This window comes from Saccostrea cucullata, unplaced genomic scaffold (assembly GCF_032062105.1).
Source record: "Saccostrea cucullata isolate Sc308-1 unplaced genomic scaffold, CSIRO_AGI_Scuc_v1 ctg249, whole genome shotgun sequence".
NCBI classification, from domain to species: Eukaryota; Metazoa; Mollusca; class Bivalvia; order Ostreida; family Ostreidae; genus Saccostrea; species Saccostrea cuccullata.
Genome location: NW_026936117.1, coordinates 256,848 through 495,098, shown reverse-complemented (window position 1 = coordinate 495,098; position 238,251 = coordinate 256,848). Strand labels below are relative to the sequence as shown.

General features: G+C 34.7%; 12 protein-coding genes, 1 long non-coding RNA gene and 1 other non-coding gene across 24 annotated transcripts; 8 read left to right on the top strand and 6 right to left on the bottom strand.

Annotated features, from left to right (window-relative positions):
- Window positions 1–29,535: 29,535 nt before the first annotated feature.
- Window positions 29,536–44,982, bottom strand: LOC134244809 (trichohyalin-like). 2 transcript variants are annotated; one of them, XM_062727059.1, is made up of 18 exons: window positions 44,717–44,982; window positions 44,080–44,382; window positions 41,646–43,863; window positions 40,877–41,506; window positions 40,396–40,568; window positions 39,666–39,893; window positions 38,780–38,828; window positions 37,320–37,481; window positions 36,955–37,008; window positions 36,560–36,607; window positions 36,336–36,400; window positions 36,025–36,108; window positions 35,432–35,752; window positions 34,451–35,058; window positions 34,236–34,369; window positions 32,279–32,362; window positions 31,880–31,933; window positions 29,536–31,392 (listed from the first exon to the last, which is right to left on the bottom strand). In XM_062727059.1, the coding sequence occupies exons 2-18, from the start codon at window positions 44,346–44,348 to the stop codon at window positions 31,297–31,299; spliced, it is 5,277 nt and encodes a 1,758-aa protein (XP_062583043.1). In that variant the 5' UTR covers window positions 44,349–44,382; window positions 44,717–44,982; the 3' UTR covers window positions 29,536–31,296. The 2 variants fall into 2 exon arrangements, with proteins under 2 accessions (XP_062583043.1, XP_062583044.1); XM_062727060.1 differs by having other exon boundaries at window positions 39,666–39,887.
- A 495-nt stretch (window positions 44,983–45,477) lies between these two features.
- LOC134244784 (mitochondrial translation release factor in rescue-like) lies at window positions 45,478–47,312 on the top strand. Its single transcript, XM_062727024.1, has 4 exons — window positions 45,478–45,500; window positions 46,149–46,171; window positions 46,311–46,642; window positions 46,923–47,312. Exons 1-4 carry the CDS (start codon window positions 45,478–45,480, stop codon window positions 47,223–47,225), a joined length of 681 nt encoding a protein of 226 aa, XP_062583008.1. The 3' UTR covers window positions 47,226–47,312.
- Window positions 47,313–47,500: 188 nt separating this feature from the next.
- Window positions 47,501–67,241, top strand: LOC134244808 (nucleoside diphosphate-linked moiety X motif 6-like). The gene is made up of 8 exons (XM_062727058.1): window positions 47,501–47,623; window positions 48,159–48,232; window positions 48,681–48,772; window positions 54,362–54,467; window positions 54,966–55,076; window positions 55,809–56,011; window positions 56,366–56,533; window positions 66,798–67,241. The coding sequence occupies exons 1-8, from the start codon at window positions 47,583–47,585 to the stop codon at window positions 66,822–66,824; spliced, it is 822 nt and encodes a 273-aa protein (XP_062583042.1). The 5' UTR covers window positions 47,501–47,582; the 3' UTR covers window positions 66,825–67,241.
- A 6,675-nt stretch (window positions 67,242–73,916) lies between these two features.
- On the bottom strand, window positions 73,917–92,447 carry LOC134244807 (uncharacterized). Its single transcript, XM_062727057.1, has 9 exons — window positions 92,313–92,447; window positions 86,873–86,975; window positions 85,669–85,810; window positions 80,472–81,802; window positions 79,494–79,593; window positions 78,676–78,764; window positions 78,032–78,233; window positions 77,689–77,913; window positions 73,917–74,494 (listed from the first exon to the last, which is right to left on the bottom strand). Exons 2-9 carry the CDS (start codon window positions 86,972–86,974, stop codon window positions 74,445–74,447), a joined length of 2,241 nt encoding a protein of 746 aa, XP_062583041.1. The 5' UTR covers window position 86,975; window positions 92,313–92,447; the 3' UTR covers window positions 73,917–74,444.
- Window positions 92,448–103,020: 10,573 nt separating this feature from the next.
- On the top strand, window positions 103,021–145,783 carry LOC134244782 (hydrocephalus-inducing protein homolog). The gene is made up of 86 exons (XM_062727023.1): window positions 103,021–103,200; window positions 103,387–103,512; window positions 103,871–103,903; window positions 104,348–104,467; window positions 105,047–105,181; window positions 105,331–105,530; window positions 105,714–105,838; window positions 106,034–106,235; window positions 106,395–106,521; window positions 106,914–107,413; window positions 107,508–107,575; window positions 107,664–108,000; window positions 108,137–108,320; window positions 108,462–108,578; window positions 108,830–108,982; window positions 109,118–109,356; window positions 109,463–109,607; window positions 109,716–109,828; window positions 109,936–109,987; window positions 110,450–110,587; window positions 110,683–110,811; window positions 110,951–111,295; window positions 111,625–111,654; window positions 113,418–113,579; window positions 113,779–113,949; window positions 114,138–114,347; window positions 114,472–114,609; window positions 115,078–115,389; window positions 115,518–115,708; window positions 115,848–115,883; window positions 116,801–117,074; window positions 117,250–117,444; window positions 117,562–117,711; window positions 119,095–119,334; window positions 119,480–119,582; window positions 119,692–119,934; window positions 120,060–120,218; window positions 120,310–120,552; window positions 122,079–122,239; window positions 122,833–122,913; window positions 124,194–124,334; window positions 124,493–124,676; window positions 124,800–124,941; window positions 125,023–125,103; window positions 126,573–126,794; window positions 126,890–127,018; window positions 127,129–127,289; window positions 127,400–127,482; window positions 127,627–127,967; window positions 128,077–128,355; window positions 128,992–129,036; window positions 130,214–130,396; window positions 130,518–130,637; window positions 130,770–131,102; window positions 131,329–131,530; window positions 131,670–131,769; window positions 131,855–131,954; window positions 132,085–132,336; window positions 132,428–132,598; window positions 132,789–132,878; window positions 133,306–133,407; window positions 133,780–133,918; window positions 134,139–134,312; window positions 134,441–135,038; window positions 135,238–135,501; window positions 135,660–136,008; window positions 136,152–136,355; window positions 136,464–136,730; window positions 136,846–137,070; window positions 137,305–137,443; window positions 137,549–137,714; window positions 137,842–137,989; window positions 138,222–138,335; window positions 138,543–138,750; window positions 140,401–140,622; window positions 140,775–140,944; window positions 141,038–141,239; window positions 141,512–141,957; window positions 142,142–142,277; window positions 142,391–142,542; window positions 143,391–143,562; window positions 143,664–143,833; window positions 143,953–144,106; window positions 144,229–144,459; window positions 144,646–144,873; window positions 145,084–145,783. The coding sequence occupies exons 1-86, from the start codon at window positions 103,060–103,062 to the stop codon at window positions 145,564–145,566; spliced, it is 16,050 nt and encodes a 5,349-aa protein (XP_062583007.1). The 5' UTR covers window positions 103,021–103,059; the 3' UTR covers window positions 145,567–145,783.
- Window positions 145,784–147,223: 1,440 nt separating this feature from the next.
- LOC134244803 (PRELI domain containing protein 3B-like) lies at window positions 147,224–154,290 on the bottom strand. 3 transcript variants are annotated; one of them, XM_062727050.1, is made up of 7 exons: window positions 154,183–154,290; window positions 151,999–152,167; window positions 150,473–150,559; window positions 150,179–150,268; window positions 149,239–149,309; window positions 148,279–148,381; window positions 147,224–148,102 (listed from the first exon to the last, which is right to left on the bottom strand). In XM_062727050.1, exons 1-7 carry the CDS (start codon window positions 154,212–154,214, stop codon window positions 147,917–147,919), a joined length of 738 nt encoding a protein of 245 aa, XP_062583034.1. In that variant the 5' UTR covers window positions 154,215–154,290; the 3' UTR covers window positions 147,224–147,916. The 3 variants fall into 3 exon arrangements, with proteins under 3 accessions (XP_062583034.1, XP_062583036.1, XP_062583035.1); XM_062727052.1 differs by lacking the exon at window positions 150,179–150,268; XM_062727051.1 differs by lacking the exon at window positions 150,473–150,559.
- Window positions 154,291–154,645: 355 nt separating this feature from the next.
- On the bottom strand, window positions 154,646–154,732 carry Trnastop-uca (transfer RNA opal suppressor (anticodon UCA)). Its single transcript has one exon. It is a non-coding gene; the product is annotated as a tRNA-Sec (tRNA).
- Window positions 154,733–158,538: 3,806 nt separating this feature from the next.
- Window positions 158,539–164,081, top strand: LOC134244781 (uncharacterized). Its single transcript, XM_062727022.1, has 5 exons — window positions 158,539–158,667; window positions 160,731–160,930; window positions 161,675–161,764; window positions 163,703–163,948; window positions 164,035–164,081. Exons 2-5 carry the CDS (start codon window positions 160,732–160,734, stop codon window positions 164,079–164,081), a joined length of 582 nt encoding a protein of 193 aa, XP_062583006.1. The 5' UTR covers window positions 158,539–158,667; window position 160,731.
- LOC134244802 (MOG interacting and ectopic P-granules protein 1-like) lies at window positions 163,928–168,291 on the top strand. Its single transcript, XM_062727049.1, has one exon. The coding sequence runs from the start codon at window positions 164,152–164,154 to the stop codon at window positions 167,215–167,217; it is 3,066 nt and encodes a 1,021-aa protein (XP_062583033.1). The 5' UTR covers window positions 163,928–164,151; the 3' UTR covers window positions 167,218–168,291.
- A 6,865-nt stretch (window positions 168,292–175,156) lies between these two features.
- LOC134244800 (cilia- and flagella-associated protein 90-like) lies at window positions 175,157–179,066 on the bottom strand. 3 transcript variants are annotated; one of them, XM_062727044.1, is made up of 5 exons: window positions 179,002–179,066; window positions 178,648–178,896; window positions 178,114–178,137; window positions 175,844–175,963; window positions 175,157–175,643 (listed from the first exon to the last, which is right to left on the bottom strand). In XM_062727044.1, the coding sequence occupies exons 2-5, from the start codon at window positions 178,792–178,794 to the stop codon at window positions 175,500–175,502; spliced, it is 435 nt and encodes a 144-aa protein (XP_062583028.1). In that variant the 5' UTR covers window positions 178,795–178,896; window positions 179,002–179,066; the 3' UTR covers window positions 175,157–175,499. The 3 variants fall into 3 exon arrangements, with proteins under 3 accessions (XP_062583028.1, XP_062583029.1, XP_062583030.1); XM_062727045.1 differs by having other exon boundaries at window positions 178,648–178,899; window positions 179,002–179,020; XM_062727046.1 differs by lacking the exons at window positions 178,114–178,137; window positions 179,002–179,066 and having other exon boundaries at window positions 178,648–178,952.
- On the top strand, window positions 179,003–211,872 carry LOC134244801 (RING finger and SPRY domain-containing protein 1-like). Its single transcript, XM_062727048.1, has 15 exons — window positions 179,003–179,095; window positions 180,548–180,986; window positions 182,230–182,395; window positions 182,652–182,778; window positions 183,063–183,121; window positions 183,903–183,969; window positions 184,453–184,593; window positions 184,705–184,715; window positions 184,856–184,960; window positions 185,267–185,410; window positions 186,928–187,039; window positions 206,220–206,322; window positions 207,754–207,909; window positions 208,218–208,322; window positions 211,216–211,872. The coding sequence occupies exons 2-15, from the start codon at window positions 180,685–180,687 to the stop codon at window positions 211,469–211,471; spliced, it is 1,854 nt and encodes a 617-aa protein (XP_062583032.1). The 5' UTR covers window positions 179,003–179,095; window positions 180,548–180,684; the 3' UTR covers window positions 211,472–211,872.
- On the bottom strand, window positions 193,521–202,982 carry LOC134244798 (uncharacterized). 3 transcript variants are annotated; one of them, XM_062727042.1, is made up of 3 exons: window positions 202,839–202,982; window positions 202,368–202,546; window positions 193,521–195,542 (listed from the first exon to the last, which is right to left on the bottom strand). In XM_062727042.1, exons 2-3 carry the CDS (start codon window positions 202,417–202,419, stop codon window positions 193,906–193,908), a joined length of 1,689 nt encoding a protein of 562 aa, XP_062583026.1. In that variant the 5' UTR covers window positions 202,420–202,546; window positions 202,839–202,982; the 3' UTR covers window positions 193,521–193,905. The 3 variants fall into 3 exon arrangements, with proteins under 3 accessions (XP_062583026.1, XP_062583025.1, XP_062583027.1); XM_062727041.1 differs by lacking the exons at window positions 202,368–202,546; window positions 202,839–202,982 and adding an exon at window positions 200,018–200,265; XM_062727043.1 differs by lacking the exons at window positions 202,368–202,546; window positions 202,839–202,982 and adding an exon at window positions 198,330–198,387.
- Window positions 211,873–213,490: 1,618 nt separating the features above from the next.
- Window positions 213,491–214,891, top strand: LOC134244776 (uncharacterized). The gene is made up of 2 exons (XR_009987288.1): window positions 213,491–213,911; window positions 213,945–214,891. It is a non-coding gene; the product is annotated as an uncharacterized LOC134244776 (long non-coding RNA).
- A 3,464-nt stretch (window positions 214,892–218,355) lies between these two features.
- LOC134244796 (serine/threonine-protein phosphatase 4 regulatory subunit 1-like) lies at window positions 218,356–231,337 on the top strand. Of its 4 annotated transcripts, none has more exons than XM_062727037.1 (21): window positions 218,356–218,505; window positions 218,589–218,633; window positions 219,626–219,737; window positions 219,835–219,941; window positions 220,056–220,198; window positions 220,312–220,372; window positions 220,538–220,623; window positions 225,059–225,163; window positions 225,254–225,319; window positions 225,687–225,845; window positions 226,044–226,168; window positions 226,278–227,137; window positions 227,291–227,433; window positions 228,727–228,912; window positions 229,205–229,366; window positions 229,530–229,630; window positions 229,763–229,883; window positions 229,973–230,085; window positions 230,357–230,517; window positions 230,646–230,797; window positions 231,092–231,337. In XM_062727037.1, the coding sequence occupies exons 1-21, from the start codon at window positions 218,499–218,501 to the stop codon at window positions 231,101–231,103; spliced, it is 3,027 nt and encodes a 1,008-aa protein (XP_062583021.1). In that variant the 5' UTR covers window positions 218,356–218,498; the 3' UTR covers window positions 231,104–231,337. The 4 variants fall into 4 exon arrangements, with proteins under 4 accessions (XP_062583021.1, XP_062583022.1, XP_062583020.1 ...); XM_062727038.1 differs by having other exon boundaries at window positions 218,359–218,505; window positions 227,342–227,433; window positions 230,628–230,797; XM_062727036.1 differs by having other exon boundaries at window positions 218,359–218,505; window positions 230,628–230,797.
- The last annotated feature ends 6,914 nt before the right edge of the window (window positions 231,338–238,251 follow it).

Here is a 238,251-nt window from a genome sequence, read left to right as displayed (position 1 = left end):
AGGTATACAATATTTATACATAAGATTTGTACAGGCTATACAGTATACATGTGTTAATAACATAACAATATCATTTAATCATTTTTTAGAACATCATTTCTTAATTGGTAAGAAAAATACAAAAATTTACCTAGGTTACACAGTTAAATTTCAAACAATACCTTTTATATATTTAATTTTGGTTTGTTTTTTATTTACTTATTTTTTTTTTTTTTTTTTTTTTGGTTTCTTTTTTTGTTTCTTTCTTTTCTGTTTTTTTTGGTTGTTGTTGATTTATTTTTCTTGGCGTAAGATAAACTTACATTCATAGAAAGTCTTCATAATCTGTGAAAGGCTTCAGATGTCACTTATCCGAAAGACCTGAGATGTTATCTACGCCAGAGCGGTGTACCTTCTTATAAGTATCATCTGTTAAATACGTTCAATCATACTTCTTTTTGTTTATAATGTTCCCCGTTTTTATAATGGCTAAATTACAAAAATTAACAATCCTATATTATGTGTGTAGCTTATTTGATAATTAAATTATGTCAGCAAAATTAAAATGTTTCTATCAATACAAAAGGATGTTTATCTACATTTTACCAAGTAACTTCAAGATCCTGAATTACTAGCTGTTCATAATGGTCATATAAGCGACAATTTTCAATTGCACAACGTCTGTTGTCATTTCATACTATTTTACTCATAGTCTTGGCCACGTAATTGTAGATTTCATAGAGAAACAACTTTTTCCGACTTAATATTATCAGTCTAGTACTCTTAACCCTAAGTCATAATTATATGCTTCCCCTTACAAATCTACACTAAGTACCTTTTGTGAGACTAGTTAGTTTTTTTTTTATATAATTCTTTTATTTAATTCATTTAACCTTTTATTTGTCTCTAAATCCGCATCAATATTATATATTTAAGGCCGAATCAATTCTGTTTGGGAGAAAAAAAGAATTATCCAAATCTAATGTATATAAAAAGTACTGTAAAACTTTCAATAAGAACAAATATTTCAAATCATCTATGACATCTTCAAACTTCTGCTTCTTCGCCGTTGTCGGTTGCGACACACCTCTGTAATGTGCTCTATGGTCGCATCACTGCTCACGACCTGCGCCTTGATTAGCTTTCTTCACGGTAATAATCAAGATATCGGCAATGAAGTTAGCCTAATGTTGTCTTCTAGCGCGTTTGGGGAGACTTGGATCAATGAAGAGACTACGCCATGGTACATTTGATGAAGAGATTCTCTCAGAAGTATATGCAGGCCAGTAGAAAGCAACAAATTGGAAAATAAGAAAAGGACAATATTGTCAACCGCTTATTACAACTCAATTGTCATCAAATGGGTGTAAAATACCAATTAATTTGTCTTTTAGACCATACATCAGATCAACGGGTCTGATAAGAGCTTTGTATGATTTCCCAGGTAGTGTTACCTTTACAGATGACGATATGATTTCAATTTGACGTCTGATTTTTATGATGTCCAGGGAATGTTTTGACGCTATAAAGAACAAGATTTCAATCTGTCGAACACTGTCTTTGACAAGATGGAAGTATGTTCTTTGTGTTTTTATAATCTCTGCATGTTCTAATTAATTTTTAAGAGTCTGCACCTTTTTCCTGTCCCCAGTACTGTTTCAACGACGACATAAGAGAAAGTTGGTGGAAGGGCTAAAAAAAAATTAATAAAATACATGGTATTCAAGATAATCTAAGGTAGTTCAATCGAGTAGAGGACGCACAATATACCAAAGATAAAAAAAAGAAGAAAAGACTCATTTTGCTAATTCAAAACATATTCTCCGCATGAAGAATAGAGATACACGTATCGAACAGATTTCAAGCTCAGATACAAATACAGATCAGGAGTAAAGCAAAAATAATCCTCTGAAATAACAGAGGTGGGATCAGGTGTCATGGAGAACTTAAGTCTAAATAATAAATACTTATCATGCGATATCTAATACAAATTATTATTTATTCTTCAACAAAAAATATATAAATAAATAAATAAAAATAATAAGGCAATTTCAAGAAATACTAGTATTCTTTGATTATGATTTATTTTGCAGGTATAATATACAAAAAAAAAATCTTCAATATGTTCAAAAAATTGTTTATCTTACCATTTTAAATTGAAATAAATATAAAAGCAAAATACAGGAATTAAAACTGGGGGGATACTTTTTAAAATTCCTACTGTTTTATTTCTTTCTTTATTCTTTATTTATTAATTCCCAATTTTTTTCCCTCAACAGTCATCTTTTAGACAAAATGATTAATTCTAAATCTTGACATGAAATATATGGAGATAAGGAACAGTGTTCAAGCTCAAAAGTCCTTAAAACAATACAAAAAAAATAGGAGCAGAGCAAACACGGACCTCCAAAATATAATAGATAAAGTTTATCATAAACTTTAAAGTTGATGCTGTATAGATAGACTAGAGATTCGTATTGTGATGTCAACTTAGAAATATCATATATTATTCTTTCTGTTATGAATATACATGCATTTTATAATATTGATTAACCTTTCTGTATGACATATTTCTCCGGAAAGTTCTCTATATACTATATATTAATATAACAAAGATCCCAGAGATTATTTTTTTTTATAAAAATGTAGGAAAATTTATTGTTTTTAGATACAATTTTAAGTTTAAGTTTGAAAGAAGGTTGATAAATTTATGGAGAGGGCTTACATAGGCTTTGCTTGCTGCCCAATCTGTTTATGTGTAATAACATAATAAAATATGTTCAAATCAAATCAATGAATTTAAGAATGCCAAACAGATTGTCATATCATCAAACTTTATATCCTCAGTTGAGACTGAAAATTAAAATATGATACATTAACATAAAATCATTTCGTATTCTATATAGAATTCTTTTCCGCTAATTTAACCAAACTCATTTTGCTGTCCAGTATTAAAGCCAAAAATTTCAAATTAGAAGTTTTCAACTTATTCTTTGAAGAATATTTAATTTAGAATTCATAAACTTCCAAAACAAAATATAATAAAAATTAAATATAAAAAAAAATGTCAGGAGATATCAAATATTAATCAAGCTCAAAAGTCCTTTTTCATGTACAATACAAATCAGTAACAGAGAGAACACAGACTCGAAAACATAAGATGTTTGTCTTAGAGGAGTAAGCACCCCTACCGACTGGTCATACCCGCCGTGTGCTGCTTGTCATGATCGGAAGATATGGAAAAAAAAATTGTATACAATAATGGCCTAACAACTAGCATAAAAACGTCAGTCAGCATTTTACTTAAGGATAAATTGTATTTTCTAACAAGGTCATTGTATCGATCACAGAACTTATGAAATGATGACTTGAAACGAGACTGCTGATATTCTTGCTTCATCAACTTGTTTTTTTTTTTTCAATAACTTACCTCGTTTTAAAAATTGTTCATACAAAGGACATGCGCTTACGTATCACACCAAACCCGCTAATTATGCAAATGATAAGGGTATATTGCTGCATACGTAAGGGAAGTTGACAACTGTAACGTTAAATTCATCACATTTATCATATTAAGTAGCCATTTAATGCCTTGCATCAAACTTGCCTCTTCTTTTTAAAATGCAAATACAACTACACTTCTTATAAGTAAATTACGGTTATTTAAACAGAATGAACCGATTTCCTTAAATATTCAAAAAAAAAAAAAAAATACCAAACTTAAAACAATAACAAAACATAATAGGAACATATACATTAAAATGATGGTAACATAACGAGCATCTTAAATAGATATTTTTAAGAAGCTAAAATCTTTTTTTTAAAGTAACTGCCCAACATCTAAATCATTATTATGGATAAGTAGGAATGTTTTCAATGCGAAAAAATACTTCTTAGGTTAAAAGGTGGATTTTTCCTAACAAAATAGTACTGTGGAAAACTAAAGTTAAGTTTGCTATAATTAAACGGTTTAAAAGGTTTAGTACTAAATGCGCCTCTTTATAAGCAGACTTTTGTGTTTTTAATATAAAGCAGAGTTTATTTCAAATCGTATACATGAGGAGACATTTAAAGATATATTGACGACGTATTACAAATTAGTAATTGTTATTTCCATTCGTATGTCGACACAATGGGCCTATATCTTACTGAGCTTGAAATAAAAGACACTGTCTTCCCACAAATAGGAAATTTGGTGTTATGAACCAAATTTTCTATTTTAATAAAAAGAGCAAGGTTCACCCTGGCCATTTTTAGCCCTGTGAATTTCTGAAAAATCAGAACTACTCAGTTTTAGTTGAAAATATGCTAAACTTTACTTGGACCCTTGGTGACTTCATATCAAATAAAAATGACGTAATTTTTTCTCTTTTCAATGTATTATGACCTCATGAATTTCGTCATTTTCCTCAAATCTTGAATATTTCTTTAAAGACGAACAAAAATTTAAGCTGTTTTTTTTTTTATATTTTGCATAGCCCCCAACCTCTGATCTAAAATGTTTTTAAATTTCATAATGAAAGAACTGTTCTAGAAGATTCTAATCCATGAAAAAAAATTTTGATATTTTTATCAATTGTTGAAGATGCTCAATTTTACACATTTTATTAAAAAAAATCAAGAACATCGCAGTTTTACAACGCCCGAATTTCCAAACTTTGACTCTCAGAGGAATTTTTTTTTATAGGAAATGAAAGCACTAAGTCTCTGCTTTATGTTGATTTCGAAATGGGACGTTAGGATCTGGTCAGTTAATTGGTATATATTGACAGGGCCATTTTATGGAGTTAGTGAACCTACCTCTTTGTGGGAAGATAATATCAAAGAGTCTGACACATCCCTTACATTTTTGGATATTTTACAAAAAAAGACGCTAATGATAACCAAACAACCAAGCTCTGTGATAAACGTGATGACTCTAACTTTTCTCAATCGTCAACTTCCCTCACTTATGCAGCACCTGCATACGCGGTTTATATTTCTCGTTGATTCGATATGCAAGATCATATTTTATGTGTGAACAATTTCTAAAACGAAACGAGTTAAACGAGTTAATGACAAACAGGTTGATGAAACAAGAATATCAGCAGTCTTGTTTAAAGTCATCATTTCGTAAGTTCTTTAGTCGATAAAATGACTTTGCCAGCAAATTACTTATTCAAATGCTGACTGACGATTTACATACTTATTGTTGGACTATTATTTACACACTGAATTGTTTACGGAATTTATTTACCGATCACGACAAGGAGCACACGACTGGTGTGACCGGTCGGCAGGGGATGCTCACTCCTCTATAGCAGCTGATCCCATTTCTACAGCTTTTAAGGTTCGTATTTCTTTTGCTCCCACTTTATTTTGTTTCAGTAGCTTTTTGAGCTTGATTACTGTTCATTTTCTTCTTATTTCATGTCGTTTACCAACTTGTACTCGACCGTCTAGTTTAAAGCTATTTCAAAATTAACTGTTTATATTGCATTTGTGTATCCATTTCCCTGTGTGCATGTAGATCTAGCGGCGTATTATATGAGGGAGGAAACGTCTTCAGGCACTTTCTGCATCCAAGCATCTGTTCTTATTTTGACGCAAATTGACTTTGAAATTTTGAAACTTTTTTTCTTTTCCCTTGTAGGTAGTTAAAATGAGATAAATCTTAAATAAAATATGCATGCTCTACATGTATAATGGATTGAATGATTAAAATGTCTTTTATTTAATTGTATATAGGTTTATATGAGAACAATATAATTTTGCATATTTCCCATTTTCAAATTTTTTGAAATTTATTGACCATGAATAACTTTTATTGATAGCCTCGGGACATTAAAATTATGGAAACGAACTTAATAGAGCTATTTTATTTTTATTTTATTATTTATTATTATTTTAACAATTGTCAAAAATAGAAAAAAAACTGCATAAAACATAATAACAGTTTTCCGAGTTCAAGATTTATCTAGCATTCATTTAGATCATTTGTTTTGATAAAAACGTGTCATACCGTTAATATCAGAATTCAGTAATAATATTAATTATATAAATTAGAAGTTCAGATTTAAGGACAATTAATTGTTATTCTTTGTTACTGTTACCTGTTATATCATTTTTAAAGCATATACATGTATATTGGTTTACATGTTCTACAATTTTAAGTGTTTAGAGAATTTCTAAATTACTTTTATTCCGACGGCGAGATATAGTTTAATTCAAGTAAATCCACTGAATATAATATCATAGTTTGAAATTTTATTCAGTTTTGTGAATACAGAAAAAAACCTTATTTCAATGTGTATTTAAATCAAAAGCAACATTTTCAAATAAGGACATTTTGAAGTCAGATTACATATATAAATAATAAAGGCTTGACCAGTAAAACCATATATGTACCCTAATAGCTGTCTGTGTAGTATTAGCCCGCAACAAATTTACAACATGATTCTATAAATAATTAATCACAGGTAGACGGATTCATTAGATCCGTAAGAATTATAAATGACCAAACATAAAATTAACGGCAAAGTGGCATTGGATACTCGTAAATCTCCCTCATAGAAGCGAGTGAAACGGAAAAAGAGAACTTTTTGTCCTTGCGCCATCGGCAAATCAAAGCTACCCAAACCTCTCAGAGCCTTTAATTGTAGAATAAAATCGCTGGAACCGTGTACGATTGCCTATTACCTTAATTGAAAGAAAGCCATACCGTAGATGCGCAATTAGGTGATTATGGGGCTGTTTTATATCGCAGTAGTGATTGAAGTCAAGTTTCATTTTCGTGCGGATTAATATTGTTATTATGAGATGCGATGATAAGTGTGCCTCAGAAACTGTAGCGCGAGATGGACGAAAAAAGGAGACGGGATCGCTCTCTGTAAAAAGCAATTGACATGATGAATTCCGAAAGACTAATGGGAATGCCTTAAACCTGGGACCGTCTCAAAACCAAAGTACCGATTTAATTAGAATTAGCACGAGAGATAAAGAACATATAACAGATGTTAAATCCAGCGGTGAATGGTGCTTACATTTATTCATCAGATTACATGTAAATAGGCTAATAATAATTAATTAAACTAGATTATTGAAATGGGTGTCAAATTGTTGAATTTATTTTCTGCAATTGACACAATTCCTTACAATAAATACCCGGAACACACGATTTTATTATTTGAAATTTGCGGATAGCTTTTTGCTTATGAATAATTATCATCATTTTTAGTTTCCTTTTCTATTTCAACCCCTATTCCTTTGATACGATGAATGTTATATATATATATTTTTTGGTAATTCGTGAAAGGAATTGGAAAGAAAATGAACAAAACATTTTTAAGAAAAATTATTGTGTTATTAAATGATAATGTGGTATTCGTCGGGGTTCAAACCCCAGCAAAAAAAAAATCCTGATTCTGATAGTTGTATTTACAGACAATGTCATTATATCAACCATAGAACGTGCGAAATGATGTTTTTAAAGGAAAGTGTTGATATTCTTGTTTCATCAACTTATTTTTTTTTTGTTTTTTTTTATTGTTTTTTTTTTTTGATAACTCAGCTCGTTTAAGATAATTGTTCATATGTAGAGCATGTTCTTATGTATCGAATCAACTGAGACATAAGCCCGTTATGCAGGTGAAAAGCGTATATTGCTGAAGTAAAGAAAGTTGACGATTGAAAAGTTGAAGTCGTCAGATTTATCATATTTAGCTTTGTTGTTAGGTTACCATTAACGTCTTTTTCAAATAAAATTTCAAAAAGATACAGATGTAAGGAAAATTGACGATAGAAAAGTTAAAGTCATCATGTTTATCACAAAGTTTCGTTCTTAGGTTATTTTATTTATTTAATTTTCTTTGGTAAAATATCCAGATATCCAGCTATGAAACAGATGTATCAGACTCTGTGATATCTATATTTCAAGCATGAATATGAATAGAAATAACTTTGTTTAATTGACATTACGTTGTCAAAATATCTGAATGTCGAGTTGATGCTACAGCAAGTGTTTTCCTCTTCTCAAATATAAGATTTAGAATACATTATGCTTCATATAAATACAAAAAATAGATTTGGTGATAAGGGGCACAATTGGTACCCATGGGAATTCCTAGAGATTGTTGGAAGACTTGATCTCCATAAACCATAAAGATATTGTCAATCAGAAACTCAAGTATCTTTTTCCATCAACTACAGAGTACTTGTGTGTACAGTCAGAATAATTTTTTAGCAAATTAATTTTGCAAATGACCGATGACAATGTAAGTGAATTAAGGAGTTTCATTTTTATTGAAAAGGCAGGTGTCTATGATGTAAAAACCCCTGGACTTAAACATATCACGGGAATTAATCATATAGAGTTGAAAAGTAGTTATTGATTTTGGTAAAAAAAAAAATTATTTCTAATTTTCCAAGAAATTCCTCGGAATTTTTAAGTACATGTATCCACATCTGATATACCCTCATTACTGAAAAAACATACAGTGCAGCATCCATTATTTTTTCTAAATTATACAGCCTTTAAGAATACAAATCAACAGAACAAACACTTTTTAAAGTCAACAACAGATCTGTGTTTATCAAATCGCAAATCATGTGGATATAAACGTTTAATGTCATTTAGATTCTAATGCATATATTATTGATTTTAAAAATCATGAAATCTTACGGTTAAAAACGAAATGTGGGGATAACGAACAATGTTCAAGCTGATAAGACCATTCAAATAATACAAATTAGGAACAGAACAAACACATTTTTTTAAAAATTGCTACTACTGGTATTAATTGCTAAAATGCCGTCGATTTATCAACATGTTGAGTTGAAGGCCACATCAATTGTTTTCTTCTTCTCATGTAAAAGGTTTTGAAAATATTCTGCTTCATATGAATATTAAAAAAGGTCTGCTTAGAAAGGAGAACAATACATGCCTGTCGGATAAAAATAACCAATGGAAAGTTGTTTAGATTTTAGAGTTCCATTTTCATTGGAATAGTAGTTGTTTGTGATGTAAAAAGGCTGTAGTTTGATCTGTGGATGGTTTGATAATGTGTTGAAAAGTCGTACGTTTTAATGCCATTGATTTTGAATTTTTCAGTTACTTCGAATTTTAGAATATCTATATCTGATTAACGCCAATTCTCAAATATGTCTGTATTTTGTAAATTGTTCGTTGTAATAATGACGTTGTAACCTATGATAAGGTCTAACATTTTTCATTCCAATGCCTTTCACTTTTATACTGCATTTAACTATGGAATGTTCTGATTTTCTGATTACCTGATCAGTACACAGGGCTCACGGCGGATGTGACCGGTCAACAGGGGAAGCTTATTCCTCCTAGGTTCCTGATCCCACCTCTAGAATTTCCGGGGGTCTTTTATTTATGCCCTCTTCACAAATTTGTGTTGTCTGTAGTTTTTTTTTTAGATCGATCACTGTTCAGTATTTTCTACTTTATTTCAGCAAATTATTTTGTTATTCTGAGAGTATACATATGTTTTGAACTTTCTATTAAAAAATGATTGAGTTTCTTATTGACTAAGCTTATACATAGTTTTTTGAAGACCAGGTTTTCAACAATCTGTTGAAATTCCAACTGGTATAGATTGCGCTACATACAAGCAGAACTATCTTGTACTCATCTGAAGCATAATTTATTCAATACCTTCTATATGAAAAGGGGGTCTTCTGCTACTATTATCTTCAATTCGACATTCATTTATATCGACGACTTTCATTAAACATGATATTCATCTTCATTCCTACGTTAAGTCAATATATCCCTTTGAAAGTGAAATAAAAGATACCCAACACTCTTACACAACTATTTCATAACTAGATTTTTTTACCATAAGAAAAGATATCAATGGCAAAGTGACAACAAACCATATAAAAAACATGATGACGTAAACTTTTCCACGATCAACTTCTCTCATTTATATGAGGAATGAATTTACTAGTAACCCAAGTTATAATGTACATTTTTTAAACCCAAATGGTTTTTCGCACAAATTAAGGTCACATTATTATAATGCAAAATTGTGTAACGTGACAAAAATATTTTAAAAGTGCTTTAACTTAATTTTGATCTTATTCCATTACTTTAAACATAATTCACACATAATAATTGTTAGGATTTTAATATGCTCTTGGGTGATAGATTATGAGATTTTTCAAATTGTTTTTTCATGGTTTCTCGACAAATGCACTAGTCTTTGCATCTGTTCATTTTAAAGCATAAATTTGCCTTGCCTAAATACAGAAACATTGCAGTCCATGTTAATTCTGTATTCTCTGTACATTAATATGATACTAAGGCGCAAGATGATAGAAGTATTTCCCATCTGTTCGACTGCTTTCCATGTTAAAAAGATGGCATTTTTTCAGGTTAACTTTCTGAAATCTAGCATTATGAATTATACCTTCCAACGCAAAATTTCTAAGTTTCAGACCATAAATGTATTTAGAATTTTCTTTTTGATATTTACAATTTACTATGTTGAGAGATAACAATACTTTATCATCCTATACTTTGACATGATTTCTTTATGCAGTTTTTTTCATTTTTCGGCGCTGTATTTCGACAAAACCAAGACAAGTATGGAAAATGCGCAAAGTACTTAGAAAAATACTCATTTGTAAGAAGTCAATTTCAACCAAATAGTATTAAAGAAAGTTCGATTAATTAATTTATAAATACCTATGGTAGAATCATACACTTTTAACATCATACAATTTATAAACAAATTCCCTATTAGAACATCGAGTTTAAAACTTAAAATAATGATTTTAGAGAATATCCACCTGTGACAAATAGAGTGACAGTGATATTATAATCACGAAGTTTTAACCGTATTACTTGATTACATTTTTCTTTAGTGCATTGTGTTTTGATACGACCCCCGAATTCTGTCAGACGATGTGTATTGCCGCATACGTTATTTTGTTTGCTTTTCGAGATTTTAATGTTGTTATGATGTTAGATTAATTGTTATCTATCGCTTCCTATATTGTATACATGATCACATAATTAAAACGGTGTTTGTTTAGCGATTATTCGGTAAATTGTTACCTGGTATGTTTTCTCTTTCGCCGCATGGTTTGTTATTCCGGAAGTGCGATTTCCCAGAATGCATTTTTCTTAAAATGTTAAAAGTTGTAAGTGGCGATTTATTGAATTAATTGTATGTCGATATTCTTTGATTATTACGAAAGTTATTTTGTTTATAAAGTAGTTATAATAATTTACCTGTTTCTATTTTATGATGAAACGTGTGTACAACTTTTTGTTATCGTGGGAATAAGGTTATCGCGTATCGCCTGTGATTGGTTGATGATCAGGTGCGCGACGTTTCTTATTGGTTATCGTATTCTACGTCATTTCGTAGTATTTTATGACGTATATATAGTAAGAACGAGAGTTGCAGACAGCAGAGTAGACAGAGATTAGATTACAGACAGTAGATTACACCAGTGTAAAGGTGTGTGTTTAATTTAGTTTTTTTTTTTTTGGGTTAAATAATTTGATTAAGTGGTGTGGGGGAAAACTTTATTCAGAGATTGAATAATATTTATTTACCAGTATATTACTGGTGTGGATTTTCATGATTACTGGTTTATTACCAGTTTAGGATTAAACTTGGGATTTTAATAGGTCTAAGAGAGTTAGACTTGCACATGAATTATTTAATTACTGGATAAGACTCCAGTTATAGAGGTTTTTTTATGAGTTTGTGAAACACCAGAGATTTTGTGAAATGTTGAACAGTATTGTTTTGTTTCCTGTTAAATAAATTTATAAACTTTCAATGGAGTTCTTGACTTGTTGAAGACAGTCCAGTTAGCGTATCCGCACGTTACAATTTTGGCATCCACGGCGGGATCTGTAAAATTTACAGATCCAGTGATTGAATTCTGTACCTCTAAAAAAAAGAAGTTTTTCATGTACCTGTAAGTTACAGGTTATTTAAAAGAAAAAAAAAACAAAAACATTTGGTATACAATACTGTTTATTTGCATAATCTTGGTGTTTTATGTACAAGTTATTTTACTTGTTTACAAAGTAACTCTATGTCATGGGTTCTAAGAGAAAAGCTCGTAGTCGTGCGGCAAGAAGAAGTCGAGATTTGGAATCTCCTGTAAGCAGACACGTAGAAGAGGATGTGCTGGTGGGTAGAGACTACAGTTCTGACACATCTCAATCTGTCCAGTCTGAAAAACAAGAAAGAAAACTGATAGAAACACCTGCTAATAACACAAACATTAGCACAAGACTGACAAGTTCTACTCCACAAACAAATGTAGAGTCTGACATATTTGCAACTAATGCAGGTAAATTACCTGCTGCAGACCATACATGTTTAGTACATGTTACAAACAATACCCTTTTGCAACACAATTCAGGTGATGTACCTGTAACATCCAAAAGCTCATTTACGCCAGTAAGTTTTACTGATGTTATCCAGGTACCCAGCACACATACTAGAGCTCCTAGCTCTTTGACAAATGTATATAAGGGTAACAACTCAGTGCACTCGCTATTTTCACATGAAGTAAGTGCTAGGCCACCATTATTTTTGTCTGGTACTCAAGGTCAAGTAGCTTCACCTTTAGTAGGCTTTAGCAACACGTTGCCTGATCATTTACAAAATTGCAACACTGGTTACTTGACCACACTCTCAACTGCACATTCTGTACCTCACAGTCATAGTCCTTCAATGACCAGCAGTACTTTCATGCATTGTCAAGTACCAAATAGTTCAAAACCTTATTTTAATGTTGGCGCATTAGGACCAGTACATACAATGTCCAGTACACACAATACAGGTTATGTACCTGTCATACCTCATACTGGTCATTTTTTACCAGTTTCCTCATCAGCCAGTTCTTTACCTGCTGCTTGTACAGGTCATGTTCCTACATCTATAGGTAATATACCTATTGTTTCAAGTATGGGTTTCCCATCATCTTACATGGTTCAGAACGCCTCTACCACCAGCTGCGCCTTTGGAAGAAGTCAAAATGGTGCTCCAAACAACAACACCAGTCAACATTTTCAGAACTATCTGGTGCCACCTAATGACGCTCCGTTGCAGATCCATAATGATAATGTGTCGCTAACCTCAAACATTGCCCAATTAATTCAGTCGGAGGTGGAAAAAGCAGTACAGAAACTGTCAACCAAAATGCAGCATGCTAGGCCAGCATCCAACAAATTTCAGTATGAAGACAATTCTGACTCAGACCTGGAAGATGCAGAGTCCAGTGACACTAGATCTTCAGTCGTCTTTCATGAAACCAAATCCAGAGATTCCAGAGTAAAGTTACCTCCCTTTAATGGCAAAGAAGATTGGAAAATTTGGTACGCAAGATTTGAGGAGATCGCAGAAAGGAAGAGATGGGGTGAAAAACGAAAACTTGACGAGTTATTGCCACGTTTTCATGGGGTAGCAGCAGAATTTGTTTATGGCCAACTAACCAAATCTACTCGAAGAAACTATAGGAAACTGACGGAGGAATTAAACAACAGGTTTCGGGTTGTTGAAACTAGAAAGACCTTTATATCCAAGTTTAGTAACCGGCAACAAAAACCTGGAGAGAGAGTGGAGGATTACGCCGCTGAATTAAAACGATTGTATGACAAAGCACACCCAAAGAGAGACTCTGAGACGCGAGAAGAAGATCTGTTACGAAGATTCTTAGATGGGCTAGCAGACAGCGATGCCCAGTTTCATGTCGAATATGTCAAAGAACCAGAGAATATAGACGAGGCCGTCCTACAAGTTGTAAATTTCGAAGAGACTGGTCGAGCACAGAAAAACAAGCAGACAGCAGAGTAGACAGAGATTAGATTACAGACAGTAGATTACACCAGTGTAAAGGTGTGTGTTTAATTTAGTTTTTTTTTTGGGTTAAATAATTTGATTAAGTGGTGTGGGGGAAAACTTTATTCAGAGATTGAATAATATTTATTTACCAGTATATTACTGGTGTGGATTTTCATGATTACTGGTTTATTACCAGTTTAGGATTAAACTTGGGATTTTAATAGGTCTAAGAGAGTTAGACTTGCACATGAATTATTTAATTACTGGATAAGACTCCAGTTATAGAGGTTTTTTTATGAGTTTGTGAAACACCAGAGATTTTGTGAAATGTTGAACAGTATTGTTTTGTTTCCTGTTAAATAAATTTATAAACTTTCAATGGAGTTCTTGACTTGTTGAAGACAGTCCAGTTAGCGTATCCGCTAAAATTGTAACGTGCGGATACGCTAACTCCACCTTTAACATGAAATATTTTATAATATAAAGGTTATGTATCGTACTGAAGCTCGATAAGTTTACGTTTTATTGCAAGAAAAATGTGATTTAATTTGTGCGAAAAACCATGTGAGTTTATAAAGTGCATTGAGCTGTATGTTCTAAATTGAGACAGTTTACGTTTTATAAACCGCGAAGCCAACCCAGGTTATACAACATTGGTTGCTATTTAATTCACTCCTTGTAATTTAGATTTTATTCGTTAAGCATAATTTGATTATATCATACATGAAATATGTGGAGATAAGGAACAACGCTCAAGCCCAAAAGTCCGTTAAACAACACAAAATTGGAGCAGAGCAAACACAGACCTCCAAAAAATCAGAGGTAGGATCAGGTACCATGGAGGAATGAACATCTCTTGCCGACCGGTCACAACCACCGTGTTCTCCTGTTCGGGAAAAACGGAAAAATCTGTCCACAACGTTTAACTCAGTGTGTAAATAATGACCTTACAATCAGTATGAAAAAATTCAGTCAGCATTTGACTTAATGATAGATTGTATTTGCTGACAAGGTCATTGTATCAACCATAGAACTTTCGAAATGATGACTTAAACGAGACTACTGATATTGTTGCTTCATCAACTTGTTTGTCAATAACTTACCTCATTTTAGATTTTTATCTATTTATTCTACGTATGAACACTTTCTTGAACTAGGTGAGATAATGACCAATAACTTGGTGATATAAAGGTATCAACCGTTTCGTTTTAGTCAACATTTTGCAAATTCTATTATCGATACCACGAACTTGTTAGCAAATACATGTACAATCTTTATATCAAAGAAGTATGGCGTGTTCATACAAATAGAAGGATATAGAGATAACAAACAGTATTCAGTATCAAAGTCCATAAAACAATACAAAATAGGTCATTATTCTCAAACTCAATTGTTCACAGATTCTCCCGTTTGCACAATTATGAAGGAACACAAAACGAGTCTATGCAAACTTGTACAAAATCAAATTATCGCACAGGCCAACTATGATACATTAATTAGTATTACGACTAAATAATGATTTTACATGACAAGAATAATGAGAATACTTTTAAAATTTTCGCACCGGCCAACTATGATACATTTTATAGTATTACAACTAAATAATGATTTTACATGACAAGAATAATGAGAATACTTTTAAAATTTTCGCACAGGCCAACTATGATACATTTTATAGTATTACGACTAAATAATGATTTTACATGACAAGAATAATGAGAATACTTTTAAAATAGACTAAAACTAGCAAAATACAAATATGTTGTATTACATTTGCAGATAAACTTTAATTAAGACTATGCTTATTATAGACAAACGGTTGTAATAGTTTATAAATATTACATTCATAAATCTAGTAACACATAAGCTAATTTACTAATATTTTAGATACATGTACGAGGGGTTATCAAAAAGTTCGTGGACTAGCGCCATAAAATTAAAACCGCTTAAGGTACATTAATGAATTTTGAAATATCTAGTAAGCATTATCTTTTCTATCCAAAGAATAAACCACAAATCATGAATATTATTTTTTAATAAATAATTAATGTTTTTGTAAGCAATGGTATGTCCAGGCGACGTTTTTTCGACCTATGTGTAACTGAGAAAAACTCCTTTGATATGATCATTTGACATCCAAAAATCCCGTTAATTCAGGTATATGTCAGAACAAAATTGTTCCATAAAATATGAAATTTTCACTTGATTCTGGAAAATCTATGATATTTTATCGTAAATTTTACACGGAATGTCCAACCAAATGAGGCCTTAAAAATGACGTCAAAAGAGGGGGGGGGGGTCCGTTTCCAACATTCTATAAAGTTTTGCCCCTAAAAAAATAGTATAGACCTAAGATATGTTGAAACTGGCTACAGAGAAATAATATGCATCCAGAGTACTTGTCTTTTATTGTCAAAATAGATTCAGAGAGTAAAGGGATACACATTTAATGTCGATTTGCAGTCAAGGTGTGAAAAAATCAATCCCCTCAAAAATGACGTTGATCATGTGTTGTAGATGTTGAACTCCCAAAAGCAAAGTATACTGGCACAATCAAGCGCAGATCTCTCCCAGTGTATTAATTCATCTGGAATATTATATTCATTGAAGGCCACTGTTCATGACATTGTAAAGTCATATAAACAAGGCGGGTTTAAGTCCTTACTCAGCTTCAGGGAATCTCATTAAAAAGTGTATGAGGTAGAAGAAGCAGACATTAAAAAAACAATGACGTTATTGGACGTCATGAAAATAAACGACGACAGCGCCGGGTGATCATATAATGTCGTTTTCATTTTATAATAATTTGGAAAATAATGAACGAATCAAGCTAAAATTTTCAACATTTCTTTATTTTGTGTTGTTTCATGTTCCATATAAATTTTGAAAGCACAGACTACATAGTACTAATTTTATAGCCTCAGTCCACGGACTTTTTGATAACCCCTCGTAGTGTGTTTTATAGCTATTTTTTCAGTATTATTAGCCCTTTATTTAAAAAAAAAAAAAAATTTGAATTTGACACAAAGAGAAGAGCTGCATACAGATTTCCTTGAGTCATTGGTTCAAGTCCCAGTAGTCTGCAGTCATTTATGTTAAATTACACAAATCTGATACAGTCGACTTTTAATGTCATTTTTTGCACAATTTCTTATAAAATTTACACTAAGGAACATATTGACGAGTGTTTTAGAATTCTAAGTAATTACCATCCGCTAGACGAACAGCGAGTTATGTAATCGGCAGGCAATGAGCGAGAGCCTTATGACAGGCAAATTTTAAATAAAGTATTTTTTGGAAACTGAATTCAATTGTCGTTCAGCTTGGAGAATTCCATCTTTACAATAAAGGGACGTGTTTATATGAATATAACGACGGCCGTGAACAAATGATCTTCTCCTAACGAGAAGGTTATCAAAAGAAGATTTTAGAAATAATCGCTATCATGTATTCATGACAGTTTTCATTACAAAAGTGTGCTCAAAGCCAGTGACTCCAATTTCTGCCACACTATTAACCCTTTGTCACCTAATTGAATTCCGCCGATTATGAATTGTTCAGTTGTGCAACTTATCTGGTTCATTAGATTAGACTTGCGCAATCTCGCGAGCCCCAGGGACCTTCCAGTGCGTGGAGATGTCCTTCTAATAAGCATACTCTTCTAGTAGGTGTTAGTCCTGCGCTAATGTCAGTTTAAAGTCGCGGAAGGCGTCAAAAGATCGTCACTGATTTGTGCCCTTTCCCGGACTTTTTGAGCTCGAAAACCGCTTCTTGTCAAAACTCATGAACATAACCACTGAGCATTACACGTTCTTAACGCGATATTTACATGGAATGATTGAAAAATACTGTGAGCTTATTACGTCCTAACTATAGGTTCATTTATATTATCTATCATGATATCAGAATTTCCTATAACTAATTCAAAAAATATTTTAGAATATTTTTTTAACTCAAGAATATCTAAATTATGTATTTTCTTTTTCTTGCTTTCCATTAACAAGTAATGCTTTTTTTTTTCTTCCAAACAAAAGAAAACAAAATACAAAATAGTTGCATAACTTTTAAAAATTATCATTATTATGTTCTTATTTCAAATATTGATATAGGCTCTCATTTTCACCATCCATCCAGAACGACTGAATCATAGAGTCAACAACTATAAACAATTCAAAGCTACCCGATAGGCATAATAAGCGATCAGGTACTTGGGAAAAGTAAGCATCCCCTAAATAGGGAATAAACCTGTCGTGAACCCTAAGTACTGATCGGCTGGACAGAATATCCTATAATCAAGATTTGAAATTCTTAAAATTGATCATCATATAGAATGACGCTGAGGACAAATCCGGAGACATAGCTTCGACGTAGCGGGTATATAATCCAAGCGGTTATAAAGTTATTATCTTATTTTGTAATTTTAAAAAAAGAAGACCCATATGTCACAATCTATAGAAAGTCTTTGATCACTGACAAATGATCATGCAATATGATTTGTCCTTGCCGATGTTTTGTAACAATTACACATATAATGTTTCTGGCAATCGCTCCGCGGATGAGTGACATAATAGGAAACCTGCCTAATATTAGTAGAACAAATTATTTTTCTTAAATAATTATTCTTCCAGAGGTTGCTTAGGCAATCCAGTAGACAGTCTGTCTTTAATTTGATGTGGTAGATAAATCTTCTTAAAAAGAAAGAAAGAGTGAGGGATCTCGTGAATTAGTTTTGTTTCAAAGACTCGCCAAGTAACCTGTTTTGAATTTTTTTTGGCAATTTGGTTCTATAGTTTTATCAACAACAAAAATCTTTTTTGTTTTCTGTTCTCCCTGACTTAATCTATCATAATTATAGCAAATTGTGTACCTGTCTTTTTGTAAATGTCTTCGGTTACAGTACTTTTTTCAAAGTATAAAGAAAATCCTTGTACAGTAAGAAAACATGGGAAAGCATGCTTGATTTGATTTTTTTCTTAATCGTCAATAAAATAAATTAACAAAATTACGATTACCAGAATTAATATTGATGTGATTACGATAAATGATAAAGATGGCTTAAACATGTAAGAAACACAGATCCTCAGAAATTCGAGAGATGGGATAAGATGCCGAGGAATTGCTCGTACCCAGAGAATGTTTTTGAGTAAGGAGTATGCTGGAAGACATAAAAACCATTAGAAGTTGATAGTGAAATATTGCCACTTAAATAAGGAAAGTTGACATTGAAATATGTGGAGATAACGAACAATATTCAAGCTCAAAAGTAAGTTCATTAAATATTACAAAATAGGAGGAGAGCAAACACAGACCTCTAAACATTAGATGTTGGATCAGGTACCATAGAGGAGTGATGGAAAAGCCGGAGTAATCTCCTACGAATACAGATTAGTCGTTAGTTGACTCTTATTGTCTATAGTCAGTAAAACGTCCAAATATGGTACAGTTGTGGCAGACTTTGTGGTGTTTTTAATTTCAAGTTCACACGGATATATCGAGTTAACAAGACTTTCTCCACCCATCGCTCAAAAGTCCAATGAAGCATGAGAAATTGGAAGGACATGGGTCCCTAAAAACATTATAAGTGGGATGTATTTTATCCTCTAAATACGTACTTTATATAGCCTTACTACCGTCACGGTAATTCAGTCCGCGGAGCTCTCGATCCGCGTTCAGAAGGACGTGGGATGGAATCCCGGCCATGAATGACCTACGTCGATAATATTTTATTTTTGTAAAAAAAAAAAAAGTATCAACCGCGCTTCGCCAAACGCTAGGCACTTTGCAGGGAAAGTTGCGGATCGTTCGGATGAGACGTTATAAAACCGTTATAAACAAAGCTATGCATTGGAAGGATAATAAGGTCTCTCACTGCTCAATGCTGAGTACAGCGTAAAGGTCTAAATTTGAAGCCCTTCACCGGTATATGGTGACGTCCCTATATGAGTGAAAATTCTTGAAAGGAACGTAAAACAACATAATTAAGATTTCACCAAAGTCAATAGCTGAAAAACTTACCACTTTTCAACTTTATACACAACCATTTCTCACGATAAATTAAAGTCCAGGCTTTTTGATATCATTGACAGCTGCTTTTTCAATAATAACTCGTTTTACTTACCTTGTCATTGGTCATTTGCAAAATTGTTTTGTTAAAAAAAAACACATTGATTGTACACACAAGTACTTTGAAGTTGACACCAAAAAGATGCTTGACATTCTGATTGACAATATCTATGTCGTTTTTTTGGAGACCAGTTTCCGACAATCTATTGGAATTCCCATGGGTACCAATTGCGTCACGTTATTAGCAGACCTATTTTTGTATTCATATGAAGCGGAATTTGTGCAAAATCTTATGCGTGAAAAGAAGAAAACACTCGCTGTGGCCTTCAACTCGACAATAAGATATATCGACTACTTATTGACAATTAACAAATACTAATTTCCATTCCTATGTCGATACGATATATCCTGGTGAGCTTGAGATAAAAGATATCACAGAGTCTGACACATCTGTTTCATACTTGGATATTTTACTTGAAAAAAACGTTAATGGTAATCTTACAACCAAGCTCTATTATACTAGTAAACCTGATGGCTTTAACTTTTCTATCGTCAACTTCCCTTACTTATGCAGCAATATATACCTTCATCACCTGCATACGGAGTTTATATATCTCAGTTGATTCGATACTCAAGAGCATGCTCTACGTATGAACAATTTCTAAAACGAGGTAAATAATTGACAAACAAGTTGATGAAACAAGATTTTCAGCTGTCTCGTTTAAAGTCATCATTTCGTAAGTTCTGTGGTCGATACAATGACCTTGTCAGCAAATACAATTTATCATTGAGTCAAATGCTGACTGACGTTTTTCATATCAATTGTTAGTCAATGATTTATACATTAAATTGTCGACGGATTTTTTCGTTATTTCCCGATCATGACAACACGGCGGGTGTGACCACTTGGCAGAGTATGCCAACTCCTCCATGACACCTGATCACACCTCTGATGTTTAGGAGGTCCGTGTTTGCTCTGTTCCTATTTCGTATTGTTTTATGGACTTTTGATCTTGAATTCTATTCGTTATCACCATATTTTTCATCTATAAGAGGAGCCAGAGGTCTACGATTTGATTGTATAATTGTACATTGTTTTACGTCCTGTTCGAGAATTTTCAGTTGATAAAGAATTTTCAGTTGATAAAGAGACGTCATATTTATATACTTTTAAAATAAAGACCTTTACTGAAGCACTCAGAGATTTGAACAGAGAGGAATCTTTGAGCAAACGCCTACCGTGATACGGGGGCTCCGTTTGCAAGACCTCATCCGAACTTTAATTTACTTCAGAGTGCCGAGACGGAGTGCTTGGCAAAGAAACAGTTGAAACCTATTTTTTATCGACTTATGTAAGGTGCGGCTAGGGTTTGGTTTTAATCACGGAAAGAGCTCTCTTCCAACTAAGATCCCTGGTTTGAAAAATTAAACACGAATCGGCACCACATGAAGATGCCTGCTTATTATTTTTACAAAGTACAGAACTCCTGATACCAAAATCATATCTCTTTTAAATTTTATATTTTTATAAAAACCCAAGTCGATAAAAAAATAAGAAGCAACTGTTCCTTTACCAAGTGCTCAGCACTTTGAATGAAAGTTGCAGAACTTTCGGATGAGACCCCGTATCACGGTAGGCGTTGTAACGATAAAGGTCTCTCACTGATCAATAGCCCCGAGTACCGTTGAAGGGTCTAAATTTGAGGCCCTTCACCGGTATATGGTCAACTATATGAATGAAAATTCTCGAATGGGACGTAAGACATACAATAAATCTTTTACCAGCATATGAAGATTAACATCACATCTTGTTCGCACTGGCTTGTTAGACACTACTAAATCGAAAAGAAAATTTTGTCTGCTGATGTTCTTATTTAAGAAACTTATGATTTCACTTTGGGATAAAGTATTATAGAATGTAAAGCCTTTTTTTTTTTTTTTTTTTTACAAATTTTAGTTCGTCTATCACTTCGAATTGCATTTTTACTGCACTTTATTAGAATAGGTTTTACTAACTGTTTTTCTTCGCTTTACTCCTTTTTTAATTTATGTTTTTTTTTATGAAACCACTTTTTTGGGTGCTCCTTATACATAGGAAGGAATTCCAGAACTGAACTATGGTAAAATATATTGACAATTATTTCCTTTAGGAGATTTTGGTTATATACTTCGCTAACTTTAATTATGTAACAAAGTAATTTGCCACATAATCTATCTACACGAGAACTCTGGAATCCCCTTGGTATTAACTCACACTTAGCAAGAAAGTATAATGCAGTTTTAAGACTACGCCATCATTTACCGTCGCTCAGTTTGGAATCTGAAATTTTGTCACGTGACTTCTTTTAAGCTCCCTCTGCCGGAATTCGTTATAAAGCACGCGATCGTCTGCTATTACGTGTCGACACAGGGTCTCCAAAGACACATTTCCCTCCAAACAAGTTGTGAAGTTGACGCCTTGTAAGAGCGACCTCGTAATGGCGGTCCTCAATTTGAAAATAGTATGACAGAATGCCTACTGTCATGTAGAGAGAAATAGATCACTAAAAAGGCGAGGCCCCAGGGGATCGGGAAGCTATCTCCGAGAGCTCAAACCTCTCCCGGACATAAGTCACGGCGTCTCCTCAACAAAGTTGTTAAATGGTCTCGCTGCTGGGTTAAATGATTATTCGTTTACTCAGTATTTCAGGTTGAAGTATTTTGGAAAAACGCGAATAATTGTTTTTACTTTTAAGAGATTCTTGATTCAACATTTCCTTGTCTATACATCAAATTGTATAAAATACCAATTTGGAACCAATTAAAAATCATTGAATAAGATTTATCATAAACAGCAAATACAAACTATTAGTAAACCCCTTTTCTCTATCTGTCTGGAGAAATCTCTGTCTCTCAAAGAGCAATTGTTTTGAATTTGAGTGTACATTTAAGTGCTTCCTTCCTCAATCTTTCGCCCGCGTGGCGCAGTGGTTAGAGCGTCTGCTCTAGAGTCGCGAAGTAAAGAGTTAATCCTTACGTCGTGGGTTCGAATCCCACTGTGAGACGTGGAGACCGGTCCTTCGGATGAGACTGTATAAACCGAGGTCCTGTGTCGCAGTAGGTGCTGGCACGAAAAAGATCCCTCCCTGCTCAATGGCCCTAAGTGCCTAGTATTGGACAAAATTTGTAGCTCTCCACCGGCAAGTGGTGGAGCTCCATATAAGTGAAAATTTCTCGAGAGGGACGTTGAACAGTAAAACAATCAATCAGTCAATCCTAATTCTTTCCATTTCTTGTACAACTTTCTCATTCACAATTAATGTATAATCATCAGGTTTGATGGAACGCTGTAATATGTAGATGTAAAGGGTGTTAAGAAAGTTCGTTCCACATTTTTCTTTTATTTTAAAAATGAAATATGGTGAGAAGATATTTACAATTTGTGATATTTCATGTTTACAGAGTCCATTCTTGCTACTGATAAGGTTTTAATTGTCTTTTGCTGAATCAACAAGGGGAGGGCAGGTATTAAAACAGATGATGTCATTTCAGAAAAATTTGGGATGACGCATATTTTTGACATATATTAGGCACACAGGTCAAGACATCCTTTCAAATATTATGCAAAAATTATCAAATCTGAAAAAAAAAATTCCAAAATGACAAACTTATTCTTTTGAAAAGTGATCTATCGTTCTTATAACTAGGCTCATCAGCTTGTCTGATGCAAGATAAGCTATGAAGAAACAACAGTAAACTATCCTTTATTTTCAGTCAAAATGACCAGCATTTCTATCATTCGGGTGCTTTAAAGATGTTATATATATTTTCATATGGAAGAAAAATCCTATAATTTCCCACTAGAAATGAAGTGCTATAAATTTAAAGCACACTGTTGTGATTTTGTCAGACTTCAAAATTCATCTCTTTAGTTAAGCACTACTTTGAAATTTTTGAAAATATTTCATCCTGGAACGAACTTTCTTAACACCCCTTAGATGTAGAATGTTTGATAAAGAAGTTTAAAACTTCTTTGTATTTTTTCCATAGCATTATTAAAAAGTATATCCCATTCAGACCAACTGAAATCATAGCCAAAGCCCTGAAATTTATCAAATTAAGCAAATGTTGTAATGCTTAATGTGTTATTTCAACAACAGTCAACCTCTTTTAAAGTCAGCAATTCGTAAATTCTATGGTCATTATAACAATCTTGTTAACAAAATAATATCACCTATCACTGAGTCTTATTTTGGTAGCTTTGTTTTATACTGAATTTGACTACGGAATGTCCCGTCTACCTGATCAATACAGGGGGGCCCACGGCGGGGGTGACTGTCAACAGGGGATGGTTACATCTCCTGTGCACCTGATCCCACTTCACTTCTGTGGAATATCCAAGAGTACGTGCTTATGACCTCTTTACAGTTTTGTTTATAGATTTTTAAAATTGATTATAGTTCTTTTTTTACCCTTTCGTTAGGTAAAATGTCACAAATAACTGCCAACGAAATTATTGTTTTGTAGTGTACCTTCTAGTGAAGTTTTAAAAGAAAGAAGGCGTAAAAGCCGTGGACAATCCCCCGCTCTGAGATAATATGTTTCTCAATTTTTAAAATTCACGGAAAAGTTATATTTTACTAAAACCATGTTCTCACTAATGTCTTCTTTAAAACATTTTATTATTTCATTTTATTTTACTGAACGGCTTTTTATTTGACAATCTTTTTTTCAAAGTTGACAGCATATTTAGTGGAAAATGGGTTTTTTAGTGACATAAAAACTAAATTTTGAACATGAATGGGTCAAGTCTCCATTCTTCGTTAATGCTTAAAACACAAATGTGAAATCTATTTCATTTGTCCAAAAAAATAGAATCTTAACCCATTCTTTATGAAAATCGAACATTTCTGGAAAAAATGTACGCTTCAACAAACCCGTTTATTTAAATCACACAGACAGTTATCGATAACACATGTACTTCGTAGCGTAGTGGTTAACGTGGTCCCCTCCGCTATGGAGACTGTTCGAATCATACGTGAAGCTTTTTTAGCTCTTCTGAGCCAAAGGCTCAAAGAGCTAATGCTATGGCCATTTGTGCGGTGTTCGTAAACTTTTTAGAATATGGGTCATAACTCAAGAACCCCTTGGCCAATCAGTACCAAATTTGTCACAGGGTATCCTTGGCCCAAGGGCTACCATTTGTACTAAAATAAGGGTTGGGACCCTTAAACAAGGGGAGATAATCAGGAAAACAAAACCAAAAGTACTGGTTGCTAAAAAATCTTCTTCTCCATAACCACCTGGCACATTTTCACCAAACTTACATACAAGGATCAGGATATGTCGAAGATTAAAATTTGCACGGGGAATTACCCTGGGGCAAAGGGTGTGGTCTCAAGGTCACTTCAAAGTTGACCTAAATTTACAATTAATAAAAACGTGTATATTTTGCTTACTATAAGGACTAGGATCATCAAATCTTGTAAGTTGATGCATCTTATGACTTCACATCATGTTAACTCAAAAGTAGGTCACGGCGACCTACCTTTTAAATTTTGCCGGGATTTGTTTTCAAATTGATTTGAAGGCATATTTTGGACACTTTAAGGCCTATGATTATCAAACTTTGTCAGTTGATGCATCTTGGGTCCTCGAACAATGTCAACTTAAAAGTAGGTCACCGTGACCTACTTTTTGAACTTTATGACTTATCCTTTTAAAAACATTAAATCCCATTATTTCAGACACTGAAATCTTTTACTTTGATGCATCTTGGGACCTTAAAACATATTTATGAAAAAGTAGGTCACTGTGACCTACTTTTTGAATTTTGTTGACATTTGTTTTCAAATTGTTTAAAACGCATATTTTGATTACCTTCAGACCTACGATCATCAAACTTGGTCAGTAGATGCATCTTGGGTCTTTGAAAAATGTCGACCTAAATGTAGGTCACAATGACCTACTTTCGACATTTTATGGCTATATTTAAGTATCTTAGGTATTTATTGGCTTAGAATCCTAAAACTTTGTGAGTCAATGCATATTTGGTTTTCGGAGAGTGACGACCAAAAAGTAGGTCATGGTGACCTACTTTTGACATTTTATGGCTTTATTTAAGTATCTGTGATACTAACTGGTTTAATTTTGTTTGCTGATGCATCTTGGGTTTTCAAAGTGACCCAAAAAGTAGGTCATGGTGACCTACTATTGACATTTTGTTGCTATAATTAAGTATCTCTGGTACTTATTGACCTAAAATCATCAAACTTTGTCAGTTTAGGCATCTTGGGTTTTCGGAGATTGTCGACCTAAAAGTAGGTCACAGTGACCTACTTTTGACATTTTATGGCTATATTTAAGTATCTCAGGCACTTATTGGCTAAGAATCATCAAACTTTGTCAGTTGAGGCATCTTGGGTTTTCGGAGAATGTTGACCAAAAAGTAGGTCACGTTGACCTACTTTTGAATATCTCAGGTACGTATTAGCTTAGAATCATCAAACTTTGTCAGTTTAGGCACCTTGGGTTTTCGGAGAACGTCAACCAAAAAGTACCGGGTAGGTCACTGTGACCTACTTTTGAAATTTTATGGCTATATTTAATTATATCTGGTACTTATTGGCTTGGAATCATCAAACTTTGTCAGTTGAGGCATCTTAGGGTTTCATTGAATGTCCAACAAGAAGTAGGTCACGGTGACCTACTTTTGAATATCAGGTACTTATTGGCTTAGAATCATCAAATTTTGTCAGTTTAGGCATCTTGGGTTTTTGGATAACGTCAAAAAGTAGGTCACCGTGACCTACTTTTGACATTTGATGGCTATATTTAATTATCTCTGGTACTAATTGGCTTAGAATCATCAAACTTTGTCAGATTATGCATCTTGGGTTTTCAGAGAATGTTGACCAAAAAGTAGGTCATGGTGACCTACTTTTGAATATCTCAGGTACTTCTTTAATTAGAATCATCAGTCTTTGTCAATTACTGTATCTTGAGTTCTCAGAAAATTTCAAACAAATGGTAGGTCACTGTGACCTACTTATGGTATTTTATAATTATATTATAATATCTTCAGTCTTAACTGGCTAAATATTATCAAACTTTGTAAGTTAATGCATTTTGGGTCTTATGATACTAATAGAGTTGGAGGCTTCTAATAGAAGTGATAGATTGTACAATTTATCAGAAGAGCGATTCAAGGCCCTTGGGCCTCTTGTCTTTGTTTGTTTTCACATATCTTAAAAACGTGAGTGAAAAATAAATTATTCATAAAATATCAAAACAATAAAATACAGAATTAAATGTGTAAAAGATGATATTCACCATATAAATACAGCTTTCATGAACTTTTAGAATTGAGAAATGGCTTTTCTCAGAACGGGGGCCGATTGTCCTCGCCTTGTACACCTCCATTCTTTAACACTATTTGGATTTTTTAATATTCATATAGATGAAACATGTAAAACGAACAGTATTCAAGCTCAAAAGTCTAATGGAACAACACAAATTCGGAGCTTAGCAAACAGGGACCTCTAAAAACATCAGAGGTGGGATCAGGTGCCATGGATAAGTAAGCATCCTCTGTCAATTGGTCACACCCGCCATGTGATCTTTTTCAGAATCGGTTAAACAGATAATGAAAGATTGGGCTACCGCAGACGATACCAAATTTGAAGTCATCATGTTTATCCCAAATTTTTGTTCATATATTACCATTTATGTCTTTTAAAAGTAAAATATCAAGATATGTTACAGATGTGTCAGAATCACAAGTCCACTGTGATATATCGACATGTAACTATTGTTAATTGATAATATGTTGTTGATATATCTTAATGTCGAGTTGAAGACTCCAGTAAATTTATAACGGGCCATATTGGTACCAACTAGAATTCTGACAGTTTGTTGGAAGATTTGATCTCCAAAAACCGAATACATATTGTCAATCAGAAACTCTACCATCTTTTTAATATCAACTTTCTGAGTCAATGTACTTGTGTGTAACATCAGAGTTTATTTTACAAATTAATTTTACAAATGACCAATTACAAGGTAAGTAAATTTACGGGTTCCATTTTAATTGTTTAAAGTCGTCTTTTCAGAAGTTCTATGGTCGATACAATGACTGTCAGTCTGTGTCAGCAAATTCATGTACAATCTATCATAAAGTCAAATGCTGACTGACGTTTTTCATACTATAATTGTTAAGCCATTATTTATACACTGAATTGACGACGGATTTTTCTGTTATTTCCTGATCATGACAAGGGGCACACGGCAGGTGTGATCGGTCAGCAGGGGATGCTCACTTCTCCATTGCACCTGATCCCACCCTCTGATGTTTTAGAGGTCCATGTTTGCTCTGCTCCTGATTTGTATTGTTTACATGTAATGGACTTTTGAGCTTAAGGACGTTCGATCCTGAGCTTTTGAGTGGATTTTGGTCATGTCCTGTATTTATAAAATTTTGCATCATTTTAAAGTTCTAACATTAAATCTGAATTCTACAATGCAAATTGAACTATATTCAATGAAAAAACCGCGATTAAATTCTATTCAAGTAGAATTAAACTAGGGACTATATTTTGTGGCGGAAGGTTTTTTAGACGAAAATGATCAGTTTTCCCCTTTTAAACTATACAAGTACTGTTCATTTTGGATTCCTATTTTTCCATGCTGGTTGCACACAAAGCTGTTTTTTATGATGAAATGTGTTATGCTGGTTCTGAAATTTCTATTAAATTATTTCTTATGAATTCTATCAACAAAGTGTGACAAATATAGTATATAGGCCTATATTCTGAAAATCCGGGAAAAAATTTAGCTAATTTTAACGTAAAATTGACACTTTTTTAGTAATATCTGAAAATTTACATCATATACCCCCACTTTTGATGTACTTTTCTAAATATTCAAGATATATTTGAACTATTTGCTTAAAATCGGAAAAAGTTTAAGACTTTAAAATAATTTTCTTGCTTATCAAATTTTCAATGCCAGAAAAATCACATTTTATTAGAGCAGAAAGGTCAAATAATTGATTATATGAAGCAATTTGAAACTTTTTCTCAGTCACAATTTTATTAAGTGCCTTTTTTTAAACAGACTTAGAGTTCATTTTGTTTTGTGCTTTAATTTGATAAAAATATTGCAGGTAAAACGTCGAAGATGTAAATTTTTAATTAAGACACAATTTTCAGTGCAAAAAGGTCATATTAAATATACTGTAGCGCCAAAAGAAGCATATTGACCCCCATTTTTTGATTTGAATTTTAATTAAGCTATGTATGTAGAAACTAAAAATATACTTGGCAAAAAAAGTTTAAGACTTTAAATATCAGGATCGAACGTCGTTAAATACCGTTCGTTATTTACCCGGGGGTATAAAAATTTCAGCAGCTGTCAGTTATGTCAATTAGCCCGAACTTTTGTTGAACAAAAGGCTGAAAATTCGTGTTTTGATATTATTGATTTGATAAAAATTTGCGATTTCAAATTTTCAAACAGATCCTTAGAGTTTTAATAAGTATCCAAATCTGATTTACTCCACTTCTCAAATACAGAACTAAATTTTCTAAACTAAGGTTTTTAATTTGTTTGTGTGTGTCTGATATTTTTCCTTTTTATATGTCATTAGCTTTTATGAAAACTAATTTGAGTTGTCTAAAATGATGCAATATTTAAAACCAAGACCATGTGACTTTTTATTTCTAGAAAATGATACATAAATTACAGAGATGTGATTAAATATTTGGTGCCATTTAGAATATATAATCTGTTTGTTCACAATGAATTAACAAAGATCTGATTTCCTGTGTATACTAGCTTCTTCTCTATTATGTGCAGATAAGGAATATATCTGATTGATATCATCATACAGTATGGATGGACGGACAGTTTGGAATGATTTTAAAGAAGCAAGTGGTGTATAAATATCAAAAAATAGCATATGTTCTAGGACAATGGTGACATACATAGAAGAGATAAAATACATGCTAAACTACATACGGAGGCAACGTTCATACTAAATTCAATATAATAATTCATTTTATGTCTTTAAATAATAACAATAAATTTTAATCCCAAATAAAGCAATTTCACCATTTCTTCTAAGTTGTTTGAAAAGTTCATTTGAGCTTTCATTAAAAAAAAAAAAAATAAGGAACTTTCAAAAATTTTATTGCTTGAAAAACATTTAAGATGGATTCTTTTGCATATTGAATTTGAGATGTTTAAATCAAAAGAAATTGTATTTATACCTTTGTGTATTTTTCTCTAAATAAAAAAGGGACTGACAATACTTGTACTTTTTTCTAAACAGCTTCTACCATTGAAAAGTTTCTTTATGATGAAATTATAACTTAACCATTCACTGGCAGCACTGCATTTTCATGTTTCATCTTGGAAATTTTCTGATCTCAGCATGTCTGCTGACTATGTGGACAAAGCAAGTTTATAGTTTATCAGGAAAAAGTGTCTTGCAGAACAATAAACTTGCTTTTGTCCTTCTATATAGGTGTAAATAGGTGTGTAATATTTTTCTTATATTAAAAAAATGAAGTTTTAAATATCAATCAAATAGCAACCATTTCAACATTAAATGTGCATCAAAATAAATCTTATCTACTACAAGGGCTATTGATAATACAGCACATGTGTATCCATCATTCTTTAAACTGTGACAATAAAATAAAATAAATAACAAATCTGGACTAGACTAAATAACCTATAAAAAGAAACTGAATACTTGTACACCTCACAATAATAGGCAAAATAACATAATACTGCATATCATACAATTGTCTCTCCTTTTTTGGTGTCATGTTGATACATGTACAATCAAATACAAGAGCTCCATACTATAAAAAAAAATAGTAATGATATTATATAGCTTCAACTGGCAATATTACATCCACTCTTTAGGGATCAGAGTCCACTAATGACAGGAACTGGAATCTGAGATACACACTCATTTTTAGAGTTTTTTTCTTTGATGGTTTCATTTTGTAAAATCTCATTTGGGTTCCCAATTTTACCCATTAATGAAACACTTATCATTAGTAAATTTTACTTATAAAATCATAAATTTTAACAACCAAGTTTTACCTACAAGACAATAACAAATTTCTTCAACAAATGATTTCCCCTACACCAGCAAACATAAATAACCATAGCATATCTAAAACAGGTGAATACATAAAAGTCCCTTGTGTATACTGAATTCTAGATCACCAGACGTTTTATACTGGGCTCAGGTTTTACAGACAGGAACACTTTTGGTGCAGATGTACTAGTGGACAGAGGTTGAGTTCTGTCCCTTTAACTCCTGTCAGAGACTGACAGTTCCATTCCTCCTCACAATTTACTGACCTGCTACCTCTCCAGGTATCGTCAAGCTTAACAATATTTCTACAGTAAGACCCGTATGGACCGTGAACTATTCTGACTATATAGACGTCTTCAACACGTGGTATCTCTTTAGGGACATCCGCACCGACCCTAGCTCCTTCTCTACCTCATCCAGCTTCTCTTCAATGGTTTCCTGAGAAGAAGGAAAACAAAATTAAAAAATAAACTGGGAAAATATCAGTTAAAAATTCTTATATGAACGCTTTTTCTGAGAATCAGAATTTGCAGTACATCAAACTTGAATTAGACTTAAGCCCTATATTGTCACACAAAAGTAGCTAACAGAAAAAACACTCTTTTCAATCATTAGAATGTTAAATCCATTACAGTAAGGTGTGGTTATTGCCTACAGACTAAAAACCCACGGTAAGTTATACAAGCAGCCTTATGACTGATAATACACTGATTAAATATAAACTGTTTCCCTTGCCACAAATATCAACTTAAGTTTTACCTTGTCAGTTTAAATAACAAATTTCTGCAATTAGTGTAACTGTTTATTATAATTTGAAAGAAAAAATTAACAATCATTTAAGGTGGAAAAAAATTCTTGTAAGCTGCAAAGCCATTTTTACATGTAGAACTTTGAATACTACTGTACAATATTCTACAGAACTCACCTTTTGTTGTCTCCCCTTTCCATGAGATGGCACTCGGCTGAGCTGTGATTCAAGCTGAAAATGACAAAACATTCAACACATGCTGTCTATACAGAACTAAGTATAAACTTAACAGTCTTCCTGAAGATCATTAGTACACTTAGGAGGAAGTTTGTAAAGAAGTTAGCATTGAACCTGAAAGTTTCCTCGAAAAAACATTTAAGATTCTTAAATATAGTAAACTGACAAGATTCATACCATTTCTTAAAATTGTTATTATATACATAATGTTTTGTACATGTTGACAAGCTCTTAACATTCTAACACATTCTTAATAATGGCTCAATTTATATAAGACTCAAACATCTTTATGGACATTAAACCCCAGGTTGGTTTAATGAATGAGATACATGTACATACTGTTTTTTTCTCGGTTTGTAATTCATCATATCGAGTCTCCAGATCTGATATCGTATTCAGGTGGTTCTTCACTGTTTGTTTTACCTGAAAAAGAGGAAATACAAAAAAATATAACATAAATGATATTGTTAACTGTTCATGTATATACAATCATAATAATGTATAGGGTTAGTGTTACTACACATTTTGAATGAATAATACTTGCTTAGCAGAGATTTTAACCAAGATTAATAATTTCATAATCCTTCATCATTTTTTTCAGTTATTAAGAGCCATTCTCTGTAATGATTTGAAATTTTATATAGGAGCTGTGGCACGCATAGTCTCAGAATTTCTCCAAACTCTCTATGATAAATTCATTGATACCCTAGGTTGAAATCAAAAAATTGGTTGCTATGTTTTATAATGTGTTGTCTTAAAGTTCATAAATAATTTTTTTAACAAAGATTAAAGCCCCATTTTAACATTTGCGGCATTAGAAACAATTGGCAATGACTGTTTCCAAAAGTTTAAGGTCAAATTTCTAAATGCAGATACAACATTTTGGTATAATCAACTATTACATACGTTACTATGGTAACAAAATACAAAAAAAAAAAATAAATTAATTTTATACAGTCATACACATAAAAATAAAAAGCAATTAAAGGATGAAATGTGACCAAATAATTAAAAAAAGAGCCTTGAAACATATACCAAGAATAAAATAGATATTTCATTTTAGTGGCAATGGTTGCCAAGGTTTTTATACCACAGAGAGCCTTGCCACAAATATAAACTCTGTATGTTTAAATCTGATCCTAGTTTAAAAAAAGCACATTTCTCAATTATGATCAATTTTATAAGATGTTTGTGTGCTCCAAGTTTTCCCATTTGAAAAAATTCAATTAATTCTTTAAATAAGGTTGCTATGGAAATAAGCAGAAAATATATGCTTAAAAACCTGAAAAATATTTTCTTTCCATACTTTTATTAAATGTAGATTCCAAAACTTTTATGAATATTTATTAAAAGCTAACTTGACTTTTAATGTTGACTATCATCCAATCTTTGAATGCAAGAAGTTGGCACACAGGGTTTAATATTGATATAAAGTTGAAAATGAACATTTTCCCTTCATTTACCAACACAGTGTTGTTTTATTCATCAAATTTTATCAATAAATGATATTCAACTTAACAGTTCTAAAGATAAGTACTGTTCAAGCTGAGTCCTTTAATTTGTTTCTTGATTAAATGGGAATTTAATTGAACTTAAAGCAACGAAAAAAATTCATTTTAAGATTCTTTGTTTCCAGGTAACACTGCAAAGTAGAATTATATCCAATTTTTCTTAAAATTTTGGTGTTGCAAGGTCCTAAGGATGCATATTTGCCAGTCTTGAATTTTTATGTTTTTCCTCAAGACAGTAGCATTAACCTAATCTTAGTTAGTGGTTTTGCATGGTTACACTGTGTTACCATGGCAACCATAAAAGTTATTTATAGAATAATATTGCTTATACTTATTTACTTAAGGTCAAACATTTTCATTGTTTTTCTTAATGTAACACCTAATTAGTGAATACGGAGTGTTTTTCAGCATATTTCAGCATTTTAAATGTATTCCAAATGTACCCTTGGTTACCACTTACTTAGAATATTCTAAACAGTTTCTTTACAGTATACGTAACATCAAGGTGTCATGTTTTAATGTGAGAATGGTTTGTTTGCTTTTTCTAGTTTTTATTAAGCCACAGTCAAGATTTAAAGTGGCTGATTCAGGTGGTTTTCACTTTTGTTTTGCCATAGCAACCGAGACACAAAAAATAGCAACGAAATTTTGTTAATATTTGTATATACAGTCATAATAATGTATAGGATTAGTGTCAAGTTTTGATCAATAATCTTGTGCAGAGATTTTAACTATCCATTATCATTTTTTTCAGTTATTAACAGCTACAATTAAAAAATCCTCACGGGTGTGACTTTGGCGTCTGGCTTTGGTTTGGCCATGGATGTGTAGATATCCTCCCACTCTGGCCTTGACACATAGTCCCCCTCCCTCACTCTACTCAGTGTGCTCTCTATAGTTCCATTGGTAACAGGCGAGTCTAAGATCAAAGCAGATTATCAGGCTGTGACAAAAGATATTACAGAAATAAAGTGATCTGTTGTCATTTACTTGACCCTACCTTTCTCTGCTTTTTGTGAGTTTCTGTCCCTGCTTCCTTTGCTGCCTCTGACCTCCCCGTTTCGTTTATCCTTGTGAGCAGGACTCTGTCGTGGTTTGGACCCTGTATCTCTAGTGGGCATAGAATCACTGTGCTGTCGACTGCTAGATGACCTCTCCTTAACCCTTATATCAAATCGTGTCGGACTGTCAAATTCACCAGGGCTTGTCTCGAATTTCGCTTTAGATGGTGTTGTGTTGGAAATAGATTCTGGATATCTTGAGGATTTGGATGATCTCACTTTCTGAGACCTCACAGAAGAGGTGCCGACTGATTTATTTTTCCTGATTTTGGGACTGGTTGATGAGTCAGACTTATTGATTGATGACCCAGAGTCAGATCTATTAACAGACAGGCTCGACTCGCTGCCGTAGAATTTTTTCTGTAGTTTTGGCTGCGGAGGAGAAGCAGACTCCACGGCTTTGTCGGCCTGTCTCATGATCTCCCTAAGTTTATACAGCTCTCTCTCCGCCCTCAGTACAGGGGAGGTCTGCTCTACCCCGGGGCTCCCCCTCCTGTCTGGGGTGCTTCTGGAATCAGGGGCAGATTTGGGTCTCTGTCGAGATTTTCTGCAATTTGTTTTTTGAACATTAAAATATTATATAGAAATTTAGCCTTTGGTTTGGGGATTTTGCTAGAGTTGTAATAGAATACAAATTAAACATTTACAGTATCCCTAGAAAATATCTTTCTAAAGTTGCAAAATACTTGCTTTTTTTAATACTTGTTTACCTACTGTTATCAATGTTTATTATATATTAACATGTTACAATTCTGAAATAAAGTTTTTGTATCTATTTTTACTTTACCAATACAATACACTTAGCACTTGTTTTCTACTGTAGTCAATATTTATTATACAACATGTTATCAATTCTAAAACAAAGTTTGTGTATCTATTTTGATTTTACCAATAAGATACATTCAGTCTTCTATACTTACTCCATTTCCTCGACTTCAGCGTAAGTGTTACAGGTATTTTTTGGTCGTCGTTCCCTGCTATCTTCCCTCACCCTGCTCTCTATTTTTCTCTCTGAGCTGATGCTGCGATCACGACCCTGTGACCTGACCTCTCTGTCATCTGCTATACTCCGTAAAGGAATCTCCTGACTCCTGCTGCGGGAGTGAGTGACTGGGTTCTCTGTTTCATCCGCTGACGTGCCGTACGGTATCCGATGGCTAACGTCTCTGTCAGGAGATGGGTGACAAAGTCGGCCAGGGCTGCCATAAGATTCATCAAAATGTCCCTGTATTGACATGGCACTACAACAGAGACTTTTAGTTTTAAATCAACTGCTGAATATCAAAAATTTGTCTGTACATGAATGCTTTGTGCATCTATACCAAAAGCATAAATTCAAAATACATTAAAAAATTTTACACAAATATTCTCTCTTTACTCTACAGATGAAAGTTTTCTGCAAATTCTCTTTTTTTTTATTAATGAAAGTCTGGACCCAGTTTAACTGAAAACTGATTTTTAACAAACAGAGAAATAATGTTTTAAACTCAGAGGGACTGTGTGAGGACTTTACTTGGCACTCTGTGTCAGCTTGTGTCTCAGGTTATCGTTCTCTCGTCCCAGTCTCTTGTTCTCCAGCTCTAGTTTTGATACAGTTCTACAAAACAACAAACCCACACAAATCAATAGTATATCTTACAATCCCTTTCTTCACCTAAAACACTTTATTTAAAAAAGCAGGTTTTGTATCCAAACTTTACACTGTACATCAGAATTTTCCTAACTTTTGTATACAGTTTAAACTGATATACAAAGTAAATCGCTTTCAGAGTTTTGTGCTCACTATAATCAAGTACATGGACTGTGTTTACTGTAGTTTTGTACCTGTTCAATTCCACGACCTCTGATCGAGCATCATACAGTTTGTTTTCTGTCACATTGAAGGATTCCTACAATTAAAAAAAAAAAAGACTGATTACTAAGAATAAAGCTACTATAACCATTAAATCTGAAATTCATTGATAGAACTTTCTCCACAATACCAAAATTTAAGAATATGATGTAATTTAAAACTTGATGGTACCAGAAGGACTGTAGCAATGCCTTACCTTCAACACATTGAATTCTCTCTCCAAACTCTCATGCTTATCAACAAGCTGCAATATTGCATATAGAATTTGCACCAAATGAGTATTTTTGAAGTTTACATTGCTTTAATTAATCTCTTTGTATGCAGGCATTAATTTGTTTGCAGGTAACGAAAAGAAACAGGTATTACGAGAAAGCACATACAACTGATTATCATGCTATGACATTTTTAAAACAATTCATTAGCATATAAATTATGGATGTCTACCAAGGACATATGTTTAAGGAGAGTTCTTTTATAAGGGAAACAACTGTGGAATGTAAAATTCCAAGCTGTTTTTGAGTCAAAGATTAAATATGTCCTAAAATTATCAGTAGCTGTATGGCAGTAAGCATACAGATATTTCATATTTACCTTGTGATAAGCATTCCTGTCTTTCTGCATCATTTCCATTTGTTCATCTTGAGCCTGAAATAAACAAGAAATGAAATTCAGCCCAATTCTAAATTCTACTCATTTATAGTGATTGTTAGAGATGGTGAAAATAATTTATCCTAATTAGAATTGTTTAAAAAATTTCTTCTTGACTTTCTTTTCACTATCTGGACTGTTGTTTTCCAGAATGAAATCTTTCTGACACTGTAATTGTCACTGAGTTACTTTTTTGTAGTATTTTGCTGTAATTAGTTTTTACTTAAGTTTGTAGTATTTTGCTGTAATTAGTTTTGACTAATCAAGGTACTTTTTGTAGTGTTTTGCTGTAATTAATACTAACTTACTTTTTTATAATGTTTTAGGGCATCCGTCTGATTCTTTAACTGACAATCCAGATGTTGGTTCTGGTCTTCCAGAGTTCGGTTCTGGTACTGAAGTTCCTCCACTTTGTTACGGAAAGTTGAGATCTTGTCCTGGGCTTCCTTATAATGGTCCGCATATTCACTCTGTCAAGAAAACAAAGGCAAGTGCTGCCTAACATGTCTATTTTTTAAAACTATACACAATATCCCTGAGTAGACGAGAAAACGATATAAAAATTCATTTACTGAAATGACTTTATTTTCTTTAAGTTTAATTTATTCAAAAGCATAAATAAAATATTAATCTACTGCATAATTTTACTTCTTACAGGATTTGTTCTAAAAAAAATTTTAACGAGGCCCGATCTAGTTGAACTGCGCATACGTTTTAACGCAGCGTCGACTCAGGCACGTCACAGTACCCTTGACTGCCGTCACAATTGAACACAATAACGTCACAATTAAAATGACGTCAAATTGCGCTAAAATGTTTCGCTGATCCTGCATACCTGGTAACTCTATAGACTGTACATGTTGAAAGCTGGTATTTCTATTATTTACAAGTTTTTTAAAAAAATATTTTTTTTTAATTGATAAACAACTTTGGAACATGATTTATTTTCAGGTATCAATTTCTTGGTACATATTCATTAATTTTACATTGTTTTATTTCAATTTGTGAGTTAAAAAAACAAACACTGCAACCGAAAGTAAACGATTTTAGTCTTTCTCCTTGAACATGTTGAAGTCTTTATTACACACCTTTTTTTGAGGACTTAAATATGCTTGATTTAAAAAAATCAGTCTTTGAATCATTTAAATGCAACTCCCGATATATTTTATTTTTCTATATATTACATGATATTAGTAAAATTCGTCATTTTCGCCTTTTACCCCCCCCCCCCTTTTCCACGTATAACAACGTCGCATATAAAGAAAAAAAAAAAAGCATGAAGAGAAAATTATTTCAGAATGTAACAATTATTTATTTTTTAGAAACTAATACAGTATTGCATCGTTTGTTGATGTTATGTACACCCATGGCGACTTATTTCATGTCTAGTTGGATAAAATAAGTGCTAATTTTGTGTTTCAATATGCCCCCTTTTCACTGCAATAAAGGCTACCTTCAATTTTCTTTTCATTTTTTATAAGAAGAATGAAAATTGCATGATATATGTGAAAAACAAAAATTTCCATCATGTACTTTTCTTTGTTTATTGGAGGGTTTTACTATGTTATTGTGTATAAAAACACAAAAAATGGTCCATATCTTGACAGTGCCCCCATTTGACTACAATAAAGGTAAGGTAATAAAATTTCATTCTAATTTTTCTTAGCATAATACATACAAAAATATTTCCAAATATTAAATTTTTTTATCATTCCGTTTTCGTAATTTTCAACTAGATCGGGCCTCGTTAAATACTAGTATAACTTACAGCCCGTCTCTCAAGGCCGTGAACCTTTTGTTCCAGTTCTCTCTTCTCTCTGAAAACAAAACCATTTTCAACAGTTATACTAAATCAACTTTACAAATTCTCAGAAAACTGTCACATTAATCATTTATGTCCCTGTGAATAAATTTAATATTATTTCAATGAATGACATGTATACATGTAATGGCCTGCTAATCTGAGTACTATACAGAGCTATACCCTGCTAATCTGAGTACTATACAGAGCTATACCCTGCTAATCTGAGTACTATACAGAGCTATACCCTGCTAATCTGAGTACTATACAGAGCTATACCCTGCTAATCTGAGTACTATACAGAGCTATACCCTGCTAATCTGAGTACTATACAGAGCTATACCCTGCTAATCTGAGTACTATACAGAGCTATACCCTGCTAATCTGAGTACTATACAGAGCTATACCCTCCTAATCTGAGTACTATACAGAGCTATACCCTGCTAATCTGAGTACTATACAGAGCTATACCCTGCTAATCTGAGTACTATACAGAGCTATACCCTGCTAATCTGAGTACTATACAGAGCTATACCCTGCTAATCTGAGTACTATACAGAGCTATACCCTGCTAATCTGAGTACTATACAGAGCTATACCCTGCTAATCTGAGTACTATACAGAGCTATACCCCGCTAATCTGAGTACTATACAAACTATACCCTCCTAATCTGAGTACTATACAGAGCTATACCCTGCTAATCTGAGTACTATACAGAGCTATACCCTGCTAATCTGAGTACTATACAGAGCTATACCCTGCTAATCTGAGTACTATACAGAGCTATACCCTGCTAATCTGAGCACTATATTCTGCTAGCCTTAGAACTATAAAGAGTTACAAACCGCTAACCTCAGTAGTATATTAAGCTGACTCTCCATTTCTTCGTTAGCATGCTTCAGTGAGTGGTTCTCCGTAATCAGAGCTTGGTTCTCGCTGGCGACACGCTTGAATGGTGACCTATTGGTGATGTCATCAGATCGGGATAAGGCTCCACGTAATTCCAGAATCTCTTGTTCATAATACTCTCTAAGGTCTGACAAGTGCTTGGCGTGTTTCTCTCGAAGATTTGCTCTGTAACTGAAATGATAACAGACCTTCAAAAAAATCTAGAAAAGCACAAAACTTAAGAATTAAAGTTTTTCAAACTAATTGTCTTTTATTGTTATTGATAGATAAGTAACAAAGTTTCACATCAATTAAAGAATGTTCTTTTCAACTCTCAACTTTGCAATGCTGTCATAATATTAATCATCGCTAAAATATACATGTATAGTAAACCATGCTTATAACAAGGAAACCATTTTTTTTTACTCCTCCATGGCACCTGATCCCATCTCTGATGTTTTGGAGGTCCATGTTTGCTCTGCTCCAATTTTGTATTGTTTAATAGTTTTCAATACATTTTTAAGATTGAAAATCACTTTGATTAAAGCTTGAATTCAATAAAAGTGTGTTCACTATAACCGTGCAGTATTGTTTCTGTACATAGAACTTAAATTATCTGGCAAAATGTGAAAGAATGGGTAATTGAACACAATGTCCATGTACAAACTCAATAGCATTGCAAACATGTACTAACCTTTGAGATGAGAATTCATCTGATGTCAAGCTGTCTATGGGAGCATCAGCTGAACTCTCCTGTGTCCGACTGTCCAATAATCTGCTGTCATCTCGGTGTGAAAGGTCGTCTCCTACGGCAACCCTGGGTGAACTCCTATCAGGTTGTCTGGGACTCCTACTTTTGGATGAACTCTGAAATACAAGTCCATAAGCTGAGTACAACATTCCAATATTCCCGGTACTATGTCACATTTAATGCAGAAACCTTTTTTATTTGAGGGGTCAATGTTTGTGGATATCAAAAATTTAATACATTTTGTGGTTAATTTGTATATTCAGAAGAATTTACGAATCAATACTTAGATATTGTTTGATATGGGGTAACATTGATCCCAAATCAACAATGAAGATTCCACAGTATTCACAATACAGATAACCTCATGCATGAAATAATTTAAATCTTAATCTAACAGAATCCTCTACAGAGAATATTGTTCTACCTGAGACACATTGGCTTTCCTGAGAATGGGCATGGGACTGCTGAACACCCCACCCCTGGGAAGCTCACTGGGGGGTGGATTGTAAGATTTCCGGGGTGGGGGTCTGATTTCCTCCCCCAGCGGCTGCCTCATCGTGGACGACGGAGACATGAACTCCTCCTCCAGGGACCGCCTGATCGGAGTTGTCTCCTCTTCATTATCTTCCGTCTCCCGGTCGCTGTCGATTCCCTTCCCACGAATCTCTCTGTAGATTTCCTTCCAGGGAGGAGTGGAGTGCCTCTCCCTAGCAGGGGAGCGATCTAACGGTCTGGACCTTGGGGAGGATTTCTGGGTCGGTTTTCTGTAAGAGTTATCTGTCCCTACCCTGGTGCTCTCTAACATCTGACTAGTATTGGTAAGTTCACTGTGATCGAGTCTCCGATCCTGGTTTGGCTTAATTGGACTCACACTCTGTGACAGAGCCTCTTTATGGGCAGACAGCCTCTGTTTGAGTATTTGTTGCTGGTTTAACAGTTCACTCTCTAAATGATGCTGCATGGAGAAGATGGTTTCTTGATGCTGTCGATACTGGTTTTTTAATTCATTGTGGTGTTGTTCCTCAATAGTCTTAAACATTCTCATCCAACCCATCTAAAATCCAATTAGTCATTAAAATCATGAGTTTCAGGAATAAAGAATTATAATTAAGAATATGTCAAAAATGTTAAATCCATAAATTAAATATACTTTTAAATGAAGTTTATCTTATTATGAGCAGCTGACCACATACCTGCTGTTCATGAAGTGTCTTGAATGGAGGCACAGACCCAGATTTAGGGGGTGGGGCTTCTAAATCTGATGAAGTGTGGCTCGAATTTTGAGCTCCAAATGAAGTGGACACATTATACTGAGGAGGAGGGATGTTATAGCTGGAGTAAATGCTTGCTGGGAGTGCACTGTCATGTCGACTCATGTCTGCATAAGACATTCCCTCTAACCGATGCTGCTCTTCAGATGACAGACTGTCGTGTTGACCCCGGGGGTTCTGCAGAGTCGCGTACGTGTCTATTCCGCTGACATCATACTGCCTCTGCTCTCTCTGTTCTGATCGAGACAGCTCCCTCTGGTACCTTCTAATTAGGTCGTCCTCAGACATCCCTACATCGGAGGAACCCCTCACTGACATGCTGACTGACGCAGCATTCACCGGGGATCTAGATGACACTTTGTCTGTGTACTTTAACCTTGATGACTCTGAGCTATCCAGTTCACCGGTTCTATCGAGGGTACTGTGTGATAGGTCATTCTCACTCCTGTAGTACTCCCCTCCTGTTGATAATAGTTCTTGTTCAAGTCTTGCTCTTTCCATTCTTTCATTCATCTCTCTATCTATCTGTCTTCTCATCTCTCTTTCCTTGGCTGCCATGTCTTTTCTCACTTTGTCCAATATCATTTGTTCCCTGAGCATCTCAGCCTCTCTCTGATTCTGCTGACGCCTGAAATTTGGACTTGCATCTCGTTCTGGACGGTTTCCTTGGACAGCGAATTCTTGCTTGGTCCTGAGCACCATTCTTGGAGGCGTCTGTACAGCTCTAGCGGGTGAACTGTTTCTGTCGTATGACACTGAATCCACATTCTGGGATCTAACTGACACCGAAGATTGGTCTGGGTTTATGGAGGAAGGTTCCACGTACCCTGGAGATGACACAGTTGTGTAAGCCAGACTACCTGTGTCTTTGGGATACACAACACTCTCTGAGGCATCAGTTTTAACAGAGTCCCTTGTGATATCCTCCGGAGTAAGTTCCTTGAATGAGGATGAGTTTTCGTACGGTTTCTCTGCTCCTCTCTCCTCTGTTTGTTCTGTGGGTCTCTGTGTGTCATACTCCTGTACCATGTCCGAGGAGACTCTCTCTAGTTCCCTACCCTCATCAGGAACTGTTTCACTGACTCTGTCTACTTCACTGCCTGTACTTGTGGCACCTATACTCCTAGATTGTAAAATTCTGTCACTTTCACTGGCATAACTCATTGAAACTCCACTGTCCTTTGATTTCATGAGTCTAACTTGTCTTCCATTTTTTAGAAGCTTATCCTCCATTGTCTCCTCTGATTTAGGACTTTTGACAGCCTCTGGTTCACTCCTTTCCAAAGACAACTGAGGATCCAGTTTATACGCTCCTCCTTCCCTTGTGTCAAACACTGTGTTGTCCTCCTCCTGTCTACTTTCCCTTTCTTCATCACCTCCATCTTTCACCTCACCATCATTCTCCTCAATGAATTCCTCCTCTGCAGGCTGTGGTTCATCCAGCTGGAAGTCAGTCATGTCGTCCTCGTCCGGCTTCTGATCCGATTCCAGCTCCATCTTTGATGCGTACTCTTTGTCCTCGGTAACCTGATTTTCTCCTCCCTGATCCATGGAATCAAACTCCTCCTCCATCTCAGCATCATGCTCCAGTTTCTCTAAAAGTTCTTTCACGGGTGTGTCAGAATCACTCTCATCTTGGATTGATCCTACCACGTTATCTAGCACATGATCGACGATGAGCTGGGCCAGATTACTCGTGTCTGTACAGGAACTGACGGCCTCGCTGTCACTGTCATCCTCTTGCCCGTACACCTCGCGCTTCAACAGTTCCCGACTCTGATCAGCCCCAGGAAAAGTCTGATACCCATCCTCACTAAATAAACTACCCGAGCTGGCCACTGTCTTAAATTTGTTGGAAGATGGCACTGTCTCTAGCCTGGATGCCTGCTCTTCTGGTGGTATCTCCCTGGGACTCAGTTGTATGTCATTATTGTTTACAATATCACTAGTGTCACTCATCCTGTCTTCGTCGCTTAGCTCTCCCTCTGTTTCAGTAGGTTGGTCTTTGTCCACACCAGCACCATCAGACCGGACAGTTATTTGCCTGCTGGGGTCAGTAGGTCCTTGGTCCTCCTTTCCTTCTGCTGAATGAGCTCCTGGTGTACTCTCTTCCTCTCCTGTCTGTGTTGCATCTGAATGACTGAAAAATAACAAGGCGTTGATAAAAACAATGCAGTCCCTCCTGAAGTTTACCATAAAATGAAAAAAATGTAACATACAAGATCTGTCAACTAGAGCCATTTCCATGCTAAGGCTTTTAAACACAGAATGTATCTGAATAAACTCTTACTGTATGGGGACTTACAACAGTATACACTTTACTTCCACACAATTTCCTTGTTTATTCAATACTCACAATTGTTCATTCATTTTGATGGTGCTTCCTCCATCACTATCGGTGAACATGCTCTCAAACACTTTCTGGGAGCCGTCTCTGCTTGTTACGGAATCAGCCTCTTCATGAGCTGGACTTCCAGTGGAGTCTTCTTCATCAGGAACTCTCCACCCAATACCACCCCTCAGCTCTGATGATTCCTCTGCATCCTTCTGATTCTCACCATTTCCCTCTTCACTTTGATCAACATCCTCAGCGGCACAATTTGACTTCACTTCACTCTCATCCATGGCATAAAGATTCAGTTAAACGCGTATCTTCATTCTGAAGCACATGTTTAGAAAATTGTAAGTATTCCAATGCTTAAAAATCTAAAGTACATCAAAATTTAAATACCATGATATTACTCAGAACAATAAATATATATATACGTAAATAACATAAGTAAATACAAATGAATAAGAATATTTAAATCTTGAAAGTTTTAAGTTCACAAAATAAGAGAAGAAAAATAGTGGTTTCCTTTGGGTATATTTTCTTATTTTAAATTTTAAAAATACTTCAATATTAATATGTGTTTAAATAATGCATAAAAAACTTAGAGTGTATTTAAAATCAAACAATTAGATCGATGATACATGTATTTAACGATACGCACCGTTAATTTACTGCCACACATCGGTCGTAAAAACATTGGTCACAAAATTGGAATCACGTCAAAACATGAATCACTGACGGCGGCGCAGCAGAATTAAAGTCTCTGTCCCGAATATACCTAACGTGGACATTCACAAATCTACGTCAACAAATTAAATATGATTTGTGATACACAGCCAACTCTAACTCGATTGTTACAATTTAATTTTACATTTGCGTCCTCATATTTCGAATTATTCACTACAGGAAGCAGTTTCTGTTTACAGTACTCGCGTGAAACAAATACTCGCGTGTAGCAATGTTCGGAATTCCTCGAGAATTTTCATTAGAAAATTTGGTACATGGAGGAAATTCGAATACACTATAAGTCATTTTGTTTCTTCATATTTTGACAAGAGGAATTCGATTTCTCTGAATGCAACTGGGTATTTTATTTGTATTTTCATTTTTATTATGATTCTGATGTATCCTGATTCTTAGGAAACATAGAAACAGTAATATCATTTACCGTACCATATCTTACAGTTACATCTGTTACATAACCTTTCCTACCACTTGCCGCATGGCCTGTCATGTTCCCTTGATCCTTTTAATTGAAGACCTGTCCACTCTACGCTATAAAGGTGGTCACTAATCAGAAATTCAGATATCGCATATAGATTGTTACAGTGTCGAGCAACAGTGATCTAAATTTAAAGAAAAGGTTTTATGTTAATTGAGAAACTATTGGTGCCTAATTTAGCTGATTTAAGTTGTGTCAACATGAAACATAAATATGTTGAAATGTATCACAACTGATCGATTGACTTGCAATTAAAATGTGCCAGGATAAGAATTAGAAACATCTTGATGAAATATCAATAATTAAGAATAAGCTGCCACATGTATCACATCTGATGAAGATAAATGTCATCATGCATTTATAAAGAAGTCATTGGGAGCTTAAATTTTGTTTCCTTATAAGTAAAATTCTTTATATCTGTGTAGGAAATAGTGAAAGTCTTCTGTGGGATTCATAAAAAAGTTCCCTCGCTATGACCAATATTTAATCCTGATAAAGTGACAAGATCTTCATACTTGAGTCTATTAGTTGCAAGCTGATTAAGATAATTTAAGTTGCACATTTGATTATTAATAAGATAAGAAAGTCGCATGTTAACATAAGTAAATTGCTCCACAACATATATACCTGTGATTGTTAAGGTAGTGAAAAATCAAGACTCAACAGGGACCCCAAACCCATGTCCTCTGGCATATCATGCTAATGCTACAGAGTTATTGAGACTTGATATTTTGAATGACTCTATCACACATGTCAGCAACAAAATGGATTCCATTTTGGCCTATGCAATATTTCAGGATATATTAATGTAACATGTTTTCAAGATAATTAATAGTATAATTTATATTTCTCTTCTTGCAGCTCCATAAAGCACAAGTCATCTTAAATTCTATAGTAAGTATAGCCAGATTTCTTCACTTGTAAGAGTGCAGTTAGATTAGTAAAATGTGGGTGCATTTCTTCAGACATATCTCAGTATGGAAATACAGTCATCATTTTCCCACACAATTCCTATTTTGTGAAAACATGACAGTCAGACTTTCCTGTTTTTTGCTGAGGAATGGAAATCAACAAAGAACAATACACCACTTAATTTCATCCCTATCAAAAATTAACTTGTGTGCAGGTGACCACCAAATCTCCTATGCCTGTAGACAAACTCTGAATTCTGTGAAAGATAAAAACAATTTAGGGTGTGTTCAGCAGTGTGCATCAATCTCTAAGAAGAACTATGAGTTTCCAGTTGTCTTGGAGACAGATTTAGAGGAGGATATTGTCAAAGGGAGTGGGCCGGGAGGACAGTCGGTCAATAAGACGTCAAACTGTGTGGTCCTGAAACACGTACCCACGGGCATAATGGTCAAGGTCAGTTCTTGTTTAATTACTGTATAATGTGAAGGGAGTAACTTTATTTTTGCCTAATTATGCTACTAGTAGACAGTCTGCTTGTGAAAATTTCTTTCCTGCATATTTGTATTAAAGTAAGGATTATATAAAACAAAAATGATAGCTTTTGAAACTTTGGTCTTGCTAGTAATACCAAATAGCTATCTCATGAAAATAAATTGTGTTGCAAAAATAAAGTGATCTACAGTATTTGCATTTTTTCCAACTTTATTAAATATTCTATTTGTATCATTTTTAGTGTCATGAAACCAGATCCCTACTTAAAAATAAAGAAATTGCTAGAGAAAAAATGAGAGAAAAAGTGGATGATTTCATAAATGGAGAAAATAGTTACTCTTCACAAGTGATTAGAGAAAAGAGAGACAAGAAGCTGAAAGCCAAGCAAAAGTCTAGAAAGAAGTACCAACTTCTGAAAGACGAGAAGACAAGCACCTCAAAGACGGAGGCCAGGGATTCAAGGACGGAGGCCGGCTACTCAAAGATAGTGAACTCTGACCCTAACCTTGACACAGACCTAAATAACACTGACAGTGGACAATAGTGATTCTGAGATTAAGGTCACAGATGCTGACAAAACAATTAAATAATGCACACTAATAATGAGATTTTATCTCTCTCATCTGTCCTAATCTTATGCATTACCATAACTATAAATAGAATCAGTCAAACCAATATGGATGTTTATATCTTTTATAAGATGTGTTTATCATTAATAAAAATAAATCTTTTTAAAGAAGAGTATTCAAGTATCTATTGTGAAAGTATATTATTGCAACAGATAATCTACTCATAGAAGGCAAAGTCAAGAATGGGTTTCTATGGAAATCCTTATTAGAATTAAAGTTCTATTGAGCTTGTTGACCGTTATATTACTTTTATAGACTGATATGTAGACAACATGACTCAGAATTCTCAGGGATTTACAGTAATCTGTGACATGTGAGTACCCTTTAAATATTTGTAACTGATTTGTAAGCACTAGCTCCTTTCTGAATGTACTTTATATATTCATAACTGATATGTATTCCTTATAAAATGTGCTTTACATATTCATAACCAACATTTAGGTACCACTTGTATTGAATGTCACTCATATATTCAAAAATGACTTTTAAGATTTGTGAATTCATTAATATATTTGTAACTGACATGTGATTATCCCTTAAGTCTTGTTACTCCTTTATGTATGTTTAACACACACCCTACAATCATAGTAACAGGTAGCATCATTTCTTTAAGCAACAATTTATACCAAAAAAAAAACAATGCTGCTAGAATTTAGACAGCAGCAAATATAGTACCAGGAAATAGACAGGTGCAAGTGTTATACACTGTATAACATATTGGAGATCATTCATTTGTAAATAACGTACTTAAACTGGAAAAAATATTGGAAAAACTTTTTTTCAAAAAAGTTAGATATTTTGATTGATTTCTGACTGCAAAATAAATATTTTAATATGGATTTTAACAGGTTTGATGGACTAACCATTGACACAAATGATCAGCCTTTTAACATAGAAGAATCTTTAGAACAGAGACTTGCAGGTAAATGGAAACATTCTGACTATTCATTGAATTACTTTGCTCACCTGAGCCATAGATTAGGTGAACTTTTCTACCAAAGTGTGTCTCATGTGTTCTGTCTGTAAAATTTTCATATTGTTTTGAATTCTTATCCAGAGCTGATCAGATAATTTAATTAAAACTAGACACAGAGCATCCTTCGATGAAAGGTTTCTAGTATTTTCAGCTTAATGATTAATTAAAGAATTGGGAATCTTGTTTCCTTTATAGTGTACAGGGTTTAATTTGTTCATATCATAGTTCCCAGGGCAAGAATAAGCTACAAACTGAGCTTATGCTAGTTTGAAACCTTTGGGTATGACAAAGCCTCAGAAGGTTTACAAAATTATACACAGAAATATAAGACTAGGTGATCATTGTGGCCCTAGGGCCTCTTGTTAATTCCCTTGGTTCATTTTCTGACCATCAGATGCCATTCCAAAATGGAAACAGGAGGGAATCCGTGGGTTATGGATGAAGATTCACCTTCCTCATTCCTCTGCTGTACCAGTCTGTAGCAAGGTAAGGTTATGTCACCAAGAAAAAAAATACCTTTAAAGGGAACATAGCCCTCTACCTTATTAAGTGAAAATTATAGTTCTCTACAATAGGTGAGAATCATAGCCCTCTACCATAAGTGATAATTATAGCCCTCTACTTTAAGTGATAATTATAGCCCTCTACCATAAGTGATAATTATAGCCCTCTACCATAAGTGAGAATTATAGCCCTCTACCATAAGTGAGAATTATAGCCCTCTGCTTTAAGTGAGAATTATAGCCCTCTACCATAAGTGAGAATTATAGCCCTCTACCATAAGTGAGAATTATAGCCCTCTACTTTAAGTGAGAATTATAGCCCTCTACCATAAGTGAGAATGATAGCCCTCTACCATAAGTGAGAATTATAGCCCTCTACCATAAGTGAGAATTATAGCTCTCTACCATAAGTGAGAATTATAGCCCTTTACCATAAGTGATAATTATAGCCCTCTACCATAAGTGAGAATTATAGACCTCTACAATGAGAATTATAGCCCTCTACTTTAAGTGAGAATTATAGCCCTCTACCTTAAATGAGAATTATAGCCCTCTACCATAAGTGAGAATTATAGCCCTCTACCATAAGTGAGAATTATAGCCCTCTACCTTAAGTGAGAATTATAGCCCTCTACCTTAAGTGAGAATTATAGCCCTCTACCTTAAGTGAGAATTATAGCCCTCTACTTTAAGTGAGAATTATAGCCCTCTACCATAAGTGAGAATTATAGCCCTCTACCATAAGTGAGAATTATAGCCCTCTACCATAAGTGAGAATTATAGCCCTCTACCATAAGTGAGAATTATAGCCCTCTACCATAAGTGAGAATTATAGCCCTCTACAGTGAGAATTATAGACCTCTTCTTAGTGAGAATTATAGCCCTCTACTTTAAGTGAGAATTATAGCCCTCTACCATAAGTGAGAATTATAGCCCTCTACTATAAGTGAGAATTATAGCCCTCTACCATAGGTGAGAATTATAGCCCTCTACCATAAGTGAGAATTATAGCCCTCTACCTTAAGTGAGAATTATAGCCCTCTACCTTAAGTGAGAATTATATCCCTCTACCTTAAGTGAGAATTATAGCCCTCTACCATAAATGAGAATTATAGCCCTCTACCATAAGTGAGAATTATAGCCCTCTACCTTACGTGAGAATTATAGCCCTCTACCATAAGTGAGAATTATAGCCCTCTACCTTAAGTGAGAATTATAGCCCTCTACCATAAGTGAGAATTATAGCCCTCTACCTTAAGTGAGAATTATAGCTCTCTACCATAAGTGAGAATTATAGCCCTCTACCTTAAGTGAGAATTATTGCCCTCTACCTTAAGTGAGAATTATGGCCCTCTACCATAAGTGAGAATTATAGCCCTCTACTATAAGTGAGAATTATTGCCCTCTACATTAAGTGAGAATTATGGCCCTCTACCATAAGTGATAATTATGGCCCTCTCCTTAAATGAGAATTATAGCCCTCTACAGTGAGAATTATAGCCCTCTACCATAAGTGAGAATTATAGCCCTCTACCATAAGTGAGAATTATAGCCCTCTACCATAAGTGAGAATTATAGCCCTCTACCATAAGTGAGAATTATAGCCCTCTACCATAAGTGAGAATTATTGCCCTCTACCTTAAGTGAGAATTATAGCCCTCTACCATAAGTGATAATTATGGCCCTCTCCTTAAATGAGAATTATAGCCCTCTACAGTTAGAATTATAGCCCTCTACCTTCAGTGAGAATTATAGCCCTCTACCTAATGTGAGAATTATAGCCCTCTACCATAAGTGAGAATTATAGCCCTCTACCTTAAGTGAGAATTATAGCCCTCTACCATAAGTGAGAATTATTGCCCTCTACCTTAAGTGAGAATTATGGCCCTCTACCATAAGTGATAATTATGGCCCTCTCCTTAAATGAGAATTATAGCCCTCTACAGTTAGAATTATAGCCCTCTACCTTCAGTGAGAATTATAGCCCTCTACCATAAGTGAGAATTATAGCCCTCTACCATAAGTGAGAATTATAGCCCTCTACTTTAAGTGAGAATTATAGCCCTCTACCATAAGTGAGAATTATAGCCCTCTACCTAATGTGAGAATTATAGCCCTCTACCATAAGTGAGAATTATAGCCCTCTACCATAAGTGAGAATTATAGCCCTCTACCATAAGTGAGAATTATAGCCCTCTACCTTAAATGAGAATCATAGCCCTCTACTATAAGTGAGAATTATAGCCCTCCACCATGAGTGAGAATTATAGCCTTCTACTTTAAGAGAGAATTATAGCTTTACATTTTTACCCGTGAAATACTGCAATTTATTCATTGAATAAAAATGATATCCTGTCACAGTGTGAAAGGATATCAAAATGATATCCTGTCACAGTGTGACGAACATCAGAAATGCGGGAAATCTCTCGATTTCCCTTCCCATAACGAAGATTATTGTAAAAAAAAGATCTTCCTAGACCTAATATAAGATAGATGGAAATAAACAAATCATTCTGGCAGCGAATAAAACTGTCAGAATTACCAAAAATATGTTGCCAAATCCATGTTTACAGTGTTTTCACCTCACTTAGCTATGACGTCTCAACCGCTCAACTATGACGTCATGTAGCCTATGACTGTATTACAAAAAGACAGAGGCAAAGGAAAAATCAAAGATTTTTTTTAAAAATGTAATAAACAGAAAATTCAATGTTTTGTAGTTGAATATAAAATTATACCTTTAAATGGAATATAGTCCTCTACCTTATTAAGTGAAAATTATAGTTCTCTACAATAGGTGAGAATCATAGCCCACTACCTTAAAGCCCGAGATAATAAGCACCGCCTTCATATTTACCTGGTCTGTATTCCCCTGTCAATCAAATGAATTAAGGTCCATCATTGGGTACTTAAAATTGATTGACATTTAGCTACTAGTCCCTGTGTATAACTCTTTCACCTTGCTTGACACTCGTGGCCACCATCGAATTAACTTTCGGTCTTCTGATGTTTACCGCTAAATTACCAGCACAATTAGGAAGCCAATGCCCATTTTAGCTTGATTATAATTATCTGAATTGAAAACATGTCATTGAAAAAAAAAATGAAAAATTTCTCGTACTGTTTAAATAAAATAAATCAAGATTGGGTATAATTATTTTATTAATGAAAAGTGCAATCTTGTCTTCACTCGTAAAATATCTTGTTCAGAGACGCGATAAAAATAAAGGATAAAAATTATATAGATCTAAGCTGGTAATGAATAGTAAGGATGAAAGCAAAATGCCTTATTAGAAACAACTTAGCCTGGACAAGTATTAAGACTTTCTCTCTTATTTTCATTTTTTATAACCGCGCATTTCTTACTACGTGGTTTGTTACCTCCGTTCAAGGTCACAGGTGTTAGAAATAGTTTCGAAAGAAATACATATTGATAAGTCAGCAATAACTTAATATTTCGTTTTTAGTTAGTTCAATTATAATTTACATTAACTTCAAATTCACACACACTTGTATATAATTTTAACTTCTTGAAACCATCGTTATCGGGAATTTTTCACAATAGGACACCTTTGCTAAAAATAGGACCATGCGACTTTTCATACAAATGGGAAGTAACTGTTACTATTGACTGTGATCGAAGCTCTATGCTACTATATTTACGATAATTATAAAAAATTCTTTAAATATAGAAAGGGACTGGCAAGGATGGATATTTTACATTTTAAATTGTACCTGCATTTCATTATTTTTTTTTTTTTACAATGAACTCAACTTATTGCTGCTGTGACGTTCAATGTAAGGTACATACCGTAGATTTCTACAAAAGTCGGCCGATGGAATTTCTGCTTGATATATTAGATATAAGTCTGAAAATTATGGAATTTTGCAAATATCATTTATTATTAACATGATTAATGACATTTTTATTTACGATGTCGAGATCTACTAAGTTTATGATGACCAGTAGGCCAGCAAGCTGTACAGGTAATACTCATTGACTTCCTGTGTATACTGTTTGTGTATAGGGATTAGAGCTTCCCACGGTCTGCACGACCGTCAATGCCTCGAGGTGCCAAGCATGTAAAATTTAGTCCCTCCCCTTACCTGAGAAAACCGTACGGTTAAAAATCTCGGCCTTTAAGTGAGAATTGTAGCCCTCTACTTTAAGTGAGAATTATAGCCCCCTACCATAAGTGATAATTATAGCCCTCTACCATAAGTGATTATTATAGCCCTCTACCATAAGTGATAATTATAGCCCTCTACCATAAGTGAGAATTATAGCCCTTTACCATAAGTGATAATTATAGCCCTCTACCTTAAGTGATAATTATAGCCCTCTACAGTGAGAATTATAGCCCTCTACCATAAGTGAGAATTATAGCCCTCTACCATAAGTGAGAATTATAGCCCTCTACCATAAGTGAGAATTATAGCCCTCTACCATAAGTGAGAATTATAGCCCTCTACCTTAAGTGATAATTATAGCCCTCTACAGTGAGAATTATAGCCCTCTACCGTAAGTGAGAATTATAGCCCTTTACCATAAGTGATAATTATAGCCCTCTACCTTAAGTGATAATTATAGCCCTCTACAGTGAGAATTATAGCCCTCTACCATAAGTGAGAATTATAGCCCTCTACCATAAGTGAGAATTATAGGCCTCTACCATAAGTGAGAATTATAGCCCTCTACCATAAGTGAGAATTATAGCCCTCTACCTTAAGTGAGAATTATAGCCCTCTACAGTGAGAATTATAGCCCTCTACCGTAAGTGAGAATTATAGCCCTCTACCATAAGTGAGAATTATAGCCCTCTACCATTAGTGAGAATTATAGCCCTCTACCATAAGTGAGAATTATAGCCCTCTACCATAAGTGAGAATTATAGCCCTTTACCATAAGTGATAATTATAGCCCTCTACCTTAAGTGATAATTATAGCCCTCTACAGTGATAATTATAGCCCTCTACCATAAGTGAGAATTATAGCCCTCTACCATAAGTGAGAATTATAGCCCTTTACCATAAGTGAGAATTATTGCCCTCTACCATAAGTGAGAATTATAGCCCTTTACCATAAGTGAGAATTATAGCCCTCTACCATAAGTGAGAATTATAGCCCTCTACCATAAGTGAGAATAATAGGCCTTTACCATAAGTGATAATTATAGCCCTCTACCATAAGTGAGAATTATAGCCCTCTACTTTAAGTGAGAATTATAGCCCTCTACCATTAGTGAGAATTATAGCCCTCTACCTTAAGTGAGAATTATAGCCCTCTACCTTAAGTGAGAATTACAGCCCTATACTTAAGTAAGAATTATAAACCTCTATCTTAAGTGAGAATTATAGCCCTCTAGCGCAATTAAGCTAAAGAGATCAAATTTTGTTCACAAAAATATTGCATTGATTGTTCTTTTTGTTTGGTCTTAAAATCAAAGCATTATTTATATGTTTCAGTCACAGTTTACTTCAAATGAACAACCACCAGAGGTACCTATAGTACTATTTTTAACTCTTATTTTGAATATCCATAGGTAATAGTATTTCTTTTTGTCTATTTCAGTTAGGTTTTGATTTCAATCATGCTCAGTCAGGCTATGTAATGATGACAAAATGGCTGCCAGACAATGAAGAGAACAAACTACCTGAATACGCAAATCAGTACTTAGGTAAGCTGGTAAAGACCAAAGGAGTAGAAGTTTTTTAACTTTTCAAAACATAAACCCCACACACTCTAGTTTTGTTAGCATCTATTCCAGAGAAAAAGAAATTGGAATTTTAAAAAATTATTGTCATTTGACAATAAGTACAATGACTGTTGATAAAGTACATGCTTACTAACTAGTTTTTGTCGTTGTAATCATGAGATTTCAGTAGGTTTTGAAATAAGGAGTTGTGGAATGCAGGTTAAACAGTAAAGAAACTCACATTTTGCCTGTCAAAAGGTCTTGCGATTATTCTCAAACCAAGACAGTCCTTGTATTAAGCATACAAAAAATAATCCTCCCCTTTATCCATGCATGTACATGTATTTTAAAATTCCAACTGTAAGAAGAGGATTTTATTCCTTTTATAAAATGTGATCTGGCTGTATATTCAAGATGTTGAAGTTTAAAGAAAAGCTAAGAATGTTATATAGTTGAGATATTTTCTTGCCTATTTTCCAGGTGTGGCGGGGTTTGTCCTGAATGAGGAGGGGGAGCTGTTGGTGATCAGAGAGAGGTACAGTGTAATCAGGTCCAAGCCTTGGAAGTTACCTGGAGGACTGGCTGATAAAGGTACAGTATCATGAAGTCCCAGCCGTGGAAGTTACCCGGAGGACTCGCTGATAAAGGTACAGTATCATGAAGTCCCAGCCGTTGAAGTTACCCGGAGGACTCGCTGATAAAGGTACAGTATCATGAAGTTCCCAGCTGTGGAAATTACCCGGACGACTCGCTGATAAAGGTACATGGCTGGGATCTCTACAGCATGTTGTTTGAATTACTTCCCTTTCCTCATGGCAGAAGTTCAAAAATTTTTAATAGTACCTAAGATTAATCTTATTTAGCTGCTTCTATGTAATTAATTGTGAGAAAACTGTGAATACCATTTTTGATAGATCATGAAAATTAAAATGAATAATTAAATTGTTTAAATCCATTTTTGAAGTTTAAATAACTATATTTTAAAGTTAATTTATGCACAAAAGCACTTTAAAATATTTTGAAAATAATATATAAAAAGGAAACTGTTTTACAATTTGTTTTTTAATGCATTAAAAAAAATTCGAATGTCGATTTGTTTTATTAAGGATGGAACATTTATTTATAAGTCAGAAATGAATTTAATAGCTACACAAGTTAAACTACTATAACCTTGGTTGGAACACCTAACTCTTTTTCAGAAATCATGCTCTGTTATATAAAGTGTAAAATCTAAACAACTCAGGTTATACAATAAAACTTGAGTATCTATTAAATTTATTGTTAAATAATAGCTTCCTGACTGGATCTTTGATTCGTTGTCAGGGGAGGATTTGGCGGAGACGTCCAGAAGGGAGGTCCTGGAGGAGACGGGGATCCAGGCCGAGTTTGTGTCCGTGCTTGGCTTCCGTCATCAGCACAACTTCCGCTTTGGTTGCTCTGACTGGTACTTTGTCTGTCTGATGAAAGCAGTTACCACGGAAATCAAACATTGTCCTCAGGAAATCGCAGAATGTAAATGGATATCTGTGAGTTGACTTTACTGTAAATGGTTATCTATAGGTTTACATGTGTATGTCAAGGCTTTACCTATAATGGGATATCTGTAGTTTATATTGTGATAGTAACGTATAGTGAGATTGTAGTATACTTCACCTCCCTACTTTTTGTATAATTTATCAAAACAACATAATCTAGATCCAAATCAAATACCTGGTACTAGGAAGGCTCTTTTGTAGATGTACAAACTTGTGACTGACCTAACAGTACATACTTCAGTACCTACACACTTATTTTGACTGATTCCAGACTGTTGAATACTTAGCTGACCCTGATTGATTTATTTACTTCAGTGAACATGTACCTATTTTTACTGATTCCAGGTTGATGAATACATAGCTGACCCAAATCTGACAGCTGCCAACAGGTTCTTTGCAGAGTGTTACCTCAATCACCAGAAAAATGGCAATCGGACCATATCCCCCTCACTGGTGGATTCATGGAACAAGAAGTTTAAAAACAATATTTACAGTATTCAACCTGTACCAAAGGTTAGTCTTCATGTTTGACAATAAAGGAAAACAAAGATCACAGTAGATTTTGTAGCCCATAGCTAAATAAATAATTAGGAATTTAGATTGCAATATCTAAGGGGTGTTAAGAAAGTTCGTTCCAGGATAAAATATTTTCAAAAATTTCAAAGTAGTGCTTAACTAAAGAGATGAATTTTCTAGTCTGACAAAATCACAAGAGTGTGCTTTAGATTTATAGCAATTCATTTATTGCAGGAAATTATAGGATTTGTCTTTCATGTGAAAATATATATAACATCTTTAAAGCACCCGAATGTTAGAAATGCTTGTCATTTTGAGTGATAATAAAGGATAATCTATTTTTGTTTCTTCATAGCTTATCTTGCATCAGACAAGCTGATGAGCATAGGTATAAGAACTATACAAGGGCAGATTCAGGGGGGTTTGGGGGGGTTCGGGAAAACCCCCCCGCTCATTGAATTTTTTTTTTTTTTTACAAGTTGTCATTTTATCATTTTGTTGCATTGATAAGACTCTAATATACACGAATCCATTGTTCTGTACAACTGTGAAATATACTTCAGCCACGTAACAGGAAATCACTTTCCGCTTGAACGCACACAATACACAGGTAATCAACAGAGAGAGGGGTAATCCGTGAATCTAGTGAAGTCACAAGATCATCGTGCAGTACAATGTAGTCAAGTATGAACAACAGAAAACTGCACAGTTACGGTGCTGCTCAGTAATATTCCCTTGCTGATAAAATGCATGTTTTTTTTTTATTAACTATTTGAATAAACTATTATATATAGGGTTTTTTATTTACCGTTTTAAAAATTAAATTAATACATTTTTTTTTACATCATATTGACAGTATACTCAAGTAAATTGAAAAGCACTAATTAGGAATTCTGAAAAGAATCCAATGTTTGATTTTTTGAAAGTGTTTAAAATTGCACATCAGTTGTATCTTAGAATTCAGCTTGACTAAATTAATTGAAAATGCATTTAAAAGACAGCTTGAAGTCAACTGCTTACATTCCTAAAATTGTCAGATGTAACAATTTTTTAAAGCAAAGTCTAAAGTCTTGTGTTAAAGTTAAATTACATGTAATTTGAAACATTTTATTTATCTAACTTCTTAAATATTTGTGATGATTGGTCTTTAAAAAAGCTACAAAAAGTACCAGAAATGCTGGAAAATGCACCATTTTAGAACTATTTAAAACAATTTTTTCGGGTCCCCCCCCCCCCCACTCCATTTTTTAAAACAAGGTCTAAAGTCTTGTGTTAAAGTTAAATCAAATTGAAACATTTTATTTTTCTGGATTCTTAAAAATTTGTGATGATTGGTCTTTAAAAAAAGCTACAAAAAGTACAAAAGAATGCTGGAAAATGCACCATTTAGAACCATTAAAACAAAATTTTCTCGAACCCCCACCTATGGGAGGGGGACACCCCCTCCCATGCCCTCCCCCTTCAGTCCTTTGGGCCTCAAACCCCCCCCCCCCCACATGAACTTCTGGATCCGCCCCTGCTATAGATCACTTTTCAAAAGAAAAGGTTTGTCATTTTGAAAATTTTCACAGATTTTATAATTTTTGCATAGTATTCAAAAGGATATTTTGACCTCTGTACTTAATATATGTCACAAATATGCGTCATATCCCTAATTTTTCTGAACAGGCATCATCTGTTTTAATACCCACCCTCCCCTTATTGATTCAACAAAAGAAAGTTAAAACCTTATCACTAGTAAGAATTGAATCTGTAAACATGAAATATCACAAATTGTAAATATCTTCTCATTGTCTTTCTTTTCCAAAATAAAAGAAAAAGGTGGAACGAATTTTCTTAACACCCTTTAGATCTGTTAGAAAATTTAAAAACTTTATTCAAATTTATTTAATTTAAAAGCATTTTTAAAAATACGAGGGTTGTTCGAAAATTATTGAGACATTGTGTTTATTTTGCTTTCTAATGAACGTCTTTCATTGAAAATTGGCATATACGCTTGACATACACTAAAAATTAATAAGAGCAAGAAATATTTCACAAATATTAAATATTTTCTCTACAATTATATATAAATGTGTCAATAGTAGGGGTACCCGGAGCAGTCGCGGAATCAGATATTGAAAATATGTAACCCCAAAAATCTAACTCTTCGTGGATCCGTAATGAGTGCGAAAATTATTCAGTTTAAGTGTATAATTTTTCAGCTTTGGTGTAAATTCATGATGTGCAAATTTGATAGAATTTTGATCAGAAATACGGAGATCATAAAAGAATTAAGCGCGGTAGAGAAATCTGCTAACAACGAAAAAATGGATTTTTGCGTCAAGGGCGGAGCAGCCAGCATACCTAAAATTTTGTGTAGCGCAATGCAGAACTGAACGACCTGCTAAAACAATAACAACTAAAGAAAAAAAAATTATGTGTTAGGGTTTGTTATTTCATTGGTATACATTTTTTAAAACAATTAATTTAACTAGAGTAAAATTAAAAGATCTGGACGGCCATGAGTTATTACATACAGTATTGATATCGTTACAGTATTTAACCCGCGTTGCATAAATTGGCACTGCATGATTCTAAGACATCCTTTCCCATAAATAAAAATTTTTTTACTGGGGTAACAACAACATACATTTAAAGAATAATTTAAGAAAAGAGACTGTTTGATTTTTGTAACGTTATATATGTAATAACAAAGAAGGAAGAGTATTTTAAAAACTCTTCCCGATCCTTTCACATGCGAAACAATCTACGGCTAACGTAACGTTAAATGACGTAGCGAGGCTGCTCCGGGTCGATAGACATATGCATATTTATTACTTCACACAAACTTTTATAATTATCGTAGGAATTAGAAAATTTGCTTAAGTGTTTTAGTCGTTCTTTATAAAATGTTGATGAATTTTCATGAAATTATCTCCGTTTAATGTAAATATATAGAGAGCAATTTTTACATACAAGTACCATACTTCCCACAGATGGATTGATTGGCTACAGGTAATGTGATTTTTGTCCCCTTATTTTTTGGAAAAGAGAGGGGATATTCAATTTTTTTTTGGGGGGGGGGGTGTCAGTTTGTCTATCTTTCATACTTTCTTTTATGAAATCCCTATCCTTGTTCACAACTTTTCAAGGAGAAAAGATAAAGTTTTCATGTTTCTCCTATCTATGCTGTCAGAAAATCCAAATTTATGATTTTTTTTGTCAGTGACCTTGACCTTGAAGTTTTGACATACTTTTTATAAATTTTAACACAGCATAGATATAACTTTTTAATGAGATAAGGGGCATTCATATTTCACACATATATTACTTGTGAAAACATGTTCAGAAAGATCATTTTGTGACTTCATGATCCTAAATTAAAAGACCTAATTATCAAAAAAATCAACTGTGGCCATACCTTTTTGTCCAGAAATAAGAAACTAACACCACATGTCTTATTCCCAATATCAATAATATAAAGTAGAGAACTGGTGATTTAATCTTTAACTTTTTCTGAAAATAGGCTTCTTGAAATTGCAATGCTCTTAAATTTTAAAGAAAACACTTATTTAAGGAAAAACTGACTAATTTTTTGGTTTCATGATGTGATCAATTGAGTGGTTTGCTTGAAAATTTGCATAAAACGCCAAAGGCATTTATGCATAAAATTATCACGCTAACCAATCGATTGATCATCATCATGAAACCAAAAAATCTGACAGTTATTCCTTATACTGTGGTTTCTTAACGTTGGCATCAATTATTGTGTATTTTGTAAAACAGACATTTTCGAGGATACGAAATTTCGTGGACAAAAGCATTGCTTATACAAATGACTAACATATTTCTTAATTCAATGGACATTTAAATTCGTGGATCTGCTTAACAATGAAATCCTTGAAAATTTATGCTCAACGAATATAGATGAAACCACAGTATTTACATGCTCTTGACTGCGCAAATCCATGTGCTCTAAGCCCCTCTTCTGTTTCTATTTTTCCCGCCCTGCTCTTGATTTTTTTTAACCATGCCTATCCATGAACCAGTAGATTTATATAGAAATAAAGTAAGTTTTCTAATTGTAATTTTAACTCGGACCAAGACATTGGAAATGTAAATATATGAGTATACTTTCAGTGAAATAACAAGATATGAGGGCACACCTTGATCCAAAAAATGAAACATGTTTTGTAATCTTCAGAAACAGTTCTATCATTATATAATTCCATATGTTTTAGATCAGAGATTGGGCTCTCTATGTAATATGGAAAAATAACATATAAATTTACTATACGTATATATCAAGAGAAAATGAACTTGAAAAATAAGACATTATTTATCAGTTAGAGAGAAAGAATTAATCTACATATGATGTTACAAAAGCCAACATGGCCAACAACTCTTAGAAAGATATTAGCTCTGTATTTAGAAAAAAAATACAATTAGGCTATCTTTTTTTACTCTTTCACTCCATCATATTTGACCACTAGCCTGAACTGAAGAAACAAGGTACATTCTTTTCATTTCCTTTGGACAAATTTTTTTAGTTGCTTGCAATTGTTCTAAAATTTACAAAGGAAATGGCCTTATTTATAAAGTTGTTATCAAAGATTTTCTATCACACAGTTTTAGTTAACACGTACCTTACAAATGTCAGATGAAATAATACATGATTCTGTAAATGTCATTGACAAGTATTAGTACAACACACCTATAAAATCTGCTTATCTCATTTCTTACAAAGTACATCAGGAAAAAGGAACTAATTATGTCACGATAATGTCAATCATACGGTATCAATGGAATTGAAAGCGAGATGCAAATTTGGCAATTTTCTTTACGGTAGAATGGAATACCTCCATTATGACATAATACATGTAATACGTTTGAAGTATTGTTTTGATTTGCATGAGTGCTTATTATCAGGTCAAAAATTGTAGATACACTTGCAGTTTAAAAGATATTAACACTCTGTAGCTATTTCAGTGCAAGTTCTCACAAGTTGGGATTTTTACTAGAATAGACCAAAAAATATAAAATTTACTTATAATTATACTATGAACATTTAAAAAGCAAACTCTGTAAAAGAAATAGTTTAAACATTGCAGCTTTTGAACAGCTGTACTTCAATTGTTTAACTGTCCACCACCTGGTGTGCTACGAGGCGTGGATAAGTATGAGTACTTCACATTGTGCTGAATAATTACCAATCAATTATCAGTCAACTGGGCTGGTCTTCTGTATTATTTTATTAGCTCACTTCGGCTCAAGTGAGCTTTTCTGATCAAAATTTGTCCGTCGTCTGTCGTCGTCGTCGTTGTTGTCGTAAACTTTTCACATTTTCATCTTCTTCTCAAGAACCACTGAGCCGATTTCAACCAAACTTGCCACAAAGTATCCTTGGGTAAAGGGGATTCAAGTTTGTTCAAATGAAGGGCCACGCCCTTTTCCAAGGGGAGATAATTATGAATTAGAGAAAAATTAATGGCATTTTTTAAAAATCTTCTTCTCAAGAACCACGGGGCCAGGAAAGATGAAACTCATGTGGAATCATCCTCAGGTTGTGTAGATTCAAGTTTGTTCAAATCATGACCCCCAGGGGTAGGGTGGGGCCAAAATGGCCGATCAAAGTTTTACATAGGAAGATATAGGAAAAATCTTTAAAAATCTTCTTTTCCTGAATCACTGGACCAGGAAAGATGAAACTCATACTGAATCATCCTCAGGTAGTGTAGATTCAAGTTTGTTCAAATCATGACCCCCGGGGGTAGGTTGGGGCCAAAATGGCCGATCAAAGTTTTACATAGGAATATATAGGAAAAATCTTTAAAAATCTTCTTCTCCAGAACCACTGGGCCAGGAAAGATGAAACTCATATGGAATTATCTTCAGGTAGTGTAGATTCAAGTTTATTCAAATCATGACCCCCGGGGGTAGGGTGGGGCCAAAATGGCCGATCAAAGTTTTACATAGGAATATATAGGAAAAATCTTCTCAAGAACCACTGGGCCAGGAAAGATGAAACTCATGTGGATTCATCCTCAGGTAGTGTAGATTCAAGTTTGTTCAAATCATGACCCCCAGGGGTAGGGTGGGGCCAAAATGGCCGATCAAAGTTTTACATAGGAATTTATAGGAAAAATCTTTAAAAATCTTCTTTTCCTGAATCACTGGACCAGGAAAGATGAAACTCATATGGAATCATCCTCAGGTAGTGTAGATTCAAGTTTGTTCAAATCATGACCCCTGGGGGTAGGGTGGGGCCAAAATGACTGATCAAAATTTAACATAGGAATATATAGGGCAACCTTTTAAAATTTTCTTTTCAAGTATTTCAAAGCCATGATTAGTTGAATTTATAAGGAAACATCCTCAGGTAGTGTAGATTCTAGTTATTTCAAATTATGATCCCCTGGGGGGGGTGTTAAAATTCAAGCCCCCCCCCCCCACCTTAGTAAACTTTCAGTTCTGATCTGATATGTGCTTTTTCCTAGCCGATGTGCTCAGGTGAGCGCTGTGGCCCCTGGGCCTCTTGTTCAAGAAGTAACAGTTTGGTCACAAATCAGCTAGCTGTTGTATATGGTCCCAAACTTTTAAATGAATGAAATGGCTTCTGAATGAGAGACATTTTGGAAAGTGATTGTCCAGGCATTGTCTTCAAAATAGTTCAAAGCTGGAAACTACAACTGAAAGAAGGTGCGATTTTTTAAGTATGTGATTAAATGCTTATAATTTCTGAAATAGCACCCAGGTTTTTTTCAACCCCTGGAAAACAAAGAAGGATATCTCTTTCGTTTGGATCTTCTAATCCAAAGATATTTAAATGCATCTGATATTTTCCATTTGTATTTATATTTCCCAGTTTTTTTACGCTTATTTTTGTTGAAATCAAAAAAAAATACTAAGAAATATTTCTTGTCGGTTTTGTTAGCTCACCTGAGTCGAAGTGAGCTTTTCTGATCACATTTTGTCCGTCCATCTGTCTGTAAACTTTTCACATTTTCAACTTCTTCTCAAGAACCACTGGGCCACTTTTAACCAAACTTGGTACAAAACATCCTTGGACAATGGGGACTTTGAATTGTTAAAATTAAGTCCTTTCCAAGTGGAGATAATCAAGAAAAGACAAGAATAGGATGGGGTCATTAAAAAATCTTCTTCTCAAGAACCAGTGGGCCAGGAAAGCTGAAACTTATGTGGAATCATCCTAGGGTATTGTAGATTCTAAATTGTAAAAATCATGACCCCGGGGGGGGGGGGGGGGGGGGGCATGGCCCTTAATTTTCACAATTTAAATTCCCCTTTACCCAAGGATGCTTTTTACCAAGTTTTAATTTGTTAAAATTGGCCCAGTGGTTCTTGAGTTGAAAATGCGAAAAGTTTACAGATGGACAGCCAGCTAGACAGACAGACAGACAGCTAGACGGACAAAATGTGATCAGTATAGATTTAGAAGTACATGTATTATTTATTTTACTAAAAAGTAATACTAGTGATTCTGTCATGTCTTGAAAGATAAAAGAAACCTCAAATGTGGGAATGACTTGTTTAACAAAATTCAATTTTAGCAATCTCAACACCCTCACTACAAATGCCAAAATTGAATCCTTGCTAAAATTTTTGCTTAAACAGTATAATGGTCTATTGGTAAACTATATTTTAGATTGTATTGATATGGAGGCCTGTACATGCCATATCATCATTTGCTTTAAATGCAAAGTAAAGGGTTATTAAGAGAAATTTTGTATCCTAAAACAAAATGATAAAAGAAAAAAATTAGCCTCTTAAATGTTGTATATAAATTAGCCTCAGGGTGCATTGCTGAAAGAAAAAATTCTTAGATAAGCTAATACATGGGGACCAAACAGGATTTATTAAAGGTAGATTTATTGGTGAAAATATTAGACTAATATATGATATTATGCACCAAGCAGAGTCAAGAAATATACCTGGTCTCTTAATGTTTATCGACTTTGAAAAAGCATTTGATACCATTTCATGGAACTTCATAAATCAAACACTTTGTTTCTTCAATTTTGGTCAGTCAATTAGAAATTGGATAAGATGTTTCTATAATAATATAAAGTCCTGTGTTATTCAAAATGGGATTGTGTCTCAGTATTTTTACCCTGAAAGGGGTTGTAGACAAGGTGATCCTATTTCACCGTACCTTTTTTTACTTTGTGCAGAGATTTTAGGTATTTTAATTAGAAAAAATAAGGATATTAAAGGTATAACTATTGATGGTGAAGAATACAAGTTGTCCCAATACGCAAATGATACATCAGTTATTTCTGATGGCTCTCCGAGCTCATTGGATGGAATTACAAGAGTGTTAGATTATTTTGCATCAATCTCGGGTCTAAAAATAAATTTTTCTAAAACTAAATTAGTCTGGATTGGAAGTAAAAAATTCTCAAAAGATGTATTTCATCACTCAAGATGGAAGTTGGATCCCAGTACTACATCCTTTGATTTACTAGGTGTTAAGTTTTCTGTTGATTTGCATGAGATGGTAGATATTAATTACAAATTAAAAATTGAAGAAATTAAAAAAACCATGTCACAATGGAAAGCTCGCAAACTTACTCCTCTTGGAGGACCGACTGTAATAAAAACATTACTAATTCCTAAACTAAATCATCTTGTACTCACTTTACCAAATCCTAACGATGATGTCATGAGTGCTTTTGAAAAAGACTTGTATAATTTTCTATGGAATAATAACAATCATAAAGTCAAGAAAAATGTAATGATTCAAGAGCATAAATTTGGGGGCTTAAAAATGATAGACTATAAAAATTTTGTTACATCATTGAAATCTAGTTGGATAAGGCGGGTTATGTGCTCAAGTGCAAAATGGGTTAAATTACTTGAAGCAGAATTGGGAATAAGTATAAATCATCTTTGGATGTTTGGAATTGACTTTATTAAGGATCTGAGTAGTACCACGAAAAATAAATTTTGGAAAGATGTTTTCTATAGCTGGTGTAAAGTAAATCAGGCTAAAGCTATAGCTGATTTAAGTCCTCTCCAAGAACACATATGGCATAATCCAGAAGTTACCATTGGTGGCCAGTCAATTTTCATCAAAAGTTACTTTAATTTGGGCTTTGTTTTTATCAATGATTTCTTAGATTTAAATGGAAACTTTTACAGTTTTGATTTTTTTCAAAATAATTTGAAGGTAAATACAAACTATGTTGAATATGCCAGACTAAGAACAGCAATTAGAAAGAGGCTATCATGTTCTAAGAATTATGAAATAAAGCCAACGCCTAGACCAATGCTTCCATCCAGCCTTGAAATTTTCTTAAAGAGTAAAAAAGGGTGTAATGATATGTATAATGTTCTCATTAGGAATAAAAAGGGCAGTATAACTTCAGTTATAAAATGGAGTGAAAATGGGGAAGAATTTAGTGAAAAATACTGGGAAAAAATTTTTGAGCTACCTTTCAAAACAACCCAAGAATCAAAACTTCAATGGTTACAGTTCCAAATCTTACATAGAATAATTCCTACTAATTGCCATCTTTTTAAATGAAGACTTATTGATTCACCATTATGCTCCTTCTGTGAGAAAGATATTGAAACTATTGATCACCTTTTTGTTGAATGTTCTGTTGTAAAAGAAGAATGGTTAGAGATTGAAGAATGGATCTTGCAAAAAGTGAACAATTAAGTCTGTTTGTTTTGATAGACAATCAATTTTATTTGGTAAATTTTTAAACAGAAACTTCTACAAGTTAGAAAATCTACTTATTCTGATTATAAAACAATATATTTTTGCAAGTAAGTATGCCAAAACTATAAAATTAAACGTTGAGACTTTAAAAATTGTTATTACTGAAAGAATTAGAGTAGAAAAATTTCTTTTGTTAAAAAATTGTAAATATGATGAATTTGAAAGACACTGGCAGGAAATAGTTGAAAAACTTTAAAATTTTCTTACTGTAACCTGTTCAATAAAGTGTGTGCCCTCTCATGTTTCACTCACTTTCTCGTTTCTTCCCCCCTTTCTCTCCCCCCTCTCTCTTTCTACATAAACTTTCACACTAGTTTTTATTATTTCTTTTTTTGTTTTTGCTTTATCATAAACCTTCTTGTATATGTATTTATATATACGTCTGTTTCATATTTGTGTAATTTATGTGAAAGTTAAAATAAATTTCTCAAAAAAAAAAAAACAAAAACAAAAAAAAAATTGAGCTGCAGAACAATTTTGGCCTATTTATTTTGTACGACTTAAATCGTCAATTTGTCTTTCTCTTTGCAGGACTTTCTACAGAGTGGTGCTCATTAACATCTGTGAGGGAATGGAATAGACTGATTCAGACTGTGATAATTAAAGAATGCAAACTTTTTAATTTTGTGAAATTTATTTTTCACTTGGGCAAAATAATCAATCAGCTTCATTCAAACTTTATTACAAAACAATGAGAGGAAGAAAACCAAGAGAATGAGAGAAATCCAGGGAATCATTGACAAGATAGGAAAACTGTGGTTCTATAGGCTGCAGGATGTACTAACATCTAGTCCACTCGCTAAACTTCCTAAACAGTAATTAAAATCACAACAAATGGCAAAAACGAAGTCAATAGATTTAGAAGTATTAGGCTGCTTTAATTGATTTTTTTTTCTCAATAAGATTCAGAATGTTAATAATGTTTTATTTTACAATTTTATATTTTTATTTCTCAGAAATAAATATCATAGTTAAGCAATTGACTTCTTCTTCTGAATAATATGGATGGGTCACATGTGTTTGTCCTTCTTGCTGTCCAAGTACTGCTAAAATTTTAGCATGCTTTTAGGTACAACCTTGGACAGAGTTGAAGTAGTAACAACAGTATCGCAGCACTGATTACAACGCTATTTATCACTGTATAAGTGGAAATTCTAGTTGAGACGCAAATTTAGCAATTTGTCCTTTAAAAACATTTTTAGCGAGATGTAATTTTAGTGATTTCAAAATCTCACTAAAGAAACTATTAGTATTACAAATAAAATAGAATTAACTTTTAGTGATATTCAATTCTAGCAATCTCGGCAGTCTTGCTTATAATGTCAAAATTCATTCTTCACTAAAAATTCTGCTTATATGGTAGTAGCAGCTCAATTTATATAGACCGAGACAGTTCTGATTTTGATGCTATTAATACTTAGTCTAATAACGTAGCTCATTTTAAAATATTGACAGAACTGGTTTACCATAGTATTTATGGTAAGAACTTGATTTTATTGATGGCACGTTTTGGAATAACATAACCATGAATTATGATAAAGTCACTGTGACCTACTTTTCAGTGAGTATATACTGAGATCCTAACTTCCTAAGATGAACTGACAAGGATTGATAATCTTTAAGTGTCCTTATTACCACACCCATTGTCCAATATCATGCTGTCATGAAAAATTTTTATCTCCATCATAGCCTCATCCATAAGTTCGAGTTTGGTAATAATCAGCCAAGTGGTTCTAGGAGGCCATTTTTGAGTAACCAAGTAACCATTACATTCAACTCTTATTGTCTCCTCTTGTTTAAGGGTCACTGCCCTATTTTACAGAATCAATGAAAACTCTTTAGGAATAAATACAAGTACTGTGAAATCACATATTTTCTTGGGGTCAAATTTTCATCGTTTGAAGTAATAATACGGGTTCTTGGAGTTTCAATTTCGTGGATGAAGAATTGTTGAGTTAGTTATACAGATGACATTTTACATTTCGTGGTGGACATAAATTCATGGGTCTCTTCATACCTTGAAAACAACGAAAATTAACCCTACAAAAATTAGTGATTTCACAGTATGTGACAGATTTAATAAAATTGGCCAAGAGGCTCTTGAGATCTGGCAGAATTGTTGCTACACACCACAGCAAAATCTAATGACTGGCAGAATTGTTGCAACACACCACTGCAAAATCTATGAAAAGAGTTTTTTCCCCTTTCTCTGGACTTTTGAGATGGGATGATAATCTCTATTACTCTCTCTCTCTCTTATCACTGGAATGATATACAGATGAACTTTGGTATCTCAAACTCCAATATCTCGAATACCATGGATATGTCAAAGTGATGTGGCAGTCCCAACCACATAGTCTTTAAGTATATAACCTTTGATATCTTGAATCCTCAGACATCTCAAAGTTTTTTCTCAGTCCCATCAGGTTTGAGATAACAAAGTTAGACTGTATATTAGTTCAATATCAATAGAAGAGCCCACTTGAATTTTTTTTTCACAAAAAAGTAACAATAAACGGTGTAATATAACATATTTGTATTAACGACAGACATTCAAAACAACAATTCATTAACATGATATTGTAAGTAAACTGGAATCTAATTTATTCAGTGAAAGATCAGTGGTGAATGATTTTTCTCCAATTATAGCCATATACCTTTCTGATTGTCAACATAACAAGCTGTAGTCAACTTAACATATACATCCAATAGAAATATCAAATCCAATAAAATCTTTAAAATTCGTTTTAAATATATTTAAATTTAAAGAGGAAAAAAATCCTCTGCACGGGTACAAAATGTGAATTGAGCAATACATAAAACTGCATGTATCTAAATTGACCTAGTCACATCATTTGTAAGCCATAATTACAGACAATACATTAATTATTAAATAAAAAAAAATAATTATATTAGGCTTTTTAAAAATGTCAAAAAATGGAAGCTTTTAATTAATTGTCAATTCCCATTTCCAAAGAAAAATATGTAGAAAAATGATCCACTGCTTTAGCAGTTTTGTGAACATTGATTTACACTCTGGCTTTAGTAATAACAAATAATTACATGTACCTGGTATAGCAAATAAATATAGGATCTCCCATGATTTGTAGTTGGATTTTTATCTAACGAGTTGTGTGTATTTTATCCCCGGCCTTGGCAAGGGGATAAAAACCCACAACGAGTTGAATAAAAGTCATATCCAACTACAAATCATGGGAGATTCTTTTTATCCTATGTTTAATATTTCACGGCCAATGTTTTACACTGTTTTTAGAATGGACTGCAAAAATCATTATGACGTCACGGCTAAACTTAATAGTGGGATATCAAAACAAGAGGCCCATGGGCCACATCGCTTACCTGAGAAGCTTTGACCATGCTGTTTTTTACCAGATTTCCCCCTTGTAATACATAATTGTGACCCCACACTACCCCACTGGTCATAATTTTGACAATTTAAAATCTACACTATCCAAGGAAGCTTTCACATAAGTTTCAGCTTTTCTGGTGCAGTGGTTCTTGAGAAGATTTTCAAAGATTGTTCCTACATATTTCTATGTAAAAATTTGAATCCCCATTGTGGCCCTGCCCAACCCCTGGGGGTCATGATTTGAACAGTTTAGAATCTACACTACCCCAGGATGCTTCCACATAAGTTTCAGCTTTCCTGACCCAGTGGTTCTTGAGAAGGAAATATTTAAAGATTGTTCCTATATATTTGATAAGTAAAACTTTGATTCCCCATTGTGGCCCCACCCTACCCCCCAGGGGTCATGATTAGAACAATTTAGAATCTATACTACCCCAGGATGCTTCCACATAAGATTCAGCTTTCCTGACCCAGTGGTTCTTGAGAAGGAAATATTTAAAGATTGTTCCTATATATTTGATATGTAAAACTTTGATTCCCCATTGTGGCCCCACCCTACCCCCAGGGGTCATGATTAGAACAATTTAGAATCTACACTACCCCAGGATGCTTCCACATAAGATTCAGCTTTTCTGGTTCAGTGGTTCTTGAGAAGAAGATTTTAAAAGATTTTTCCTATATATTTCTTTGTAAAACTTTGATTTTCCATTGTGGTTCCGCCCAACCCCCGGGGGACATGATTTCAACAATTTAGAATCTACACTACCCCAGGATGCTTCCACATAAGTTTCAGCTTTTCTGGCCCAGTGGTTCTTGAGAAGAAGATTTTTAAAGATTTTTCCTATATATTTTTATGAAAAAAATTTGAATCCCTATTGTGGCCCCGTCCTACCCCCAGGGGTCATGATTTGAACAATTTAGAATGTATACTACCTTAGGATGCTTCCACATAAGTTTCAGCTTTTCTGGCCCAGTGGTTCTTGAGAAAAAAATTTGTAAAGATTGTTCCTATGTATTTCTATGTAAAACTTTTCCCCATTGTGATTTTTTTAATGACCCCACCCTATTTTTGTCTTTTCTTGATTATCTCCCCTTGTGATAAGACTTAGCCCTTCATTTTAATAATTTAAACTCCCCTTCACCCAAGGATGCTTTGTACCAAGTTTGCCAAAATTGGCACAGTGGTTCTTGAGAAGAAGTCGAAAATGTGAAAAGTTTACAGACGGACAGACAGACAGACGACGGACAAAATGTGATCAGAAAAGCTCACTTGAGCCTTCAGCTCAGGTGAGCTAAAAATGTCCAATGAGTCATATCCATGGGATAACGGGGTAAACATGGGATAAATTACAAATAAGCAACTGTTTACTTAATTTGTTAGCAAAAGTACAACTCTCCACTGTCCCCAGTTATCTATAGGACTTAGTTAGGCTGATCTATATGTCTGAAATTTAGAGTGTTTTATTATACTTTTGTTAATAGAAGTTCTTACTAAAACTAGTGGCTAGGTTAGCACAAGATGTACTACCAGTACTGTATTATATAAACTACTGTTTTTCACTCTGTTATATTTTACATTACTCTGTATTTATATATTTCACCCCCCCCCCCCTTATGTGGGTGAGTGTTTAATAAAAGTTCCTACCCCATAGTCCTATCCTCTTTGTTTCTCGTGGAAGAAGTTATTAAATCATAACTTATATCAGAATCAATGGACTTTTCTTTGAGGAGGAGCTCTGCTTTGCAGGTATTCCCTTTTTTGCCAGGCAACTTTTTTATACCCCCTGCTTGAAAAGTGGGAGGGTATACTGTAATCGGTATGTCCGTTCGTCCGTCTGTACATATAGCTGTACGTCCGTCTGTCTGTTACGCTTTGGGGTACCCATCTCTTATCCGCAACTCTTCTTATACAACCGAGTGAAATTTAATGAAACTATCACAGAATCATTATTACATATTGCCATTGTGCACTTCCTATTTTACTTTTTGATCCGACACATATTTTGGGTTTCCCAGCCACAGTAAAACATGGACTTTGCCATTATAACCATATAGGAGGAGGGGGGTATCATTTAGTGAGCTCATTGCTCACAGTACCTTTAGTTTGTAACTTTAAAATTATTACTAAATTATACCTTAATTTGAAGAGGTGATTCCAAACTCTGTCTTAAACTAGATATAACTTTTTTGTAACTTTTCTCACTTAGTTTAAAAACTGTTTTTTCAAATTGGACAAATTTCTTATACCAATGAATGCATATTTTTCACATTTTTTTTTCATTAGTACATGTATTGATGAAAATTTACATTTGTGTGAATCTGTTAAAGAGTATGTATCAAGTCATTTTAAATAGTGACTTACAGTAAGTACAGGTTATTAGGCACAAAAAATCTAGTTTATCCTCCAAAAGAGATGCTCATTGCGAACACAGTAGTAAATATTTAGACGATGAAAAAACAGGTATACTTGTCAATTGTGATGATAAACTTGTATCAATATTAAAAATAAAATTACTCTCTAACTCTTTAGAAATGAAAACAAATTTTTGCTGCTAAATCACAACAGGGGTAAATTAAAAAAAATCAGACAGGAACTACAAAATTGCACATAAAAAATACATTTCTGTCCTAAATCTTGAATCATAATAAATAATTTTAAAATATTATTTTTAATTTTAATAAGACACTAGCTTTGGAATACAGCTGAACTTAATTTATCTTGAACACCAGGGATAGACTGAAGACCCAACCACTTTTTCTTTGTTTTTACCCTGTTATCTAAATTCAGATATATCTTGAAGATTATCATAGTCAAACTGAGTTCAAGATAATAAAGTTTGATTGTGTTTTTATCGTTGTTTATGGGTGAAATAACACCAAGAATGTTTAAAATTATATAAAAAATAAATTTACCGTATATACTCACCCATAAGTAGGATATCTGGGAGTTCAACTTTTTCCAAAACTCTGTGTCAGACTTATAGGTGAGTTATAAAAAGACAGGTATTCTAGAAACCTGGAATCTCTCTTGAATAAGCTTAAAAAATACAACTGACTTATAGGCGGACCAACTCAAAGGTGAGTATATACGGTATGTAGCATAACTCCTCTTACATTCTGTATAGTAGTTCTCAAAGGTGAGTATATACGGTATGTAGCATAACTCCTCTTACATTCTGTATAGTAGTTCAGTGTTGAAGTATAGTTTACAATTATACATCTACTAATTCAATGACAAAATAATGCAAAATGAACAAGTTTCAAACTGGCTATTGTAAAAATATCAAAGTTCAGGTACACAATTTTGTTTGTAGTAAAAAACATTTTTTTTTACCTCCATTTTGCCGCCAGGGTGAAAATGAAAATTCTGAAACCTTAATTTAATCTACAGAACACTCCTAATTACATTCTAAAATATGTATGGGCTACCCTGAAAAATGTTAGAGAAATTTATGAAACCAGACTTTTTATAGAAAAAACAATCTCTAATCATCTCCAAGGGTGAAATTAAAAAGTACATGCAGGAAATGATGAATCATCATGAATTCTCATTTAATGCTGTCAAATAATTTATGTCAGTTCTGTCATGAAAAAGGAATTAAATAACTATTAAAAACATTTATGTAGTCATGAAAAAGGTAAATAACTGAGGAAAAAAAAGAATCACCAACCCTGTTTCAAATTAAATTGATGTACATGTACATACAAACCAAAGACAATTATAGATTATTGGAAATCAACTAACAGACTACTGGTAATCACAACATATTGGATGTAGCTACAACAGATTGACCAATTACAACCATGATATCATTACCAACTGAATGTTTAAATATAGTAACAAGATATGAACCAATCAGAACACTTGTTACATTTATCAATCATAACTTATATCACATCTTAACCACAAATTAAATACTACAACCAAAAGGGGATTTTTCATTCACCTATGAAGTAGTGACCTCATTTAAAATTATTATAAACTCCTTTTCTTGGCCATTAAGTAAAAATATACACATGCATCAGGGCAACTACTTTATGAACTGTTTGGACTTGAACCAAAAAGGAACATGAAATCATACATTTGTACTTTGGGTTACCTTAGGTATAATTGGGACTTTCATCATTTGGAATGCATTTTTCTTGGTATTATAAAATAAAAACAAAAATTGTTTTACCTCTTAACATTCCAACCTAAAAACAAACAATTAACAGCTAGGTTGGAAATTTTACTAAAATATGAAAAACCCTAACTAGATGGGTAAAAAAATTATCGGGAACAAACATCTTTTCTGTGATATTTTACCATGTACTTGTAGAATGTCATTAATTTGTTACATGTACCGGTATTGATGTATTAATATCTTTTCTACATTAAATGGTTACATGTACTAATGTCTATTAAGTTTCTCAGTCTGTTTAATTCGCAAGCAACTGTGAGGAAAATGATTCCAATAATTAATAAAGACATCAATATCATACACAAATCCACAGCAAGCATGAAACTTAATAGTAGTATAACTGCGGAAATTAATTTATCCCTGCCTGTAATCAACATAAAATCAAATAACAAACTATAAATAGGCACTTCTCTCGGACTCAGACAAACAGGAAATCAATATGATGATAATAAATGAAATATCAGACTCTCAGACAGACAGACAGACAGACAGACAGAGATATATCACAAAGAGCCCTGTTTGGGCGTGGATTTCCATGGATCTATGAGAGACGTGCATCTGTAATGCTTCTTCACCAGTTGACAGTGGACGCGACACCTCAGGTTTCCACTGTCACAGAGCCTGGACTTAATTGTCAACCGAGGCTTCTGTGTTCATAGCAATGGTCTGAAGCGAATCTGTAATAGAAATCAATAAGAGATAAAAACAGAACTATATATAAATATACTGAATTTTAATACAAATCAATTGTCAGAACAACAAGGCAAGAAAAGCCTCCAGTTATAAAAACATTGTAACAGAAACGAAAAGGGTTTAAATTATAATTCAGAAAAAGGTCATTTTCTTGTAATAATAAAAAAAAATCAATATGTCAGCTAGAACTTAGGTCCATTTTTGAAACTTGCTTTTTGCTGCAAATATGAGTATTTCAATAACTAGAGGCCCATGAGCCACAGTACTCACTTGAGTCGCTCTAGCCCTACTGTTTTTCATCAGATACTGTAAACCAACTATTATGCTTGTACGAGAAATACCTGCAAGTTTTGCAACTTACTTTAGCCCGCGAATATTAATCAATGCAAACCATGAACTTTACTCTATGTTTGTTTTTAATATTTCCACAGTCATGAAAATTAATCGTCATTGACCGATTTCAAACTAATAAATCATGAATAAAAGATGACTCAAATAATAGTTGGGTTACAGTATTCCCCTTGTGATATATACTTTGATTCCCTATTGTGGCCCAACGCTAACCCCCTAGGGTCATGATTTGAATAATTTAATGACCCCACCTTATTTGTATTTTCTTGTCATTTTAATAATTTAATAATTTAAACTACCCTTCAACAAAGGATGCTTTGTACCAAGTTTGGTTAAAATTGGCCCAGTGGTTCTTGAGAAGAGGTTCAAAATGTGAAAAGTTTACACCTCGATAGACAGATCTGGAGGACAATGGACAACCGGTGATCGGAAAAGCTCTCTAAAGCTTTCAGCTCAGGTGAGCTAAAAAGCTCTCCAGCTGTCTGGCATATGATGAAAACATCTATAAATTCAAAATCCATGAAAAATGTCAGCTGTGGTTCTTGAGAGGACTTTTCCAATTATATTTCAATGTAAAACTTCGATTCCTTTATTGTGAACTTTCGGCTCATATTAGCTAAAAAAAAAAGCCTAATGACAAGCAAAATGTTTACTGAAAAAAATCAATACAACACATTTTTCATTTATGCCCATCCCCCAACAGACTCCTTTTTTAAAAAATATTCCATCCTTGATTTTGCTGCATGTTTTATAATGTGAACCTATGGATTAATTATCACCATGTGTCATATTAATGTTGTAATTAATATTACATGTGAATTTTAAATACTTTCAATTGGTCATCTGCAATGTTTTGCATGATTAATAAATTCTCATATCTAATAGAATTAACAAGAAAATGGTGAGGAATGTCAAGTTTCCATTTATTAGGCCAAAAAAATTAATCAATAGTTTCTCAGGCCAAAAAATTCGAAATTCAATGCAGCGGGCAGGCTTTTTTTTTTTTTTTTTTTTGGAGCAGGTTTTACACCTTTTTTCAGCCATTTGTTCATTAAAATGATAATGTCTGTTAATTCTTAATTTTTGTTCTCTAAAGTTAGTTATAATATGTTTTTAACTTTAAATAAGGTTATTCTAAACATTTATTTAAAAGTTAATTCATACTAGAACTGTCCAAACGGGACAAAATACCCCCCGCTGGGTTTTTCAGAAGTTTTTCCATAATAAAGATATGTATCAAACACGAATTATGAAATTTTACTTCCAGTGACCTTCAACTTCCCCAAATGACCTTGGGTTAAGGTCATGACACACCCTTGGGTCATGGGCAATCTTTGAGTGAAATGAGAACCTACCAAGTTTATCCATAAGAAAGATATGGTGACCGGAAATGACCTTGGGTCACATGACACACCCTCATGAAATTTTTATTCCAGTGACCTTGAACTTCCCCAAATGACGTTGACCTTGGTCAACATGACACACCCTTGGGTCATGGACAATCTTTGTGTGAAATGAGAACCTACCAAGTTTATCCATAAGAAAGATATGGACCGGACACGAATCATGAAATTTTACTACCAGTGACCTTGAACTTCTCCAAATGACCTTGAGTCAAGGTCATGACAAACCCTTGGGTTATGGGCAATCTGTTTGAAATTGGAACCTACCAAGTTTATCCATAAGAAAGATATGGACCGGACACAAATTATGAAATTTTTCTTCCAGTGACCTTGAACTTTCCCAAATGACCTTGGGTCAAGGTCATGACACACCCATGGGTCATGGGCAATCTTTGTGTGAAATGAAAACCTACCAAGTTTATCAATAAAAAAGATATGGACCGGACACGAATTATCAATTTTTTCTTCCAGTGACCTTGAACTTCCCTAAGTGACCTTGGGTCAAGGTCATGACACACCCTTAGGTCATGAGCAATCTAAGTGTGGAGTAGTAGATTCTAATGTCCCTCTGTAAGAAAGATATGGACCGGACACGATTGCACAGACAGACGGACAGCTAGACAGACGGACAGATGGACAAGGTGATTCCTATATACCCCCCCAAACTTTGTTTGCGGGGGGCATAAAAATATTGTAAATTTAGAAGAAATTCATTGTTTTTCTAATAAAAATGTCTACCTTAGCAAGAAACTATTGATCAATTTTTTTTGGCCTTACTATGGACTATTTTGTTTTAATGGTTTTATGTGTCTTTACGAGAAAATGACTAATTGCTTCTAAATAACAAGTACTGTGATGCTGCACTTAATTCATGATTACTGTTTTCTCTATTCATATTCCTAAAATTCAAAAACTTTTACAGACAACCATCAATTCCATGAGAATTCTAAAGAGCATCATTTGAGAACACCTGTTGATAAACTGGCATACAGACAAACAAGACAAACACCCCTATATAAGCCCATAGAGCATCCTCAAGTCCTCTTGGACTTTAATCAAGGTCAAGTTCTATAGCATCTCTCTAATCAAGGTCAAATTGTACCACACACTCCAGCCCTATTGGACCTTAATCAAGGTCAAATTGTTCTGCACACTCCAACCCTTTTGGACCTTAATCAAGGTCAAGTTCTAGAGCATCTCTCTAACCAAGGTTAAATAGTACCACACTCCAACCCTATTGGACCTTAATCAAGGTCAAATTATTCTGCATAATCCAGCCCTATTGGACCTTTATCAAGGTCAAGTTCTAGATCATCTCTCTAATCAAGGTCAAATAGTAGAGCATGTTCAAGCCCTCTTGGACCTTAATCAAGGTCATATTCTAGAGCATCTCTCTAATCAGGTCAAATTGTAGGAGTACTGACCTTCATCTGGAATCTCCTCCACTCCGTAGGAGGTGATCTGAAGCTGTAGTCGAGTGGAGAGTTTTTTGATGAGGGGGGTGAGGCTGAAGATGTCCCTGAGTCGTTTGGTCGTCTGAGTGGTGTGGATCTTGGAGATGACCGTCGCTAGGATGTCTAAGTAATGGGAATGGAGAGTCCTCAGAGGTTCCAAGTTCATGCTGGAGTTACTCGTTAGCTTGTCATCATCTAAAATACAGAGGAAAAATCACAGCAAAATGAAACAAGTTCAGGCAAAACATTCATTTTGTTATTCTTAGACAATTCATCAAATTATCCCAGAATGCACTAGTTTTTCCCATCATACCTGCGTCTATAAGGAGGATGGCACACAAAAGGCCTATCTCTAGATCACACAGCTGACATTTGTTGATCTTCTCAAGAACACTCTGAATTTCCACAAATGTCTTCTCTTTCAAAATTTTTTTCATAGTACAATTGGTGTAGACTTTTGTACTCGGTAGAGGAAAGTGGCATTTACCATCAATGCAGAAATCTGCCATAGTCAACTGTAACAAAGAAAATTACTGGTTTAATTATAGGGAATATATTAAGATAATCACACTTCACAGGTGGCCAATCTTTTACATTTTTTTAATGTGTTGAGATACCGACATGGATCTTTAAAACCAATCTCTTTTTGTTGTTTCTTTATTGACCCCCCAAGAGACAAAATTAAGCTCTATCATTTGACTAATCTTGACAAACTTCTAACCTTCTACCGAAGAAAGGAAATTGGATGATCATTGATCCAGCTATTCTTGAAGTGTGGTTGAAAATGAAACAGATTCAGAAAGATGAATCACTTGCCCAATAAAGAACAAAACAGGGAAAAGTCCTTAGAGTAAAACAACCAACATAATGGTAAAACTCCAACTCCTAGACTGATAGGAAAGTGGACAGATACTTAACATTTACCTCAAACTGAACAAGTTCCTTTCATTTACTTACCACCCAAATATCAAAATATGCTCTTTTTGTAAGATACTCCTTTAAATCAGGCTGTAAATTTCTGAAACCAGGACACGCAAATGCAAAACCTGAAATACAATATTCATGGTATATATTTACTGTATAACACTGATAGGTTCAATTCGTATTTTTATCCTGAAGATCATGAGAACTTGTGTAACATTTAATGACTGTATCTCTGATTGAGTTTTTATGTTCATCAGACAAAGTCATCTGAATTTGACCTGATGTTGTACATATTGAGACTGACTGTCAAAGTTCTTTTTAAGGTCATGGCTTTTTAAGAAATATATACAAGATTAAATTCACCTTTCATCGAGCTGTTAACATATTATCAAATAATACTAAATTTCTTTTAAATGTTAATCCTCTTTCATATCAACTTTTGCTTAAAGTTTTATTTTATTTAAACAATAAAATGCTCTCCTTGTTTGTTATTACTGGAATGAACGGAAGCAGCTGTTGCAGAAAAAATACATAACCCGCGTAAGCGGGTTATGTAAATTTTTTCTGCAAAATTTCTGCGTTCATTCCAGTAATAACAAACAAAGAAAGACATTTTATTGTTTATATTTATATCTGTTTAAATTATCATTTTAAGTAGGATTAAAAATATTAATTATTGTGTTAATGATGCGAACGTCTTTGTACGTTTCATTGATGGAACGGCCACTGATCAAGAAATCTGTACAGGTGATATGCCTAATGTAGTTCATGCAGTGATGAACGCAATGGGTTTTCTTAAGAGATAAAGAAGAAAATATTCAGTGGATGTAAATATATATATATACACCTACCAATAATGACATCATTGTAGAATGCCACGGATTGCATCAGGGCCGGCCAGTTTTCCTGCATACTCTCCTCATCTACTCCAGTAAACTGAAAATGACAGGGCTGAAAAATACACAGAAATAATTACCATCAATTTTTTCCTTATAAAATATAATTAATGTACTGTAAATGTGTTTTATTTGACTTGTACGCTATTTGATGCAAATTGAATCTTTAACAAGTAAGAGTCGATTTGATTAAGTGCTACTTGAATTATAATGCTTTACACAAACATATACATGTATACACAACACAATTAGCAGCTAGTGACTTGATTCTGTGCAAGTTGCTTTCTGAGAAAGGTGCTAAATAGAATATACAGCCATATGTAATATGTTTACAGTATTTGAAAACTGTGAGAAAGCAAAAATTTGAGAAGAAAACTATGTTTAAAGGAATAAATCTTTGTATGTCTCTTAATTGTTCAAAGATGTTTTTTTCTGTGAAGACTTCATTTTAGAAATGTAGCAGCACTATCATTTAAATAGTTAATTGCATGTAGTTGTGTGCCAGTTAATTTAGTTTTTGGGGAATATCACCTGTCGTCAAGCAATGTTGGCTGTTGCCTAGCTTTGTGAAGGTAGAGGGTTTCATCATTCAGTGTTAACATAATGTTTTTCACTGAATCATATTCAACTATTTTACATGATAGTATAATATTACACCTTGGTTTATATTCAAGATATTGTATTACATTTGAAAATTCTTTATTGGTGGTGCATTATGAAATTGATTGCCATTTTAAAAAAAAACGTTCAAATTAATTGCTAAGGCCAAAAAAAAAAGAATTTACTTGATACACTCTACCTGTCTTGTCCATGATCAACATTTTTAACCTATTACTTTAAAATGGCAGAGGCAATGGTACACTACTTGAAAATACTGATAAATGCTTTATACTGTTAATTAAGCTGCCAAGTCTAACAACTTGACAATTTTACCTCGCTTGAGAGTCCTTGTCGGATAAACTGCCTCATGAGCCAGATAGGCTTCCAGAGAAGGTCCATGGAATGTTTGAGCCTTAGGAGTGTTCCCTGGATGAGGAACGTGGAATCTTTCCCCATGTTTACCCCCTCCTTACTGACAGCGTACTTATCCTCCATGGCCAGGGACTTACAGATCTTGTCTATCATGTCTGTGGGTACCTCCAGGAGTTTGACAAGCATGCCATTCCTCTGACAAACATCCAGCTGCTGCAAGGTCTGAATGTATAGAGGAAGTCTGTTATATATCCCAAACTGATCTACGTCACAAAGATATTTGTAGTGATTCCGAATAGGTGCATAAACATCAGACGTGTTGATTTCCGTTTTAAAGCTATTATCATTGAGTTGTAGTTTTCCTAGAATTTTGTTCTCCCATTCCATAGCTTCACTACTGGCCGAGGAACTGAGATAATGAGGTTTACTTAAGGCTGAGGCTGAGGAACTGAGATATTGAGGTTTACTTAAGGCTGAGGCCAGCGAGCTGTTACCTGCCTCCGACGAGGGAAATAACCTACCCTTCATGATTTCGTCGTAGTCCATCGAACCCGGGCTGAATTGCATGTCCTTTCTCTCTCTGTGTGAACTGCCAACAGAATGATTTACATGATCACCGCTCTGAAGGGGCTGGGGGCCAATGGACTGATGGTGGTCCCAATTTTTCAGTGAATCTGAGCTACTTCTGTCAGATGGGTGTCTGTGGGTACCACTATCAGAGAATGTAGGGAATTCTGTTTTGAATTTTGCAAAGTTTGTGGAACTTTCCATGGGGGGTCTCATGCCAAAAGACTCAGGGAGGGATGAAGAAGTGGATGGGACGTGACTAGAATCAAATACTGTTGCTGGGTGAGGAGGATGTAGCGCCCAGACAGCGCCATCCTCGGGGGAGCTGGCACACTCGGGGAGGAGATCACTCTTAAAGGAATCACTGGAAGAGTCCAGGGACTTCTGATGTTCTACCATTCTATGCTTCCCAAAATCAGAGAACATGTCTGAACTGGGTGGACTGATGCATTCAAAGGACCTGCCTGTCATCCCTGCAGCTTCTGAATGATAAAACATTTGAGGATTCTCTTTACCAATGCTGAAAGAGGACTCTGGACCCATCGGAACATTACTGGAGTTGTAAAACAGTTTTGTTTCGGATGAGTCCTTTTTACCGTTTTTGCTGTCACTACTTTTCTGAATTTTGAACTTTCTGTTGACCTCCTCGCTGAGTTTCCCCTCCTGACTGGCCAGTTCCAGAGCTCGTTCTTTCTCCAGCTTTGGGATTCTGCCCATCTTCACAGCTTAGTAAAGAAAAAACGAACCATTTATCAATTCTGTTTCTTTGCTTGCAAACCTTATATCAAAGACAAACACATTTAAAATATGTGCACATTTAATGCATCTTTTACAAGGTTGACTCAAGTAATATGTATTTACAAGCTCTTTTGACAATGATCACATCTAACACAATTTACTTATGACAATAATATTTCTGTGCTAATCAAACAAATCCATATTTTATCTTTTTTGTTGGGGGTGGGGAGCGAGAGAGAGGGGTTTATTTCTATATATTTACATAAAGCAAATATTTTCCTTTACATAACACTACTGAAAGCAATGCATATCTATAACTAGGGGCCTATATAAATACAGGTTCCTCAAACGTCATAAACGTTCTACGTAATATCTGAGTGACTTCATAAAGGATCAACACGCATTCAATGGATTACCGTACGCATATGCCGTTGATAAGAAATAAAACATTTCACGCGTTAAAAGTCATAATCAGGCAAATATAACATGTGAATAAGTCACAAATGTAAATATACCGGTAAGTCATAAGATATCATTTTAAAACATCTATCGAGCTATAAACACAGGTTGGTACAAGATTAAATTCATCATAAAGCCCTTCAGGCTTTATGGAATTTGATCATGTGACCAACCCATATTTATATCCCGAAAGATGTTTAGAAAAGATAACTTATTTCTTAGATATTTCTATAATGCTAATTCCCATTATTACGATAACTATACTCTGTGCAACAAGTTTGGTAAGGTTTACAGTAGTCGCCCGTCCATCTGTCTGTCTCACTTCATCACTCCTTTAAGAAAAAGTATTTATTTCAATCAAGAAAGTGGTATATTCAGCTTAATTACTGTACCAAAGAGTGAAATGAGCTTCACAAAAACATTTTTACTCATTAACCAAATAAAATGGCTTCTAAAAAATTGGTCCAGTATCCATGGTTACAATGTTTAATGATTTATAAGAGCATTAACAAGAACAAAATGTCATGATAATTATATGGAAAGTTTCGAAATGGATCATTGAAAATAACAAGAGGCCCATGGGCCTTATAGGTCACCTGAGCATCATGCAACAACTTTCAAATGATTGAATTTGGTTAACGTTTTAAGATAGATGATATGGCATTCACAATTTTGAAAGAGGCATCATTGCTCATCATAACTATACACCTAGCAATTGCTTAGTTTGGTTACCAAGAATTACTGCATTTTCACTATATAATCAATAGAGCCCCATCCTAACACCAGAACCCCTGACCCTGGGGCCATAAAATTCACAAATTTGGTAGAGGCACTCTTGCTCATCATAACTATGTATTTACTTAGTTTATTCAATACCCAGAAGCAGAGAAGAAGATTTTCAGAGAATAAATGCATTTTTACTATATAATCTATATAGCCCCACCCTAACACAAGAAGCCCTGACCCTGGGGCCATGAATTTCACAATTTGGTAGAGGACTTTATGCTCATTACAATCATGCCAACAGTTTGACTTCTTGATATCCAGGAGTAAAGAAGAAGATTTTTAAAGATTGCACTAATTTTAGTGGTTTTGGCCCAACCCCTCAGGCCCCAGGGGGGGCAGGGACCATGAAATTCACAATTTTTGTTCCCCTTCACCCATAGATGCTTTATGCCAAAATTGGTTGAAATTGGTTGAGCGGTTGCAGAGAAGAAGCTGAAAATGTTCAAATGTTAACACACGACGCACGACGCACACTGCACGACGACAGACGAAAACGGATAGCAATAGGTCACCTGAGTTTACTCAAGTGACCTAAAAATATCAATAACAAAATCAGGTGAAAAGCATTTTTAAAAATGTTTATTTTAGGATGGAAATGTGACCATTTCCTTACGGTTATGCACAAAATTAACAAAATAATCTCAATCATAAAAGGGCTCATTCATCTGTTTATAAATACATGTACTTGAATTATTTTCTTTAATATATTTCAAAGTATTTCTACCATGTTCTACTGAATTCAAGGTATAAATATGTCTTTAATTTAAGTCCCTGCAGAGGGCTACCAGTTCAAGAAATTAAAATCTCCGCTACGTGATGAAGTTCAATATCAGTCTGACGTTGGTTAAGATGTTACAAACAGACAAGAGGCCCAAGGGCCTTATAGGTCACCTGAGCATCATGCAACAACTTTCAAATGATTGAATTTGTTTCATGTTTTAAGCTAGATGCTAAGGCATTCACAATTTTGGAAGAGGCACTCTTGCTCATCATAACTATGTACTTAGTTAGTTTATTTAAAACCTAGGAGCAGAGAAGAAGATTTTCAAAGATTTAATACATTTTCACTATATAAACAATAGAGCCCTGCCCTAACACCAGAACCCCTGACCCTGGGGCCATGAGTTTCACAATTTTGGTAGAGGCACTCTTGTTCATCAAAACTATTTACTTAGTTAGTTTATTTAAAAACGTTGGTTAAGATGTTACAAACAGACAAGAGGCCCAAGGGCCTTATTCACCTGAGCATCATGCAACAACTTTTGATTGAATTTGTTTCATGTTTTAAGCTATGCTAAGGCATTCACAATTTTGGAAGAGGCACTCTTGCTCATCATAACTATGTACTTAGTTAGTTTATTTAAAACCTAGGAGCAGAGAAGAAGATTTTCAAAGATTTAATACATTTTCACTATATAAACAATAGAGCCCTGCCCTAACACCAGAACCCCTGACCCTGGGGCCATGAGTTTCACAATTTTGGTAGAGGCACTTTTGCTCATCATAATTATTTACTGAATTAGTGTATTTAATACCTAGGAGCAGAGAAGAAGATTTTCAAAGATTTAATGCATTTTCATTATATAATCAATATAGAGCCCCGCCCTAACACCAGAACCCCTGACCCTGGGGCCATAAAATTCACAATTTATGAAGAGACACTCTTGCTCATCATAACTATGTGCTTAATTAGTTTATTTAATACTCAGGAACAGAGAAGAAGATTTTCAAAGAAATAATGCATTTTCACTATATAATCAATAGAACCCCGCCCTAACACCAGAACCCCTGACCCTGGGGCCATAAAATTCACAAATTTGGTAGAGCCACTCTTGCTCATCATAACTATGAACTTAATTTGTTTATTTAATACCCAGGAGCAGAGAAGAAGATTTTTAAAGACTTACTGCATTTTCACTATATAATCAATAGAATAACACCAAAACTCCTGACCCTGGGGCCATGAATTTCAAAATTTTGGTAGAGGACTCAATGCTGATTACAATCATACCAACAGTTTGACTGCTTGATGTCCGGGAGTAAAGAAGAAGATTTTTAAAGATTGCACTATTTTTAGTGGTTTTTGCCCCACCCCCCAGGCCCCAGGGGGGCGGGGACCACGAAATTCACAATTTTTGTTCCCCTTTACCCATAGATGCTATATGCCAAATTTGGTTGAAATTGGTTCAGTGGTTTCAGAGAAGAAGCTGAAAATGTTTAAATGTTAACGCACGACGCACGACGCACAACGCACGACGGACGACGGACAAAAACGGATAGCAATAGGTCACCTGAGTTTACTCAGGTGACCTAAAAACTGTAAGTTTACAGCAGCTTTGGGGGGAAATTAACCCCAGGTGAGATTTGTCACAATAAGTCAGGACCCAAGTCCTTAAACTGAGAACAGCTAGACTTAAATAAAACTTTAGATTTTTGTTATCTTGAGTATTGTTTAACATATTTGGTTAAAAGTTTCCAATTCTGTATATATATCATTTTTAGTTATAAACATATGGTGAAAACTTTATTTCATTATTGAAATTATTGCAGTCCATTCTCAGTTTATGTTCTTGAGGCCATGTTGATTAAAATAAAGAAATTTCCTTACCCTCTAATGACATTCCACTTTCTAGGCATAGTCGGAATCGACAGGATTTACAGCGATTCCGATTCTGAGGCGTTATTTCACACTGCCCTCCAAAGAAACATTTGTACTTCTCTCCCCTTATTGTGCTTCTTTTGAAAAATCCCTTCAAAAATAAAACCAGCAATTTTAAACTGGTGTCCATAAATTACAGAAAACATTTTCAGAGAAAAAACACAATTATAATGGTAACACAGTTATTATGGTAAGACACAAAGGGACACACGCCAAACAAGAAAACCATGAAAACATAAACTAATTAACATGAGGTCCGTGGGCCTTAATGTTCACCTGAATTTCATGAACACTGTCATATTCTTTCAAGCTCTGCTCTTATTTACGACCCTTATAAAATCTTATGATTTTCTTTTCTGCACCATGATAGACCCTATAACCTTTATTAAAATGTGAATAAGGTTTTGAGTAAGTTAACATTTATTATGAGGAACTGCTTCAGCCACAAAGAAACTCAAATAATTCTCTTTCACTTAATTTTTTAAACCTAGCAAGACGAATTTCACCTTTTTTCCCCAAAGACGACCTCAACCATATTATTTTAACTTTTTTGAAAATTAGACACATCTTATCTTGGTGCAATTATTCTTCCTAAATATTGTCATTGAGCAGTTGACCAGACATGTTTTGTTTGCAATGGTGTTTGATGTGGATGCTACATGCTACATAATAAAATACCCAGCTGAGCCACAGCAAGGTTTAAATTGGCATGATACCCAATGGCAATAGGATACACGACTATTGTTTATCATTTGATTTCACAGTATGTGTTTCAATTTAAACATTTGTTTTTACATACATGTGATAATTGGACTATGGGCGAGACAAATATCCATCACACATGGAGAAACCAGCCTTACCAACAGAGACAGTTTTACCCATGGTAGGAGACATTGCAATGAATCATCAGATAATTATTTAATTTCCTTTCATCAAAATACTCATCAACCTGTATTCTTGAAAAACATTTTCCACATCCCTAGCTAAATTCTGTAAAATTACTATGTTCTTCTCAGTTGATTAAATCACCTTGTTGACCATAAAAATTAATAATAATACATATATATCACAGCAACTGAATAACAAGGTTCGGTGTTCCTTTTTTTCAGTTTGTTCTTAGAAAGGAAACTGTGGAGAAGATAAGGGTTTGTACCTTGCAGCCTTCACACGTCGCGACGCCGTAGTGGACCCCAGTCGCCTGATCCTGACATACATGACACTTCCCGAACGGAAACCGGATAGCACCGTGGGGCATTCTGTAAAGAAAAGTCTCGGATGAGATTGTAGCTCTTATAACTGGAATAGAAAAATTTAATTGAAACATTTTAAATTGTACATTTAGAGATCAAATCAATCATTTCAAACTTTATTGAAATCAAAGCGAAGCTGAGACTTGAAAGACTTCTACAAACTTATTCTAGAGTACTTTAAGTGACAAATGCAAGGGAATCTCTTCAACTAAAACAAGAGGCCCATGGGCCACAATGCTTACCTGAATCACTGTGGCCCTGCTTTTCTTCAATAACAGGTTTATTACAGCATATAACCCTATGTGAATCTTTAATCACATACTGTGACCCCTGACCCTTCCCCAAGGGGCAAAGATATGAATATTAATAAACTATCGGAAGATCAATTTACATACATGTATCGATCAGCATGCATTATGACTTAGATTAAGTCAGCTGTTTTGGAGGAGATGATTTTTACAGATTTTTTCCAAATACATTCCTACAATTAAAAAAATTTGATAGCCTATTGTGGTTCCATCCTTACCCCAGAGGTCCCGATTTGAACAAACTTGTAGCTCCACAACCTGAAGATGATTCCATATAAATAAGTATATATATTATCAAGGCTTTGCTGTTTCTGACAATAAGATGTTTAATTATAGATTTTCCCATATATTCATTCCACTATATAATTTAAATTGCTATTTGTTGTCCATTTTTAGATCATCCTGTTTACTCTTCATTTTAAATATTCCTTACATGTAACAGTGAATGACATTTTAGTGAACTTTATTGAATTTTAAACTACATGTACCTGAAAGGTTTCTGAAACAAAAATATTGATTTTCTGTACTGACAGGTCATTATAGAATTAGAATTGCCATGATAATCAGCCCACTCTGCTGTACATTGAGGAGCTGAATACTGTATATTATAAATAATCAGAGACAGTTATTATGGGTGTCATACAATATAACTGCCAGCTCATCAGATTACAGAATCAGTATACACACACCACTGTAATTCAGCTGGCAAATTATAAGGTAGAAGTTCCGCAGATGGAAAGATTTTTCAAGAATTATTAATTTTAGACTTGGGCATCAACCCCAAAACCATGCAATAATGGACAAGAAATTTTCAGCCAAATAAGAATAATAAAGACTCTTAATTTGCTCAATAAATTTTGTTTGATGGATGTAGATAAAATATGTTCAAATCTTTGAAATGATAAAATTATATGATATCATAATGTATAGGCCCATAATTTTGTGTGGATAAAATTTTGTTGATTTGTCATCTATCAGTTTAAAGGTTTTATGGGCATTTTTGTTGTTTCAAAAGTAATTCTATTAAATAAATAGTCATTAAAAATTTTTATATGGGATTTGTTGAAATCGGATTAAACAAAACTTAATTTCCAATGAATACTTTTGCTTTTACCATTTTACAGAATTTATTTTTTTATTTGTGTTTTTCAGTATATACATGACCTAATACTATTTATTTCTTATGGTTCCTCATTATAATAATTAAGTAATGGTTGATGTATGTTTTACACCTTGTTTTAGTCCAGCTTTATAACTTACAGTTAGACTCCAATTTATCTTAACATCAGCATGGAGATTGCAAAATTATATTTAGAGATCAAAATCTGAATTTTAAAGACCATTTTCATTGATTATTAATTAAATAACCCTACTAGAAAAAGTTGCTTTAAATATATAATTGTATAATGTACATTCAATCCAAGTGATCCAAGTGATTTACCAGAAGTTGCATTCTTTCTTTTAAGTTTCTGGTCTACTACATTTTTAAAATAATATCCATTATCAGCATGAACAAAATAACACAGGACTAAATTTAAAAATACAAGTTTTTAAAGAAATTTATTATTTTTTTATGTCTTTGAAAAATCTCAAAATTCTGCAATGCTCTTTATTCCGCTACGTGCATATTTCATTTTAAATAATGTGGAGGCCTAGCTAGGCTGTTCAGGACACACTCAGCCTGGGATGTTACTGTACACTAGTTCTCTTGCATTTGAATTTTTACTTTATCTAACAAGGTATTCCTTGCAAATCCTCCTTGGAATAGGTACACGTCCAAAGACAACAAAAGACAATATATTGATAAAAAATAATTACTGGGGCTAAGTTTGATCAATAAGGGATTCTCAGAATTTAAAGATTCCCCACCTACCAAGACACGTCTTTTCAATTAAACATAAACAGACGTACAGTTTAGGTTTAAATCCCTTCAAGGAAAGGAACTATTTGATGGACACAAATATACTTTGTCTAAGAAAGTTCATAGTAAAGTCTTTGTGTGTGATCTGAAAGAACACATTTAAACATGTTAAAAGAATTGGAAAACACATCTTTTAGAAATATGCCCAAAGGGAGGATCCAGGATTTATCGGTTGGGGGAGGGGTGGAGCAGACACCATTAAGACATTTAGAAATTTTATAACATTGTCTATAACTCTTTACTATTCATTTTGGTGCCTGTGGGTAGCTAGGGAAGCTAAATCTACTAAAAAGGTAAAATATAGAAATTGTAAATGAGGATATGACACTGACTTTATTGCTATGACTAATCAATAGGGATGTGCGATTTTATCGGCATACTGGTATACCGCGATTTTTTGTTGCGCGATACATATCGTGATACGGAGACCTAAATACCGGTATTTAGGTACATATTATAAAGTCCAGAAATTATTCATTTATTTGTTCAATCTTTCAAAATACAATAAAAAGTCTTTAAAATGGTGTAAAAGGTGAAAAGAATGGCAATGTACCATTCAGACATTATTAATTTTATGTACAAAAAAAATAAAAAAAATTGAATTTTTTTTTTTTAGCATATTTTTAAGAAAAATAACGACTATTCGTTTAAAATCATTGTAAAAATTCTTGTAAAAATATCATGATATTATCGTGATATTTTTGAAAAAAAATCGTGATATATCGCGATACAAAATTTATGGCAATACCCATCCCTACTAATCAAGAACAAAATATCAGCCTCATGTAGACTTGGTCCTTGGTCCATATAACATTCGTACATGTAGCTACCATATAGTGCTGTTTCTTAAAAGTCAATATGGTGATTTACCTCCTCAAGAAAATTTAAAAAGCCAACACCAAACAATAGCTAATTATTGATATTGCAGTTCCTATGTGTCTTAGCTGGTCTAATTTTGGTGCAAGGTAGAAAAAAATACCAGTATATGTTATATTAATCTGGAATGTGAAACATAAACTTTTGAAAGATTTCAAGAATGTTGGATAATTTCAATGAATTTACTCAACTAGTGATGATGATCATATATACTATAACATTTTGTTTGATTTCCAAAGGGTAACTGTTTTATTATATGATTCACTAATAAAATGATAAAACCCATTACTTGTTTGCATTTAATTAAGTCCTATCCAAATACAATTAAGAGAAGCAGAATTAAAATGATAATCAACCTTACAGGTCTTATTTATTTTCTTTTTTTTTAATAAAGTTTTTTTAATCAATTTTTGTTGCTATGGAAAAAAATATGTCAGTTTTTTTAGGATAGATTTTTAAAGGAAGGATTATTATCAGGGAAAACAGACTGCCAAAAAAGTAAAAATTGTTGTTCAGTAAAAGTGTTGGAGGGGTGTCTCTGCATCCCCTCTTACCACCCTCACCCGAAAATATATAATCGATTGTTTTGTTCACATGAAAAAAAGTCATAGTAGTTTAAATGGCTTTCAAAAACAATTTGTATCAATTTGGAATTTTCCAATCTATTTTTAGATCAATGTAGAGGAAATAAATCCTTGTATTGACCTGGAACGTCACGTGCAGGTCAATACAACGTAGTATTTTTCTAACATAGTTGGATCTCAGCCAATCAGAGAGGTGGAAATTATTCAAGCATATAATAAAATATATTGTTATCTGGTTAATAAAATCATAGATTGACCTCTTGTATACATGTATTTCTGTTTTCTGTATGTTTTATTTCCAATATGAATAGTACGTCCATAGCATTGAAAGAAGGTGATTCAATGCCTTCGGTATAAATTCAAGTATTTATACATGTTTAAGTTAGATAGAGAATGTACATAGATATAAAATGTATGAATTGCATGCTTTGTTGATTCCTATAGTGCAGCTCACAAGAGGGCCAAGTTATGGTGTCTAGGAATAGACATTTTCCAGTCTGTAGACGTACAATCCATGTACAAAATGAGCTCTAATTTTCATAAACAAAGTATTGCACTAGAGAAAATCATTTAATAAGCTGCTGGTTTCTATTTATCGATTCAAAAAGAAGATTTATGCCATCATACATTCCTTCATATATATTATATTTCAATTTTTTTTTTTTTTTTTTTTTGCCTTTTTCCTCTGAACAGAGCATTTATGTAGAATTCATTAACAAGCTCAACTTAGGGGGTGTCAAACTACAAAATCCCAATAAAATATCTTGATTATACATTGTTTACAACACATAATTATAGATTAGTACCTCAAACACTGATATTAAGCTTATAAAACAAGAAAAGTGTATTTTTGTTTTCTATTAAAAATATTGCAATACACTGGGTTGCTTTATCATTATAGTGGTCTGTACATATTTTTAAATATTGCAGTATATCCCACTTTTAAATTTAGAGGCAACATCCAGCCCTAAAATCTTGAATACCATGGACATCTTTATGGAAACATTTTATAAAGTTCTGTTCCAGTCTTACTCCTAAGAATAATTTAATGGGTTCTTGTAATTGATTTTTCTTAAGTTCTATCCAGTAAGTTCGAGATATAACACGGTTTGTCTGCATATATGTACATTTAAATAATATCATATCATCTAAAATTGTTTGCCCTATCTAGCTGAATGATAAAATCTATATTCTGTAGTGCTAGGAATATCATTTTCAAATTTAATCACAGACCCTTTCACACTATGCAGTGATAGAAAAAAAATGGATTCTCAGTGTCATGACAACAAATGTATATTCTACACACGATTTTAATCTATAAATTTTAAACTATAGGTCTAGACCAAATTCATATAGTTTGATAAAAACGTAAGGAGATAATTACAATAAATTAAAGATAATATAAATATATGTTATTAAAAATGTGTAGACCTAAGTTAAACGAAACGACACTATACTGACGTGACGCTCAAAGAAACAGAATGTCATTTTCATACATTATTTACAGAAATCACCATAAAATTTTCAGTGTTGTGGTTATCTGCCCAACTAACTGAAAAATTTCGTCATTTGGACCTAGATATGGAGGACCCACATAACAACCGAGGCCTTTTTTCGTCATTTTGTTTCACATATGCACAACAGCAAAACATACCTGCTTCACTTTAATCCAAACCCCGAATCTTCCGAATCAATAACAACTATAGCTCATGCCTACAATATGAGAAATTAATATAGAATTGTCAATAACTCGCGTTTCCTGGCCAACTAAAGAATAGCTCGCGCAGGTATGTACAAAAAGTAGGTCAGTTTACGCGTGACCTAGAAGTGTGACCCGAGAACAAACGGTAACGTACACAATCATATGGACAGTCCAGTCTAAACTTGTGTGCTCGACTTCACCGTCTATATAAAGTACAATTGTAAACAAAAAATATTTATATATATGAATATGTAAGTCAGAGGGGGCGGATCCACACGTCTGATACCTCAATGGAGCGAGTTCTTCGGCTATGCATATACATAATTTTATAAGTAGAATCTGTGTAATATATGTATAAGATTATTTACTAAACAATTCCTTGTTATAAACACTACAGAACTTAATTAAGATTAGTTGGGGTTTTATTGACATCACATGCAGGTGTTACATGCAATATATGCTTGTGAATGAAACAATTAAAATATAACCGGCTAAAAGGATTGCATGGACAGCAGGAATATGGAAAGGGGGTATATCCATGTATGTTTCGAAGATTTGAACAAGAACTACCATCAAATGTAAGCAAATATGGAATATTCTCCCAATTTAGTAAATTAGGAAATATTCAATGCATTGTCAAATAATTTTATGCTAGAACTTTATGTTTATGAATTCACCAATCAAGGGCCCTTGGGGGAGGGGGGGGGGGGTGTTACAGAATGATTACAATTAGATAATATTGAAGTATATTATAAATCAATCATGGATCGTGGTTTGGACTGAGATATGCAATACCACAAGTTTTAATACGAAAGAATATGATGCTTTGAAAAATTTACAAGAGGAAGAACATGAAACTTATGCAAAAATTTTAACCCCTTTTTTGTCATGTGTTTGTATTTCACATGTATTTCACATGTACGTTACCTGTGAAAAAAAAACCTTTCTAAATACTCTATACTCTCACCTTTAACCCCTTGACCTTGAAGTTTGATCCACTTTACAAGAATGTTAACATTACTTTGAATTGGTGAATGGGTATAACTTTTGAAAGAGAAGAGGTAGGGTTTTCACATTCCGCCTGTATACATGTATTACCTCAGTGTGACTTCCTAAATATAGTTATGATTTTGGAGACTTTTTAAGGTGGAATGCCACACCAACTTTTTATTTTATAGATCTCTGAGTCATCCTTTTTAAACAATGGTTTCAGCATTGAAAGGCCGATATTAGCTCTTAATTATTTCATATGAATTTTTTTTGTATTTTTTCAAAGAAAATGAAAAAAAATTATATCCAAGTAAGTTGTTTTCGATTTAAGGGCATTCTCTGAGTTTTAAGCCTTTGACCTTGACCTTCATTTTAGACCTTATTTTCAACAATTTTAACTTTTGAACTTTTGAAATATGATAGTGTATTCATATTTGAAATGATATGACATAAGTAATGGCGTCTCACTAAAACATCGAAACCAGGGGACCACAATTCTTTGAATTTGCTTTTTTCATTTCAACCGTAACTGTCTACTCTTAGTACATGCTATTGTATTCGTAAGAATCCAACATTTTATCCTCAGAATTAAGTCGGTGCACTGACATTGACAAGCAAGACCCTAACGTTCCCATTACAATACGCATCATTGACTTGTAAGCCTCAACATTTAATGTACGATACACCTTATTCTTAATTTTGTGTCGTGATGAATTATTACTCCTCCCAGTCTGCGTGAAAATTTCCTCACACAATGGTCCAGAATTAAATTTATATACAAGTGCAGCTTCATGCCTCATCCCACCTTTTTAGGGGTTTGTGTGTGCCCTGCTGGACTGGTCGATCCTGATTTGTAATGTTTCAATGGAATATTGCACATAATTTGATATTTCATCTCGTACTATTTTTCATTTTATTCTATATTGTCAGTTCTGGATGAAAATTGGTCTTGGGAAGTTTAAAAAAAGTTTTATTGAAATCTAGAGCAGAGGGTCTGTTAACCTTAAGTACAAATTTCCATAGTTAAATATATAAATACGAAGCTGGCATTGATTCATTGCATTCCTTTTAGTTAGGAGGAATTTAATATTGGAACTAACATTTCCCGGAATAAAGATCATGGTATAGGTCGTCTGGATGAGTCAAAGGGGTTGCCGTTGAGTCGCGGCTTAACGAGTTTATCCTTACGTCGCAGGTATGAATTCTACACGTGACGTGGAGACACCAGTCCTTCGGATGAGACTATTATAAAACCGAGGTCCCGAACAGGTCTGCTGCAGTCTCAATACCAGTGAAAAATTCTTGAAGGACGTCAAACAAACAAACAAAAAAACAAACAAACAAAACATATTCTACAGGTATAAAATCCGAATAAAAAGGGACAACAACTAAAAGTTAAAAAAGAGGTACTGTGAGCAATGAGCTCACTAAATGATACCCCCGCCTCCCATATGGTTATAATGGCAAAGTCCATGTTTTGCTGTGGCCGGGAAACCCAAAATATGTGTCGGATCAAAAGTAAAATAGGAGGTGCACAATGGCAATATGTAATAAAGATTCTATGAAAGTTTCATTAAATTTCACTCAGTGATATAAAAGGAGCTGCGGATAAGAGATGGGTACCCCAAAGCGTAACAGACAGACGGACGGACGTACAGCTAGACGGGCGTACAGCTAGACGGACGGAAATCCCGATCACTATATACCCTCCCGCTTTTCAAGCGGGGGGTATAAAAATTAAAATGAAAGGTATAAAGTTCGCGGGCAAAATGCGTTTTGTCGACCCTAAACTTAACGGCCTCAGGCAGACACTTTGGTTCGAGGGTCCGACAAAACGCATGTTGCCCTCGAACTTAGTCATTAAATGTATAATGTTTAACAAATTGACTGTTACTAGAAGCTTCATGCATTTTATGGTTAACTCTCTCTCTCTCAATCTCTCTCTCTCTCTCTCTCTGAATATCTATCTGATGAAACATAAATTTGGTAAAATCTATTCTCCTTAGGTAAAGTCTAGTAGTGATTATGACTGTAGAATATAAATTGAACTATTCAGCGTAAAGTAAACTGACTGTAAGCGTTATTATACCCCCCCCCCCCCGCTTGAAAAGCGGGAAATAAAATCGTTAATTCCGTCCGTCTGTAGGTACTCCGTCCGTCCGCAATCCGTCCGTCCGTCTGTTACGCTTTGGGGTACCCTTCTCTTATCTGCAACTCCTCTCACACCAATGAAGGAAATTTAATGAAACTTTCACAGAATATTTATTACATATTGCCATTGTGCACCTCCTATTTTACTTTTTGATGTGACATATATTTTGAATTTTCCAGAGCAAAACATGGATACTGCCATTATATTCATATGGGAGGCGGGGGTATTATTTAGTGAGCTCATTGCTCACAGTACCTCTAGTTATACTGATATGGTTACGTGAGAAATCCATGTATTGCAGGATATATTGACAATAGGGTCATAAATACATAGTAGCTAAACAAATCCGATATCTATACCCCCCGCTTGAAAAGTGGGAGGGTATACTTTTATCGGTATGTCCGTCCGTCCGTCCGTCTGTACGTCCGTCCGTCTGTCTGTTACGCTTTGGGGTACCCATCTCTTATCCGTAACTCCTCTTATACCACTCAGTGAAATTTAATGAAACTTTCACAAAATCTTTATTACATATTGCCATTGTGCACCTCCTATTTTACTTTTTTGATCCGACACATAATTTGGGTTTCCCGGCCACAGCAAAACATGAACTTTTCCATTATCATCATATGGGAGGCGGGGGGTATCATTTAGTGAGCTCGTTGCTCACAGTACCTCTAGTTTTGGAATCTGTTTTTTTTTTCTTGGGGGGGGGGGTGTTGAAATACTTTAGAATAGCAGACCCATTCTGCATGATGACATACACATGTACTTTTCTTCCCAGAATTCAAATTATGTAAGTCCACTCATAATTATATAATTTCTTCACAAACAACACTGCAGACATTTCATTTTAGATCACCGTAAATTAGGTTCTTGCAGGAAATGGCCATTAACAATATTATATAAATACTAATCAATAACTGCCATGTGCGGATCAGCGAGCAATTTAATTACTAGTAATCAAAATCACGTCCGTATGTGGCTTTTCCTACCCTTATAATTTACGCAGGTATAACGAATGTTCTTTTTATAACCCCCGCTTGAAAAATGGGAGGGTATACTGTAATGAGCTCATCGTACTCACAGTACCTCCGTATTCTTAAGTTATTACCACTACTATTTACTACTGAGTGAAATTTAATGAAACTTTCACCAAATTTATGTTTCATCAGCACCTCCTATTTTACTCTTTTATTCAGAGAGAGAGAGAGAGAGAGAGAGAGAATTTTTTGTTTACCTATAAAATGCATGTAGCTTCTGGATAACATTTGATCAATTTGTTAAACATTATACATAAAACAATATATATAGCAACACATGGACATTATGGGAGGCTCGAACCAAAGTGAGCTCATTGCTCACAGTACCTCTAGTTTTTTTTACGTACATGTATTTTGTACGCATTTTGTAACCTCGGGTCCTTCACTTTTGAACACCAACGAATGAAAAGGTTATTAAGCTCCGCCCATTCTATGACGTAAGCGGTCCAACATCTCATCGACCGGTTCAACATCTCACTCAGCGGTCAAACATCGATTTTTTTTATGCCCGCTCAACAAATCATTAGGAATGTTAGACTTTTTTTCGTATAGATTTTTATTGGAAGAATTTTTAAAGGTACTAGTATAACGAATAGTTTTGCTATAATGTGATCTGTATTAACATGCACCTGTACCATTCCCCATGCAGGAATTACTTTGAAGCTTTTTTATCCCATGCTATTTTTGAAAATGAAAATTAAAAATAGGTTCGCTCTATAAAACTGTAATGTACTATTCCACCCGTCATACAGGCTAAACATTGAAATGGGTCTCTTAATTTCTGTGCTATCCATCGATTCTTAAATTTTAGGCATCGTAACAGCTGTGCCAATGCAGATTTAAAAAAAACAACTTTGTTCTGTCTATATTTTTTTTTGACTCTCTGCAATGCTTTATACATATATTGATCTCTTTTATTAATTGTTAAATGCGTTGTTAGGACAAATGTTTATTAATGCTTGACTATATACAGTTCACTATTCTTTTTTTGATTGCTAACTCAGTGTTTGGGTTGAGAAAATAACGTTTGATCTTGATTTCTCCCCCTGTTTTCTCAGACCAGACAAGCAATGGGATTTGTTAACTTACCACGAGTAAAACGTTAAAAATATTACGCGGATCCCTTTTGTCTCTTGCATGTAAGGGGCAGAAATATGCCACCATAGCATTATACTAGGATTATTTATTAACTTCATCTATAATTCATTAATGTATTCTTTCCGAATAGAATTTATATAAATGATTGAAACATATAAAATGTCGAAAAGATGTGCATGTGACTTTTAAAACATACAATAATATCATTTGGTCAATTTTAACAGATTTTACAACTTATGAGAGATTTGATATGAGTTCCTTGTGTATCAATATTTGTCTTTTTTCAGGCGCAGATCCAGGACCCCCCCTCCCACCCAAAAAAAGGGGGCGGGGTCTATCCAAGTCAAAAAAATTCCAATCCGGAAATATCTTGACAAGCAGTGAATAAATAAAAATAAATAAATGAATGATATATAAATAAAAGTAAAAACAAACAAACAAACAAACAAACAAAAACAAAACACTCCTCCTAAAATCATTTTACATGCACGAGAAAAAAATATTTCGTGGTTGTAGTTGTGCGGTCTAAAATTTCTAGGGAGGGAAGGCCCAAAGTCATTTTTTTTATTTACCTCAGTAGACCCTTTTAATAACTGTAATTTTCATAAGACCCCCCTATTTTTTTCAAATATGACCCTTATAGAAAAATATCCATCAGGTACTCTGTTTGTTAAGCTGCATTAGTCTTCCCTTTTTCAGCTTTTTTCCAGAGCAATTCTAGTTTTCTCTCTCTCTCTCTCTCTCTCTCTCTCTCTCTCTCTCTCTCTCTCTCTCTCTCTCTCTCTCTCTCTCTCTCTCTCGTTGTATTTCTCCTTTTCTTCTAGAAAATGAATCCTTTTGCAGTGCCAAACGATTTTCCAGCTTCCGAAATAAGACATATCCTCTCTGTTTCAGTATCCATACATGTGAATGTCTTGTTCATTAGGAAAGTGCATAAGCCTCAACACTTGGGGCTGATCATTGGGTTTAGCTCTTAGAATTTAGTCCAAGTATGCAAACAGTCCCTCAGAATAAAAGTTACGTGTATATTTGTCCACACTCTTGGTAGCCGGTGAGATTTCCCCAGTAATAAGTTTTCATATTTAGACCTGCGATACTATTTTCACTACTTTCCGTAATGGTGGTAACGGGATAGGTAGAATGATTTCCATACCAGTATCATACTTAGAGTTCCTGGTTAGAATTTCAAAAATTCTGCACCCATTAAAATATATATACTTTCGACAAGATAGGTAGAACCCCTTTTTGGCCCCTGGTTTTGGATGTCTTTTAGAATAATGCAACAGTTTATCAAAATACTGTCGTCACCCCTGCAACAAAATGAGTATTTGTTATGTTTTGAAATACACAGAGGTCATATATAAACACGTCAGGAAATAGGTGAATATTCGACTTTTCTCATTTTTAGGCAATTTTTCATCGATTTTACAGCACCATTTGTTTCGGAAAACACAGAGCACAATCTTGCCTGTGTACCAAATTTATATATATATTTTATACACTATTGTTATATGCAGTTTATGTGTGAAAATCTCAGATATGCAAGTTTGTGCTCTGTGTTTTCCGAAGAGAAACGTATCTCAAATATGATGAAATTCCACCAAAATTGAGGAAATTCAGGAGAATGTCCCATTTCTTCATTCTCTTGTGGCCTCCAGGTACTAGTAAGCTTTGAATCCAGATTAGTGTTGTCTTTAAAGGAAGCATCATTTTAAGTTCTGTTAAACTACAAACTATCACAATTTTACCATGTAGTGTTCTGATTTTTACATCAAATAAGGGGCCAGATTCCGCTGTTACCCTACCTTGTCCTTTATTAAAGTAAATATGATTGACGCAATGGACTTGTTAGACACGCAAGTAAAGAAACTGGTGGGGGGTGTCGAACGTACAGTGAGCGATCACAAAAATTCTAAAAACGAACAATACACCGTGGTAGCACACATTTTTAAGGCTAAATTTTATGATAAAATGTCATAACTTTAAAACGTCACAACTCGGAAACCCATAAAATTCTTGTTGAAAAAAACAACCTGTAACAGTATTTGTAATGTTCAATTAATTATTGATGTTTAAGTATCAATCAACGTTTTTCTGTTTTCTTATATTCCATTTTATGAACGGTGTAACTGGGTCTTTGAACCCTTTTATTGCGTTTGAGTGAATAAATTATATTAATTATGATTATTATATTAATTTTACATTAGGAATACACAGGTCTGCTGATAAGGAAGAGAAAGGTCATACCCAGACAGCATGACTACGTTGGGCCAACGTTGGCTAAAGGTTGTACGGTTGGTCTTTAGTTGGCGTTGGGAAGACAATGTTGGGCCAACGTTGGACCAACGTTACCATGTGAATAACCTCTTTAGTACCCAACCATGTTGGGTTTCTTACGTTGGCCCAACGTTGTTCAACTAATTTCGTTTCGTTATATTTTCTAATGAAGTTGGGGTTCAATGTTGGCCCACTGTTGGCCCAACGTTTGTAATGCAACCTTAACCAAACTGTCAACTTAATCTGGTAGCAGTATGTTGGCCCAACGTTTGTAAGCTTGAGTGTTTGTTTTAAGTGTTCTTTTATAGTTAGAATAAGTACATTGGGCCATTGTTGGGCCAACAGTTAGATTGCAAACTAAAGGATGATGTGCATGAGTTGGGGGCATTACGTTGGCCCAATGTTGGCCCAGTGTTTGTTATACACTAGGCTTTTATGAAAAGATCATTAATTTCTTCCATAGCAATGAGACTAAACTCACTATGGTTTATTGATGAAAATTATACTTTTCTGCTATTAGTATCCACTTCTCAAAAAATCTTCTCTATATAGTGTCTGTTTATAAATTTTGAAATCTTAATTAACCTTAAACTTTGAATGTAATTGTAACATTTGTTTCTCTCGTATACAATTAACGAAAAGTCATTATAAAAGGAGACTAAATAAAAGTGTTTCTTACATTAGTTTACCCGGTAATATAAATAAAAGTTAGCATAATATGGAAACTAAAAGTTCCCAGGGACGGGATGTGAATGACGCATAAATCAAGATAACCTAGCCAGCTTTATAATTGCATTCAAACAAAAGTTAGGCGAGTCGCTAAAACTGAAAGAGTCGCAGCAAATTTAAAACACCAAAATGTGGAGAGCTGTCAAGTTTAATTACTCACAGCTGGCTGATAAACTCAAAATGCAGAGGAAGTTACAGTAAGGTTGGGATTTTCAAAATTTGGTGCACACAACGGCTAACGGCGAAATCCTAAAAGAAATGTAAGTAAAGTATTATTATATTTGAAAACTATAGCTAATTCTTTTACAAAATGATTCAGTTTATATGAAAGACATAATATCTTACATTGTATATCATGACGAGAAATGAAATAGATAAGAAAATTTCAGTATATTTGGTAAGGTGTGTTTAATGGTAAATTCTTTAGTATTTAAACAGGGTTAAATGCATCATGAGTTAATCAAAAAAATAAATATTTCATCAATTTTCAAAGATATTAATATATTCACTTTTCTTAACAGCTATATATTGTTCTTGGACGGGGAAATGTGCTGTGTCAGTGTGCATTAATTTGCAGAACTTCATACTGGTTCATTGATGACAATGAAGAAGGAGGAAGAAAATGGGAAAGAAAGTGAATATGTGAAAAACAATTGCAATCCGAACAAGACTAAAGAAGGACGTTTCAAATGCTCTTGGATTATACTATTTGTGTCTTTAAACAATATTTTACTGAAAAGAGGGATTGATAAAAATTGAAATTCAAATATTGCCAAGTTGTGTTGTGAACTTTAAGCTCCTTTATATTCTATAGTTTTGGGATTTTACAAGTTTTTGTGAACAAAGGGATGGTTCTGGAATTGATGTAATGTTGTTTGAAAGAAGATTGTGTTTGAAATTGAAATTTCAACTCCCTCATTATATTAAACGTTTTAGATTTGACTGTGTGCTAAATCCAGTCAATCGTAGAAGCAAGTGATGCAGAGGAAGTGTGGAGTATAAATCGACATCTTGAATACATTTTAAGGCAGAAACGTGAAAGCAAGACGTATTATTATTTATTTTTAAACTCTGTAAGCTTTGGCAAATGTTTTTGTTTAATTATTGTTATAATATTGAAGCAAACTTAACAGAATTTGTTAGAAACTAACAAATAAATTGTACAGTTTATCACTTTTTTCTTTTGCCTCATTGTCAACATTAGCTAGTTATTTATTTTTGTCAAGATGGCTTAATTTTGAATGGAAATCATTATTTATATAGGATAGGTTGGGCCTCTGTTGGACCTACATTGAAAAAAGAAAATTTTCCGTAAAATAATAATGGACCATTGTTTGACCAACACAGGTACCGGACACTGGACCCCAATTGAGCCACCGATGGTATGTTGGTGAACGGACGTTGGGCCATTGTTGGGCCAACACAAAAAGTACGTTGGGCCAATGTTGGGCCTTTGTTGATAAAATCACTGCTGGTAATTGACGTTGGGCCAATGTTGGGCCAACGTTGACCAAATGCTGTAATAAAATAGGCTAACGTTGTGCCAACGTTGGGCCAACGTAGGGCCGATGAGCAAACTTGCATTGGGCCAACGTTAGGTAGCCAACGTTGGACCAACGCAGTCAACAACTGTGCGCCAACGTTGGCCCAACGTAGTCATGCTATCTGGGTAGTTACTAGGCCTCAGGTGAGCATTGTGACCCATGAGCCTATTGTTTTATTTTTTCTAATTACTTAGTTTAACGCTGAGTCGGCAATATTTCAGCCATATTTCGTGGGCTGAAGAAACGGGTGTGTCATAGTTATGTGACAACAGAGACATATATATTATATGTCTCAAAGAAAGCTCAAAGGGAAACAAATACACATACGCATACGTGTACTGACTATATAAAAAAAAACTGTATAGCATTTAGGCCTAGATGAATCCTTATAAGTTCAAAATTTCAGTAAATAAATCTACGAAAAATACTGTTAATCATGGAATGCATAAAAAAGTACATTATACATAATAGTAACTGACTGACTGTAACTATATTTACCCTTATCGCTTTTTCGGAATACTTCTATGGGAAGAAATTAGAGGACTTCCGATTGAGCGCTATAGCAACTATAAAGCAAGATGGCGACTGCAAACAACAGTTAGCAAAAACCGTTGCAAAGAAATCGGAAATAATAATTTAAAGTAAAGGTAAATAGAAGCTAAATATATATATACAATTTTACTGTCACTTACCTCAACTTTAAAATAGAAAAATATGGCAAAGGATAGTTAATTCTTAATAAACTTGCAGAGCCGCCGTTTTTCACATGTGTTGGATGTGTAAAATTGCAGTACAGTATTCTTTGTATTTATATTTTTTAATTCAAATCTTGTGATATAGAAAAAAAGGAGCTAAAAAAGGAGCTCAAGATGCCTCTGGGACCATTTGGGGAGGTGGTGGGTACCACCGGGACACTAGAGGCCCTTGGTCCAGATGCAAGTAATTACAAAAGCAAAGTTATTGCTCCCAGAAACCCCAAACTTCTGAAAGATGATGAAGAAGGACACAAGGTAAAGGAGATGTCTAACTTTTAAACAATTGAACAAAAATTTATAAAATGAACATTACTTGATTTGTACAATGCACATTCTCTAAAAAACAAACTGTAATAACTCTTTTTTAATGTTAAACTTTCTCCACATAAACATAAATTTTCCATTACTGATTCAAGATTACTAGATTTATCTTAATTTCAGATGACACCCAGTAAATTTCTGTTTGATATGCAAATGAACACCGAGCAAAAATTAGCCAACACACATATCATGAGAATTCCCAAGAAAATAGAGCTGCTGGATATGGCTGACACAAGCCTTCAGAAGGTATTTTGTCTTTTAACATGTAATTACATGGTTCATAGTACCTCACCAAACATTTACTGGCAATACTGTTAAGTTTTAATATTTTTAAGGAATAAATAATTTTACATATCTTACCTGCTTACTGCTTATCAGTTCATATCTTCCTACAGCTTTATTGCAGCAGATCTTGTTTTTTAAATTCAGTAAATGTATATTTCATGCATGCATTATCATTCATGCTAAACATTTTAATTAAACGTCATGTTTTTGTCATTGAATATTTTATTTTCTTTTACAACATACAAGTACTTTTTAAGTATGCTGGTAGTGATGCATGTGCAAGCTTACATATCTGTATAAAATTCACATTTTGTTGCAGCCAAACATTGGAAGTTTAAGTTTTTTGAGCTGGGTAAACTGTTTTCTTTTTTGATATTATTTATATACATTTGTTTTCTTTTGAATGTTTATAATGCAAAATTTTTCTTTGAAGAATTGTTTATTGTTACTTTAAAGAAAATGATGCATACCAAAAAATCATCATTGCATTCTATTGTGTTTTAAAACTTTATCAAACTTTTTGCAGACTATTGAAGTAAGAATCTATGGTTATCAATTATAAATATTGTCATTCAGTAAACTTTTTATTTTCAGTTTGAATGTTGCTTGAATCATTCTATTTGTAAAATAGTTAAACACACTATGTTGAAACTACACTTTCAATGGTTTATGTTTGTGGAAAATACATTTAAAAATTCAGAAGGTGTTTTCTATTGAGAATTTCATTCAACCTTTAATACTAATTTTTAAAAATTGATTCTTTCCCTAATTTATTTTCTTTATTTTCTTTCTTTAGTTTTCACAAGTCAATATTGATGAACCAATGTTTCAACCATTTCCATCTGAGATTTACTTTCAAAACTTTGAGCCTTATGAGGTTTATGAAGTACCATTGATCCTGAGAAATAATGACAAGGTAAGATTGAATTGAACTCCAAGTCAGTTTCTGTAGCCTGTTGAACTAACACCACTAGAAAGAGAAAAAGCAAAAAAAAAATGTTGATGCATGTATTATCATTTATACATGAACCATAGAGTATCTACATGTATATTAAATTATTACCTTTGCAGGAATTCCTCTTTTAAAAACTTTGGTCATATGGCAATATTTTATTTAAGGAATAACTGTCTTATTTTTTGATTTCATGATGTGATCAATCGATTGGTTTGCCGTGATAATTTGTATAAACGCCGAAGGCCAATCACGCAAGCCAATCGATTGATCATCTTCATGAAATCGAAAAATCTGACAGTTATTCTTTATATTTACATGCTCTTGATTCGCCCAATCCACATGCTACAAGCCCTGCTTCTGTCTAGCTATTTGTCCCGCACGGCACATGATTTTTTTAACAGCGCTTATTGATGAACCAGTACATTCATATAGAAATAAAGTACATTAACTATTTGTAATTTTATCTCAGACAAAGACATTGGAAATGTAAATATTTGTAATTAGTTGTTCTTTCAAACTGTTTATGCTCTGACTATGTAGGTGCCAAGACTTGTAAAGGTGACCCAGGCTGACTCTCCATACTTTGAAATTATCAGTCCACACGATGTGGGTCACAAAGTGGGACCAGGACTCCCTACAACATTCAAACTACAGTTCCGTCCTGAGGAGAAAAAGGTCAGATACAGGAAATCTGGACTCCATAATCAAACTTACTGAGTGTCATGTTATAAATAATAATAACACTAGAAATAATTCAGTAGTATAAAACATATAGTTACTATGTCAAGTAGCAGCAGATTTTCATAAGTGTTTATTTGTTGTAGGATTACAATCATGAACTTGTGTGCATCACTGAACGTGAGAAGTTTATAGTGCCAGTACGTGCAATTGGAGCCAGGGCCATTTTAGACTTTCCTGACAACATTCATTTCCCAGCAGGCCCTGTGAAGAACACACATTCCAGAACTCTTCTGGTCAGAAATGTGGGCAACAGCGAGGCAAAGTTCACACTGACCGCTGAACCGTTAGTTCCTTACAAGTTCATCATAATTCATCTTGTTGTTTGGTCTCATTGATTGCATTGCAAAGCAGAGTACAGAGTATATTTATCTCTTCTCTGAATGCCTTCAAAAATAGATTCTTAAACAATTTCATACCTACTTTAATTCAATAATGCAAAATTGACTTTCCATCTTTGATTTTACAGGCCGTTCAGTGTAACTCCTGAGATAGGAACTTTAGCAGTGCAGGACAGTATGCAGGTTACAGTAGAATTCACACCCCAAAAAGTGGGGGACTACAACTCAGATCTTGTCCTTCATTATGATACAGGTATGTTGTATGGTCAGTTTATCAAAATAATTATAATTAAATTGTTAAATTGCCTGGACCTAAAGCTCGCAGATAGAAGTTTTTGCCTGAATGGTGAGAATGGTTTCCATTCTACCCCTTTTATATTTTAGAGATATGCATGTCTTGAGATCTTTGAGGGAAACATTGTATAAAATCTTCCTTACTCTTGATTAGGTGAGGATGTGTTGATTTCACTGTATGGAGGTGCACAGGATGCTAACGTACGATTGGACAAAAACTCAATCAGGATAGAAAACACCTACATCTCCATGGCCAATCAAAGGACAGTGACCATTCACAACCGCTCAGACATTATAGCACACTTCAGGTGGACACAGTTTGCCACAAAGGAAGAGGAGGACCAACAAAAGATGTCGTATGTATACTCACCGTACTCTATCAATAATCTTACTAATCTCATGTGTTTTTACTAAATTATAAAACTATAACCCTGGAAAAAAATTGGCTTTCAATGTCACAATTTCCTCACATTCTGTTTGTGCTACAAGTAATCCCACAAGATTTCTTTCTTCAGCATGACATCCAGACTATCCCTGGAGGAGAGACAAGACTCCAATAAATTCCTGGAGGAGTGTGTCCAGGACCCCACACTGAGGGACAAGCTGTCCATCCTCAACAGGACCTTCCAAAACAGGAGGAAGGTAGGGGGCATACAATAAAAAAAAGCTTATTAAATGTAATGTTAGAAATATACTAACCAGAAGTAACGTTTCTACTGGTTATCAGTGATTTTGGCCTTCTAACATGATAATTATTGCAGCAGATTCATACTTATAGACAATAATGAATGATTTAAGTTGAATGTATGCAACATTAAAGACATCGAATCATAGTATTCTATCAAGATATGGATATCACACAAAGTTCATTTTACTTCATTAAATTAAACAAAGATAGCATAATATTGATTGCTCATCTTATCTTTATAACATTGTTGCAAGCAACTTATTAGTTCAGAGTTCTCTAAGTGAAAGCTTGATTTGAAAGATGTTAATCTTTATCATTAATCATGGATTATTCCTGTATTTGACAGCTGGTGGAGAATGACAAGATGTTGTTTAATGATGACGTCATACAGATAGAACCAGTGGAGGGCGACGTGTGGCCTAACTCCAGCTTTGAGGTCAGTGTCATCTTCAAACCGCGGGAGGCGGAGACCTGCATGAAGACAGCTTTTTGTGACATCACAGGCAGAGAGAGCAGACTTCCTCTTCGTATCCGTGGTGATGGAATAGGACCAAACGTGCAGTTCTCTTATGAAACTCTAGACATGGGAAATATTTTTATTGGATCCAAGCATTATTACGAGATCATTTTAATAAACAAGGGTGATATCGATGCCATCTACAGTGTGATGCCCACAAAGACTATTTTTGGACCCTGCTTCAGTTTTAACCCTGCTGAGGGTATTGTGATGCCGGGGGGACACCAGGCCATTCAGATCTCATTCTCCAGTCCCTATCTTGGGGATTTCTTGGAGGAATTCTCTTTCCAAGTTGATGGACAACCCCAGCAGCTCAAAGTGTCTTTCACGTATGTATTGATTCATCTCACCATTTCTTCCTTTATATTATATGCTTCTGGTTCTTTTTCATTATTATTCATAATTTCTTTTTTCTTAATTTAGTGGATCTGTCATAGGACCAACTTTCCAGTTTGATGTACCAAAAATCAAGTTTGGAACCATTTCCTATGGTAAGTGTAGTTTGAGTGACATGAGTAAATCTTTATCAGCTGATTGAGAATATGATTCTCTGACATAAAATTTTTAAATCTCTCCCAGGATTTCTGAACACTCAGACTTGCAAGCTTCAAAACACTTCCTTGGTCCCCATGAAATTCCACCTGAGAGTCCCTGGGGATGGAACAATCCCTAGCGTCTGTTGTACCGATGACCTAGACAACAACTCTACAGACAGCAGCACCCCAGCTCCTCCTCCCGGGGCTGGGCCACCCAGGGAATTTGAGATCGTTCCCAGCTCAGGGACCCTGCAGCCTCAGAGTGAACACAAGATCACAGTGAAGTTAATCTCCAACACGATCAAGAAGTACGAGATGAACCTGGTGGTGGACGTGGAAAACGTGGGAGAGGATGTGTTGTCTCTTCCCATTAGTGCCAAGTAAGCCCATTTATAGGCTAAAAAAGAGTTGATTTGATAAACATATAAAATCATTTCTTTCAATGTGTTTTTAGCTAGACACTTTAATATCAAATTTACATGGACATTGGAGTCAATTTTTATGATTATATTCCAGATGTGTAGTGCCACCAGTGACGGTTCTGAGTCCTATTTTGGATTATGGTCGATGTTTTCTGCGTCATCCATACGAACACTCTGTAAAGCTTCACAATGACTCAGACTTGCCGGCTAAATATGAACTTCTGCCACAGCAAATAAATGAGGATACACCCATACTGTACAGTAGTCCCAGATCAAAGGTTTGTTATTTTTTTTAGGAATTCAACAGGCTTTATAGCATAGAGAAGTTATATTTATCTGTATACACATTTCTATATCTGTATTCTGATATATTCACAGTGAATGATTTTAAGATACCTGTGTTTCTGTGTTATTATTAGGGCATTGTGGAGCCCCACTCCCTGTGTGATGTCCCCCTCCTGATTGAGGCCCAGATGCTGGAGGAACAAGACATAGTAGCCTACTTCTCCATCTTTGGCAGTCCAGACCCTCCTCTGGTAAGAAATTTGCTTGACTGAGTTTTATTGTATTATGATTTTAAATAATTTCATATTTTCTATGTTAGTTTTGAATTCACATCTGATTCATTAAAGACACTATTCTGATATAGGTTTGCTTCATCTGAAGTTTTAAAATTCGCTACATCTAACAAGACCTTTAAAATAAAATAAAAAAAATATTGATTGTTTAAAGTAGATTTTTTATTTCTGAATAAAAATATTTATTACTGACATTTTTCTTTGTAAAGGGAGTACATATATCCTGTATTGGTGAGGGTCCAGTTGTACATATCACCCCCAATGAGTTGGACTGGGGGGTAGTGCCAGTCCTGACCAACATTCCTAAGATCATCACCCTCTCTAACGAGTCCCTCATACCAGCTCGCTTCACTGCCAACATGGTAAGTAAAACATTCTGAGATTTTGTTGTGAAGCTTAGCTATCCATTATATATAGAGACAGTTTTTGTATTTTTAATAGTGTTTTTGATGGTGAATGTTGTATCTCTGGTTCTAAATGAGTGATTTGATACGTAGGTGCGACCCCGCTCAGCCTTCAGTGTAGACCCTGTGGAGGGTGAAATCCCCGCTGAGAAGTCCCTGGACATTAAGGTCATTGCACACCTTGACGATGCCGTCCGCTTCCAGGATAAACTTCAGCTCAGTTTCCTGGAGAGCCAGGTCCGCTATATTCCTCTGACTGGTTATGGTCAGGGCACCACCATTGTGTCGGATCCACCCCTCACACCTCAGCTTAACCTAGGACCCAACTTCAGGTAATTTTCAGATCAACAGGTTACATCTAACCTACTGAAGAGATGAACATAGACTATTAGAATTGTAGGGAAATCTATTATTTTCATTCTCTTATTTTCGTAACAGTAATCGTCCTCTGAAGAAGTCATTCAAACTGACCAACAAAGGGAGACGACACCAGCAGCTTGTCTGGAGTATGGATGGCTTTGGTCCCGTGGGTAAGGCACGTAAAGACCTAGCTGCCTACAACCCACTGGACATGAAATACAGGGTACGGTTTCTTTAATTCCAAATATTTGTCATCAGTAATCTGACTTTCTGTCTTTTGGTACATAAATCTGGAAATGCTATAACAAGTTTTGTTTGCTTTTTTTTAAAGAATGTGCCACCCCCACCCCAGCCTCCAAAGCCAATATTCAGCCTCAACCCTAACAGATTTGATCTTCCACCGGGAGCCAGCTTTGAGATGTTCATTGAGGGATTTGTAGAAAGGTGCATTGTCTTTTTAATTTGTCACAAATATGAATGAGATAATTTTGTTAGACTTCATTTTAATGTTAAAATTTTAGCTATTATAAGAGTCTTTGGGTTTTATTTAGCCCCCAGTTTGTGAGGGAGCGCATGCTGTGTCATGCTATCATTGGCAGACAGGTGTGATAAGGAGCTGATCATGTTTAGTGAATGTTACATTTAAGCTGTATGAGACCTCTTTTTAATTTGAGTTTGATGAATGATTTAGCAAGTTTCTAAAATCTGACTACTGTATAGGGGGAAAATAACTCCAACCATATTCACGGTGTTAATAAATCTTCAGGTGTAATTTTTCAATAATCTCCATGTTTTATTTGGAAATTTGAGAATAGTGCTGTACATAATCATTTCAGTAATTACGAGTAGTACTTGACTTTTGATAACTGCACTTGTTTTTATTAATTGTCAATTATTTATTAAATCTAATTATTTTATATAAACCGAGACAGCGTTGTTAGTGAAATAAAGACCTCCTTTTTATATACATTCAGTACCAATTGATGAATGATTTAGCAAGTTTACAACCCGTGAAATCAATCCCCTATACAGTACTTTAAGAAGAAATGAAAATCTTTGTTACAGAAACCTCATGACACTCTGAGTAAGATGGTCAGAGATCTGAAGATGATGAACGTGTCTACACTGCCACTGACCACTGGTCTCAAGTTACAGAAGCCATTCCAGATCATACTGGACGACGAATCTAGGGTGTCTGAAACGGTCAGTACTGAAGCTAAGAGTCAAATTTTTTCTTCCATAAAACTGATTTGTAAGCTCTTGACATTGTAGCTGATTATATACTTCTGATATAACAGGAAATCCATTTGGCTGTTGGGAAGGAGTACACTTTGAGAATTGAGTTTGACCCAGCCTACAAGGATGACCTTCATATTCGGACCATTGATGAAGTCCTACACATCGCATACAAAGAGCATCCCCACATTGTAAGGGACTCAAAGATAAAAGAACAAACTCTAGCACTGTTTTTAAATATAAAATATCTTTACTGAGTTTTACATTCATTTTTTAACATATGTTGATTTTATTTGTCAGTTTTTAATGATTTCCTTTATTTATGACCAGGACTACATTGCTCTGCGTGGAGAAGTCTATTTCCCTAATCTAGAGTTTGAGAAGACCGTGGTAGACTTTGGTTGTATCCTGAATGACACAGAGGTCACGAGGTACATAAACATTACCAACAACAGCCCAATGGAGGTCAAATACAGATGGTGCTTCCTGATCGGAGATGAACCCTGTACTGTCATCAATCGCCCGCCACCCAGAAAACCGACAGTCAAACTGGAGGAGGTGGTGGAAGAAGAGGAGGAGCCAGAGGAAGAGGCTGAGAAGGTAGAAGTGGTGATCGAGGAGGAAGAGCCAGAGAAGGTTGAAGAGGAGGAAAAGGCTGAAGTGGAACCCACCAAGGTGTGTACAGGGAAAACAAGGGTGTGTACAGGGAAAACAAGGGGGTGTAAAGGGGAAATAAGAGGGTGTAAAGGAGAAATAAGGGGGTGTACAGGGAAAGCAAGGGGGTGTACGGGGGAAATAAGGGGTGTACAGGGAAAACAAGGGGTGTACAGGGGAAACAAAGAATTCTATTAAGTAATAAGGAAATTTTAAATGTAAAAAACACTCATCTATTTACGACAGAAGATACAAAGGATATTGGAAAAAAACTTTCAAAAAATCTAGGTTACTAGAATTAAAAATTATCTTTTATCGCTGGTTCAGTTGCTGTGTACTGGTATTTGTAGGAGAATATTATTAGATTAATTGTGATTATGGTAAGTTCAAAGTTATACATAGATTTACATGATTGGGATCAGTGTCATGGTTTATTTGTTTATTAAGGTTCTTATAATGTTTTTGCATGCAACAACAATTCTTATGTAATGGATATATGCCGAATACTGTTCTATATGTAAAATTATCAGACTGTAGAAAACTGTCTGATAAATAGAGAATATTACATACTAAAATCCATATCATATGTCATATCAGCCCGAGTGGCCCGATATCAGCCCGAGGGCCGGAGGCCCGAGGGCTGATATGGGGTCCGAGGTGTGTGACATATGATATGGATTTTAGTATGTAGTATTCTATTTATCATATATTTAAAACACGTAATATGCAAGTTCATATATGGTCATTGATGAATATTTCGTGCTTGTTTGTGACATTTCTCTTTAAAATTTAATAAAGCCTATTTTAGGTAACTGAAAAAAAATAAGACCATAAATGTCATTAGAGAAAGATTTATTATGAATATTAAAATAAAATCAAGTAAATTGACTTTTAAACGTTATACAAACGTTACTTCCGGTTTAATATGGATCACAGGTGATATGGATTTTCGTAAAAGATATGGGGTATTGTGACATCACCCGTATCACACCGTGCAGAATCGGTGTATTTACTACTAAGTATATGATAATTATACATATAGAATAGTATGAGGCGTATATCTTACTTAAAACATTGCCATTTAAATGTCCAAAAGTTACCTGGAGGAGTCCGATAATAACACAATGAGAGTTTAGGCATCCATTGTTTTCTACCCGTCTGATAAGTTGATAAAAGAGATGAGATAGTAAAAAAGTGAGTGAACTTTTGTTTCATTTCATTCATTCAATGGCAGTTTCAGGACAGGGGTCTGGTGGTGAAAGATTTTTTTGGGGGGGGGGGGGGGGGGACATTTTATTTATGATGTGCATAAGTTGACATTGATACTGACATAATTTTGGGTGATATTATAACCATCAGCATGGAAAGTAAAAAATGTGGATTTTTACCCTGCAGTCTTAGTTTAGATAATGGAAATATTCTCAGGTTTTAAAAGTGTGGCCATCGGGGAACAAACATAAAATAAGGAGACTTGCAGACTCTTTCACAGAAATGGATTTAAATTCGCTTATTCAAAGTGCTGTATCAGAAATTCTTTTAAAGAGTCAGTGGAAAGTATTAATGTTGTGGAATGTTTAAACTCGGATTTTTTTTTTCTCATGGATTTGCTATTTTGTAGCCATTTAAATTCCTTGCGTTTGCTTTCCCTGAATTTTTCCCATTTTTATTGTTTATCAATTTCAATGTTCATTGCCGTCCGATAATATATTATCAGACTGGTAATTATTGTTATCGGACGGCTACAGGTAAATTTTTAGACTGCAAGAACAAAGGCATCACGTCACAGCAATGTTTTAAATATTTTTATTAGTATTTTATTGCATGATAAGTTGATAACCATTAATTATATCAACAATCAAGGTTGTGGTGATCTATCAAAGCCAAAATGAAGTTAGTTTCTTTTTGTTTTTTTGTTTTAATGTTGTTGTTTTTTTTTATTTTCCTGTCAGTTCCTGATTGGGGCCATCAGAAATCATGAAAATGTTAAGATTTTATACAAGAATTGATTAAGTATATTTAAGATACATGTACATGTATATGAAAAATATTTCCCTGCATTGATGAAAACAATAGATAACATATCCCTAAGAATTAGAACATGTCAGAATCCTGGGGTTGACTTTAATTTTGCTCTAAATATTAGGAGGAAGAATCCAATGTTGAGCTGACAGAACCAAGTGAAGAAGTCATCAAGAAGCCTGAGGAAGAAGAGGAGGATAATAAGCTGATTGACGAGCAGACAGCGAGCCCTCGAGCGGAGAGTCCCGCTCAGGAGGATCAGGTCGAGAAGGGTCAGCTAGAACAGGTAAACAGCTAGGGGAGTTAACTCTCTCTCTCTCTCTCTCTGACAAACAGGTTAACAGAAACACCCCCCCCCCCCCCTTCTCATTTAGAGAGGTTAAGAAAACTTTGTCACTGATGGTGAAAGCCTTGATTTTCAGCTCCACAAATAAATAGTGACACAATGAAGATAAGCTATTTTTATATTGATCGTATTGTTACAGGAGGGTATGCCAGAACACGGAGTGGAGAAGGACCGGGCCGATGACCTGCGGATCAGTATCGCGTCAATGAAGGAGGCTCCAGTCGAGGATGACCCGCTGAAGAGTAACCGGGCACTGAGTCGGCTACTGGAACAGGAGCGGGAGGAGTTGTCTCCCATTGGTATTGAAGAGGTAGACATTGATACTCACATTGAAGGGAAATCCAAAAATTATTCATACCATTCATTTACTTTGTGAATGATGAAAGATCTTGCCTGAAATATTTGTCAACTACCAAGCATAATGTATAATCTTTTAGAAGGTAGAAAACTAAATTTACAGTGGTTTAATTTTTTTACATTCTTTTATTTTTGTAATAGGTATTTGACATTTTGCCTCTGTATGGAACACTGATGCCTGGAGACACAGAGCAAGTGACCATGACCTTTTATGGTCATGCTGACATTTGGGGTCAGGCCAAGGCCATTTGTGAGGTTGAGGGAGGTCCTACCTATGAGATTATTCTGAAGGGAGAGGCTTCACTTGTCGAATACAAGTTTGATACAAAAGAGATTGATTATGGAATGCAGGTAGGAAATGTTTACAACACTGAAATCATTACAAGAGTTAAACACCTTTCTGAATTGTTAATTCTGTATTACTTGTTTTAGATGTGTGACTATGATTATTTATAGAGTTATGTATCAATTGTAGATGTATGACCATGTGTGCACTGCTGAGATAACTCTGGTTAACCTGGGAAAAGTTGGTTTTGAATTCACTGGAGTTGGCATGGATCCAGCCCAAGCCAAGAAGCCTAAGCCAGGTGTCACTATAATGGTACCCCACACTGTAAGTTCTGTATTACCACAAACCAGGTCTCAAGGTCACAAAAATGTCTACATGTCAGTCATTTGTAAGATACAGTTTGACAGTTCTATAGATAAAAACTACAAATTTGTAATATAGTGATAGCAACAAAAATTTCTTTTTTGTCTAGTTTAATTTCTATACCATTTAAACACAAAACTTATAATCAACATTTAATCATTAACAGTTTTTTATAATTATTACAAAATACATGTGTCTCATTAAAAATTTTAATTTGAAATTTCTTGATCAGATGTCCACATAATTTTTATGAAATTCATGCATTTAATGATTTATTAGCCTTTTTGATGGGCTTCTTTTAGAATCCAATATATCGCATATCACTTTAAAAAATATTGATGGCAGTTTTTTGCTTAAAGTACAAAAAGTCTTCTTAAAAAACAAGAATTTTGAATTGTGAAAATGTAAAACTGAGCCCTTCTTTGACAGGGTTACATTGAGCCCCTGAGTCAACAGAAGCTGACTGTTAAATACCTGCCTGGAGTTCCTGAAGATTTCTCCAAGAGTTTCACAATCCAGGTCGCTCATTTTGAACCAGATGAAATAAAGATCCATGGATCTGGAGTGTTTCCCCGGATTTCCCTGGATCTGCCCAGAAGTAATGACCCCGAGGGTTACTACCAGGAACTGGAAACTTCTGCCAGAGAAAACCTCGCCAAGACGGGTAGAAAGGTCACCAAGGCGATGGAGCGGCCAGGAAGTGGTCTGGCCACACACCCCCACAGACAGGATCATATGCAGGTCAGTTGTTCAAGAATGTCAAGATATTCATACAATAAGTCAAACTACCATACAATAAGTCAAAAAAGGCAGCGTAGACAATTTCTGTAATAGTATATTAGCAGTTCTGATGATTATTTGTATTACAGGGCGAGATGTCGACACAGCCTCAGGAACTGGAGGTACAGATGGAGGTTGAACGTCTTGCTGTTCAGCAGTTTGCTCTAGATCAGCAGGCGCAGGTACTGGCCTGCCCGGATCTGTACGACGTCACACCTCCAGACAGCAATGAGAGCCGCGAAACCAGCGACTCTAAGGCCCCAAAGAAAAAGAAAGTCAAGTATGTCACTTCTGTCAACTGTATTTCATACTGTACTTCATGCTGATAAAAATCACAATCCCTGTCATCATAAAAAAATATCTATGATTAAATGTGTGTTTTCATTTTTTTATATATCCTCTGATTATTGGTCCTTTAGGAAATCCTTGTCCTTTTCCTCTAACGGTACACCAAAGTGAGTCATAACTGATTCCAGTTTTACTTTTTTTCATTATGTTTTGCATGTGTTCAAAATTTTGAAATTTTATTTTCATTTTATTGTTTCATTTTAATTATTTAGTTTCTTATTTTTTTTAATTTATTTATCTTTTTTTTGTTATGAATAGATTTAATTGTTCTATTCACATTAAATGCATGTTATTATCAATTACTGTACACAGGGTTATTTTCCCCCATGTTGTTTTCGCCCTTTTACACTTGCTTACAAATTTGCCTCATTTTAAATTCGCCCAGTCCCAGTTCTGTTTAAGAATTTATGCTTTTAAATTCGCCCTCTTCTGACAAGGGCAAAAGGGACAAAAATAAAAACAGGGGCAAAAATTTCACTGTATACAGTATATTTATGCACATATTTATTTATTGTGCATTTTGACTTCATGGATGAGAAATTATGTTTCTGCACATATTTATTCATTGTGCATTTTGACTTCATAGAAATAGCAAGTCTTTGGTTTATTTGAGTTTTCTTCAGCTTATGAATTTTCAAGTAGATGCAAATATTGCTAGAATGATTTTTCAGTAATTTATGACCTTAAATTTTAAGTTATAATTATGGATTTTTTTATGAAAATGATACAGTTTGCCCAATGAGGTACTGTTAATAATTTAGTAATTGGAAGATTTTCTCCAACATCGAAAATTAAGTTCTGCTTAATTAATTATTAAAGACAACTAACTGATTATACTGAGGATTCTCATAAATTTATCTCTAGGAAATGATGTTGTCTGAAACAGATCAGAACAAGAGATTAAGGTGTTCATAATCATAAAGTGCTTTGTTTCTCTCCTTTTCTTGTGGGGTTACATTTAAGTTATAGAAATACAGAAGCTTAGATTGGCAGCTGCTCTATAACCTGACTTCCTCTCTTTCAGACCCAGACTGCCTGAGTATATTTTAGACTTTGGTCACCGTGTCTTGGGAACAGTGTGTACACACATCATCAGGGCCACCAACACTGGGGTGTTTCCAGTCTCGTTCCAGGTGGAGCGTGACGACGTACATCGCTATGGATTCCACGTGGAGCTGGATCGGGTCCGGAATCTGCCCGGAGCCCCGGATCACGAGACTGTGGACTTTGTTGTTAGTTTTGATCCCCGGGGAGCCAACCTGCCCCTGGGACCAATAGAGACCGTAGTACCCATTAATGTAAGTGAAAAGATGTTTACATAATCTTTCATTAATTGAACTTTAAAAAAGAAGAGAGATGAAAAATTTCTATCAATGAAAATATTTATAGTGCAACTGAAAATAATGAACACAGGAAAAATAGTCCTATGATGAGTTGAAAACTTAATTATTTTTTCTTTGAATTTTGATGTAGATTTTGAATGGCCCAGTCATTCAGTTGAAACTGAAGGCTAATGTGACAATGCCAGACATGGAAATATCGGATGATTCCCTGGACTTTGGTGAAGTGAAATGTGGAGAATGTAAAGTAATCACAGTCCAGCTCTACAACCAACAGCAGGTCAAATGTGAGTGGAACTCGCTGCCCTCAGAGAAAGAGCTCAGGAAGGTGAGGTCAAAACTGCATGGTCACAGAAACCTAACAAAAAGTGTTATAAATGTCAGGGTCATAAATTATAAGGGATAAACCTTTGCTTTTACAAATTGCTTTCAATTTTATTTTCAGGCTGAGAAGCATGTTCCAATGCATCTGCGGAGGAAACAAAAAGACAAAGATAAAACAAAGCCTCGTCATTTTGAAATCATGCCTCCTACTGGTGTTCTGATGCCAGGACAAAGAATTAACGTCCAAGTCAAGTTCATGCCCACTGAAGAGGTAACACATACTCTTTCATTTTCAGAAGATAAATAACCAGGAAATTTATTGATAAATTTGATTTTTTCTAAACATTTTATTTTTAGCTCACCTCAACGAAGTTGGGGGAGCTTATGTAATACCCTCGACGTCGGCGTCCCAGGTTAAGGATAAGTTTTTTGGAGCAGTTTTCTGTTTACGTACATGTACTTCTATGTCCTATATTGATTAGACATGCATGGAAGATGCTTCTAGTGTGTTTCATTGTACCAGTCAAAGTTTCAGATGCTGCAATTTCAGCAAAGGAATGACCAGGTTAATGTTTTTGGAGCAGGTTAACATTTTTGGTGCAGTTTTCGGTGCAGGTCTCATTTCTAAGATACTATGAGCCCTATAATGACTTAACTTGCATGGATGATACATCTAAGGATGCATTCTACCAGGCTTGCTTCGGATGCTGAATCTGAACTACATTTTCTGGTTGAGTGAACAGGTTAAAGTTTTTGGTGCAGGTTTCATTTCCAAGTAACTATAAGCCCTATGTTGACCAAACTTGCATGGATGATACATCTAAGGATGCATACTACCAGGCTTGCTTCGGATGCTGAATCTGACCTACATTTTCCGGTTGAGTGAACAGGTTAAAGTTTTTTGTGCAGGTCTCATTTCTAAGATACTATGAGCCCTATAATGACTTAACTTGCATGGATGATACATCTAAGGATGCATTCTACCAGGCTTGCTTTGGATGCTGAATCTGACCTATATTTTCTGGTTGAGTGAACAGGTTAAAGTTTTTGGTGCAGATTTCATTTCCAAGTAACTATGAGCCTAATAATGACTTAACTTGCGTGGATGATACATATAAGGATGCATACTACCAGGCTTGCTTCTGATGCTGAATGTGACCTACATTTTGTGGATGAGTGAAAATGTTTTTGATTCAGGTTTCATTTCCAAGTAACTATGAGCCCTATATTGAGCAAACTTGCATGGATGATACATCTTAGGATGCACACTAATGGACTTGCTTTGGATGCTGAATTCGACATACATTTTTCAGATGATGGACCAGGTAAATGTTATGGGTGCAGGTCTATTACCAAAAAACTATAAGGCTTATATAACATTGTACAATCCAAATTTGCACAAATGATGCATCAAGGGATGAAAACTCAAATTTGCTTCAGATGCTGGATTTTAATTACATTTTCATGAAGAAGACCTAGTTTAATTTTTTTATATAGGTCTATTTCAAAGTATCAGATCAAAATTGCTTAAATATTTTCATTTTTGGAATGTACACTTTTTGTTGGTTAATTGTGTGACTTTGCCTTACTTAAAGACAACATTCGTTGAGGTGAGCTCTGTAATCTCTGATTACCTATGTTTTTGTTCTTCCAGAAATTTTATGAGCAGAGGATTCCAATCCGAATCTACCAGAGCAGTCAGCGGATTCTCCTGCTGTGTCGAGGTCAGGGGTTAGAACCCAGGCTGGAGTTTGATCGTAACCTTGTGGAATTTGGTCCGATTCTGCCACACAGCAGCGGAGATGAACAGGAAATCATTGTAAAGAATCCCTGTAAATTCCCAATAGAATTCTATAACCTGGAGTTTGACTCAACTTATCTAGAGGAGGAAAAGGTGTCAAGTTGTTTTCTCTCTTATTAGCATAGAAAAACAATGTTCAACCGAAATAGCAATATATTTTTTTCAATGATTTTTTTTTTTTTGGCCAGTTTTGATTGAATATATTATTACAGAGTTTGATGTTTTTTTCAAAATGTAGATTTTACGAATCATGAAAGGATATGATGAATACAACACAATCTTACTGCCTCCAAGAGGCACTGGAGAAAAATTGCCCCCAGAACTGATAGAATTTTATGAAGGTATGCATCTAAATATTGAATAAAAATTTTAGCTACTCATGATATAAAAATGGTCACTGAAAAGATCTATCCAGATGATCTACAGATACGACTGAATTTGATATTATAGAGCAAATGAAGAAGTTGGAGGAATCAGAGCGTGCACGTAAAGAGGCTGAGGAAGCCGCCCTGGCCGCTAAACGTGAGCTGGAGGATCAGACTGGGGAGGGGGAGAGTGAGGAGGGAAAAGAGGAGGACTCTGTCCGCACAGACCTACCCCCAGGGACCAACGACAGCCGTGCAGGGTCCAAGGCAGGGACCGTGGAAGCTCTAGATCTGGAGGATCGTCTGAAGAAAGACGATATGGAGGATGGTAAGATTCTATAAGTTAGCCCATTAACTAAGAAACTCATGTAATATTACACAAATAAATATGTCTTTATATGCTTCCAGTTTTAGCAATAGTAATGGTTTTAAATTGTTATGTGATGTTTTTAGTGGAAGAAACTGCCAGCAGTATTGGAGTGGGAGAATTAGAGATTACCCCAGTTTCTGCTGCCATTGCTAGACATCTAGGTATTGACCTCACCCCTGAGGGTAAAGCTGCCAGGAACAGGAGGGGGCTGGCTATAATAGTCCATGGGGCTCCCATGTCAGGTATAACTGCAAAAATATTATTGTCAGCCTTTGCAGCCTCTCCATTATTCATCTTTGGACATTGTATAATCTATAATCATTATTTTTTCAGGAAAAACAGCTACAGCTATTGCTCTGGCTAAGAAGTATGAGGCGGCCATTTTGACTGTGGATCAGGTGATATTAGATGCCATCTCCAGCGGGAACACATCGGCCGGTCTGCGGGCCCGGGAGATGTGTCAGGAGGCGGCGAGGAAGAGGGCCGAGGAACTGAAACTGATGGAGGGAGAGGAGGCCGAGAAAAAACCAGGGGGACTCAGTGTAGAGCAGCTCACCGCTCACACTCAAGTAACCAGTAAGTCTCATTTTAGTTAATGGTACCAGTACATATAACACTGCCTATGTATCAATGTATTAAAGTCATCAATAAGTCTGATGTTAAGTCAATTTATTCAATAAAGGTAAAGTCACATAAATGTGTGCAAGGTATAAGTATAATAAGAAGTAAAAATAAAAAGGAAGATATTTTATATGATTTAACAGAAAATTGCAAAATGTTCCTGCTTTGGTTGTCACCATGTGTTTTACACATTTTCATTGGCACAGTCCTCTGAAAACTAACCCAGATTTTGCCTGTAACTTTCTCAGTACTTGTTGTTATTGTTATTTGTGGGTCTGGAGGGTCATTTATTAGCTCACCTGAGCCGAAGGCTCAAGTGAGCTTTTCTGATCACATTTTGTCCGGCGTCCGTCTGTCCGTCTGTCTGTCTGTCTGTCTGTCTGTCTGTAAACTTTTCACATTTTCGACTTCTTCTCAAAAACCACAGGGCCAATTTCAACCAAACTTGCCACAAAGCATCCTTGGGTGAAGGGGATTCAAGTTTGTTCAAATGAAGGGCCACGCCCTCATTCAAGGGGAGATAATTTGGAATTAATGAAAATTTGGTGTCATGCTTTAAAAATCTTCTTCTCAAGAACCACTGTGCCAGGAAAGATGAAACCTATGGGGAAACATCCTCAGGTAGTGTAGATTCAAATTTATTCAAATCATGACCCCCGGGGGTAGGGCGGGGCCAAAATGGCCGACCAAAGTTTTACATAGAAATATATAGGAAAATTCTTTAAAAATCTTCTTCTCAAGAATGACAAAGCCATAATTCATCATATTTATATGGAAGCATCCTCAGGTAGTGTAGATTCAAGTTTGTTCAAATCATGACCCCCAGGGGTAGGGCAGGGCCAAAATGGCCGACCAAAGTTTTACATGGAAACATGTAGGAAAATTCTTTAAAAATCTTCTTCTTAAGAATGACAAAGCCATAATTTATCATATTTATATGGAAGCATCCTCAGGTAGTGTAGATTCAAGTTTGTTCAAGTCATGACCCCCAGGGGTAGGGTGGAGCCAAAATGGCCGACCAAAGTTTTACATAGAAATATATAGGAAAATTCTTTAAAAATCTTCTCAAGAATGGCAAAGCCATAATTCATGGAAGCCCTCCGGGGGTAGGGTGGGGCCAAAATGGCCACCCAAAGTTTTACATCTTGATTGAACTATATAGGAAAATTCTTTAAAAATCATCTTCTCCAGAATAGCAAATCCATGATAGGTCATGGGACTACTTTTGGATTCAAACTTTTCAATAATAAAGGAATTTCTACTTTTTCCTAGCCACAGTGCTCAGGTGAGCGATGTGGCCCATGGGCCTCTTGTTTTTTATGGTGTCTTGTAAAATGTATGTGGTTAATAATTCTCAGTATGACTCACACCATGCTGTATCTTTGAGCACATGCCCGGTTAAGTGGACTAACGTCCTGTATTTCACTGATTGAGCACCACTCATTATCCACCACTGATTGAGCACCACTCACTCTTCACAGCGGGCGCCACCACTGTACCTCAGACCACCTCCATCATCTCCAATCGTAAGACTAGCACTGTTTCAGATGTCAAAGGCATGAAGGACAAGCACCATGGAAGTACAGCCGCCGGCAAAACAGGCATCAATACCTCCTCCATAGACGGAGCCACCGGTAGTCAGGTAGGGCTATAATTAGTATACATGTAATGAATTATTATAATATTACTCTTGATGTAATATACTGTATATTAAATCTTTTAAATTGTCTCATTGTCTGTAAGGGATATTTTTAAAAATGTGTCCTTTATTTCCTTATTTTTCATAACACTAAACCTTTCCTTAATAATGATATTTATAACATGTTTTAGTTTTCCATTATTAACAATCATTCTTGTCATTTTAACTCTTGATCATAATTTGATAACTCTTTGAAATCAGTAAATCTGTTCAGAACAAGTGTGCTATATACAGTAGTAAGGTAAACCCCCTGCTTTCAGATGTATAGTCGTGCTCATTACCTATATTCTGTGATGGTAAGATATGAGATTTAATTGACACTGGTAAAGGCTGAGAATTATCATACACACAAGCACACAGACAAAATATATCATACACCTATACAGGGAATGGGCTGCAAATACTGAGGTTCCACAGATACAGGAAATGACTCTGTAAGGGGGAATGACTCCTACTACTCACATCATCTCGGTCCATTACTAACCCTTTTTACTAATCTCTAGCATACCAGTAGTAAGACACTGACCACATTACAGGCGGTTCCGGGTCACGGACACCCACCAGAGAAAGGCGGGGCCGGTCATTGTATGCCCACCAAGGGGGCCCATGCTGAGAAGGTGCTTCTGTTGTGACACACCCCTATGTGTTTTGTCTTCCTTACTGGCACCCAGTCTCCTTTTTGTTGGATATTGTTTTCCAAATTGTCATTTATTTTAATATGTTCCTCCTTTAATTAATGTTGTGCAATCACACGTAGAGTTTTCTTTATTTGTTATATAGGAGAAATATAGGTACCTTTTTTGTAGCATTCTTATATATTTTGCAAAACTTATTATACCATATAATTTGCATTTTTTGTTGATTTATTTATTGATCAAATTTATGAGCAATTTATGAAGCAATGCTTTAATGAACTAACTAATCAGTTATGTTTTGAATATTAAATTGCTACAGTATGAGTTTACGAACTCAAGCCCAGAAAATGAATGTACATGTAATCACCAAACACCTTTGTTATTATTTAAGTAGTCATTAATACTTTGACAAAACATATAAAGAACAAATTGTATCTAATATCTAACAGAAGAGAGAAAATATATACATTGGAATTTATCAATGAGAAAAAAAATATGACATGGTCAGTTACTCCAAAACTAAGCTTTATACTGTAGATCACTAAATTTTTGCGACACCTTATTTTCGCGAGATAGTTATTTACTATTGATTAGCGAGACAAAATTTCACGAATTGTGGTCATTGCTCTACATAATCTTAAGGAATACTATTATATGCGAGAATTAAATTTTCGCGAGCACACTGCCTCGCGTAATTACGCGAAAATAAAGTTCTCGCAAATAAAAAGTGATTTACAGTATTGTTTTTCAATGAAACAATATTATCTAGCCATTTATTCAGCTGTAATAATAATTTTTTCTTTGTAAGAACTTTTCAATTTCGTTAAATAATACTTTTTGTACCTTATTTATGGGACTAGATATAATTAGACTAGAGAAAAACTCTTTGAAAAATTAGTTTTTCTATTTGTTTCCTAAAATGAGGGGAAAAAATGCATAAAATTGGCACAAAATAACCAATAAAAATATGATATTGTCCGTAATGACAGTGAGCACACTTTGAATAGAGTGACAGAGTTAATGTCAGTTTGTAGATTGTAGTGTTGTACACATTTTGTTTCTAGCACTTAGATTTTCAGGATTTCAATGCATATTTAAAGTTTTAAAACTAAACTGACAAGTGGAATTGTTAATCTTATTTATAAAACATCTGCTGTAAAATTAACATAGCCCAACAATTAAATTTGGATGTTGATAGCAATACTTGTATAAACACTGATTAACTGTGGACTAAGGAATGAATTTTCTCCCTTTGTGACCAGGTGCCCAGTAGTCCTCCGCCGTTAGTGGCCCCTATTGCGCGGCGCCTCAGTGTCAGCGCCAGTGTGGCTGGTGAGGAGGGGCTGATGAGCTGCGTACTGCCGGAGGACCTCATCGTGGAAATTCTCTCCGAGAGACTGCAGGTAAATGTACTGAAATATGTCACAGAAAATACAGAAACAAACAACATTGTCCAGAATTTTTCTTTATTGAAGTGTAATCTTTTGAACTATGTGCAATTTCCTTTTTATTTAGTTTATGTAATGGAATTATTAAGAACATTAATTATTTTATTTTTCAGTTAAACGACTGTCACAGAGGTGTGGTTTTTGATGGCCTTGAGAATCTGTTTGCCCAGAATCTGTACATCACAGCCCACTCTATACTGAGGGCGCTGAATAACCGCCGATTTATCTACTTTGTGACGATGAAGCTGGACTACAATGTCCTCAAGGAGCAGGAGAAAAAGGCCGAGGAGGAAAGAGGTGACTGATGCGATAGTGTACTCCACGAAACTCAGATTTAATTTATGCCCGTAATGCCTGTAAAAGGGCAATGAAACCTCATATTAAATGTAGCCTAACTTAGAGACGATTCAATTATTTCAGTGAGACAAGAGAAGCTGAAGGAGGAAGAAGACAGGCAGAGACTGGAGGAGATGTCTGAGGATGAATACGACGCTCTGTCTGACGAGGACAAAGCCGAGGTGGACAGGAAACGACTGGAAATCAAGAAGGAGCGCATCAGAAAGTCAGTATTGTCTTATTTAGTGGGGTAAGGGTTATAGTTTAATGAGTTTGATTATACTTACCAGTGATGTATCAATTACAGGGAAATGGAGGAGAAGATGGAAAGAGAGAGGAAGCAGAGAGAACTGGAGGAAATAGAGAGACAAAGACTAGAGGAGGAAAAGTAAGTCCTTCAACACTACACTACCTCATGTCAAAGGATCATATGAAAATAAAACACAGGAAAAAAAGGTTATTATTAGATCTAAGGATAGGTGTCACTTGATATACTCTTAATTTGATGTTTTGTATTTTATATCACTGTGATCTCAGACACATATAAGGATCACTTTATCTGGACTCTGACTCACTCTTTGGGAAGAATCATATTTTGGCACAAACTGCACTACATTTTCTTAAAACGTGTGATTTTAAGACAATCCCTGATTCATTCAAGTGTTCAAAAGCCAAAGGTGCAGGATTTGACACATGCCTTCCTCAAACACCATTGTCTTAAAATTGTAATTCTTTAGACTGTAGATAAATTAACTGGTTCTGGTAGAACTTTGTCCATTAACGTTTGATATTCTGGTAGAACTTTGTCCGTTAATCTGTGTTGATTATCTGTGGTAGACACCACAAGGGAGGAGGGCATCATGTAGCACAAACTAACGACCAGCAGCAGTAAGCACTCTGTACTAACTCTAGGTGATACTGTGTACTAACGGTATGGTGAACACTTAGTCTTTTAGACTCTTCTGAAAGTGCATTTAACACTAGTTATGTACTAACACTAAGTCTATACTAAAATACAGTGAATAATGGTCTGTAAAATAGTACAGTCAACAGTATGTCTTGAATTGTCTTCATAAGATTATAGTGAACATTTTGTATTAATACTACTGTGAATAGTGATTCCGGTACTAACATTGTAATAATAATCATTAATTCTTTACAAAATGCTATTGTGAACACTATAAGTCTACTCTAACACTAAATTCAGCACTAAGTGTCTACAAATGAGGTGAACACTACAGCCATAGTTGTTTACAGTGAATACTTGGATTGTACATGTATTAACATCAGAGTGTCTGCAGTACCTATGTATTAACTACTGTAAACCAACTTTTATTCGCGTGCGACAAATTTTCGCGAAGTTCGCGACAGCCTCGTCATCGCGAATATTTCTCGCCGCGAACCAGTATTTAAAGTCTCTCTGTCTATATACAACAGACCCCAAAAAGGCCTGATCGCGAAAATTAATCGTCGCTAACTAGTTTACCCATGGTAAATCGCGAAATATAGTCGTCGCGAATAAAAGTTGGTTTACAGTATCATGTCCTTCTTATTCAGTGTAGAATTGTCAGTTTCTGAAGTGTCAGTAAACTGTTGTTGTTGGTTTCTGAGTCTGTTAAGAATTATTACCAGTTTGTCAATGGTGATTTCCTGATGTGTTTTTTTGTTTTGTTCTGTCTTTCAATTTAAATTATTTTACTCTTTTTGATATAGAATTTATATTTGTTTAAGCTTCTCTTATTCAGTATGTAATGAAATAATTAACATGGAACAGAGCTGAGCACAAATGAACAATGAATGCTCCCTTTCAAACATAATAAAAGATATCACATTTTAAAAGTGAAAATGTATATATAGGGCGTTGAAGAAAGGAAAGAAGAAGACAGCTGAAAAGAAAGAAGAGCCGGCAAAGGATGGAAAGAAGGGAACAGCCACAGGGAAGCCACAGAGTGCCATGGACTCCCGTGTACAGGCCTCCCGGGCCGGGGCTAAGGACGGGGAACACGGTAGTAAAACGGGGGCTAACGAACGGCCCGAGTCCCATCAGACTGAGAAAAGCGACACCGCCATGGAAGACAAGTAAGTGATACATAATGATACAAATACATAGATAACAAACACAAATAATTTATAATTTCTAATGGTTTAAAAACGTAATCTTTAATTTTTTGTAGGAAAGCAAAGAAGGGTAAAGATGGTAAGAAGGATGATAAGGGGAAAGAGAAAGCCAAGGAGCTGACAGACCCCCCACAGGAAGAGTTACCTCCCCCTCCCAAGGAATCAGAAATACTGCTCATGCAGAGGTAAACATCAACATTACCAACAGTATTTTAGTTCTTTTCATTAATGTTAAACTCTTATCTTTTTACAATTTCTAGAACATAATTGTGTTCATAATATGTGTTTTCAATAGATTCCGCACATTTGAGCATGCTCAGAAAGATATTATGGAAATGATTGAGTTCTGGGACCGGACCACTCTTAGTCTGAAGAGGCCCCCTACACCATCTGAGAAATCCGAGGATGACGCTGCTCACCACCCTCCATCTGGCAAAAAGGGAAAAGCTGCCAAAGGTCAGGGTCATCTTAAAATTGTTGTTTATGGCTTTGTACTGTTTGATAAAAAATGGAAACCCTTAATGAATTGTCATTTTATAATTGAATGTATTTCAAATTTCTAATAGATAAACACGAAAAAGAAAAAGAGAAGGAAAAGGAGAGACAGAAGCAGATTGAGAAGGAGAATGCAGAGAAAGCAGCTAAAGAGGTCAGAAGGTCACAGTTGTAACACAGCGTATAAAATTATGTTCTTTGCCAAAAAGAATAAGACCTCTATCCCAAAAAAATATTTTTTTCTGTCTTAGAAGAGTCTTTGTTCCAAGAAAATACTGATTCTATCTTCCTTTTACAGGCTGCAGAGAAGGCTGCCCAGCAGGGTGAGGGTGATGGTTTGGACGGTGAGGTCATGTTTGATGAAGCAGCTAAGGAGAAGGAAGAAGATGGTACAGGAGTACCCAACATCATCGTGGACTGCTCCGATAAATCAGTGTCTGCTTACGATAAAGTACTGCAGACCAACAGACTGCCCTCCATGGAAGAGGTTCTGGATGGTCTGGGACTAGGTCCAAAAGGACCACCAATCCCTCCCCCTGCGGCATTCGCTGTGGTTCCTTTCCCAGTTAAGAGGAGAGCACCACCAGTCAGTGAATTTGGAGGCCGCTACATTTTTGTGGCATCATCCCCTGATGATCCGTAAGATTATAGAATCTTTTCTCCTATGCAGAGTAACATTTTGCATAAATAGGAATAAGAATATATGAGAAAGAGAGATGAAATTTATTTAAACATGAATCTCTTTCAGAAACATTGGGGCACCTGACCCTAAGGAACTGGAACCTGAGGAGGAGAAGTCAGTGACTCCAGACAAGACAGAGCACACAACCCCCACCAAAGGCAAGGGGGGCAAGGGCAGTAAGGAGGACAAGAAAGATAAGGAGGACAAGAAGGGGGAGAGGAAGAAGAGCGCCGAGAGGCGGACCGGAACAGCCACAGGAAAGTCCTCCTCACGACGCAACTCAATGCAGGTGGCATCCCCACCACCAGGGGCCACAACTCCTGTGTCAGACATCGACGCCTTGAGGTAATGCCTGCTCTGGCTGTATGTATAAATCACGGTGGTTTGCTCCCAGGGAAGATTGGATTATTAATGCTAATCCCTCTCACCTCTTGGTCTCGTTTGACCCGCCCATCCTTGTGGTGGGAATGTACTATGTAGATCAGAATTAGGGCACACATTGATTCTTTTAAACACAGTGATCAATTTACAAATACTAGGATGTATATTACTAAAAAAATAATAATTTTTGTATTAGCAGCATTAATAAAGTGACATAACCATGTAATGAACGTTAATGATGAGATCAGTCCAGACTGAGCATGCCAGCCTGTTTGAACTAACTGCAATACATAGCCTTATACCCAGTGCTCCCAAAAATTTGCTTTAAAGCATGCTTATGCTTCCTAACAATGAATTGGCTTCAGTGGGGTGGAAGTGATTTGTCTGTACCTAATACATCTCATGTCATGAATCAGAAAGTAGCATCATGTTATCTTGCCCACCCTTCTAAAACTAGTATAGAGGATGTAGAAAGCATGAACTTCCCAGTGGTAGCAAGGATACCCCCCTCCCATTCACCCCTCTCATTCTCTAACCTGTGTCCCCCTCCCTCATTAACTACCTGTATGTGTGCATGCTGAATACTGTGTCTCCTTACAGCTCCACAGGGGAAGGCGTGGCTCTCGGTGAGGCCAAAACACCCAAGTAAGTAGAGCCATCTATCACAGTGTGTAAGGGAGGTCAATCTTGCTGAACACTTTTAACAAAACTGCCTATAGATATTTATATATGGAAGTTCAAACACAGACTGTTAAGGTATACTACATAACAAATACAGTTTTAGGAGGAGGACTTGAATATTTTATTGCATTTCTCTTAGATATAAACACCAAAAAGTCAAATGTTACATTCACTAGATCAGAACACCAGTCAATGAATGTTTAATATTATACATGTATATATACATGTACACAGTATCACACACATTACAAATGAAGTAAGCAATATATTACACAAGAAGAGAATTAGTTATTAGATAATGGTATACCTATATTAAGCTAGAATTGGTGGTGGTATTTAGTGTTGTTTGTGCCTGTTCACCTTTAACGCTTTTTGTACCTAACAGTTTACTAACATTCTTTGTAAACCTTTCAACTTTTTAAAATGTCTATTTCATTTCATTCTTTGTTCCTAGAATTTCTTGTAATTTTTGTTACTTACTTTAAACTTTTATTGTAATTATATGCTGAGTATACATGTCTACAGATTTCAAAATCTTTAAAAGCTCATTTCACTTATTTTAATACATTGTATATAAAACTATATATTAGGAATTTATAGCAGAACTAAATAATACATGCATTTATTTTCAAGTGCTTTACCTCTGATATGCTGGAAAATTTTCACTCCACTATATTTTGATTTATATCTTAATGAAATTTATTTAAAACTTGGCTAATTGAGAGACTTTAACTTTTTCCCTGGGTAATTTTTTTTATTGGAGTTTATTTGGTAACCAGGTACTGGTATTTTTGTTGGTTCTTATTTTCGAGGTTTGAGGAAAAATATTGGTTTCTGGCAATTTGAATTTGAGATTGGAAAAGAGTTGAATATATTTTACATAAAATTTCATTTTGTGGTGGACATGAATTTGTGGGTCTCTTTATATCTTGAAAACAACAAAAATTGAATCCCTTGATACAGTGATTTCACAGTGATTCAAACAGATGAAAAAATCAAATTGTAATATGTTAAGCATAGATTATATTTGATGATAATTTGCAAGTATGCAAAATTTATCTACATGAAGCATGATTGATATTGGATATTGAACTCTGATTGATGAACAAGTTAATTAATATTCTGTGTAAACTTTTTGTAGACTGTCAATTTTCCGATGGATCATCCCGGCCAATGGAGAAGTGGTGATCAGACTGCGATTCCAGTCAGAGGAGCTGGGACAGTTTGATCAGACTCTGAACTTTGAGATTGTGGGGACTCGGAGGAGGTACCAGCTGTACTGTAGAGGGGTGTGTGCCTTCCCCTCCATCAGCCGAGAACCCAGGTATAGGCACTGGCACATAGTACATGTAATAAACTACTTTAACTAGTAGTAATACTTTATTATGCAAATAAAATATTCAGTTTTTCTTTAAATCCTTTTATGAAAACCTATTCAACTGTAGGATTGTGTTCCCAAATCGCAAGAAGAACAAGAAATCAGATGAAATTGTTCACAAGAAATATATTCTGGCTACTGAGACATTTGAATTTGGTCCACTCTCTCCAGGAAAATCAAGAGCAGAGTAAGTGGTGATTATGTTAACTCTCAGAAGAATTTGTCCTTGACTAAATTAAAAAAAGTAACTAACAACAAAATAAAACTCTTAAACAAATACAATTCTAAGAGAAAATCAATGACATGTGTAATGTTTCAGCATGAAGAGTGGTCGTTTCCCGGAGACGATGGAGAAGATAACGATTTGTAACACGTCCCCCCTGGAGGCGGACATCAGCTTCTGTTACCTGGAGGACAGTAAGGGGGAGACCTTCCTCCTGGACCCCACCAACATGATCCTGAAGCCCGGAGAGTCCCAGCCCCTCACAATCTGGGCTTACCCCCGACACGAGGGCCATTACGAGGATAAGATTGTCTGCTGTATCCGGGAGAACCCCGAGCCTGTCGTGTTCAAGGTCTGCTGTGACGCCTTCCTCCCAGCTCTAGAGTTAGACAAAAAAGTGTTCCACTTTGACAGTGTCCTGCTACACAGGTACTTTATACTCCTACAAATTCAATTATGTATTCCTACTTACAAAACCTTGTTATCTTCAGATCTGGTAAAGAGAAAGTACAAGCTTTCAAACTTTTCAAAATGATTTTAGAGTAACTTATTTTCATTCTCAAGTATGTATAGGTTAGAGTATATTTTTGCGTGCTATTGTACTCTTCTGAGTCATTGAATTCATATTACATTTAGATACCTATGTGATTTTCAGGAAAGATACCAAGACCATTTACATGAGGAATAACACCCAGCTGCCAGTGAAATGGAAGATCACCGGCTGGGAGAACCTTGGGGACGACTTCACGCTGGCGGAGGATAACGGCGTCGTAGAGCCTCTTTCTGAGGTTCCTCTCCATGCCTACTTCAGGGCCATGAAACCGGTCTCCACCATCAAAAAGATGATCAGGCTTGAGGTGAGTGGACAGCCTGATGAGCTGAGTTCATTTCTTGTCTTGATCTTATAAAGCTCAAACTTTTGACATGATGTTTACTTTTAAGGTGCCTGACTTAGGGACATTATTCTAACCTTTTGACCTAATTTTCTATTTTTAGGTGTCAGATCTTCAGGAGATCACTGGTCTGTTTTCTAACGAGGCTATTCAGGTCATGGCCGAGGCCTATGATGTTGCTCTGGACGTCAGCTTCCAAAAAGGTGGGTCAGGTTTGAAATGGAAACATCAATGATATGAGATTAAGATTTGTGGATATTGATGATTTTCTTTTCTTACATTTCTCAGGAAATGATGGAGGATTAGATTTTGGAACTGTGAAAGTTGGACAGGAAGAAAAACTCACATGTCATCTCAAGAACAAAGGCAAATTTGAAATTCAGTACAAGTAAGTACATGGCAACTTGATGATATTTACATATAAGTATGTACCATCAACTTTAAATCACCAGTAAGTGAAGGTAATATTATTTGTAATCATGTTTTATCTCACTAGTTGATTGGAAAATATTTTGTAGCTTTGTGTTTGACAACTGTGATCCTAAGAACCCCAATCCCTGGGACTTGTTCACTGTGAATCCCAGTAAGATGACCCTGAACATGAACGACCGGCCCCAGCCCGTCACGGTGTCCTTCAAATCAAACAAGGAGGTTCACATTAAGGAGCAGCCCATCCTCAAATGTCAGGTCATCGAGCCGCGACTCGGGGACGGAGGAGAAATCATCGCAAACATCCCCATCAAAGTCTCCGCCGAGGCCGAATTTGCAAAGTAAGACCTGATATTTATTATTGGATGATCTGTTTTATCAATTTTTAGGTACTTTTGTAGATCTAATGACTTCTTTTTCTCTCATTTTTAGATACTCAATCTCACCGATCAGTGACATTAACTTTGGTGCTCTGTTAGTGAATAACAAAAAGCAGAAAATGTTCACTATTTATAACCAGGGCAAATATGAATTTAAATACACCATCACCTTGATGCAGAAGGACAAGGACACACAACAGGGGCAGGCCCGAGGAAATCGCCCGTAAGTAGAGAACATAAATATAAATACATGTAAATATATGTAGGGTTGTGATGATTTGTAGCCCATGAATGTGTGAAGTATTAGTATCATTTGTAATATGTAAATATGCAAAGTGTTGGTATCATTTGTCAGTAATAACAAACATTATAGTTTTCTGAATCAGTAGAGCTCAATTGATTTGTATTTTTAGGCCTGTAAAAGACAACAAGAGAAGTCGATCTCGAGATGGCTCGAGCTCAGGACGATCAGTAGCCAAACCCAAGAAAACCGACTCAGTCAGGTAGGAATTCTGGGATCCTCTAGATAAATGCTGTAGTGCTTGTAGCTTTCTCCTCATCTAGAGCAAATCACTACAGTGATAGAGATTTAATACTTAGATTTAACCATCAACCTTTGTTAATACTCACTTTGAATTCCACTCACAGATCACTTTGTAGTAATAATTCTTAGAACTCTGTAGTATTTTAAGAATCAGAAGTTTTACTAATGCTGCTAATATCTTGGATGTAGTTTCTTAGAATTAAAGCACTCAGTAATACCAATTTTCTTCTAAAATCATAACCAAGCTTTTGTTGTAAAAATTAAATGAATTTAGAGGAAAAAAAATTATTTAAAAGTATTTTGATAGTCACTTTGTACAAAAGCTTGGTTTGTTGCTTGCTTGGTGTGTTTGTGTCTAATTGCGTATTTCTCTACGCTTTATAAAGTAGTGAATATAACAGCTATAGCAAGGCAGGTTTAATTGATCGCACGGCCTCCAGAAATCTGCAACCTTCCAACCAAACTAACAGACGCACGGGCCTGTACAGGTATACTGGGGCTACTGTTAGGGGCAAATATAGAATATTAAATCTGTAGTAAAATTATGTTTATTCATATCGGAGCAATGAAAAGTATTTAATATGTTTTATCTGTACATGTACTTGTTTTAGATCATCACTATTTAGAACAATTAGTACCTTTTATTAGAAAGCACATGTATATCTTCTTAAAATGAAAATAAAGGTCAAAAGTGACCCTTTCAGAATTTTTTTATGTAACTAAAGTAGAAATTTTGTTTGAAAAATTGATTAAATTGATTTAATTGTTTTAAGCCAGCATATCTTTTAAACCTTACTTTCAATTGGTACATTGATCTATGTTGTTATGAACTGATACTAACTCTGTCAATCTCTCTGTAGACAAGAGGGAGTAGGTGGACAGTCTCGTCTACAGTTTAAGATCTTCACTCTGTCCCCAGCGTATGGAATTATTTACCCTGACCACAGCCAGCAGATCCTGGTAGAGTGTGCTGCCGAGGTCCAGGGCAAATTTGATGAGGTAAGAACCGTTAAAAATCATCACATTCTGATACATACTGAAAAAGTGTTTTAAAATGCTTTGAGTATTTTACATCAATTTCTGATGAACTTAAAAGGATAAAAATCTGTGATCATATGTTTAGGTGTGAGGAATTTTTTGTTTCTTTTTAAATACTACAAAATATTTTAATTCCTCCTTTTAATGGACAGTTCTTCAAGCTTTTGACCCCATTTTACAGGAGCTGTCAATAGATATAACAGACCGGGATCCCTCGGACCACTACCCTCACGGAATCTCCTACAGAATCATTGCCGAGACCTGCACCCCCTCCATCAATGTCGATGACATCAGCTCCATCTTCGAGGAACACAGAATTGTCAAGAATCTGGCCTTGTGGCAGCACCATAGTCAGGTATATACATGTCTACCAGCTGTCTAGAACTGAATTTTGAATAGGTGATAAATTGTGTGTCAAAGGGGATGATAATAAGTATTGGTAGATTCTGATTCAGAAGAATGGAATATTTTTGATCATTACAGAATGCAGAAAACACAGCAACAGATGGAGGTGTTTATGGAGAAGATGACAAGAAGTTCATCTTTAACAATGTGATCATTGGACGTAAAGCTAAGGCCCGCTTCAAGATCAGTAACACAAACAAGGTGCCCTGTGACATTCTGTTCTCCGTAAAACCAGTACAGACCAAAGGAACCAGACAACAGCAGGATATATTTGAGGTGGAACCAGTCCGGGCTCAGATCATGAACCACAGTCACGTGTACGCCACTGTCACCTTCACACCCACTTCTATGCAGAATTTCAATGCCATATTTGAGGCAGCCATAGAAGGTGTAGCTACCAACCAAGCCAGAGGAAAGAACCTGACATTTGAAGTTTCTGGAGACGGAAACCTTCCCAGAATTAACATACAGAAGCCAGCAGTGCGTAACAAGCGTGGCCAGGCACTGATGCTGTTTAAAAAGAACTTGATTAACAGTACAGAGACATTGCCGTTAGTTCTGATCAATGATGGGACACTGCCCAGTAAAGTGGACATTGATCTGATTGACCAAGATAATGTGTTCCAACTCAAACCAGCTGATGGTACCAATGCTATCATGGAGGATGATTATGAAGGTATAGAATTTTAAAAAGTTCAAACCTCAGAAATTATCTTGTTATAAAGTAAATCAAGCTTATGGCTTCTAACTTATATATTGTAATCACCTTAGACAGCATTTAAAATAAGTCCAACAGATAAACTTTTCACACTGGTACTACTTTAGCTTTAGACAAATGATTAGACACACTATTAGAGGTGACTGATTATTTTCAGACACAAAGCGTCCACACACTGCTTCTGTGGTTGTTGGAGTTGGAGAGACAGCTTCATTCACTGTGACTTATAAACCCACAGCAGTTCAAAGGTCACAGGCCCACATCCATTTAATGGTGGTGGACAATCAGTACGAGGACTCAGTCATCCAGCTGGTGGGGGAGGGTTACCAGGACGATATCACCCTGGACAACATCCACAGTGTAGGGACGGGCACAGAACTGGACTTCGAGGAAGGAAACATGGCTGAAGATGATGTAGCAGGTACTGTACTTATCTACCCTCATAAAAATGTCTACAATCTCAAATTATGTGACCAAGATATAGAGGAATGGTCCTTTTCATAGATCTGTCATGACAGTTAATAAATAATCAGGTCTTTCTGATCAAGCATGATATTTTATTATAATTGTTCCTTTCAGCTGCCAAGCCAAATTTGATCCGATTTGGTGACTGCTTCATCAATGAACCAAGAACTCTCTCCTTCTCTATGAGGAATCACTCCAAAACAGACTTCCTAAGGTTTGCATGGCCTGATCACCCTCAGCTTAAATTCTCTCCACAAGTAGGTCACCTTCATCCTAACACTGCCAAAGACATGACCGTGACCTTCAAGTCTGACCAGCCCAAGACCCTGACTGAGAATCCAATCAACTGTAAGGTCACCAAGATCATGTTTGACAAGCCGCAGAAAGTATCAGACTGGGACGACAGGATTCGCACGGTCAAGTGGATTGACGTCCCCACATCACCACAACCCTCCAGTGAGGGGTAAGTAAACTTAAACAAAAGATCAGAATTCTCTAATTATTATTTCTTAAAAATCCATGTTTCTAAATACTGTACTTAGGAATTTTCATACTATCAGTAATATGAGTAATAAACACAATTTAATCATAAATTTATTATTGTAGAGGTGCCAAGGCTCCGTTGAGTAGTCGCCCGGCCAAGAAGAAGGTGATTGAGACTGAGACTGAGCCTGCTCATACAGAGCAGGCTGAATCGAGTAGGAATGTTGAGCTCTTAGTGTCAGCAGTGGCAGACTACTGTAAATATGAGAGCAAGATCGAGTCCATCCACTTCAAAGACACCCTCATGTTCCAGAGTAGAGTTTACGAGTATGATTGCTAGTTTTACTCTTTTACCTGTTTTAGATTTAGGCCTTATGATGTTGTTAAAAATGAATATAGCTCTAGAAATGATGTACAAGTTTTTTTTTCTTCCAGGTTTACTATCAGCAATAAGGGCAACATTAAGATGGACTATAGCTGGCAGGTCGTCATGGAGAACATGCCCCCACCCCCACAGAGAGCTGTGACCTTTGTATCAGAAGGAGACCGCCCCGAGTCTAGAATGGAGGTCCCTGACTCCAGCTATGTACCATTCACTATTGAGCCCGAGTTTGGTACAATCTCAGGTGGCAAAAAGCAGAGCTTCACTGTTAAAATGGCTCCTCTGGATGTCAGTGAATACGAAGGAAGACTTATCTGCACGTAAGAATTTCCCACTGTTTAAGCTTTGTATTATGCTTTACTGTACCTGCTGTTTTTCTTTAATTTTACTTAGATACAAATGTACATATTTCTGGCACTTTGAATTCTTTGACAGAATTCCTAACCTAGAGAAGGACCAGCAGGGCCCTGTGATTGGTCTGAAGGGGAAGAGTCTGATGCCGTACTGTCACTTTGAGCTGGAGGACTCGGACTACATCAGTGGTGCCCGGAGGAACCCCGAGATGAAGGGACCTAACGGGGCTCCCCCAGGATCCACCCTTGATCCCAACACCAGGGTCATAGAGTTCAGCTGCATCGGTATTGGAGTCAAAAACACCAAGTATGCATCAGTTTAATTTAATTTTGAAATTAATGGTTAATTTTTTATTGGTTAATTATTTATGTCAAGAAGCCCATTTGGGTATTTCGGTCCTTTACTGACTTTAAAATCATCCATTAAGTTTTCAATTCAATTATAGCTATGCCTATTAAAATATTGAGATATGTAGCTGTAGAAGTTCATTGAATTGTTGAAGCTATTTGTATGAAGTTTGAACTGTTTGTTGTCTTGTAGGACGTTTGCCATTGTGAATCCCACCAGTCAGCCATACACCTTTGAGTGGTCTTGTGAAGATGAGGATGATGCTAAAAAACCCTCAGCATTTAAATGTCTCACCCCCAAGGGCAGTGTTAAATGTGGAAAGAAATACCAGGTAACCACAAACTGGGATTTTATAATCTTTATACATGTATTAGATTTAGTTATTGTTTTCCATCATTTCCTATGTGTGTGCTATCTGACACATTCTGTGTTTTAGGTGTCGTTTGAGTTCACGTCTCAGGAGCTGACTCTGGTGGAGTCCTTCTGGAGGTTCCACATCCCGGAGCAGAACATCAGCGTACCGTTCCTGTTGGTGGGACAGGCTCGGGAACCAGATATCTCCATGGATAGGTCTCACATGAACTTCAAAGCCCTCCTCATCGGTAAGCGGGTTCTATAATGGAAATAACTCAGATAGAATTAAATCTTTTACAAATACAAAGATCAAGTTCAGAGTTTCAATTCTTTTATTTTGTACATGTGTAGTGTAGACTGGGTGTTGTCTTACAGGTCATGAGGCAGTGGAGACGGTGTACCTGATGAATAACGAGGACCAGCCATTCTTCTTTCAGTTTGAGGAGGATTCGTGTCATTCCGCTGGCTTCGCGGCTCACCTCGGAGTCAGTCCCATGTCCGCCACCATCCCTGCCAAATCTCGGTAAGTTAGACACACCACCATCCCTGCCAAATCTCGGTAAGTTAGACATAAACCCGTGTGATCTTAATGTTCAATCATTCATTATCTGCCATCATTCATACCAACATGCTAATGTTCTCTTTGTGTCTTTCAAACTTTTAAAAACTTTTTCATTTTATCTCACTCTAACTTGTCATTGCTACCATTTATCATTCTTTCCTGTTTTCCTATTCTTCCTTCTCTCCTTCCTAAGTTCTTTCTATCCTCCTGCTTGTAAAGAGAGCTGGCATTTTTATCAACCATTCCCTGGTGTTTTTGAGAAACTGAAGGTTTCACCAACTCGGGGCTTAATTCAGCCCAAGACCAGGTACATTTTGATTCCTCATTCACTCAGTCCACACAGACTTTAGTGTATCACCAGTAGTATAAACTGGATGTGTTTTTATGCTTCTTATTTTATCGAAACAATTCTTATAATATATGTGCATATTCAATGTAATGTAGCAGTTACTTATTAATAATGAATTAATTTCATACAGAGTCTGATCTATTATTTATAACCAAAATATTTCAGAATGCCAATAGAGCTGTACTTTGTGCCAAACTCTGACAAGGAAGTGAACTTTAACCTTGTGTGTAAGGTCAAACGTAAGGTGCTCCCTGTGACCCTAAATGTGAAGGCGGAAGGATACGCCATGAACTGTCAGCTGTTGTGTGAAGACTCCTCAGGGGTCAACAAGGAGTTTGTGTCCGATGGAATCAACATCATTAGATTCGGAGAGGTAGGCTGCTAATACACCTGTCCATCCTTTTTGTAGAATAAGTACCGTATTTCGGGGAGTACAATACGCACTTTTTTCCTAAAATAAATTTCTGTGAGAAAGGGATGCGTATTTTACATCACAATGGGATTTTGACAAGTTTTTCTTTCAGGTGAAACACGGCTATCATACGTACATACCGTAGTATTACTTAGAGACATATGCAATTTCTATTGTTAATTGCCATATTTTAAACTTCGGAAAGTTATTGTTGGAAGGTATGCTTCTTAAAAATGTCACTTTCATAATCTTTTGATACCAAAATAACATGAAAAAGTAAGTTAAAAGTAATTTGAGCTGCATGTTGATTGTCTCCGAGGAGGCCGCCATTACCGATGTTATTTTTAGAAGTTCACTCATGGCTATGTCACGTGCTTCCGTAATGATTAGTGCACATGCACCTTATCTGCCAGACAAAAGTAATAAATCATTTTTTAATGAAATACAATAAAATAAATATTAATTTTAGGTTTAAAATAACTCAATGATAATCTGCAACAATATTAACACCCCTCCATACGTCCCAATGAAAGGAAGCCAATGTTGTGACACACGTGCGCTGGTCAAATGATAATTACCTATCAACACCCCTCGGGGCAATTAATTATCTACCGACTCCAAAGCAATCTAGCAATGTTTTTACAGTTAGAGCACTGGTTATTTACTGCCATGTTAATTGCTTTGATTATTTTCTTTGTTAAAAATTGGGGGTCGGTTTATGACCATTCGTATGTGTGAGCATGTGTTGATTACGGCACTTTAAACAATTAAACACTTGTTAAATGTAATTTTACCTTATCTTATACTTATCGGCCTCTTGTTTAAATAATTGAGAGTTGAGAAATGAAATATAAATTATGCTAAAACTTTTAATAAAAGTGGTATCATTTAGAAAATAAGATATCCGCGAAGATTCAGAAGAGGAAAATCGTAGTCTTCTTAAAGAAATAAATACTTTGATGTTTCAATTTCGTTTCCTGTTAAAATATTGGAAGATAATTTTAAGCATGATTATCTAGAACCAAAATTAAACATGACAACTGATAAAACTTTTGACAATATCTCTTGCTTTGTTGAAATAAAATTATTTCATCTAAGAATATGGCGATGCATAATTTCAAAATCACCGTAACTATTCTTTAAAAAAATCTGTTAATACTTTTACGCAACATTATCTTGTGCTTTGTTGAAATAAATGAATAAATAATTTTCTCCAGATTGCCGCGATATGGAATGTCAGGATTAAGAGAAAGTTATAAAGTGTGTATTTTAAAAAAAAGTGTGTTCAGTAAATTTTTGATACTTAATCCTCGCGCCGATTTTCGTAACAAATTACCGCGATTTTCATAGTTCAGAGCATCGCTTGGTAAATTTTTCTGTTGCGTATAATACATCCGAACTGCGTTTTTTTCCCCAGTTTCAGACTCAAAAAGGGGGGTGCGTATTTTACATCAATGCGTATTATACTCGGCCAAATACGGTAGTTTTATTCAGAAAAATAATTTTTTTTTTTTTCCTGTTATTATTTAAGAATCGTAAGAAAAATTTACCTTTTCAAATTTAATTTCATAAAAGTATAAACTAACTGAATAAGAATATTTTTCTTTGCAGGTTGAGGTGAATGAAAAACAATTGAGGAACCTGACCATTCTGAACACTGGGAAGTTTAACTTTGATTACGAGTGGGAGTTACACATGTCCAACAAGAAGAGAGAGATGGTAACCATTGAACCAATGAGTGGAGGGGTGGAGCATGGAAACCGGGTCAACTGTAAACTGACCTTCTGTCCTCCCTGCAGGACCACACTCAAGGACACGGAGATAGTCCTTAAGGTATTGGTCTAATTACATTTGCAAAAAGGTGCCTTTTACCTCAAGTCCTTAACACTTGTGGTTAAAGTGAATAGAAAGCACAACTGGTATTCAGATGAACACTTGAGCTGGCAGTTTATAATAAAGTACATATACATGTGTTTTTATTACAGATCTCTCATGGCCCTAGCTATGTGATAAACCTGGAGGGGCTGGGTGTGACACCAGGCCTGGGCTTCTCCTTCCCCAGCTACAACTTTGGAAACTGCTTCATCATCAAACCTGGTATTCCACCCCAGACAAAAGTACTCACTCTCACCAACAAAGACAAGAAAGAAATCAGGTAACTAGTTAAAATCTTAATTATTATTTATATGTAGAAAGATTAGTATATATTTTGTCAGAAATGATTCATCCTTGGACTTCTTGTTTACAGTGTTGAGTGCCTGTATCCCAATAACGACTACCTGAGGCACACCTTTGAGAGTGGGATCTGTATTCCTCCCGGGAAATCCTATGACATGACCTTCACATTCTGTCCGAGGGAGGCCAAAAAATATGTGGAAACTGTTCAGTTTGAAATCAATGGCTTGTCAAAACAGAGTGTACAGATAATAGGCACTGGAACAGAATTAAAGGTATAACTGAAGCACTTTTATCAAACAGTTATAGATTTATAAATTTAAAAACATTTTAATATTTTGTTTCACAGGAGGCTATTTATGTTTCATTAATAAATAAGAACTCAATATTAGGTTCCCCAGGCTTAAATCCTGCCTTAAGTCTGCCTTCATATATTTCGCATTAAAATTTGTCTCTGCAAAACGAACAAAATGGTAAGATACAGGAGGATTTAAGCTGAAAACAAAAATTGTTCAGAATGATGATATGTGAGCATTGTGATTTTCAGGTTGAAGTTGCTGACCCTAAACACAAGATCGTGAACCTTGGAGCCTCAGAGGTTACCAAGAATTCTCCAAAGAAAAAGAAATTTATCCCAATTGTCAACAACAGTCCTGCTCCTGTGACCTTTAACCTGGCCTTGACCCCAGAGACCCCTGCCCTCCAGTCAACAGGTGCCCTAACCATATCTCCTACCAACACCATCACCCTAGAACCGGGCGGCATGTGTAAGGTAGAGGTGGCCTTTAACAGCAATACCAGAATTCCACAGTTCTCTGAGGAAGTGACCATGGAGTTTGCTGGTCAGTACGAGACCTTGTTTGTTGTTAAGGGTCAATGTCTGGGTATGGAGGTCAGTCTGGACACCACGGCGATCCCGTTCCCCACCGTCGTCAAGGGCAGCTCCAGCTCCAGGAAGCTCATCATGAGTAATACAGGGGACATGACAGCCAGGTGAGACGCAGTACTGAGTGGATCTCAAGGGTCTAACTTTACAAACATACATTTATATAGACAAAGTTCATAATAAATATCGTACTTCTCTAAATTGTTACTTTCCTAAAGTTGTTATCTTTGGGCTTTTAGCAATTTCAAAAATTGCTATTTACCAAACTGATGAACTTGCTTGTATTTTCAGGTTTAAGTGGGACGTGAAGAAATTCCGCCCTGACTTCTCCATTTACCCAGTGGAGGGCTGCATCACTCCTGGCATGGATGTGACCTTCGAGGTCATCTTTGAACCAAAGGAAGCAGTGGCTGACATCAGATATGATGTAAGTCTCTTATTATATAATTCTTTGGAACTAATATATATATTTTTAAAATTTAATATGTGTACTCATGTAAACAATCATAAGATTACAGACTGAATCTCTAAATCTTGTAGAATCTGAGATGTTTCCTGGAAGACCCTGTTACTAGGAAACCTGGAGTCCATCCTCCAGTGACCTTGACCTTAACTGGGGGATGTACAGCACAACCCACCACAAAAGAAGTTCCCCAGCACTTCACCTGTGCAGTCCGCTCCACAGATACAAAGTGAGTCAGAATAAATGTTGCCTTCAGTGACCCGGTCAGTCAGATCATTTAAAGGTACTTGGACACAGATTTGAAGTTATTATTTTCTCTATAATATTACGACTTATATATTTCAATAGCATTTCACACAAAAATTAAAAGATATTGAAATTTCAAATTTTTCGGCGGGTTTGATTGACATATCGTTGCACTCTCACAAATTTAATTTTATTCTTAATCCTTAGGAAAAATGGCAATCTCGTTTTGTATAAATGAAAAATATTAATACTATAATCCAGAAAATTCAGAGTAGACACGTTCGAAAGCAAAACAAACACACAATATATTGTCAGTCCGTGCAGTTGTGGTAAGCAGACTGTGACGATTGAACGCACCCGGTGAATTCTAAATATAAACAATAACAGAAGTCGGGCCCTGTTTACAAAAACAGTGTACATAACACGAGTGTGCTCGATTTGCTAAACTCTGCACGCACCTCTTAGTTCGGAATGACGATACTTGTAAAGGTGTTTTGCTTTCTAACATTTCTACTCTGAATAAAATTATTTTTCTTGATAAAAGTTTTAATATTTCTCATTAAAACACATTAAAATTGCCACTTTTCCTAAGGATAAAGAATAAAGTTAAAATTTGTGAAAGTGCAAGGATGTGTCAATCAAACCCGCCAAAAAATTTAAAGTTTTAATAACTTTTAAACGAAATAAGATTTTTAATTAATTTTTGTGTGAAATGCTATTGAAATATATAATTCGTGATGTTATACAGAAAAAATGAGAAAATATTAACTTCAAATCTGTGTCCAAGTACCTTTAAATCAGAATCATTACATGTATTGAATCATATTACAGGAATCTACAAATCACTAACAAGACAAATGCCCTGTGGAACCTGAAGCCTGTTATTGATGCTGAATACTGGAGTGGACCCCTGACGTTTACAGTGGAGCCCCAGACCATGAACAAGCCGTACCCCATCACCTACCACCCCCTCACCATGACCCAGGAGGGCAAGAAACACACAGTAAGTCACCACTCTGAAACCCATTCTGATCTGTTATCACTTAAAGCTTTATTGTAATGTAAACTGTGAATCCTGCTCACTGAGTTTCTCCTTGTGTTTAGGGCACAGTATTCTTCCCATTGCCTGATGGTACTGGCCTCCTGTTTACTGTCAGTGGTACCGCGGAACCACCCAAAATGAATGGGGGACAGAAGATTCTGAATGACATCCCCTGTAAGGTTCCGTTTGTAGAGCACCTGCCTGTGGAGAATTGGCTGAAGCGCCCTCAGAGGTAAGGCGGTGTTAGGTGGTTCCCTGTTAATAACCGCAATTAATGTGATGTGGCATAATGCTTTACCAGGAATATCAATGTGATATTAATATGAATATTAACTTGTCTGTAATTTTCAGGTTCTCTGTGAAGTGGGAAATCTTGAGACAGGACACCAGGCAGGATACTTCTACTGACATCAAGGGCATGAGCTTTATTGATGTGCCAGCCAATGGCAAAAAAGATTACAAGCTCAATGTATTCGCTTACAAAGAAACAACCTTACCTCTAAAGGTACACTGAACAGATATTATATGGCTGATTTTATTTCATGTTCAGGAAGAATCTTATTGAAGGCTTAAATAATACTTTATCCCTTTGTAAGTGCTAACTCTGTCACTTCTTTATGCTTTAAGGTTGTCTTTACCAATGATAAGACCGGAGAGTACCAGTGGTATGAACTTCAATACAAGTTCATCAAAGGTGGAACCATTGAAACCATCGAACTGACCACACCGGTCAGACAGAGTGCATTTAAAAAGATCAAACTGGAGAACACCACCAAACAGGCCACCACCTTCAACGTCCAGAACACCATCCCGGAGATTCTAATGCCAAACACCTTCTCTGTTCCTCCACAGTCCACGGTAAGATCTAGGCTGCGATTAGGCTGGCAGTTTGAATTACTTATACTGAATGATTATTCTCATAATGCTACATGTACATAAACAAAGCCTAAAAGTAAGATACCATATAAAGAAGTAATTCTGGAGAGTTATGTGTATAAAGGGAATGTCATGAATGACTTACATAACCTTATTGTTTAATTTTAGTACGAGTGTACCATTGAGTACCAGCCCCTGAAGGTAGGAGAGTCTCTACAGAGGATCGAGATGGTGTCCAATGACCTTGGGAGCTATGTTTATGAGCTGAAGTTGAAGGCCACTCCAGCCAGACCTGAGAAAGCCCTCTACTTCAGAGCTGGACTGGGACAAAGTCACATCCAGGTCGCCAAGTTCCTCAACTTTGCCAAACAAGCTAAAGCAGATTATACCTGCAAGGTGAGGAGGGCAACATTTCCATATAGAGATGTGTCATGTGTAGACTAGAAATTGCCCATCCTTAGACAGAAAAGTTTATGGGAAATATGTATATTCAGTATAAAGGGCCAAGAAATAAAATTATTTTTTGAAGTCTAACAGATTATTAAACAACTGTGTTAGAAATTCCTTTATCTATACTGATAATTATGATTGATGCTTTTATTGTAGGTGGACAATAATGATTTCCACACAGAGAAGACCGTGGCGGCAGCTCCAGGAGCCCCAGGGGGGACAGAGGTCGCACTAGATGTGACCTTCGAACCCTCCAAACTAGGAGAACAGAGAGCATTACTGACAATCAGTTCACCACAGGGAGGGGAATATGTCTTCCCTCTGTTTGGAACCTGTGTACCACCCAAACCACAGGGTCCCTATGTAGTAAAAGCTGGATCCACCACTTCCATTCCATTCCGTAATGTATTCCACCAGCAGACAGCCTTTACGTTCCAGGTGGATAATCCAGCTTTCCACCTCACCAAGCAAACGGAGAATGTTAAACATCGTAAAGAGTACAAAATTGTTGTTGGATTTGATGGAAACGACAGTGGAACAAAGGCAGGAGTGATGGGCAAACTGATCATCACTTGTCCAAAGTCGGCTGGTGGCAGTAACGTACAGTGGGTGTACTACCTTAAAGGAGTCACCATGTAAATATAGTGCTTAGAAACCTCTGAATGTGATAGATTTAACTTTGAAGTGTTATTTGTTAAGACTTGAATATTCCGTCCATGGAATTCGTACTGTGATAACTTTTTTCATATATTTCCTGTATTAAAGGTTGCATTTCTGTTTATTTGTTGAAAATCTCAATTGCTTGGAATGTACTATCTCTTGTAATAGAATTGAATTTTTAATGAACTTTCTCATATTGAAATTGTCAATCTTAAATGTGAAATAAAATATTGAATTGTACCTATAAGTCTTATTATTTGCTGGAAGCTGCAACATGTATATTATCATAGTCAGAGTTTGACAAGATCTATATTACTACTGATAAAAGCAGAATACATGTCAAGGATTAAATTTTTTTATCCCTAATGTTGATCAACCATACCAAATTCCTAACCATATTTTACCGTTATTGTAATTGGTAATTTGTAAAACAAGTCTAAAAAAAAAAAATAATCAATTTAGAGCATAAAAAAAATTTCTGCTGTGAATCTCAATTTTTTTATAAAGGAAAGGTTTGCATATTTATTGCAAATGGCAAGAGAATTTTCATGAATTCTGGTTATGATATATATTTACTTAAAAAAAAAATATACATACACTAGAACAAAGTTTTCACAAGGATGATGCATTAATTACTATCCACAGACACAAGAGAAAACCGCTTGCAATATATCTTGGTAACCCTATGTTCTAATATAATATAATAAAAGAAAATCAGCGACTAAAAATTGACAAAGCTGCAAAATAGCTTAAGGAAGAATGTCACCATGACCTATCTAGGAAGATGACACATCGTGGGGCCTCAAATGTCAACTGATGATGCTTAGGAACGGACTAGACCTTAATTGACAGAAGTCCATGAACCTTTCAAAGTGGGTATGATATAAATGTTTTGCAACATCAGTAACAAATTAACAACATCAATATAATTATATATAAGAAAATACACATCTTAAGTGTTTTTTTGCTGTTTTAGCAATACTACTCTTTATAAACTGAATTGACAAAGCTGGAAAAGGGCTTAAGAAAGTATGTCACAATGACCTATCTATGATTATAGATGACAAGTCATGTTTTGCTTGGGAGCCTCAAATGGCATCAAAAAGACACTGCTTAAGGATTATATACTTCTCTGAAAAGTGTTAAATTTTATCCATTAATTTTTTGACACGAGATCCCTTCAATATTATAGAAAGAGTGATGTTTTGCTATCCTAGTCCTCAAAGTGGGTATGATATAAATGTTTTAACAGAGTATCATTTTAGGTCCCATTTAAGAGACCTTGAAATCCTGCCCTTGACCCTGAGGTAATGCTTTGCCAGTTTCTTATAGCAGAAATATTTCAAAATCTTTATAAATGTTTTTTAAAAAATCTTTTATATACTTCAGAAAAATAGGTTTTCAAAATTTTAAAAATTTAAAATTGGTTGCAATCAATAATCCCTCACTTAAGGATGACATACATAATAGTATGAATGAGAGTCATGGTTCAAGACACTTTGACAAATTTCATAAAAATTGGCCAAGGGGTTCTTCAGATAGGGACCACATTTCAAAAAGTTTACACACACTGCACAAAGACCATATGATAGCAATTGCTCTTTAGAAGATAATAATAATGGATATGAACACAGAATAAAACTTCCGAAATTTAATAGACAGCAACATAACAATAGGTATGGCAATAAAGATGACACAAAACACATGTAAACATGTATAAATGTATTCAATAAAACATGGATTTTTACATTGGTCTTGTGTTTAAAACTGAGGCACTACACAGCTGTTATTTTAAATGCCCAATTTGTTCTATAAAACTTCCAGTTAATTCAGGGTAAACAAGAAACATCTGAACAACATGTACATATATATAAAGCTGAGATCTGCTGATAAAATATTAACAACAAAATATCCAAGTTCTGCAAAACTGCTGATGAATGAAACAAGATTTAACTGCCATAGATTTCCTGTGATGTACATTTATATGATTCAGTTATTATATGCCATGTAGAGACTGAGATTCCTATAATACAACAGAAATAAAACAAAGAATTCTCCTAGTAACCTAAACCTAGTAATAAGAAGTGAAATAAAAGCTCTGGATGGATTTCTGTTTCCTATGAAGATAACCCTGAGGAAGCTATGTTATTAAAACGGCCTAATGGTCATGATTTATCACAGAAAATATAGCTACAAATTCAAATGGCCCTTTCACACAGTGTAAATAAGCTGTAATACAAATATGGATCAGATCCACGATTGCTACATCAGTCAATTTCTTATTTCACAAGGCCAGAATAAATATTATTACACCTAAAGTCCTCCATCATCAAAGCGGTGATCCAGTGGCTTGGGCGTTCTTTAGAAAACTGTCCATACTTTGTTTTAGATCTTCTGCCTCTTTCTTGAATTTTGTTTCTATTTGTGATAAAATGTCTGATGAGGTCTCCAGTTTCACCTTATTAGAATCTTCTTCCTTTATCTTGTCCATAACCCACTCCATTCCATTTCTTCCCTGAAATATCAAATGAATGGGAAATGACTGAAATGTGTTACCATCTGATACCATACTTTTCACAATTTCAGTCCTGAATTTCATCAAGTAGGAACTTTAAATACTGCAAAAATATTCCCTTGTACTTGCTGTAAAATTGCTTTCTTTATTTTTGTTTATTGTGAAAGTTAATTTACCTTCTGTGCATTTTTCTCAAAGTTTTCTAGAAGGAGTTTCTCCAGGTAACCAGACAAAAAAGGCACATTCACCTTTACAACAGATTTCTGCTTCAGACAGGTTCTGTGGGAGAAATAAAAATTCAGTTAAACTACTGGAATTCATATGTGAAGTACACATGAACTAACAAACATGTGCATATGGTTCACTGTTTAAAGACCTCTGTCACACCTCCACATATCTTTGATGACAGAGAAGCAGATGCGAGTTATTAAAACAAATGGTTAAATTTCCTAATACATGTATTTCCTATCAATACAAATTTTAAAACATATCAGGTGTTCATTTCAATCATAAAGCAATTTTTTTCAATTTTCTTTCAAGAGATCTCCAGATATAATGTTATTTAACAGCATCTCCTGGCAGGGCAATATCAATCTCCATTAGACAAAACTGACTATCATTTGTATTTTAATGAAGCAGGTTACATTTTGATTTCAAGTAACTAGACCAAAGGCATTTCTAGGAAACAGAAAATGGTCATATAGTCAGATACAAATATATTTTTACTCAAAGAAAGTTGAAATAGCTGCATCTAATCAAAATTAATTTCCTTAAATTGAAAAAATGTTCTAATCTTCTATTTTCAAATCCTTTGCCACAACATGCTATGTGTCTAGTCATAAAACTTTCAATGTCCTTTTGTTTTAAAGACAGGAAACTGTTTAAGATTAATCTCAATTCAGGTTTAGTTCTGCACATTTTATGACATATAATGTGAAGACTGTATACAGAGTTATTTTGCACCTTGTTATTTTCGCCTTTTTACATTTCCTAACAATTTTGCCCCCTTCTAAATTTGCCCAGTCCCAGTTCTGTTTAAGAATTTATACTGTGTTCTTTGAATTCGCCCACTTGTGAGAAGGGCGAAAGGGGGTGAAAATTTCCCTGTATACAGTAGTTGTTAACTGTCTACTTACTTGGACTTGTCTTGTGGATGAGGAAAATACTCCAAATGTTCATGAACTGACACTAAATGTCCCAGAGTCAGCTAAAAATAAAACAAACTGTACGTGTATAAAATAATTTTGGTATCCACTAATAGAGCAGGGTTTGACACTGAGTTTGAAAATGCACTGGTCCACTAGTTTTAGAGTGCTAATCCAGCACGAAATGTACCATAATGATAATAGTCTGAGACCTGTGTAGACTATCTCCTCCCTGACAATTTTAAATTTTTGTTTTTTATTTGAAAATGATATGCTCTCAAATAGCATTTCTTTCTACAGTCATTTAATGTTTTGTACATTATATGTAGGAAGAGTCTTGGTGTCAAACCCTGGCAAACAGGTTAAGTTCTTAAAATAGAATTCACCAATCATATATTAGTTTGGAATCAAAATAGGGCTACATTAAAGTTTTAAAAGGCATACCTTTTTGATTTAAAATCTCATACATGCACTGAGTATTGCAAATAAACAGATTTTTATAAATGATTTGGCAACAAGCCATGAATTTATTAGAAATGAAATACCTCCATTCCCATCATTTATAACTTCATAGATGTATTTAAGAAAGGCTTTATGTGCTATATGTACCGGTAAATGAAAAACAGTGAATAAAGAACAATACTTTAATGCTTCTATGTATACACGGCATATATAAAGAAACTACTGTTTCACTGACAACAGTTAGATGACATGCATAACAAAGTTCTATTTACATCTAGTTTGTTAAAGGATGCAGAGCTGATACTGGTAACATTTACATATACAGAGACATAAACTTCCTTACCTTGTATTGGGATTAGCTTGCAGCAATGACTTCTTAATTAAATACCTGATAACAGGTTGACAAAATCTGCATTTCTGTTGCTTGTATTAACAGAGAGAACTTTTTTCTCTCCTCCTGAATACTTACATTTTTAGACTGCAGCTTGAATGTAGACTGGGTGGTATCAAGCCTGGAGTGTTCACTGATATGCATTCCATGACTACTGGCTCCTAAAAGCTAGCAACAAATAATAAAGGAGTCAGCATGCAAGTTAAAAGGGAGGAGTCAAGCTTATAGCCACAAGAGGCATACATCAGGGGTTATAATAAGGCAGGGTTTAGAAAAATTATAAATTAGTACGTATAGACAATTACATTGTCATAGCTGGATAACATGCAATCATTACAACATATCATGCATCCTCTAATTTCCTTTACTTACATTACGGGATTCTAATTTCAACAGTTTATTTCTGGGATTTAATGTTGAGTGTTCACTGATGAAATTTTTCTCTGGTGTGCCAATTATCTGAATGTATTGAACATGTTTTTATTCATCTGTCTTTATTTTATAACACCTAGACATTATAAACAAAAGATGGGACAAAGCCCTCTTGTTTGTGAAAATAAGAAATTTCCTTCTTTACGTTAAAGAACTATATGCGGTATTAACCAACATTTGCCCCCCAAAATCAAACTTTGATGGAGTAATATTTAATTAAGTCCTTAAACAGGGGAGTATATGCTGACTTCAAAGCACTGAATAATTTCATAAGTAATGACGTCATATGTACGTAATGACGTCACAAATATGACGTAAATTTCAGTATTTTATGAATTTTGTTGAAAAACGTACATATTTCGTCGATATTTTAAATAAAAGTCACCGAGCGCATGTGTGTTCAGGATAAATATTTTGATATAATGTGTAGAATGATAATATCAATGAAATATGTCAATATTGTTCCTGAACACACATGCGCTCTATAAATTTTAAAGCTTAAATTGTTGAAATTTTGTCCATTTTGTTCTCTTTCTGAAAAAGGATATAAAATCGGACTAGTTTGCGACGTCATAAAAACAGAAATTGTGAATACACTGCTCTGGAACTATAATATTTTCTGTTAACTTATATTTCTCGTACAATTTATTGAATACAGCACATTTCAGGAAGTTTTCAAAATTTGACTTTTGTGGGGGCAAACATATGCAATATACCGCATATAGTTCTTTCTCCCACCTTATGTAATGCCATTCTTATTATTAATATCCTAGTTTTTACTAATTCATCATCTTATTCTAACAGGTTTAAAATTTTAAACAGATTTTAAAAGTACTTTGCTTCACCAAGCATGACACCTATGTAATCAGAAGAATATTTCACTGACGATCAATATAATAGGATAATGAAAAATCAAACTTTAACTCATTGAAACACCAAGAATATGAATTTTAAGCAAAGAAATTTAAATAAATAATAAACTTTGAATCATGACATAAATCCTTTAATAAAACATAAAGCAGATTGAGATGCTCCTTCACATTCTACACCATATTAGTTTCCTTAATGATGATTTTACATTAATAATGTGAAACTTGAATGTATCAGTTGAATGTGTAATGATTAATGTGATAAAACAGTTCACAAGTAATAGTTATAAATCTTTACCTAATATAAATAAGAGGCAGTTTCTCGTGGTGTCATATGTTGGAGCTTTTGTCAAGTTATATGTTAAGGTATCTTGTGATTTTTTTAATTTTTCTTCCAATTCAACAAAATTTCTTTGAATTTCTATAATGTATGCATGACAATGTAAAGATCTTTACTTATTTCAATTGTAAAATTGACAGTACAAGAAACTTTCAGTTGTAATCATATGCATGGTTCACATCTTTATCTTCATGTATCCCCTAAAGGTGATAACTACTTGTTATTTTAACAAGTATATTGTTACATAATCTACATACCCGGGCCGCTACATCAGGTAGCGGAAATTCCGTGGAGAGCAGACGATGAGTCTGTATAGTTCCCTTTGGACAAACCGTGCGATCTACGACATCTACACCACTTACTGCCGGGTTACATGGATTGGGGTATTTACGGAAAGCTGCTCTAACAACTTCTTCCCAGGGGTGTCTGAAAAATTGACAAAAATGTTCATCAATAATATCTAAACTGAAATATTTACCTTTGCTGTGTTTTTCTACTAAGCCAACTGTGAAATTGATTTGAATACCATTTTCGTGTATACTCATGCGTAGAAATATACAGAGAGGAACGTGCGTTAACGTGATGTCACAATAAGGCTACAGTGCCGTTAGTAAAAGTATAACGATATAGGGCAGCGAGAAATTCAACTATTGAGTATATTTTTGGTGCTTCCAAACATGTAAAATGTAAATATAAGGAATGTTTTAAGTTTAGTGTGAATTATTGGTGTGTGAATAACACAGACTTGCACATAGGCATATTTTTCATGAAGCGCGCTAGCTTCATGAAATATGCCTACCTGACAAGTCTGTGTGATTCACACACCAATGACTCACACAAAACTTAAAAACATTCCTTAAATAAAACTTTGGTATTTTTCAACAGGTTGGGACCAATCGCCCAAATGGGATATAATAGTCCGTTTGGCATATAATATCCCAAATGGGCTATAAATTTACAGTGCTAAAATTGAAAATTTTTATTTTGGCAATGAATATTATAAATCCGCATCAAAACACTTAAAAAGGAGTAACTTTTGGTAAGCAAGTTTTTCTGCAACCCTACCGTTTGTAAGATTGATCCCCAAGAAGTTAAGGAATTTCCGAGGGATCAATCTCCTAAACAATAGGCATACAGAAAAACTTGTCAACCAAAAGTTACTCCTTTTTAAGTGTCCTGATGCGGATTTATGATATTTATTTGCAAAATAAAAATTTTCAATATTTGCACTGTAAATTTATAGCCCATTTGGGATATTATATCCCAAACGGACTATTATATCCCATTTGGGCGATTGGTCCCAACCTGTTCAATGGGAGAGAAACAGTCCAGTCCAATACGAAAATTCGTAATATTACCAAAAAACGTAAGATTACGAGAAAGCATAATATTACAAGTTATCGTAATATAAAACTTATATTACAATTTTTCGTAATGTAGTTAAATTACGAATACGCGTAATATAGCAGATGTAAGAGACTATATTACGAGTTTTCGTAATCCAAGACAAATTCAAGCATTGCAAGAAATTGAGTGGCGGGTAGCAAAGTATGACGTTTAATACGAGATGTCACGGGCGATAACTTGTACGACTCTTACTGAGATTTGAATTCTGTGTATTTCAATAAGAATTGCACGAACAGTTGAATTATGAGACGAGGGTGTGATTTTTAGGGTAGACTTCGCAAGAAAAGTAGGGAGTTCGGGTGATATAGACCAATGCGGCATGCTTAAGCGAATATTGAAATTTACTGGAAAATTGGTCTTATCCTTGGGAAAATTCCTATAAAAGAATAATAAAAGAAATTGTCCACTCATCCATCGTTGGCGTTTTTTTCTTCATGAATTTCCATGCTTTCTGATAGGCGTAACTGACCAAACTGACCGCGTGCTATCAGTAGCCGTGGAATGTGATATATTACTGACGTCATACTTTGCTACCCACCACTCAATTTCTTGCAATGCTTGAGTTTGTCTTGGATTACGGAAACTCGTAATATAGTGTCTTGCAATCTGCTATATTACGCGTATTCGTAATTTAACTACATTACGAAAAATTGTAATATAAGTTTTATATTACGATAACTTGTAATATTACGAATTTTCGTATTGGACTGGACTGAGAAATATGGGGTGATGGCAAAGATTTTATGTAACACCTAAACAGTAAAAAACTTAAAAAATGAAGTCTTAATTTAAAAGAACGTTTTTAGCGAACTTTTCGTTTAAGTATTTTTATTTGTTCGTTTCATTCCCAGTCCAAAACATCGGTTTCAATATTACGCAATAGTCCTCACTGACCATCACCATGTTCACACACGTGAACCGGAGGTCGATCGAATTTCTACCCCGTATAATAATAGAAACTGTGATAAGGTTGATTGGCGACAAAATATGAATCAACTCAGATTAATTCGAATTAAAACAAATCTTAAACTTACTCAAAAACGTGTTCAGAAGACCAAGAAGACATGACTTGTACTTGACACTATCACCTTCCGAAACAGACTGCCGGATCAGAAATGTGTATTCAGTTTATGACACCGCAAGAAAAAATAGATCTCAATAGGAATTGGCTATATTTTCTGATTCAGTGCTTATTCATAAATTTTAAAGGTTGAAATATGCTCACCTTTTATTCATATATTACTTTTGTTTTTAAATTTAGCCAAATATTTAATAATTTTAAAAAATGAAATATTTAATCACTGCCACATTGAGTGATGCGTATTAATAAGGTTTCAAAGGTCACCTGGTGTGGAGAGGAAAAGGGGCGTTCTCAACATGTAAAATATTTACTATAGATTTTAATAATTAAAAATAAAAATTTTGTCAAACACTTTGTGTTCTACTTTTACACATATAGTTATTTTCGTTGAAATATTTTCGAGAGAAAAAAAAAAGCGCCCAGAAGGTGGAATTGAACCACTCCGACGCTAATCGGCTACAGGTTTGAAGCCTGCACCCCGGACCACCGAGGTTCATCCGGGCACTTTGAAGGACTGCTTCAAATCTAATTATAGTACAAAAGATAGAATGCGCTAGACGTAAACCTTTTAGTGTTCACATGATTACAACGTTTCTTTTTATTAAATGCCTTTATAATCAAAATGAGTTCACCCTTTAAATTTACTTGTTGAGTCTAAATATTTATTATTTTCTTGTTTTATCTTAAAAATAAACAAATCAATACTATGCATTATATATATATTTTTACTAAGACAATATTTATGGGTATTATTTGTAATCCTGGTATCGGTTATCGTACGTCGTATCTTGTCTACTTTTTTTAAAATGCCTCAATATTTTATTCATTTACTTAACTGGTGATCTTACACAAAATTTCACAAGGACGTATTAATCAGCTGTTAATCATTTTAAGCATCCTCCCGGATGACTGAGTTCAAGGATGGAATTGAACTCTTTTCTTCGAAAGAAATCAGGATTTAAATTTTATAAAACTAAAATAAATTCCTTTAATTGTTGCATGCACTTTTGTAAACCTGTTAACGGTACAAAAAAGTCAAAAGATCTGATATATATAAGTTCTGGAACTTTTAAAAATATACGAGGGTTGTCCCAGAAAAACGCGAACTTTTTGAATATTTCAAATATATACTATTCTACCAAATTACTAATAATTTTTGGTATGCCGTTGGGAAATCATGTTTTATATTCCGACAAAATATTATAGGCCTTTGATGGCATATACATATAAAAACAGCATATAAATGATGCTAAACATCGGTGGTCTGCGCACGACAAATTTTTTGACTTTTACAAATAGCATTGTGAATGAAGTTCTCCTTGTTAAAAGGGTATATGGCGATATAAATATTAATGTCAAAAATTTTACTTACATAAATACTCTATAATTTGATGCACTTGTGTCTAAAATTTTATTTATTTGACATTATTAATGACAAATATATATGACGATATATGCCAAAGCGCTTTGATATAGACATTGTCAGAAAAGGTGACGTTAAGCGGTAATGTGGAGCACCAAATTATCAAGCAACACTATGTTGAGCTTAAAATATGTCGATCAGTTGGGTTTATTATCGGGATTATGAAATTGTCTATTTAAAGAATTAACTCCCGAATCTTTTAATATTTACATTTCCAATGTCTTTGTCCGAGATAAAATTACCAAATGTAAATGTACTTTATTTCTCCATCAATGTATTGGCGCGGTTCCAAAAAAACCACGTGCAGGGCGGGACAAACAGCTAGACAGAAGCAGGGCTTGGAGCACGTGGATTGGCGGAATCAAAGCATGTAAATATAAGGAATAACTGTCTTATTTTTCGATTTCATGAAGTGATCAATCGATTGGCTTGCGTGATAATTTGCATAAACGCCTTCGGCGTTCATTTTGTTTTATAATATGACCATAGCTTAAAAATTATAAAGAATATGGTTGAAATACTCAATAATTGAGATATTGTCAGTAACAATTAACTGTGACCCCCAACCCACCTCACTCCTTGCCCCTAGAGTTATTTAATTTATGGCTAACAAAAACAGTTATTAAACCGAAAATTTCTCAGACTGAATACATGCACATGTACTTTCAATGTAGTATCGTTTTTGAAAAGCCGGACACAAAAATCTTGAATTCTCAATTTACCTAAAAGAACATTTTCAATAAAGTAAAAAGGAAATTAAAGAAAAAAAAGTAGGCCAGGTCTTAGATATTAATTACATAAAAAATTGAGTTAACTGATGAATAAGTGGTCCGTGAGCCAACTGGGAAAAGGAGTACGAAAGAGGAGGGGGTACTAGAGTGGCGTCTATCATACCCCCCTCCCCCGAGTAGACACCACTCATCCGCAAGATATGTTATGATTGTTTAATGTATTTACACACCTTTTATTTAAATTAACATAAAATATATATGATAGACTCCAATCTGATTAAAATCAGATTCTCGATCCGCTCCTTTATTTTTTTGTGTAGCAACAATAAAAAAACAAAGGAGCGGATCAAGGATCTGATTTTAATCAGAGTGGATAGACTCCACTCTCAAACGACATATATAATAGTAATAAATGCGATGAAAATTTACCTACCTCTTATTTAATTAAAAATGTATTTCATTTTACACCAGTTCGTGGAGGTGTTTGTTTGGTGGGGGTGTAAAGCTTAGAATTCCAATAAAATTTAAGATTCTACTGATAAATTTAATACCTGCAACGGGTATGCAGAAACATGTATTTTTTTGATCGGGGGGGTTGGGGGTTACACATTTCCACATTTCTTTTACTATATATATCAAATTTTATTCATACATTGCTACATTATCCTTTTTTGTCTATACTGCAACAAAAAGTGAGAGGTGGTAACGGCCTTTCAATGAACATTTTCACTACCCCCCCCCCCCGATGCTACGTGCGTGAAACTGATATACACACACAGGCTCAGCACAGACACCTGACGTTACATATTTTTCTTTTGATAAAAAATATACCCCCTACCTAATAATAAACCCTTGTTTATTATTACGTAGGGGGTATTTTTTTATGAAAAGAAAAATAAGTATAACGTCAGGTGCCCGTGATACACGGGACATGTATATCATCGATAAATAAATCCGCTGCAAGTTTCCCGTATGTAAAACGTCTACCTTCTTTCATCTGCACAAATAGTGTGAAGTTATATAAGAAGTTGCGAGTTATTCATCAAGTTGAAAAAAAAAATTATTTATTGCATCGTAAAAAATATGTTATCTTTCTTAATTTTATTTATTTATTTATTAATCAATTTATTTATTTTTGCGAACAAATCGTGATAAATACGTATCATTGGCGCTAACGCGCAAATGTAATTGCTTGAAGGCACCACAATTCCATCTTCCCAATTTTTTGATATTATTATTATCACAAAAAAAGCTGCATATGTCGCTCTACCAGTTCTTAAACTTTGTTCCTTAATTTGTTCCGGACTTACTAGTAGTCGAAACCATTAAAGATAATTTTAATGAAAAGAAATGAATCTATCGATTAACGACACTTATCTGAAGGGAAAAACATGGGTTAAAATTACCAGTTCAAGTCTATATAATATAATCCCAGGATAATATTAATGACCCTCTATATATAAAACACACTCAAAACTTCTCTTAAATGCAGCAATAGTGATGCATGTGGATAGGATCTCCAATGATTTCTGGTTGGAAATGATTTTTATCCAACGAATTGTATTTATTTTATCCTTGAGCCTAAAAAGAAACAGTTGGATAAAAAAATCACATTCAGCACTAAATCATGGAAGTCTTCTTTTTTTTTATCACATAATGACATATGATTTATAGATCACTTTAATTATGATTTACGTCATGTTATATTATTTCAAGATCCACACCTAACCATAACCCTAACCCTAGATTCTTGAAAAAAATATTTTAGGCAACAAAGTATAAAAACTGCATGGAGAGAATATATAACGTTAACTACTAAAATACGCCCCCTCCCCCTCCAAAATGACCGACAGATACTTCGAATACTATTCACGTTTACCATCTGAACACAATATTCAATACAGTACGCATTTTCCGCTTTCAAAATCCATCCCTGTGCGGCTAGAACCAGAAACGTCGCAAAACGTCATATTTTTGTGAAAATGACGTCATTAGTCCACTGACGGTGTATCAAAAACGTTCCCAAAATTTATTCTTACGAGTCATCACGTGACTTAATGACGTCATTACATATATTTCCTCGACTTGAAGGCCTTTACACCAACTGAAATTTGATTGGACGATATGTCCTTTTCCGATATGACGTAGGCAACTAGCACGTTTGCAGAAAAAGGGGACATTATCACGTGACCTGAAGTCGGCCATGTTGTTAGAACAGGATTCATTGTTAATGGAAAACGTATTTTAGGAGTGAGCTGTACATTCACCTAACGAGTCACTGGAGGTAATGTATTAATTAAGACTGAGTAAGATTAAAAGTTGACTGCTAATGTGGACCCCATTGCTATGTAAACAAAAAACGCAGGAGATTTAAATCGGTGGTGGATCGAAGGGTTCTCGTGTTGTGGCGGTAAAAGTATGGTGAACCAACCCTGTAAGCATTCGTCAATCTTCTAAAACATTTGACGGGTTATTATTGATTGAGAACAGAAAAAGTTGAAGAAGATATATCTTTTATGAGTAAATTGCGGTATTAAACGTAAAACTGTTCAAGTAATAATTCAGAATGCATGGGTCAGTAAATCGAAAGAAGGAATCGTTACCGGAAGTGAGATCGGTTGGCATAAAATGCTTCTGATGGTATGGCCTATTGTCGTCTTTTAGTTCCTGCATATATTTTTTTTATCGTAAAATTTTAGAAAAATAATTTTAAAAATAAAGATATTACAACTGTTGCCATGGATACCGCATTTGATTTTGAGAAATGGAAACTGCGCAGAGAAGTGAAAGGGGGGTTCTGCAGTGATGAATATATTTTTTTTCAATCATTTTGAGTTCAAATAAACTTCTTGTGTAGGTCTGCATGAATTTTTCTTGTCCGAAAATAATAGAAATTTGCACTTGCAACTATTTGAATATAAAAAAATATCATTGTCAAGTTGGGAAAAAATATTGGAATTTAATATTATCTGTGCCCACAAAGTGACAGTGACCTTGCACAACTAGTTGCAGGGGGTATACAGCATTGCTGCTGTGAGTATGTGTGTGTTAGTGTGTCAGTCGATATAACTTGTTGGCAAGATTTAAACAGAACCTACACATAAAACATAGTTTTAAACTATTACTTATACTATAATCCTTGATAGCATTAGCCATGTGCAGATGTGAGCTACTTCAGTACTTAACCTTGCAATTGTGGGGCCCACATAAAAATTTATTCACCCACAAGTTATCAGATCTTCTATTGAATGAAAAAAATAGCAATCCCCTTTTTAGTTTTTTTTTTATCATACGTCTTTTCTACACATTGTAACATTATGCACGACACCTGAAATTGGAAGTGGAACTCTCGATCCTGTTGATGAAAATTGATACGGTTGTTGAATATTATATAATATATATATCATATAGAACACATGGCCATTTTTCATTTACAAATAACAATATTTTTTTTCTTGGACTGTCGATGTCACATTGTGCCAGACACAAGTACTTCTTACTGATACTGTAGACGTACTTTTTTCCACAGGGTCATAATTCCAAAAAAAAGCGGAATCTCAATTTCTGGAATATGATCGGGCTGACGGCCGGGAAATAGAAAATTTACGGCCCGATTTCTGATAAATTAGACTGTCACTTTATGCCGTACATTTGTATTAAGAACGCTTGGACAAATTTCTGCAGAAAATCTGTAACCGCGTACATAGTGTAAATAAATACCACGCGGAAAAAAGTATGTCTACAGGAATTAAAAAGCATTTACTGATAACGCAATTTTTCAAGAGAACAATACAAAACATTCAGACTAAATTGAAAAACATTTCATTATCAGAGATTTTGGCCATGTGGGAAACTTGTCATTCTAAGTTGCCCACATGGAACATAAGTGAATTTAGTCGCAAATTGTGAGTGGGCAATTGTTAATTTCAAACCCTGCACAAACAATTCTCAGCCTCCACATACTTTTGGCATTGTACAAGGACAAACCCTATTCATTTTAAAAATGAACATTAAAATATTTCTTAAAACATTGCGTTTTTTTTTACTACCTTCAAACCCTGAAATTTTATTTACGAGTTGACAATACTCGCTTCCAGTAAGTGGAAAATTTGGATCACTTCGATAGACGCGCTTCAGTTCTATGTTGTATTTGCATATTATACACTGTAAAACTTTCTATTACCATTGTCTTCTATGTTAATTTATCTACACAACCATATATGACATGCATGTTTTTATTTTCTTTTATCTCCATAAACAGCATCAAATCTCTGCTTGCCGAGTGGAAATGTCAACTACTTAACCCACAAAGACATACTTTTTTATAAGTCATATTGACTTTTACAGGATGATGGAGGAAGATGGGACCAATGGAGAAATTGACTATAGCCCAAAGGATATCAAAGATTCAGTCCTCCAGCCGACTCTAACACCCAATGGTGACGTTAACCATGATCCAGTGGAGACCAAGGGTCCCTCCCTACAACAGAGTCTGGCAACCCGAAAAGTCATCCAACTCAAGATAGACAATCCCTTCGTCAAAAACGGTATTATTATCTTCTGTATTGAATCTTGACTTGGCAATCAATATTTTAGTAGTGTATGGCCTTAAGTTTGTCATAGTATTCTTTTTGACATGTAATAATTCATTGAAAAACCAATTTAAGCCCTATTTCCTGATCTTTTTCACTTACATTCAAGGTTTTCATTTTCGCAAGAATCTGTGTAATGAACAGCAAAATTATTTGAGATGCAAGGTTCATAAAAACGATGTGTTGTTACAGAGAAAATTGAAATCATTTTCAAAATTTGTAGATATCAGATATCAGGATCTATCTTAAACATATTGAATCAAAAATTTCCTGTTAATGATATTATCTTAAAGAAGTTTATCGAAGAAATATCTTCTCTTTTAACTCTTTCTAAAAAGAGAATTAATTCATTAAAATTTAAATGATTAAAAGATATTTTGCAATTATTAGTCCATACTGTGTGCTAACTGCAAACAACACAATTTTTTTGCGTCTTGCATTTTATCTTCATGCCGTAAATATTGGTGCCTGAGCATGTAGAAATAAATTTCATGCTAAAAGATGATGAATGTCTTTATTTCAAAAACTGATGCCACTACACAAAGGGAGTTAAAGCACACTTTGTCACAACCTGAGGAACTTTGATACTTGTGTATTCATCAAAGCCCATAGGCCTTTTATTCAGTAAAGCAGTCATTGTTTAAAAAGAGAGAGAAAGCATAAAAAAAAACTATTGAAAATATTTTTGTTTTTTTGCAGGTGATTTGGAGGAGGATGCTGATGATCCATTCTGTATAAAACCATCTGTAAACAACTGTAAAAATGACACAAAGGAAGAATCGTACAAAGGTAATCAGCGAGGGGTCTTTAGTTCATATTTCACATTATAAAATAAGGCAAAGAAATGAACTGTTCACATTTCGTTAAATTTTAGATCACTCTCAATTTCTTAGATGACTAATTCTATCCATTTGTGTATCATGAGTTTGGCATTTTATTATGAATAACTGTTATAATTATTGATTTAATTATGATACTTAATTTTTATGACATATCATCTCTGTTAAATCACAGGGCCTTGGTAGTTTGTATTTTATTGCTCTATGTGGTTTTCTACCCAATTTTATTCATCACACACATCGTTATATAATTATTTACCATTCCATGTATCGTGACATAACTGATATTCTTTTTCTACAAACCCGTGGTTGCCTACTACAGAAATCTCTCTTTATTAGGGCCTCGCTCGGCGGGTGCCCTATAGTGATCAGTTTGTCCGTCCATCCGAGATCTCTTGTCCGGGGCATATCTTCTCTCTCCTTGGCCCAATCTGGCTCATACTTCACCCACAGAGTGCCTTTGGGTAACCGGTGTGCAGTGACCTTGAACCATGTTTCTAGGTCAAAGGTCAAGGTCATAGCAGAATTATATGAAAAATCCTTGTCCGGATCATATCTTCTCTCTCCTTGGCCCAATCTGGCTCATACTTCACCCACAGAGTGCCTTTGGGTAACTGATGTGCAGTGACCTTGAACCATGTTTCTAGGTCAAAGGTCAAGGTCATAGCAGAATTATATGAAAAATCCTTGTTCAGAGTATATCTTCTCTCCCCTTGGCTCAATTAGGCTCATACTTCACTCACAGATTGCCTTTGGTCAGTGAATGTGCAGTGACCTTAAACAAAGTTTCTAGGTCAAGGGTCAAGGTCAAAAATAGCCTCTCTTTTTAAAGTCTTTGTTCGCTGCATAATTTCTTTCCCTTAAGTCCACTCCTCAGCCTCAAACAAATTGACTGGATATGGAACATTTGTGATTTTCCTTCCATATTATGATAGAGGATATGCAACAATATTCATAGAGGATACATTTCTAAAAGTTTTTTAATTGTATTATTTTTCAGGGAGTAATACTTTTTGTCCCCTTTAATCTCAAACACCTTCAAAATAAACCCTTTTCAGCTACGTTACATTTTCATGTTCATTTCTAAATGCGGGGCCCTTTGAGATGGCCACCATCTCAATGATATCTAGTTGCAAATGAATAACTGAATATTCAGTGATGCAACAGTGTTTTCCCTAAGAACCGGCTACCAGCCAAATTGACCGCTTCAATTGACAAAAATGCCGCTTTGAAATAAAAATTTGTTGTGAGGTCCGCAGAGATTTTGTTCATGAACCTCAGTCCCTAGCCTGTTACAACTTCTCTCTAACCCTTTACTTTGAAATAAAGGGAAAACACTGATGCAAGATTTATCTTGACCAAAGATAACAATGTTCTAAACTCTACACTCTAAACTCTGGATGACTACAATGCTGCTTATGCAGCACCTGTAATGAAATCATGCTTGCTGCCACCTTGTGTATAAAAATATGATATGGTTACATCCAACAAAAGGGTAGACCACTCTTTTTCATTGGAAAAGGTATCTTACTTGAAGATAATTATTCCATGGATGTGTGTCATTAATATTCATGAGAGCTAGAGCATTTTGTAGTAGGCAGCAAGAAGTTTGTGGAAATGGAATGGACACAAAACATGTCGATTGCAATGCCCATGAATCCTTTACAGGTAACCATTAAGGCTCTTGGGCTAAATGGGAGTCTGGTTTGTGGTATATTTTAATTACTATTTTGAGAAACTGGTGGTGTACATGGGTGGCCCTCAAGGCCTTTTGACCTTGATTATCATGGACAATGTGTGAATTCCAAGTCAAATGTACAGCTAAATAAAAAAAAAATCTATTGAGAAATGCAGCCAATGTCAGTAAAAGATATTATTTAATTTCCAGGTGAAGACACTGAAGCACCCATTGAAGAAGATCCTTCTTCCTTGAATAAAGACAGTGAGGCACCAATTGAAAATCCATCTTCCGTGGATGAGGTTGACAATGTTAGCTCACCTGTTGTCAATTCAATGCTGATGGAATCTGAGAACCTGCTGAATAAAACAATTTCATCAAATGAATCAAGTCTAGACTCCCTTGTTTCAAAGGATAAGTTTCTGCCAAATGAAAACAGTGACACAGATGAAAATGGCAGGAAATTCCAAAGAAACAAAAAAAAAGATGATGATATTGGAAATTCAGAGGAAAAAATACATGAAGATTCATCACTTACAAAGGAGGAGTTAAACTTGACCGAAGAGAAAAACATTCCAAGTGTCGATGAGCAATCCAGGAACTTGGAAAATATTTCTACAGAAGACGGGGAACTTTCCAAACTTTCAACCGAGCTGGATATGGAAACAGGAAAGTACTTCCTGTCCAATGACAGTAAAGATAGTTCTGATGTAGGTACGTCTTTGTCGCGATCAGACCAGGTGGACCTCAGTGATTCAGTGGTCAGTGTTTCTGAAGATAAAGTGGACCTCAGTGATTCACTTATCAGTGTGTCTGAAGATAAAGTGGACCTCAATGATTCCGTCATCAGCTTGTCTTCAGACAAGGTGGAACTCAATGACTCAGTCATTAGTGTGTCTGAAGATAACTCGAGCTTTATAGAAAGTAATGTTGGCGACCCTGTGCCAGAATTTCTATCTTCTGATGGTGAGGAAAAGCAGGAAAGCAAGGACCAAAATACTGACAATGAAAATGACGAAGAAAAAATTAATTCTGTGGAAAAGATAAGTGGAGATGGTGATCACAAAAAGGAGGAGAAAGACAGTGAAATGGAAGATAACACAGCAGTGAAACAGCCTGAAGATTCTGTGAAAGATGAAAATTCTGAAAAAACTGAATCTGACACAAATCAGAGTACAGAAAATAAAACTGATACAAGTAAGAATAACAATGCAGTCTCAGAGAACAGCTCAACTATACAGGAAAAAGACAATGAAGCTGTGGAAAAAGTGAAGGATATTGATGGATCAGACATTTTAATAACCATCAATGAAGATTGTGATAAAGAGGATGATTTGTCAAAAGACAAAAGGAGCAGCGTTAAGCCGGGACCTGAACAGCAGATGCCCAAGGTGACGAGTACAATTAAAGATGATGTAGTGATTGTAGATCTCTCAGATGACAAGCCCTCGCCTCCAGTCCAGAATAAGCCTCCCGTAATGCCATTTAAACCGGGGATGATCACAGTCGCACCAAACGGCCAGAGATATGTACAGCATGTAATTCAGTGTCTTGATGGTCGCAAACAAATTATACAAGTCCCAGTGACAAGTGGTTCCTCCACATCTCTTTCCAAAGGCCCAGGAGCTTATACAAGTCTGATTAACAAAGCCCTTACTAGTACCCAGCCAGCAACTGTTACCAAGCAGCCAGAGGCAAGCATTCACCCTGATGATCTCATCCCCCAGTCCAGCTGGGAACTGTTAGCCTTAGTGCAGTATGAGGCAGCACAGAAGAAGTTTGATAACACGTTCTGGAATGGCAATTGTCCAGTTAAAAATGACATTAGTTCCATGACAAAGTTTCTACAAGACCTAGGAGGTGATATCGTGAAGCAGTCTGCTTACAGCCAGATAGTGGAGGTTCAAGGACGAAAGTGTGACCAAGGCAAACTGGGAGACAAAGAAAAAGACAACCTGGAAAGAATGAAAAAAGTAGTGAAAGAATTAAAGGAGAAATACAAGCATTTAGAATTGCAAACTGAGAAGTGTGCTGGTTGTAATTTTGTCTCTGAATCCAAAAATGTGATGGCATTTCACAAAGAGCACCCACATATGAGTCCCCCATTAGATCCCTTTGGAACTCTGAACTGTCCACAAGATGACTGTGATTTCAGCACTTTTGCCTCTCCAGAGGCTTTTGCTGAACACATGGAGAAAAAGCACTCTGTGAAAGCCAGAATATATGACAAACCTGATCCATACAAGTGCCATCTGTGCTATTTTGAAGCAAAAGTGAAGAACAATTTGACACGACATAGATTTAGGTGTGACAAACAGTTCAAACTTAACCAAAATCTACACCCTAATTACACAGATATTAATTACTGCTTAAAGAACATAATGTACAAGTCCCAAATAGAAGCCAAAAAAGCTAGAAATAACCAAGTACCTGTACCACAAGTCACGAAACAACAGATTAAACCTCAGCTGATCAGGCCAAAAATAGTCATGACAAAACCGTCAGCACCCATAATGTTACAGCAAGGACCCAATAATGCTCAGGTTCCTTACATGATACCCCTCAGTCAATCCCAAATAGGTCAGCTCAATTTCACAAGAGCAGTTAGACCTATAGCTAATCCAGTCTTGGTATCCATGGGTACAAGCGCAGTAACCAAGCAACCACCTCAGACTGTTGGAGCAATGCTAAAACAACAACAACAGAGTCTTGCCAACAGACCAGTGGTACCCAAACCTAGCGTTCTACAGGGACAACAAGCAGGATTCGAAGTGTGTGAGATTTGTGGGGGCTATGTCAAAGATCGGATGTCCCTACAAATTCACTTCTTCTATGCCCACAAAGTGGATCTGCCTGCCGTGCTCTTCCAAAAGAACAGCCCCCAGTTTAGATGTAATGTGTGCCAAGCACCTTTCTGGACTGCCATGGGACTCGCCAAACATCGACAAAGCTCCAGACATTTTGATACTGTCATCCATGCACCTAGGACTGAAATCAGATGCTGGATTTGCTTTCAGCAGCCAGAGAATCTGTATTCTCACTTGCAAACTGTTCATCACTTGACCACAAATGAGTGTATGATTCTCAGGCGATGCATGTTTTGTGCAATTCAAACAAGGAATAGAAAAGATCTTGAAATGCACATGGCAACATCACATGGTATCGTGATTAAAGGTGCTCCCACTGCAGTGCCTTCTAGTAGTGCTCAATCCACCAAACCTCAAGGGGCTCGTAATAACTTCTGTGTGTTCTGTTCTAAACAGTTCCCTGACAACACTCAATTGACTCTTCATTGTCTCAGAGACCATGCCACTTGCTCAGGATGTGGAATGGTGGTATCGAGAGCAGCAGATCTAGCGAAGCATGTCTGCAAATCAGCAGGACGCAAATGTCCTGTCTGTGGCTTAAAGAACCTGAAACAAGCATTCTACAATAAACACATTCGAACACATCTGAAAAAGTGTTCAGTGAAAATTAAAAGACTGACTGAAAAAGAAATTGAAGTTGCCATGGGTAAAGAACGAAAGGCTGAAATGGACCTAGAAAAGCAACGAGAAATTTTCACCAAACTTGAATCAGATATTTGGGATGAAATTCAAAGTAGACGGAAACGTGATGATACTGACTCTACAAACTCAAAGAAGAGGAAGAGTAACGAAAGTGATAGATCAGCGAGCAAGAAGGCGAAACTTGATGAAGAGGAGGAGGTAGTTGTTGTCGAGTGACTGGTTCACTGCGCCCATAAAACTTAATTATATATATACATGTCAACAGAAGGCCACCACTAAAATCATCACTTTGTAATTTCTTAAGGTGAAAAATTGTTCACAAAATCATGTTGCAAGTTTTACATCATAAATGATGTTTTTGTATAGCCATTGTTTACAGAGTATGTGAATCCTAATAGTGAAATATTGTGTGTGTGGAAGAGGTATGTTACACATTCCACAGTCTACGTTTAGTGCTTAAAATCAATACTTGACCTAATTCCAATATCACATTTAACAAGATACATGTACATCTTTTTCCTTTTTGTGGAAACTTTATACTGTCTTCAAGTATTGTTCAAATAGACAATGAAGCTGTTAATGGGGAATGGGTTCTTTTTTCACTTTTTGTCACATTTACAAAATTTGAAAGTTAAAATTTCAAATGCAAGTTATGAAATTCCTAAATTTTTGTGTTGGGAGGGGGAGGATTGCTGCTTTGCTCATGAATATTAAGAATTATGATTTTTGTTTGAGGAAAATGTAAGAGTTTGAATGTTGTTGACTACATAGATGTGTTATCAAGTTTTTTTACATTGTTATTCATTGAATATTTTATTGTTTCAGCAGAAATTTATCCAATATGGAACAGATTTTTGCCTAATTTTATTTTTGCTTTGTTTTCCATTTTTTCCTATATACATGTACAAGTAGACTAGATTTTTTTTCAACTGAAAAAAAAACCCATATTTATAATGACAAAAACTGTTCAATATCTGAATTTTTTGAAAAACTGCTGGGAATATTTGAGTTTAGAAAATATTTTTGAAAGGAAAGTGATTTTGTATTATCTGATAATTTGGTACTTTGTGAATGGTTTAATTCAGTTTGGCACTGTGAAGGCATAGTGCTGAGATATTCACTAGTCTTGATTATTGTGAAGTCTGCATTTTGAATGATCTGCATCTGTATCACTATGTGACATCTTGCTAGATTTATCATCTTTACAATACTTGGTCATGTCTGTACAGTAGAGGTGTTGTGCTATCTGTATATTGTCACAGTATCTCTTATTAAAGATGATGAAATTTTGCCATTGTTAGAATATATTGAATATATTGAAAACTTGTGAACAGACTGGTCTGTAGTTTGTACATGTACTCTGGTGCACCATGACCAATTACCCAATATTTATGCCCCCCTTCGAAGGGAGGGCCTATCACTTTGCTGCTGTCTGATGGTCAGTCTATCGGTCCACCATTTCCATTCATTTTCTTTGCAGAGGTTACACATATTTAAATGAAATTTGGTATACAGATTTATCACAAGAATATCTAGGTCAAATTCTGTTTTGGGTACAATTGAGCTAATTTGGACAGAGTTATGCTCCTTGGACTTAGAAAAATTCCAATTATTTGCAGTTTCTGTTCATTTTTTTATCCAGGTCAAGTCCTGTTTTGGGTATGATCGAGCCATTTTGGACAGTTATGCCCCTTGGACTCAAAAAAAATTTCAGTTATTTGGGGGAGGGGGGGGGGGGCAAAAGTGTTTTACAAATATCTCTTGTTGAATTTACTCTGGCTTAGGAAAGTTGCTGCAAATTTTATAAATAATAATTAATTGCCATTTTATGTACTTGAAAGTATCAAATTTGTCATGGAGAATTCATCAATTTTTCTGAGCTTACCGGGCATAGTATGGCATAGATCCTGCCCCTAACTGTTAGACTACTGGTCTCTTGACTCTCCTCAAGTCTGTCTCATAACTCGCATACCATGAGGCCTAGAATAATAAAACTTTGTCAGCTGATACATCTAGGGTTTGTTAAAAGAAGGTTACTATGACCTTTTATTAAAATGATATGGCTAAATAAGAGAGAGAGAAAAAACTATGCTGGTGTCCAACTCTTAGAATTCGTTAAACTTGGCCAGTTCATACATCTTGGGAAAGTGTACGTTTCAGATCTTATGACATTTTCCAGGTGAAGTGGGAGAATTTTGTAAGATTTTTGTAAAATATGTGCAGAATTTTGTATAGAATTACATAGAAAATGATACAAAGTGGCATATTTCAGCACCAAATGTAGGTCTCGTCTGCAAGACTAGTGATTCCATTCTAATACTGAGTCAGTGCAAAGGAAAAGTCACTCCTTCCGTTAAATGTGGTAGGCACTTGGGAACAAGAATGGACGAGGACCCAGACCTCCCATTCATAAAGCAAACACCCAGTCACCGTGTAACTTAGAACATCTATATAGAAAAATAAGATTAAGGTGAAATGGCATTGCACCAAAATATTATACCTTGACCCAATTGTTTTATCTAGGTCAAATTACAAAAAAAATTAATGCCAAACCATAAATTAAGATTATGACATTAGCACTTCAAACATACAGGATTAGAGGGTCACATCATGATCTTAGGCACATCTATTTTTGTCATCTTTATCCAAGAACCATTTAAGAATACATGTACTTATTTTTTAAAATTTTGGTTCGGCATTCCTTCTTGAATAAATTAATAGACATTTTTTGTTGATCAAACTGCATATGTACTTAATTATTTGCAAAGAATTCCACTGGTAAATTGTAAATGGTACTTGTATGAAGTACTTATCAAGAATATTAACTTATTATACTCAAATGAATACGAAGGATGAGTGCACTTAAGAAACTATGAGAGTTGAGTCCAGGTGTGTTGCGCAAAATAAAAGCCTGAAATTTCAGTAAATTTATGTTTTATAGGTATTGAACAATGTCTTAAACAGGTTTTGGCATATTATATTACATGGAATTACTAAATAATGCTGACTCAAGCTTTTGAGACGGGGTCTCCCAGTTTTGTCACATTTCTGTCGTTATTCATATGCATACCAGTTTTCAACGACATTTTTTACATCAAGCCGCAACTTGGCCATTGGTCTCATTTGCACAGAATGTGCTAATGCGCTTCATGAAATATGCCGGTGTGAAGCCTCATAGTTCATATACCTCATGAATCTTCAAAAAATTAAATTCATTTCTTTTATTTACATTATTTTTCTGATGACTTGCCATAGATTTACGCCGTTCAACTGTCATTTTTAAAACAAAACAGTGCGCACTATATTTTTTGACATCAAGAGCAGAATTATAACATAACGGAGATATTCATGCCTATTCATGGTACATACCTAATGTAGTTCATGAGAAAATATACTGCATTTTATTTAAGGAATGAAGCTTATATTTTCAACTTTTGTTATATGATGTAACATTACTTTTGGACAGATTACGCTTTATAAACCGCAAAGCGGTTTATAAAAAAGCGTAAACTGCCCCAAGTTATGTTATATCGTATACTGTAGATCACTTAATTCGCGACACCTAATATTTTCATGAGACAGTCATGCACATCGACTCTTTATTAGCGAGACAAAATTTTCACGAATTGTGGTCATTGCTCTATATAATCTTAAGGAATTCTATTATACGCGAGAATGAAATTTTCGTGAGCATACCGTCTCGCGTAATTACGCGAAAAGTTCTCGCAAATAAAAAGTGATTTACAGTAACAAAAGTTGAAATAAGCTTCATTTCTTATAATTTAATTTCAGTGTAGACAATAAGACAATTTTTCCTGCAGAAAAATGCTTCAAATATCGCATATTTTAAAAGTTAACGAAAAGCGGAGTAATACGTTTTTGACGTAACTCATTGTGACGTAGGCAAGTTATGTTATACAAAATAGATAAAACCGTTTAACCAATCAAATGATGTGTTACAACTAAAATTAAATTATTTTGTAAAGAATCATAGGGGAAATTTATTGGAAATGTAAATATTTAAATTTAAACTTAAACATATCCAAAAACAATATGTTGGCCAAGTTGCGGCTCATATCTAGTTTTTAGCTCTACTGGTCAGAGACCAGAAGAGCTTATGCGATAGTAATGCGTCCGGCGTCCGTCCGTCTGTCCGTCTGTCTGTCTGTAAACAATTTTTCAAAATGCTACTCCTCCTACAGTTTTGATCTGATTTCAATATAACTTGGCATATAAGTAGATTACACTAAGATACATAATTCTGTTTATCGGTTTTTGATTTCGACGAACGGTGTTGGCGTTGTTACTAAAAATAGAAATTTCTGTGAAATTCTTTCAAAATGCTACTCCTCCTACAGTTTTGGTCTGACTTCAATATAACTTGGCACACAAGTAGACTACACTAAGAAACATAATTCTGGTTATCGGTTTTTGATTTCAACGAACGATGTTGGCGTTGTTACTAAAAATAGAAATTTCTGTGAAATTCTTTCAAAATGCTACTCCTCCTACAGTTTTGGTATGATTTCAATATAACTTGGCAAACAAATAGACTACACTAAGTTACATAATTCTGTGTATCGGTTTTTGATTTCGACGAACGATGTTGGCGTTGTTACTAAAAATAGAAATTTCTGTGAAATTCTTTCCAAATGCTACTCCTCCTACAGTTTTGGTCTGACTTCAATATAACTTGGCACACAAGTAGACTACACTAAGATACATAATTCTGTGTATCGGTTTTTGATTTCAACGAACGGTGTTGGCATTGTTACTAAAAATAGAAATTTCTGTGAAATTCTTTCAAAATGCTACTCCTTCTACAAATTTAGTCTGATTTCAATATAACTTGGCACACAAGTAGACTACACTAAGATACATAATTCTTTATATCGGTTTTTGATTTCGACGAACGGTGTTGGCGTTGTTACCAAAAATAGAAATTTCTGTGAAATTCTTTCAAAATGCTATTCCTCTTACAGTTTTGGTATGATTTCAATATAACTTGGCACTCAAGTAGACTACACTAAGGTACATAATTCTTTATATCCATTTTTGACTTCAATGAACATTATTACCTTGGTTAATAAAGATAGCAATTTCTGTTACTCTCAAATTTGCTACTTCAAATACAGTTTTAGTCTGATTATGATATAATGTGGCTTGCAAGTAGACTACATTAAGAACATAAAGAGACTTATTCAAGGATCATTTTTCTCTTTTTTGCCTGTGCAAATTTTCAATTCCCAACTGCTTAAGTACTTTCCTCTTCCTTTGCTATAAGTACAAACCAGTAGAGTTTCAGTCTCGACAGAGACTTCTGGTTTATATGAGCGCATTGATGTTTCAAGTTGTAGTAAATAGGGTCAATGTAAAGAGTTATACTAGTCACTTACATTCATGAAAGAAATTGAAACAGTCGTGCGCTCACTTGTTATTTTCCAAAAAGGTGCAAAATCAGGTACCTGTCCCTATAGTAAAGGCACCTTGTTTACAAATTTCAACCCGTCTTTGACCTCATGAATAACAAAGCATTGAACAAGTGACTCAAATCTATTCACTTTCACTCTTTAACAGATCAATGCGTTATCGTGTCTATATAGTGTTGCGAGCTATCGATGATCAAATCATTTTCAAATGGGTAATGTACCCTGGGATAATTTGTTTTATACCGGTGTATTTAAGATGTGTTAACATTTTTGATTTACTTGATATTAAATGAAATATCAGTCGATTATGTTTGATTTTTTTTTTCGGTATTCATAAATATATGTATTGGAGGCTTCTAGCACAAACCTTGCACTTTCTGCTTGAATCTCATTAATACAGAATAAAAAAAATACTGTGGATATATATATTATAAATTTTCCTTTGTTCCTAAGTATACATTGTATGTACATCACATTGAATAATAGGACGTTAAAAAGACATATATATCGTATGAAAAGTCATTAGACGAATTCACTGCACAAAATGCACCCCTAATATTGAATAGAGGGAAACTCCGGTTTTCTTCTGACGACACTACAAATGCTGTAACATTTTGCATCGGCACAAAATCTAACAACAATTAGAGATTTGAATATAATTATTAGTAATAATCAAAGTACTGAGAGTACTGATAGGCGGAAGCATAATTTCGATGAACGGTGTTGCCGTGGTTACTAAAAATAGAAATTTCTGTGAAATTCTTTCAAAATGCTACTCCTCCTACAGTTCTAGTCTGATTTCAATATAACTTGGCACACAAGTAGACTACACTAAGATACATAATTCTGTGTATCGGTTTTTGATTTCGATGAACGGTGTTCCGTGGTTACTAAAAATAGAAATTTCTGTGAAATTCTTTCCAAATGCTACTCCTTCTACAGTTTTAGTCTGATTTCAATATAACTTGGCACACAAGTAGACTACACTAAGATACATAATTCTGTGTATCGGTTTTGGATTTCGATGAACGGTGTTGCCGTGGTTACTAAAAATAGAAATTTCTGTGAAATTCTTTCCAAATGCTACTCCTCCTACAGTTTTAGTCTGATTTCAATATAACTTGGCACACAAGTAGACTACACTAAGATACACAATTCTATGTATCGGTTTTTGATTTCGATGAACGGTGTTGCTGTGGTTACTAAAAATAGAAATTTCTGTGAAATTCTTTCAAAATGCTACTCCTTCTACAGTTTTAGTCTGATTTCAATATAACTTGGCACACAAGTAGACTACAATAAGATACATAATTCTGTGTATTGGTTTTTGATTTCGATGAACGATGTTGCCGTGGTTACTTAAAATAGAAATATCTGTGAAATTCTTTCCAAATGCTACTCCTCCTACAGTTTTAGTCTGATTTCAATATAACTTGGCACACAAGTAGACTACACTAAGATACACAATTCTATGTATCGGTTTTTGATTTCGATGAACGGTGTTGCTGTGGTTACTAAAAATAGAAATTTCTGTGAAATTCTTTCAAAATGCTACTCCTTCTACAGTTTTAGTCTGATTTCAATATAACTTGGCACACAAGTAGACTACAATAAGATACATAATTCTGTGTATTGGTTTTTGATTTCGATGAACGGTGTTGCCGTGGTTACTAAAAATAGAAATTTCTGTGAAATTCTTTCAAAATGCTACTCCTTCTACAGTTTTAGTCTGATTTCAATATAAATGTGGCATGCAAGTAGACTGCACTAAGAACATAAAGAGACTTAATCAAGGATCATTATTCTATTTATTGCTGTTGAAAAGTTTCAATTTCCAACTGCTTAAGTACTTTTCTCTTCCTTTGCTATAAGTACAAACCAGTAGAGCTTCAGTCTCGACAGAGACTTCTGGTTTGAAAAAGTCTCCAAACTACCATCAAGTTAGGCACTAAATTAACAGGTCCCCAAGTGTCAACGATTGATATTATAATCCCTTTACTCACGTGACATTTCTTGGTTTGATAAGCCAATGCTTTCATTGAACATTTTATTGTGTTTGTCATTTAAAGTTTCTGTTCGGACAGTATCTATCATACCTCCAACTTCAAACTATGGAAGATTTTGGCGCTAATTATAATAAGGTTTGGAGGTTATATGTCTCTTATTTTACTGTGTTTTTTTTTTTGTTAGGAGTGTTTTGAAAGAATTCTGGTATTTGTAGTGAGATTAGTAAACAAAGGCTCATGTCGCCTCAGTATTATGGTCTGCAGGGCAATACACCTAACCCATTCCGAAACACTAGAATTATTGATTATTTGCGCACCATGAAACTACACAATCTCTCTCCTCATTAAATTCGTAGTGTAGCATCTAGTTGTGAAAAAATCATATGTGCTATTGTTTACATCCACATCCATGCGATTTAAATGTCTCCACCTTTTTGCGGGTACCTTAAATTCGATAGTGGTCCATTTAAATTTCCAGAAATTTAAGTCTTATACATGTTCTTTTCAAGGGCATTGTCTGTAATTATAGAAATATGTATGACAAAAAATTCAATGCATAAATATCAAAAGCATATGCTTGCACAATAATCAGATTAATTTAGGTACCAGTATATATTCTAATGTAAATTTAAGATTAAAATGGGTAGCCGAAAAGGTTCCAAATGACGTACTAAAGTGCACTCATTCTTTGATAACAGTCAAATGAACACAGACAAAAAATAACCTGGAAACTTATTTAATTTATGGTACATGTACACAAGTGAACACAAAATGCAACATTTTATCACAGTTACCAGCTCATATTTAAAAAATGCAAACAGTGACATCAGTATAATTGCACATGGACAAATATATTGAAAACAAAACATGTCTCAAAGACTAAAATTTTCCACCATCTCATTTAATACCGGTATATTGATAACACACAATTAACACTCAGGTATTCTTTACACCTTTAATGACCTGGACGTAATTTTAACAGAACTTAAACAGTGAACAGTTTATGAAATATTTTTTCCCAAAAGATTGGTATAGATACATAGCTGGAAAAAAAATATGTCAATCAAGAAGTAATTCCATTTCTTCTGAAGAACTCGGCCCTAACGTGAGCAATGCGGACGTGTTGGCGGTCAGGATTGTCAACAAACAAGTCGAGTCGATGTCCATACTCTGAGGAAGACAGTGTGGGAACCTCCTTACCCTTCTCCTGAAAGTGATCAAACATTGTATTTTAAACAAATAATTCCACATTATTAAAAGTTCTCTGATTTTATGACATACATAAGATCCTATAAAGGAGAACATTGTATTTTACACATCACATAATTACAGTTCATTAATATTATGTCATTATTACATTAATTTGTAAGTTGACTCCTCTCCGTTAGGCTAACTTTTAATCCGTACCTCTTGATTTACTACTAAGCCCCGAGACTTGGCATGTTCCCTGTCATCGCGGTGAAGTTTGTTATTATAGCCGTATTCCTTCCTAAATAGTCTCTCATAAGTTGATCTTGGATATCGATCCTGTAAATACATCAATCACAGTCAAAGCATATTTAAAAATTTTATTATACATCGTGTTGCAATTTACTTGAATCACTCATTTTCAATGGAAGGGGGAATAATTTTCATTGTTTTTGTGGCATGAGGAAACCCACAAATGTATATTGTCCCCCATGAAAATGTTACAATTACTTAATGTTAACTTTTTTCTTGATCCAGAAGATCAATTTTCCTAAATTCAAACAAATATTTTCCCCCAAATCAATCACAGGGACTTGAGACCCTGGCAAAATCGGGTATATGTCTCAAGTCCCTGTGAAACCAATAAAATATGTATTATATAATTTTAACAAAATTAATGCATGTAGCATATTACATGTATGAATATTTGTTAGGAATTACTGTTACTATTATTATTAAAATTTATACAATTTGAAACATACTTTCATTATTATAAGCATACCTTTTTATTTTACCTATATGTGTTAATTAAGATCAATGACAAGGTCTAAGGTAACAAACAAGTTAACTCCAATGGTAATATTAACTGAAATATCTCAGTTCCTCGTGGTAAAATCAAAAGAGTTTATTATTTCAAATCACTAGTCTTAGGGTTAATAGGATTACACTGATCATGACTACTTGGGTAACTCAGTGGTTATATCATACACCTGACAAATGCAGGAGTCCTGAGTTGCATTCTCAGCTTATTTATAAAAATTAATTAATCCACCCAGGTGGACACAGATATAGTCAACACAACCCAAACCACTAAATTCTCTTATCAGTTGACAGGCATCATCAATTCCATGATAAAATTTTAATAGTATTTTTGCAATATGATGACAGTTATACCCGGTAATTTAACAGTAAAGGGAGAGGAGAAAAATGCAGTGGACCAGACCGGGATTAAACCCCAGGCCCCCAGAATCTCTGGTCAGGTGCTCTACCAACTGAGCTATCTAGCCCCTGGCGATCAAACCGGGCTGACCGCCACATTCCTCCCTCCTTAAAGGTCTTTGGTCCCTCAAAGACCCCAACCCAGGCTCATCCAAGGCAGGCCACTCACCTGTCAGTTCCAGGGCATGGCACGACCCCAAATGTAACGGGAGAGGAGAAAAATGTAGCAGTCAGGCGGGTTCGCTCACCAGTGGCCGGATAGCTCAGTTGGTAAGAGCACCTGACTGGAGATGCAAGGGGCCTGGATTTGAGTCTCGGTCTGGTCCACTGCACTCTTCTCCTATCCCATTACATAATATTGTGTCTCTGTGTTTGTATGAATTTACACATGACAGAATGCATACAAAATTTTTAGCTGAATATGTAGAAGGGGCCTGGATACAACTGCATTGTCATTTTGTTTACATTTTTAAATTTCTATTTTTGTTCAATTTATAAAAATTGAATTTGCAACCTGTTTTAAATTTCAATCTTTGTCCAAGCCCCTTTCAATATATTTTTCACTTTAAATTATAGATTTATATTTTTTGCTAGTATATAGTGTACTGAGAATAATAGTATGCATAGGTCATGCACATAGTCTTTGATACAAACATTTTCTAATAGATTTCCTGATTTTACAAATAAAAATGATTTAAATTATTTGCCTGTACATGTATTTCAAAATCTGGAAACTGCACTTTATTTGTGGAAGAGCATGCATTTTATGAAAATTTAAAATGAACAGTAATAACACAACCATCTCCTGAGAGTGGAAAGCTGGCCAAATATTCCAGAACAAATAAATACAATAAAATATATGACTCAATGTGTAGTGAAACTGCAAACGACGATCAATCTATTACAAGTTAATTAGACTTTACAGATTCTTTCAAGATAATTTTTCCTTAAACATTTTGTATGTTTATATGATTTACTTCTACCACACAAGCTGTTAAATTGGGAAAGTTAATAACTTCTGCAAAATAATTAAGTAACAATAATTATTCAACCTGGTATACATGTATTTACTATGTACACTATGACATGCATTAATTTATTTAGCAAGCTGCATCTACATAAGTCAACAATTATTTGATTAATACTAAATGAAATCAATTAAAATATCATCTGAATTCTAGTTTGCAGTTTCATTCTAGCATTTCTGAATTAATGCAAATATATATATATATGCACAAACCAATCAAAGCATTTATCATACACAACATTACCTTCTCACGCCGTTTGATAACCAACTGAAAGAAAATTAAGGTGGAAACAAACTTGTACAGAAACCTAGCATGCATTGCAATTTCAGATAATATTAATTTTATGCTTTTTTATGTCTTTCTTTACAAGATTTAAGGGAAAGAATCTCTATGTTTTAATTGTGACTTGATTTTAATAAACAAACAAAATTGTTTGTTCCATATATCTTTGTCTCTTAGAAGTAACAACTATAGAGGTAAAAGACCATGGTATGATCACACATATGTATGATATAAATTGTACAATAACTTCATTATTGGTGCAATAAGGTCGATTCTACAGTATTTTGACAGCTGTTTATGCTTTTGTCAAAGAAACGGAATATCTTTATTAAAATAAAAAAAAATCAGGATATTTAATCAAAAGTTCAGAATTGCTTTATTAAAACTTCACATAAATCATGTTAAAATAAGTGACTGTCTGTGTCTCTGCAGCATGCAGGGCAGTGATGTTTGGGGGATGTTAACAAAAGTTTCACATAATTTGTAAAAACCCACCTGTTTAGGAGTATTGAATACGGTTCTTTCTGGGGGATCGTCTCTTTCTGTCGGAATGAAGGAAAATGACGAGAGCTCACATGGCCTTCCTTTCAAAGTAAAGTTGTTTGTTCCAGTTTCCACCTTTATTTCTTGTGGCTCTGCCATTCTGATTGATTACATTAGTTTCAATATGGCGGTTTTTCCATTTCCGTTGTCAGGTGCCCGAAGAAGAAGAGATAACCTGAACATCTGAAACCCTAGATAAATCTACTAAGGAATATACGGTCATAAAATATTCTTCTACAAGTTTTTGTATATAAAAGTTTTTAAAATGTTCAAAATCTCAAAAAAACCGTAGAAGTCTCATATTACCCATGACTCCTTGCGGTCAACATAATTTCCAATATGGAAGATGAAAGTAAGAAGAGTCTTCCTGTTTCAGGGATGAAGAGAAAAATGCGTAAAAGTACGTGCCTTTTAACAGATATTTATGAAAAGCACACTAGTGGTTGATAAATTCAGAGCTTTTTATAGTTAGGGTTTGCTGTTTTATAGCATTTTTCACCGGCAACCCCAAAAAGCCATGATATTAGGTTTAGTTTCTCTTTGAACATTGAACTTCAGACTCAAATGTTGCAGTTGCATCCTGTAGACAAACATGGTCTACGTATATGCACAGATATTCAGTTGTTGATCGAATTTATGGCATTTTGTTAATATACATAAAACGAATTGAATAATGTGATTTAAAAGTACAAGTGACACAAATTACATTTTAATCTCATCTGATGTAGGCCTTTTTCTAGAATGGAAAGGAAAATTGAGCTAAATGTAACATAAATTGAACATTCTTAAATACATTTATAATAAAACATATGTCTGGACTGGGAATCAAACCAAGGACACCTGCATTACTTATCAGACTCAGGTGTTTTAACCACCGCATATGGCACGCCAAATTCACAAAAATGAGCTAAACATAGTTTAACAGTTGATAAACTAGGTTTATCAACTGTAAACCATAGTTTACAAACCATGAGCTATAGGCCTAGTTAACAATTCGTTCACTATAGTTTTCATCTGTAAAACTATATTTAATGGTTGTTAACTATAGTTTACGAATGCTAATCTAAGTTTATCTGTCTGTCATAAAATGTTAACAATAGATTTTGTTGAACCTCGACCAATATCAACCAGAGGGCCGAAATTGGTGTCTCGGGCTGATACAGGATGTGATATGGAAAAGGGTATGCATATGTTTTGCAATCGAAAATGATTGTTTTCAGTGTTAAGTATAGTTTATGGTTCTGAAACATACATTATCGCGTTAACTATGATTTACAGATGTAAAATATAGATTAACACTGTTAACTATAGTTTACAGTCCGTAAACTATAGTTTACAACTGATAAACCTAGTTTATCGACTGTGAAACTATGTTTTGCTCATTTTTGTGAATTTGGCGTGCCATAACTGTACCGTCAGTCCGATATCTTCAGTCAAGCCTAAATTATTACAGATCTGATTATGATCAGAATAATTTCCATAGATTTTTGGTTTCATTTGAAAATATCTCTTCAGAGATACCAAACATCTATATGCAACTTTAAAGATGACAAAGAAATGCTCCTTTTTTGCAATATTTGTGTTATAAATGTAAATAGATTTTTACTCTTTTTTTATGGAAGAACCTAAACTGGTTAAAGAATTTTCTGTAAATTATGTTCAAAAATCATCATGATTGCTTACAAAATGGAAATGGTATACACTTCTTGTGATAAAAGATGAATACAAATTTCTGTGGATGAAAATAAAATTCTAAAAACATAAAAAAATGAAATAAGATTTAACATTGTATAAATGTTCTTCCTTTATATATTTCCTTACCTGAAATTAATGTGTATTTTTTAAATTTCAGATGGAACATAAATATATTTTTTATCTTAATTTCACATCTGTTGGAAATCAGGCATTATTCTATGGAAAAATTTGAGAGCAAAAGAAAGCAATGGATATGTTTGAAAGGACAGTACATGAACCTAAGTCTTGAGTGATATGATAGTTACAACATGGATCCTGTATATACATAGGAATATTTTATCTCAAGTTTTACAGACAGTTTATTGTTACATAACTTACAAGATGGGTTCTTGTGTGTGTAAAGAAAAACATGTGAACCAAGGGGCTATACGACAGACGGAGAGTAGTAATTCAAGTCATAGATCACAAAGGGGAGGAGCTACATCAGGGAGACGTAATGTCTCACATTCCAATTCCAGAAGTTCTTCCAGAAGATGTGCAAATGTGGATTCCTTAGTTCTAGAAACTTTATCACTCATTAGGACGCTGGTAGACAAGTATGTATATTATCACAAAGGCATTCTATTGGACTGCAAAGGAAAAAAAAAATTTAACAATCTTCTTTACAAAGAAATATTGCAATTATCATAATTATCATTTTATGAAATAGCATATCAATTTTTATCCTGCAACTACCCCTTGCATTGACCTAATAAAGGTAGCCTAATAAACCAAAGCTTTATTCGGTCACTGCCCTAATAAAGCCTCGTGACGTTCTAAAAGCATTGTGATGTCATGTATATTGCAATGTTTATGCCATGGCGTCATAGTTTTAACTGCAGAGATGTGCCTAAATCTGTTGAAAATAGCTAGTTTTGGATGTTCAAATGTAAAAAGTATGTTGCAGGATAAACAAAATACATGATAACTGTCTTGAAATATAAGCGATATTTGGGCTCGGGTCGAAAACGTAAGAGGGCTCGGCAAGCCTCCCTCTCTATCACGTTTTCTTACCCTCGCCCAAATATTGCTTATATTTCAAGACAGTAACCATGTATTTTATATATCCCATTGTATTTTTTGTGCAAAATACTCTGAAAATTAAAAATATTTCATGTGTGAGTGCATGTACTGTATAAATAGGCCTAATAAAGGAAAGATGCATGAATTCAACAATAAATGAATGAATACATTTTATATGCAAATATCAAATGATTAGTAAATACAGTACTGTAGCTGTACATAAATTGGCATATTCAAAATTTAGCACAATCACAGGAGTTGTTGATGTAATCATGAATTAGCCCTACACATGTTTGTGATTTTTACTGGTGTTCATGAATTAACGCATCATTGTCTGCACCAGAGCTGCTAAAAAATGAAGCCTGCTTTTTAAGTGCAGGTAGAGAAGTGCACTCCTCAATACCCAATGAAGAAGGCATGTTATGAAAATCTGTACATGTTTCTAATCATTCCCTTTTCAAAACCCACAGAAGAGGGCATTGTATCAAAATCTGTACATGTATACATGTCATACAGATATGTGCACAAATATAGCATTTCCATATGCTGTGTTTTCAGGGTTTGTTTCCCAGTTAACTAATGACAGTAGAATCACTGTATGCTGTGTTTTCAGGGTTTGTTCTCCAGTTAAACTACAGTAGAATCATTGTATTCTCTGTTTTCAGTGACCAGGGACCTCCCCAGTTAACTTCTGTAGAATCATTGTATGCTCTGTTTTCAGTGACCAGGGACCGCCCCAGTTAAGTTCTGTAGAATCATTGTATGCTCTGTTTTCAGTGACCAGGGACCGCCCCAGGCCATGCTGCTGCTGCATCGTGTGGCGGAGGCTGAGGATGGGTGGCTAGATGTGGTCAAGTCTTTAGTGGTGTCCATTCCTCTAGAAGATCCCCTGGGGCCAGCGGTGGTCACTCTACTGCTAGATGAGTGTCCCCTACCCACAAAGGTCTGGAACCACCCAGTCTTTAGTGTAATAATTAATCTTGTGAGAGAAATAATGGTGTAGTTAGTCTTTTTGTCCACAAAATTCTGATGAGCAAGTCTGGGTTTTGATTATTGTATTTTAGTGTTGATCTATTAGTAATATTTTCTATACACAGAGCTCCAGGCAATATAAATGTATATCTGAAAGCTGATAAAAACAAAACTCAAGAGATTTTCGAATCGTGTTATGCTTGTACATATATTTTGTAATTTTTTAGGATGCTATTTTACTCCTATACAAAAATTTGAAGTTGATGCCTAATAGTTCAGTTAAAGAATACAGTTCTGTCAGCTGTCAAAGAAATATTGGTGTTGTGTTGGGATGTCTAGCAGAAAAATTAGCAGGTCAGTTGTTTTTTTTTTCCTCATAGTACAGAATCAAGTCCAGGTGGGAAAACCATAAGAAAGAATTTTATGTAGAACAAAATGATACTAATTTATTGATTTATGTGTAAAATTATCTAATAGCAATTGACCAAGTTTTTGAGTGAATAGAAAAAAAATAATTTTGAATTCATTTGAAAAAGTCTGGTGTTAAGAGAACACAGACTTCTCAGTCATATCTAGGAAATCACTTCATTGCGATAAAATTGACTTGTAATTTTCAATAAAATTTGCTGTATTTTTAGGTCCAAATGCAATTGATATTCTGACAGATGATGTCCTTAAGTACCTCTTATCAAACCTTGTGAGTTTTATGTTCTTGTCTGAGACATTAGGAGACCATTGTGTATCATCTGATTGTGTGTTTTTCTTCTCTAGCCAATCTTTACTATCATTAAGTAATTTTGATTAATGACATTTAGAGGTGGGTTGAGAATACTCTAGATTGATCAAATCTTTAGGTACCTATTAGCTTAAATAACTATAAAGAGTTATCTCCTATATACTGCTGGAGACCAAAAGACAAACTACATGTACATATATCATTTGTCTGAAAAACAATATTCCCTATTGTTCAGTTTATGGTCTCCAGTTTCATGTGGAGATGAAAAAAATCAAGAGAGAGAATGCGTGGAATAAATTTTAGTTTGGATTTTATTCACTTGTGCTTGAAATATTTTTTTTTTTTAAATTAGAACAAAATACCACTCAACATTGAGGTTTGATTTGAATAAAACTTGAAATGATTTCAAGAAAATTTAAGACGTACAGTGCTCATCATTGATTTTAATGAAGTTTATTGCCATGGTTACTCAAATTTACCCTTATTTGTGATTAATTTTAAAATGCATTTAAATTGGATAATACAAGGTGTAAAATACAAGATACATATCTCTGTGTATTGCTTTCTGATAGGTGTTGACACTCTTAGTACATGTATAGTACATGTATACTGGGTATGTCTTATTAATGCATGTTTATATCTTGTGTCTTATTTGTATATTATATATGATAGATAACATTGGAGTGTAATATTTTTGATTGTATTCTGTTTTGTTGATTGTTTTTTTTTTTTCTCGTTACAGAATGACAAACTTGAGCCAGCTGTGATTCTTCATGCCTTAGTGGCTCTAGAAAAATTTGCCCAAACTAGTAAGTCAGTTGTATATTACTTATCTGTCCTTATCTTACCAATGCTCATCATCATCATGTCAATCAGGCATTAATCAGGATAAATGCTTTGATTATAACTATTTCCTTGGCCTTGACCATTGACCTTTTTCAGGAAATGAAGCATTGTTATCTATTTGAAGAAAGTCTTCTATAGATAGTTCTGACAATTTTTTATGATGTGACATATTGGTAAATTGGAATGTAATAAATTAAATGCCTAGTTATATGTTAGCTGTAAGACTGTGACCTTTAGTTGTTGATTTGATAAATGCACATTTTTTAAATATAAGACTCAACATAGGTGCTTTCATTTTCTGAAATTTGAGCATTTTACTATCTGGCCATCTTACTTGACTGTGTGTAGTTTAGTTGTCATTGATTTTTTTTTCAATTTGCAATTTCTCAAGCTGTTGTGGAAAAGAACTGTAACTCTGAGGTTTACATGTACTGTTTGTTTTTTAGGTGAAAATAAAGCAACTATAAATAAGAGTTTACGAGAATGTGACCCTAATCCCTTAGAAATCCTAGAAAAATGGTGGCGCCATGAAAAATACAGCCTGCGGGAGGTGGGATTCTGTGCCCAGTGGTGTCTTGATAACTTATGTAGGTGTCATTGCATCAGTGATTTGTTTTGATGGTTTTTTTTTCACTGAATTAAGTACATAAAAAAACAATATTCTAAAACTTACCGATCTGTTCTGTTTTATTTTACAGTTGTGACTGAGGTAAGTCTAGTTTAACCTTAGTTTGATTTATTTCAATAGATTAAAGTTAAGTAAAGATTGTCTTTGAAGTCACAAACCCTTGATCTAGCATTTAAAAGTTTGTTGACACTTCTTAAAAGGAGGATTTTTTTTTGTTGTAGAATCGTGAATTTTCCTATACAAAAGAAGATTTAAAGAATATTAATGTAATGTTAAATAGTAAAGATGTTAGTGAATACCTGAAAATTTCTTCTGATGGCTTAGAGGTGAGTGTTTTCTGGGTAAATACAGCTCATTTTTGTCATAACTTTTTGAAGTAAGATAAAATCCATTCATGAGTCTTCGAACATTGATTGTTTTCAAGAACATTGCATCCAAAATAATTTCATTGCATCAGGTATGCAGATTCCTGCTTTAAGGAGAACCCTGGTTTGTTACATGTATTTAGTTGGAGAACATGTAAATTACATCTGAAATTTGATTGAATAAAAAGCCTTGAAGTACAAATTTCTTTACCCGGTAATTTCATTCTAATTTCACTAAATTCTCATCTGCACTTGTACATTTTTCAGGCCAGATGTGATGCTTCTTCCTTTGAAAGTGTTCGATGCACATTCCAGGTGAATTCTGGGATATGGTATTATGAGGTCACCCTTTTAACAGACGGGGTGATGCAGATTGGATGGGCAACTAAATCTAGCAGTTTTCTAAACCATGTTAGTATTTTTTTCTTGAATTCTGCCTTTGATAAATAGATTCTATTATTATGTTTTGATCTTAACTTTTGCATTGATTAAGTTGATTTTACAGACTATAATTGTCCCCCGCTTGAAAAGTGGGGGATATTAATTTGGGTCTGTCTGTCCGTCTTTCTGTCTGTCTGTAACGCTTTTGTTTCCACACGATATCTCGAGAACCCTTTGAGCTTTCGCAATGAAATTTTGCATAGCAACTTCCTATGAACTAGGAAAGAAACCTATTGATTTTGAGGTCAAAAGGTCAAAGTTCAAGGTCATAAATTTATACATTCTGTCTGTGTGTAACACTATCCTTTCCGGGCGATATTTCAAGAATATTTTGAGCTTTTGCAGTGTAATTTTATACCAGTACTCCCTAGGACCTCTCTCACCCCTCTCAAAGTGTCCCACCCTGTGTGTTTATTAGTATTTATTGTATTACATGTCGCTATTTTTAGCGCAGGGGCATGAGGAGAGATATTACGTGTAAAACAGGTTCTCGGCAGACTTTATATTCTTATTACATCTATTAGAACTGTTTAATAAAGGTTAAATTAGACACCATGCATTGTGTAAAATTTTGACAATATCGAACATGAATATATACATGTATGTGACTTCATCTTTGCATATAATTTTTGCCAGTTTAAAGCGGTTCCGTGGTGTAGTGGTATGTCTCTCGCTTCAGATGAGAGAGGTCTCGGGTTCGAATTCTGGACGGTCCATTTTTCTTTTTTTTCCGAAATACTTTTTTTTTTACTAAATGATAGTATTCAGCATGTGAAATGAAAAATGTATGAGATCTGGCTTGTACAAACTCATAAAATCATCATTACACTGTAATTATTCCATATAAAAAGAATCTTCTTTACACATAATAAAGAATAAGCAATCAAATCTTTATATCCATATTGGCATACTTTATTTGCTATACATGTATACATTTAATAATTCTACAAATTCTGTCAGGGTAATCCGACTCCCCCCCCCCCCCCCCCCTTCCTCCCAAACTGTGCATGGTTTACTTTTTCCCTAAGGGGGGGGACATAAGCGGGGACACAAATTCTCTGAATTAGCTTGTTTTGTTTTTGTCAGTCGTAGTGCATTTAAAGGGCATTAAGGGATGGAGCCTAAAACCATCAACATGAATGCATTCTTCAAAAATCTCATGTATTCCTGGATGTTAAAAGCACTCAAACTGTTTGCTTGATTATGATAAGCATTAAGGCCTGTACCAAAATTGGGAAAACCATTGCATTTGGTATTAGGATGGGGCTCTATTAATCATTTAATAAACAGGCATTGACCTCTTTTAACCATATAATAAAATTGCATTAATTCTTTGAAATTTTCTTTTCTACTTTTGAATATTTGGTGTACAAAATTACCAGTAAGTGTATCATGGTATGCGGAACTTAGATTTAAGTTGAATTTTTCTAAAAGTTCTTTATTGGTAGTGATGAATACTTAGATATAAGTTGAATTTATTTTTTCAGGAAGGTTATGGTATTGGGGATGATGAGTATTCCATTTCATATGACGGGTGTCGGCAGCTGATATGGTTCAAGTCTGAGAGTCGACCAATAACACTGCCTTGCTGGAAAGCTGGTAAGGTCTTCCTCAATGACGAGTTTGGAAAATGAATATTTATTATAACTCTTTTATATTGCATGAATTTGTGCATTTCCACATATACTTTTTCAAACAATATAAAGTTCATGAAAATTAATTTTATGATTTTATGTAGGCTAAAACAATTACCAGGATATATAAAGAATTGACAGAAAGTAATATGACACATAGGTCTTTATAGTGAAAAAAAAGATGAATTCAAGGGCGGATTCAGGGGGGTTTGGGGGGGTTCGGGAAAACCCCCCCGCTCATCGATTTTATTTTTTTTACAAGTGTCATTTTATCCTTTTGTTGCATTGATAAGACTCTAATAAACATGAACCCTTGTTTGTACAACTATGAAATATACATCCACTACATAACAGGAAATCACTTTCCGCTTGAACGCACACAATGCAAAGGTAATCAACAGAGACATTGCCTCAGATATCGGGTAGTCTGTGCATCTAGTGAAGTCACAAGGTCACAGTACAATGTAATCAGGTACCGGTGTCATATAATATATTGAACCCCACGATATTTTGAACCCGGGTTCAAAATATCGCTGCGAAATATTGAACCCCTCTATAAAATATTGAACCCGAGGTTCAAAATATTATGGCCATAAAATATTGAGTCCCCCTGCCCTTTTAATTTCAGAGGTAGGGGGTTCAAAATATTATGGCCATAAAATATCGATACCCCTGCCCTTTTAATTTTACAGGGAGGGGGGTTCAAAATATTACTGCCATAAAATATTGAACCCCCCCTGTCCTTTTAATTTATGAGGAAGGGGGGTTCAAAATATGGCCATAAAATATTGAAACCCCCCCCCCCCCGTCCTTTAAATTTAAGAGGGTGGGGGTTCAAAATATTATGGCCATAAAATATTGAGTCCCCCTGCCCTTTTAATTTCAGAAGTAGGGGGTTCAAAATATTATTGCCATAAAATATTGATACCCCTGCCCTTTTAATTTTACAGGGAGGGGGGTTCAAAATATTATTGCCATAAAATATTGAAAACCCCCCTGTCCTTTTAATTTATGAGGGAGGGGGGTTCAAAATATGGCCATAAAATATTGACCCCCCCTGTCCTTTAAATTTAAGAGGGTGGGGGGGGTTTCAAAATATTATGGCCATAAAATATCGAGTCCCCTACCCATTTAAATTTACAGGGAGGGGGGGGTTCAAAATATTATGGCCATAATATTTTGAACCCCCTCCTTCATAAATTCAAAGGACAGGGGGACTCAATATTTTATGGCCATAATATTTTGAACCCCCCTCCCTGTAAAATTAAATGGGCAGGGGGACTCAATATTTTATGGCCATAATATTTTGAACCCCCTATCTCTCAAATGAAAAAGGTAGGGATTCAATATTTTATAAGGGGGTTCAATATATCGCAGCGAAAAAGTGAACCCGGGTTCAAAATATTATGCGATATTTTGAACCCGGGTTCAATATATCGCGGTATCAAAATATTATGCTACACCTGTCCCAACAATATAGAAAACTGCAAAGTTACGGTGCTGCTCAGTAATATTCTTTTGCTGATAAAATGCATGTTTTTTAAACTAAGAATACACTATTATTCAGGGTTTTTTTTACCGTTTTAAAATTTAAATTAATATAATTTTTTTACAAAACCAGGTTGGCTTAGCAAACCCGTCTAGTTTTGACAGATTCTCCAGTTTATGTAAATTTTTTCTTCAGTTAAGACAGTTTGAAATTTCATTAATTGTACACATGTGTTTATATTCCAAATCATATTGACAGTTAATATACTCAAGTAAGTTGAAAAGCACAAGTTAGGGATTCTGAAAAGAATTCAATTTTTTTAGTGTTTAAAAATTTAGATTGGTATATTAGTTGTATCTTGGAAGTCAGCTTGACATAGGACTAAATTAATTGTAGGTGCATTTAAAGTAAACTAAGACAACTTGAAGCAACTGCTTGCATTCCTAAAATTGTCAGATTTAACATTTTTTTAAAGCAAAGTCTAAAGTCTTGTGTTAAAGTTAAATTAAATTGAAAACATTTTATTAAAAATTTGTGATGATCGGTCTTTAAAAAAGCTACAAAAAGTACCCCCAAAATGCTGGAAAATGCACCATTTAGAACCATTTTAAACAAAATTTTCTCGGGGGAGGCCCCCCGAACCCCCACCTATGGGAGGGGGACACCCCCTCCCATGCCCTCCCCCTTCGGCCCTTTGGGCCTCAAAACCCCCCAACATGAACTTCTGGATCCACCACTGGAATTGACTATAAAGACTTAATTGTGATACAGATAGACCAGTGATTTGCAAAACCTGTGTATTGTAATGCTTATATCACTAACACATTCAGCATTTTGTCTCCCCTGAAGACATATCTGGATATCTTTATGTTCTGTTTGTCTATCACAAAATCAAGTCTGTGGCATTACTTGAGAGCTATGATTAGAATGGATAGTAACTTGAGTATGTGTTGTCCATTTAGGTCATGAAAAGGCCTTGACTCAAGATCCTTTCTCAAGGTGAAGGTCACTGAAATGATATCTAGGTTAATGAAAAAGCATCAATTTGGCCACTAAAATGTTAATAATTTTATCATTTTAAAGTATTTTCAGAAGGAGTCTAATGAAAATAAATTTTAAAAGTAAATAAAACTGTACACTAAGCTTATGTCTGACATTTAAATATTGGTTTAATATTTTTACTTTGAGGACTCGAAATGAAAGAGAGTTATGCTTCTTAAATCATTCAATATAGAGTTTTAAAACTACTACACAGTAAATATCAACTTGATTAAACCCTCATACTATTGGTATCTTTATAAATTTTATTGAGAGCACCATACATTAAAGATATAGACTTCAGAACACTTGACCAAGTGACTTTATTTTCAACTTTATGTTGCAGATAGTGATATTTTAGATTTTTTCATTATACAGAAAATTTGCATAATAAAGTTGATATGAAATGAAATAATTTCTAGATAGAAAATCTCACTAAAATTGATTAATAGTGCAGAGGTAGCAATAATTTAATCATTTGACATTATTAAATGTTGATGCCTTATGTATTGTTGTAATGTTTAAAATACATAGACATTATTGATGGCTATCTTATCTGATTTTAAACAATAGGAAAAAATATAAATAGCTCATTGTTTCTAATTATAAATATTTTAAGCATTTGATAATGGGTACCTCTTGAATATTTTTTTTATGGTTTAAAATATAATTGTAAACCTTCAAGTTAAGGCAAATGAATTAACCTTTTGTACACTGGACGTAATGAATATATGTAACAAGTTTGAAGATTTAAATTGTGATAATTTATTTAACTTTGTGTCATGATTTGAATAATATCTCTTAATTATTTTCTAATGAATTTAAATATTAATGTAGATTCAGATTCATCCTCATTTTTTGACTTCTTATTCTTGAAATCCATAAATGAATCTCATTGGGTGCCAAGAATATTCTAGCCAGATTTCTTAAAATCCTTATCTTGCAAAAAAAGTTTATAGAGCATTAAACTGTAGTTTTGTAATGAATAATTATTTTTTGACGTAATGATGACTCTTAAAACTTGGTGCCTGAATAGGTTAAAGATTGTCTGGAGTCCAAAGAAAATATTGCAAGTCACAATTATATTGGCAGTTGGAGGTTCTCTTGTCTGTACATTATTACGGCCCACTAGAAGTCATTCACGTCAATTTATCTCCTGTAATCTCGGCAGATTCAGCTTGGACAATATCGGACCCGGATCAGATGGGACGTGACAATTGTTTTTATTTACCTGACTTCGTCTGATATACATGGCTGATTGAAGATGGGATTGGAATATGAATTTAAATGTCTGAGACCGCTTCTCCAGTAGAGCTTTAAATATCGTTCTAGCGGCCTGATTTACATCGGATTATCTGCACTCTGTGATTTGATTAACATTTGTATAACTTTAATTTGGTTTTTCCATAACAACAAAGCCTGTGTGGCTGGCTCTCAAACCCTGACTCTACGCTGACTTGTCAACCAGATTATGATTCATCAATTAAAAGTTATAGAGATCAAGCTTAGTTTACTAACTTTTGTAACCAAAACAGGTGGAAAAATGACATACAAGTACAAATTCATTTTTCAAAAGAAAAGAAAAACAGTTTTTATGCCCCCACAATAGAAGATTCAGGAGTACATTATAGTTTTTGTCCTGTCCATCCTGTCTGTCTGTTTGTCTGCAAAAGCTTTAACTTTGTCCATAACTTTTGATAGTTAGAGCCATGTCCTTCATATTTCACTTGTGCCTTTCTTGCAACAAGATCTTCTTTTGGTACCAATTTATTTGACCTCTTGACCTTAGTGTTTGATCCACATTGTCAAAAAATAAGCAAACTTTCACATTGGTCATAACTTTTGAAGAGTTAGTGCTATGGCTTTCATACTTCACATGAGTATTTAGCTGCAAACATCAGATTAAAAAAATCGGAGAGGGCTACATTATTGCAGCTAATGGTATTCATCAAGACAAGACTTTTTCTTGAGAAAATATATTTTTACCTGTTAGCCTTGACCTTAGAGTTTGACCCACTTTTAATACTTTTACCATAGCCATATCATTTGAAAAGTTTGTACTAAGGCTTTCATATTTCATATGTGTATTTCTTGTGACAAGACCTTTTGATGCTCTTCTTAATTTTAAAATTCTATAAAATTACTGTAAACCAACTTTTATTTGCATGCGAGAAATTTTCGCGAGATTCGCAAGAGCCTCGTCATCGCAAATATTTCTCGCCGCGAACGGTCCTTAAAGTTTCTTTTTCTGTTAACAACAGATTTAAAAAAAGGCTTGATCGCGAAAATAAATTGACGCAAACTAGTTTCTTCCCGGAAAATCACGAAATAATGTTGTCGCGAATAAAAGTTGGTTTACAGTATATCAGAAACAAAAAAACTTGAATGCAGTTCTATCAAAATCTTAACTCTGATACATGAGCATTTTGCCTTCATGTATTTCTGGTGGCACATGATCAATACTGGTGTTGAAAAAATGTATTGTGATACATGTATTGTTGTTGAGCGTAATTTTGGAAAATACAGATATGAAAGCAATATGGTATGGTTTGTAAGTCTTTTGTATGTTCTATTGGACAGACATGTTTGTATGGGCTGTAAGCTTCTTAAGAGGACAAGTTTGTCTGATTGACACCTGTACAAGAATTTTAATTTTTACATATGTTAATCCATATGGATTTATTCACTTGGTCGGATTTTATGGATGTTGTCCAGGAATTAACATTGTATGACTCATTTAATTTTGCTGGAAAATAAGAACTTTTCATTGTCTGGTAATTAAACTTTTTGATCTCCAAGGGCCATCTCAAGTTCAAATTTAACTTTTACATTGTGTTTGTTCTCTGTTAAATTGGTAATTCATTTTGAATTTAACAAAATTCCCATTGTTTTTTTCCTTCTCATTGAATCAGAAGCTAGACTATGCGAGTAATCTTCACTGGTTTAAATCTTAAATTCTTGGGCATGCATTCAAGAAAATTAAGCAATCCTCAACTGAATAACATTCATTTAAAAAGATTTGTTTCATAATTTTGGTTGAAAATTTTAGTGATATTTTTACACAGCTTTTAGACTCATAAGACCCTTGATAGAGTTAACATAAGGTTCTAGCCTTTGGAAACTTCATATCCAGACACTTGTTCGATCTAATTTTATCTTTGAAAGACCTGTGTACTGTAGATCAGGTTATTTTCATGACACCTAATTTTCATGAGACAGTCGTTTACTCTTTAATTGTGAAAAAAAAATTCACATATCATGCTTAACCTGGTATGGCTCTATATAATCTTTAACAATACTTGTATGAATATATAACTGGTTGAGAGTAAGATTTTTGTGAGCACATTATCTCGTGTAATTATGAGAAAATTATGTTCTCACGAATAAAAAGTTATTTAAAGTACATTTAGTAGCTTGACTGGCTATTTCAAGGGCAATCTGGAATTAGCAGCTACCGGTACTTGTCTAAATTGGCCACTTAAAAGCTTCTCAAAGGTGGTCTTTTCATAGACATTAGACTATATTTCTTTTTGAGACTCATTAAGTAGATATACTGTAGAAGCACAAATTTTCGTGGGGATAAAATTTCGTTGATTTGTCATCAAAAATAGTTTTGTAGGCATTTAATTTCGTTGTTTTGAGAGTAACCCTATTCAATTTATAATATAAAATTTCGTGTGGGATTTAATTTCATTGATAATTGTTAACAACGAAATACATGTAAACGAAATTTAATCCCCAACGAATATTTCTACTTTTACAGTATACTGCGATGACTGTAATAAACAAAAATTCAAATCGGTAAAGAAAATCTTCATTTTTTATTTATACTGTATTGAAGAAATGATACAGTTATATTGTAATAAAACACAATATTGAAATTAATAACGGTAATCTGTAAGTATATAATTCAAAATATATATACTGTAAAACTTATTTATTATTAATTTTTCAATATTAGAGGAATGGAAATGTGGTTAAAATTAATATTTTAGATGTGTAATATCAAAATGAAATGATTTCATATGTATTAAAACCTCTGGCTAACCAATGGCTTTTGAAAATATTTCAAATTTCGAGTTTGATCAATAATTGTAAAAATATGTATTCCAACTATATTTACAAATCATCACCCTGAATGTAACACGTGTCATGTTAAATCCAAGAAACGCATTCATAAAATTCAGTCACAGTCACAAGACATTCATCCACAGTGTATAACACAATACTCTCTCAAGTGTACATCCACAGAATTCTTTGAATTTAACTGAGATTCCACACAGTTCAACAGATCTATTTATAGATCAGGTAACTATTGACTGAAATCCAGGAACTCCGGGATTGGGTTGAGTTTGAATTTCCGAGATATTTTCACCCATTTCCAACTGTTGTCGTAAAAAGTCAACTTCTTGTTGTTGGAACTTTGTTCGACTCTTCATAAGTTTCTCCACGACCTTTCTCATTTTGAATGTGGGTGTGTGTCTCAGAGCTCGACTTGCTGAGTGCAGAGGCACTCGTGAAACCTCGTTATGAGTAAGATCCAGGTGAGTCATCTGCTGCAGAATGATTTGACTGGGGGAATTGCAGCGATGGATCTTGCCATTATTCACGTTGGTTTTTATAAACTTCCACAAATTTTTCTTGGTTGTATTTTCGTCCTTAGTAGCTGATTTGTTGGAGCGTGTTGAGCGAGAACTTGTGGATCGATCGAGCTCGGCTTTTCCTGTGTCTTTGCTCACCTCGCGCTCGATTTTCGCCTTCAGGAACGGGTTTTCCTCTACAGGGGCGGCCTTGGAGAAGATGTTCAGAAGCACCGCAGCCTTGGCTAGGGCCGGTACCTTCTTCTCTTTCTCTGGCTCCGGTTCTGGTTCCTCCTCACTTTCCTCACTGGAGATTTCATCATTCAAGCTTTCGAAAAATTTGTTGATTTTCTTGTCAATCTGCCTACGCTCTGCTCGAAGAGATTCTTGTGTCACTTTAGAACCAGTTGTTCGTCGTAAGTTGGGCACAGATCTTGAGCTTTCTCGAGTGAGTGTTCTAGGGGTTCCACTTGATCCATTTGAGTTTGTCTTGCCTTCAGCGCCAAAGAGAAGCTGGCGAAGGTTAATGTAGTCTGTTGATCCAAAATCATCATCATCATCGTCACTGTCCCAGGCATTTAGACGGCGAGTTATCCTTGGACCATGTGTGTGAGGACGAACTCGTTTTTCAGGAGTAGAGGTTTGCACATGCTCAGTGAATTTTACATGAGAGTCCTTGGTTTTCTGTCTGTCAATAGAGGGAAGCTTAGCAGATTCACCGTCTTGACTGTTTAATGTTCCTCTGACTGATGCGGACATTTTGGAGGCAGGGGCAGACTTAGACCCTCTCCTCTGAAAAATTGAAGTTCTGTTAGAAGTGAGTGAGAGTGTTCCTGGAGTAGAGAGCCTAAGAGCTGATATTGTGCTGTTTTCTTCTTCACGATCCTCCTTTTCTTGCTGACGTAACATGTTCCGAGCTCTAGACACAGTTGGGGTAGCATTAAGGTCATTCATATTTCTTCCACGAATTGGAAATTTCTGTTTTTTCTCCAAGTAATAACAATCGCTCAAAACACCAAGTCTTTTCTCTGAATTGTTGATCTGGAAAGCATCATATGAAAAGTCTTTCTTAGGCTGCATGCGCCGTTTGGTCTCCAAATCAATCTTCCGTTTGTTGATATCGTACAGTTTAATTTGATATCTGAGTTCACTGGAATTTTCATGAATCTTTTTCATGTTATGTGAGAGCTCCTTATTGAGTTTTTCTGCCTTTATTAAGAAATGCTTCTCACAGACATTGTTTTTGACACTGACTAATCTCTCTGTAAGCGAAGACTTTTTCTGGCTGTCCATGGCGTCATTTTGCATTTCCTGGAACGGATTAGACACCAGCTGCTCAGAGTCCATGATGAAGAAGTTCCCTGAAATGATAAAGAAATAATCAGTAAAAATAATGTATATGTACAGAAAAACAAACTGTGCTTCTGTGAATATGGTACATTTCACTTAGCCTAAGTACCTTTTTAAGGGAACTTCTTTTAGCAAAATTAAATCCATTTTAAAACTGTTAGAATGTTTCATCTTCTAACATAAAAGCCAAAAGGCCTCTGTCAGAACTGGGTGTTGGTAGCTGTTAATGTTCTTCTATGTTTAATTTTGTCAGTCTAGAAACCTCCCTATTATAAGGGTTTCAGATGTCCATCCAAAACAAAAGCTCAAAGACCCAAGCTCTGAACACACAATCAAGTCAGGTCATAGGCAGGAATTCATAAAGATCAAATTAATTGGAAATTTAATTATACTGTTAGGGTTATGACTTGTTTTGATGAAATATGATCATAGAGGAGGGTTTTGAGTACACACTTGGAATTTTACAGCAGGGTCATTATTTTGATGATATAAAGTTATTAGGGTTAAATAGGATTATTTTCCTAGATTACTTTTTTTCTACAGTCTTTTGGTTTCTCATTGAACTGTACTTTTTGATATCTCACTTATTTTCAGTAATCTTGGTAATGCTAAAGGGTATCTCACTTGAGTTTTTGAGTATCTCATTTGACCCATTGATCTTGTTTCTTACTTTAGTTGAGGTTTTGGATATCTTGAACCATAAATCAAAGATTTCTCACACAAGCTGTCTAACATAAGATTTGAGTACAACTTACTTGCACTATAATTGACATCAATTCCATCCTTAAGAGCCATCGTAAAATACACCAATAATTAACAAGTTCTAGTCCTTCATATTATCAGAGTAGCTCTGTCCACCTCTGGACTTTCATTATAACTAACAATGAACAGATTATGCACCAGTTTGCAAACTATTTCTCATGAGAAGTTCAACATTTGTTGACGAATTTAACCCTAGATATAAGTTAATGCACTTACTTCTACTTTTTTTTGCATTAATCTGTCATGAATGTGTAATAGGGGATTAGGACTGCAAGAATTGAATAGAAAACTCTAATCAGGATTGCAATTAAAATGTGTCTTATAATTATTGGAGGGTTATATGGTATATTATAAGTTATAATATTTCGTTTTTTAAAATGAAACTTAATGTTTAAGGGACATTTTTTTTCAAGAAATAAAACAGTTTCCGTAGGAAAAGTTTTAATTTGTGATTTATGTAGAGTGATTTAGTATTACAGAGTCTTCCTTACTCAGCATTCTATATACCATTCAGTGGCAGATTTAAGGGGGTGGAGGGGCACACCTGGCATCCCCCTACAACTTTTCAAAATTTCTCATTTTACCAGAGGCCTGTTCAACGGAGCGATCGAGTGCTTGCGAACATTTCTTTTAGAGGTATAAGGAATTTTGGCAAGTGCTAGCGAACCATCACTCTATTGAACAGGCCTCAGGTTTCTTCTTTGAACAGAAAAAAGATTGAGGAAGAGGTTGTAAATAAGAGGTTTTGATCTTTTATAATCTTGCAAGGCAGAGGTTCTAGGAGCTTGGTTCTGTAACTTTAATTCCACAGGACTTTAACTTTAGGTTTTTGGAACTTTTTGGGGAATACTTTTCATCATAAGAACAAGAAATACTAAATTCACTCATCAGATTTCAAAATTTCTCTTCAAAATCTTTAGAATCAAGGAGCTTCTGGGGCTATGCCCCATGGCCTCCAACAGAGTTTTAGTCTAGAGCCATTTAGGGGTCTCAGGGCAATCCCAACCCCCCTCAACATGTTGCACCCCCTTAATATCACTTCCTGGATTTTGTACTACATCAGAAAACTGTAAACTACCTAAAATCTCATTGAAAGCTCTCTACAGTCCAGACTTTGAATAAGATTGCATCATTTCTTTGTTGTGTAACTTGTTATGGTCTATACAATTTTGTCATTTAATTTGAATTGTTGTTTTTGAAATCAAAGAATAGGTGAAGTAGAACAGAGAAAATATAACAAGACTTAAGGATTATAGAAGAAGACAAGGAACTGAAGATAATTCACTTCCAGTAGTATTAAAGTTTATTGATCTAAGTACAGTGTCTAAGAAGAGTATGTCAAGTTTCAACTCGCGGATAAAGATCAATTAGATGATCTAAACTCGGAGCTGAAATATAATCCAGAAAAGTATCGGATAAGCCATTAAATAAACAGTGGATTTACTTAACATTATCATCCAATTCATGTTTAAGATTGCTCTTTTCTTCGTAGCATTGATCGGGAAGCCTATTTGCATTTGTTTTGATGAAGTTGATTCAAATTAACATGAAACAGTGATTACATGAATAGTTTTAAAATGTTTGGCATCATTTAAATGCAAGGCAATATTTGGAATGCCTGAAAATTGTTTTGAAAAAAAAAAATCCATTGGATTATCAAAATATTGTGGTACTCTTATCAACTGATTTATTTTCAGTAACAGGATTCATAGAAAATGTAAATAAAAGTGACTTGCATTTCAAATAATGACACCCTTTTTCTTCACTTACCAAATTTTATAAAGTGAATATATTTTTTCCAATCCATTTTTTATTAAAATTTATATGTATGGTGAATTGTTTTCCTGATACAAAAAAAAATGTTTTAATAGAAGTTTGCTTTAAGATTTAGATTCTTCTTTTTTTTTTTTTTTTAGCATAAAACTTTACAAAATGACAGTTTTGGGATAAGAGAAGGTCGTAAAATGCCCAAACTGTGTCTTTTCTGAATATATCAGAGGAAATTAAAAGTTGGAGAGATATTTGATTTTTGTTACCTTGTTGTTTGACAACAACTCGGAACTCATCCTGGTCACCCATCTTCCAAAAAAATCCAATTAAATCTTCCAATAAATCCAATTAAAAATTAGCTGAACCAAAATTAATTCCACATCAAATATTTTCCATGGCTATATGGGAGATAGGATTCCCATTTTTATGTTTTATAGTCAACTCCATCGTGTAAAAGCTTTGTAGACTTTTTAAAGTGTTTTTCATTTTTGAAATAAATGAATGTAATAAAAGTCAAATCAGTAAAATATATACAACTTGGAATGACAAGAAAACTGGACACAATGCAGAGGTCAAGTAGACTAGTGGACTTGTGGTTTGTGTTAATTCTGAATTAAGGGACATTTAAACAAAAATCTTGTGTTATTTTCTTTGTTCAGATTTCATTAGACCCTTTGATTATGGTATGTCTTTTAAATCCTAAATCCTTATAAATTTGGTGTTAATTGTATTTTTGGATTATGTAGGCATAGAAATACTCAAATGAACCATAATGTAAAAAGATCTTAACTAATTATTGTATTTAAAAGTAACACTTATATTCACAATATAAAGTAAATTGGAACAGGGAACTGGGGCATACTAATAAAGTTTCTGTGGTACATCTACCAATATCAAAGGGTATTAAATAAATTCTGAAAATACTTTTCATTTGTTAGTCCAAATCTGTTATTTTGTTTTTATTGTATATTTTTATTTTTTTTTTTTCATTTGCCTGAGTATAAAAAAAAATCAGTTAATTTCAAAATATAAATTAATTAGAAATTATGCAACCTACCTTCATGTAAAATAGGTTCCATGATTGAAAATAACTGAATGTGTGAAAACTAGATAATTAAATCAATATCAACTCATGTAGAAAGGCTGCAGATAATCCCAAGGATTTCTACTCATCACTTGTCATAAAAATATGACCCGAATTTCTACTAGTCTACCTACACACCATGTTGTATGATTTAGTTTTGAAAAACTGTAAATCTAAGAAAAATCCAAAAGCAAATAAAAAGTCTAGACTATCATTTAATCATAGACAGGGAGAAATGAGGGGAACAAACTTGTAAAATCACATCTCATCTGAATGTTTTTATTAGTGGTCATGGTAAACTGGTTTGAAGAATAAAGTTTAATTTTGTCGGATTTACAGAATAATGACCCTAAGGTTTTATCATATCTAACTAATCTTGTCTTAGCTATTTACCCCTTTTTTCTCTCATTGACAAGGTCTTTATCATGGGAAAGGATAGAATATGGAAACAAAGCAATGCGTGAATGTTTTGGATTAAGATGATGTCATTAAATGTAAATCAGATTGACCCTCAGGTTACACAAGAAAAAATGTCTCCTTGTCTTTAGAAGACAAAAAATTGAAATGTAGACTTGTGTATACTTTTGGTATCAAAATTATGTCTCGGAATGTACAGAAGATTGACCGTGGGTTATGCAGGAAAACGTCCCCTCTGTCTTACTTATCACCGAATATATTCACTGTGGGTGTCAATTTAAAAAACAATTTTTGAAAAGGAATTTTTCAAAAAATTTTCATAGTTTAAAATGTTTGAGAACTTTGTGTTATCTCAAATAACCAAATAATTTTTTTTAATTAGAGGGGGGTTATTTCCCATAAACAAATTGTAGTTCTAAACATTGAAGACTGATCATATTTATCCTTACTCACCTTGCTGTTCTATCGGAGAAATGATGGAATTCTCCGATAGCATCGCCTCTGACATCGTCATTTTGACTTTTTATTGTATTAAGGTTCCCTTCACAATTGTTTATTTCCTAGTTAGGACTAGAAATAATTTTATGTTTAAAACATCTGGAATCCAATGTATGACCAAACAGAAGCTAGTGCCATTGATAGACATAGTTTTAAATTCATGATTGCAGTATTTAATTGTTCAACACTTTTGAGCGACAATATGATAGACCTGTATATATCTTTTTTCCAAAGTAGGGACTACATCAAAACCTAAAACTTTGGCTGCTTGATTGAAAAAAAAGATTTTGGCATTTAAAAAGTTGTTATTGAGATCAAGAAACATCCCATTATGTACAGTAAATCATAGGAGGATGTGTTCAATATAAGCATTTAGTTTACCTGAAACTTCAGAGGTGCATGTTCTTAAAGCTCACCAGAATTACCTGTTTCCAGGCTCTATCTTAACAGATGTAGTTACTATTTAGCATCACATGCAAGTTCTGGTCTTATAATGGACCGTCCTATTCTACAGATTGTCTCAGAATTAACAAAGCTTCTCTTAGGAAACATCATTTGTGAGAACTTTTTGGAAATGGCTACAGTAATTTTTTTTTTTTATTAAAAGGAAGGACCTTTTTAATAGTTGCCGATTTGGAGATGATCCCTGTGCACAATTCATTAAATGTAACAATTTGTTAGGTTGCTATATTCTTCTGCGTGGGACTGATAAAATCTAGAACTGCACACTCCGAGGTGTCCCCAGAACTAAATTAGCAATGTGTGACTGGACAATTACCTTTAAATTTAGATTTCAACTTAAATCATAAAATATTTACTCATGTAAAAAGGTTTTTGATCTTATACGATGGATGTAATACAATTAGTAGAAGGAGTAAGATAAATATGCTCAACATTATTTAAGTTATCGATATCACATTCTCTTTGTAATAACAATTTCTCTATGAAATTTCCATGTTTCCACAAATAAAAGGAGGCTTTTTATTTTAGTACAATTGTACATTGATTAGTAAGTGAATATTGACATATATATCTTTTTTTCATAATTACTTTTCAACTTCTATCTAAAGTATTTACTTCAATTTGAAATTACTAACTTATTAAAATTGAAGAAAGTGTTACAGTTAATAAACTTTTCTTTGTATTTGTGTTTCTTTATATTTCATTGAAAATGTAAAACCATTTTATCCACTTTCCATTTTGCAAGAAAAATTTGTGTAAAAGAGAAATTACTTTTTATGGAAGAATTAAACTGAAACCATTTTTTATCTTTTTTTTTACAGAAAAATTTAAATGAAAGCATTTTATATCTTAAGTCTACATTAGCAATCAACATTTCCTCACAGGAATCATTGTTAGATAAATACCGTAGGTGGCTCCTTTTTATAACACCATTTATAGCCCTGTTAGGATACTAAATGAAAATATTTAAATTAGATAAATTCCCCCCTAACTTCTTTGCAGGGTAGCAAATTAATCATTAAATATGTAAATTAGTTTGTCATTTTAAGAGTGACTTCCTAAGCTAGTCTACCCGGGCTATCGTATGCAGCATCAGGGGCCAATTTAAAGTTAAAGGGATTATATCTAAGCCCATGATCAGCCCGATACACATTATCTTTACAAGGTCTGATAGCCATCTAATGTATAAGGTGGAATTTACAAGAATTTTATTTTAAAAATGTACCTATTAAAATTTAAAGGTCAAATAGGTGTATCATTTTAATTAAGTTTGAATTTTAAAAATGGAGAAATTTTAAACTAAAGTTTGCATTTTAAGGCATATACACTTTAAAATATAACATGCGAATTATATTTGATTGTTTTTGGCATTGTATATCATATACATTGTACCTGGGTATCTCGGTTAAAGATTACATATCACCTGACATATCTATATCTGGATACTGATAAACTGATATATGTTATAATACCGATATAATATTATTGACCGATAGCATGGGTAGATAATAGTGACTCATGTACAAGTGATAAATTCTAAATATGATAGATCACCACATGGGTACAAATTCTCCAGACCTGCAAGTGATTCACCAGATTAAGGCAATACAATTGGAACCCATCAGTTGTAATTAACAAATTCCCATACTTGTCATATATTTTCTGATGCAAATATAATGAAATTACATTATGAGTTAGAAATGAAAAAAAGAGAACTCTACTATTACTATTTACTATTGAGAGTAAGAGGTCAGATGTACAATTAATTCATAAAAATTTTTGTGTCCTAAACTAAGAGAGAGATTTTTAAAACTTCCAATTAGAACTATTCTTGGTGACTTACCCACTTGATAAAACTTTCGGATGTTGTGTCCGATTCCTGACAAGTCTGTCATTTTCCTTCAGTCAAAGACGGTAAATAAAAATGGCAGAAGTGACAACCAGTTCTAAAGACGGCAAATGTTTCTGCGATCCCGACCTTACATTTCAGTGACAGTCCAATACAAAAGGATTTTTTGACTCCTGAAGTGATATTTAAGTAATTCATAGAAAAGATATTTCAATATCCAAAAATCATTTTTATTTAAAAAGAATTTAAACATTTATTTTTTTAAAGGATTCATATTTCAGTTTGAATGCAAGTTATTCTTTTACCGACTGGTATATCAATATCTTGGATTTAATCTAACATTTAAACAGAGAAATGATCTTGAAATTCAAATAGGGCGGGTTAAATTGGTAATTGGTAAGAAAATGTTTTCATGGCCATTTTAAATGAAAGGAGTTGATAAAAGGAAATTTCTTGCCTACTTACCATTTTTAATGCATCAAGTTTTATTCCAAGTTTTGGGATAGCCATTTTTGGGTTTAATCTCTTCCAATCTACATGCACTACATGTATATCAGTTCGAACACCATATGTTTTTTTCCCCACCAGGCCACATTGGATTTTACAAAACTACTTTTTTTAAGTATCAGATTTCATATTAAAGGAAAACAAACTAATTATGTTCTCAGATTCAAAGCCTTCATTCTCAAATGTTTCTATCTGAAATGTTAAATGCACCCAATGAGAGTGACCTTGTGTATTGAAAAAAAGTTTTAGGACGATTTCATGAAATTGTTGGTTCTTTTAACTCTTTTATTTTAATCACTTGAGAGACGTGATCATGATATTACTGGAGTAGAGTCTGATCTCAGATAAGGAAGGGATTTATTCCTACTCGTCAGAAATGTTTCGGAAACTCAAATCTCAGCCAATTCTTTTCATATTTACTAATACCCCTTTATTATTAAGTCAATACAGATTTTAAAAATCATTAAAAAAAACCTAAATCCGGTGACTCTGTAATTAATAAGTACAAATCTAGATGCTTTGTACAGTTGCGAACAGTCACAATACACATTTCAAATTGTGATTTGTTTTACCCCCTGTGATGATGGCTGCAGTTGTCACTCATTCCTGTGCCTTGTTATTAAAGTTACCAACCAGGGGAAGAGTCAATAGCATTTTGTGTACAATGTACACCATTTGTAGACTTTCTGAAGAAAAAAAGACAAACTATTCCACGCCAGGTGTGCTTTAATCTCTGTCATTCTGTATCTACCCCGTAGCTCCCTAATTCCGTCACTGTTTCCTTAGTTAAATTGTAAAGTCAGGTCATTTAAATTGCAGTTAAAGCACAAAAATTGTTAAAAGGTAGATTTTTAGTGAAAATGTACTACTAAGTGTTAAATTTTTCAGTGATAACAAAAATTATTTATTAGCTCACCTGAGCTGAAAGCTCAAGTGAGCTTTTCTGATCACCCATTGTCCGTCGTCCGTCCATCTGTCTGTCTGTCTAGCTGTCTGTCTGTCCGTCTGTAAACTTTTCACAATTTCAACTTCTTCTCAAAAACCACTGAACCAATGTTAACCATACTTGGTACAAAGCATCCTTATGTGAAAGGGAATTTAAATTGTAAGAATCAAGGGCCAAGTCCCCTTCCAAGGGGAGAAAATCAAGAAAATACAAAAATAGGGTGGGGTCATTTAAAAATCTTCTTCTCAAGAACCAATGGGCCAGAAAAGCCGAAACTTATGTGGTAGCATTCTGGGGTAGTGTAGATTCTAAATTGTTCAAATCATGACCCCCGGGGGTAGGGTGGGGCCACTATAGGGAATCCAAGTTTTACATAGAAATATATAGGAAAAAACTTTGAAAATCTTCTTCTCAAGAACCACTGGGCCAGAAAAGCTGAAACTTATGTGGTAGCATCCAGGGGTAGTGTAGATTCTAAATTGTTCAAATCATGACCCCCGGGGGTAGGGCGGGGCCACAATAGGGAATCCAAGTTTTACATAGAAATATATAGGAAAAAACTTTAAAAATCTTCTTCTCAAGAACCACTGGGCCAGAAAATCTGAAACTTATGTGGAAGCATCCGGGGGTAGTGTAGATTCTAAATTGTTCAAGTCATGACCCCTGGCGGTAGGGCGGGGCCACAATAGGGAAATTAAGTTTTACATAGAAATATGTAGGAAAAAACTTTAAAAATCTTCTTCTCAAGAACCACTGGGCTAGAAAATCTGAAACTTATGTGGAAGCATGAAGCATCCTGGGGTAGTGTAGATTCTAAATTGTTCAAGTCATGACCCCCAGGGGTAGGGCGTGGTCACAATTGGTTTTACAAAGAGGGGACATCTGTTAAAGAACAGCATGGCCAAAGTTTTTCTGGTGAGCGATGTGGCCCATGGGCCTCTTGTTTTTTTAGTAGAATCATTATCATGATTATTTTAAATTCTTTGTTTACTAGGCTTAAATGTGTATTACCTGTATTGATTCATTGACAGATTACAATTCTGAACCTATATGGTGATTGAGAGTTTTTGAATTCTACATATGAAACTTTTAATATGAGAGAGATCATTCAGAAGAAGACAGTTCTTATCTACAAACATTTAGAAGTTTACAAGCATTGCTTTATAGAAAGCACTTTGATAAATTGTTTGTAAACATGATGTGTTATAAAGTCCTATTTCTGCAGTGCATAGCCTCAGTTTTATGAGGAATTTTTAAACTCATATAAAAACAAAAACATGTACTGAATGAGAAAATGATTTAAATTGATTAAAGTATTAATTATAAAAGAGACGGTTTTACTTCTGGAATTCCTAATCTTTTTAATTAAGTCTGTTATGGTGCCAGTCTTTGTTGATCTTTCTTAATTCCAAGACGCATTTAGTGTTCCAATTAATTATCTGTAAGCCTAATAACTTAAACAGTTAATAGTGAGTTAACCATCTTTCCAAGTATTGTAGATATTTTACTGAAATTGCCATTGACATTAATGTACTTGTTTTATACCCATACACCTGACTTTGAGTTGGAGGTAAATAATGTGACATCACAATACATAGGTAGTTTCTCAATATCAAAAAGCAATTTAACATGAAGTCACAATGCATTGTAGTATGTATTGTAACACTTCAAATACCACCAAATGGTATTCAGTTTGCTTTAGGTCTGTGAGTGTAATTTTAGAATAGGAAATAAATTTGTTAAAGCTCAACATTGCTTTTAGAAAAACATGCTGTCGCACTGACACAGAACATGCCGTCACGCTAACACAAAACTCAACACACACACATCGCAACATTGAACAACATGCTGTCATGCTAACATGAGTTTGCACAACATGCTGTCGTGCGAACACACAACACGCTATCATGCTAATATGAGTTTGCACAACATGTCATCCTGCTAACACACAACTCGTGAAGGCGTGTTGTGTGTTAGCGCAATGGTGTGTCACTTTAGAGCGTGTTCGCACAACAGCATGTTGCGTGGTAGCACGACAGCGTATTGAACGAAATCGTTAGCGTGACAGTGTATTGTGTGTTAGTGCGAGAGCGTATTGTGTGAACTTGTGCTAGCGTAACAATATGTTGTTCAATGTTGTGAAAGCAATACAGTGTGTTTTTCTGAAGGCAATGTTGAGCTTTAGCAAATGGTCCTATCCGGACATCATAGTTATCCAGGTCTAATCAAGGGTGTACGGGGATTTACCCCGGGATATATTCCATACACCTCGATCTCAGGGTATATGGAATAAAACCCGGAGTAAATCACTTACACCCTTCATTGAACCTGGATAACTAATAAACTAGTTGTGTTCTATGATAACCTTGTTGATTTTGTCTGTCTGTTTGTAGGTGATACTCTTGGATTACTGCTCAATGTAGAGAAGCAAGAGCTGGTGTTCTATCTGAATGGGGAGGGACTGCCCCCCAACAATGAACTGTTCCAGCATGCAAGGTTTGAGAATTACAGTAATAACAGTGAAACAAATTACACCAAATGTCATGGAATTAATACGATCCCACTAAGTAGAGAACCCTAGAGAACTCTAGAGAACCCATGAGAGCTTGAGGTTTATATGGTGAATTTTGACACATTTTATGCATTATTGGATTGATTTTATTAAATAAATCATCTTCTGTACACAAAATCAATTAAAAAGTTATTTTATGGAAGTTTTCATAAGAAAAACGTAACAAAATAGATGGTGAAATATTTTATGACGCCCCGATTTCGATTGAATTTCAAAAACATAGTTTATCAAAATAACAATTCCTATCACGTCATTTTACAATTATTTTTCACAAAATTTTATTTCAAATTAATGATATGTGTAATTCTTAACCATTTACTCTCATCTAAAACATATTAATTAATTTCTTTTTAGAGATTATAGTAATTTGTTCAAATAAGCAAAAAAACTTGTCAAAAATAGGCTATATTTTTAGCCCACCTGAGCCGAAGGCTCAAGTGAGCTTTTCTGATCATATTTTGTCCGGCGTCCATCTGTCCGTCTGTCTGTCTGTCTGTCTGTCCGTCTGTCTGTCTGTCTGTAAACTTTTCACATTTTCGACTTCTTCTCAAGAACCGCTGGGCCAATTTCAATCAAACTTGCCACAAAGCATCCTTGGGTGAAGGGGATTCAAGTTTGTTCAAATGAAGGGCCACGCCCTCATTTAAGGGAAAATAATTGGGAATTAATGAAAATTTGGTGGTATGTTTTAAAAATCTTCTTCTCAAGAACCACTGTGCCAGGAAAAATGAAACTTATGGAGAAACATCCTCAGGTAGTGCAAATTCAAGTTTATTCAAATCATGACCCCCAGGGGTAGGATGGGGCCACAATGGCCAACCAAAGTTTTACATAGAAATATATAGGAAAATTCTTTAAAAATCTTCTTCTCAAGAATAACAAAGCCATGATTGATCATATTTATATGGAAGGATCCTCAGGTAGTGTAGATTCAAATTTGTTCAAATCATGACCCCCGGGGGTAGGGCGGGGCCACAATGGCCGACCAAAGTTTTACATAGAAATATATAGGAAAATTCTTTAAAAATCATCTTCTCAAGAATAGCAAAACCATAACTGGTCAAAGGTTTACTTCTGGATTTAAACTTTTCAATAATAAAACCAATTTCTACTTTTTCCTAGCCACAGTGGTCAGGTGAGCGATGTGGCCCATGGGCCTCTTGTTTTAAATTTAGTTTTGTTTTGGCATGATGCATTAGTTATTTAGAATATAAACATTTCATGTAAAGACAATAAATAACTAAAAATCATTAGGGTTCTCTGAGGTTCTCTAGAGTTCTCTAGGGTACCCTAATTAATATAATTCATGGTTAATGATTTTTAGTCTGATTGTAATGAAGCTGTTATTCTTTCAGAGAGGGCTTCTTTGCTGCTGCCAGCTTTATGTCTTACCAACAGTGCTATTTTAATTTTGGGGCCAAACCTTACAGATACCCCCCGAAGGACATTGCATTTAAAAGCTTTAATGACTATGGGCATTTGTCTGAGGAGGAAAAAGTCATACTGCCAAGGTAATGCAGAGCACTACAACAGAACGGCCAGGTTCTTCATTCACGCAAGTCATGCTGCTAAGTCTGCATAAAACATTGACTCTTAACTAACAATATGAAATCACGATTATATAGTCAATTTGTAACTTTAATAATCCAACATTTATGTTACAATTTATCTTTGGCTAAAAAGTCAAATGACTATAGATAATGATTATTTATAATGCAGTTTATAGTTAATAATTGTATTGAGAACATAATGCCACGCTACTTGACAATCATTGTCACCTGACTTTTAATTAATTTTACTTTAAATTATAATTTTGCAGACATATGAAATTAGAACTGCTGAAGAATTTAAATGTCAAGGAAGGAGCCTGTACTCTTTGTTTTGATGAGCTGGCAAATTACTATCTGTCTCCGTGTAATCACAGGTAATAACTATAAAAAAATCCATTCTTATTTTAATTTCAGAAAATTTTTTTTAGTAGAAGAATTTTTTTTTTGTTTACCGTATATACTCGCCTATAAGTTGGTCCGCCTATAAGTCGGTTGTACTTTTTGTCCGCCGCTTGAAAAGTGGGGGATATTAATTTGGGTTTGTCCGTCCGTCTGTCCGTCCGTCCGTCTTTCTGTCTGTCTGTAACGCTTTCGTTTCCACACGATATCTCGAGAACCCTTTGAGCTTTTGCAATGAAATTTAGCATAGCAACTCCCTGTGGACTAAAGAAGACCCCTATTGATTTTGAGGTCAAAAGGTCAAAGGTCAAGGTCATAAATAAGCAAATTCTGTCTGTTAAAACACTTTCGTTTTCACACGATATCTCTAGAACCACTTGAGCTATTGCAATGAAATTTTATATAACAACTCCCTGTGGCCTAATGAAGACCCCTATTGATTTTGAGGTCAAAAGGTCAAAGTTCAAGGTCGTAAATTTATACATTCTGTCTGTGTGAAATACTATTATTTCCGGGCGACATTTCAAGAAGATTTTGAGCTTATGCAATGTAATTTTATATCAAAACTCCCTAGGACGTCTCTCGCCCCTCTCAAAGTGCCCCGCCCCGTTTGTTTTATTAGTATTTATAGTATTACATGTCGCTATTTTTAGCGCTGGGGCATAAGGAGAGTTATTGCGTATAAAACAGGTTCTCGGCGGACTTTATGTTCTTATTACATCTATTAGAACTGTTTAATAAAGGCTAAATAAATCAAACACCATGGATTGTGTAAAATTTTGAGAATACCGAACATGAATATATACATGTATGTGACTTCACTTCTGCATATACGAGGGTTGTCCCGTAAAATCGTGGACAAGTTGTCTAGTGTAAAAAATAAACATCACTGCGTTCTGAAATTTTCACTATTATTTAGAACATATTTTAGTAATATACACAGCAAATTTCAGATAAATATATGCATAAATAAACAAATTATGTGATTTTATGCCATGTATTGTATCACCTTACGGCGCATGGAGTATAACGTCAAAGTGTCTAAAACAGTGTCATGTTTTATCTTTGCTGAAAATGAAGTTGGATGAGTCCGACTTAAATTTAGGAATTTCATTGATACACATTCTTTAGTCTCCATAAACAGTCGAAGAACCATTTGGCACCCTCATGCGATCTTCTGAAGATTTATCAGTAAGTTACGGACAATATTCTCACCATCATTTAACTAATAGAAAATCTCATATCGGCGGTCTACTGTGACAGCGTCTTTTGCTATTACATTAGGAGTTTGTCCGTATGTTTTGTACTCCCCAGGGACTCGATCAAATAAGACTTCGCTAAGAAAACTCCTATTTCATTTGTATACTTAAGATATGGTGATAATTTTATAATCTTTTTTCTTCTATGGTCATTTCAAGTCTCTAAAGGTGTCATTACAACATCGAATTAAAACGGAACTGCTCTCCGGTGCGCCGTAACGTCATAAAACGTCTCCATTTTTCGTGTGTTGTGTTTATCACTTTCCCATTTCGAATGCTCGAGAAACTGCCAAAAATTAACCAAATGCCTTAAAATTTTTACGAAGACTACAAAATTGATTGTGGAATTGAATTAGGATAATTTTAATCCAAATCTTATGTATTTAAAACTTTTATTTTGAATTCAAACTAGTGTATTCTTTAATAAAACCTTGGTTTTTTGTCCGTGCGCCGTAGGACAATATCCCGTGCACATTCAAGCATAATAAAATCTTTATTTTTGCCTATATTTTATCAAAAGAATTATCATGCACATAAATATGATAAATAAACATTTACTGAAATTTTCAGCTTAGTGCGCCCATTACTTTTCGAGAAAAACGTTTTGTCAACAATTTTATGGGACAACCCTCGTACTTCATATCATGTAAAGCGATTCCGTGGTCTAGTGGTTAAGTCTCTCGCTTCAAGTGTGAGAGGTCCCGGGATCGAATCTCTGTCGAACCTTTCTTATTTTTTTTTTTTTTTAAATACTTCTTTTTTTTTTTTTTTTACTAAATGATAGTATTCAGCATGTGAAATGAAAAATTTATGAGGTTATAAAATCATCATTACAGTGTGATAAAAATTCCATTTAAAAAAATCTTCTACACACATAATGAAGAATAAGCAATCAAATCTTTATATGCATATTGACATACATGTATTTTGTTTGCTTCAGTATACATGTATACATTTAATAATTCTACAAATTCAGTCAGGGGGAGCCGACTTTTTCCCTAAGCGGGGGACACGAATTCTCTGAATTAGCTTGTTGAGTTTATTTTGGAGGGATATGCAATTGACCCGCCTATAAGTCTGTAAAACTTTTTGACAGAATCATTTGACATTTTATATCAATGCACTGATGTTTTTAGCTGTTTTAATTAATATTTTTCGAAATAACGCCGATATTTAGTTTTTAATGATTAAACAATATTTAATGCACAAAATAAAACCATTATAATAAGTGAATATTTGTACTGTTTGTATAATCTTTGGATGCATAAACTATTCTACATAAATAGGCTTTGTTCTTCAGCAATTGTCTGAAATACATATAGAATGCTCCATTTCACTTTACAGAAAAATACCAATATCTTTATGACTCGCCTATAAGTCGGACATAGAGTTTTGGACTAAAATTTAACTCTCAAAATACCGACTTATAGGCGAGTATATATGGTACTTAGAGTATAGCAGTGAATCAGTACAGTGCTAAGTATTGTATGCCATTTAATTAAGAAATTGTACATTTATAGTTACTTAAATTTAACCATAGTCAAATAAGTTATTCATTTACAATAACTAATTTACTTCATTAAGATCTTTGTTTTACTTCATTTTCTAGGGGCTTCTGCTATCAGTGTACCCTCCAAATTGAACTGTGTCCTATATGCCGAACAAAAATTGATGAGCGAATCCAGGAAAAAATCACGGAAGAAAACAGTAAATCCACACAGACGTCTACCACGACTCACGAAACGGAAGTGTCGGTGAATAGTGACCTGACTGAAAAAACTAAACTGGCCATCAATGGTCAGACTGGGGGACAAACAGGGGGGGACACCAGGGATAGTAAAGAAGGATCTGATCATATCTCATAGCCAAGGCTTACCCCGGGGGCCCGAACCAGTATTGGACAATTTTATCACCTCAAACTTTTAAAGAGAATCAAAGTTCTTTTATTTTATGAATAAATACACCAAGTAGAAATCATTTTTAAGTACTAGTAAATAAAAACTTTTGTTTTTTTGGTTTGATTTTTATCTTATGATATGAGCCTATTTTTGGTTGTTGTTGGTGTGTGTGTGGTATGGGTATGAGGAGGGGGCTTTGGTCATATCTGTCCTCGAATTTCCAGGATTTTGCTGTCAAGTTTCTCAGTCATGTGTTATTTTTATTATCATCTGAAATGAATTTATTGAATGCATTAAATAATTTGTTTTATTTTTTGCTTCAACTATTTCCTAAAAGTTCTGATACAAGTATTTATATTAAATATGTTAGGATTTTCAAAAAGTTTTTTCCCCCTCAATAAATGCAGTTGATACAAATCAAAAAAGGCAAAATAAAAATAGAATCATGTATCTTAATTTAATACACAAAAATTAAGTCCTAATGCATAATAAATAATTGACCAGATTTCATTTTATTAATTGGAAAAGTATATTCCTTCATCTGCATCATGAACAGTAAACACCTAATTGAATACATGTAGTTGATTTTTTTTCCCCCAAATCTCTTAAGGTACATGTATTTGAAAATAATCGTGGATCTCTATCTTCAAAAGAACTATCTCAGATCTCAAAATCAAATGCTTGCTAGGTGTCTTTTAATGAAAAGTTTTATGCATGAACAAGAGCTGGTAACAAAAGTGCATGTTGTATAAAATTTTTTCTCCCTTTGCAAAATTTAATTTGTACATTTTTACTTCGCAAATCGTACAACTAATCAAATGCTGCAAAAATCACAACAAAATGTGTTCTAGGGTTTCATTGTTGGGGAGTGATACAGAGACAATGGAAAAAAACTAAGTTTTAAAGAAGATGTAATTTTAAGTTAAGATTTAAATTATTCAGGAATTCAATTTCAATGTCATATATTTGAAGTTTTAGACTTTCCTGTTACACAGTGAAGAGTACAAAAATAGTGTCACATTTGATTATAAATTCTTCAAGCACAATAGCAAAGAATCAATGTTAGTCATTTCCTGTTTGATTTACCTATACATCGGCTTGTTTATCTAAGATTCTTGACCATGTTTTGATTATTAATTTCACAGTTACATTACTTGTAAATATAATACATTGTCTGTAAATGTAAAGTATTGCCTGTAAATGTTATACATCACATGTAAATGTAATACTGTATAAGCAGAATTTTTAGTGAGGATTTAATTTTGGTATTATCAGCGAGGGTTCTGAGATAGCTAAAATTAAATACCACTAAAAATAAACTGTGTTTAATTTGTAATAGCTTCTTTAGTAAGCATATTAAAATCGCTAAAATTATTTCTCGCTAAAAATAAAATACCCTATTTTAAGGACAAATCGTTAAATTTGCTTCTCACTAAAATTTCCACTTATATGGTACGTTGCCTATAACACCTGTTTTACATTACATGTAGCACCTTACTCTTTAGTTTCTCTTCTGTGTTGGATTGATTTACAAACCCTGTATCATTTTAGCTACTAATGGAGAGTGGGTTTATAAGACTGAGTAATGTTTGATGCACTGATGCTTTTACATTTACTGAAAGATCCACTGTAGCATAGTTAACTAACAATCTAAGCTAGTTACCTTTTTCCAGCTTGTCATGCAGTAGTCTTGTATAACACTGAATAAGATTGTGATTCCTTTGATTATTAGATATTCAATTTATATGATTTTTTTCTGTCCATCATGCTGTAAGGGTATTTTCTTTGTCTCTTATGCCCTGTTCACACGGAGAGTTTAATTCGAATTAAACGTACGTTTACTACGAATTAGCTTATTAAGTTACATAATTATAATTTAATGCGAATTAGTTTACTTCGCATTAAATTTACTTTCACATTAAATTACTTCGCATTAGCTCCGTGTGAACGCTTTGCGAAGCTAATTCGAATTAAATTTTGGGGCATGCGTAATGGCAAAATTAAGTCAAATGCGTCATGTCGGTGATCAGCTTTAAGTACTTGTGCTATTTTTGAGTGAAAAACTAAGAAAAAATGTGTTAATCACTAAGATATGTCTCCAGACACTGTGACATTATGTCAAATGCATCTGCTTCTGCATAAGGTGACGTGATTTGCAAATGACGTCATAATAGCCTTACTGACGCCTGACTGTCGAAGTAAAATTTTAATTCGCATTAGTTTACTTCGCATTAGCTGTCGTGTGAACGCAATTTAATTCGCATTAGTTTGATTCACATTAGTTTACTTCGCATTAATTTACTGCGAATGTAAACTTGTCGTGTGAACATGGCATTAAATAAGTTCAGTCAGAGAGAGTAGTGTGATTTTTTTAATTTACATGTAAGCTGTGATATAAATTTATTAAGTTACATAATTATAGCTTTGTATCACTTGGGAGATATTTTAACTATTCATACAGAAATTCTATCACCCTTTCACACAATTTTACCTCCTTCGGATCTAGAGACGTTACTCAAATAGCTGCTTCTCTTATATTTTAAACAAAAAACAATTCACGTGGTTTCCATTGAAATTAGGAAATATCATCCCCAGAAACTTTCATAAATATCTGGAAATGTACTTCAATTTCTTGTGAGGAAACCTATTGAATAAGCAATTTTTAGAGAAGGTTCTCTATTTTTAACACACATCACCTGACCTTAGATAAACAAACATCCTACTCTTTTCTCTAGTTATAGTTGAATTCATTGGCTACAATATAATAAAATGTGGTGTCTTAAATTCTGTTTAAGCAAGAATGCCATTTCTATTTGTTTTATTTCATTTTGTCAAGCTTCAGTGATGAATTGTTTCAAGAGAGATAACTCTGGTTTCAAGTCCTCTTTATTATTAACTGTTGCAGTTCTTTTTCTTTAGAATGATAACTTTTTTATGAGGGTAATGTCTGAACTTGATACACTCTCTCACAAACACACACACTTGTTAAGATTTTGTTCTAGAGCAGGACCTATATCTTACTATTAGAGGACTTTTAAAAAGGCATGTCGATGTCTCTCTATTTTCATATTATTTTCCGTATTAATCTGTAAGCCCTCCTAAATTCAGAAAGAACAAATTGTAAACAGATCCTTCCAAATTAACTCTGCATAATCTTTTGGGGCTAAATTACTGAAGTATCAGTTGAGCAGAATATGTACTTTTTTGATTCTGCTGAAACAAGTATATAATTTATATACACACAGTATTTTGAGGGCTTTCATTATTATAAGACTTTAGTGCACAATTGAATAATTATTCAAACCATGCATAAAGTGTTAATTCTTGTTTTATATTAGACATAATCATTTTTTTTTTCAATAATCTTAATTAAAAATACTTGAAGTGGTTTGTTGTTATGTTGTTTTTAATGATATGTATATATCATAATCAAAATTCAAGAAACATAAACAATTTCAGTGAAATGCTTTTTCCTTTGCAATGTCTCTTCAAATGGAGTATGAATTATTGGTAACATATTAACAATAATTGAAACTTTCTGAAAGAGGATGTCAATAATTGACGATCCATTACAAGGCAGAAATGACTTCAGTTTAAATCTTATTCACGGTTTAATTGTGAATTTTGATATTTTTTTTCTTGGACATACCCGGTTTCAGTATAAATATAAATGAAAATACTTTCATCTGACTTTCTTTTAATAAGCCTTCTCTTTCTTCAGTAAACATTACACTGCCTTCTAACCATGATCATTTCAAAGAACTAGAATTTCACCTTAAAAATGTATACTAAAATATCTAACTTGACTCAGTCTATAGGCTGGTTTACTCAAAAGAGCCTTTAATTTGTCTTAATCTGGGTCAGAATTCCCTGATGGTAAACACACAGTCATAAGGAATATGATATAGATCTTTCACTCTTCACTTCCAGGGTAGGTATGGCAAGAAATGTAACGGGTGAGGAGAAAAATGTAAGAAATCTAACCAGGGCTCGAACCCAGGTCCCTGGATCATTAGTCTTGTGCTCACAGGCCACTGATGATCGAACCTGTTTGACTACCACATCAGTACCTGCAGACTGTGAACAGATTGTACTGACATATATGACAGACTGACATGTATTAAAGGTCATCATTAAGAACATAACAGGCCTCTAGCAACATTTTTTCAAGAGGGGTCAAGGTCACAGGGTCAAAAAGCAAAGTGTAATTTGAAAGGTCTTATCACATACATGTAATATACACTGTACGTGTGAAAGTCCTATCTCTTCTCCTTCAAAAGTAATGACCAGGGTTAATTTTTTTTTTTAAGTGGGTCAAATGTAAAGGTTATGAGGTCAAAAATAATATTGTATTAGAAAGGTCCTGTCACAGGTAATAAACATTTTTAATTTTAAAACCTTATCTCTTCTCTTTCAAAGGTTATGGCTAGTTTAAAGTTATGTTTAGTTTTTTGAAAAGTAGGTCAAACTTCCAGGTCAAGGTCACAGGGTCAAAAATCATTGTGTATTTAGAAAGGTCTTGTCACAGGTAATACACTTTGTAATATGAAGGGGACAACAGCAGTAATCAAGCTCAAAAGTCAAAATCAATTCAACTTTGTCAAACATCAATTCAACTTTGGTGATGATCAAAATTGTAAACTAAAATTGATGAATTTTTTCACAGATACCATATCTAAAAATATAAGTTAAATCTGGTGGTTACTTTGAGGTTAAATTGTTGACCCCCCAGCCACCTTAAAAACATCCGAGGTGGGATCAGGTGTCATCGGGGTGAAAGCAATCCACGTCGACCGGTCTCAACCGCCGTGTGCACTTTGTCATAATTGGGCAAACAGAAAAATCAGAAGACAGTTCAGTGTGTAAACTATAGGTACTGCATGTGAGCAGTTAGCTCACTAAATGATACCGCCGTCTCCCATATGATAATGATAACAAAGTCAATGTTCTGCTTTGGGACACCGAAACATGTGTTGGATCAAAACGTAAATTAGGAGGTCACAACTACATTATGTGACTAGGGTACTGTGAGCACTGAGCTCACTAAATGATACACCACCCCCCCCCCCCCATTTTATTAGAATGATAAAGTTCATGTTTTGCTCTGGGATATACCCAGATCAAAAAGTAAAATAGGAGCACAAGTATCTGACGTTACTTGTTTTTCTTTTAATTAAAATTTATCCCCTACATAATACATGTACTGTATTATTAGGTAGGGGTGTATTTTTTATTAAAATAAAAATAAGTAACGTCAGGTGCCTGTGAATAGGAGGTTCACAATGACATTATGTAGCAAAGTTTCGGTAAAAGTTTCATTAATAAAAGAGAAGGTGCGGATAATTATAAGAGATGGGTACCCCAAAGCCTAACGGGCGGACGGACATCCCGATCGCTATATGGTATATACCCTCCCACTTTTCAAGCGGGGGTATTTAAGATGAATGTAGAGACTACAGGTACTGTAAGCAGTAATTAGCTTCCGAAGCAGGGATTAGCTCATTTGACTAACGCATGAGGATTAATCCGTTCACAGAGATTTCTAGGGAATTATTCACATTTTACTGCCGAACTTTTATATAGGAAAAAATCAGTAGAGACATAATTAAAAAAAAACATAACCTATACAGTTCTGCAGCTAAACTAGTACGTGTCCGATACGGTTAAGCAGTGGTTGTATGTTATAGGCCGGCCTACCTTTATAATTTTGGGGATAATCGATGACACCCCCACAACCCCCCGATTCATATAGCCTTGTATATATCCACTTCTAGATTAAACTACGATTCATACAAGTTTGTGTTACTTTCAAAATTTTTTTTATAACCTTATCCAAAACTGGACCAGAATTTTACTGTCAATGCGGATTCAAGTTCTGTTCATAAATTCGTAAATGAATATTATGTTGATTTAGCTAGATTATATATTTTTTTGTATACACTTTTGTCATTATTTTGCATGACAATTATTGCACTACTGTACATGTGCTTTAAGGAGAAGAACTAGAAAGTTGTTAAAACTTGTTTCTTATCCTTTTGATTGTCAATTAACATGATTAAATATATTCAAAACAATTTTAAAAAGGGTTTACTTTTTACGCTCTTTGATATTATATATGGTTTGAAAAGTCTTTATGTGTGTCTATTAAGTAGTCTAAACAATGAACAAAACTTAAGTACGTGTCACATACATGTATTTGATTCAATTTGGTAACCCTCACCCCCACCTTCCCTTCATATTGTTGACTTCTCCGATTAAATTGATAAAACCATGCATTTTATGCAAGCATTCTTCGGGATTTGTAACTTCTTCTCGCAAAATGATTTTTTTTTATTTAAAATCATTCTTTTTTCACATTTTGCCCCCACCCAGTGTGAGCACTGGATCCGCCCCACAAAAAAGGAGAAAAACACAGGGTGCAATATTTCCGCCCAACTGAAACTTAGAGCCGCCCACATAAGCTAAACTGGATATAATATATAACAAACTAAAATATCACAACAACGTTTTCACATAGACGACAAGCCGTAAATGCCTAGCAAATATCCTTATTTTTTCTAACAATATTTCATATCAGGTTGCATAACAAAAGCACGTGGTCCTATTTTTTGTAGCGGACGCTCCTAATAGTTGCACCCATTGCCCCATCACACCCAAGCTTCCACAAAGAACTTTGTCTATTGTTCTTTTTATTGAAACAGAATACATATCAAAGTGTCCAAGTAAAGTGCAACGTTGTTTATTTACAACACAATGACACAAAAGCTGGCAATTTTGTGTTTTTCACTATCCACAGTTACAGGTTGTATGTTTTGATTTTCAATGTCTTAGATCCGACACGACATTTTGGGCTATCGCACCGTTCCGTCATGTAACTCGTGAAAGATCGTAGCCATTCGCATAACAAAAGAAAACGAGCCAATAAAACACGGGCACTAGGTTGGGATCAACCAATCACTTCTTCCGTAACAATCAGTGCGTGGATTTTACCAATATGGCGGGTGAGTCCACCTCACATTATAATTATTTGCTTCCGAAGAAATGCCATGTGTGTACACTTAGCTACTATTTCTTTTCATTTCAGATATCGAATTTTACTCGGACCCAGGTAATGATGGTCCCGATGACGGTAAGTGTTACCGATTTACCTCTTAATTATTGCATTTGTGATTATTTAGTGCTGCGGAGAAGAAAACGTCCCGAAGTCTGTGATTTGTATTCTTTCGCGCCGTTATTTGTAAATTATGAATAAAATATACAATGTTTGTTTTGTTTCCATTGCGTATTTGGGTGTCTTAAGTATTCTAAATTCAGTTTAGGGTGTATTTGTTTACGTTTTTAAAGTAACACGTGTATGTGGATTGAAATTCAAACATGACGCCGAATTTTCCCGAGAATTTGATGCCATGATGGTTAGGTCACATGACCTGGACTCTGCTGACCTATTGAACTGTAATTATTCCCGCGCATTGGGGGTTTGAATGGATGTCGTGGAACCGCCATTGCAGCTTCAGCACATTAGTGAAGGACTAATTTGTTTTAGTGTGACCAATTCTAAAATTATCGATTTTCTACTTGTTATGGTTAGTCATGAATGAGTAACGAATTTGTATCATTAGCATAAATGGTAAGTAGGTCAAGCTCTCCTCTTTGTTTTGGGGCTTCCTTGACACATTGCTATCTGTGGCAAGCGCGCCAAATTATTTTTTGTAAATTTGTGCGTTATAAACTCGTTTGTTTTGAAATATTGATAATTATCCCCAATGAATAAGTCTGTACTATTATTTGTTTACCTCTGTGAGTCAACGTGACGAACAAAGGCTTTGTGTGTGAATTAATCGTAAAAATCGATGCGCGCACATGGGATTTGTTTGTCATCAACGTTTCATCATTTTTCTTTATTCATTTATAACGCCACAACTCTGTTGTTAATCATCTGAGAAATAAATTTGTAAATATTTTAAACTTAATTAATTGAATAATTCTTTCCAAAATTTTTTTTTGTTCAGCTCTTGTGGAAGTCCTACAATATCTCATTTTAAACAAAGATGTTTGTTTTTAAATGGAATGGTAAGGTCTTTTTATTACTGTTATTAATTTGATGATGGTATATTTATATAGGATATGGTCTTGATGATTCTTTGGAAGGTGATGATGTGTACAATGCAGATTATAAACTTACTCCACTCCAAAAGCTTGAAAAGTACATGCAGAGTGAGAATGTGTACACAAGGTAATAATTTTGTCAATGGACTTGCAGCTTTGAAGTATTAACCTGCGAATAAAATGCTAAATTTGGCTATATAATAAGATTATATTTTATAATGTAGACAAATGGTTGCACGTGGGCTTCTGGACACACTGCGGGCAGTGGAAGAGACAGAAGATGACGTGTTGCCAGTGTTTAATGCCATGGTTAAATTGTCACAAGACTCTGGTAAGGCTGACATTTAAATTAAGGCCCCTGATTTGCTGTTACCAAATTGTTGAAATTAAGAGAAAGGTCTTGAAAGAGAAATGTTAATGAATTGCTCTGTGTTATACATTGCAGATCCTATTGTACGGTCCGAGTTAATGGAGCAGGTGCCCCATTTAGCTGTTTATTGTCAAGACAATGCAGATATCTATGATCGGTCCATTTCATCTTATCTTTTACCTATGGTTGTGAGATACCTTAATGACCAAAATAATCAGGTAATTATTTAAATTTCAGTCTTTTAAAACATACAATTGAGGTTTCAAGTTTTCATACTTCCTATTTTATTTATATTTGTGTAATTATTTATATTTGTGTAATTCTTTTCAAGGTTCGAAAAACAAGCCAGGCAGCTTTACTTGTCTTGATGGAACAAGAACTAATATGTAAAGGTAGGGACTTTAATTTAGTTTCCTCCCCTTATCAAAAGGGTTTAATAAAATGACTAGAGGTTAAACTTATATTGATACATTACAGTTTTACATCTGTATATTTCTGTATATGTATACTCCAACATCATTGAAGCTTGTGTTTAATTTGGTAAACTTATTTTCCAGAGGACATAGAGCAACAAGTAGTGGGAGTAATTTTGGACCTGGCCAGTCCCGACAGCCTAGACGACTACAGAACAGAGGCTGTAGCTGTATGTATCTAGTCTTACATTAGAAAAGTCACTCAGAGTCGTCAAATTAACCTCATTTTAGTGTACAGTCAGACTTTGATAGTAAAAATAGAATGCTTGGCTTACGGTAGTGGAAGTTTCGTACCAGATGAAATGCTTGGCTGATTGTGAAAGACATGGGTAGTGAGATGTGAAGTCCATCGTCTTACTACTCTGTCTTTTGCAGGAGGTCACAGACAGGTCTACAGGTGTTGTAGTAGTTATAGCATGGCATGGTTGTAGGATTATTGTGTCTAGGAGAAGCAGATGATGAGGCAGTCAATGTAGGATGTTGTAGTGTTATTGTATTATCACAGCCAGCATTGATGAGCCCGGTCAGATGCAAGCCGCCTGGTGGAGGAGTACTGCCGCCAGAGGGGGGTGAGGTTCTGATGTAATGGCGAGGTGGTTGTGGAGGAGTATAGCTAACCAGGGTGTGGTGGAGTTTTGATGTACTGTACTGACTAGGTGGTTGTGATGTATATATTGGAGTATATCACAGCCTGCTTGGATCAGTATAGTAATCAACAAAATCAACGGAAAGGAACGCCATGATGAGTGTTGTACAATGGTAGCGGTCTTTGTGCATTTTGAAGCACTGCACCTATAAACGATGGAGATTAGAGTGAAGTATGAGGGCATTAAAGTGACTGTGAAATGTTGAAAAAATTCATATCACAGCCAGCTTTGATGAGCTTCATTTTCACTCAATGCAGTCATTTGATTTATTAAAATTAGCAGTGCAATAAATTTGTTCTTATCTCTTTCAGTATATCTTCATTCTAAAATTAGGGCAAATGTTTCTCATGACTCTAGAAGAAGTAATGGTATTAATAGGACAAATGTATATCATGAAATAACAAAAATTGATTTCCACACACTACATAAAGAATTCAGGTCCCATGAATGTACATGTAAATCCTCCTCCTCTCAAGGTATCACAGAAATACATTTAAATTTTGGCAGAGATTTTTATGCCAGGACAAATTGAAGTGAATATATATTATATATTTAAAAAAAAAAAATCCTGTCCCATAGTAAGTGAATGCAGAAGAAATAGTCACCAATTTTCATAGATGCATTTTCTTTCATAAATATTGTCTCCAAAGATGAAGGTGTGATTTAGAATACCGTATAATCCCTATTAACCGCCCCTACCCCTATTAGCGCCCCCCTGGGTCTTTTTCAATTGTCAGGAAATAAGGGCCCCCTTTTAGGGGTGGGACGATATACCGATACACCGATACATATCGATATTTTCCTCTAAGATAAGGTTTACGATACAAGCTTCAAATATCGGTACGAAATGATACACGAACGACCTATCCAAAAATTGAAAATGAAAGTACATGTCCTTGGAGGAAATGGCGGCTTGTACAAAGCGAAGAGATGATGATGATATTGAAAACATTGTGTAGAACTAATAAGTCTTTGATTAGGGGTAAAACGTTTTCACTTTTAAGCGGCCTCAGAAGATTGGACAAGAAAAGTTCAGTATGTAAAGCGTGCTATTTACAGAAAGTACCGTTTCCAGAATATTTGATATTTAATGTATTATTAACTGATAGTCCATCTCGTGCTTTTTTGTAATCTCAACTAGGCTACAGACTTTCAGCAATTGATTATAATGTAAATGTGCTGTTTTTAATATGAAATTTTAGTCAGTGTTCTTTGATGAACTACACAACTGTTTGTAAACAACTTGTTAATAGAAATTTGGTAACAATAATGTATACATGTATTATTGTTTTTGTAACGTTTTAGTCAATGAAAATGATGAACTTCAAGTATTAATTTCGAAGCACACATGATTTTATATAGTCAAAGAATAATTTGTTGATTTAATGTCAAGACAAAAAAAAAATGAAATAAAATACTAATTCTTTTGCATAGTTTTATAATTTATTATGTAACAGTTGATTTAATGTCAAGATAGAAAATGAAATAAAATACTTTTTAAAAATAGTTTTATAAATAATTTATCATAATATCGAGATACGTATCGTATCGTGCTAATATATCGAGATACGTATCGTATCGCAAGATCTGTGTATCGTCCCACCCCTACCCCCTTTACAGTGATCGAAATCATCCAGAATCCGTCTGAATCGTATCAAAAGTCCGCCATAAGGAAGAAAGTGAAAATGAAAGTTTGTTATTAGGTAACTCATACATAAAATATTCTTGAAAGTTAAAGTTTTATGAACGACCTAATCATGTATTTCTGAAAGTGAAAGTTATACACACAAGTACAAAATCTGTTCTCCGTGTCTATTCCCTAATTTCAAAGTGGGAAAATGAGTCATACAGACTTGTCGAAATTTTTTAATCGCTTTCAGACATTTGGTCTGACACAGTCGAATGTTTTGTCGGACCAGTCAAACTTTTGTCAGACCAGATACTTGTACGTTTTTTTGATGCTGGTAAAATCATATGAATAACAGCACCAAAATGTACTTTATTATTTTCAATAGCCTTTAATCTAACAAGTTTCCTTTCTTGGGACAGAGAGTCTTTAACATAGACATAAATGACAAGTTTTATGACTTTGCTATAACAAATTTACTTAGCTATCGTCAACATGCTGCATACGTGGTCATTTTTTCTGTGTTTGTGACCTTGAACTACGCATCCCGATCCAGACCTTTATTAAATTTGCATTACGCTCATTTTTTTTCAAACGGACGTCTGGTCCGACGTTTTCTTAAATGTTATCGGTCCAGACAAATTTTTACCGGCCTTGCCGATAGGACCGACGGATTTCGACAAATCTGGTCATATAGCATAATTTTGGTGGATTATTGTAATTTAAAGGCAGGTTAGACAATTTTTAGTGGTTTTCTGTTATTTGTTTTTTTCCAAAAGATTTCTTGAAGTTTAAATATGACATTGAATATTTTAGCAAGAATATCAAAATAACCGCCCCCTTTCCGCAATTTTCTAAGCGCCCGGGGCGGTTAATAGGGATTATACGGTACCCATTGATGTTGTTAAATTAAGTTTTATCTTGTGAAGAGCTATTTTGAAAAATATTTTGAAATTTGATAAACAAGGATTTCATACAACTAGTCAGATTAATTTCATTGAGAAAGTTTTCAAAAAATAAATGAAAAAATATCACATTTTCTACATTAATTAAGATATGGATATGTAAAGCAAGGAGGTCAAAGGGGGTCTTGAAATTGTGTTTCTGAATGTGAAAATTGACTTGGATAAGATTTACAAATGGGAGTTTAAAGTCTCCAAAAAAGGTCTAATATATTTAGTTCATTTCCCTATAACAAGTGCCATTCTGTTAGAAATAAAAAATGCTGATAATTCTAGTCTTGTAAATGAAAGGAAGAGTAAATACCTTGTTTAATATCTAGTTTAAATCAAGGAAGGAATTTACTTGAGGAAGTTAATGGCTTCCTGCATATTTTGTACATTTACCTTTGAAACTTTTGATTTCGAGCATTTTTCTTGATACCAGATGGGAATGATAACTGAAACACAAGACAAGGAGCTCACAAAGTGGCTGTGAATTGTTCATCCTCAAATCACAGCCAGCTTTGATGAGCTCTAAGTTTTGTCAACCTGCAAATCTTAACACAATCAACTGTTTTATTGGAGGAACCCATTTGTTTGTGAGAAGCAGTTGTGCAACTTGTCAAAGTTGCTGTGATGTGTTGATGATGTTCATATCACAGCTAGCTTTGATGAGCTTGTGCTGCTGAAACAGCCAAATTCTACAAGGACCAGAAATGCATATAACTTGAATGAGCATGTGTTGCTGAAAGAACTCGATTCTACAGGGACGAAAAATGCTTAGAGCTTTAATGAGTATGTGTTGCTGAAGGAGCCAGATTCGAAAGGGACATAAAATTCATAGAACCAAAGAGGATATGTGGAGGAACTGACAAATTGAAGTTGTCAAAGTGGCAGTGATGTGTTGTCTATTCATATCACAGCCAGCTTTGATGAGCTTGACTTTTGTCATCAGCACCAGGGATTTCAGGCAAGAAGGTTGAACTAACATGTTTATTTTGCATGAACAGTATTTGATGATCATGTTTTGAGTTATCGATTACATGTTGCATGATTTTATTGTTCAATTCTGCTGTTCTTTGCATGTTTAATATGGAAGATATTGAAATAAAAATACTTGCATGATACAAATGAGTAAATGACTACTGATTGCATGGCTAGCATTGAAGTGGCTGGGATGTGCTGATGCTTGTCATATCACAGCCAGCTTTGATGACAGGCAAGTAATCGTCACAGCTAGCTAGAATGTGGAATATTTTTATCTTCCATTCAAAATGTTTGTTTTTATTTGGGGGAGGGGGTGTCAACATTTTGTCTAAATGAAAAATAAAGAATGTGAAAAAAATATTTGAAATATTTAAATCACCTTTGTCTTTTGATTTTGTTTTAGCTTATGAGCAAAATGGCTCCACTCCTTGGAAAAGACATGACTGAGCGTTTGTTCTTGTTACGATTTTGTGAAATGTGTACAGACCCCCTCTTTCATGTGAGAAAGGTAACCAATATTTAAATCTACTCCTGGAAATATCTCTTGTTTTATTTCCTAAAGAAGAGAATAGATCATCCCAAAACATTTTATTTGCAGGTGTGTGCGGCAAACTTTGGTGATATGTGTAAAGTTGTTGGTCAGGACAACACAGAGCAGCATTTGGTAATTCTTTCATCTTACAATAGTCTTTATATTTCAAAGATCTGTTATTTTGGAGCTGTTTGGGGAATTTCTGGATTTTTGGTTTGAAATACAGATTACAGACTGGCTCCGAAAACTTTAATTTTCTTTTTGTGTTCTATATTAAAATTGTTTTAATGTCAAAGTAATACATGGCAATGATTGGATTCATACTGAAACCTTTATTACATAAATGTTCATGTATAGAGATTCAGAATGACATTAATGTATGCTCAAATGCTGATGAAACACAATTGCAAAATCATAAGAGTAAAAAATCATATTATCGCTATTACTGAAAAACTCCAAAAAAGAATTAAAAGCTCATTGCTTGACTTAATTTTTACAGTTGCCTAAATTTTACTACCTGTGTGAGGATGGCGTCTGGGGAGTCAGGAAGGCGTGTGCTGAGTGTTTTATGGTCGTGTCTTGTTCATGTTCCCAGGATGTCCGAAAAGGAGAACTCGCCAATCTGTTTGTCAATCTGCTCTGTGATCTTTCTAGATGGGTAAGCAGTATTTCAGAGAAATTTTTGTTTTTCATGGGTGTTTAGGTAGAAGAAACAGATTTTCTCCCTTGATTTAATACTGAAAGTTGGCATAGCATATGATAAACAACATAGAAATTCTTAAAAGGCTTAAGAAGAGTAAACATTTGAAATTTTATATACTGGAGCATTGTCTTATTAGAATGTTATATATTCCAGGTTCGTATGGCAGCTTTTCAACAATTGGGACCATTCATATCAACCTTTGCTGATCCAGGCTTGACTGGGTTGTATGTCAATGAAGATGGCATTCTAAGTGTTCAAGTAGAACAACTGCATAACATGTAAGTTCTGGGTTAGTAAAATACGGTCCAATAAAATCTGTTGAATATTTTACATAAAACTTTCAAGTGATTTGAAAGTATTGTAAACAATGTGTATTTGTACACTTAGTGAAAGACTGAGAGAACTTGGAGAAAAATTGGAGCATGAGAGTAAACAAATCCAAGCCAGTGGGTTAACGGAAGAGACAGATGAGTCGGCGGAGGACCAGACCCTTGATAAGAACCCCCAGAGTGAAACTCGATCTAGTAGTGTCTGTGATATGAACATGGACCTCAGTGAAACTGATGACTCCACAGAAATTATCATTTCTTCTTGTGCTACAAATAATTCCTCATCAGAGGGCGAGTTGTCCTTGGAAGAAATAAGGGCTCAAGAATACCAGGCAAAAAAATCAGATGAGAGACTTGCCGAGTCTGGTTCTAAATCCGAGGAAGCTGGATCAGAGAAAGACAACTGTGATAAATGTGATATTGAGGAGACAGGTGCCCCGAGGCAGGGAGAGGAGAATGCGGAGAGTATATGTAGTGACGAGTCAAGTAGAGAGGATGATACCAAAGCCAGCTGTGATTCCGTAGACCAGAACAAACCTGAGATATCAAGTCAAGAAGACCTAGTGCATATACATTCTGATTCCTCACTAAATACCTACGATTCCTTTAATTTCTGGCGGGACCCACTACCAGAAGTTAGTTTAGATTTAGATGTTTTAAATGACAATCAAGATAAAGACGGAGTAAACCTATCTTCGCGTACAGCCACGGAGAATGAATGTGATACAATCAACAGTGATATGGGTAGTTTGTCATTGACTGATTCCGGGAACTATCCACTCAGTGCTTCTAATCAGTCCAAAAGTCAGATCCACACGGCCAGCATTAGTTCTGTTTCTGAGGAATCCGTCAGCCACATTGGAAGTACACATGTACTCGGCCAGAACCTGAATGAAGTCATGGAAGGTGTGGTACATGGTGCGTTATCAATAAAAGCAGAAAAATTTGTCAATATAAAATTTGAATTAAAAAAAGTTGATTTGAGTCTACATATTGCAGATTGATGCTATTCTTTATTAAAAGTAATAATACAGTTATAATCTGATGTAGCTGGATGGCTGTTTATTCCAGATTACGGCTTTATTGACAGTTTTTCTGAGCTGTCTCTATTGCCTCTTACAGATATCAGTGGCTCCAGCCTGGGATACATTGACAGTGACAGTTCTCAGGACATTGTAGAGACCATGGATGAAGCTTCTCTGGCACAGATGCAGGTAAACAACTAGTGCACAATTGTGTATAGGATGGAAATGAAAACTGCATACTGTAAACCAACTTTTATTTTGTGTGTGTGAAATTTTCACGAGAGACATGATTGCCAATATTTCTCACGGCAGTCTGGTCCTTAGGGTCTTGGTCCATTAATAACAGATCAAAGAAAGGCTTGATTGTGAAAATTAATCATCGCGAACAAGTTTACCCCCGAATTGTGAAATAAAATAGTTGCCTTTCAAAGTTGGTTTACAGCATCTCTATATGAAATTTGGGAATATAAATACTATGAAAACCAGATACAATATTTACAACATTAAACGTGGGGTCTTTATAAGTCTGAGAAAGATGTAAGAATCTAAAATGAATTTGTCTCAAAAAGAGGGAGGAATGGGTTTAAGACAGTATTATATTGAATACTGTGAAATGATTTCAGGGCCAACCAATATTTGATATGTTCATAGAAATGAAGATTGCACAGGAGTTGCAATTGATATTAATTTGCCTCCATCCTTGAGGTAAATTTTCAAAAGATGTTCCAATTCTTCAACATTTATTTAAATATTGGTTTGAATTTTAAATGATGAAATTTGAATTTTTGTCAAAAGGAAGAAAGGTAAGTACATCTGAGTAAAACTTCAGAGATTGGCTAGAGAAATCAATGAAAAACTAAAAAGGGGGGAGGAAAAAAATGTCTCTGAATTTACAGTCTTTTAAACATAACAAATATCGGCAATTTACTGGTTTCACATCACAACACCATGTAAAAATGCACCAAGGGTGCTGTAAGTAACAAACATGATGTACAATTTGATCATGTTTTGTCCTAAATACTGTAAATCACTTTTTATTCACGAGAACTTTATTTTCGCATAATTACGCGAGACTGTGTGCTCGCGAAAATTAAATTCTCACGTATAATAGTATTCCTTAAGATTATATAGAGCAATAACCCCAATTCGTTAAAATTTTGTCTCGCTTATCAAGAGTCAATGACTATCTCGCGAAAGTATGGTGTCCCGAAAATTTAGTGATCTACAGTAATACGAAGCAAAGTGGAATTTGAATCGGTCGAATAAGAGGACTGAAAAGATCTGATTTTAGTTGTGAAGCAGGATTGATAACATTTTTTTTTAAAGGAAAGTCACCATCATACATAAATAATCACACTAGATGAGACGATTTCACATTCAGTTTCTTGTTTGTATTTTAAATTTTCTTTGATCTGATAATGCAGCTTATATTAATTCCTTCAGACCTTGTACTGAAAGTTAAATTGAATGGTTGTTTTTCAGGACATTGTGCCTCAGAGTCTGTTGGAGAGTTACCTGGGGATGGTTGATCCTTCCCGAGCCCAGACCGTGGACACAGAGATTACCAAACACTGTGCTTACAATCTGCCAGCTGTAGCTTACACCTTAGGCAGGAAAAACTGGAACTGTATCAAAATATTGTACGATAAACTTGCCTCAGATATGCAGGTAACACTCTTATGGAACACTTTTAAGCTGATGTTTCAGTACATTGAAAAATGCCATTTATTACATCAAAATTTGTGAAGATAAATTCATTTCTATACTTCTGTAACTTGATGGGAAAGAAGATGAAAATTTTGATTCTTAATTAAATCAAAATTTGTTAAGATACCGTCATTGCGGGAAAGCAACTATTGTTGCTATATTTTTGTAAATTGATGAGTAAGCAGATGAAAATTTCAATTCTTAGAGATCAGTGCTCAGAAGGTAATATTTATTAACTTGTATTTGTTTTCAGTGGAAAGTGAGGAGAACATTGGCTTTCTCTATACATGAGATGGCTATCATTCTGGGAGATGACATCACCCATAGAGATCTTGTTCCTGTGTTTGACGGATTCCTGAAGGATTTAGATGAAGTCAAGATTGGGGTGTTAAAACACTTGGCCGATTTCTTGAGGGTATATATACTTTGTGAAATTTTATTGATAAGCAATTAGAAAAATGATGTTTTAGAAATTTTATTTGATTTGTTTTTGTAGACTAAATGGTAATCTGTATCTTCATCTTAATTCAATAATTTTATAAACAAAAGTGCTAACACCTTACTTAATATGCTTCCAGCTCTTAAAACCAGATGTGAGAAGGCAGTATTTGACAAAATTATCAGGATTTCTGAACACAGACAATACCAGAAATTGGAGATTTAGACTAGAACTGGCAGAGTATGTTCAGGAAAAATGTTTTATATGTTGATATTCTTTATGAAAGTTAGCTATTGGCTTGATACAGTGAACTATTTGTGTAAAGAGCTTGTTACAGTGTTGCCGATTATTAATAGATCTGTTGTGTTGTAGGCAGCTGATCATGACGTCGGAGTTGTTCTCTTCTGTGGAGATCAGCCAGCACCTGCTGCCCATCTGTCTGTCTTTAATGGAGGACAAGGTGTCAGAGGTCAGATTAGTGGCCTACAAACTGGTGAGTACAGTCAAGCAAAAATACTCTACATACACTGATCAGTCATCTAGTAAGAGGCTAGATATTGAAAATGTGTCTTGTTTTAATAGATGAGTGCTATGGTAAAGAGGCTAGCTTATGAAGATGAAAAATTAACAGAAGGATTACTGAATGAACTAGTGTCCAAGTTTGCAAAGAGCAACAAATGGGTTTGCAGGCAGATGTAAGTACCGCATCCAACAAATTTTACTGTCTCAACTTAAAAAAAATCTATCTCTTATCTTATCATACACATTCTCTGTAGTTTATCATGTATACTTGTGTCAAAGATTTACATTTTACTACAAGGCTTGAGATTTTGTGTAAACGTTTGTGGTTGCAGTCAATGTAATGACAATTTTTAATAAGTCGGTAAAACGGCAAATGCTTTCACTATAGTAGGAGGCTTGTTCACACTAACAGTTGAAAGAAATTAATGTATGTTTGTCTTTCAGCTATGTGCAGATGTGTTATGCTGTGTTGGAGGATGAGTCGCTTCCCTTGGATCTCTTTTCCAAACACCTGCTTCCAGTGTTGCTCAACATAAGTCATGACCCTGTACCTAATGTTAGGCTCTCTCTTTCCAAGGTCATGAACGATCAAATTATTCCAAGAGGTAAAAAAATAATCGAATTATTCCAAGAGGTAAACATCTGTATAAAAAAAAATCAGGCATGAAAATGTAATTAGGCATATAATTTAGATGTTTCAACGTTTTAATTACAGAATATTTTACCACTGAAGGTCACCCTCAGCACGAGGAAATCCTGAAGACGTTGGAGCGATTACAGACAGACAGTGATCGGGATGTCCGATATTTTGCCAATCCTGTGCCAGAGAACACCAGTCTGCTGGATTACGAGGATGATGCTATCGAGGATATTGATGTAGAAACGGTAGGTCCCTAGTACTTTATAGGAACACAAGACTATTACGCATGTACACACAAGTTAAGTCTTACACTAGGAAAAAAAAACAACTGTAGATTGGTAAAAAATCAGGATGGCTTTAATTTCACCATGTTTGTGATTTATTATCACAGTGAAATTAAACCCATCGTGAATGCTATCATTTTTATTTTTTTAAAGTTTTACATGGAATTTTAACACAACTTGCAGAAAACCAAAAAAAACTTTTTAGTGATGTCTTTCTCTTCAAAATTTGAGTAATACTTTTATTTGGTTTTTCAGTTGCCAGTATAATTACAATGGACCGTTCTACTCAGGGACCAACCAGTGATATGCAATGTTTCTCACCACCATCCTTAACTCAACAAACTGTTCGAAGCATCTCAATGGTGTCCATGTTTAGGATATTTAAGATGGAATATGAGACAAGACTGTCCCTTTAAAACTGTTGATTAAGTGATCGTTACCAAAATTAGCCATGATTTAACTTTTTACATACAAAAAGATTAACAATGTTGAAATGTTTGCAAAATTCGGTACTCGGTTACTCGGAAAAATATTTTTTAATATTTCTAAGCTTAATTATTTATTAATGCATTAAACAATCTGTTTAAAACGTAAAATTCATTGCATTGTACATAATAATTATTTCCTACTCCTCTAAAAGACCGTTATCGCCCTTGGCAGTGTTTATACAGTAATTATCGGCCAATATGTTACCTGTTTTCTGGTCGTCTTTACCCATATTTTTTTTTATTTTCTTTATATTTGTTTTTACTGAACATCGTTTAAGATCTTTATGATTAAATAAATTTAATTTTGTCAATTTGGAAACAAAAAATTCTTAAAATAGAAAATGATATTACACGCGCGACTGTTGATATGGTTGTGTTTGATTACATGCCAAATGTACAAATATTGAAGGCAAAGGCTTTAAAAAACTGATGTCTAGTTGCACCAAACAACAAAACACCGTCCCGTGATACTATAAAATCAAGGATAAAAAGTATACGAAAATCGTAAATCGGCTCTCACTGTTAGAACTTGGTCAAGTTCAAGTCAAACTGTACGACTGATATATACCTTGACGTCAAATGCAACAAAGAGTAACATTACAATTACGGAGTAGATTTTTTTTTTTAAAAACAAAAACACCATGAACCACTTACGATTTTATTTCTTGTATTTATCTGATAAATAAGTTGAACTTTAAAAAAATGTAATATTAAATTTCGTCGGGCACGAAGTTAAACAAGTCATCATTGTTATATATAAATGCATTTACGCGTAATTAACCTCCCATCAGAGCATGTGGTTTATTTCCAAAGTGTTTACAATGTTTTACATTCATCAATTTACTTGTTCATATTTATTTACACTTTTACCGAGTACCCGGGTACTCGATCGGAAAACGTCCATAAAATGGAAATTAAAAATTAACCGATTTGACATCCCTACTTTTTACATACAAAAAGATTAACAATGTTGAAATGTTTGCAAAATTCATTGTTATTTTATGGAGAAACTCTGTGAATTTTATATCCTAATATTTTATCAGAACATGGCAATATGTTGTGCAAAATTTATTTATTATAATAATTTATTTACTTTTATTTCAAAATGGTATCGTACAAATTACAACACATCAGAGGCCAATATAGTGTTTTGTGGAGAAATATTCATGTTTTGTTTGTATATCCATATTATTTTCTTGTTAAAACTTTTAAAAATATTTTTAATTCCTCATTTGGAAACAAAATAAGTGTTAATAGAAAATGATTATTAAATTGCATTTGTTTGTTGTGCCAAATGCTGCAATAATCTGGGTATGTGAAAGAAGTTGGTCTAGTGGATAAACTTGCTTTAAATTGAAATGTGGATTGATTGAAGTGTGTTTACTCTTAGTATTTTGAAAATGCAAGTGATGTGAAAATATATCATTCATGTACTAAATTTCTTTATTCAACTTCAAATGAAGTCGTGGAAGGTACAATTTATATATGAAATATCTAGATAATTCTCAATTGTTGGAGTTTTGAGGTGTAGCTATTGAGGCTGATGAATTAAAAAAAAAGTCAACATTTTATATATAAATATCCATTAATTCTATTGTTGAACAAAATGTTTTCAGTTAAAGGAATATGAAGGCTACACCAGTGATTTGATATTTATATACCTCTGTTCAGTTTGATAAGTGCCATAAAATGGAAACAAAAATATTTAGAAAACCCGAATAATGAGTTGTAAACAGGACATAAGGGTATGACTGGTCCATTCTAAAGCGGGATCATAAATTATGTGTCTAATGTCTTGTTACAGAGGAGGAAGGAATAAGAATATTAAAACTGATATTTTATAGAAAATTTTTAATGCTATTGATCTGTGATTTTGTTGATGAGATTATGCCAGTAAAACTGTTTGGAAAAATACCCTTGAGTTTGAGTTTTATTTTATGTATGTTGCACATGTAGAACCATCTGGAGATGATAGGTACTATTAAGGATGACCTCATATATAAGGGTGTTGTACGTCGGTGAAAAAATTGCAAAGTTAGTGCTTCAAAATTCATTGGAAAAATCTGTCTTGGTTTTGTGCCTGTGAGGACATGGCATGTAACTGGTCACTATGACACTATAAAGGAGGTGGGCGTATTTTGCATATGATCGACCAGAGTATTATATGAAGTGGTTTATGTCCATGATTTGGTCAGACTACCACAGCTGGACATGTTTTACAAAATGTTATTTTTGCTCTTGTGTTGCATGGTACATGTATGTGATCTCATTTTGACGTAGAAATAACATGAAGGCCATAAAGCAACTCTGGTGAGCGTTGTGGTCTATGGGGCTTGTTACAAAATTGTTCGTATGTAAAAATTATAAGCCAAAGTATATTTCAACTCCAATGTTTTACTGAGCGGTCATACAAAAAAGGATGTTCGACCGCGGAGTGAGACACTGTGCTCGACAGTGACGGAATTGAATGAGTTTAACCAGCTGGAATATATTTTTATCACAGATACATGCACGTCCGAAAAATTAAAAAAAACGATGTGTTTGTGAAACACTGATGCCCCCGTAAGGCAACATTGCAAAGATTAAACTTTTCTTAAACGCAAATTTAATATATTGGTACCAAAAGGAGGATATTCTCACTGGAAAAACAGTTGTGAAATATAAAAGTAGGCCAAGGTCAAGTTTTTTCATAATTACAGAAATCGTCAAGGTCATTAGTATCCAATGAAAGGTATTGCCACAAAAATACATATGTAAAGTATGGAAGCCCTAGCCCAAACCGTCCAAAAATTATGGCCAAGGTTATAAATTTTAAAATGTAGGTCAAACTCCTAGGTCAAAGGTCTTGCTATCAAATGAAAGGTCTTGTCACAAGGATTAAATATGTAGAGTATGAAAGCACTTGCCCTAACCCTTTAAAAGTAATGGTCAAGATTTGGTTTTTAAAAGTAGGCCAAACTCCAAGGTCAAGGTCAAATGGTCAAAGTTCTTGGTATCCAATGAAGGGTCTTTTCACAAGGATTACATATGCGAAGTATATGTTATTAATTTCAGTTAAGTATAAAGTTTTGCGTTACGTCACGATCTTTATCGTCAGATGCATCCAGCGTAAACAATTCACGTGATTGGTCAACTCAATATTATCAACGTTGGCACGGAAATGGTCTGTTTCACGAGCAACTAATCAGGGATGAGAAGAAAGTTCCAGTCGTCAAGTTTGCGGTGAGGAGGCATGTACAATTTACCTTGAGCGCAGCTGTCAACTAGATCGTGACGTAACGTAAAACTTCACTCTTAACTGCAAACTATAATAAGCCCTATCCCTTACCGTTCAAAAGTTATGGCCAAGGTTAAAGTTTCTTCACAAGTAAGGAATTCTCCATATCAAGGTCAAAAGGTCAAGGTTGCTAGTATCCAATGAAAGGTCTTGCCACATCGAATACATATGTAAAGTACGGAAGCCCTAGCCCTACTCGTTCAGAAGTTATGGCCAAGGTTAAATATTTTTAAAAGAAGGTCAAACTCCAAGGTCAAGGTAAAAGGATCAACGGTCTTGCTATCAAGTGAAAGGTCTTGTCACAAAGATTGCATATTTAAAATGTCATTACCATTCAAAAGTAATGGCCTAGGTTAAAGTTTTTAAAAGTAGGTCAAACTCCAAGGTAAAAGGGTCAAAGTTCTTGGTATCCAATGAAGGGTCTTTTCACAAGGATTACATATGTGAAGTATATAAGCCCTATCCCTTACCGTTCAAAATTAAGTTATTGCCAAGGTTAAAGTTTTTTCACAAGTTCGGAAATCTCCAAGATCAAGGTCAAAAGGTCAAGGTTGTTGGTATCCTATGAAAGATCTTTCAACAAAGAATACATATGTGAAGTATATATGTCCTGGTATCTACTGTTCAAAGGATATGGCCAAAGTAAAAGTTCGCAATTTTTGTGTAAAAGGGGGCCAGACTCCAAGGTCAATGTCAAAAGGTCAAATTTGGTGGTATCCTAAGAAAGGTCTTGTCACAAGGAATAACCATGTGAAATATGAAAAACATAACTCCGCTAAATCAAAAGTTATGGGCAAGGTTAATGCGGACAAACAGACAGACAGACGGACGGACACGACAAAAAATATATACCCCCGAAACTTCGTTTACAGGGGCATAAAAATTATAACCAAATATTTATTGACTGTGTCCTCGGGCAAAATGCGTTCTGTCGAATCTACCAAACTGTAACTGCGTCAGGCAAACAATTTGGTTCTTGGGTCCGACAAAATGGATCTTGCCCTCGAATCAAGTAAATGACCAAGTAAATGCAAGTACATGTATCAAATTTATTGATAGATGAATTTGAGGTTTTGTTTTAGGGTACATGCATATACATGCATGTATCTTCCAATACTAGTGTACTCTCTTGTCCTTGCATGCACACACAGTCGCATGAAAATTTTCGAACTACTAGTATATAAATGCGGTCAGTAGATCCTTGTGTATATTCTGAATGTGTCATGTTTGGATGTCTATTCCAGTGACTGGTAAGAAGGAAGCAGTTTATAAATGAAGACTTTTTAAATTGAGCGGTACAGGGCCTGTCAGGGACACGGCGTGCTGCTCGGTCATTCGTGACAAACACGTTGACCACATCCGTCCTCCTAGAGGCTGATTTTAATTTAATTTCCGGACACAAAATCATTTTTACTGAAAATTTATAAATTATGAAACAGACGAAATATCATTTCTGCTACGACATTTAGTTCGCCCTGGGTCTGTCCATCCGTTTGCATATGTCGACGTCTACCTTTCACAAGGTACTTTTTATGAAATGTGGGCCGCTAAACAACAATGCTTTCAAGGATCTATCTGAGAAGACACGGTTTTGTATAACAGTTGCGTAATCTGCCAAAGGTTTGTGGGGAGTGAAGCGGACAGAAAACCTTTGGTTTGCGAAGATATCGATGCTTCTAAAATTGTGGGCCAGGGGTTCTGGTGTTGGATAGAGATTCTTTGGTTATAAAAAGAAAATGCATTAATTCTTTGAAGATTTTTTTTTGCTCCTTGACATTGAGCAAACAAATAAGTGCAAGGTTTTGATGAGCAAGGGTAATTCTACTAAAATTGTGGAATTCATGGTATAACCTGGGTCAGAGATGGGGCTCTTTTCATCATATACCCATAGCTAGGCCTCAGTTGATTTGATTATGTGAAAACGCACTTATTAATTCTTTAAGATTCTTCTTTTCTCCTCTGAAGGCATCTAGGAAGATAACAGAGTATGTGCATTCTAGTGAAATTCTGATCGTTGGAGATGGACAGAACTCTATTGTTATTGTAAACTTGTACGCGTACTCTAAACTGAGAGAAATAATGCCGCTTTGCAATATGATCATTAATGTAAGAAGTGTTTCTGCTAATACAAATTGAATAAAAAAAACTTTAATCTTGGACTCATCTATTGAATCTTATAATTATAGCCTTTTGGGCTTGACCTCGGAGTTTGACCTACCTCTGGAAAACGTAGGTCAAACTCCAAGGTCAAGGTTAAAAGGGTCAAAGTTCTTGGTATCCTACGAAAGGGCTTCTCATAAGGATATGAAGTATGAAAGCTCTAGCTAACCGTTCAAAAGTTGTGGCCAAGGTTAAAGTTTTTAAAAAGTAGGTCAAACTCCAAGATCAAAGTCAAAAGGGTCAAAGTTCTTGGTGTCCAGTGAAAGATCCTTCCACAAGGATTGCATATGTGAAGTATGAAAGCCCTAGTCCTTACTGTTCAACAGCTATGGCTAAGGTTATAGAGTTTTTAAAAAGTACTCAAATCTCCAAGGCTAAAGTCGTTGATATTCCAATGAAAGGTCTTGTCACAAAGAATACAGATGTGAAGTATGAAAGTCCTATTATCTACCATTCAAAAGTTATGGCCAAACTAAAAGTTTGGAATTTTTGTGTAAAAGTGTGTCAAACTCCAAGGTCAAAAGGTCAAATTTGGTGGTACATAAAGAAAGGGCTTGTCACAAGAAATACACATGTGAAATATGAAAGTCATAGCTTTACTTAATCAAAAGTTATAGTCATGGTTAAAGTTTTTGCGGTCAGATAAACAGCTAGACAGACAAAAATACGGACAGACGGATGGACACGACAAAAACTATATACCCGCGAATCTTCGATTGCGGGGCATAGAAAAGTATGACAAACAAGATGTGTTTGTGAAACACTGATGTCCCGGTATGGCAACATAGCGAAGGTTAAATTTTCGCAAATGCAAATCAAATATGTTGTTACCCAAAGTAAGGCCTTCTCACAAGAAATACTATTGTGATATATGAAAGCCCTAGTACCACCTGTTCAAAGTTATGGCCAAGGTTAAAGTTTTTAAAAACTCCAGGGTCAAGGTCAAAGGGTCAAAATTGTTGGTTTCTAATAAAAGGTCTTGTTAGAAGGATTACATAATTGTAGTATGAGAGTCCTAGCTCTAGCCGTTCAGAAGTTATGGCCAAGGTAAAAGTTTTTAAAAAGTGGGTTAAACTCTGAGGTCAGGGTCAAAAGTATTTATATCCACTGAAAGGTCTTGTCATAATGAATACAGCTGTGAAGAATGAAAGACCTAGAACCAAATGTTCAAAAGTTACGACCAAGGTTAAAGTATGATAATTTTTGGTAAAAGTGGGTCAAACTCCAAGGTCAAGAGGTCAAATGTCGCGACCTTGGAGTTTGACACACGCTTTTACACAAAAATTCAAAACTTTTACTTTGGCCATAACTATTGAACGGTTGGTGCTAGGACTTTCAAACTTCAAATATGTACAATGACATCATGTATTAAATAATCTGTGAAAGTCGAACGTCTTTGACTACCTGGTTCAAATGAGATAAAAATGGGTACATAATGAAACAAATCAATAGTTATATAAGGTTTGTATTCCTGTGACTTGAATATTGGT

Coding starts and splice junctions, on each gene's coding strand:
- LOC134244809 (XM_062727059.1), bottom strand. CDS start 44,348: ATGGATGAGAGTGAAGTGAAGTCAAATTGTGCCGCTGAGGATGTTGAT. Junction 36,109..36,335: donor GAGGTCGTGGAATTGAACAG/GTACAAAACTAC, acceptor GTTGTTTTGTAG/AACTGTATCAAAACTAGAGC. Junction 34,370..34,450: donor CTCACAAAAAGCAGAGAAAG/GTAGGGTCAAGT, acceptor CTTTGATCTTAG/ACTCGCCTGTTACCAATGGA.
- LOC134244784 (XM_062727024.1), top strand. CDS start 45,478: ATGAAACATAAATATGTTGAAAT. Junction 46,172..46,310: donor AAGTCATCTTAAATTCTATA/GTAAGTATAGCC, acceptor AAAACATGACAG/TCAGACTTTCCTGTTTTTTG. Junction 46,643..46,922: donor CCACGGGCATAATGGTCAAG/GTCAGTTCTTGT, acceptor TATCATTTTTAG/TGTCATGAAACCAGATCCCT.
- LOC134244808 (XM_062727058.1), top strand. CDS start 47,583: ATGACTCAGAATTCTCAGGGATTTACAGTAATCTGTGACAT. Junction 47,624..48,158: donor TTTACAGTAATCTGTGACAT/GTGAGTACCCTT, acceptor GGATTTTAACAG/GTTTGATGGACTAACCATTG. Junction 54,468..54,965: donor ATACGCAAATCAGTACTTAG/GTAAGCTGGTAA, acceptor CCTATTTTCCAG/GTGTGGCGGGGTTTGTCCTG.
- LOC134244807 (XM_062727057.1), bottom strand. CDS start 86,974: ATGCCCCACGGTGCTATCCGGTTTCCGTTCGGGAAGTGTCATGTATGT. Junction 81,803..85,668: donor AAGTGGAATGTCATTAGAGG/GTAAGGAAATTT, acceptor TTCTTTACTAAG/CTGTGAAGATGGGCAGAATC. Junction 79,594..80,471: donor GACAAGGACTCTCAAGCGAG/GTAAAATTGTCA, acceptor TGTATTTTTCAG/CCCTGTCATTTTCAGTTTAC.
- LOC134244782 (XM_062727023.1), top strand. CDS start 103,060: ATGCCTCTGGGACCATTTGGGGAGGTGGTGGGTACCACCGGGACACTA. Junction 109,357..109,462: donor AACCTAGGACCCAACTTCAG/GTAATTTTCAGA, acceptor TTTTCGTAACAG/TAATCGTCCTCTGAAGAAGT. Junction 119,583..119,691: donor ACTGATAGAATTTTATGAAG/GTATGCATCTAA, acceptor TTGATATTATAG/AGCAAATGAAGAAGTTGGAG.
- LOC134244803 (XM_062727050.1), bottom strand. CDS start 154,214: ATGTCTTCTTGGTCTTCTGAACACGTTTTTGA. Junction 148,382..149,238: donor CATCCACAAGACAAGTCCAA/GTAAGTAGACAG, acceptor TTTCTCCCACAG/AACCTGTCTGAAGCAGAAAT. Junction 148,103..148,278: donor TTGAGAAAAATGCACAGAAG/GTAAATTAACTT, acceptor TTGATATTTCAG/GGAAGAAATGGAATGGAGTG.
- LOC134244781 (XM_062727022.1), top strand. CDS start 160,732: ATGATGGAGGAAGATGGGACCAATGGAGAAATTGACTATAGCCCAAAG. Junction 160,931..161,674: donor CAATCCCTTCGTCAAAAACG/GTATTATTATCT, acceptor GTTTTTTTGCAG/GTGATTTGGAGGAGGATGCT. Junction 161,765..163,702: donor AAAGGAAGAATCGTACAAAG/GTAATCAGCGAG, acceptor TTTAATTTCCAG/GTGAAGACACTGAAGCACCC.
- LOC134244802 (XM_062727049.1), top strand. CDS start 164,152: ATGGAAACAGGAAAGTACTTCCTGTCCAATGACAGTAAAGATAGTTCT.
- LOC134244800 (XM_062727044.1), bottom strand. CDS start 178,794: ATGGCAGAGCCACAAGAAATAAAGGTGGAAACTGGAACAAACAACTTT. Junction 178,138..178,647: donor TATTCAATACTCCTAAACAG/GTGGGTTTTTAC, acceptor ATTTTCTTTCAG/TTGGTTATCAAACGGCGTGA. Junction 175,964..178,113: donor TTATCAAACGGCGTGAGAAG/GTAATGTTGTGT, acceptor ATGTATTTACAG/GATCGATATCCAAGATCAAC.
- LOC134244801 (XM_062727048.1), top strand. CDS start 180,685: ATGATAGTTACAACATGGATCCTGTATATACATAGGAATATTTTATCT. Junction 184,961..185,266: donor TTTCTTCTGATGGCTTAGAG/GTGAGTGTTTTC, acceptor TACATTTTTCAG/GCCAGATGTGATGCTTCTTC. Junction 206,323..207,753: donor GAACTGTTCCAGCATGCAAG/GTTTGAGAATTA, acceptor TTATTCTTTCAG/AGAGGGCTTCTTTGCTGCTG.
- LOC134244798 (XM_062727041.1), bottom strand. CDS start 200,078: ATGACGATGTCAGAGGCGATGCTATCGGAGAATTCCATCATTTCTCCG. Junction 195,543..200,017: donor TTCTCCGATAGAACAGCAAG/GTGAGTAAGGAT, acceptor TTATCATTTCAG/GGAACTTCTTCATCATGGAC.
- LOC134244796 (XM_062727036.1), top strand. Junction 220,199..220,311: donor TTAATGACCAAAATAATCAG/GTAATTATTTAA, acceptor ATTCTTTTCAAG/GTTCGAAAAACAAGCCAGGC. Junction 225,846..226,043: donor TCTGTGATCTTTCTAGATGG/GTAAGCAGTATT, acceptor TATATATTCCAG/GTTCGTATGGCAGCTTTTCA.